Genomic DNA, 257,332 nt, shown 5'->3' on the forward strand with positions numbered 1-257,332 from the left:
TTTACTCTCATATATATTAAAAATTCTTTTAAAATAAATTTTATACGTATATATATATTTTTTGGCCTTTTACCATTTTTTAGCAACACTGAGCGCCGAACCCTATCTCTCCAATTTTCCATAAGTCCAGCAGTGCTGTACCGGCACTGCATCCTTAGGGCCCGGCAGACACCTTTTAATGAGGTTATGTGTGTTTTTTATGGTAATGTTTAGGTAATTTTAATCCTATATTTAGGTTAATTCTCTTTACTGAGATCATAGTTCGCAAGTGGCGCTGTACCTCCCCCCCTTTTTCTCTCTATATATATATATAAGTAAATGAAGTGCCGGCACTCCCTCCTAAACCAGACAGTGCCCAGGTGCCTCCAAACAGGTCTGTGAACCTGATAGACAGTTCAATACGGCAGTGGCACACACGGGACTTGATCACCAGAAATCAAAACTCAGTACACAGCGGTCTCAGGTGAATAATCTACGTTTTGGTAATTTAATACCGTCTTCGGGATTCAATCCTGAAGACGGTATTAAATTACCGAAACATAGATTTCTGCTCGTTGTCAGGGGATACCCGCTACCCAGCCGCTGTTCACGGTTGCCCCCTCTTCAGACTATTGACTGCTATGGGCCCCCATCAGACCCCCTTCCCCCCCCCTCCCCCGCTGCACATTTTACCTATCACCTGCCGCATCAGTGCAGCAGATAATAGTACTCCATATGGAATACTGAGTAAGTACTCATCATAAGCAGCGGGTGGGGGCAAATACGGGCCCATAGCAGGGCAGCGGAATTATCGGCAGGTGGTATGTATGGCCCCGGCTCTCCCCTCATTTTCAGAGTGGCTGGGCCCGGGACAGCTGTACCCACAGCACCTCCTTCATGGTGGCCCTGCCTCCTGCAACCTGCATATTCACATCGCTGCTGGACAGTGTTCAGTGACAGCTGTTTTTCTGAAACCTCCTCTCAAAGGAGGGAAACTGTTTTCCTGGGACCTCCTCTCATAGGAGGGAAGACCACATCTTTTTGTATAAATATAGTACCTCTGCCCGCTCTTTCCCTAATGTGTCTCTTTCCCCTCCATGTGTGCCTCTTATGCCTAGGGCTGGCTGTATCATTAGGCAGCTTTAGGAGGCTGCCTAGGGGCGCCGGCCACTGGAGGGCACTACTGAATTCATCTAGCAAAAAACTGAAGGATGTCTCTGCTAGAGATGAGCGGATTCGGTTTTACTCGGTTCTCAAAACCGAATCTTATTGGCTCACAGATGTCACGTGTTTTGGATAGCCAATAAGATTCGGTTTTGAGAACCGAGTAAAACCGAATCCGCTCATCTCTAGTCTCTGCATGCCGGTCAATAATTAACTTACAGATGTGGCGATGGAACACAATAAGGAGCATACAAATATATGTATGTCTGTGCGTATACACAGACAGATTGCTGGTGTTCAGAATACTGGCGCCGGAATCCCGACACATGTCAGAATGCCGATGCCGGAATCCTGCCAGCCGGCACCCTGAATGTTAGTATGCCAGGGAGGGTTATTGCTAGGCTCGGTGGAGGGAGGGCTAGGGTAAGGTTAATTAATTTCATTCAAAATGTTGGTATTATGGTGGAAGAAGGTTTGCACATTAGAGAGCGCAAGGCTGAAACTTTGCCTAGGGTGTAGAGAGCTCTTGCACTGTCCTTGCTTACCCCCCATGTGTGACAGCGACCCACCTACCCATGTGTGCCTCTAACTCCCCATATGTGACGATGACCTACCTCCCCATGTGTGACTTTGACTCCCCATGTGTGCCTCTAACTCCCATATGTGACAACGACCAACCTCCTTATGTGTGACAATGACCCACCTCCCCATGTGTACCTCTGACTCCCCACGTATGACAATGACTCACCTCCCCTTGTGTGCATCTGACTCCCCATGCATGACAATGACTCACTTCCCCATGTGTGCATCTTGCTCCCCATGTGTGACAATGACCCCCCTCCCAATGAGTGCCTCTGACTTCGGCCACCCTGCATGCCTCTTCATATGTTCCTCTGATTACTCCCTCCCCATGTGCACCCCAGACTTCCTTTGTGTAATATTAAAAGATTTCTACAAATGTCTTATTCCTTTAATATTTTTCATCTATTTTGTAACCTTATTCTTATATTTTTCAAATGCACACCATAGTCTTCCGGATCACGCACGAGACAACCCAATTTTTCTGGTAGTCTCCCGCACCCCGAAAGAGTGGGCACCCCGCCCCCATTCTGCCCACTTCCTAGTGAAGTGGGCAGAATTGCAAGATAACTAAAGTGAAACTGTGGTCCTGGAGGAGGGAGTATGGCCTAATGACACTATTCTATGCCAATCTGTAAGAATTCCCAGAGCACAGAGCTGGATCACTGCAGAAGGTACTGGGGATTGTGAATAAGGGGTACATTACTATGTGGTGTAATGTGAGTAATGGGCACTACTGTATGACATAATTTGAATTGGGGGTACTATTGTGTGGTCACGCCTCTTCCCCATAAGGCCATGCCCCTTTTGGGAGATACTAATAGAAGCATACACTGACTGACTCGGGATAGCAAGCTGGCTAACACCTTGCGATTTGCACTAACTTTACTTGCAATTTTGAATATATAGTCAAAATCACAAGGCAATATCTCACCATGTATACACACCTTAAACCTGCCTGTGCTGGACTCACAGATTTTTATTTGTGTCCTGTATACAAAAATCCACGAGTCCAGGGTGAGATTGGGCCTCGAGGGGGGCGAGTTCGCATCTCTTTGAATTGACTGCTAAGAGCACTAAAATGAAAATAAGGATTATAGTGGAAAACATAGTAAATTTACAACATAAGTGCATTTCTTACCAATAATAAAGCGTGTTATCTATAGGTCCATTACATTTCTTCCTTTGCAAGACATATGGGACAAGGAAGATGTTTTATTGGAGTTCCTAACCTCCTCTCACTGCAGCCTAACCCTCCCTCCCTGCAGCCTAAACCTAACCCTCTCCCCTGCAGCCTAACCCTAACCTCCTCTCACTGCAGCCTAACCCTCCCTCCTTGCAGCCTAAACCTAACCCTCTCCACTGCAGGCTAACCTTACCTTCCTCTCACTGCAGTAGAGAGGGTTAGGTACTACTGGCTGGTACTTTATCACCATGCAGTTTATCACTCTCCTAAATCTGGGCCACAACAGTGTCTTGCTTAAAAAAAAAAAACTGCAGAAACAGGAAGAGAATTAGATAGCACAAAACCACAACCAATCACAACTATGCAATACATCAAATGAGTCAGTAACTTACAGTACCGCAGAACAGGACAGCAAACTTTTAATGTTTGTGATGAAAGATTATACCTGGTGATATGTGTGGGTGGTTGTTTAAAAGAGAACAGTATAAAGAGAATACAATAAATATTTTAAGCCAGGCTTATTACAATCTATTCTGGCAAGACACCAACAACGCAAGACCCCCCCCCCCCCATAAAAATACATATTTGAGAAACCAAAGTGTACACATGATTCATCTCTCTTTGATTCTAGATTGTATAGTGTCCCTGAAGCAGTAAGTAACTAGTAACACACTGCCCCCAGCCAAAGTAATAATAATATAATAAATCCTGTTAATGTGAGTTTCTCTTTCTTGCACAATTTAAGTTATTCTTGTTTTTAAAACTATTTTTAAAACAAACCTTTGATGCTCGGTCTCCGCTGTTTTGTTCATATCTTTCTGTATTTCTGTTTTTTGGCAGATTAATAGTCAGCCGGTTCATATTAATATTAATCTATTTTTATTACAGGTTTGTTTTTAGTGTTTATGATCTGTGTTTTGATTTTCTAGGGATAGCTCCAAAGAAATTGCTTTATTTGTGTGAAGTTTGACTATGGAGGGCAATATAACTAAAAATAAATAGTTTATACTGTGGGACAAGTGACCGTACAGATGTCATAGTGCCCCCATTTTTCCACATGTGTTTTCGCACTTGAACTTGCCATATGGCATAGATAACGTCCCAAAAAACAGAGGGCAGCATTGATCCCAAAATGAGCAGAATAATAATTCTGTGAACACAAAGGTACACATTTCCTAGTGCAATTTCCGGAATGTAGTAAGTATACCGGGAGGGTTAGGGTTAGGCTGCAGGAGTAGGGTTAAGATTAGGCTTCAGGGGGGAGGGTTAAGGTTAGGCTTCAGGGGGGAGGGTTAGGTTTAGGCTGTGGGGAAGGGAGGTTAGGTTTAGGCTGTGGGGAGGGGATGTTAGGGTTAGGCTGCAGGGGTAGGGTTAAGGTTAGGCTGCAGGGGGAAGGGAGGTTAGGTTTAGGCTGTGGGGAGGGGATGTTAGGGTTAGGCTGCAGGGGTAGGGTTAAGGTTAGGCTGCAGGGGGGAGGGAGGTTAGGTTTAGGCTGTGGGGAGGGGATGTTAGGATTAGGCTGCAGGGGTAGGGTTAGGCTGTGGGTAAAGGAAGTTAGGGTTAGGCTGTGAAGAAGGGAGGTTAGGGTTAGGCTGTGGGGAGGGGATGTTAGGATTGGGCTATGGGGAGTGGAAGTTAGGGTTAGACTGTGGGAGGGAGGGATATGGATTAGCATTACCTGCCTCCTGCGTCCCTGTTGGGATTTCAAGCAGTCTGGATGCTGGTGTCGGTGTTCTGACCGCTGGCATCCTGACTGACGGTATCCCATACCCAACCCGATACTAGGGCTAGTACGACTGTGACAGGGGAGTACATAACCAAAGGTCAGAGAGAGGCTGGGGTAGGAGAAACTAGTGTACACTTGCTTACTAATTAGTCAAACAGGCTGCACTAAGTGACAGTCTCTTCCTGCATGTCAGCTTTTCCAGGTTTCTTACTGGTCAGCAGAGGAATGGAGTGAACATAGAACATCTATGTTGTTTAGCACATGGAGAGCTCTACATGGCAGTTTTAGAACAGTTGTCGGGTACAATGTAGCTTTAATGCTTGGATGGCATATCTTGCACCTTCCCCCAATATTTCTATTGGGCCTCCCAATTCTGTGTTCACTCCTGCTGTGAACTATTTAGTATACTGTATATGTGACATTACCATGGCTACAAATATTGTGATGTCCTAATGAATTGTTAAGTGTTGCAATTAAAATTCTGTATTGCAAAAAATGTTCACATCTTATATGTCTCAATGGGATCCGGTCTGAAGATCGACAGTGTCTAGGTCGACAATGTTTAGGTCGACCACTATAGGAAGACAGTCACTAGGTCGACATGGATGGAAGGTCGACAGGGTTTATAGGTCGACATGTGCTAGGTCGACAGGTCTAAAGGTCGACATGAGTTTTTCACATTTTTTTTTTCATACTTAACGATCCACGTGGACTACGATTGGAACGGTAAAGTGTGCCGAGCGAAACGAAGGCACCATGCCCGAAGCATGTTGAGCCACGCGAGGGGACGCGGTGCACTAATTTGGGATCCCAGTCACTTTACGAAGAAAACGAAACAAAAACAAAAAAAATCCTCATGTCGACCTTTAGACCTGTCGACCTAGCACATGTCGACCTAGAAACCCTGTCGACCTTCCATCCATGTCGACCTAGTGACTGTCGACCTATAGTGGTCGACCTAAACATTGTCGACCTATACACTGTCGATAAAACGAACCACACCCGTCTCAATAGCTCCATTTTTAACAGGAATGTTCCAAGTTTCAGACATCCAAAGATTTGCTGGCTATATAGGGGTGGGTATTTTATTTATTCCCACCTTTTGATTTTCAGATATTCATACCGCATTAAAATGTCCCCCATGCTCACTTTCACTACTCTGCAGTTAGTTGCCAGTATGTGAGAGGGTCGTTTCTATAACTGAGCAATCACAGAATGAGTGACAGATTTGTTATCTTGCAAAGATGCACTTTGTGGATTTATTAGATCATACAAGGCCTCAAGAACAATGTTGTCACATAAATTCAAATGACTCAATTTTCAACTTTTTAACCTGTATGACATCACTCTCCTTAAGTTATGTGAAGAGTTTCAGTTGCCTGTAGGCAACTGCAGTAATAATACCTTTACATGTTTTAAACTGAGGTAATACCTTTATATGTTTTAAACTGAGGTAGTACCTTTATATGTTTTAAACAGAAGTGCAATATATTTTACCTCAACAATTCATACCTTTAAAATATTGCTGCTTACTTTAATTGATTGATTGATTGATTGATTGATTGATTTAGCGGTACTTTACTCAAAAGAGAAAGTGTTTACTCATTTTTTATGTTCCACCATGTCTGGAGTACAAGCCATTCTTTTATCTTGAATATGTGACATTATTGGTATAAATTATCTTTAACAGCTAAAAGAATGGAAACATTGTTAAAGAAAATTAGTATGTATGTTGGAAAAATGTGTAAACGCGTGGGTGTAATCTAAACAAATACAGTAGTACACATGTAAAGCTGCAGTACTTCAATCTGCTTGTCTTTTGTTATCCTTTATTATGAACATACTGTGTACTATGACATAATACAAAGAAAAGTCTGGGGAAAATATTTGAGGTTTTTTTTTTTTAACTAACATTGTTCAAAGGTAAAAATCTGCATGGAAGGCCAAACAGAAAATGTCTAAGTTATCAATCACTTTATTTATATATATCTATATACACTGCTCAAAAAAATAAAGGGAACACTAAAATAACACATCCTAGATCTGAATGAATGAAATATTCTTATTAAATACTTTGTTCTTTACATAGTTGAATGTGCTGACAACAAAATCACACAAAAATTATCAATGGAAATCAAATTTATTAACCCATGGAGGTCTGGATTTGGAGTCACACTCAAAATGAAAGAGGAAAAACACACTACAGGCTGATCCAACTTTGATGTAATGTCCTTAAAACAAGTCAAAATGAGGCTCAGTAGTGTGTGTGGCCTCCACGTGCCTGTATATAGTGTATATAGATATATATAAATAAAGTGATTGATAACTTAGACATTTTCTGTTTGGCCTTCTAGGATGTGTTATTTTAGTGTTCCCTTTATTTTTTTGAGCAGTGTATATATTTCCCTTTCCAGAAGCGGCTCATGGGCAATCTGACAAGCTTGGATCAGATGTGTCAGGTAAAGCCCCGCTTGTCTGATGTAACCATGCCAGGCAAGTGAAGAGGGCAGGCAGGGGTGGGAAATGTGGAGGGCATGGTGCCGTGAATCTCATCATCACACAACTTGGGGTTGGGCCCAATTATGCAATTCACCACAAATCAAGTCTTCAGGTCTCAAGACCACCCACTTCAGTGAGAGATTGAGTGGATCCAGGAGGCCGACTAACTCTTTCAGGAGACTGGGGACCTCCCAGAATGTCATGTCTCCCAAGCATTCTAGGACAATAATTAGAGATGAGTGGGTTCGGATTTACTCGGTTCTTTACGCCAGAATTATCGCCATTTCTTATTTTCTGGATTTTTCTTATCGGCTGACCAAAACACGTGACGTCCGATAGCCAATAAGGAGATTCGGGTAAATACAAGTAAATCTGTGTAAAACCGAACCCGCTCATCTCTAACAATAATCAATTATGATTCTATTTTTGAGAAGTGACAAAGCAAGATTTCTATTGTTTGTCTGTTGAATACCAATCTCATCACGTGTTCATGTTTTCTGGGTTTTCTAAGTTTATATTTACTTTGATTATTTCAAGAACAATATTTAAAATGTAAATAATTTCATGCTAATCGTATTCTGTTAACAGGTTCTGATTGTGATAATAGTGCACTACGGTCATCCAAGCCACGTGATAATAGTCTGTGTGACTTGCTTACATTTACCTACTCAGCAGCAAGGTCCTATGAGAAATGATCACATCAGACAGGTGAGAAGCTCAGAGACAAGTGTGCCCGGCTCCATAGTATTGTCAGCTGTGGGAAGGGGAATGTCGAAGAAAAAAAAAAAAGGCTATCCTTTAAAGCCATTAAACATTTCAGTTTGGAATAAAAATAGACAATTGCAATGTGCAAATTCCATTGAATCCCACAATAATGTATACTGTCAGAGACGTTTATGAGTTCCAAAATATGTGGATTCACAGCGCATATCTTTTGGGCCGATAAATCATCCTAACAGCATGATTACAATCTGTTATAGGCCGATGTTGGCCACAAAAATATCTCTTCAAAGACCACTTGCTATTAAACGACCACCCCTATTATTAATTACAGCTGTTCCAATTTTCTCATCAAATACTGCTCACCATATTTATATCTTAAATAAGTCATGAAAGTAAGGGGTCTGGGATCTGTCCTTATTACCTGTATATTGTTATATTTTATGTACATTGGTTCTGCATGTCAATACCATCATTTCCCATATCAAATGCATCTGGATGACATGAAAGGTATCCCATCAAATGGAATGGTCAACACATTGATTTTTACAGATCGAATTGCTTTGCTTGAATAACCAGGAATGTCACTGCTAATAGGCAATGTCTGCCCCTTGGTGTCATTGTGAACATTTCTTCCTGCAGCACAAAATCATTATCATAATCTCATTATCTCTCACCACGTCACCTCAACTTCTGCAACCTTCTTCTCTCTGGCCTTCCCCTCAACCCCTCCTCTCCTCTGCAATCAGGCACTGCGGTGATCATATAAACAAGCATCTATTTTGGCTAGACCACCAGAGGTGTATATCTAAGGTGTATATGTATGTGTATATGACCACATCCCACACTTGACGTCGACAGCACGTGGCCCTTAAAGTACATCATGTGTCGTGTCCTGGGTTGGTGGGTATATAAGGTGTGCGATAAGTCGTCTGCACACATATCACTCATTGCTATCACGGCTAAAAAAAGGGGGATTTATCAGAGTTGCAAAAATGGATAATTATCGGATTTTGGGACAAGGGTGGCAGTATTTCTGAAACAGCGCAGGTTGTGAACTGCTCGCCTGCTGCTGTGGTGAAGGTGTATCGTGACTGGACAAATGGTACCATTGTGAATAACCAACGTGGAAACTGCGGAGCACCATGTGCCATTGATGTGAGAGGTGAAGTCGGCTACCAAGGTGCGTGAGGCAGACCGACTTGCTACAGTGGAGCAGCTCACGTCAACATAAATCTGGGGGCTACCAGACGTGTGTCTAAAATGACAGTTCAGCCCATTTAGCTGCTGTCTCTGCTGCACACGGCAGGTACTCTGGCTATTAGCTGGTGGTCATAACAATGTACAAATGTTATATAAGATTTTTATTAAATAATCTTTACATAAAACACAAAGTGTGAGTGGCCTTTGGTCATCATTCTGGTATGGGAATTAAATTTTAGGATCCTTTGGTAGAGTTAAACATTTCTACAAAACAAAAAACAGCTGGACCAGCAAGTAGGAGTAGGAGACTGGCTGAAGGGTTCTGTTCTAGGCACACTGATAGCCAAAGGCAAGGGCCGTGGAGCAGTGATGGTACTCGGTCACACACCAGTCAGTGTTATTGAGGTATGATAATCCCCCTATAATACAATATTGTGGGGGCAAGGTACAATGAGAAGCTATATGTGAAATCATTGTGGCCACGGTCAGGTCCAAAATTATCCAAAAATTCGACAAAGGGCAATCAACCAGGAAGCAGACTGAAACAATGAGTTGTAATTTTAATATTATCTTTATTTAGAAGACCCCACAAGGTTCCCTTAGCACTGTACAATAGGACGAATAATAAAACAAATAAGTTAACAATTAAACAACAAGTTGTAAAAGTATAAACTGATACAATTTCATAACTTTACACAAATATATAATTATAGTGGTCAATGACCTAAGTATGTTGAGAAGAGTGGGAGACTTAAAGCTAACCGCAAAGGCGTAGCTACCATAGGTCAAGGTGGTGCGGCCACTATGGGGTCCGTCGCCAAGTCACGCCTCCAGACCCGCACCCCCTGCACAAAGCACTAACCTCACACTGTAGAGGTGTCAGAGTGATGGGGACTGCTCTGGAGAGGATAGAAAGCAAGATGCTCCGCCGGGGTGTCCGTGCTGTGTGGCAGTTTCGGGTGGCAGTGGTACCCCAATAGAGATGTTGGCAGCACCAGGTGGCTCTCCAGAGGACTGACTTATTGCATAGGAATAGCTAAATTGTAAGTGTCTGTGGTGCACCCAGGAGAGGAAGGTTGTTGATGCTAAATGTGCCCGGGGGGAGGGGGGGAAGGGTGGGGCAGTGGTGGTTCTAAGTCTGCCTGAAAGGGTGGTGGACATGTGGTAGGTGTGCCCAGCAAGAGGTAGGGAGGTGCTATGTGTGCCCAGTAAGGGAGTGGTGCCCTTCAAAATGTTGTTATGGGGCCCACAAAGTTCTAGCTACACGCCAGTCTAGAAGGTATCTTATATTAAAAAAGTGTTATGGTTTTATATGAGTATATAAGTACATTTTGAGAATATTTTAGACATTTTGATTGTATTTCAGTCTCTAGAGGTTTTTTATGTTTCTTCAAATCTCTCAAATAATATAAGCAGTATAAAAACATGCTACACATACTTGGGTGTGTACAGTGTGTTCTGCTTTAATTAAAATAATTTAGTCTCTGGACATCTTGCCCAAAGTGTGAAGCTAATCTGTGTTTCTGGCAATCAAACATAAATCAATCAATCAATCAATCACTATTTATCTGTAACGTTGAGGGCTCTTTCCACATTACACCTAGGAAATATTTTGTTTGGCATTTTCCCATTTTAATACTAAGTGCACAACTTTAATGTCTCCAGTCCACAATAACAGCTGGATACAACTCTCCCATGGGGGCGAGCTATTATATCTTGGAGAGATATAAAGTACTAATCAATCAGCTTGTAACTGTAATTTTACAGGCTGTGCTAGAAAAAAGACTGATGCTGATTGATTTATAGATATTTTATCTCTCTCCACTTTAAAGGGGGGTACTCACGGAGAGACCCATGCTTAAAATCTAAGCAATCTGACTAAAATCTGATTTTAAGCCCCTTGGTGTTATTGTGAACATTTCTTCCTGCAGCACAAAATCATTATCATAATCTCATTATCTCTCACCACGTCACCTCAACTTCTGCAACCTTCTTCTCTCTGGCCTTCCCCTCAACCCCTCCTCTCCTCTGCAATCAGGCACTGCGGTGATCATATAAACAAGCATCTAGTTTGGCCAGACCACCAAAGGTGTATATCTAAGGTGTATGTGTATGTGTATATGACCACATCCCACACTTGACGTTGACAGCACGTGGCCCTTAAAGTACATCATGTGTCGTGTCCTGGGTTGGTGGGTATATAAGGTGTGCGATAAGTTGTCTGCACACATATCACTCATTGCTATCACGGCTACACATACTTGGGTGTGTACAGTGTGTTCTGCTTTAATTAAAATAATTTAGTCTCTGGACATCTTGCCCAAAGTGTGAAGCTAATCTGTGTTTCTGGCAATCAAACATCAATCAATCAATCACTATTTACTCTGTAACGTTGAGGGCTCTTTCCACATTACACCTGGGAAATATTTTACAGGCTGTGCTAGAAAAAAAGACTGAAGCTGATTGATTTATAGATATTTTATCTCTCTCCACTTTAAAGGGGGGTACTCACGGAGAGACCCATGCTTAAAATCTAAGCAATCTGACTAAAATCTGATTTTAAGCACAGATCACTTGTGTGTACCCCCCTCAGCGATAGCGATGTGTGGCCCCACACATCGCTATTGCCGGTGCTAGATTGGCCTGCATGCAGACTCAATCTAGCACATCGCTCATTTCACCCGCTGCCTCCCCTGATTAAAATAATACAAAGAAGGTACTTATGACACATATTCTGTGTGATAAGTATCACCTTTATTTTAATCTAATCATTATCACTGTGTACATGTGGTGGGGAGGCGCGGCGGAGGTATTAGTGGCAGGCAGGGATCCGAGATCCCTGCCTGCCATTCTGCAGAGTTTTCCATCGGATCGGTACCAGTTTCATAAATGTTGCATCAGCGTAATTTTTGAAATTCAAGATGGCCGCCACGAGCCAATCACGGCTTGCTGTGTCATCGCCCCGCCCCCTCCGGCTGACTTATTTAAGCAGTGAAGAGCTCCTGAAGAAAGAAGACGGAAGATGGAAGTCCTGGATGGGCGGCAGCTATGCAAAAGAGTTTAACAGCCGCCGCCCACCAGGTGAAGACACCAGAAGCCCTGGGAAGGCGGCGGCCATGCAAAAGAGATTGAAGGCTGCCTCCCTGGTGAAGACGCTGGAGGAAGACACCGGAAGCCCCGGGAAGGCGGCGGCCATGCAAAAGAGCTTAAAGGACACCGCCTCCCAGGCCCTGGGAAGGCGGCGGCCATGCAAAAGAGATTAAAGGCTGCCTCCCAGGTGAAGACCCCAGAGGAAGACGCCGGAAGCCCTGGGAAGGTGGCGGACCCCCAGGTGAAGACGCCGGAAGCCCTGGAAAGGCGGCGGACATGCAAAATAGCTTAAAGGCCGCTGCTCCCAGGTGAAGACCTTGACTAATAAAACTTTTTTTTAAAAAGGTGTGGTGTTTTCATATTTTCTTTACAGGTGGATACAGGTGCCAGCGGCCCTTTATGTCCAGGCATGCTGGCACTTGTGGTTCTCCAAGTGCCAGCATGCTGGGGCAGGCTTGCTAAGACCTGTAGGCCACCTGTAAAGAACAATATTGACATACAATGAACCCTGCACCCACCGCCACCAGGGGTGCGGGGCATAGCACTGGGCTATCAGCCCAGTGCTGGTTGTCGCTCGGGAGGGGGCCCCGCTTTCCAAGGAATTCCAGCCCTGGGCTGACTGGCTTGGGGGGTGTTTAATGTTATGGCAGGGGGACCCCACACTGAGTATGTCCCCTGCTATGGCATTATCCCCCCTGGCTGGTTCTGCCTGGTGCTGGTTTTAGTAATGTGTGGGGGACTACACTTTTTTTTCCCTCTATGGGGTGAAGGGGGGGGGATTTAGCTGCTAGTGCCTCCCCAGCCACTGACCTCACCACACGTCACTGCAACACGGGAATAAAGCAGGGTTATTCCCGGGTTATGTCCTGGGTCAGGTGCGGTGTGAACTGGTAACCTGGGTCGATGCGATCCGGGACCCGTTTGCAGTATGGACGAGGCGGCTGGGAGATGATCTCATATCTAAGCACCACCCTCGCACTTCCCCTTGATGATGCTAGCACAGCCTCCGCTCTCACTCCTGATGTCATATTGCCAGGTCGGGTTGCCAGTCTGAAAGGGGTCTCATGGCGGGTCATATCCGGGAAGGACACATGTACAATTCCCATGTGCAATCCGTGATTGTGATGTGAAAGCGGTATATGTGAACTAAGGTGCAAAATTGAGGACAAAGTAGCACAATGGAAGGAAAAGTACACAATCTAGGGTAAAATGGCAAAAGACAGGTCTGAAAAAAGCAACCTGCGCCATGCAATGTTATGCTTTATATGCGACTTTATACTAATTTATTTACAACAAAAAAGTAATCATAAGTACTACTGTAAGTGATATAAAAATAGACAATCCTAGTAGTGTGCACAAGCAGAAAAAAAGCAGGTAGGTGGGTTCAATATTCTACTTAAAGGTATCCTCACACCTTCACCAAATATGTGCCACAAAAGGTTCAATAGAATTTATTCAGCACTACTGCATATGTATGTCGTTCATGAATATACCACTTCGGATACAGCAGATGTCATATCTCACAGTTATCACGAGACTGGTGGAGCTTGAACTCGAAGGGACTTCCAGTGTGCGGGAAGTGATGCTTGCAGGAAGATAAAGAAACTGGGGTTGTTTGATATAAGACCTCCTCATATGAGTAATGCCTCGCGCTGCAGTAACAGAGATCTTGGAACCGGCTCAATAACGTTAGTTATAGTTTAGGAAGATTACAATTAGTGGTTATCGGATTGGATTTAGCGAGACCGGGCTGGTACCAGTTATGTCTGGACCGTGCTGGTTACCATGATTGGACTTAGTGATACCGGGCTGGTACCGGTTATGTCTGGACCGGGCTGGTTACCGGATTAGATTTAGCGAGACCGGGTCGGAACCGGTTATGTCTGGACCAAGCTGGTTACCAGATTGGATTTAGCGAGACTGGGCTGGTACCAGTTAAGTCTGGTCTGGGCTGGTTACCGAATTGGACTTAGCGAGACCGGCTGGTACCGGTTATGTCTGGAACGGGCTGGTTAACGGTTTGGACTTAGCGAGACTGGGCTGGAACTTCTTAGGACACCCTGTGAATGCAGGGGCAACCTGGGATGCAGCTTGAGAGTAATGTTGTGCAGGTACCAAGGCTCTGCCCGGCGTCTACATTTAAACCTCCCGCTCAGCTCCCATTGGCCAAGCAGATCATGTGCACCGAGGAGGATTCCGATTGGCTGCACTCGTCAGCCATGACTCCGGGACAATGGCGGCACCCATATCCGACACTGGTGGGAGACCTTGGTGGACGGACGCCAATCACCTGCAGACCGCCACACCAGAGAGACCCCGGACCTCTCCAGTAGCTCCGGCAGAGCGGTAAGTGTGGTGGCTGCCGCCGGGGTTTCGTGACAGTACCGCCTCCTCGAGGGGTGGTCTCTGGACACCTTCCAGGTTTCCGTGGATGGTTGAAATGGAAACTTTCGGACCAGATGGGGAGCTGAGATATCTGAAGCATTCACCCAAGTTTTTTCTTTGGGACCGTACCCCTTCCAGTCAATTAGGTATTGTAAATTCTTGTGGTAACAGCAGGAGTCCAAAATGTTATCAATCTCAAACTCAACTCCGTCCTCTGTTTAAATTGGAACAGGCTTGGGAAGAAGAGAATGGAAGCTATTTAACACTAATGGGCGCAGGAGAGAAATGTGGAAGGCATTTGGGATCCGGAAATGTGATGGTAGTTTAAACTTATAAGCCACTGGACTTAAAACACAAGATATAAGGTAAGGACCAATGATGAATAACCAGCGCTGGCTGTATGAAAATCAAAAAATTATATATATATATATATATATATATATATATATATATATATATATATATATATATACATACACAGGTTGAGTATCCCTTATCCAAAATGCTTGGGACCAGAGGTATTTTGGATATGGGATATTTCCGTATTTTGGAATAATTGCATACTATAATGAGATATCATGGTGATGGGACCTAAATCTAAGCACAGAATGCATTTATATTTCATATACACCTTATACACACAGCCTGAAGGTACTTTTAGCCAATATTTTTAATAACTTTGTGCATTAAACAAAGTGTGTGTACATTCACACAATTCATTTATGTTCCATATACACCTTATACACACAGCCTGAAGGTCATTTAATACAATATTTTAAATAACTTTGTGTATTAAACAAAGTTTGTGTACATTGAGCCATCAGAAAACAAAGGTTTCACTATCTCACTCTCACTCAAAAAAGTCCGTATTTCGGAATATTTGGATATGGGATACTAACTCAACCTGTATTTTATATATATATATATATATATATATATATCCAGAATTTGCCCCGGCACTCCTCTTAGTAACTGGCTGAGGTGCCCTTCCTTGTGGACATGCTAGTCCACCCACATGCAGTAAGAAGAAACAGGTGGCACTCACAGGCTTGCAAACAATGTTGAACAAACTCCACGCCGTGAAGTGTTTATTGAAAACAACAGGTGACGTTTTGGGGACACATCCCCTTCCTCAGACAACAAAACAGTGCATACACAGTGAATATATAGCATGATAAACCCCACTTACCCCCACAATCATGACTCTCAGCTGCGTGGACCACGGAGTGCCCCGGCGTCTCACATCCCGCACTTCCGGTTTCGGCAACACGGCCCGGCCGGAAGTGACGCAATCAGGTCAGCCGGTTCCTATGGCAACGCGCTGGGAGCCCTGGAATAAACAACAACATACATTAGTGACACAATAAAATCTGCTGAACGGGCACACAAATGAATATAGCGCTCAACTGAGCTAGAGTGCGCCTAATAAACTGATCATGACTCTTGTGCAAAACTACAATACAACATGTAATAGCGTAAAACATTAAAAACAACCTGTGTGTTCTACCACCCTGAAAACAGCCAAATCGTAATAACAATGATATTTAGACCTTCTGATATATCGAAAGATTCTGTTTTATATATACAAATATCATTATCTCTGAAGGCCATTAAATCTGAGAGGCGGATCAACCAGAGGGTAAATGAATGATGAGGGCACCATCCCTTACCTGGTGTGAACCCACAACTGGACCCTAGCCTATAATGTATATCAGGAGTAAGAGAGCAAAATATGCATAATACAAACCATTGCATGTGTGGTTTGTGAACAACTGGCTAATGATAAGGCATTTATGGGCGGTGGTGACAATAGCAGAGACTAATTTATAAAAAGTTAATGAGGCCCAGGGACTCATTTAACCCCCTAGGGGCCAGGAAATCGAGGCGAAAAATCCACTTGGATTCAAGTTGGAGTAACTTTCTCCCTCTATCGCCCCCCCCCCCCCCCCCCCCCCCGTGCAGATGCTGGCACATGGTCGATGGCTCTATATCTCAAACTGGCCAAACTGTGTTTATGTGTGGCAAAGTGTCTTGCCACCGGCTGCTCGCTGGCCCCTGTAATCAGGGCTGCACGAATGGCTGACCTGTGTTGAGTTAACCGTACTTTCAATTGGCATTCAGTTTTGCCTACGTAATAGAGCCCACATGGGCAAACTATCACATAGACTACGAACCGGGATGTGCAGGTTAGTGGCCACCTAATTTTTAGCCGTTGGCCCGTGTGTGGATGAGGGAATGACTCACCTACAATGAAAAAGGAACAAGTAGTGCATCCAAGGCATTTAAAGCACCCATTTTTCTTACTCAAAAAATGCCTGGATGAACTCTTGGCGTCAAAACCTGTAATGTCAGTTTTGACCACCAGGTCTTTCAAATTTCTGCCCCTAGAAAAGCTGGGCATCAATTTGCTATTTTGGAAACACTTCAAGTCAGGATCAGAAGTGAAACCGGAAGTGCGGGATGTGAGACGCCGGGGCACTCCGTGGTCCACGCAGCTGAGAGTCATGATTGTGGGGGTAAGTGGGGTTTATCATGCTATATATTCACTATGTATGCACTGTTTTGTTGTCTGAGGAAGGGGATGTGTCCCCGAAACGTCACCTGTTGTTTCCAATAAACACTTCACGGCGTGGAGTTTGTTCAACATTGTTTGCAAGCCTATGAGTGCCACCTGTTTTTTCTTAATATATATATATATATATATATATATATATATATATATAAACAGCTTGGTATACTAAACACATTTATTAAAAAGAAAATTTAAAATATACAAAATATATATCACATACCGGTAATGTGAATAAATAGATTAAAAGAATATATACCACTCAGGAGCCCCCTGGATTTTGACTTGCTGAGGTTTGTAGATTTTGGTACGTTGCACTCAGTAAGGATAATAATAACCAATTGATGGTACATTCTGTATAAGAGAAAATGGAAACTAACCTCACTTAAAAAGTGTGTTATCATTAGTGATGAGCGGGTTCGGATCCTCGGAATCCGACCCGCCCGAACTTCACCTTTTTTTTTTTTACACGGGTCCGAGCGACTCGGATCCTCCCGCCTTGCTCGGTTAACCCGAGCGCGCCCGAACGTCATCATCCCGCTGTCGGATTCTCGCGAGACTCGGATTCTATATAAGGAGCCACGCGTCGCCGCCATTTTCACACGTGCATTGAGATTGATAGGGAGAGGACGTGGCTGGCGTCCTCTCCGAGTCCGTTGTATTATATTAGAACTTAGTTAGTTATAATTGTGGGGAGGATTGGGGATGGGGAGCAGCTGTTAGGGAGTACAGTGCAGGGTTTTGAGTTTAATCCGTTGTTTCTCTGCCTGAAAAAAAACGCTCCACCGTATCTGTGCTCACTCAGTGTGCTGCACTGCTGCATGATATATCTGTGCTGAGTGCACTGCTCACACTGCCTAATTGTGGGGACTGGGGAGCAGTTATAGCAGGAGTACAGTGCACAGTTTTGCGGACAGTGACCACCAGTCCAGTATACGTTTGTCTGCCTGAAAAACACTGTGGTGTTTTGTTTTTTTCTTTCTTCATGCTAGTTTGTTTAGCAGTCTGCTGACACTGCAGTGTCCACCAGGTCCGTTATACAGTATATTATATATATAATTAAGCACTAAGCAGTAGTATGGTAGGCCACGGCTGTACCTACCTCTGTGTCGACTCGTCACTCGTCGTCCATAAGTATAAGTAATACTATCCATCCATCTACATTGTATACCTGTGGTGTTTTTTTTTTCTTTCTTCATACTAGTTTAGCAGTCTGCTGCTGACACTGTCCACCAGGTCCGTTATACAGTATATTATATTTATATATAAGCACTAAGCAGCAGTACGGTAGGCCACGGCTGTACCTTCCTCTGTGTCGTCAGTGCACTCGTCATCCATAAGTATAAGTAATACTATACTATCCATCCATCTACATTGTATACCTGTGGTGTTTTTTTTTTCCTTTCTTCATACTAGTTTAGCAGTCTGCTGCTGACACTGTCCACCAGGTCCGTTATACAGTATATTATATTTATATATAAGCACTAAGCAGCAGTACGGTAGGCCACGGTTGTACCTACCTCTGTGTCGTCACTCGTCCATAAGTATAAGTAATACTATACTATCCATCCATCTACATTGTATACCTGTGGTGTTTTTTTTTTTCTTCATACTAGTTTAGCAGTCTGCTGACACTGTCCACCAGGTCCGTTATACACACAGTATATTATATTTATATATAAGCACTAAGCAGCAGTACGGTAGGCCACGGCTGTACCTACCTCTGTGTCTTCAGTGCACTCGTCGTCCATAAGTATAAGTAATACTATACTATCCATCCATCTACATTGTATACCTGTGGTGGTTTTTTTTTCTTTCTTCATACTAGTTTAGCAGTCTGCTGCTGACACTGTCCACCAGGTCCATTATACAGTATATTATATTTATATATAAGCACTAAGCAGCAGTACGGTAGGCCACGGCTGTACCTTCCTCTGTGTCGTCAGTGCACTCGTCGTCCATAAGTATAAGTAATACTATACTATCCATCCATCTACATTGTATACCTGTGGTGGTTTTTTTTCCTTTCTTCATACTAGTTTAGCAGTCTGCTGCTGACACTGTCCACCAGGTCCCTTATACAGTATATTATATTTATATATAAGCACTAAGCAGCAGTACGGTAGGCCACGGCTGTACCTACCCTCTGTGTCGTCACTCGTCGTCCATAAGTATAAGTAATACTATACTATCCATCCATCTACATTGTATACCTGTGGTGGCTTTTAGTTGTGCGCAAAATATGGAGAACAAAAATGTGGAGGTTAAAAAAATAGGGAAAGATCAAGATCCACTTCCACCTCGTGCTGAAGCTGCTGCCACTAGTCATGGTCGAGACGATGAAATGCCATCAACGTCGTCTGCCAAGGCCGATGCCCAATGTCATAGTACAGAGCATGTAAAATCCAAAACACAAAAGATCAGTAAAAAAATGACCCAAAAATCAAAATTAAAAGCGTCTAAGGAGAAGCGTAAACTTGCCAATATGCCATTTACGACACGGAGTGGCAAGGAACGGCTGAGGCCCTGGCCTATGTTCATGGCTAGTGGTTCAGCTTCACATGAGGATGGAAGCACTCATCCTCTCGCTAGAAAAAAGAAAAGACTTGCGGCAAAAGCACAGCAAAGAACTGTGCGTTCTTCGAAATCACAAATCCCAAAGGAGAGTCCAATTGTGTCGGTTGCGATGCCTGACCTTCCCAACACTGGACGGGAAGAGCTTGCGCCTTCCACCATTTGCACGCCCCCCGCAAGTGTTGAAAGGAGCACCCGCAGTCCAGTTCCTGATAGTGAAATTGAAGATGTCAGTGTTGAAGTACACCAGGATGAGGATATGGGTGTTGCTGGCGCTGGGGAGGAAATTGACAAGGAGGATTCTGATGGTGAGGTGGTTTGTTTAAGTCAGGCACCCGGGGAGACACCTGTTGTCCGTGGGAGGAATATGGCCATTGACATGCCTGGTGAAAATACCAAAAAAATCAGCTCTTCAGTGTGGAAGTATTTCAACAGAAATGCGGACAACAGGTGTCAAGCCGTGTGTTGCCTTTGTCAAGCTGTAATAAGTAGGGGTAAGGACGTTAACCACCTCGGAACATCCTCCCTTATACGTCACCTGCAGCGCATTCATAATAAGTCAGTGACAAGTTCAAAAATTTTGGGCGACAGCGGAAGCAGTCCACTGACCAGTAAATCCCTTCCTCTTGTAACCAAGCTCGCGCAAACCACACCACCAACTCCCTCAGTGTCAATTTCCTCCTTACCCAGGAAAGCCAATCGTCCTGCAGGCCATGTCACTGGCAAGTCTGACGAGTCCTCTCCTGCCTGGGATTCCTCCGATGCATCCTTGAGTGTAACGCCTACTGCTGCTGGCGCTGCTGTTGTTGCTGCTGGGAGTCGATCGTCATCCCAGAGGGGAAGTCGGAAGACCACTTGTACTACTTCCAGTAAGCAATTGACTGTCCAACAGTCCTTTGCGAGGAAGATGAAATATCACAGCAGTCATCCTGTTGCAAAGCGGATAACTGAGGCCTTGACAACTATGTTGGTGTTAGACGTGCGTCCGGTATCCGCCGTTAGTTCACAGGGAACTAGACAATTTCTTGAGGTAGTGTGCCCCCGTTACCAAATACCATCTAGGTTCCACTTCTCTAGGCAGGCGATACCGAGAATGTACACGGACGTCAGAAAAAGACTCACCAGTGTCCTAAAAAATGCAGTTGTACCCAATGTCCACTTAACCACGGACATGTGGACAAGTGGAGCAGGGCAGACTCAGGACTACATGACTGTGACAGCCCACTGGGTAGATGTATTGCCTCCCGCTGCAAGAACAGCAGCGGCGGCACCAGTAGCAGCATCTCGCAAACGCCAACTCGTTCCTAGGCAGGCTACGCTTTGTATCACCGCTTTCCAGAATAGGCACACAGCTGAAAACCTCTTACGGCAACTGAGGAAGATCATCGCAGAATGGCTTGCCCCAATTGGACTCTCCTGGGGATTTGTGACATAGGACAACGCCAGCAATATTGTGAGTGCATTACATCTGGGCAAATTCCAGCACGTCCCATGTTTTGCACATACCTTGAATTTGGTGGTGCAGAATTATTTAAAAACGACAGGGGCGTGCAAGAGATGCTGTCGGTGGCCAGAAGAATTGCGGGCCACTTTCGGCGTACAGGCACCGCGTACAGAAGACTGGAGCACCACCAAAAACACCTGAACCTGCCCTGCCATCATCTGAAGCAAGAGGTGGTAACGAGGTGGAATTCAACCCTCTATATGCTTCAGAGGATGGAGGAGCAGCAAAAGGCCATTCAAGCCTATACATCTGGCCATGATATAGGCAAAGGAGGTGGAATGCACCTGTCTCAAGCGCAGTGGAGAATGATTTAAACGTTGTGCAAGGTTCTGCAACCTTTTGAACTTGCCACACGTGAAGTCAGTTCAGACACTGCCAGCCTGAGTCAGGTCATTCCCCTCATCAGGCTTTTGCAGAAGAAGCTGGAGGCATTGAAGGAGGAGCTAAAACAGAGCGATTCCGCTAGGCATGTGGGACTTGTGGATGTAGCCCTTCATTCGCTTAACCAGGATTCACGTGTGGTCAATCTGTTGAAATCAGAGCACTACATTTTGGCCACCGTGCTCGATCCTAGATTTAAAACCTACCTTGGATCTCTCTTTACGGCAGACACAAGTCTGCAGAGGTTCAAAGACCTGCTGGTGACAAAATTGTCAAGTCAAGCGGAACGCGACCCGTCAACATCTCCTCCTTCACATTCTCCCGCAACTGGGGGTGCGAGGAAAAGGCTACGAATTCCGAGCCCACCCGCTGGCGGTGATGCAGGGCAGTCTGGAGCGACTGCTGATGCTGACATCTGGTCCGGACTGAAGGACCTGCCAACGATTACTGACAAGTCGTCTACTGTCACTGCATATGATTCTCTCACCATTGAAAGAATGGTGGAGGATTATATGAGTGACCGCATCCAAGTAGGCACGTCAGACAGTCCATACGTATACTGGCAGGAAAAAGAGGCAATTTGGAGGCCCTTGCACAAACTGGCTTTATTCTACCTAAGTTGCCCTCCCTCCAGTGTGTACTCCGAAAGAGTGTTTAGTGCCGCCGCTCACCTTGTCAGCAATCGGCGTACGAGGTTACTTCCAGAAAATGTGGAGAAGATGATGTTCATTAAAATGAATTATAATCAATTCCTCCATGGAGACATTCACCAGCAGCAATTGCCTCCAGAAAGTACACGAGGACCTGAGATGGTGGATTCCAGTGGGGACGAATTAATAATCTGTGAGGAGGGGGATGTACACAGTGAAAGGGGTGATGAATCGGACGATGATGATGAGGTGGACATCTTGCCTCCGTAGAGCCAGTTTGTGCAAGGAGAGATTGATTGCTTCTTTTTTGGTGGGGGCCCAAACCAACCAGTCATTTCAGTCACAGTCGTGTGGCAGACCCTGTCGCTGAAATGATGGGTTCGTTAAAGTGTGCATGTCCTGTTTTTACAACATAAGGGTGGGTGGGAGGGCCCAAGGACAATTCCATCTTGCACCTCTTTTTTCTTTCATTTTTCTTTGCATCATGTGCTGTTTGTGGAGTATTTTTTTGAAGGGCCATCCTGCGTGACACTGCAGTGCCACTCCTAGATGGGCCAGGTGTTTGTGTCGGCCACTAGGGTCGCTTAGCTTAGCCATCCAGCGACCTCGGTGCAAATTTTAGGACTAAAAATAATATTGTGAGGTGTGAGGTGTTCAGAATAGACTGAAAATTAGTGGAAATTATGGTTATTGAGGTTAATAATACTATGGGATCAAAAGGGTGGTCTTCTGTTTGCCGGCGGTCGGGCTCCCGGCGCTCAGTATACCGGCGCCGGGAGCCCGACAGCCGGCATACCGACACTTATTTTCCCTCATGGGGGTCCACGACCCCCATAGAGGGAGAACAAAATAGTGTGGCGCGCGTAGCGCGCCACCGTGCCCGTAGCGTGGCGAGCGCAGCGAGCCCGCAAGGGGCTCATTTGCGCTCGCCAAGCTGTCGGTAAGCCGGCGGTCGGGCTCCAGGCGCCGGGATGCTGGTCGCCGGGAGCCCGACCGCCGGCCAGCCGTAGTGAACCCGATCAAAATGACCCCCAAATTCTATGATTTAAGCTGTTTTTTAGGGTCTTTTGAAAAAAACACCCGAATCCAAAACACACCCGAATCTGACAAAAAAAATTCGGTGAGGTTTTGCCTAAACGCGTCAGAACCCAAAACACGGCCACGGAACCGAACCCAAAACCCGAAAAATTTCAGGTGCACATCACTAGTTATCATGCGCTTAATAAGAGTAGGTTCTCTCAGCAGCTGCAGAAAATTGGATCGTCAATCCAAACAATATATAAACAAAGGAAAAAACAAACAGCGCTAAAAATGGTGTGAGCAGACAGGTGTATATGATAAAATCATGTATAATTTATTGATGCAGTTAATAATACTCAGTATTCCTTAATAGGTTATAAAACAACCGAGACAATAAAAAATGGAGCTACTTAAAAAAAAACAGTCTCTGGTAAGCTTGGACATATATAGACAGTAGCAATGTTATCCAGTGGTAGGTGGACCTGAAAGATGCTTTGCCTTTTGTAGATGGGACTGTATTTTCCACAATAGTTACCACTCGTGAAGATGGATAATTCCCGTAGCGATGGTTCAGATGACACAGGCTCCAGCGCACAAATGAGGGAGTGTAGAAGTGGATATTTAACAAGGATGGCACACCAAAAAGTCCCAGGCTCTATAGATCCACTGTCCAATTTTCTGGATGTTGCAATAAAAGTCCTTTTAGGGTCCAAGGTATAAGTTGTGACGCGTTTCGCTGTCACAAGGGGCAGCTTTGTCAAAGGTAAAGCTCCTTGCTCCATTTGTCCCTTTTTATAGCGATAATAATCACGTCATCACAACACCTGTCTGCAATCATCATAGCTTCACATATATAAAATTCATCAAAACTACATCTTTTTAAACAATATAATTAAGTCAGGCAAAACTATTTGTCCACAGTTCCTTTTTTATAAAAAGAAACATTTAGCTCTAGAAAAGTTTTTAATAATAGGTGGTCATATGACTACTCTCTTGAACACTAGGTGCGAAATGGGAAGAAGAGGTTCAATGGTCTTCCTATATCATTCCTACTCTAGTGTCCAGAATAGGTCCGGTCATGTGACGCATTTGTCATTAGTCACATGACCGGCACTTGTTCCTGCACTTCTTACTACTCTAATATCCGGGATTAATCAGGTCATGTGACACTCTCATCATCAGTCACATGACCGGCATTTCCATCTTCCTACAATGACAGCGTTCGTCTCCAACCACATGATTACAGTAACGTGACGGACTCATCAACAGTCACGTGACCGCCACTTTCATCATCCTACAATGACGGTGTTCATCTCCAATCACGTGGTTGCGGGTCCGCAGCTCACGTGATCAGTATTTAGTCAATCATGTAGTCACAATGGACTTATTTACATAGTTTTACTACAGATCCCATATTTCCTTAAACATGGAATTCCATTGTCATGGCAATCCATACTAAAAAAATTGGTTTAGTTTTTGTTATTCATCACAAATAGACATCTGTATTTCTATTAAGTGGCAAACTAATAAAAAAAGCAAAGACAAATTAAATAAAAATAAATATAAGTGAACACAAAAATAAAACACACTTCATACACATAATTTTCACAGGTTCTGATATATAAAACCATTATCTTAATATTTCCCATTCTCCCCATTAATGTTCAAAATTTCATAGGGTCATAATAATGCATCTCTATCAATAAATAGGGAATAGGAATAACCTCAATTAACATTAAAATAATCCAAAAAGGCATATAGAGAGTATTCCCATCTAGCCAAAAGAAGAAGGGAAAAAAATGTATATATATTCTGTTTCGTGCAATTTAATTCAGTCGCAATACAGTTTTCTTGCACCTATCTCTGATACTGTAAAGACTGTATTATATCTATACATTGGAGATGATATTATAACACAGCATTTAATTCCATCCCCTCATTCAATCCATAGGGATGGAGGGCATTCATTTTAAAGATCCAATATATTTCTTGTCTCTGTAGTCTTTTAAACCTATTTCCTCCTCGCTTAGTTACTGGAATATGTTCCAAACAGATCAATTTTAATGAAGTAGGGTCACTTTGATGATAATCTACATTGTATCTTGAGACACTATGATCTAGTTCTTTTATAAATAATGTTTTGTCTATGTTCTAAAAATCTTAATTTCATTTTTCGTGTAGTCCTTCCTATGTAACAAATTACATGGACATTGTAGTAAATAAATTACCCAACTAGTCTCACAATTCATAAATGACCTTAATGAGTATTCTGTTCCATCAAGCAGACATTTTATATTTTTTGTTTTACTCGAAACATAGCCACAGGTCATACATTTGATCTATTACATTTGTAAAACCCATGTGGTCTCATGGGTAACCATGTTTTTTCCTCTATTCGGCTCCTCTTGTATTTTGTTTCTTAACTGACTTGGTGCTAGTTTATCTTTTATGGTAGTATTTTTCTTAAAAATAATCCGCAGAATTTCTGGAATCAAATCTCTTAAAATATGATCTTGTTTTAATATAGGATAATTCTGTTTAACAATTTTCTTAATTTCAGCAGATTTGTTATTATATTTGGAAATAAATAAGACTTCTTTCAAATCTATGTCTTCACTGTTTTTAACTTTTATTTTGGGTTTTAATAATTCTTCTCTATTTTTTTCTCCACTACTTCTAATGCTCCATCTAAAAATCTTTCGGATAATTACGTAATTCACATGATTCCATCAACTCTGCCGCTTGTTTTATAAAGGTGTTGTGTTCTGAACAGTTCCGCTTCAACCGCTGTAATAGTCCCGTTGGAATATTCTTTTTCCAAGGGGCATAATGAGCACTTGTAAAGTTGAGATAAGCATTGTTTCCTACTTCTTTACTATAATTAGACGTATGTATTTTCCTATCTATAATTTGCAATGTGATATCAAGATAATAATGGATGAGTGAAAAGTGTGAGGGAACTGTAAATTAAAATTATTAGTATTAAGGTGAGGAACAAACTGTGCAGCAGAAACAATCACCATCCCAAATAAAAAAAAAGGTCATCTATGTAACGGCCATAGAGGACCAGATTCACGCCAAATGGTCCCCCCCACACGAGCTGGTCCTCGACCTTACCCATGTAGAGGTTTGAATAACTAGGCGTGAACCTGGTCCCCATGGCCGTCCCCATAGTTTGACAATAAAATGTGTCAGAAAAAAGAAAATAATTGTTTTAAAATAAATGAAATAAAGTATAAATTGTCCGCGTGCCTCAGAGAGATCCCCATCTGCATTAAGTTGATCTTTTATTGCTTGTATACCCAAAATATGGGGGATATTCGAATATAGACTCTGAACGTCTAAAGTTAAAAAGGAATATGACGGTGTCCAAACAACTTGTTGGATTAATTGGAGAAAATGTGATGCATCTCGAATGTGAGATCTCAAATGGAGCACATGGGGTTGTAAAAAACTGTCGACATAAAAGGATAAATTCGATGTAAGAGACTGGGTACCGGCTACGATGGGGCGACCTGGGGGGGGGGGGGGGGGGGGAATTACAGATTTATGTCATTTGGGAAGATAATAGATGGGAGTCACCGGAAATGAGGGAAACAGAAATCCATATTCTTCCTTAGAAATAATACCTGCAGATTCTGCTTCTTTCAATAGACACTGTAATTCTAATTTAAATTCTAAAGTGGGGTCTTTAACTAATTTAGTATAAAAATTTGCACCCTCCAAGATTCTCATAGCTTCTTTAATATAATCACATCTGTCTTGAATGACTAGGCCACCCCCCTTATCGGCCTGCTTGATAACCAGTGTACTGTCCTTTGTTAATTTTAGGAGTGTTCTCCTTTCCCATTTGTTCAAATGTCCTTTTGGTAACAGCCTTTTACTGTCAACCATACATATAGACTGAAAACTATCCAATGTAGTTTTATAAAAACTTTCGATACAACTACTTTTTGAAGAAATGGGAAAGAAGTCCGACTTGAGCTTGAATTTACTTCTATCTACATTAATATCAAATATTTTTTGTGTTTTTTCCTTTTTCCTTCTGTAAATCCATTAATATTTGTAGGAAAGGTTTATCCCCAGAGTCTAAGAGGATAGGCATTGGTTCATCTTCCGCTCTGGTCAGCCTTTTTTTTTTTTTTTTACAACACATCTTTTCCTACATAGGGAGTGTATAAATCTATTTAGTTCAATAAATAGATCGAATAAATTGGGTCCTACTGGGGGTGAAAATTGTAATCCTTTAATAACTAGGTTTCAGTTTTTGATAATGGTTTGGAGGACAGGTTATAAATGAATGACGCTAATTTCTCAATTTTCTGTTTATTCGGCTACTTGTATCTCTCCTTTTTCCCTCCTCTCTTTCCTCTGCACTTATATTCCGACTTCTTTTTGGTGTGTAATGTTGTTTGTCTGTTTTTCTCCCCCAATCTCGTTGTCTGTTTACTCTTTGTTCTAAAAAAGACATCTGTTTGTCTTCCTTTCTAGGGGGAATCTAATTTCAAGTTGGTTTTGGGCCTTGTTCCAGTTACAAGATGTTCATCTTTACCTCTGTTTTTTTCATTATATTCCTTGTTATAGATATTTTCAGAAGTTTCTGAGGTGGCCCGTAAGTGACGATTAAAAGTGACGGAAAATCTTCACCTTTTCACTTTTTTGTTCATATATTGTGGGGATTCCTGATATCTATTTTGTCTTTTAAATCTAGGTTGATTAATGAAGGGTCGATAGTTCGACCGGTGTGTGGCTGTATATTCTCACGATTAGTGTGTTTCCTCCTATGATAGGTGTATATCTCCCCATTCTGATAGTCTTGTAGGTCCCTTCTAAATTTCTTAGATTTAAGATCTGTAATTTCCCTTTCGAATTTCAAAATCCTCTCTGTTACATATTGGTCCCTAGTCTTGAATTCAGCAGTCATACTTAGTGGCTCTATTTTGTTCTTAATATTGTCAATATCCTTCTCTAATTGTTTAACTTTTTTATCCCTAAATTTAATAACTAAATCTATCAAAGACCGTGAACAATCATCAAAGATAGACTCCCATTTATCTTGGTAAACTTTATTATCCCCAAATATAGAGGATTTTGTGATACGTAGTCCCCTAGGGATCATCTTTGTATCTAGATACTTCCACAGATTGACTGCGTCTAACCAATTTTTTGTTTCCATTTTAATTAATTCTTCTAATTTATAAAAATCTTCCTTTAATTCTAGATTTTCACTTCTATTAATATCTGACACATATTTTTCTAATCCTCCCCATTTGGACAAATAGGTTTGCCTCCTAGTGTTTCTTTTACCAAAATTCGAGAAACAACTCACATCAGCTGCGTGGTGATAACTATGTGTGGTAAGAAAAAAGGGAAACTAACCTCATTTAAAGAGTGGTTTACAGCACGCTTAATAAGAGTAGGATCTCTCAGCAGCTGCAGAAAATTGGATCGTCAATCCAAATAATATATAAACAAAGGAAAAAACAAACAGCGCAAAAAATGGTGAGCAGACAGGTGTATATGATAAAATCATGTATAATTTATTTATGCAGTTAATAATACTCAGTATTCCTTAATAGGTTATAAAACAACCGAGACAATAAAAAATGGAGCTATTTAAAAAAAAAAAAAAAAAAAGTCTCTGGTAAGCTTGGACATATATAGACAGTAGCAATGTTATCCAGTGGTAGGTGGACCTGAAAGATGCTTTGCCTTTTGTAGATGGGACTGTATTTTCCACAATAGTTACCACTTTTGAAGATGGATAATTCCCTTAGCGATGGTTCAGATGGCACAGGCTCCAGCGCACAAATGAGGGAGTGTAGAAGTGGATATTTAACAAGGATGGCACACCAAAAAGTCCCAGGCTCTATAGGTCCACTGTCCAATTTTCTGGATGTTGCATTTCGCTGTCACAAGGGGCAGCTTTGTCAAAGGTAAAGCTCCTTGCTCCATTTGTCCCTTTTTATAGGAATAATCACGTCATCACACCTGCCTGAAATATCATAACTTCACATATATAAAATTCATCAAAACTACATCTTTTTAAACAATATAATTAAGTGAGGCAAAACTATTTGTCCACAGTTCCTTTTTTTTTTTTTTTATAAAAAACGAGTGTTAGAAATACTTACATCTAGAAAAGTTTTTAATAATAGGTGGTCATATGACTACTCTCTTGAACACTAGGTGCAAAATGGGAATAAGATGTTCAATGGTCTTCTTGGTCTTCCTATATCATTCCTACTCTAGTGTCCAGAATAGGTCCGGTCATGTGACACATTTGTCATTAGTCACATGACCGGCACTTGTTCCTACACTTCTTACTACTCTAATATCCGGGATTAATCCGGTCATTTGACACTCTCGTCATCAGTCACATGACTGGCATTTCCATCTTCCTACAATGACAGCGTTAGTCTCCGACCACATGATTACGGTCACATGACGAACTCATCATCAGTCACGTGACCAACACTTTCATCATCCTACAATGGCGGCCTTCATCTCCGATCACGTGGTTGCGGGTCCGCAGCTCACGTGATCAGTATTTAGCCAATCATGTAGTCACAATGGACTTATTTACATAATTTTACTACAGATCACATATTTCCTTAAACATAGAATTCCGTTGTTATGGCAACCCATAATAATAAAATTGTTTTTTGTTATTCACGATTAGTGTGTTTCCTCCTATTATAGGTGTATACCTCCCCATTCTGATAATCTCACTTACCAGTCTTTCATGGAGCATATGCTCCTGAAGAAGCTGGGTGCCACCAGCGAAACACGTTGAGATGCTTTTCATACCAACAGGACCCTGGTAATATTTCTGGCAAACTTTGGGAGACATTTCTTTGGACACCACCATCCAGTGTTTCCAACAACACATGGTGTAAGGATTTTCAACTACCCTGTGGAAGATGACTGCTACATGAAAGACCGGCTACCTATCTATGATTGAATCGCCCCTTCTGCATTTAAAGGACTCACAGCTAAATGACCTTTTATGGGAAACTTTCATCCTTAATCAATAGCTTTCCACTTATGGGACTTATACAGAACGTACCATCAATTGGTTATTATCCTTACTGAGTGCAACATACCAAAATCTACAAACCTCAGCCAGTCAAAATCCAGGGGGCTCCTGAGTGGTATATATTCTTTTAATCTATTTATTCACATTACCGGTATGTGCTATATATTTTGTATATTTTTAATTTTCTTTTTAATAAATGTGCTTACTATAACAAGCGGTTTATATACACTGCTCAAAAAAATAAAGGGAACACTTAAACAACACAATGTAACTCCAAGTCAATCACACTTCTGTGAAATCAAACTGTCCACTTAGGAAGCAAAACTGATTGACAATCAATTTCACATGGTGTTGTGCAAATGGAATAGACAACAGGTGGAAATTATAGGCAATTAGCAAGACACCCCCAATAAAGGAGTTGTTCTGCAGGTGGTGACCACAGACCACTTCTCAGCTCCTATGCTTTCTGGCTGATGTTTTGGTCACTTTTGAAAGCTGGCGGTGCTTTCACTCTAGTGGTAGCATGAGACAAAGTCTACAACCCACACAAGTGGCTCAGGTAGTGCAGCTCATCCAGGATGGCACATCAATGTGAGCTGTGACCAGAAGATTTGCTGTGTCGGTCAGGATAGTGTCCAGAGCATGGAGGCGCTACCAGGAGACAGGCCAGTACATCAGGAGACGTGGAGCCGGCCGTAAGAGGGCAACAACCCAGCAGCAGGACCGCTACCTCCGCCTTTGTGCAAGGAGGAACAGGAGGAGCACTGCCAGAGCCCTACAAAATGACCTCCAGCAAGCCACAAATGTGCATGTGTCTACTCAAATGATCAGAAACAGACTCCATGAGGGTGGTATGAGGACCCGACGTCCATAGGTGGGGGTTGTGCTTACAGCCCAACACCATGCAGGATGTTTGGCATTTGCCAGAGAACACCAAGACTGGCAAATTTGCCACTGGCGCCCTGTGCTTTTCACAGATGAAAGCAGGTTCTCACTGAGCACATGTGACAGATGTGACAGAGTCTGGAGATGCCAAGGAGAACGTTCTGCTGCCTGCAACATCCTCCAGCATGACCGGTTTGGCAGTGGGTCAGTAATGGTGTGGGGTGGCATTTCTTTGGGGGGCCGCACAGCCCTCCATGTGCCCTCCAGAGGTAGCCTAACTGTCATTAGGTACCGAGATGAGATCCTCAGACCCCTTGTGAGACCAAATGCTGGTGCAGATGGCCCTGGGTTCCTCCTAATGCAAGACAATGCTAGACCTCATGTGGCTGGAGTGTCTCAGCAGTTCCTGCAAGACAAAGGCATTGATGCTATGGACTGGCCCGCCCGTTCCCCAGACCTGAATCCAATTGAGCACATCTGGGACATCATGTCTCGCTCCATCCACCAATGCCACGTTGCACCACAGACTGTCCAAGAGTTGGCGGATGCTTTAGTCCAGGTCTGGGAGGAGATCCCTCAAGAGACCATCCGCCACCTCATCAGGAGCATGTCCAGGAGGCCACACACTACTCATTTTGGACTTGTTTTAAGGACATTACATCAAAGTTGGATCAGCCTGTAGTGTGTTTTTCCACTTTAATTTTGAGTGTGACTCCAAATCTAGACCTCCATGGGTTAATACATTTGATTTTCATTGATAATTTGTGTGATTTTGTTGTCAGCACATTCAACTATGTAAAGAACAAAGTATTAATAAGAATATTTCATTCATTCAGATCTAGGATGTGTTGTTTAAGTGTTCCCTTTATTTTTTTGAGCAGTGTATGTATAATTGTTTTGATTTTCATACAGCCAGCGCTGGTTATTCATCATTTTGTTTGTTACTATATTTTGGGATATAGACCATCCCTATACCAGCTGTTGCTGACAGCGCACTTGTAATCTCTTTTTTATCTTTGGTTTGATATAAGACCTCCTCATATGAGTAATGCCTCGCTCTGCAGTAACAGAGATCTTGGAACCGGCTCAATAACGTTAGTTATAGTTTAGGAAGATTACTATTAGTGGTACCAGACTGGTTAACGGATATAGTGAGACCAGGCTGGGTACCGGTTATATCTGTACCTGGTTGGTTACCGGTTTTATCTGGACTGGGCTGGTTACCGGATTGGATTTAGCAAGGCCGGGCTGGTACCGGTTATATCTGGACTGGGCTGGTTACCGGATCGGACTTAGCGAGACCAGATTGGACTTAGTGAGACCGGCTGGTACCGGTTAAGGCTGGACTGGCCTGGTTACTGGTTTGGACTTGGCAACACCGGGCTGGAACCGGTTATGTCGGGACCGAGGTGGTTACCGGATTGTACTTAACGAGACCAGGCTAGTACCGGTTATATCTGGACCAGGCTGGTTACCAGATTGGACTTCGCGAGACCAGGCTGGTTACCGGATTGGATTTAGCGAGACCGGGCTGGTATCGGTTATATTAGGAGGGGGCTGGTTACCAGATTGGACTCAGCGACACTGGGCTGGTACCGGTTATGTTTGGACCAGGTTGGTTACCGGATTGGACTTAGTGAGACCAGGCTGGTACCGGTTAAATCTGGACCGGGCTGGTTACCGGACTGGCCTTAGCGAGACTGGGATGGTTACCGGATTGGTTTTAGCGAGACCAGGCTGGTACCGGTTAAGTCTGGACTGGTTACCAGATTGGACTTAGAAAGACCGGGCTGGAACCGGTTATGTCTGGAACGGGCTGGGAACAGCTAACTTCTTAGGACACCCAGTGAATGCAGGGGCAACCTGGGATGCAGCTTGAGGGCGACATTGTGCAGGTGCAGAGGCTCTGACCGGCATTTAAATCTCCTGCTCAGCTGCAATTGGCTAAGCAGATCATATGTACCAAGGAGGATTCCGATTGGCTGCATTCGTCAGCTGAGACTCCAGGACACCGGCGGGAGACCTCGGTGGACGGACGGTTGGGGACTGTGTCAGCAAGTGTATCTGTGACAATGTGTCAGTGTGTTTATGCCACCAAGGGGTGTCTGTGTTACTAAGACGCATCTGTCAGTAAGGTGCGTCTGTGTCAGTAAATGTGTGTGTATGTAAGCATGTCTGTCAATAAGTGTGTGTATCAGTGTATTTGTATCAGTAGGTGGTATCGGTCAGTGTGTTTGTATCAGCAAGGGGTGACTGTGTTAATAAGAGGTGTATTTATAGTTAAGCAGTGTCTGTGAGTAAGGCTTGTCTGTCAGTAAATTGAATCTGTCCGTAAGAAGATTATCTGTCGGCAAATGGTGTCTATGTCCGTAAGCAGTATTTCTGTCAAAGGTGTCAGTAAGTGGTGTGTGCCAGTAAGAGGTGTCTCTGTCAGTCATACCTTTCACACTGCCAGCAATATCCCGGGTTATTTCATGTGAACGTGCAGCCACCCGGAATATTGTACAGTGTGAAAGCACCCAGCTGAAATAACCCGGGTATCGAGCAGGGTTGTACACGAGTTCAACCTGGCTCTTAGTGGCATGTGAATGGGTTTTCCTGGATCAATGCAACCCAGGACCCATTCACAGCATAGGCAGAGTGGGAGCATACAGCCAGAGACAGTGCTGTGCACCGGGCAATGACAGCTGCAGCTGTCGAAAATTGATAGCTGCAGCTGTCGATACAATCAGTACCACTGACCGTTCATACACTGCCTGGCATATTGTCATGCTATCTTGTAGATAGCATTGCAGACGACAGGGGCGCATAGCGTTTACTGGTGAAACTGCTTCATTACATGGGGGAGAACAGGTATTACTGCACATAACGTGCGCTCATACCACTTCACCCATATAATGCCTGGTCATACATCTACCCCAGTTTTCTGAGAAGAATCAGGATACTTTAGCTTTTGATTTGTTTTAATAATGTTCCCTTGAGAAAGCTCGAATCAGTAGTGAAAAACTTCCTAATGTAGAGATCTTACCCCTGAATATCTATACCCATTGATCTTGATGGAATGGGTCTGTAGATTGCACAACTCAGACTACTACAAGTGTTACAGGGGCAGATTTTTATTTTATTTTTTATATTGCCTTCCATGTTTAATCCTAAAAGGGCTGTATAGAGGTAAAACATTTTCACCTTGGACCATTCCTCATGGAATAAATATTTTACCACCTGATGTGCTCCCTTAATAAAAAAAAAACCAGGAATTTAGCAGTGACAGTGGATGCTTTGGTTTCATTTATCCCCCATGGATTTATGTAAATTTATATTTCAACATTATCCAGATTAAATAAGGTGTTCCTTCAATGCACCTAAAGATACACATTGTGAATGGGAACATTTACCTTCTACTTATCAGCAAATAGATCTTCCTTAGTGACAAAAGAATTTACAACCTGGATGAACAAGTCATAACTGTTCTAGAGGATGACTCTTTCCTTAGTCTCAGAACTGCAACTGGTACAAAATACCCCTTCATAATCAGAGACTACTGTGTCGTGCTGCCCTCCTTTTTCCTCTTAAGTGCAATAAAAGTAGTGGCTCCCTCCCTTTCTTGTGCCACTACCAATTCTTGCAGATTGAGTAATCACCTCTCCATCTAGTAAAATACAGCCTCTTTCCTAGTTTGAATGCCTTTGCGTCTAACTCAACAGGTCGCAATATTTCTGCACTGTACCATTCCATTTTGGCCATGACCCATGATAGGGAACACCATGAAGTCACTTAGGAGGCAGATATACCAACCCTAACTAACAATGAGGGATAGTCTACCGTAAGTCCAGGACTGCTAAAGCCTCCATTAGTGTGGCCAATAGGGAAACGTGTTATAAGTTGTACACCAGATAGTACTTTGTGTCATCTAAGCTTCATGCAATCTTTTCTTCAACTTCAAGCTCCTGCTAGAGACAGTGTGGAGAGGTGGGAATATTTTACATCACTTGGTGGTCTTGTCCCCTTATCAGCTCTTTTTGGTAGCAAGTGTGGAACCTGATATCAAGTGTCACAGAGTTGGCTATTGTCCCAAGTGTTGCTCTCTCGAGATGTAAGTAGACATCAAGACAAGCTTATAGTGTAATGCTGCCAAATCTTTAATTGCTAAAAATTGTAAACCTCATGTAACTCTTTCACTAACAGTCCTCCGAGCCAGCATCCATTGTGTGGCCCGTATGGAGGACAACTCTACAAAATGCCACTGTGGCTAACTTTCATAAAGTCTGGGCCCCGTGCCATAGTTTTCAATCTTCACCTCTCCCTGGTCTCTGCTATCCTACCTCTTTTCTTTTTGATATCTTTTCTCTTTCTTTTGCTCTTTCCCCTCAGTTTAGTCATATCACAGTCTCTATTCTCTTTTGTTCTATATATATATTTATTTATTTATTTTCGTTTTCTCTCTCTACATATTCTTATCCCCCTTCCTCATCCTTTTTTGAAGCTAGACAATTACCTGGGTTTCACTTTCTTATATGTCCGCTCTTAATGTCAGTTATGATCTTAGACTCTCCATTGACTTTTCAGTAGTCGGTCAATGTGGTATGGGTTTTCTATTGTATTTGCATCATTGTTTTGGTATTAAGTTTTAATTGCTTGTCTTACTAATAATTTACTGTGAATGTACAGTGTATAATATAATCCTGTATCCCCATTTATGGAAAATAAAATAAAACATTGTTTTCAAAAGTATAAAAGTAGTTAAAACAGAATACATTATTGCCAAGATAATACATCTTCTATAAATCTGGATTATGAAAATAATCCTATCTTGAGCAAAACTTGAATGTCTATTAGCTGTTTGAGGTTGGTCTCAGGTTCTATGTTGCTCCCAGATGCTATTTCATCCATGTGTATGTCCCAGCACTGTGCATTAGGTAGAGGGAAATTTTCAGAGCTGTTCTGAATCCGTTCTAGCCTACATGGTCTAAGTGTAGTGCTTTTTAAATAATACAGGGAGTACACATTCCCAGAACACCACTGAGACCTCAGGATAACTTTTGTTTGATACTTACAACCAGATCTGTTCTAGTCGCTAGACGAAATGATCCTTGGATAGCCATGTCTGTCTTCAGGTTGCAGGATCAGATGCTGCATTCCCAGTACAATAAGAATGCAAGTGCTTGCACTACAACGGCAGCAAAAAAAAAAAAAAAAAAAAAAAACACAGATAGCACCTGACCTACAATAAAAAAAAAAAAACAAAAACCAAAGAGGTACATTATATACCAATTTTGGGTGACAATTATCTACCTGTATCTTAGATGGGAAGCTACCTATTTTAAGGACTGCCATGCAATGTTAAAGGAGATAAATTGACTTTTCATCCTGGACCCTATCACCATGAAGTGTCCCTAAAACCAAGGCAGCAAAGCTATTATCAAGTACTGGGCAAAATTAAAATCATCAGTTACATTTTGAGTCTTTTCTATTAGATTGTATAGACTTAATCCAAAAAATATTGTATATATGTATTTCATAAAAGCTTTTGTACAAGGTAACCAAACACACAAAACTTTGAAAATGGCTCTAATAAATGGTCATGTTCCACCTTACTGGCTAACCTATACAAACACCCTCACAGTACAAATGCACATTACCCGCAGTGGGTACAACTGGCAGCAACAATGACCCAATTAATTGCAATACAAACCATAAATGTGTACGGTCTTTGCACTTTTATTGCACAAAATAAGACATAGGCAAGGCAGGAAATACATGCCACTAGTTTTGGTTTGTTATCTGTAGAACTCCTGAAGCCCTGTACCTAGAGCATTTTGCTAGAGTAGTTTAGAAGCGTATGAAAGATACACTTTTTGCTATATACAGGTGAAACGCTTGCTAATACAATAAAGCCAAACAATTACTCTCTGAGCAGGTAGTGCACGCTTGCTATAACGTGTTAAAACAAGAGCAATAAAATGTACAGATCATTTTAAATAAAATAAAAAATTACAACCTTTCAAGAATACAGTATGGATGGACAATGTAATGAATATTTGCACAAATAAACCTTTGACGAATAAGAATATCAAGACTATCTGGAAGGCACGGTAGCAAAATTATACACTGCCTTATAACGTAATGGTATATCAAACAACATCATGGTGCGCCATGACTTTACTTTCTAGTCATGGGCAAAATAGGAAATACCCAATCATTGCTGAATGATACTGCTTAATAACATCTCGTAGCTCACACTTGTGTATTTACAATTGTTTAAAAACCGGCTTAAAAGGAGGTGGGAGAAGCACATGACGGAATGTTGTAAACAGTCTCTCGAGGTGCTCATCTCGGCAGAAAGTCTCTGTTTTGTGCCACATTTGCAAGTCTTTAAATGGTAGCATCTCATTCTTATTAGGCATACTGTAAATTGTAATCTGCTTGTGTGTCAACTCTGCAGAAATTCCTGGTTAATCCACCTTGACAACACTGTAAATCTTCCTGACAAACCAGTAGCATGCAAAGAATCCAATGGTACCTATAATGTAGAAAAATAATAATAATTAACGGATTAGAAATTATATAACACACAAATTAATTTAGCTACGTCTAAGATCCATACTAACTAATGAACACGGAGCAAATGATAAAAAGGCATGTAACAACAGTCACAAAATGCTTATGTATTCTTGAATTATGCCAGTGAAGGCTTTTGTAACCACTATGCTGAGCCTATTTTGCCACTATTTGGACTGGACACATTTGAACATCAAATAAAGTAATTTTTCATGCAGTACCCACACAAATATACATTATAGAGTTTAAATGTATCTTGAAATTGTAAGTTAGTGAACAAAATGAAAGAGTGCTTGTTTTTTTAATTATTTCCAATGCATTTCTTCCTGCTGCAATGTTCCAGGGAGGAGAAGGAGGGGGACGCACTACTCACACAGGAGCTGCCATGTTTCTGGATGTCCTGCCGCTAGGAGCCAGGGCTCTGTCATGCTGAGTGTGTGTGTAGATCATATATATACACATATGTCAATACAGCATTTCTGCTTATAACCAGCCTCTTGAGTGCCTCATTGTCCACCATTGGAATTGCATACATTTTGAGGATTAAGGCACCGGGGCACGCTGTTGTCTGAAGCTGAGTGCCGGCTGATTTGGCTTTGTATACACATACATACATATATATATATACATACATATATATATACATACATATATATATATATATATATATACATACACATATATATATATATATATATATATATATACACACACACACCTCTAAGCTCATTTACCTTTAACCTGGATCAGCTGCTATTTTGGTGTGTTGGTGACTGTCTCACTTTGAAAGCCAGTAATCTGTTGGCAGGTGAGCTTTAAACCAGGTAAGCACACTTGTGTAGTTGTGTTGGTGACTGTCTTACCTTTTAATAGCCATAAGTGTGGCAGGTAAGCTTTAAACCAGATAAGCACATTTTCCCCTATGAAACAGCAGTTGCCAGGTTTCTTTAAAATCTATGTGAAAGTTTGTGTGATAGAGTAGGACTTGAGGTGAAATGGGGTCCCACGGAGTGGGCCGCAAGCTTACATGCATTGTACAATTCATAAACCAAAACTCCATTGTTTATTCAGATGTATACTAAAGCATTAAAGGTGAATGAAGCTGCTTAGGAGAGGGTAGGGTTTTCTGTATATGTATATTTTAGTTTGGTGGTCACAGCCCACCGCATCCCAACCCCAGGGAATGGCGAATGCAGTGGTTCCTCGTGTTTGTATGTGTGTGTATGTGTATATATATATATATATATATATATATATATATATATATATATATATATATATATATACATATACATACACATACACATACACATACACACACACACACACACACACACACACACACACCATGAGGCTCCAGCAGAAGCCGAAACGGCCGTTGGGAGCCGCAGCTGGGTTGGATATACATCCCCACCCTGGACATGATTTGTGAGAATATACAAGTATGCCTTCTATGTCATATATGCTGATTTGCACAATGATTTGATACTACTTGTCTAAATGTTACTACGCTATAACTGGAGTGCTGGTTTCTCCAACAACATAGCCCCTGCTGGAGCCTCATGGTGTGGTTGTAATCATATCGGATCCATTAATCTGGCAACCTCTGTCGGAATAAGCTTGGTGTTGTACGGTTCACAAGTATTTGATATATATATATACTACACACCTTTATAAATGTACAGCAAAGCATTTCTTTCATTATAATCCTGTTTAGCTATTTTCTCTTAGAACTTATGGTAAAACTAGGTGCTTACAAAACAATAACGTGCTCCTGATACTCTTGTTTACTTTTTTTCTATGTCTAATTATCACCATGGATACCGGGGTATCTGACAAGTGTTTTTGTCAGATGAACTATTAGAAAATGGCCGCCGCTACCTGGAGACCTATGGACATAATCACATCAAAAATGGCCACCATCTTTTGGACTTGACTAAGACTGGCTCCTTCCCCCTGTGAACTGCAGCCACTGACAAGAAATGGATATGAGCACGGAATCGCCGCGGGCGCATGCGCAGTAAGCGCCGGAAGTGGGGCGGAAGTGACGCGCCGAGTCCGCAGCCGCCGGAAGTGTGGCGGAAGTTCCGCCTTTTATCACTCCAGAGCCGTTTTAGTGTTTTTAACCTGTTTTCTAAGTGTGAATCAACTCGTTTTTACTTATACAGGTTGAGTATCCCTTATCCAAAATGCTTGGGACCAGAGGTATTTTGGATATCGGATTTTTCTGTATTTTGGAATAATTGCATACCATAATGAGATATCATGGTGATGGGACCTAAATCTAAGCACAGAATGCATCTATGTTACATATACACCTTATACACACAGCCTGAAGGTCATTTTAGCCAATTTTTTTGGTAACTTTGTGCATTAAACAAAGTGTGTCTACATTCACACAATTCATTTATGTTTCATATACACCTTATACACACAGCCTGAAGATCATTTAATACAATATCTTTAATATCTTGGTGTATTAAACAAAGTTTGTGTACATTGAGCCATCAAAAAAACAAAGTTTTCAGTATCTCACTCTCAGTCAAAAAAGTCCGTATTTCGGAATATTCCGTATTTCGGAATATTTGGATATGGGATACTCAACCTGTATTCAGTCCATAATAACCTGTTAAGCATTGTTTTATATATATGAGCAGCCTTAAAGTATTTAATATGTAATTGCATCACATGACTATATGTGATGTTATAGCCCTCCCACTGATCACTTTGGCTATAAAAGCACATACTGTCTCATTCTGTCCCTACCCCTTGAAGAAGTCTCATCAGACGAAACGCGTTGGGTGACCTGTACCTACCTCATTCTAAGATAAGGAAAAATTCTTTCTTTTTTAGTGCATATATTCATTTAAGTGCTTTTAGCTCAGTTGTGTGTATATATTGTCGTCCCTATTTTTTATGTGTTTCTTTTATGTTCATTTTAATAAACAGCTATTTTTAATATTTTAACTGGCAACTTATCTTATTGACACCCTGGTCGCTATTTATCCCTCATCCCCTCCTTTTTCATATATATATATATATATATATATATATATATATATATATATATATATATATATATATATATATATATATATATATAAAATAAGATTTTACTCACCGGTAAATCTATTTCTCGCAGTCCGTAGTGGATGCTGGGGACTCCGTAAGGACCATGGGGACTAGCGGCTCCGCAGGAGACTGGGCACAACTAAAGAAAGCTTTAGGACTACCTGGTGTGCACTGGCTCCTCCCACTAAGACCCTCCTCCAGACCTCCGTTAGGATACTGTGCCCGGAAGAGCTGACACAATAAGGAAGGATTTTGAATCCCGGGTAAGACTCATACCAGCCACACCAATCACACCGTATAACTCGTGATACTATACCCAGTTAACAGTATGATAACAACTGAGCCTCTCAACAGATGGCTCAACAATAACCCTTTAGTTAGGCAATAACTATATACAAGTATTGCAGACAATCCGCACTTGGGATGGGCGCCCAGCATCCACTACGGACTACGAGAAATAGATTTACCGGTGAGTAAAATCTTATTTTCTCTAACGTCCTAAGTGGATGCTGGGGACTCCGTAAGGACCATGGGGATTATACCAAAGCTCCCAAACGGGCGGGAGAGTGCGGATGACTCTGCAGCACCGAATGAGCAAACTCCAGGTCCTCCTCAGCCATGGTATCAAACTTGTAGACTCTTGCAAGAGTGTTTGAAACCGACCAAGTAACAGCTCGGCAAATTTGTAAAGCCGAGACCCCTCGGGCAGCCGCCCAAGAAGAGCCCACTTTCCTCGTGGAATGGGCTTTCACAGATTTAGGGTGCGGCAGTCCAGCCGCAGAATGTGCAAGTTGAATCGTGCTACAGATCCAGCGAGCAATAGTCTGCTTAGAAGCAGGAGCACCCAGCTTGTTGGGTGCATACAGGATAAATAGCGAGTCAGTTTTCCGGACTCCAGCCGTCCTGGAAACATATACTTTTTAGGGCCCTGACTACGTCCAGAAACTTGGAATCCTCCAAGTCCCAAGTAGCCGCAGGCACCACAATAGGTTGGTACACATGAAAAACTGCTACCACCTTAGGAAGGAATTGGGAACGAGTCCTCAATTCCGCCTTATCCATATAAAATACAGATAAGGGCTTTTGCATGACAAAGCCGCCAATTCTGATACACGCCTGGCCGACGCCAAGGCCCACAGCATGACCACTTTCCACGTGAGGTATTGTAGCTCCACAGATTTAAGTGGCTCAACTCAATGCGACTTCAGGAAATCCAACACTACGTTGAGATCCCACGGTGCCACTAGAGTAGGGGTGGGCAATTATTTCAGCTGGGGGGCCACATAGCACATTCCAGCGAATATTCGAGGTCCGCACACAAAATTTCCCCTCCCTGGGTACAGTTGCCAGCTCCCCCCTCTCCTTGTGCACACACAGGTACTAGGCATCACAAACACACACACAGGTGTAGGTGAGTACAGGGTGTTTACGCAAAGCGTCAGGGGGTGTACACTGTCAAAAACGTCGGGAAGGTAGGGGTACAGGGTGCCATATACACAGAGGTAGGGGGTTCTGGGTATCAAACATGGGAGGGGAGTACAAGGTGTGTAACACACACACACAGGGGTAGGAGGGTACTGGGACACACACCAGGGGTGAGGGGGATAGTGGGCGTCATACACAGAGATATGAGGTACAGTGATTCACACAAGGGGGGGGGGGGGGGTAGGTGGGTACAGGGCTCCCAGGGTGCTCACCTCTCTCTGCACCAATCCACTGAGCTGCAGGGTATGATCTGCGGGCCCCAGATACAGGCCAGGGGGATCCAGGCTGGTCGCTTAACAAGTGTTGCATGCAGCCCATGGAGCCGCGCCACCAGTCATTTCGGGTGTAAGGCCGGAACTGTGACCGGGAGGCCAAGGTCTGCTTCCTCCTCCCTGGAGGAGGGAGGTGCGGGAGATGCTGCCGCTGTTCCTCCATGGTGATGCAGCAGGGAGCAGGAGGTGGAGCTGGCCGAGGAGGTTAGTCAGGGAGCAGGAGACAGCCGGCGTCCAGCTGCCCAGATGATCCGCTGGCCCCACCCGCTGCTGCCCCTGATTTGGCTCCGCCCCCTGCACCGCTCAGCGCCTGACGTCGGAAAGGAAATCCCGGTCAGCAGCCCCTGTGACGTGACCGGGATTTCCTCAGCGGCGCCGCGTCTTGGAGCTGCTGTAGTGCAATGACAAGCGGCTCAGCCAGTCGGGCCGCTTGTCATTGGGCACTGGTGGGCCAGGCAGGATCGGTTCGCGGGCCGCATCCGGCCCGCGGGCCGCATGTTGCCCACCCCTGCACTAGAGGCACAAATGGGGGCTGACTATGCAGCACTCCCTTAACAAAAGTCTGAACTTCAGGCAGTGAAGCCAGTTCTATTTTGGAAGAAAATCGATAGAGCCGAAATCTGGACCTTAATGGAACCCAATTTTAGGCCCATAGTCACCTCTGACTTGTAGGAAGTGCAGAAATCGACCTAGCTGAAATTCCTCCTTTGGGGCCTTACTGGCCTCACAGCACGCAACATATTTCCGCCATATGCGGTGATCATGGTTTGCGTTCACTTCTTTCCTAGCTTTAAATAGCGTAGGGATAACTTCCTCCGGAATGCCCTTTTCCTTCAGGATCCGGCGTTCAACCGCCATGCCGTCAAACGCAGCCGCGGTACGTTTTGGTACAGACTGGCCCCCTGCTGCAGCAGGTCCTGTCTGAGCGGCAGAGGCCATGGGTCCCCTGAGATCATTTCTTGGAGTTCTGGGTACCAAGCTCTTCTTGGCCACCCGGAACAATGAGTATAGTTCTTACTCCTCTCCTTCTTATTATTCTCATTACCCTGGGTATGAGAGGCAGAGAAGGGAACACATACACCGACTGGTACACCCACGGTGTTACCAGAGCGTCCACAGCTATCGCCTGAGGGTCCCTTGACCTGGCGCAATATCTTTGTAGCTTTTTGTTGAGGCGGGACGCCATCCTGTCCACCTGTGGCCTTTCCCAACGGTGTACAATCATTTGGAAGACTTCTGGATGAAGTCCCCACTCTCCCGGGTGGAGATCGTGTCTGCTGAGAAAGTCTGCTTCTCAGTTGTCCACTCCGGGAATGAACACTGCTGACAGTGCTAACACATGATTTTCCGCCCATCGGAGAATCTTTGTGGCTTCTGCCATCGCCATCCTGCTTCTTGTGCCGCCCTGTCGGTTTACATGAGCGACCGCCGTGATGTTGTCTGACTGGATCAGCACCGGCCGGTGTTGAAGCAGGGGTCTAGCCTGACTTAGGGCATTGTAAATGGCCCATAGTTCCAGAACATTTATGTGTAGGGAAGTCTCCTGACTTTTCCATATGCCTTGGAAGTTTCTTCCCTGTGTGACTCGCCCCCAGCCTTGAAGGCTGGCATCCGTGGTCACCAGGACCCAGTCCTGTATGCCGAATCTGCGGCCCCCTAGAAGATGAGCACTCTGCAGTCACCACCACAGCGACACCCTGGCCCTTGGAGACAGGGTTATCCGCCGATGCATCCGAGGATGCGACCCGGACCACTTGTCCAACAGATCCCACTGGAAGATCCTTGCATGGGACCTGGCGAATGGAAATTCTTCGTAAGAAGCTACCATCTTTCCCAAGGCTCGCGAGCATTGATGCACCGACACATGTATTTGTATTAGGAGGTCTCCGTCTAGAGACGCCAACTCCTTGGACTTCTCTTCCGGGAGAAACCCTTTTTATCCTGTTCTGTGTCCAGAACCATACCCAGGAACAGTAGACGCGTCGTAGGAACCAGCTGCGACTTTGGAATATTCAGAATCCAGCCGTGCTGTTGTAGCACTTCCCGAGATAGTGCTATTCCGACGAAACAAGTGCTCCCTGGACCTCACCTTTATAAGGAGATCGTCCAAGTACGGGATAAGTACTTCGGCCATTACCTTGGTAAATACCCTCGGTGCCGGGGACAGACCAACGGCAACGTCTGGAATTGGTAATGACAATCCTGTACCACAATTTGAGGTACACCTGGTGAAGAGGGTAAATAGGGACATGCAGGTAAGCATCCTTGATGTCCAGTGATACCCTGAAATTTTCCAGGCTTGCAATAATCGCCCTGAGCGATTCCATTTTGAACTTGAACCTTCGTATATAAGTGTTCAAGGATTTCAATTTTAGAATGGGTCTCACCGAACCGACTGGTTTCGGTACCACAACATTTTGGAATAGTAACCCCGGCCTTGTTGAAGGAGGGGTACCTTGATTTCACCTGCTGGAAGTACAGCTTGTGAATTGCCGCCAGTACTACCTTTCTCCGAGGGCAGCAGGCAAGGCTGATGTGAGGCAACGGCGAGGGGGAGTCGCCTCGAACTCCAGGCTGTATCCCTGTGATACTACTTGCAGAACCTACGGATCCACCTGTGGGCAAGCCCACTGGTCCCTGCAGTTCCCGAGACACGCCCCCACCGCACCTGTCTACACCTGTGGAGCCCCAGTGTCATGCGGTGGACTCAGAGGAAGCGAGGGAAGATATTTGATCCTGGGAACTGGCTGACTGGTGCAGCTTTTTCCTTCTTCCCTTGTCTCTGTGCAGAAAGGAAGCGCCTTTGACCCGCTTGCTTTTCTGAAGCCGAAAGGACTGTACCTGAAAATACGGTGCTTTCTTAGGCTTTTGTGAGGAAACCGGAGGTAAAAATTTTTCTTCCCAGCTGTTGCTGTGGATACGAGGTCCCAGAGACCATCCCCAAACAATTCCTCACCCTTATAAGGCAGAATCTCCATGTGCCTTTTAAAGGCAGCATCACCTGTCCACTGCCGGGTTTCTAATACCCTCCTGGCAGAATGGACATTGCATTAATTCTGGATGCCAGCCGGCAAATATCCCTCTGTGCATCCTTTATATATAAGACGTCGTCTTAAATATGCTCAATGTTAGCAAAATATTATCCCTGTCTTAGCGTATTAATATTATCTGACAGGGTATCAGACCACGCTGCAGCAGCACTATTTATGCTGAGGCAATTGCAGGTTTCAGTATATAACCTGAGTGTGTAAATACAGACTTCAGGATCGCCTCCTGCTTTTTATCAGCAGGTTCCTTCAAGGTGGCCATATCCTAAGACGGCAGTGCCACCTTTTGACAAACGTGTGAGCGCCTTATCCACCCTAAGGGATATCTCCCAACGTGACCTATCCTCTGGCGGGAAAGGGTACGCCATCAGTATCTTTTTAGAAATTACCAGTTTCTTATCGGGGGAAACCACGCTTCTTTACACACTTCATTCATTCATCTGATGGGGGAACAAAACACTGGCTGCTTTTTCTCCCCAAAAATAAAACCCCTTTTATGTGGTACTTGGGTTCATGTCAGAAAATGCGTAACACATTTTTCATTGCCGAGATCATGTAACGGATGTTCCTAGTGGATTGTGTATATGTCTCAACCTCGTCGACACTGGAGTCAGACTCCGTGTCGACATCTGTGTCTGCCATCTGAGGTAACGGGCGTTTTTTGAGCCCCTGATGGCCTTTGAGACGCCAGGGCAGGCGCGGGCTGAGAAGCCGGCTGTCCCACAGCTGTTACGTCATCCAGCCTTTTATGTAAGGAGTTGACACTGTCGGTTAATACCTTCCACCTATCCATCCACTCTGGTGTCGGCCCCACAGGGGGCGACATCCCATTTATCGGCCTCTGCTCCGCCTCCACGTAACCTTCCTCATCAAACATGTCGACACAGCCGTACCGACACACCGTACACACACAGGGAATGCTCTGACTGAGGACAGGACCCCACAAAGTCCTTTGGGGAGACCGAGAGAGTATGCCAGCACACACCAGAGCGCTATATAATGCAGGGATTAACACTATAACTGAGTGATTTTTCCCCAAATAGCTGCTTGTATACATATATTGCGCCTAAATTTAGTGCCCCCCCCCCTCTCTTTTTAATCCTTTGAGCCTGAAAACTACAGGGGAGAGCCTGGGGAGCTGTCTTCCAGCTGCACTGTGAAGAGAAAATGGCGCCAGTGTGCTGAGGGAGAAGCCCCGCCCCTTTTTCGGCGGACTTTCTCCCGCTTTTTCTGGAATACTGGCAGGGGTAATTTGACATCTATATAGCCTCTAGGACTATATATGATGTAGATTTGACAGCCAAGGTGTCCGGAGTGTGAGGTGTACATGAGGAGCAATGGCGCACAGCTGCAGTGCTGTGCGCTACCTTGGTGAAGACCGAAGTCTTCTGCCGCCGATTTTCCGGACTCTTCATGCTTCTGGCTCTGTAAGGGGGACGGCGGCGCGGCTCCGGGAACGAACACCAAGGTCGGGTCCTGCGGTCGATCCCTCTGGAGCTAATGGTGTCCAGTAGCCTAAGAAGCCCAAACTACCACCTGTTAGGTAGGTTCGCTTCTTCTCCCCTTAGTCCCTCACTGCAGTGAGTCTGTTGCCAGCAGATCTCACTGTAAAATAAAAAAACCTAAATATACTTTCTTTCTAGGAGCTCAGGAGAGCCCCTAGTGTGCATCCAGCTCAGCCGGGCACAAGAATCTAACTGAGGTCTGGAGGAGGGTCTTAGTGGGAGGAGCCAGTGCACACCAGGTAGTCCTAAAGCTTTCTTTAGTTGTGCCCAGTCTCCTGCGGAGCCGCTAGTCCCCATGGTCCTTACGGAGTCCCCAGCATCCACTTAGGACGTTCTATATATATATATATATATATATATATATATATATATATATATATATATATATATATATATATATATATATATATATATATAGAAGAAAGGGAATCAGCGGCACTCAGCAGACTGTTGTAAAGTAAAAAAGTCTTTAATCCGGTCCTACGCCGTTTCGGGGACTGCGCCCCGTCTTCAGGGACAAATGGTACACAAATACATTGCACATAAAACACACTTATATACCCGCCCAAGTAGGTACTCAGTACCGGGATTAGACTCACCTGTCCCGCGCCGCCGCCCGCGCCCCGTCCGTCAGAACGAAAGCACTCGTCTCGGAGCGATGACGTCAGTAGGCTGCGCCGGGCAGGGAGCCAATACTACGAAGTGAGGTCAGCGTTGCTAGGTAACCACTATAATCAAAACAATCCAAGGGTTAGTATCGCACGCTGTGCTCAAAGCATAAAAACACAGAAAGACATAACACTGATCACACTTAACTAAACAAATACATACATACATCAATTAAAAAACACGGTGCTATCAGTTAAACTAAGCAATTCCCGGCATCACAGATAATTCCAAAATCCATATATAGTTAATTAAATAATTTGACATATCATCTATATTAGCATTTCCTGTGGATTATATAATCATGATATGTTAATTTAAAATCTAATTACTACCTGTTGATAGTAATTATGATTTTTGTAAATTGATTTACTGCTGTTAGGGAAATATGCCATTCGATTGGAGTGCTATATCATATCATTATTTATAGGAAACATTGTAGGCCTAATGTTTCGTTTAGCCCCCTCGGTGACAGGGTGCCTAGGACATATATCCACCTACTTTCCCGTTGCATAAGAATTTTGTTACGGTCCCCGCCCCGGTGCGAGAGAGAGACGTGATCAATTATAATCGCTCGCATGCTGGCTATCGTATGCCTCGCCAGCAAACAATGTCGGGCAATGGGCTGTTCACTCGTTCCCTTTTCTAACGCTTGTTTTATGGCACTGCGGTGTAGTGCCATCCTTTCTCGAAACTGTCTCTGTGTCTTGCCTACATAGGCCAGCCCACAGGGACATTTCAGCATGTAAATTACATGCGTTGTGGTGCAAGTGACTCTGTGACAAATCTTATATTGTTTCCCTGTTATGGGATGACTGAATGTTGACCCGGTCATTAGTGTGTTACAAGCCGAGCACCCTAGGCAACGAAAGCAACCCACTTTAGGGCGCAAAAAGTGGGATGATATTTGCTTAGTTAATGGAAATACATCCAATTTAACCACTTTGCCTGAAATGCATTCAAGTGGTACCATCATATTTGAAGGATACCACTACCTTGTTAATTCATCTACAACAAATGGTGCTACCGGCTGATCAATTGACGTTATGTAGTGCAGATGTCACCAGCCTCTACACCTGCATCCCACATGATGCGGGTGTGGAGGCTGTACGGCATCTCATCTCATTACTGACAACCCATTATATACGGGTCCAGCAATAGATGTTTTTTTACAGTTATTAACATTAGTATTGACCCGTAATTACTTTACATTTAATGGGCGAATGTATTTACAATTAGCCGGTTGTGCGATGGGGTCCCCAGTGGCCCCATCGTACGCAAATGCATACATGTATTCTATAGAAATTGTTTTGTTTGGTTCTATTGAACAGTCATCTATGTATTTCTATAAGAGGTACATAGACGATTTACTGATTTTCTGGAGGGGTAGTGCTGAATCTTTATCAGCATTATTAGATAAACACAATGCTACTGATGGGGCTGTTAAACTCACGTACCAGATGTCTGAGACTCAGATTCACTTTCTAGATGTGGCTATCCAGTTAATATCAGGAGAGATACAAACTAATTTATATGTCAAACCTACTGACAGGAATTCGGCATTACATCACGCCAGCTTTCATCCACATTCCACACGTAAGGGTCTGCCATATTCACAAATGCTGAGGGCCAGACGCATTATTTCAGACCCACAGCAATTAGATGAGACATTAGATCAGATGGTGGATAAATTTCAGGCAAGAGGATATCCACGAGAGGAACTTTTGGTCAACAAATTTAAAGTCATGCGACTCACCAGGGAGTCTTTGTTGACTTCTGTAACAGCTCCATTGGCAGACACAGTACACGAGGCCCCTAAGATTCCGTGGGTCAATAGATACACCACAGCCACCACCTCTATAGTCAGTCAGGCCAAGAGATTGTGGCCATTGGTTAACACAGACCAAACATTACCAGCCCTTCACGGTACCAGATTACTTCCTAGTTACACTAAGGGACAAAGCATTTCAGACAAAGTGGTTAAATTGGATGTATTTCCATTAACTAAGCAAATATCATCCCACTTTTTGCGCCCTAAAGTGGGTTGCTTTCGTTGCCTAGGGTGCTCGACTTGTAACACACTAATGACAGGGTCAACATTCAGTCATCCCATAACAGGGAAACAATATAAGATTTGTCACAGAGTCACTTGCACCACAACGCATGTAATTTACATGCTGAAATGTCCCTGTGGGCTGGCCTATGTAGGCAAGACACAGAGACAGTTTCGAGAAAGGATGGCACTACACCGCAGTGCCATAAAACAAGCGTTAGAAAAGGGAACGAGTGAACAGCCCATTGCCCGACATTGTTTGCTGGCGAGGCATACGATAGCCAGCATGCGAGCGATTATAATTGATCACGTCCCTCTCTCGCACCGGGGCGGGGACCGTAACAAAATTCTTATGCAACGGGAAAGTAGGTGGATATATGTCCTAGGCACCCTGTCACCGAGGGGGCTAAACGAAACATTAGGCCTACAATGTTTCCTATAAATAATGATATGATATAGCACTCCAATCGAATGGCATATTTCCCTAACAGCAGTAAATCAATTTACAAAAATCATAATTACTATCAACAGGTAGTAATTAGATTTTAAATTAACATATCATGATAATATAATCCACAGGAAATGCTAATATAGATGATATGTCAAATTATTTAATTAACTATATATGGATTTTGGTATTATCTGTGATGCCGGGAATTGCTTAGTTTAACTGATAGCACCGTGTTTTTTAATTGATGTATGTATGTATTTGTTTAGTTAAGTGTGATCAGTGTTATGTCTTTCTGTGTTTTTATGCTTTGAGCACAGCGTGCGATACTAACCCTTGGATTGTTTTGATTATAGTGGTTACCTAGCAACGCTGACCTCACTTCGTAGGATTGGCTCCCTGCCCGGCGCAGCCTACTGACGTCATCGCTCCGAGACGAGTGCTTTCGTTCTGACGGACGGGGCGCGGGCGGCGGCGCGGGACAGGTGAGTCTAATCCCGGTACTGAGTACCTACTTGGGCGGGTATATAAGTGTGTTTTATGTGCAATGTATTTGTGTACCATTTGTCCCTGAAGACGGGGCGCAGTCCCCGAAACGGCGTAGGACCGGATTAAAGACTTTTTGACTTTACAACAGTCTGCTGAGTGCCGCTGATTCCCTTTCTTCTATATTGGATCTTGCCTTTGATCTACTGAGGGCACCGCAGCAAGTAAATAATACCCTTACCAGAGTGCCGAACCACAACCGCTACATATACATATATATATATATATATATATATATATATACACACATATATATATACATATATACACACACACACACACACACACACACACACTAGGTGATTCATCGCGCCCTACAGGCGCTCTTAACACCGTCGTAAGGAGCCCCCTTAACCCCTGCGGCATGCAATATTTTTATTATATGGAGAATTACATCCAATCATAATTGTGTGAGTGGTTAAATATTGAACGGACAAAGGGCGTGCAATGGTTAAGGGGTCGAAGCCCCTTGCAATGGCGTGAACAGTGCACGCAGAGCCTGATGAATCACCTAGTAGGTGCTTTGGTTGGGGGAGTGGCAGGTGCGGGAAGATGCGGATGGGACCCTGGTGTGCCGTGGGAGGGGCGGTTGTGGTGGTACCGCAGGTGGGGGAGGGGCTGGTGCGGTGGTGCCACAGGTGGGGGAGGGTGCATGGGTTCGACGGGTGGTGGTCCGGACCCACTGAAGGTGGGGCAGGAGCAGTTGCGGTGGTGCGGCGGGAGGGGCGGATGCGGGGTTGCTGCAGGTGGGGGAGGGGGCCCGGAGCTACCGCGGGTGCTGGAGGGGGTGTGTGGGGGTGCCACGGATGGGGCCTGGAGGTACTGCGAGTGGGGAGGGGCGGGTAATGCTTATCCTGCTTCTCCTCCTGTCAGCAGCTAAGCTGCTGTCCTCCCTTTGGCAGTGGCTCTCCCGGAGACTCGCACAGCAGCCAGTCACTATAGTTAGCGCCGGTGTCCCAACGCGCCGCATTACAGGGAAGAAGATGCACTCAATAAACTACAGCTCCCAGCAGCCCTAAGGGCCGGAATGCTTCGGCGCTAAGGGCTGCTGGGAGCTGTAGTTTATTTAGTGTGTCTACTTCCCTGTAATGCGGTGCGTTGGGACACTGGTGCTCATACCTCCCAACTGTCCCGATTTTCGTGGTACAGTCCCGTTTTTTGGGGACTGTCCCGCTCTCCCACCCGCGGGCAGCAGTGTCCCGCGGTGGGGGGGCAGTTGGGAGGCTCTGTCTCTCGCTGCCCTGCTTAGCAGAGCAGCGGTGAATAGATGCTGTGCGCATGCTCACTGACGAAAATGGGGGCGTGGCTCGCGTTCGCGGGTCCTCCGCGAGGTCACGGCCCTTTTCTTAGGCCACGCCCCTTTTCCGGAAGTGCTCGCGACTTCGCCGCACATGTGTCCCTCTTTGTGAGGATGAAAAGTTGGGATGTATGCTGGTGCTAACAATAGAGACTGGCTGGCAGAACTGAGTGACTGGCTGAATCAATGTAAAAGGTGAGAGTGCTGTGCAGTGTCAGTGACACTGCACACAGGTCCGGCGCCAGCCGCTCAGCAAAGGGATGCAGTGCAGGTAGGGGCCAGGAAGGAGAAGCGTTCTCCCTGCTTTGCATCCATGTGCTGAGCTGCTGCTGCTATCCCTGCTGCTGCTGCCGGCTGCTGTCACACATGCAGCGCCGCCGGAAGCACAAAACCTTTTCTACCCCTCGGCGCCGGCAGCACAAAGCCTCCTCTCCCCCTCGGCGCCATCAGCACAAAACCTCCTCTCCCCCCTCCCCTCCCCTGTGTGACATTCAGTGGTCGGGAGGGAGCCAAAGTGGGTGGAGCTAGATGGGAGTAAGGGGTGGAGCTACACGGGACCATGCTGCAGCAGGAAGATGAGCTGCTACAGCTTCGGCCAGCCAGATTTCATTAGATAAGTGTCTGGAAAGAGAGTGTGTGTGTGCATGTACAGTGTTTGTGTCTGTTTGTGTGTGTAATGTATGTACAGTATGTATGTGTGTTTGTATATATATGTGTCTGTTGTGTGTGTTTATGTGTGACTGCTGCATAATGTGTGTAAGCGTCACTGGTACAGGGGGCATTACGTGTGTAAGCAGCACTGCTACAGGGGGCGTTACGTGTGTAAGCGGCACTGGTACAGAGAGCGTTATGTGTGTAAGCGGCACTGGTAGGGGGGGGCATTACGTGTGTAAGCGTTACATGTGTAAGCAGCACTGCTACAGGGGGCGTTACGTGTGTAAGCGGCACTGGTACAGAGGGTGTTATGTGTGTAAGCGGTACTGGCAGAGGGGGCGTTACTTGTGTAAGCGGCACTGGTACAGAGGACATTACGTGTGTAAGCGTCACTGCTACAGGGGGCATTACGTGTGTTAGCGTCACTGCTACAGGGGGTGTTACTTGTGTAAGCGTCAGTGGTACAGGGGGGGAGTGACATCTGTCAGTGTCACTGGTTCAGGCGGCATTACATGTGTAAGCGTCTCTGGTACAGGGGGCATTACATGTGTAAGTGTCTCTACTACAGGGGTCATTATGTGCGCTGTGCGTTTGGTAAAGTATGCGATGGTGCAAATTTATAGTTTGCAGGGGTGCGCCGAACACTCTAGCAACGGCCCTGACTGCACTGCACAGCACTATCACCTTTTACATTGATTCAGCGTCCATACATTACCCTCCGCGATATCACCCTCTCTAACGGCTACATTAACCATCTCAGGGCTTCCAGGCAGGCAGCCCAGGTGCTGTGTTGCGGAGTCAGGGCCTCTGGGAATCTGGGTGCGGCTGTGGTGGGGAGGCACTTCTGTGACATCACACGCAGAGCAGGCTCCGGGGCTCAGAGAGTATGCGGCGCAGGGAGGCCTATGAAAGCCTTCCGCTCCGCCGCTTTCATACACATCTATGCCGGTGGCCGCAGCAGCTTTTGTTCCACCTGCGGCGCGGCTAGGGAGTGGGGATTGTTGATGCCGGAGGGGGCAGGTGGACTGGCAGCAAGACATTGGTGGTCATTCCGAGTTGATCGCTCGCTAGCAGTTTTTAGCAGCTGTCAAACGCTATGCCGCCGCCCACTGGGAGTGTATTTTAGCTTAGCAGAAGTGCGAACGAAGGGATCGGATAGCGGGTACAAAAATATTTTGTGCAGTTTCAGAGTAGCTTCAGACCTACTTGGCGCTTACGATCATTTCAGACCATTCAGTTCCTGATTTGACGTCATAAACACGCCCTGCGTTCGGCCAGCCACGCCTGCGTTTTTTCCGAACACTCCCTGAAAACGGGTAGTTGACATCCAGAAAGGCCCTCTTCCTGTCAATCACTCTGCGGCTGCCTGTGCGACTGCAAAGCATTGCTAGACCATGTGTAAAACTACATTGTTCGTTGTAACAGTACGCCGCACGTGCGCATTGCGCTGCATATGCATGCGCAGAAGTGCCGAGTTTTTGCCTGATCGCTGCACAGCGAACGAATGCAGCTAGCGATCAACTTGGAATGACCCCACAGGGGAAAAAACAATCCTTTTACTGCAGCGTCCTATCTACAGCGCAGAGACTTGCTGCAGATGCAGTGGCATAGAATCCAGCTGCACCTTTTTGGCAGGTACAGTGCCTTTTTTTTATGGTCTGTACTATTTTTTGACTCTCTAAGCTTCCATTGAAAATATGGGAAAAGGCGGCGTGGCCACACCACTGAACCAGTGGCCACGCCCCCTTTTCGAATTTGCCTCAATGTTTATGTATAAAGTGTTGGAGGGTATGGTGCTGCAGATGCAGTGGGCCTATTTTGGGGTGTGGGGCTGGAGCTGCAGCTCAATCAGTCCCATTGTTAATTCTGCTCTGTGAAAACACAGCAGGCAAAGGGCAGAGACTCCCATTATATGTAACCTGTGTGGGAGGGCATTTCTCGCCCAATCAGCTGTGGACTGGGTGTGATAGACCTGCCACTAACCCAATGAGAGCTCCTAGCCACGCCCAGCATTAGAGACCCAGGCACAGAATCACAGGGCTATTATATAGGAGATATATATATATATATATATATATATATATATATATATATATATCAAAAAAAATTAAGGGAACACTGAAATAACACATCCTAGATCTGAATGAATGAAATATTCTTATTAAATACTTTGTTCTTTACATAGTTGGATACAGGGGCGGATTGGGAACAAAAAGCGGCCCTGGAAAAATGTGTACTAGTGGCCCCACATGGGCAGCACCAGAGGTGTAAGGTCTAGCCATGGGCCATGGCAGCAGCACCCTCCCCCCAAGACTACCCAGATAGTGGGCATGTCCAGCATCAAGGGGGAAGTTAAAAAGAAATACAATTAAATATTATGAGCACATTATATGATACACCTTCAGAATTTAGGAAACTATATAATTTTTTAGAAAGATATATTTTCTTGCTTATTACACCAACCGTATCCCAATCACTATTCACTCAATCTTATATGTCAGCCAAGCAGGCAGACAGAGCATACACTAGATCATCTGCAATCACAGGCTAAGTGGCAAAGTCATTTTCATATATGCAAATTATTTTGCATCTTATTCATTATGTCTATAAAAAGGACCACATGTCCTCAAACTAAAACAGGCCCCACAGGTGCGTCAGCCCACCGGGGATCTTCCCTGTAAACCCTATGGCCAATCCGCCTCTGGTTGGATATGCTGACAACAAAATCACACAAAAATTATCAATGGAAATCAAATTTATTTACCCATGGAGGTCTGGATTTTGAATCACATTCAAAATTAAAGTGGAAAAACACACTACAGGCTGATCCAACTTTGATGTAATGTCCTTAAAACAAGTCAAAATGAGGCTCAGTAGTGTGTGTGGCCTCAACGTGCCTGTATGACCTCCCTACAACGCCTGGGCATGCTCCTGATGAGGTGGCGGATGGTCTCCTGAGGAATCTCCTCCCAGACCTGGACTAAAGCATCCGCCAACTCCTGGACAGTCTGTGGTTCAACGTGGCGTTGGTGGATGGGGCGAGACATGATGTCCCAGATGTGCTCAATTGGATTCAGGTCTGGGGAACGGGCGGGCCAGTCCATAGCATCAATGCCTTCATCTTGCAGGAACTGCTGATACACTCCAGCCACATGAGGTCTAGAATGGTCTTGCATTAGGAGGAACCCAGGGCCAACCGCACCAGCATATGGTCTCACAAGGGGTCTGAGGATTTCATCTCGGTATCTAATGGCAGTCAGGCTACCTCTGGCGAGCACATGGGAGGGCTGTGCGGCCCCCCAAAGAAATGCCACCCCTCACCATTACTGACCCACTGCCAAACCGGTCATGCTGGAGGATGTTGCAGGCAGCAGAACGTTCTCCTTGGCGTCTCCAGACTCTGTCACGTCTGTCACATGTGCTCAGTGAGAACTTGCTTTCATCTGTGAAGAGCACAGGGCGCCAGTGGCGAATTTGCCAATCTTGGTGTTCTCTGGCAAATGCCAAACGTCCTGCACGGTGTTCGGCTGTAAGCACAACCCCCACCTGTGGACGTCGGGCCCTCATACCACCCACATGGAGTCTGTTTCTGATCGTTTGAGTAGACACATGCACATTTGTGGCTTGCTGGAGGTCATTTTGCAGGACTCTGGCAGTGCTCCTCCTGTTCCTCTTTGCACAAAGGTGGAGTTAGCGGTCCTGCTGCTGGGTTGTTGCCCTCGTACGGCCTCCTCCACGTCTCCTGATGTACTGGCCTGTCTCCTGGTAGCGCCTCCATGCTCTGGACACTACGCTGACAGACACAGCAAACCTTCTTGCCACAGCTCGCATTGATGTGCCGTCCTGGATGAGCTGCACTACCTGAGCCACTTGTGTGGGTTGTAGACTCCGTCTCATGCTACCACTAGAGTGAAAGCACCGCCAGCTTTCAAAAGTGACCAAAACATCAGTCAGAAAGCATAGGAGCTGAGAAGCGGTCTGTGGTCACCACCTGCAGAACAACTCCTTTATTGGGGGTGTCTTGCTAATTGCCTATAATTTCCACCTGTTGTCTATTCCATTTGCACAACAGCATGTGAAATTGATTGAGATATAGATATAAGAATTTACTTACCGATAATTCTATTTCTCATAGTCCGTAGTGGATGCTGGGACTCCGTAAGGACCATGGGGAATAGCGGCTCCGCAGGAGACTGGGCACAAAAGTAAAAGCTTGAACTAGCTGGTGTGCACTGGCTCCTCCCCCTATGACCCTCCTCCAAGCCTCAGTTAGGATACTGTGCCCGGACGAGCGTACATAATAAGGAAGGATATTGAATCCCGGGTAAGACTCATACCAGCCACACCAATCACACCGTACAACTCGTGATCTGAACCCAGTTAACAGTATGATAAACGAAGGAGCCTCTGAAAAGATGGCTCACAACAATAATAACCCGAATTTTGTAACAATAACTATATACAAGTATTGCAGACCATCCGCACTTGGGATGGGCGCCCAGCATCCACTACGGACTATGAGAAATAGAATTATCGGTAAGTAAATTCTTATTTTCTCTAACGTCCTAAGTGGATGCTGGGACTCCGTAAGGACCATGGGGATTATACCAAAGCTCCCAAACGGGCGGGAGAGTGCGGATGACTCTGCAGCACCGAATGAGAGAACTCCAGGTCCTCCTCAGCCAGGGTATCAAATTTGTAGAATTTAGCAAACGTGTTTGCCCCTGACCAAGTAGCTGCTCGGCAAAGTTGTAAAGCCGAGACCCCTCGGGCAGCCGCCCAAGATGAGCCCACTTTCCGTGTGGAATGGGCTTTTACAGATTTTGGCTGTGGCAGGCCTGCCACAGAATGTGCCAGCTGAATTGTACTACAAATCCAACGAGCAATCGTCTGCTTAGAAGCAGGAGCACCCAGCTTGTTGGGTGCATACAAGATAAACAGCGAGTCAGATTTCCTGACTCCAGCCGTCCTGGAAATATATATTTTCAGGGCCCTGACTACGTCCAGTAACTTGGAGTCCTCCAAGTCCCTAGTAGCCGCAGGCACCACAATAGGCTGGTTCACGTGAAACGCTGAAACCACCTTTGGGAGAAATTGAGGACGAGTCCTCAATTCTGCCCTATCCGTGTGAAAAATCAGGTAAGTGCTTTTATAAGATAAAGCCGCCAATTCTGAGACACGCCTGGCTGAAGCCAGGGCTAACAGCATTACCACCTTCCATGTGAGATATTTTAATTCCACAGTGGTGAGTGGTTCAAACCAATGTGATTTTAGGAACCCCAAAACCACATTGAGATCCCAAGGTGCCACCGGGGGCACAAAAGGAGGCTGTATATGCAGTACCCCTTTGACAAACGTCTGGACTTCAGGCACTGAAGCCAGTTCTTTTTGGAAGAAAATCGACAGGGCCGAAATTTGAACCTTAATGGACCCTAATTTTAGGCCCATAGACAGTCCTGTTTGCAGGAAATGTAGGAAGCGACCCAGTTGAAATTCCTCTGTAGGGGCCTCTTTGGCCTCACACCACGCAACATATTTTCGCCAAATGCGGTGATGTTTTGCGGTTACATCCTTCCTGGCCTTTATCAGGGTAGGGATGACTTCTTCTGGAATGCCTTTTTCCTTCAGGATCCGGCGTTCAACCGCCATGCCGTCAAACGCAGCCGCGGTAAGTCTTGGAACAGACAAGGTCCCTGCTGGAGCAGGTCCTTTCTTAGAGGTAGAGGCCACGGGTCCTCTGTGAGCATCTCTTGAAGTTCCGGGTACCAAGTCCTTCTTGGCCAATCCGGAACCACGAGTATAGTTCTTACTCCTCTCCTTTTTATGATTCTCAGTACTTTTGGTATGAGAGGCAGAGGAGGGAACACATACACTGACTGGTACACCCATGGTGTTACCAGAGCGTCCACCGCTATTGCCTGAGGGTCCAGTTTTTGTTGAGACGGGACGCCATCATGTCCACCTTTGGTTTTTCCCAACGGTTTACCATCTCTTGGAAGACTTCTGGATGAAGTCCCCACTCCCCCGGGTGAAGGTCGTGTCTGCTGAGGAAGTCTGCTTCCCAGTTGTCCACTCCCGATATGAACACTGCTGACAGTGCTATCACATGATTCTCCGCCCAGCGAAGAATCCTTGCAGCTTCTGCCATCGCCCTCCTGCTTCTCGTGCCGCCCTGTCTGTTTACGTGGGCGACTGACGTGATGTTGTCCGATTGGATCAATACCGCCTGACCCTGAAGCAGGGGTTTTGCTTGACTTAGGGCATTGTAAATGGCCCTTAGTTCCAGAATGTTTATATGAAGAGATGTTTCCATGCTTGACCACAAGCCCTGGAAATTTCTTCCCTGTGTGACTGCTCCCCAGCCTCTCAGGCTGGCATCTGTGGTCACCAGGATCCAATCCTGAATGCCAAATCTGCGGCCCTCTAGTAGATGAGCACTCTGCAGCCACCACAGAAGAGACACCCTTGTCCTTGGCGACAGGGTTATCCGCTGATGCATCTGAAGATGCGATCCGGACCATTTGTCCAGAAGATCCCACTGAAACGTTCTTGCATGGAATCTTCCGAATGGAATCGCTTCGTAAGAAGCCACCATTTTTCCCAGGACCCTCGTGCACTGATGCACTGACACCTGGCCTGGTTTTAGGAGATTCCTGACTAGCTCGGATAACTCCCTGGCCTTCTCCTCTGGGAGAAACACCTTTTTCTGGACTGTGTCCAGAATCATTCCTAGGAACAGGAGACGTGTCGTTGGAATCAGCTGCGATTTTGGAATATTTAGAATCCACCCGTGCTGACGTAACACTAACTGAGATAGTGCTACTCCGACTTCTAACTGTTCCATGGACCTTGCCCTTATCAGGAGATCGTCCAAGTAAGGGATAATTAACACGCCTTTTCTTCGAAGAAGAATCATCATTTCGGCCATTACCTTGGTAAAGACCCGAGGTGCCGTGGACAACCCAAACGGCAGCGTCTGAAACTGATAATGACAGTTTTGTACTACAAACCTGAGGTACCCTTGGTGAGAAGGGTAGATTGGGACGTGGAGATGAGCATCTTTGATGTCCAGAGACACCATATAGTCCCCTTCTTCCAGGTTTGCTATCACTGCTCTGAGTGACTCCATCTTGAATTTGAACCTCTTTATGTAAGTGTTCAAGGATTTTAGATTTAAAATTGGTCTCACCGAGCCGTCCGGCTTCGGTACCACAAACAGCGTGGAATAATACCCCTTTCCCTGTTGTAGGAGAGGTACCTTGATTATCACCTGCTGGGAATACAGCTTGTGAATGGCTTCCAAAACTGCCTCCCTGTCGGAGGGAGACTTTGGTAGAGCAGACTTCAGGAACCGGCGAGGGGGAGACGTCTCGAATTCCAGTTTGTACCCCTGTGATACTACCTGCAGAATCCAGGGGTCCACTTGCGAGTGAGCCCACTGCGCGTTGAAATTTTTGAGACGGGCCCCCACCGTGTCCGAGTCCGCATGTAAAGCCCCAGCGTCATGCTGAAGACTTGGCAGAAGCAGAGGAGGGCTTCTGCTCCTGGGAAGAGGCTGCCTGGTGCAGTCTTTTTCCTCTTCCTCTGCCCCGGGGCAGAAATGAGTGGCCTTTTGCCCGCTTGTACTTATGGGAACGAAAGGACTGAGTTTGAAAAGACGGTGTCTTTTTCTGCTGAGAGGTGACCTGGGGCAAAAAGGTGGACTTTCCGGCCGTTGCCGTGGCCACCAGGTCCGAAAGACCGGCCCCAAATAACTCCTCCCCTTTATACGGCAATACTTCCATATGTCGTTTGGAATCCGCATCCCCTGACCACTGTCGCGTCCATAACGCTCTTCTGGCGGAAATGGCCATAGCACTCACTCTTGATGCCAGGGTGCAAATATCCCTCTGTGCATCACGCATATATAGTAATGCATCCTTCAAATGCTCTATAGTTAGTAATATACTGTCCCTATCCAGGGTATCAATATTTTCAGTCAGGGAATCCGACCACGCCACTCCAGCACTGCACATCCAGGCTGAGGCGATTGCTGGTCGCAGTATAACACCAGTATGTGTGTATATACCCTTCAGGATATTTTCCAGCCTTCTATCCGCTGGTTCTTTGAGGGCGGCCGTATCAGGAGACGGTAACGCTACTTGTTTAGATAAACGTGTGAGCGCTTTATCTACTCTAGGGGGTGTTTCCCAACGCGCCCTAACCTCTGGCGGGAAAGGGTATAGTGCCAATAATTTATTAGAAATTAGCACTTTTTTTATCGGGGGAAACCCACGCTTTATCACACACCTCGTTTAATTCATCTGACTCAGGAAAAGCTACTGGTAGTTTTTTCACTCCCCACATAATACCCTTCTTTGTGGTACTTGTAGTGTCAGAAATGTTCAATGCCTCCTTCATTGCCGTGATCATGTAACGTGTGGCCCTACTGGACATTACGTTTGTCTCCTCACCGTCGACACTGGACTCAGTATCCGTGTCTGGGTCTGTGTCGACCCACTGAGGTAACGGGCGTTTTATCGCCCCTGACGGTGTCTGAGACGCCTGGACAGGCTGTCTCATGTCGTCAACAGTTTTTTGTAAAGTGCTGACATTGTCACGTAGTTCTTTAAACACAACCATCCAGTCAGGTGTCGACTCCCTAGGGGGTGACATCACTAACACAGGCAATTGCTCTGCTTCCACATCATTTTCCTCCTCATACATGTCGACACAATCGTACCGACACCCAGCACACACACAGGGAATGCTCTGATAGAGGACAGGATCCCACTAGCCCTTTGGGGAGACAGAGGGAGAGTTTGCCAGCACACACCAGAGCGCTATATATATATATATATATATATATATATATATATATATATATATAGGGATAACCTTATATAAGTGTTACTCCCTTTTATAGCTGCTGTTATAATTTAGCTGCCAATAGTGTCCCCCCTCTCTCGTTTTTACCCTGATTCTGTAGGGACTGCAGGGGAGAGTCAGGGAGCCGTCCTTCCAGCGGAACTGTGAGGGAAAATGGCGCTTGTGTGCTGAGGAGATAGGCTCCGCCCCTTCACGACGGCCTTATCTCCCGCTTTTTTCTGGAAAACTGGCAGGGGTTAAATACATCCATATAGCCCAGGAGCTATATGTGATGTATTTCTTTTGCCATCCTAAGGTATTTCTGATTTTTATTGCGTCTCAGGGCGCTCCCCCCCAGCGCCCTGCACCCTCAGTGACCGGAGTGTGAAGTGTGCTGAGAGCAATGGCGCACAGCTGCAGTGCTGTGCGCTACCTTAGTTGAAGACAGGAACGTCTTCTGCCGCCGATTTTACCGGACCTCTTCGTTCTTCTGGCTCTGTAAGGGGGCCGGCGGCGCGGCTCCGGGACCCATCCAGGCTGAACCTGTGATCGTCCCTCTGGAGCTAATGTCCAGTAGCCTAAGAAACCCAATCCACTCTGCACGCAGGTGAGTTTGTTTCTTCTCCCCTTAGTCCCACGATGCAGTGAGCCTGTTGCCAGCAGGACTCACTGAAAATAAAAAACCTAAAATAAACTTTTACTCTAAGCAGCTCAGGAGAGCCACCTAGCATGCACCCTTCTCGTTCGGGCACAAAAATCTAACTGAGGCTTGGAGGAGGGTCATAGGGGGAGGAGCCAGTGCACACCAGCTAGTTCAAGCTTTTACTTTTGTGCCCAGTCTCCTGCGGAGCCGCTATTCCCCATGGTCCTTACGGAGTCCCAGCATCCACTTAGGACGTTAGAGAAATATATATGATTGACAAACAATTATGTCGGCACTCACACAGTGACGCTGTCCGCCTGATTATTCTTTTCTGCAAGTATTTTCTGGCCGGAATGAGCAAAGGTACGTTTGGAGAAGGAAGGGCACAGAATTTAATGAAAAGAACCTCTGTCCAACTGTTAAGCATGGGGTGGATCTATCATGCTTTGGGGTTGTATTGCAGCCAGTGGCACAGGGAACATTTCACGAGTAGAAGGAAAAATGGATTCAATAAGATTCCAGCAAATTTTGGACGCTAACTTGATGCCATCTGTGAAAAAGCTGAAGTTAAAGAGAGGCTGGCTTCTACAAATGGATAATGATCCTAAACACACCTCAAAATCCAGGGTGGATTACATCAAGAGGCGTAAACTGAAGGTTTTGCCATGGCCTTCACAATCTCCTGACCTCAACATAATTGAAAATCTATGGACAGACCTTAAAAGAGCAGTGCGTCACAGACAGCCCAGGAATCTCAAAGAACTGGAAGACTTTTGTAAGGAAGAATGGGCAAAGATACCTCAAACAAGAATTGAAAGACTCTTGGCTGGCTACAAAAAGCGTTTACAAGCTGTGATACTTGCCAAAGGGGGCAGTACAAGGTATTAACTCTGCAGGGTGCCCAAACTTTTGCAGACGCCATTTTTTGTTTTCTGATCTTTTGAAAGTGTAAATGATGGAAATTGAATCAAACTTTTTTTGACATGTTATAAGAATGTCTGATCTGTAATTTTATGCCTTTTGGAGATTTTTCCATCTTTCCTTGGCTTCTTTTTGCACATTAAAATTAATTTTTGCCTGGGGTGCCCAAACTTTCAAGTGTGTGTGTGTGTGTGTGTGTGTGTGTGTGTGTGTGTGTGTGTGTGTGTGTGTGTGTGTGTATGTATGTATGTATGTATGTATGTATGTATGTATGTATGTATATATATATGTATATGATACACTGTATATCCATAATGGGCAGGCGGTTTTGATGATGCACCATAAACAGTAGTGGCACATGTAAGCTCACCTGTCCCTACACAGCTCTTGGCCAGTCTGGGGGTACAGAACACCAGTAACCACCAGCAGCTGGCCAGAGAGTATGTGCATGGCCCGTGCGGGGTGTCGGAGGGGTGAGCACAGGAACCCGGCCCTCAACAGGCGTTAAGTATATATAAAGCAACTGAGCCTGTTATTTTTTTGCCTCCTCCTCACGCACATCATCTGAAGCCCCAGCACCAATCCCTCCTCATGGTCACCATGCTGCTCCCCTCACTACAGGGTCTCACCACTTCCTGTCAGACTGATTCACCTTCTCACCCTGCCGGTAAGTGGTCACACGTGTCCCCAGTCCCCATGTCTGGGCGTTTCTGCATCAGTTTCCGGTTTACTGCTGCTACTTTTTGCAGAGTCCCGGGATAACAAGTAACCTGGGGTTGCAGTATACTAGTATATGGAAAAGGGTGTGCAGAGTATGCGGTATATGGAGGAGGGAGGTGCCCTTTATATAGAGGGCAGTACATGGAGGGGCATAGGGGTGCAATGTGTATATAGGGGCAGTATATGGTGGAGGGTGCATGGTACATAGGGGGTGTGTGTGCGTCCGTGTTCCGAATGGAGCTCCGTTGGGCGCACTCCAGTGGCAACACAGAGTTGACTATACTGAAAAAAAATCTGCATCTCTCTCCACTGTCCCTATCTGCTCCTACCACTCCACTCTCTCCGCAGTCCCTATCTGCCCAAACCCAACTCTCCAGATCCCAGACCCTACTCCCACTCTCTCCGTATGAAACAAGTGTGAAAAAGTCAGATCAATATTATTAATATTAATAGCAGCAGGTTAGGAGGCTGTAACATCTCTCTGCAGTATCACTTTCACCTGTGACTAATTTAGTCGGCCTCTAGTGGCCATTGGTGCACATAATTGAAATGAGGAGCATGTTAAAAGGTGCCCCCACACGGCACAATATTTTAAACAATGTGGGTGTTTCAGAGCGATAGTAACGACATTGTTTTAAAAGTGCCGTGTGTACACACAATAACAATGGTGATGCGCACACCCATGCGTTGCCTCCTCAGATCTCTTCAAGATGCAGAAAGATCTGAGGAGGTTGTGAACATTGCCATGCTGCCGAATGCAGCTCAAAGATTTTTGTCCCTCTAATAATTTTTGTGGCGCCCATACAAGAGATAGAGAGTCTTGTGTGAGTATATTCAAGCAGACAGCTCAATTTTTGCAAGTCGTGAGAGCGGCTGATAGGGGATGACAAACTGTTTGTAAGGAGTGTGAAAACAATATGAAAGGAATCTACATGGATGATTTAAGTGAAGCCGCTGAACACAAAAAATCGTCTGCTTGGGAACAGTGGATATTCTGGAGAACTGGATACAAAACATTTGGGTACAGTGAACTGCTTGGAATGGGCATTAGATGGAACATTTTTTTGTTATTGTGTTGTCCTATTAGCAGCACTCATTGTGCCATTAACTGTTCTAGACATTAAATTGGTATTAAGCGCACTAATATTTGATCTCATAGGAGAACTATATGGAACACAACAATGGGACACTGCAAACACTGATTTGAACATGTTTTAAAGGTTTTGATACTGATCAGATTCGGTTTGATGTAATAATTGTCTTTATGGAGTATTAATGTAATTTTCTGTAGGAACTGTGATCAACAATTGTTTGAACAACATGGAGTGGTGTGGTGCTTTATACACATCAATCACTTGCTGCAATTTACAGTGTAGCACCTACAGATGTAGCCATGCTCATCTTACTGCGATGCTGCATGGCGTGCCAGGCTGTGACTATTCGCAGCTTGTGATCACTCACTTAATTCCACTTGCTGCAATTTACAGTGTAGCACCTACAAATTATGTTTGAGTCATATTAAACAAAGAATATTAACAGGGAATCCAATTAGCCGCAGCGTTACGTCCTCTGCTAATTACCCGCAAAGGCTGTTTCATGTAGAATGGTTTACACTGTGCCTCGAGATCCAGAGGTGGACTTTTCCTCGCAGCTCCTCAAGTCTGCAATTACACCCTATGGCTTTTTGAAGTGTGGGGAACACCACTGATAACATATTTTGGGGGTCATTCCGAGTTGTTCGCTCGCTAGCTGTGTTTAGCAACCGTGCAAACGCTAAGCCACCGCCCTCTGGGAGTGTATCTTAGCTTAGTAGAAGTGCGAACGAAAGGATCGCAGAACGGCACCAAAATTTTTTAGAGCAGTTTCTGAGTAGCTCCAGACCTACTCCTAGCTTGCGATCACTTCAGACTGTTTAGTTCCTGTTTTGACGTCACAAACACGCCCTGCGTTCGGCCAGCCACGCCCCCGCGTTTCCCCAGGCACGCCTGCGTTTGTATCTGACACGCCTGCGTTTTTACACACTCTCCCCAAAAACGGCCAGTTACCTCCCAGAAACACCCACTTCCTGTCAATCACTCTGCGGCCAGCAGTGCGATTGAAAAGCGTTGTTAGACCTTGTGTGAAACTGCATCGTTTGTTGTGAAAGTACGTTGTGCGTACGCATGCGCAGAAATGCCGCTTTTTAGCCTGATCGCTGCGCTGCGAACGGCAGCTAGCGATCAACTCTGAATGACCCCCCCTTATGCAGAAAAAATGGGTTAGTGCGCATTAACCCAGTGTTTACTACGCTGGGGAAAAGGTTGTGTTATTGAATAGCTGCGGGCGTGAAATATGAAGCTACTTCCCAAGTGGCAAACCCTGCGGCTAATTGGATTCCCCCAAACGTGTCCACGCAAAAAAAGTTCTTTAAAAAGCTCAAATGCTTTTATGCTTCAAAAATGCTGTTTTTTTGTCTTTTGAAGGGGTCTAAATTCCTATCTAAACTGTCGAGAATGCAGTGGAATGTGCCGTCTTGCTTTATGGCAAGTCTTTTATTACAGAAATCCATTAAGGCTCTACTTCTAACCATCAGCCACAAATTCTGCAAGTTAAAAACACAATATTTTCTTGCATATATACTTCTGAAGACAGAATAAACAATTACTCTACTCTCATAGGTGTCAATCACATAGTAATACAATGTATATTGCTAGAGAGAACAATTTTAAAATCACAGTAGTTTCCTTTAAGTGCTTGCAAATGCAGTAAACTAATCGACACACTTCCAGTAATAAAAGGAAATTCTGTAAATGTCTCCAACTCAATTTAAAACATTGGCAGAAAGAGCACTACATTAGAGCAACTTAAGGTTGGATCTGTCTAAACATACATTAGGCAAGTGAAAACACACACTTGCAGACAACTGCCTCGCTGAATTTCACAGCAGATTGGAATTAATTAATTTACATTATTTTCCATGAAATGGGCTTTCCACGACTGCAGAAGACAGCCAGCAATTTTTAAACCGCCTGCTGCAAATACCAAATTGGCTGCGTAGGCAAATATTTACTGTGCTTCTAAATAAGAACCAGTAGTCACAGCAACTAAAGCAGTACAACTACCTTGCTTGCTTATACCCTCCTGTATAAACACTGCAGGTGATGCTTGGTAGGAAAAAAAAAGGGAATCTTCCCTTTTGTTGTCAATGACAGGCCAGTATGAAGGAAAGGCTGTATAACAGACAATGGAATACTAGGCACCAGGGATTCCCCTTTTGAAAAGGTCATCAAGCAAATAAAAAATCAAACCATTAAACATTCATCTTCAACTCTTGTCCTTAATTGTAATTTCATTCATATGCTATACATAGCAGTACCAAGCCTGATCTGTATGCCCATATTGGAAACCCTTCAATAAGCTGCAATATCATCTTTTACCCTGTGCACCACGCACCCAGGGTAGCTCAGTAATACACAGCATCAAACCAGGGCCGCTACATACCAGTAACCATGCAAGTCATCTGTATAGGGGAAGGATGGGGGGGAGCGGCGGTCAGCATGCGATGTCAAGGTTTGCAAATTCTGCAATCAAACCTGAATCAGGCCCATAATCTGCTCTCTTACGGTCTGTGTCTGCTACATGCAAAGCAGAGTGAGATCTAAAATGTAATTTAACCCATAACATGGTGTTCATAATTTTGCCATAATTTTTCGGCTTCTTGAGCCATCTTGGTAGTTTATGAAAGTAGCTACGGTCAGCCCAGTTGACGGAAAAGATCGTGAGATATTTGTGTCATAAGAGAGGCGGAAAATGTTGATGGGCTTGCCAGAATATTCATGTGCAGTTATTTATCTTTCTGAAGCCACAATGATTGTACCAGCTCAGTAAGTAGAGGAGAGACCAAACCTCTAGGGCTGGACACTATGATAAGCATGAACCACATTCTGTTGGGACGAACCCATAATAATTTAGTCTTGGATCCAACTTACATTTAAAGGTTTACCTTGCAATATTTAGCCTGATAACTTAATCTAAAGAATCTGGACTGAAAACATATTAATTGATTAGGTCCAGTTAAGATCAAACATATGTAACCTTGCTTGACCACTTAATACCTTGTTCACACTGCCATGAAAAATCTGGGTTATTGCACGTGAACGCGCAGTAATCCGGGTTTATGTGCAGTGTGAACGGGGGTCCTGACAAATTCCCGGGTTGCCTGACCCGGTATTTCAACCTGGGAATAAAGAAGGGTTATTCCCGGGTGAATACCGGGTCAGGCGCAGTTTGATGGCAGTGTGAACGGGGTTAAGTGGTCCCAGGTCGATGCGATCTGGGACACTTTCACACTAATGGAGCAGGCGGTGCTTGTAGATCATCTGATCTCCAAGCGCCGCCCCCGCATGTGACCCGGTGACGTCATCGACACAGCAATATGCAGTGTCGGGGCCGCCAGTCTGAACGGGGTCTCAAGCAGGTTGCACCTGGGAAGGTCTCGTGCACGAGTCCCGAGTGCAACCCACCAATTGTCAGTGTGAACACGGTATTACTGATGATTTCCCCCCCAAAAAAAGCTCAGAAATTGTCGGGGGGTTTTGAGCGAATTAGGTGAAGAACATGAATTTAACCCTATCCAAAATGATTTTAGTAAAAAAAAAAAAAAAAGAAAAGGATAAATAAAAAAATAGGATTTTGGTACTTACCGGTAAATGCTTTTCTCCTAGTCCATAGAGGATGCTGGGGACTCCAAAAGGACCATGGGGTATAGACGGGATCCGCAGGAGCTTGGGCACACTTAAAAGACTTAATCTGGGTGTGAACTGGCTCCTCCCTCTATACCCCTCCTCCAGACCCCAGTTATAGGAACTGTGCCCAGGAGAGACGGACATTTCGAGGAAAATATTTTTGTTTAAACTAAGGGCTACAAACATATCAGCCCACACCACAAACATACCGTACAACCGGAGTAACTTTAAACCAGATAACAGTATGAATTAACACCAGCAAGAAGCTGAAACAAGAAATACACAACCCGTGTATAAACTAATTTAACCAGCAAGAAAACACTGCAAGTAATAGTCCGCACTGGGACGGGCGCCCAGCATCCTCTACGGACTAGGAGAAAATAAGAATTTACTCACCGGTAATTCTATTTCTCGTAGTCCGTAGTGGATGCTGGGAACTCCGTAAGGACCATGGGGAATAGCGGGCTCCGAAGGAGGCTGGGCACTCTAGAAAGATTTATGACTACCTGGTGTGCACTGGCTCCTCCCACTATGACCCTCCTCCAAGCCTCAGTTAGGACACTGTGCCCGGACGAGCTGACATAATAAGGAAGGATTTAGAATCCCGGGTAAGACTCTTACCAGCCACACCAATCACACCGTACAACTCGTGATACTATATCCAGTTTGACAGTATGAAAACAACTGAGCCTCTCAACAGATGGCTCAACAATAACCCTTTAGTTAACAATAACTATTTACAAGTATTGCAGACAATCCGCACTTGGGATGGGCGCCCAGCATCCACTACGGACTACGAGAAATAGAATTACCGGTGAGTAAATTCTTATTTTCTCTGACGTCCTAGTGGATGCTGGGAACTCCGTAAGGACCATGGGGATTATACCAAAGCTCCCAAACGGGCGGGAGAGTGCGGATGACTCTGCAGCACCGAATGAGAGAACTCCAGGTCCTCCTCAGCCAGGGTATCAAATTTGTAGAATTTTGCAAACGTGTTTGCCCCTGACCAAGTAGCTGCTCGGCAAAGTTGTAAAGCCGAGACCCCTCGGGCAGCCGCCCAAGATGAGCCCACCTTCCTTGTGGAATGGGCATTTACAGATTTTGGCTGTGGCAAGCCTGCCACAGAAAGTGCAAGCTGAATTGTACTACAAATCCAGCGAGCAATAGACTGCTTAGAAGCAGGAGCACCCAGCTTGTTGGGTGCATACAGGATAAACAGCGAGTCAGATTTTCTGACTCCAGCCGTCCTGGAAACATATTTTCAGGGCCCTGACAACGTCTAGCAACTTGGAGTCCTCCAAATCCCTAGTAGCCGCAGGCACCACAATAGGCTGGTTCAGGTGAAACGCTGACACCACCTTAGGGAGAAATTGGGGACGAGTCCTCAATTCTGCCCTATCCATATGGAAAATCAGATAAGAGCTTTTACATGATAAAGCCGCCAATTCTGACACTCGCCTGGCTGAAGCCAAGGCCAATAACATGACCACTTTCCACGTGAGATATTTCAGATCCACGGTTTTTAGTGGCTCAAACCAATGTGATTTTAAGAAACTCAACACCACGTTGAGATCCCAAGGTGCCACAGGAGACACAAACGGGGGCTGAATATGCAGCACTCCTTTCACAAATGTCTGAACTTCAGGTACTGAAGCTAGTTCTTTTTGAAAGAAAATCGACAGAGCCGAGATCTGTACTTTAATGGAGCCTAGTTTTAGGCTCATATTCACTCCTGCTTGCAGGAAATGCAGAAATCGACCTAGTTGAAATTCCTCTGTTGGGGCCTTTTTGGCCTTGCACCATGCAACATATTTCCGCCATATGCGGTGATAATGCTTTGCCGTAACATCTTTCCTGGCCTTAATAAGCGTAGGAATGACTTCTTCCGGAATACCCTTTTCCTTTAGGATCCGGTGTTCAACCGCCATGCCATCAAACGCAGCCGCGGTAAGTCTTGGAACAGATAGGGCCCCTGCTGTAGCAGGTCCTGTCTGAGCGGTAGAGGCCACGGGTCCTCTGAGAGCATCTCTTGAAGTTCCGGGTACCACGCTCGTCTTGGCCAATCCGGAACCACGAGAATTGTGTTTACTCCTCGCTTTCTTATTATTCTCAATACCTTTGGTATGAGAGGCAGAGGAGGGAACACATAAACTGACTGGTACACCCACGGTGTCACTAGAGCGTCCACAGCTACCGCCTGAGGGTCCCTTGACCTGGCGCAATATCTTTTTAACTTTTTGTTGAGGCGGGACGCCATCATGTCCACCTGTGGTTTTTCCCAACGGTTTACCAGCATCTGGAAGACTTCTGGATGAAGTCCCCACTCTCTCCCGGGTGGAGGTCGTGTCTGCTGAGGAAGTCTGCTTCCCAGTTGTCCACTCCCGGAATGAACACTGCTGACAGTGCTTGTACATGATTCTCCGCCCATCGGAGGATTCTTGTGGCTTCTGCCATCGCCATCCTGCTTCTTGTGCCGCCCTGTCGATTTACATGGGCGACTGCCGTGATGTTGTCTGACTGGATCAGCACCGGCTGGTGTAGGAGCAGGGATTTTGCTTGACTTAGGGCATTGTAGATGGCCCTTAGTTCCAGAATATTTATGTGAAGGGAAGTCTCCTGACTCGACCATAGTCCTTGGAAGTTTCTTCCCTGTGTGACTGCCCCCCAGCCTCGAAGGCTGGCATCCGTGGTCACCAGGACCCAGTCCTGTATGCCGAACCTGCGGCCCTCTAGAAGATGGGCACTCTGCAGCCACCACAGTAGAGACACCCTGGTTCTTGGAGACAGGGTTATTAAGAGATGCATCTGAAGATGCGATCCGGACCACTGGTCCAACAGGTCCCACTGAAAGATTCTGGCATGGAACCTGCCGAAGGGAATTGCTTCGTAAGAAGCCACCATCTTTCCCAGGACCCGCGTGCAGCGATGCACTGATACCTGTTTTGGCTTCAGGAGGTCTCTGACTAGAGATGACAACTCCCTGGCTTTCTCCTCCGGGAGAAACACTTTTTTCTGGACTGTATCCAGAATCATACCCAGGAACAGTAGCCGTGTCGTCGGAACCAGCTGTGACTTTGGGATATTCAGAATCCAGCCGTGCTGGTGCAGCACCTCCTGAGATAGTGCTACTCCCACCAACAACTGTTCCTTGGACCTCGCTTTTATTAGGAGATCGTCCAAGTACGGGATAATTAAAACTCCCTTTTTTCGAAGGAGTATCATCATTTCCGCCATAACCTTGGTAAATACCCTCGGTGCCGTGGACAGTCCAAACGGCAGCGTCTGGAATTGGTAATGGCAATCCTGTACCACAAATCTGAGGTACTCCTGGAGAGGATGGTAAATGGGGACATGCAAGTAAGCATCCTTGATGTCCAGGGATACCATGTAATCCCCCTCTTCCAGGCTCGCAATAACCGCCCTGAGCGATTCCATCTTGAACTTGAATTTTTTTATGTATGTGTTCAAGGATTTCAAATTTAAAATGGGTCTCACCGAACCGTCCGGTTTCGGTACCACAAATAGTGTGGAATAGTAACCCCGGCCTTGTTGAAGTAGGGGTACCTTGATTATCACCTGCTGGGAATACAGCTTGTGAATTGCCGCTAGCACCGCCTCCCTGTCTGAGGGAGCAATCGGCAAGGCAGATTTTAGGAACCGGTGGGGTGGAGACGCCTCGAATTCCAGTTTGTACCCCTGAGATACTATTTGAAGGATCCAGGGATCCACCTGTGAGCGAGCCCACTGATCGCTGAAATACTTGAGGCGGCCCCCCACCGTACCAGGCTCCGCCTGTGGAGCCCCACCGTCATGCGGCGGACTTGGCAGAAGAAGCGGGGGAGGACTTTTGCTCCTGGGAACCTGCTGTTTGTTGCAGCCTTTTTCCCCTACCTCTGCCTCTGGATAGAAAAGACCCGCCTTTTCCACGCCTGTTTTTCTGGGTCCGAAAGGACTGAACCTGATAAAACGGCGCCTTCTTAGGCTGTGAGGGGACATGGGGTAAAAATGCTGACTTCCCAGACGTTGCTGTGGAAACTAGGTCCGAGAGACATTCCCCAAATAATTCCTCACCCTTATATGGCAACACTTCCATGTGCCTTTTAGAATCTGCATCTCCTGTCCACTGGCGAGTCCATAAGCCTCTCCTAGCAGAAATGGACAATGCACTAACTTTAGATGCCTGTCGGCAGATTTCCCTCTGTGCATCTCTCATATATAAGACTGAGTCTTTTATATGGTCTATGGTTAACAGGATCGTGTCTCTGTCTAATGTGTCAATATTTTCTGACAGTTTATCTGACCACGCAGCGGCAGCACTGCACATCCAAGCTGACGCAATAGCTGGCCTAAGTATAATGCCTGAGTGTGTATATAACAGACTTCAGGATCGCCTCCTGCTTTCTATCAGCAGGTTCCTTGAGGGCGGCCGTATCCAGAGACGGTAGTGCCACCTTTTTAGACAAACGTGTGAGCGCTTTATCCACCCTAGGTGGTGTTTCCCAACGTGACCTATCCTCTGGCGGGAAAGGGAACGCCATTAGTACCTTCTTAGGAATTACCAATTTTTTATCAGGGAAAGCCCACGCTTCTTCACACACTTCATTTAATTCATCTGATGGGGGAAAAACTACGGGTAGTTTTTTCTCCCCAAACATAATACCCTTTTTAGTGGTACCTGTATTTATATCAGAAATGTGTAACACCTCTTTCATTGCCTCAATCATGCAGTGAATGGCCTTAGTGGGCATCAGGTTAGACTCATCGTCGTCGACACTGGTGTCAGTATCAGTGTCGACATCTGGGTCTGCGGTCTGAGGTAGCGGGCGTTTTAGAGCCCCTGATGACCTGTGCGACGCCTGGACAGGCATGAGCTGAGAAGTCGGCTGTCCCACATTTGGCATGTCGTCAAATTTCTTATGTAAGGAGTCTATACGTGCACTCATTTCTTTCCATAAGCTCAACCACTCAGGTGTCTGCCCCGCAGGGGGTGACATCCCTTCTAAAGGCATCTGCTCCGTCTCCACATCATTATCCTCATCAAACATGTCGACACAGCCGTACCGACACACCGCACACACACAAGGAATGCTCCAACAGAGGACAGGACCCACAAAAGCCCTTTGGGGGGACAGAGTGAGAGTATGCCAGCACACACCAGAGTGCTATATAATGCAGGGACTAACTGAGTTATGTCCCCTATAGCTGCTTTTTCTATATAATTTATACAGCGCCTAAATTTAGTGCCCCCCCTCTCTTTTTTTTTTTACCCTTTTCTGTAGTGTAGACTGCAGGGGAGAGCCAGGGAGCTGCAGGAGATAGCTCCGCCCCTTTTCCGCGGACTATTCTCCCGCTTTTTTCTGGATTCTGGCAGAGGTATTGTGGCATTTTTGCCAGCCAAGGTGTTATAATTGCTTCTCAGGGCGCCCCCCCCCCCAGCGCCCTGCACCCTCAGTGACCGGAGTGTGAAGTGTGTGTGAGGAGCAATGGCGCACAGCTGCAGTGCTGTGCGCTACCTTGGTGAAGACTGATGTCTTCTGCCGCCGATTTTCCGGACCTCTTCTTGCTTCTGGCTCTGTAAGGGGGACGGCGGCGCGGCTCCGGGACCGAACACCAAGGACTGGGCCTGCGGTCGATCCCTCTGGAGCTAATGGTGTCCAGTAGCCTTAGAAGCCCAATCCGGCTGCAAGCAGGCGAGTTCGCTTCTTCTCCCCTTAGTCCCTCGCTGCAGTGAGCCTGTTGCCAGCAGGTCTCACTGAAAATAAAAAACCTAAATCTATACTTTCTTTCTAAGGGCTCAGGAGAGCCCCTAGTGTGCATCCAACCTCGGCCGGGCACAAAATCTAACTGAGGCTTGGAGGAGGGTCATAGTGGGAGGAGCCAGTGCACACCAGGTAGTCATAAATCTTTCTAGAGTGCCCAGCCTCCTTCGGAGCCCGCTATTCCCCATGGTCCTTACGGAGTTCCCAGCATCCACTAGGACGTCAGAGAAAAGGATTTACCGATAAGTACCAAAATCCTATTTTCTCTTATGTCCTAGAGGATGCTGGGGACTCCAAAAGGACCATGGGGATTATACTTAAGCTCCAGAACGGGCAGGAGAGTGCGGACGACTCTGCAGCACCGATTGAGCAAACGCAAGGTCCTCATCGGCCAGGTTATCAAACTTATAGAACTTCGCAAAAGTGTTTCAACCCGACCAAGTAGCTGCTCGGCAAAGCTGTAACGCCGAGACGCCTCGGGCAGCCGCCCAAGATGAGCCCACTTTCCTGGTAGAATGGGCTTTTATTGACTTCGGCACCGGTAGTCCGGCCGAAGAATGAGCCTGCTGAATCGTACTACAAATCCAGCGTGCAATAGTCTGTTTTGAAGCAGGATGACCAATTTTGTTGGAAGCATACAAGACAAACAGCGCCTCTGTTTTCCTAGCAACAGCTGTCCTAGTGACGTAGATCTTCAACGCTCTTACAACATCCAGAGATTTTGGAATCGCCACAGCCTCCGTAGCCACCGGGACCACAATAGGTTGGTTAATGTGAAATGAAGAAACCACCTTTGGCAGAAATTGTTGACTATCCTCAATTCCGCCCTATCCAAATGAAAAATCAAGTACGGGCTCTTGAGATAAGGCCGCCAACTCTGACATCCGCCTGGCAGACGCCAGTGCCAATAGCATAACTACCTTCCAAGTGAGAAATTTCAACTCAACCTTATGCAAAGGTTCAAACCAGGAAGACATGAGAAACCGTAAGACTACATCAAGGTCCCATGGAGCTACAGGGAGGCACAAACGGAGGATTGATATGCATTACTCCTTTCACAAAAGTCTGAACCTCTGGGAGGACAGCTAACTCTTTTTGAAAGAAAATAGACAAAGCCGAAATCTGCACTTTGATGGAACCCAATTTCAGGCCTGCATCTACTCCCGCCTGTAAAAAGTGGAGAAAGCGACCCAAGTGAAAATCTTCCGCAGGAGCCATTTTAGACTCAAACCAGGAAACATACTTTCTCCAAATACGGTGATAATGCTTCGCCGAAACCTCCTTCCTAGCCTTAATGAGAGTTGGAATGACCTCCCTGGGAATACCCTTACGAGCTAAGATCTGGCGCTCAACCTCCATGCCGTCAAACGCAGCCGCGGTAAGTCTGGAAACAAGCATGGACCCTGCAACAACAGGTCCTCTCTTAGAGGAAGAGGCCAAGGATCTTCCACCAGTAATTCCTGAAGATCCGGGTACCAGGCCCTTCTTGGCCAATCTGGAACGACGAGAATCGCCTGAACCCTTGCTCGTCGAATGATCCCCAGTACCTTTGGAAGGAGAGGAAGTGGAGGGAACACATACACCGACTGGAAAACCCACGGAGACACCAGGGCGTCCACTGCACTGGCTTGGGGGTCCCTTTACCTGGAACAATACCTCGGTAGCTTCTTGTTGAGACGAGACGCCATCATGTCGATCAACGGAATTCCCCAACGTTTTGTCACCTCTGCAAATACCTCTTGGTGAAAAGCCCACTCTCCCGGATGGAGATCGTGTCTGCTGAGGAAATCTGCTTCCCAGTTGTACACTCCCGGTAGGAAGACTGCCGACAGGGCGCTCACGTGTTGTTCCGCCCAGCGAAGGATTCTTGTGGCCTCCGCCATTGCCGCTCTGCTCCTTGTTCCGCCTTGACGGTTTATATGCGCCACCGCTGTGATGTTGTCTGACTGTACCAGCACAGGTCGACCCTGAAGAAGGCTTCTTGCTTGCAGCAGGCCGTAGTAAATGGCTATTAACTCGAGAACATTTATGTGGAGACAGGCTTCCTGGAGCGACCATTTCCCCTGGAAGTTTCTTCCTTGGGTGACTGCGCCCCAGCCCCAGAGACTTGCATCTGTTGTTAGAAGCACCCAATCCTGGATACCGAACCGGCGACCCCCTAGGAGGTGATGATCTTGTAGCCACCACAGGAGAGAAATTCTGGCTCTGGGAGATAGACTTATCTTCCAGTGCATGTGCACGTGAGACCCGGACCATTTGCTCAGCAAGTCCCACTGAAACACCCGGGCATGAAACCTGCCAAATGGAATGGCTTCGTAAGCTGCAACCATCTTCCCCAGAACCCGAGTACAGTGATGGATTGACACACTCGTCGGCCTCAGAAGTTCCCTGACCATCGCCTGCAGTTCCAGAGCCTTTTCTTCTGGAAGAAATACTTTCTGTAAATCCGTATCCAGAATCATGCCCAGAATAGGAAGCCGAGTGGTCGGAATCAACTGAGATTTTGGCAAATTGAGTACCCAACCGTGCTGTCGCAGAACCGACAGTGACAAATCTACACTTCTCAGCAACCGTTCCTTGGACCTCGCCTTTATCAGGAGATCGTCCAAGTATGGGATAATTGTAACCCCTTGTTTGCGAAGGAGAACCATCATTTCCGCCATGACTTTGGTGAAAATCCTCGGAGCCGTGGAGAGCCCAAACGGCAACGTCTAAAATTGGTAATGAGAATCCTGTATCGCAAACCTGAGGAAGGCCTGATGCGAAGGATATATCGGGAAATGTAAGTAGGCATCCTTTATGTCGACTGACGCCATAAAATCCCCCCCTTCCAGGCTGGCAATTACCGCTCGAAGGGATTCCTTCTTGAACTTGTAAACTTTAAAGTATGGATTGAGGGATTTTAGATTTAGAATTGGTCTGACCGAACCGTCCGGTTTCGGCACAACAAAGAGGCTCGAGTAGAACCCCTCCCCCCGCTGGGACGAGGGAACGGGAACAATGACCCTCTGTAGACACAATTTTTGAATCGCTGCCAGCACCACCTCCCTGTCCGGAAGAGCTACTGGTAATGCCGAAATGAAGAACCGGTGAGGGGGTATCTCCTGAAACTCCAGTTTGTATCCCTGAGACACAATCTTTAGGACCCAAGGATCTAGGTCTGATTGAATCGAGACCTGACTGAATATTCGTAGACGGCCCCCCACCGGTCCGGACTCCTCCAGGGAAGCCCCAGCGTCATGCGGTGGACTTGGTAGCAGCAGGGGAGGACTTTTGGTCCTGGGTGCTTGAGACTGCAGGAGGTTTCCTTCCCCTTCCTCTACCTTTTGAAGCGAGGAAGGACGAACCTTTTCCACGCCTGCATTTATTGTGACGAAAGGACTGCATTTGCTGATGTGGTGCCTTTTTCTGTTGTGTGGGAACATAAGGAAGAAAAGAGGACTTACCCGCAGTCGCGGTCGAGACCAGGTCAGCCAAGCCGTCCCCAAACAAGACAGTACCTTTGAAGTGTAACGCTTCCATAGCCCTCTTTGAGTCGGCATCAGCGTTCCATTGATGGATCCACAACGCCCTCCTGGCTGATATCGACATGGCATTGGTTCTTGAACCCAAGAGACAGACGTCCCTTGCCGCATCCTTCAGGTAATCTGCAGCATCCTTGATATAACAGAGAGTCAAAAGGACATTATCTTTATCAAGGGTATCCATATCATTAGCTAAATTCTCAGCCCATTTAGCAATAGCACTACTCACCCATACCGACGCCACAGCAGGTCTGAGCAATGCACCCGAATTAGCGAAAATGGACTTCAAAGACGTCTCCAGCTTACGATCCGCCAGATCCTTGAGAGCTGCAGTGTCAGGGGACAGAAGTGCCACTTTCTTAGACAAACGAGATAGAGCTTTGTCAACATTTGGAGACTCCTCCCATTTTTCCCTGTCATCAAAGGGGAAAGGATACGCCATGTAAATTCTCTTGGGAATCTGCCACCTCTTATCCGGCGACTCCCAAGCCTTTTCACAAAGAGTATTAATTTCATGAGAGGGGGGAAACTTCACCTCGGGTTTTTTTCCCTTGAACAAGCAAATCCTTGTTTCCTGTACCTCAGGTTCATCAGAAATGTGTAAAACATCTTTCATAGCCACAATCATGTACTGAATACTCTTAACTAACCGTGGATGTAAAGCAGCCTCAGTGAAATCGACCTCGGAATCAGAGTCCGTGTCGGTATCAGTATCTACCACCTGAGTAAATGGCCGCTTTTGCGACCCGGATGGGGTTTGAACCTGAGACAAAGCCTCTTCCATGGACTTTTTCCACACCTGCGTCTGTGACTCAGACTTATCTAACCTCTTTGATAAAGAAGCAACGTTCGAATTTATCGTACTGAGCAATGCGAGTAAATCAGGTGTCGGCTGCGTCGACAGTCCCAAATCTAGCCCCGCATCCGCTCCCCCAATAACCTCCTCTGGTGAATAACATTCAGCCTCAGACATGCCGACACGTAGTACCGACACACAACAACACACAGAACGTCCCAGCTAGGTGACAGGCCCACAATGAAGCCCAGATAGAGGAGACAGAGGGAGTATGCCAGCTCACACCCCAGCGCCCATATACCCCAAGAAAAGATATATGTACCCAGCGCTGCTTTGTAATGATAATAAGCACCACACTGTGGCCCCCCCCCCCTTCTGAATAGCTCCCCGTTACTTGTCTGAGGAATGTGGAGGTCCCGGCAGAGTCTCCCTTCAGCCGCGTGTTGAAGGAGAAAATGGCGCCTGGGAGCCGCGGGACGAAGCGTTTCGGCCCGCCAAATTTAAAAATGAAAAATGCCGGCGGGGGTTTCTGGAAACGGTGCCGAAGCACCGAAAAGCTCTCTGCCAGCCCCGAAACTCCAGTAACATGCTGCCCAGGGCGCCCCCCCCCCAGCGCCCTGCACCCAGTAAATACCGTTGGTGATGTGTGTGGGAGCATGGAGCACAGCGTTACCGCTGTGCTATACCTTCTGTTACTGAAGTCTTCTGCCGTCCTGAAGTCTTCTGATCTTCTCATACTCACCCGACTTCTTTCTTCTGGCTTCTGTGAGGGGGTGACGGCGCGGCTCCAGGAGCAAGCAGCTAGGCGCACCAAGTGATCGAACCCTCTGGAGCTAATGGTGTCCAGTAGCCGAGAAGCAGAGCCCTTAACTAAGAAGAAGTAGGTCTGCTCCTCTCCCCTCACTCCCACGCTGCAGGGAGCCTGTAGCCAGCAGGTCTCCCTGAAAATAAAAAAACCTAACAAAGTCTTTTCTAGAGAAACTCAGGAGAGCTCCCCTAGTGTGCATCCAGTCACTCCTGGGCACAAAGTCTAACTGGGGTCTGGAGGAGGGGCATAGAGGGAGGAGCCAGTTCACACCCAGATTAAGTCTTTTAAGTGTGCCCAAGCTCCTGCGGATCCCGTCTATACCCCATGGTCCTTTTGGAGTCCCCAGCATCCTCTAGGACGTAAGAGAAAATAAGAATTTACTTACCGATAATTCTATTTCTCGGAGTCCGTAGTGGATGCTGGGGTTCCTGAAAGGACCATGGGGAATAGCGGCTCCGCAGGAGACAGGGCACATAAAGTAAAGCTTTTCCAGATCAGGTGGTGTGCACTGGCTCCTCCAGACTCCAGTTAGGTACTGTGCCCGGACGAGCGTACACAATAAGGGAGGATTTTGAATCCCGGGTAAGACTCATACCAGCCACACCAATCACACCGTACAACTTGTGATCTAAACCCAGTTAACAGTATGATAACAGAAGAGCCTCTGAAAGATGGCTCCCTAAACAATAACCCGAATTAGTTAACAATAACTATGTACAAGTATTGCAGATAATCCGCACTTGGGATGGGCGCCCAGCATCCACTACGGACTCCGAGAAATAGAATTATCGGTAAGTAAATTCTTATTTTCTCTATCGTCCTAGTGGATGCTGGGGTTCCTGAAAGGACCATGGGGATTATACCAAAGCTCCCAAACGGGCGGGAGAGTGCGGATGACTCTGCAGCACCGAATGAGAGAACTCCAGGTCCTCCTTTGCCAGGGTATCAAATTTGTAGAATTTTACAAACGTGTTCTCCCCTGACCACGTAGCTGCTCGGCAGAGTTGTAATGCCGAGACCCCTCGGGCAGCCGCCCAAGATGAGCCCACCTTCCTTGTGGAATGGGCCTTAACAGATTTAGGCTGTGGCAGGCCTGCCACAGAATGTGCAAGTTGAATTGTGTTACAAATCCAACGAGCAATCGACTGCTTAGAAGCAGGCGCACCCAACTTGTTGGGTGCATACAGTATAAACAGCGAGTCAGATTTTCTGACTCCAGCCGTCCTTGAAATGTATATTTTTAAAGCTCTGACAACGTCCAACAACTTGGAGTCCTCCAAGTCGCTTGTAGCCGCAGGCACTACAATAGGCTGGTTCAGGTGAAACGCTGATACCACCTTAGGGAGAAAATGCGGACGCGTCCGCAGCTCTGCCCTATCCGAATGGAAAATTAAATAAGGGCTTTTATAAGATAAAGCCGCCAGTTCAGATACTCTCCTGGCGGACGCCAGGGCCAGTAACATAGTCACTTTCCATGTGAGATATTTCAAATCCACATTTTTTAGTGGTTCAAACCAATGGGATTTGAGGAAATCTAAAACTACATTTAGATCCCACGGTGCCACCGGAGGCACCACAGGAGGCTGTATATGCAGTACTCCTTTGACAAAAGTCTGGACCTCAGGAACTGAGGCCAATTCTTTTTGGAAGAATATTGACAGGGCCGAAATTTGAACCTTAATAGATCCCAATTTGAGACCCATAGACAATCCTGATTGCAGGAAATGTAGGAAACGACCCAGTTGAAATTCCTCCGTCGGAGCACTCCGATCCTCGCACCACGCAACATATTTCCGCCAAATGCAGTGATAATGCTTCGCGGTGACTTCCTTTCTTGCCTTAATCAAGGTAGGAATGACTTCTTCTGGAATGCCTTTTCCTTTTAGGATCTGGCGTTCAACCGCCATGCCGTCAAACGCAGCCGCGGTAAGTCTTGGAATAGACACGGTCCCTGCTGAAGCAGGTCCTGTCTTAGAGGTAGAGGCCACGGATCGTCCGTGACCATCTCTTGAAGTTCCGGGTACCAAGACCTTCTTGGCCAATCCGGAGCCACTAGTATCGTTCTTACTCCGCTTTGCCGTATGATTCTCAATACCTTTGGTATGAGAGGCAGAGGAGGAAACACATACACCGACTGGTACACCCAAGGTGTTACCAGCGCGTCCACAGCTATTGCCTGCGGATCTCTTGACCTGGCGCAATACCTGTCCAGTTTTTAGTTGAGGCGAGACGCCATCATGTCCACCATTGGTCTTTCCCAACGGTTTATTAGCATGTGGAAAACTTCTGGATGAAGTCCCCACTCTCCCGGGTGAAGATCGTGTCTGCTGAGGAAGTCTGCTTCCCAGTTGTCCACTCCCGGGATGAACACTGCTGACAGTGCTATCACGTGATTCTCCGCCCAGCGAAGGATCCTGGCAGCTTCTGCCATTGCACTCCTGCTTCTTGTGCCGCCCTGTCTGTTTACATGGGCGACTGCCGTGATGTTGTCCGACTGGATCAACACCGGTCTTCCTTGAAGCAGAGGTTCCGCCTGGCTTAGAGCATTGTAGATTGCTCTTAGTTCCAGAATGTTTATGTGAAGAGACTTTTCCAGGCTCGACCACACTCCCTGGAAGTTTCTTCCTTGTGTGACTGCTCCCCAGCCTCTCAGGCTGGCGTCCGTGGTCACCAGGATCCAATCCTGTATGCCGAATCTGCGGCCCTCCAATAGATGAGCCCTCTGCATCCACCACAGAAGAGATACCCTTGTCCTTGGAGACAGGGTTATCCGCAGGTGCATCTGAAGATGCGTGCATTGATGTACAGGCACCTTTCCTGGTTTTAGGAGATTCCTGACCAGGTCGGATAACTCCTTGGCTTTTTCCTCGGGAAGAAAAACCTTTTCCTGAACCGTGTCCAGAATCATCCCTAGGAACAGCAGACGAGTTGTCGGCATTAATTTGGATTTTGGAATATTCAGAATCCATCCGTGCTGCTTTAGCACCTCTTGAGATATTGCTAATCCCATCTCTAGCTGTTCTCTGGACCTTGCCCTTATTAGGAGATCGTCCAAGTATGGGATAATTAATACGCCTTTTCTTCGAAGAAGAATCATCATCTCGGCCATTACCTTTGTAAAGACCCGAGGTGCCGTGGACAAACCAAACGGCAGCGTCTGAAACCGATAGTGACAGTTTTGTACAACGAACCTGAGGTACCCCTGGTGTGAGGGGTAAATTGGAACGTGGAGATACGCATCCTTGATGTCCAAGGATACCATAAAGTCCCCTTCTTCCAGGTTCGCTATCACTGCTCTGAGTGACTCCATCTTGAACTTGAACTTCTTTATGTACAGGTTCAAGGACTTCAGATTTAGAATAGGCCTTACCGAGCCATCCGGCTTCGGTACCACAAATAGAGTGGAATAATACCCCTTCCCTTGTTGTAGAAGAGGTACCTTGACTATCACCTGCTGAGAGTACAGCTTGTGAATGGCTTCCAAAACCGTCTCCCTTTCGGAAGGGGACGTTGGTAAAGCAGACTTCAGGAAACGGCGAGGTGGATCTGTCTCTAATTCCAACCTGTACCCCTGAGATATTATCTGCAGGATCCAGGGATCTACCTGCGAGTGAGCCCACTGCGCGCTGTAATTTTTGAGACGACCTCCCACCGTCCCCGAGTCCGCTTGAGAAGCCCCAGCGTCATGCTGAGGCTTTTGTAGAAGCCGGGGAGGGCTTCTGTTCCTGGGAAGGAGCTGCCTGTTGCTGTTTCTTCCCTCGACCTCTGCCTCGTGGCAGATATGAATAGCCCTTTGCTCTCTTATTTTTAAAGGAACGAAAGGGCTGCGGTTGAAAAGTCGGTGCCTTTTTCTGTTGGGGAGTGACTTGAGGTAGAAAGGTGGATTTCCCGGCTGTAGCCGTGGCCACCAAATCTGATAGACCGACTCCAAATAACTCCTCCCCTTTATACGGCAAAACTTCCATATGCCGTTTTGAATCCGCATCGCCTGTCCACTGTCGCGTCCATAAAGCTCTTCTGGCCGAAATGGACATAGCACTTACCCGTGATGCCAGTGTGCAGATATCCCTCTGTGCATCACGCATATAAAGAAATGCATCCTTTATTTGTTCTAACGACAGTAAAATATTGTCCCTGTCCAGGGTATCAATATTTTCAATCAAGGACTCTGACCAAACTACCCCAGCACTGCACATCCAGGCAGTCGCTATAGCTGGTCGTAGTATAACACCTGCATGTGTGTATATACTTTTTTGGATATTTTCCATCCTCCTATCTGATGGATCTTTAAGTGCGGCCGTCTCAGGAGAAGGTAACGCCACTTGTTTTGATAAGCGTGTTAGCGCCTTGTCCACCCTAGGAGGTGTTTCCCAGCGCTCCCTAACCTCTGGCGGGAAAGGGTATAATGCCAATAATTTCTTTGAAATTATCAGCTTTTTATCAGGGGCAACCCACGCTTCATCACACACGTCATTTAATTCTTCTGATTCAGGAAAAACTATAGGTAGTTTTTTCACACCCCACATAATACCCTGTTTAGTGGTACCTGTAGTATCAGCTAAATGTAACGCCTCCTTCATTGCCAAAATCATATAACGTGTGGCCCTACTGGAAAATACGGTTGATTCGTCACCACTGGAATCAGTGCCTGTGTCTGGGTCTGTGTCGACCGACTGAGGCAAAGGGCGTTTTACAGCCCCTGACGGTGTTTGAGGCGCCTGGACAGGCACTAATTGATTGTCCGGCCGCCTCATGTCGTCAAACGACTGCTTTAGCGTGTTGACACTATCCCGTAATTCCATAAATAAAGGCATCCATTCTGGTGTCGACCCCCTAGGAGGTGACATCCCCATATTTGGCAATTGCTCCGCCTCCACACCAATATCGTCCTCATACATGTCGACACACACGTACCGACACACAGCAGACACACAGGGAATGCTCTAAACGAAGACAGGACCCACTAGCCCTTTGGGGAGACAGAGGGAGAGTCTGCCAGCACACACCAAAAAGCGCTATATATGACAGGGATAGCCTTATAATAAGTGCTCCCTTATAGCTGCTTTATATATATCAAGATATTGCCATTAAATTTGCCCCCCCTCTCTGTTTTACCCTGTTTCTGTAGTGCAGTGCAGGGGAGAGACCTGGGAGCCGTCCTGACCAGCGGAGCTGTGAGAGGAAATGGCGCCGTGTGCTGAGGAGATAGGCCCCGCCCCTTTTTCGGCGGGCTCGTCTCCCGCTATTTTGTGAATACAGGCAGGGGTTAAATATCTCCATATAGCCTCTGGGGGCTATATGTGAGGTATTTTTAGCCTTTATATAGGTTTACATTTGCCTCCCAGGGCGCCCCCCCCCAGCGCCCTGCACCCTCAGTGACTGCGTGTGAAGTGTGCTGAGAGGAAAATGGCGCACAGCTGCAGTGCTGTGCGCTACCTTTAGAAGACTGCAGGAGTCTTCAGCCGCCGATTCTGGACCTCTTCTTACTTCAGCATCTGCAAGGGGGCCGGCGGCGCGGCTCCGGTGACCATCCAGGCTGTACCTGTGATCGTCCCTCTGGAGCTGATGTCCAGTAGCCAAGAAGCCAATCCATCCTGCACGCAGGTGAGTTCACTTCTTCTCCCCTCTGTCCCTCGTTGCAGTGATCCTGTTGCCAGCAGGAATCACTGTAAAATAAAAAACCTAAGCTAAACTTTCTCTAAGCAGCTCTTTATGAGAGCCACCTAGAATTGCACCCTTCTCGGCCGGGCACAAAAATCTAACTGGAGTCTGGAGGAGGGTCATAGGGGGAGGAGCCAGTGCACACCACCTGATCTGGAAAAGCTTTACTTTTTGTGCCCTGTCTCCTGCGGAGCCGCTATTCCCCATGGTCCTTTCAGGAACCCCAGCATCCACTAGGACGATAGAGAAATAATAATACATTTTTTAAACATCGATCGGGAACATCGCGGCCATCGGTAACATAGCGACCTTAGGTAACAATCGCAACCTTTAGGTTTTAGAGGCCGGACAGCACCAGGTACACAGGGAGGGGTCTGGGGGTGGCTTGGGGGGTTGTTTTACACTTACCAGCGGCTGCCATTGTCTGCAGCCACCGGGGGTGGGGGATCCTGCTGTGCTGACCGATCAGCAGCACGACAATCAGTAGGGGAGTGTGCAGGGAGGCAGAGGGACCTTCCGGTCCCTTTGACAGCAGCAGCGGAGCAGGGAAGTTTCCCTTCTCTGCCGCTGCTAACACTGTTTATCTGACTGGTCGCATCCCGTGCGACCAGGTCAGATAAAGCACTGCCTGGTGTGGTAGCATCTGATGCAACCATGCCAGGCAAGTGGCTAAGGAAGGATGCCAATAGGAGTTACTAACATTCCCAAGATGCAGAGACAATTCCTTACAGAGATAATTTGAAACTACTACTGGATTTTGACAAGACTTTTTCCTGGAAATACACACCACCTATCCATAACCACCCCAACAACTGTAGCTGTTGAGAAGTTACCAGATAACTTTTCCCTGTATTGATGTTCCATATAAGTTCCTACAGGAATTTCATTGTCTAAATTGTTCTGTGTCTGGCAATATGCAGAGACATTCCTGTGGCAAGATTACAAGAATGTGGGCCTAATTCAGAGATAGACGCAAACATCAGGTTTGTGTACATCTCTTATGTTTGTCGATCCGCGCATGCGCAGGATGTGTACTGCACATGTTCAGATCTGTGTGTGCGGAGAGGTCAGCATGGTTGAAAAATTGCTGCCGCCAGCGTTACACGTTACAGAAAACTGGGACTGGACTGCCCTGTTTTCTGGGCATGCAGAGGCCAGTGGCTGCATCCATCTCTGAATCTGGCCCAGTAGTACAAGCAAAGTCTTCCAATAATTCTTTATTTTCTGAGGTTCTTAGGAATGTGGACACTGTAAATGGGAGAAAATATTGAACCACAATAGGAATATGGAAATGCACATCTTGTAGATGTATTGGAGCATTCTATGGACTGTACGGAGTTCATGTGTAAAGGTCTTGTGGAAATTGACTAAGCCGCCTCAGACTGAGATCTGTTTCTAGGCACCCAGTTTTATTTTTTTTTCACAGGGTATAAAAACCAGTGCCACTCTGCTGCAGCCTAATACTTAACCAGCGATCAATAAGTGTGTCCAACATACGCAACAGAAGTGCAATGCACGTGTGTAACATTAAAACCATTGTGTTCTCTCTGTCCTACCTATATAAATTCATTCCTATATGTATTTAAGGCAATAAGTGCACATCAATCTTCCAATAAGCGTCTGTGTAAATATTGTCAGACACCCTAGCCTACATCAGGGCACGTAAATGCATGCGCTTTGCAATAGATATTTTAGCAGAAACTATTTTCATTTTTCTACACCCAGATCACCTTTTTTTTGCAGGACAAACAAGAGGTCAGTGTTTCTTGTGTGTTCCGGGAAGGGCATTGTAACCTCCATGAGGTCAACTACCCCACGTCTCTAAATAGCAGTCGGGGTGTCCAGGAATTATGTTGGTGTCATCTTAAGTGTGGAAAAGCACTGACAGAAATCCTACATCGATGGCAATGAAATAGTCAAACCACGATCACTACACCTTGAGGGGGAAACATTTGGGTTGTCCTTCGCTGATCAGCTTATTTTTGACCAGGAATAAGATATAACGACACATAAAACAAGAGCAGCAGTTCTGGGAATTGGTTCTATAATTACTACTTACCTGTAAACAGGAAAAAAATTAAAACCATTATCATCGTGTACCCAAAGTACAAAATGGTGCTAGCAGTTCCTGTTATTTGAAGCTTTGAGAAGAAATAATGAACTGCATAGATAAAAAGATAAACCGCAGTGAATCCGCTCGTTAGGAAGGACCTCCACCACCAATGGTAATCCTGCCAGGAAGTGGAAAAATACAGAAATTGAAGAGACCATTATTTAGCAAATTAAATAAAATAGAAATTTATTTTTTATGTAATATGAAAATTATACATAGAAAACATGCACATTATAATTACCAAATATACCAGTGTAGTGAATTTAATATTACAACTAATGATTCAGAAAAGTTTTTATTTATTACACTGGTAACCCATAGTTCCAGTAGGGACTGGTATGTTTTACCGGTAGAGAGTTCCCTAGCGGGATTGCTGTGATCGCCACAGGTTACATTCACACTCTGTTGGTGGCATGGGCCTACCAACCGAGAGAGAATACCCCACGTTTGTCAGGATGCCTATGATTTACTGCAAGTAAACCAAGGGTGAATGAGTTTCCTGCACAGAATCCTACTCTAACAGTGGGGGTAATTCAGACCTGATCACTCGCTAGCAGTTTTTTTGCAGTCCTGTGTTCACATAGTCGCCGCCCACCGGGTAGTGTTTTTTTGCTGTGCAAGTGTGAGATCGCATGTGCAGCCGAGCAGTACAAATAGAATTTGTGCAGTCTCTGAGTAGCCCAGGACTTACTCAGGCGCTGTGATCACTTCAGCCTGTCCAAGACCAAAATTGACGTCAGACACCCGCCCTGCAAACGCTTGGACACGCCTGCGTTTTTCCAACCACTCACAGAAAACGGTCAGTTGACACCCACAAACGCCTTCTTCCTGTCAATCACCTTGCGATCGCCCCTGCGAATGGATTCTTCGAACAAACCCATCTCAGAGGAACGAACCGCTTTGTGCCTGTGCAACGCGCCTGTGCATTGCGGTGCATACGCATGCACAGTTCTAACCGGATCACAGCGCTGCAAAAAACGCTAGCGAGCGATCAGGTCTGAATTACCCCCAGTGTACGGAAGAAGTCCTAAATATACTTCAACCCACAGCTACATACTCCAGATTGGTCACATTGTATAACCCAATTATGCAACTACACGAAACTACACTTGACTATAGTCACAAACCCAGAAACCCAATATTAGAAAAGTGAGATGATACACCCGGAATAATATCCTACCATTTCCGGTAAACTATCACATACAGCAGCCTACTCTTCATCTTGTTTCTTCCCTGCCTGCAGTAGCCATACTTTGTGTCTTTATCAACTACATTTTCAGACTCTCTAAAGGTTATATTATGGTTTCTTGAAGCTTGTAACACATAAATATGAAGTATCTGGATGTAATAGAACACTGACTCCACAGTGGGAAAATAGCTTGTAAGATAAGCATGTATATGACATAATTTTGCTTATCATGGGCAAATTGCATGAGAGCACAAACGCCTATACTCTGATCGGCAGGTAAATAAAGTCACCCTCACAGTACAGGAAGGCATTCCGCGCACTGAATACTAAGCATTATACAAATCATTAGGTAGTTTATTAGCTCCTATTAATTGATAGGCTGTACAGGCAAAAAATAGCTCCCTGCATAGTGTGCAAACAGGCCAGCAATAAGCATATGAGAAAGGCAAATGGTCATGTTATATGTGCATCTAGAAAAAAATACAAAAAAAAAAGAGAGAAACAAAAACACTTTGGAGTCATATTGAAAACATAAGGTGCCCTTTATCCAAAGCCATTGTTCTGCTTGGAGCAGAATTTCCCTCAGACAATGCACCATATAAGATGAGCTAAGTGTATAAGTACCTCTGCACATAGATGGAAGTAACAAAGCAAGATGGTAGCTTCTGAACAAGTTATCAGGAGAATTATGAATACCAGAAACAGGAAACCGAACATATAGTACATTTGATGAGACCTACAAAACAAAATACATGAAGTGAAACACAAAAGAATGTGTAAGGAGCTTATGACTAGGAAAATACTTCAGGGTGTTCATATAGCCGACAGGACATGTAGCAGACAGACATGAACTCTCATAGTACATACTAAGAGCATATTATAAAGGGCAAACTGTCTGATGGCAGAAAATGGTAACTGCAATCAAATCCTGTAATCATCATACCCTTTCTGACAATAGCATACATTCTTACACGCCTTCCAAAGTAAAGTCTAAATTGACTTCTATTGTTTGACAGTGTATCATCCTCTCACACTTGCACAGAATAAGCCATGAAAGGTAAATATCTATATACTGCCACATTACCATTATTGGCTTAATTAAAACTGTTCCAATAGTAAACATGAAAAAAACCCACAGCAAGTAACCATTAGCTTGTTTTTCTAAACTCAGAGAAATATTAGCGTTACCCACTGCAGCAAAACCAATTCTTTGTCTGCACAGCAACCTGCGGAACAGTTATCAGAAGTGCCTATCACACACGGCAATATTGAAGTAGTCGCAAGCTGCCGCCAGCTACTCGTGCTACTCCTAAGTACAACTTACAACAGGCTAATGTCCTCCCATAGGCTGCAAGTAGCAATCCACTCTGGTACATAGCCCACCAATCTGCCAGAAGCCATTCTGGCAGCAGCTTGCAGCTCCTTGAATTTTACCCACCGAATCTTGGGAAGCACTTTACATATTACCACTTAGAATTGTTTTACCCTTATGAAGAGTAAAAGCCTCTCTACATAAGCAATCGAATGGAGCAATTCGGCATTTTGTAGATGACTGCAAATAAATCTGTAATGTACGGGGCTCACAGATCGCAGATTCAAAACAAAAATCGATTGGGATTGTTAAACATGTTGGATTTCACAGATCAATTGGGACTGTAGATTCCTAGTGTATGGCAAAAATCAGCAGATTTGCAGACCGTTTCTACTAAACTGATAAGCCTTACAAGATTGGAGGATCTGTGTTTGCTGAAAATTATCTGCAAATCACTGAAAAGTCTCTGTAAAGTATGGGTGAAGATTGGTGGATTGGGGAATCTTAAAATCTGGGAAAAGATTTCAGAATCAGCCGATTGGTTTTTTTTTGTCATTGCTGATGTGGAATATGGTCGTTAGGTCGACACAACATATGCAGACACTCATTAGGTCGACAAGTCAAAATGTCGACATGAGTTTTTCAATATTTTTTCTTCTTCATTTTTTGGATTTTTTCATACTTAATCCACGTGGACTACGATTGGAACGGTAATCTGTGCCGAGCAAAGCCATGTGAGGGGACACAGTGCACTAATTTGGGTTTCCCGTCACTTTACGGAGAACACGACACTAAAAAGAGTAAAAAAAATCATGTCGACCTTTTGACCTGTCGACCTAGTACATGTCGACCTAAGGGCAATGTCAACCTTCAGTGGTCGACCTAATGAGTGTCGACCCAATGACCCATATCCGCTGATGTATGGGGACCTTTGCACTCTTACAAATACCATTGATATGTAATAGCTAGCCATTTTTGGCTTACTTGAAGCACGGATATAAAAAATTTTTTACAATAAATTAATAATAATTACATATAGAAATAAAGATGTGTCCACATAGATCTATCATCAAATCATGCCAAACAGCCAATTTAGTCATGCCATGCAGCTTTTTCTTAAAATATAGATCTTAAATCTGCGACTTTATACCAATTCCTTTGCAATAAAAAAAATCTAATCTTAAACACGTAGTACACTAGAACTGAAATAAGGCGCAAAATGCAGGGAAAAAGTACATAATCTGGGTAAAAAGGCAGAAGACAGTGGTGAATACAAGTGACTTGCACCACGCAATGTACTGTACCATGCATCATAGTGGTTAACCTTTAGACGAGGATATTTGAATGCCAAAAGAGGACAGAGGGATTGACAATGGTGAACTTGACAGGAAGACAGAAAAAGGTCTTCTCTGGAGATAATGATAAAACAATAATTTTAAGGTTGACGTCCATTGTAACTTTCAGAAGACTTACAAAAAAAAAAAACCCACAACCAAACACTTACCAAATGCTGTTGAGAATGAAAAATAGCTGAATAAAAATGCATCCAAATGGTAGAATCCCACCCATAATGATGCCAGGAAATGGTTTTGTGAAAAATGACTGAGTTGGGATCTGACGAGGAATCTGGTTTGTACGGACTGGATGTTCAATGGCCTGTGACAAGACAAGAATAATATAGTGAGACGTCTCCAACTATAAATAAAAGTTAAAAAAAAAAAAACTATAATTTTGAGTAACAATTAAAGAGGGAAAGGTAAACTTAAGGTTGCGCTACCATCTATTTTCTTCACAACCATAGACCGCCAGGGTGCCCTACACAGCAGTAATCCAGGGTTTCCTCTGGTTCTTTTCATGGCCTCAGCCAAATATCTGGGGTTAGTGGGAAGAGCAATCGCAAGGAACAACAAAGATAACATGGATTGTCCCTGGCACTTTCAATCCACGAATGGACTTTATTTGCAGATACTGCATCATAGAAACAGAAAGACCCAAGGAAAAATAAGAATTTACTCACCGGTAATTCTATTTCTCGTAGTCCGTAGTGGATGCTGGGTACTCCGTAAGGACCATGGGGAATAGACGGGCTCCGCAGGAGACTGGGCACTCTAAAAGAAAGATTAGGTACTATCTGGTGTGCACTGGCTCCTCCCTCTATGCCCCTCCTCCAGACCTCAGTTAGGGAAACTGTGCCCGGAAGAGCTGACACTACAAGGAAAGGATTTGGAATCCAGGGTAAGACTCATACCAGCCACACCAATCACACCGTACAACTTGTGATAACTATACCCAGTTAACAGTATGAACAACAAATGAGCCTCATTAACAGATGGCTCATAACAAAACCCTTTAGTTAAGCAATAACTATATACACGTATTGCAGAGAGTCCGCACTTGGGACGGGCTCCCAGCATCCACTACGGACTACGAGAAATAGAATTACCGGTGAGTAAATTCTTATTTTCTCTGACGTCCTAGTGGATGCTGGGTACTCCGTAAGGACCATGGGGATTATACCAAAGCTCCCAAACGGGCGGGAGAGTGCGGATGACTCTGCAGCACCGCATGAGCAAACTCAAGGTCCTCCTCGGCCAGGGTATCAAACTTGTAGAATTTTGCAAACGTGTTTGACCCCGACCAGGTAGCAGCTCGGCAAAGTTGTAATGCCGAGACCCCTTGGGCAGCCGCCCAAGAAGAGTCCCCTTCCTCGTGGAATGGGCTTTTACTGATTTAGGATGCGGCAGTCCAGCCGCAGAATGTGCAAGTTGAATCGTGCTACAGATCCAGCGAGCAATAGTCTGCTTAGAAGCAGGAGCACCCAGCTTGTTGGGTGCATGCAGGATAACAGCGAGTCAGTATTTCTGACTCTAGCCGTCCCGGAAACATAGATTTTCAGGGCCCGGACTACGTCCAGCAATTTGGAGGCCTCCAAGTCCCGAGTAGCCGCAGGAACCACAATAGGTTGGTTCAAATGAAACGCCGATACCACCTTAGGGAGAAATTGGGGACGAATCCTCAATTCTGCCCTGTCCCTATGGAAGATCAGATAAGGGCTTTCACATGACAAAGCCGCCAATTCTGACACACGCCTAGCCGAAGCCAAGGCCAAATATATATATGACCACTTTCCACGTGAGATACTTCAACTCCACGTTCTGAAGTGGCTCAAAACAATGTGATTTTAGGAAATCCAACACTACGTTGAGATCCCAAGGTGCCACTGGAGGCACAAAAGGGGGCTGAATATGCAGCACTCCCTTAACAATGTCTGAACTTCAGGCAGCGTCTTTCCTAGCCTTTAACAGCGTAGGAATCACTTCATCTGGAACGCCCTTTTCCGTTAGGATCCGGCGTTCAACCGCCAAGCCTTCAAACGCAGCCGCGGTAAGTCTTGGAACAGACAGGGCCCCTGCAGTAACAGGTCCTGTCTGAGAGACAGAGGCCATGGGTCCTCCCAGATCATTTCTTGTAGTTCTGGGTACCAAGTTCTTCTTGGCCAATCCGGAACTACGAGTATAGTTCTTACTCCTCTCTTACTTACTATCCTCAGTACCTTGGGTATGAGAGGAAGAGGAGGGAACACATAAACCGACTGGTACACCCACGGTGTCACTAGTGCGTCCACAGCTATCGCCTGAGGGTCTCTTGACCTGGCGCAATACTTTTTTAGCTTTTTGTTGAGGCGGGACGCCATCATGTCCACCTATGGCCGTTCCCAACGGTTCACAATCTGCGTGAAGACTTCTGGATGAAGTCCCCACTCTCCCGGGTGGAGGTCGTGCCTGCTGAGGAAGTCTGCTTCCTAGTTTTCCACACCCGGAATGAACACTGCTGACAGTGTTAGCACGTGATACTCCGCCCATCGGAGAATCCTTGTGGCTTCTGCCAACGCCATCCTGCTTCTTGTGCCGCCTTGTCGGTTTACATGGGCGACAGCCGTGATGTTGTCTGACTGAATCAGCACCGGCTGGTTTAGAAGCAGGGATTCTGCTTGCCTTAGGGCATTGTAAATGGCCCTTAGGTCCAGAATATTTATGTGTAGGGAAGTCTCCTGACTCGACCATTGTCCTTGGAAATTTCTTCCCTGAGTGACTGCTTACCAACCTCGGAGGCTTGCATCCGTGGTCACCAGAACCCAGTCCTGAATGCCGAATCTGCGGCCCTCGAGAAGATGAGCACTCTGCAGCCACCACAGCAGAGACACCCTGGCCCTCGGGGACAGGGTGATCAGCCGATGCATCTGAAGATGCGATCCTCACTTGTCTAACAGGTCCCACTGAAAGTTCCTTGCATGGAACCTGCCGAAGGGAATTGCTTCGTAAGAAGTTACCATCTTTTCCAGGACTCGCGTGCAATGATGCACCGACACCTGTTTTGGTTTCAGGAGGTCTCTGACCAGAGATGACAACTCCTTGGCCTTCTCCTCCGGGAGAAACACCTTCTTCTGTTCTGTGTCCAGAAACATGCCCAATATCAGCAGACGCGTCGTAGGAACCAGCTGCGACTTTGGGATATTCAGAATCCAGCCGTGCTGTTGTAGCACTTCCTGAGATAGTGCTACTCCGATCAACGACTGCTCCTTGGACCTCGCCTTTATAAGGAGATCGTCCAAGTACGGGATAATTATAACTCCCTTCTTTCGAAGGAGTATCATCATTTTGGCCATTACCTTGGAACACACCCTCGGTGCTGTGGACAGACCAAACGGCAACGTCTGGAATTGGTAATGGCAGTTCTGTACCACAACCTTGAGGTACTCCTGGTGAGGTGGGTAAACGGGGACATGTAGGTAAGCATCCATGATGTCCAGTGATACCATGTAATCCCCCTCTTCCAGGCTTGCAATAACCGCCCTGAGCGATTCCATTTTGAACTTTAACTTCCTTATATAAGTGCTCAAGGATTTCAAATTTAGAATGGGTCTCACCGAACCGTCTGGTTTCGGTACCACAAACATTGTGGAATAGTAACCCCGTCCCTGTTGAAGGAGGGGAACTTTTATTATCACCTGCTGGAGGTACAGCTTGTGAATTGCCGCCAGTACTACCTCCCTGTCCCGGGGAGTAGCTGCAAGGCTGATTTGAGGTAACGGCGAGGGGGAGACGCCTCGAATTCCAGCTTGTATCCCTGAGATACCACTTGTAGAACCCAGAGATCCACCTGTGAGCGAACCCACTGGTCGCTGAAGTTCCGGAGACGCGCCCCCACCGCACCTGGCTCCACCTGTGGAGCCCCAGCGTCATGCGGTGGACTTAGTAGAAGCAGGGGAGGATATTTGTTCCTGGGAACTGGCTGTCTGGTGCAGCTTTTTCCCTCTCCCCCTGCCTCTGGGCAGAAAGGAAGCACCTTTGATCCGCTTGCCTTTCTGAGGCCGAAAGGACTGTACCTGATAGTACGGTGCTTTCTTAGGTTGTGAGGGAGCCGGAGGTAAAAATGTCGATTTCCCAGCTGTTGCTGTGGATACTAGGTCCGAGAGACCATCCCCAAACAATTCCTCACCCTTATAAGGCAAAACCTCCATGTGCCTTTTAGAATCAGCATCACCTGTCCACTGCCAGGTCCATAATACCCTCCTGGCAGAAATGGACATTGCATTAATTCTAGATGCTAGCCGGCAAATATCCCTCTGTGCATCCCTCATATATAAGACGTCGTCTTTAATACGCTCTATGGTTAGCAAAATAGTATCCCTGTCGAGGGTATCAATATTATCTGACAGGGTATCAGACCACGCTGCAGCAGCACTACACATCCATGCTGAAGCAATTGCAGGTCTCAGTATAGTACCCGAGTGTGTATATACAGACTTCAGGATAGCCTCCTGCTTTCTATCAGCAGGCTCCTTCAAGGCGGCTGTATCCTGAGACGGCAGTGCCACCTTTTTTGACAAGCGTGTGAGCGCCTTATCCACCCTAGGAGATATCTCCCAACGTGACCTATCCTCTGGCGGGAAAGGGTACGCCATCAGTAACTTTTTAGAAATTACCAGTTTCTTATCGGGGGCACCCCACGCTTCTTCACACACTTCATTCAACTCATCTGATGGGGGAAAAAACACTGGCTGCTTTTTCTCCCCAAACATAATACCCTTTTTAGTGGTACCTGGGTTAATGTCAGAAATGTGTAACACATTTTTCATTGCCGTAATCATGCAACGGATGGCCCTAGTGGAATGTACATTAGTATCGTCCTCGTCGACACTGGAGTCAGACTCTGTGTCGACATCTGTGTCTGCCATCTGAGGTAGCGGGCGTTTTTGAGCCCCTGATGGCCTTTGAGACGCCTGGGCAGGCACTGGCTGAGAAGCCGGCTGTCCCACAGCTGTTATGTCATCGAACCTTTTATGTAAGGAGTTGACACTGTCGTGTAAAACCTTCCACATATCCATCCACTCTGGTGTCGACCCCGCAGGGGGTGACATCACATTTATCGGCACCTGCTCCGCCTCCACATAAGCCTCATCATCAAACATGTCGACACAGCCGTACCGACACCGCACACACACAGGGAATGCTCTGACTGAGGACAGGACCCCACAAAGTCCTTTGGGGAGACAGAGAGAGAGTATGCCAGCACACACCACAGCGCTATATAAACAGGGATTTACACTATTACAGAAAGTGATTTTCCCTATAGCAGCTATACAATACAGTTTTGCGCCTAAATTTAGTGCCCCCCCTCTCTTTTTTACCCTTTGAGCCTGGAAACTGCAGGGGAGAGCCTGGGGAGCTGTCTTCCAGCGGAGCTGTGAAGAGGAAATGGCGCCAGTGTCCTGAGGGAGATAGCCCCGCCCCCTTCTCGGCGGGCTTATCCCGCTCTTTATATTTATATTATGGCGGGGTATTTTTGCACATATATAGTTTATTAGACTATATTATGTGCTGTTCGCCATGTAAGGTACTCTAATTGCAGCCCAGGGCGCCCCCCCCCGGCGCCCTGTACCCATCAGTGACCGGAGTATGTGGTGTGCATAGGGAGCAATGGCGTACAGCTGCAGTGCTGTGCGCTACCTTAATGAAGACCGGAGTCTTCAGCCGCCGATTTCCAGGACGTTCTTCTTGCTTCTGGCTCTGCAAGGGGGACGGCGGCGCGGCTCCGGGACCGGACGACCGAGGCTGGGCCTGTGTTTGATCCCTCTGGAGCTAATGGTGTCCAGTAGCCCTAGAAGCCCAAGCTAGCTGCAAGCAGGTAGGTTCGCTTCTCTCCCCTAAGTCCCTCGTAGCAGTGAGTCTGTTGCCAGCAGATCTCACTGAAAATAAAAAACCTAATAAATACTTTCTTTACTAGAAGCTCAGGAGAGCCCCTAGTGTGCAACCAGCTCGAGCCGGGCACAGATTCTAACTGAGGTCTGGAGGAGGGGCATAGAGGGAGGAGCCAGTGCACACCAGATAGTACCTAATCTTTCTTTTAGAGTGCCCAGTCTCCTGCGGAGCCCGTCTATTCCCCATGGTCCTTTACGGAGTACCCAGCATCCACTAGGACGTCAGAGAAAATGGTGGTATGGGCTGGCCCCTGGACCCAGGCATGGGTAGGGAGTTCAGTATAACTGATCAAGTTACATTATTGTTGCTTTAAAACCAAAATTTACGGTTTTCATTATAACATTTTCTAAATAGTAGTAGCTGTAATTTATTTACTTTTTGCATGACATTTTATCATTTGCAAAATTTTGGATATATTGCACAAACATCCTTACTAATAATTTGCAGATTGATATAAAAATGTATACAGAGTCGTATGTCTGCTATCAACATAACAGAAATGTTTTATAAATCTGTTAAGGTTAAAAGAATACAAATGAATACACACAGTCAAACAAAAAAACAGTGCCACTTTGTGTTCAAATTTGGTACACAAAACTCATTTACGTAAAAAAAAAAAAGTCTCAAACTATCAAACTAGACCTTATAGGTCACTCTTTAAGGAATAAAAGTAAAACATTTTACAGCATAATCGCTCTTAATTTTGCAATACCAGGGAAACGTCTGAGTTTAACCTAATATTTAATACAAACTATAGGATTAATCTTCAGCGTAGATTTATAAACAGTTTCCCGCCTTTCACACCTTCATATTCTCAATTTCTTTGCTTTTACATGCCTTCTGCAACTTTTACAAAAACTTGTAAACTTGCAACTTTTACCCTGCTTTTTCTTCAGTGATTTTGACTTACACATTTAGATCATTGGCCAGAGTTGACCAGGTTATACAACACAGCTTTGCCTTGGATACCATAGCATATATGCAGTAGCTTAATTGTATTGGAGGTTAACAAGCTAAACACTGCTGCAGGATAAAAATATGTGGCTAAATGCACAGAAATGTAAAGCAATACATTTATAAACAGTGGTAGACGTCAGGGCATGCAAATACCTACAGTATGTTACATTTTCTCCTGCAGTAAAAATGGACAGGTCAAATTAGGAAACTATATTTAGAATTGGTGGCTACATGTGCCAGAGGCTGACGCTAATTTGCCTTCATAGTGATTTGTTGTGCGTATGCTTTATTATCCGACAAATTTGAAAAGAGTCATCTAAGAGGAGACATTATTTTTATAAATATATAAAAGGGACCATACATGGAGCTATCAGGCAATTTGTTTATTGAGAGACCTCCACACAGGACTTGAGGACACCCTCTAAGGTTAGAGGAGAGGAAATTCCATACACAACAAAGGAGGGGGCTGTTCACAGTAAGGGCAGTAAGATTTGGAATTCTTTGCCAGAGAAGTAAGAATGGCAGACTCAGTCAATTTGTTTAGGAATGGGTTCGATACATTTCTAGCTGAAAAACATATCCAAAGATATAGGGGTATATTCAATTGAAGTCGAAAACTGCTGTCTGTCGAAAAGACAGCAGTTTTCGACTTTTTTTTAGGTCGGAAGGGGTTCCAACCTATTTAATATTTTCGACAAGTTGAAAAATTTGACTTGTCAAAAAGCACGTGGAGGTTTTGGCCCCCTTTTCGACCATCTCAGTCCGACATCAAAAGATGTCGGACTGAGATGCGGACCCAGAGGAGGAGAGCCGCAGGGAGACTGCTGCGGGCAGCCAGAGGAGATCAGCGCTATGGCACAGCGCTGCAGCAGGATGACACACACCCGCGCCGCTCACGGCAGCGTCCACCCGGCTCCAGCAAGCTTGCTGGAGCCGGGTGGAGGCTGCCATGAGGTCGGGCAGCTGTGTGACATCCATCTGTAGCGCTGATCTCCTCTGGCTGCCGGCAGCTGTTCCCCGCGGCTCGCCCCCCCTCTCCTCCTCTGCGTCCCTCATCTTAATTCGACTTGAAAAAGTCAAATTAAGGGGAGATTTGAATAGGGGTTGTCAGATCCATTCCGACAAATACATGTCGGAATGGATCCGACTTTAATTGAATATACCCATAGCATCTAAAATGTATGTATTTTAGAAAAAGTATGCATTCTGGTTGGCAACTAGACTAAACACGGTCTTCACTCGAGTCATTATGGGTAAATCTTTGGTTATATAGAGAATAGTATGCTGGGGACTCCGTCAGGACCATGGGGAATAGCGGGCTCCGCAGGAGACAGGGCACATCTAAAAAAGCTTTTAGGTCACATGGTGCGTACTGGCTCCTCCCCCTATGACCCTCCTCCAAGCCTCAGTTAGGTACTGTGCCCGGACGAGCGTACACAATAAGGAAGGATCTTGAATCCCGGGTAAGACTCATACCAGCCACACCAATCACACCGTACAACTTGTGATCTGAACCCAGTTAACAGTATGATAACAAAACGAAGTAGCCTCTGAAAAGATGGCTCGCAACAATAGTAATAACCCGATTTTTGTAACAATAACTATGTACAAGCATTGCAGACAATCCGCACTTGGGATGGGCGCCCAGCATCCACTACGGACTATGAGAAATAGAATTATCGGTAAGTAAATTCTTATTTTCTCTAACGTCCTAGTGGATGCTGGGGACTCCGTCAGGACCATGGGGATTATACCAAAGCTCCCAAACGGGCGGGAGAGTGCGGATGACTCTGCAGCACCGAATGAGAGAACTCCAGGTCCTCCTTAGCCAGAGTATCAAATTTGTAAAATTTTACAAACGTGTTCTCCCCTGACCACGTAGCTGCTCGGCAGAGTTGTAACGCCGAGACCCCTCGGGCAGCCGCCCAAGATGAGCCCACCTTCCTTGTGGAGTGGGCCTTTACAGATTTAGGCTGTGGCACGCCTGCCACAGAATGTGCAAGTTGGATTGTGCTACAGATCCAACGTGCAATCGTCTGTTTAGACGCAGGAGCACCCATCTTGTTGGGTGCATACAATGTAAACAACGAGTCAGATTTTCTGACTCCAGCTGTCCTTGAAATATATATTTTTAATGCTCTGACAACGTCCAGTAACTTGGAGTCCTCCAAGTCGCTAGTAGCCGCAGGCACCACAATAGGCTGGTTCAAGTGAAATGCCGAAACCACCTTAGGGAGAAATTGAGGACGTGTCCTCAATTCTGCCCTGTCCGAATGGAATATCAGATATGGGCTCTTGTATGACAAAGCTGCCAACTCTGAAACTCTCCTGGCTGAAGCCAGGGCCAACAGCATGGTTACCTTCCATGTAAGGTATTTTAAATCTACCGATTTTAAAGGCTCAAACCAATGAGATTTGAGAAAATTTAGAACCACGTTCAAATCCCACGGTGCCACTGGAGGCACTATTGGGGGTTGTATATGTAGTACACCTTTGACAAAAGTTTGTACTTCAGGCACTGACGCCAATTCCTTCTGGAAGAAAATTGATAAGGCCGAAATTTGAACTTTAATGGACCCCAATTTGAGGCCCATAGACAATCCTGCTTGCAGGAAATGTAAGAATCGACCCAATTGAAATTCTTCCGTTGGAGCCTTCTTGGCCTCACACCACGCAACATATTTTCTCCAAATGCGGTGATAATGTTGTGCGGTCACTTCTTTCCTGGCTTTAATTAAAGTAGGAATAACTTCCTCAGGAATGCCCTTCTCTTTTAGAATCCGGCGTTCAACCGCCATGCCGTCAAACGCAGTCGCGGTAAGTCTTGGAACATACAAGGTCCCTGCTGAAGCAGATCCCTTCTTAGAGGTAGAGGCCACGGATCCTCCGTGAGCATCTCTTGAAGTTCCGGATACCAAGTTCTTCTTGGCCAGTCCGGAGCTACCAGTATTGTTCTTACTCCTCTTTTCCGTATAATTCTCAGTACCTTTGGTATGAGAGGCAGAGGAGGAAACACATACACTGACTGGTACACCCACGGTGTTACCAGAGCGTCCACAGCTATTGCCTGAGGGTCTCTTGACCTGGCGCAATACCTGTCCAATTTTTTGTTGAGGCGAGACGCCATCATGTCCACCTTTGGTTTTTCCCAACGGTTCACAATCATGTGGAAAACTTCTGGATGAAGTCCCCACTCTCCCGGGTGAAGGTCGTGTCTGCTGAGGAAATCTGCTTCCCAGTTGTCCACTCCCGGGATGAACACTGCTGACAGTGCTACGACATGATTCTCCGCCCAGCGCAGAATCCTTGCAGCTTCTGCCATTGCACTCCTGCTTCTCGTGCCGCCTTGTCGGTTTACGTGGGCGACTGCCGTGATGTTGTCGGACTGGATCAACACCGGCTGACCCTGAAGCAGCGGTTTTGCCAGACTTAGAGCATTGTAGATCGCTCTTAGCTCCAGTATATTTATGTGAAGAGACGTCTCCAGGTTTGACCACACGCCCTGGAAGTTTCTTCCCTTTGTGACTGCTCCCCAACCTCGTAGGCTGGCATCCGTAGTCACCAGGACCCAGTCCTGTATGCCGAATCTGCGGCCCACTAACAGATGGGCAGTCTGCAACCACCACAGGAGAGACAACCTTGTTCTCGGTGACAGTGTTATCCGCTGATGCATGTGAAGATGCGATCCGGACCATTTGTCCAGCAGATCCCACTGAAATGTCCGTGCATGGAATCTGCCGAATGGAATCGCTTCGTACGAAGCCACCATCTTTTCCAGGACTCTTGTGCATTGATGTACTGACACAGTTCCTGGTTTTAGGAGGTTCCTGACAAGTTCGGATAACTCCCTTGCTTTCTCTTCCGGGAGAAATACCTTTTTCTGAACCGTGTCCAGAATCATGCCCAGGAACAGCAGATGTGTTGTCGGGGTCAATTGAGATTTTGGAAGATTTAGAATCCACCCGTGTTGCTGAAGCACTACTTGTGTTAGCGCCACACCGACTTCCAGCTGTTCTCTGGACTTTGCCCTTATCAGGAGATCGTCCAAGTAAGGGATAATTAATACGCCTTTTCTTCGTAGAAGAACCATCATTTCGGTCATTACCTTGGTAAAGACCCGAGGGGCCGTGGACAAACCAAACGGCAGCGTTTGAAACTGATAATGACAGTCTTGTATCACGAACCTGAGATACCCTTGGTGTGAGGGGTAAATCGGGACATGTAGATAAGCATCTTTTATGTCCAAGGACACCATGAAGTCTCCTTCTTCCAGATTCGCTATCACTGCCCTGAGTGACTCCATCTTGAACTTGAATTTCTGTATGTACAGGTTCAAGGATTTCAGATTTAGAATAGGCCTTACCGAACCGTCCGGTTTCGGTACCACAAATAGTGTGGAATAATACCCCTTTCCCTGTTGTAGGAGGGGTACCTTGACTATCACCTGCTGAGAATACAGCTTGTGAATGGCTTCCAAAACCGACGTCCTTTCTGAGGGAGACGTTGGTAAAGCAGACTTTAGGAACCGGCGAGGGGGAGACCTTTCGAACTCCAGCATGTAACCCTGAGATATTATCTGCAGGACCCACGGGTCCACTTGTGAGTGAGCCCATTGATTGCTGAAAATCTTGAGTCGACCCCCCACCGTTCCTGAGTCCGCTTGTAAAGCCCCAGCGTCATGCTGATGGCTTTGTAGAAGCCGGGGCGGGCTTCTGTTCCTGGGCAGGGGCTGCTTGCTGCCCTTTCTTACCCTTTCCTCTGCCTCGCGGCAGATAAGACTGTCCTTTTGGTCGCTTTTTATAGGAGCGAAAGGACTGCGGCTGAAAAGACGGTGTCTTTTTCTGTTGGGAAGGGGTCTGAGGTAAAAAGGTGGATTTGCCGGCAGTTGCCGTGGCCACCAGGTCCGAAAGACCGACCCCAAACAATTCCTCTCCTTTATATGGCAATACTACCATATGCCTCTTGGAATCCGCATCACCTGACCACTGTCGCGTCCATAAACTTCTTCTGGCAGATATGGACATCGCGCTTACTCTTGATGCTAGAGTACAAACATCCCTCTGAGCATCTCGCATATAAAGAAAAGCATCCTTTAATTGCTCTAGAGTCAATAAAATACTGTCCCTATCCAGGGTATCAATATTTTCAGTCAGAGAATCCAACCACACTACCCCAGCACTGCACATCCAGGCTGAGGCTATTGCCGGTCGCAGTATAACACCAGTATGTGTGTATATACTCTTCAGTGTAGTTTCCAGCCTCCTATCTGCTGGATCCTTGAGGGCGGCCGTATCAGGAGACGGCAACGCCACTTGCTTTGATAAACGTGTGAGCGCCTTATCCACCCTAGGGGGTGTTTCCCAGCGCGCCCTAACCTCTGGTGGGAAAGGGTATAATGCCAATAACTTCTTTGAAATTAGCAATTTTCTATCGGGGGTAACCCACGCTTCATCACACACATCATTCAATTCCTCTGATTCTGGGAAAAATACAGGTAGTTTTTTCACCCCCCACATAATACCCCTTTTTGAGGTACCAGCAGTATCAGAGATCTGCAAAGCCTCCTTCATTGCCGTGATCATATAACGTGTGGCCCTATTGGAAAATACGTTTGTTTCTTCACCGTCGACACTAGATTCATCTGTGTCGGTACCCGTGTCGACTGACTGAGGTAAAGGACGTTTTACAGCCCCTGACGGTGTCTGAGACGCCTGAACCGGTACTAACTGGTTTGCCGGGCGTCTTATTTCGTCAACTGACTTTTGTAATGTGCTGACATTATCACGTAATTCCATAACTAAAGCCATCCATTCCGGTGTCGACTCCCTAGGGGGTGACATTACCATCATCGGCAATTGCTCTGCCTCCACACCAACATCGTCCTCATACATGTCGACACACACGTACCGACACACAGTAGCCACACAGGGAATGCTCTAATCGAAGACAGGACCCCCTAGCCCTTTGGGGAGACAGAGGGAGAGTTTGCCAGCACACACCAAAAGCGCTATAAATGTATATAAACAACCCTAGAAGGTGTTGTTTACTATATATGCGCTCTTAATATATAAATATCGCCAATTTATGCCCCCCTTCTCTTTGTTACCCTGTTTCTGTAGTGCAGTGCAGGGGAGAGTCCTGGGAGCCTTCCTCACCAGCGGAGCTGAGCAGGAAAATGGCGCTGAGTGCTGAGGAGAATAAGCTCCGCCCCTTTTTCGGCGGGCTTTTTCTCCCGGTTTTTAAGAAACTGGCCTGGGTTAAAATACATACATATAGCTTTAATGGCTATATGTGATGTATTTATTTTGCCACTAAAGGTAATTATATTGCTGCCCAGGGCGCCCCCAGCAGCGCCCTGCACCCTCCGTGACTGAGTCAGTGAGCCGTGTGACAACAATGGCGCACAGCTGCAGTGCTGTGCGCTACCTTCATGAAGACTGTGGAGTCTTCTGCCGCCTGTTTTCCGGACCTCCGTTCTGCCGTCTCTTCAGCGTCTGTAAGGGGGATCGGCGGCGCGGCTCCGGGACGAACCCCAGGCTGACCTGTGTTCCGACTCCCTCTGGAGCTAAGTGTCCAGTAGCCTAAGACTCCAATCCATCCTGCACGCAGGTGAGTTGGAAATCTCTCCCCTAAGTCCCTCGATGCAGTGATCCTGTTGCCAGCAGGAATCACTGAAATTGAAACCTAAAAAAAAACTTTTCTAAACAGCTCTTTAGGAGAGCCACCTAGATTGCACCCTCTCGGACGGGCACAAAAACCTAACTGAGGCTTGGAGGAGGGTCATAGGGGGAGGAGCCAGTACGCACCATGTGACCTAAAAGCTTTTTTAGATGTGCCCTGTCTCCTGCGGAGCCCGCTATTCCCCATGGTCCTGACGGAGTCCCCAGCATCCACTAGGACGTTAGAGAAATAAAGGTTGAACTCGATGGACAACTTGTCTTTTTTCAACCTCATTAACTATCTTACAATTCTTACAACGCAATCATTGGTAACCACTTATAATTAAATGAAAAACTTACTCTCTCTTTAAATCCAAAGTATGCTCCGAGAAAGGTTAATGGGACAGAAATGCCAAACCACATTGCTAGGACAGCCACCAGTGTACCAAAGGGAATTGCAGCTGAAGAACCTTTTGCCCACAAGATGACATTCATGATGAAGAAATCAGTAAAAATAATCCTAAAAACAGAGAATTGAAATTAGCATTTCTGTAATTGTTATTGGGTAAGCATTTTTCCTTTACAAAAGTTATAGGACTTGTACCAAAGACACAAATGTGAAATATTTTCAGACAATATGACCTCTAGTGGTTGCTTAACAAACTGCAACAGCATCAAAACAACATGCACAAAATAACACCTTTTATTCATTTGTTTGCGCTAAATGGCAAATTATTTGTATTATTCAATCTAGGGGGACAATTAAATTTTTACTGGTTGCCACTAGATAGCGCCCAAGCAATTCAATTGTGGCTCTGTTTGCTCGCAAATAGCCGTACTGCGGTCAGTATTAAAATCAGGTGCTTTTGGACATGTCAGAAATAATGAATGCCCGATTGGAACAACAACTGAACTGCTCAGATAGGTGCCCATTACTTTGGGTGGCCCTCTCCAAAAAATTTAATCACCTTCCCTAGGTATCTTTTCATCTTTCCACAGATGATGTTAGAACAGCAATAAATAAAACAGTGCTTTTTATACTATATTTAAATCAGCTGTTACAAGGTTCCCAGCACAGCAACTGTCAGGATAAACAGGGTCATACATTTGGTAACTGTCTGTTCCAACTTAAACTATAAAATGCTTTAGGACATGCACATAACTTACCCGGGGCACAGAAGTGCTGTCAGTAACACATTGGATTTCCATCTCTCTCCACCAAACGCTGAGGAAAATAATGAAGTTGTATAGTAATTAAACGTGTTACTTTAAAGTGTGCTTTCACTTAAATGCATGTTAGGAACATGTTTCTATTTTCTAAATACTGCAGATATAAACAGTCTACAGACCCTTATTGTAATTGCAAGTTTTGTGATTCAAAGCTGGAAATCAGGATAAATCATGTCAGATGCTCATCTATCTTTAATATGACTTGCAACCAAGAAATGGGACATACAAAGAAGCAATTTTAGGAAAAAGCGGAAATCCCCTCCCCCAGCAAACATGTGCACACCCCCTACTTTATGGAGGCAGCTCATGTTTTTATTATAGCAGCAAGACTTTCGGAATAATTCTCTATCAACTTTGCACAGTTGGACTCTGCAATTCTATCCCAATCTTCCCTGCAAAAAAATCTCAAGGCCCATCAAATTGGAGATACCAGTGCACAGCCCTGCTTCAGTCAGTCCACTGGTTTTCCATGGGATTGAGGTCCAGGATCTGACTTGGTTATTTTCAGACTTTGGCCTTCATTTATGAAGCCATTCCTTGGGTGACTTGGATGGGTGCATTGTTTTCTGGAAGATTACGGTAATTTCCTTTTCTGCAGCTTCCTTACGGAGAACAGCAGGCTTTGTGCCAAAATCTCCTGATAGTTGTAGCCATCTATTAGAATATGTAACCCAGTGGGGGGAAAAAAGGAACCCCATGCTGCCCGCACCACGTGTCACATAATATATGCATTTTTTGTCAAAATTAAAAAAGGCTTGGATGATTGTTTGTTTTTTGGAAGAAATGACTTCCTTATTGCCCACTATATCTCAGACACGTGCAGAGTACAGGAGACTTCTCATGTGCAGTGAGTGATCAGATCCTGACAGTAATTACTGCCTCTCCAATAATGTTCTATTCGGCTTCTTGGTAGCTTCCACGATGAGTTCTGTAATTATCAATGCTGGAGGGACGTTCTGATCTTCGCATAGTGTTGTAACACATTTTGTCCACTTACTGATTATGGCCTTCACAGTAATCCATGGTACAGGTTATGGCTTTGAAATCTTGTAGACCCCTCTCCTGATTGTAGTAATGAGATCCTGCCATTTTCAAAAGCTATTTGCAAGCCATAGCTATAGGATCCAAGGAAGAAAGCTGCAAAGAAACCCTACAGGAACAGCGGATCTTTATTTAGGGTTAAAGTTAAATTACAAGCACTTTCATTGCTGGGGGCTTTATAATTATTATCTTTAAAACATGACTTTTAATAATATTGGATACTTCAGAACACATTACAGCCCAACTAACAAAGGGTGTGCACAATCATGCAACTATTGTAGTTTTTTTTTTAATGAATTCACTTACTTTTCCTAAAAAATGTCTGTATGTCACTTGTATTTCATTATTTGCAAGGTCATATTAAAGCAGGAGTTTTCCAAACTCTGCTATTATAGTCCAGGTTCAGGTGACTTCATTAGAATCTCAGTCAATTTGGTTTAACCATCTGGACTGAAGCATGGATAGAATTAAAACCTGAACTGTAATGGTGGAGTTTGGGAAACTGTATTAAAGTAAGAAATATGTCTGACATTATTTATTTGGATTTGAGGCTTTACATCACAAAACCTGTATTAATAAGGGTGTTTAGACGCCACTGTAGATAATACAGAGTCACTGAGTTTTTAAAGCAGACCGTTTACCATTAATCAAACTGTACTTGGTGGTATAATGTGGCATTTGCAGCAGGAAAATTATATTACGTATTTATAGGTCCCTAGTAATACCATGCTCTGAGTACTATATGCAGTGTGGGAAGCCCCACCTCCAAAATGGGTGCTGCGGAACCCTTGTGGCGCCATATAAATAAAGGATAATAATAATAAAATGAAGGGACAGAGGTGACCTAATCGAAACAATCAATATATAAAAAAAAAAATTGTAATAGAGTTCCAGGCAGGAGGACAAAAGTAATAAGGAAAAACATTTTAAACAGGAAGGGTGACTGATCCCAAGAATTGTTGGGTACACACACCGTAAAGAAGAAAGAAAAAACACAAGGCTTGGGTCAAACATGTTTATAATGTTAAAAGTTTGACAGAAGAAAACAAAAACCACAAGACACACAATAATAGCAGACTAGATGGTTATTTTATTCCAGCAAAAGATATGCTTCTAAATATGTTTCTATGGTAACTTACTCTTATACATCCGAGCAGACACATAACCAGCAGGGGTTCCCAGGAGGACCCACAACACAACGGCACAGGTCATCAATGCTCCCCTGTTGGCAGGGGACAGAAACCCAAGACAAGCCAGGACTAAAAATTTAAATGAAATACATTAAAATTATGTCCTACTTTAAAAAAATATTTAAATAAAGTCAGAAATAATAGATAACCTGCTTCATAGAAGTGAACAGTGTATGGCTATTACAAGTTAACCACATTACATTTCTTGCACCTATGCTCCGGAAACAGCGCTCATATCTGATGTATGAGAGATGAGAACAGAGGAAGAGTGCAATATAAAACACATGCTTGTACCACTTTCCCAGCCTGGAACTGCCATGTGCTTGGGTTCAGCAGCGGGATATAGTTGGGATCCCAGTGTTCGTTATCCCGGCAGTCAGAATGCCAACGCCAGGATACCCACAGCCGAAATCTGGAACGTAAGTATACCGGTAAGTATACCGGGAGCGTTAGGTTTAGGCAGGAGGGAGGGTTCTGATTAGTGTTACCTGCCTCCTGCGCCCCTTTCGGGATGTCAAACAGTGGGGATGCCGGTGTCCGTATTCTGACTGCCGGTATCCCGTAGAATTCAGCGATATGATTATTCTGGGGGTAACTGGAACAATGAGTTACTCAAGGTACTCACTATATCAAAGATTCAGAATTTATAGTGGACTGGCACAAGTGGAATTAGAGGATGCTCAATTACGAATGGAAAAGAAACACACCTAGAAATACTTACATAATGTAATGAACGTCATAATGAAAATTTGTGTTCCTTGCCCCAGAAAAACAGACAGCAACATCCCTTTCTTAGGTGGCCTGAATATATCACCATGTACTAACTTCCAGCCAAACTCCTCCTGAGCATCTTCCTGTAACAACCAAAGAATACAGCATAATATGTGAATAACTGCTGGCATAAAAGGATTTTCCCCTTTGTAGCAACACCCCAAACAGCTAACGCCTATCAGCAACATTTGACAGATGATGACAAGCTGCCTGTGCTGGAACTTTTTATCTGGTGGGCCTGGTATAAGCAATGGACATAAATTGACAGAAGTAGAGGACGCCTATTTTGGGACATCATTTATTCCATACCTCACATCTCATAGCAAACAATCCCTAAAAACAGGTATTTAAGACCTACCGGTAATTCCTTTTCTCATAGTCTGCAGTGGATACTGGGATGACATTAGTACCATGGGGTATAGATCGGGTCCATTGGAGTCTGGCACTTTAAGAAATCATTGTGTGCTGGCTCCTCCCCTCTATGCCCCTCCACCAGACTCAGTCTAGGAAAACTGTGCCCGAGGAGATGGACATACCATGAGAGAAGGAACTACTTACTACTAAAGTGGTGAGGTAACGAACCAACACACACAACAGTAATAAAGGATAGCAGCGCTAACCAGAACAGAGGACAGCAACACTAACAATAACAAAGGATAGCAACGCAAACCAAACATGAAACAGGGACAGCAACAGCAGACCCAAGCAAAAACACTTACAACCAGGTAAGCAGGAACACAAAGCACTAAGGCGGGCGCCCAGTATCCACTACGGACTATGAGAAAAGGAATTACCGGTAGGTATTAAATTCCTATTTTCTCTAACGTCCTAGTGGATACTGGGATGACATTAGTACCATGGGGAAGTCCCAAAGCTCTCAGAACGGGTGGGAGAGTGCAGAGACCCCTGCAAAACCGCCTGACTAAACTAAAGGTGATCTCTGGCCAATGTGTCGAACCTATAGAACTTTACAAACGTGTTCGAACCAGACCAAGTAGCTGCATGGCACAACTAAGGCCAAGCCGCCCAGGAAGAACACACAGACCTTGTGGAGTGGGCCTGGATTGAACTCGGCAGTGGCAACGCTGACGAAGAAAAGGCTTGTTGAATGGTCAATCTGAGTCAACGAGCAATGGACTGCTTAGAAGCAGGACATCCAATTTTGGTAGAGTCATAAAGGACAAACAGCGAGTCAGACTTCAGTGACGAGCTGTACTCGACGTAAAGCCACAAAGCCCTCACGACGTCCAAGGATGTTGGAGCAACCGACGTATCTAACAGTATCGGAACCACTTAATCGGTTGATTAATGTGAAAAGCCAAAACCACTTTCGGCAAAAACTGCGGGCGACTCCTGGTTTCCGCCTTATCCTCGTGAAATATCAAATATAAGCTCTGACAGGATATGGTCCCCAATTCTGACACAAGTCTAGCAGAGGCTAAAGCCAGCAACATGACAATCTTCCAAGTAAGATATTTCAAGTCCACCCTGTGCAAGAGTTCAAACCAGTCCGACTGGAGATAGGTCAACACCACATTGAGATCTCCAGTTGTTTCTGGAAGATGGAGAGAGCCGAAATCTGAACTTTGACGGAGCCTAATCTTAGGCCCATATCCATGCCTGCTTGGAGGAAGAGTAGAAAACCGCCAAGTTGAAACTCCGCATGAGAATATTTCTTCCAAATACGGTGGTAATGTTTTGACGTGACCACCTTATGGGCCTGGACCATAGTGGAAATAACCTTGGCTGGGAGACCTTTTCTGGCTAGAATCTCCCTCTCAACGTCCAAGCAGTCAAACGTAGCCACAGTAAGTCTGGATAGACGAAAGGTCCTTGTTGAAGAAGGTGGTCCTTGAGAAGCGGCAGAGGCCAAGGTTCCTCCAGAGACATGGTCAGGAGGTCTGCATACCAGGCCCGCCGAGGCTAATCCGGGGCAATTAGAATTGCCTAAACGCTTTCCCTTTTGAGTCTTTTTAGAACTCTGGGAATGAGAGGGATTGGAGGAAACCGGTATACGAACTGGTAAGACCACAGCGCCATCAGAGCGTCCACTGCTGCAGCCTGGGGATACCTTGTTCTGGAATAGTAATGGCGAAGCTTCTTGTTCTTGTTGAGACGAGAAGCCATCAGGTCTATCTGCGGACAGCCCCACCGGTGAACCAGTTGTTGAAACACCTGAGGGTGAAGGCCCCATTCCCCCTGATGGAGGTCGTGTCTGCTGAGGAAGTCTGCTTCCCAACTGTCCACACCTGGAATTAATATGGCTGAGATGGCCCTTGCGTTGGCTTCCACCCAGAGGAGTATCCGTTGACACCTCTCGCATTGCGGCCCTGCTGTTTGTTCCTCCCTGTCAGTTTATTTACGCCACCGACATGGCGTTGTCCGACTGCACCTGGATAGCTTGATTTCGGAGAAGAGAGGAGGCTTGCAGAAGAGCATTGTAAATTGCCCTGAGTTCCAGAACATTTATCGGAAGTGCAGATTCCTGACTCAACCACTTCCCCTGGAACTGAGCCCCCTGGGTCACAGCCCCCCAACCTCGGAGGCTGGCATCCGTTGTCAGTAGAATCCAGGATTGGGTACTTAAACTCCAAACCTCCACAAGGTCAGAGACTTGTAGCCACCATAACAGGGAGATCCGTGCTTTTGGCAACAGAATTATATACTGGTGCAGGTGCGACCCTGACCACTTGTCCAGCAGATCCAGCTGGGACAGACGGGCATGAAATCTGCCATACTGGATTGCCTTGTAGGAAGCTACCATCTTGCCCAGTAGGAGATGCAAAGATGAAACGAGATCTTGCGAGGCCTGAGCACCGAGCGGACCATAGCCTGGATAGTCAGGGCCTTGTCCATTGAAAGTAATACCTTCAGAAAAACAGTGTCCAGTATCAATCCCAGGAACTGAATTCTCTGACGGTTCCAGGTGAGATTTTTGGAAATACAGGATCCACCCATGTTCTGTAAAAAGGCGAGTAGCCAAGTCGATGCTGTGTAGCAGACGCTCCCTGAACACCGCCTTTATCAGGAGATCGTCCAAGTAGGGGACTATGTGGACTCCCATCCTGGGCAATTGCAGTATCATCTCTACCATGACCTTTGTGAACACCCTTGGAGCTGTGGAGAGACCAAAGGGCAAGGCCTGAAACTGGAAATGGTGGTCCAGTATAGCAAACCGGAGGTAAGCCTGATGAGGAGGCCATATTGGGATGTGCAGATAAGCATCCTTGATATCCAGGGATACTAGGAACTCACCCTCCTCCTGGCCGCAGACCACCGCACTCAGGGACTCCATCATGAACACATGTAGATACGGGTTCAGAGATTTTAGGTTCAAGATGGGCCGTGCCGAACCGTCCGGTTTCAGTACAACAAATAGACTGGAGCTAAAAACCCCTGTTGTGTAACGGAGGAGGCACTGGTACCACAACCCCCGTTTGTAGCAGTTTTTTAATGGCGTCTTGCAAGGTAACCCTTGCTACGGGTGAACCTGGCGGTCTCGGCTCGCAGGGGGCTCTATGGCTACAAAAATGGTCAGCAGATGCCGATTCCAAGAAAGGTGTTGAGAATCTTCCTTTTACAGGGGATGCCTTGTTTGGGGAAGAACTGATCAAGTGGATTTCTCAGGAGACGGCAGATAAGTCTACCTATCTACCGTCTGCTGCGCCTCCTGCTAGACGTCCCTACCCTGGGCCCTCTCTGCAGTCCTTTTATGTGGCCAGATTCAGAGGAAAAGCCAGAGGTGCCTCAAATGCTGCTAGAGGAAATCGCGGTAAGTCCCGCTGGACCAGGCCTCTGGATCCTCATCCACTAATCCCTCAGCGTGACAGTTGGCCCCAGAAGCAGGGCGACTTTTAGGTAGGTGCTCACCTTCACCACTTCGCCTATGTGTGGGCACAGTCCTACCGGGATCCTTGGATGAGGGACCTCATATCCCAAGGATACGGATTGTAATTTCAAGCACTACCTCCTCTCAGATTCTTCAAGTCAAGCTTACCATAGCTGTAGTACGGCCATTGATGAGACATAATTCTTTAATGGCCTCACTCATAAAATTTGCTGCATCCTGGATACGATGCAGTAGCATCATGATCTCATCCTGAGGCAGGGAGTCAAACCACATTATAATATTCTCAGACCATTTTACCATGGTCCTAGAAATCCAGCCGCAAGCTATAGTAGGCCTTTGAGCTACGCCCACCGCAGTATAAATTGATTTGAGTGTTGTCTCAATTTTGCGGTCAGCGAGTCTTGAGAAAGATAGCCCCAGGTACAGGCAGTACAATTTTACGTGACAGCCTGGACACTGAAGTATCCACGGACAGGGGATTTTCCGATACTTTCTTATCCTCAGGAGGGAAAGGAAAGGAATTTAGTAACCGTTTAGGAGTTTGGAATTTCTTGTCAGGATTGACCCACACCTCTTTAGAAAGGGAGTTTAATTCCTTTGATATAGGAAAGATGGCAGAGGATTTTGGTTTCACATTAAAAAACAATTCCTCTTCTGACTGTCTCCTTGTTGAGGACTTCTCTAATCAGGGCCTCCACACCCGGAGACCGAGAATAGTCATCTTCCACGTCTACCTCTCCCTCATCCAGCTCTGGTAATTCAGAATCAGACTGGAGCACCCATGGGAGCGTGCATTTATAAGAGACCAACAGAAGGGGCTGAGGAGCCTGTCTGTGGTCAGCAGCCTTAAGCAAAAAAACATCTACAGATTGTTTAAGGGTCTGCCTTTCCTGTCTGGCTGTAGCTAACTCTGTATTATTAGTGATCATGCCCACTCAGATTCCTGCATACTACTACCTTGTGAAGGCAGAGAACACTGTACATAGAAGCCCCTGGAGAAGGTGTAAAATTAGTGTTACATGAGGTACACAGTCTTTTTCCCCAGACATTCTTATTGCAGAAAAACAGAGAATTAGCTGAATAAACACAGTGCAGTTACAACACAGAGTGAAACAGCACAGCAACCCCAGACAGTCCGTACAGAGTGAAAAAGTCCCTTATCGGCCGGCACTCAGACGGTATAGTACAACAGGCCCCGATGCCATAGTCCACACAAACAGAGATCCAAAGGGGAACAATGAAAGGCACTCGAGAGGACAAAATACTCAGACAAATACGAGGTCCTGTGGCGTAAGCTCCGAAACGTTGACACAGGACCTCGTATTTGTCTGAGTATTTTGTCCTCTCGAGTGCCTTTCATTGTTCCCCTTTGGATCTCTATGTTTGTGTGGACTATGGCACCGGGGCCTGTTGTACTATACCGTCTGAGTGCCGGCCGATAAGGGACTTTATCTATTGGATCTCTTGCATATATTGTGCTGGGATCTGAGTGGCATGGCACCCCTAGGATCATTACTTTTATGTATTTGAATTGACATCCATTTTTTAGCACTATATGTTGTTCACTTTGTGCACTGGTGTTTTCAGCAACGCCGTTTTGCTGCACTAACAGCATAGAAACAATCACGGTGTGCGTGGTCTATACACTGTGTCTCACTGCCTTTTAACGGTATTGGCATGGAGTCGGCAGGCTCCCTTGGCTCACAGGAGATGACGGGGTGTCAGAACCTTAATATACCCCAAAATGAGACTTTTGGCTTTACCTGTGAACAAGTTGATGAGATCTTGTTTAATGAGAAAGTTCCTAGCCATGATTCTAAGGATACCATTGAGGACATTTACTTTCAATTACTTAAGTTAAAACGCCGTGAGATAGACTACATGCTGCACGCCTCCTCACTATCAGACTATTACAGAGAAAGGAAAGTACCACGCGGTTTCCGATGCAAGAACACGCCTACGATTGGACGAAATAATCCTGATTTTGTTAGAAAGTGGGTCGGTATCCTAAACCGATGCGCATTGGATCTAATGGTCCTTGTCATCGACGAGTCACGACGCGAATTAGAAAGTGCTCGTACGAAGATTAAAACACTGGAGAAAGAGTCTAAAAAACTGCTCAATGATCCGGTAAACCTGAGTTGGATCACCAAATTACAGCATAATTGTGATCAATACCGTAAAGAACTGGTCAAATTTAAAAGGAACAAGAAATCCACAGTCGATAATGACTATGAGCAAAATACCGTGTACCGGTGGTTATCTGGAGGTAATAAGAATGAATGGCGTGGAATTTCACGTAACCAGAACCGGAGACCATGGAACAGGAATCGCCATAATCCTGGCACTCCTGTGAGCAACAGCGATAGTGAATTCTTCGTATCTGACTCCGATGATCCCAGCACCAGCACAAGTGTCCCTTTAGGACAGGCCGCAGCAAGGGCATCGCCTCAGGACGACCTGCCACCAGCAGGGGTAGCCAAAACAAAAGGGGCAAGAAATCTAGACAAAAGGAAGATACGTTGATCTTTAATTTATCCGACCGGGTGCTTACGGATGCTGAAATAAGTGTATTACAAAAGGGCTTGTCTTTTGTGCCAACAAATCTACATGATGATTTCGGGTGGAAGCAAGACCAGCACAAATTGGCACGTAAAACTACGCCTTAAAGAATACTATCAGCATAAAACGAGCGCTCTGGTCACTTCTGGCCTAGATGGCTTTATACAATCTTGTTCTAGATCCTCGTTTGATCCAGTATCTGTTAACCCCTCGATTAAAACCTTTAATAGGTTATTGGATGAATCAGTATCTAAGTTTGTAGCAGCACCAGCTAAGATACAATTCAATCTGTCCAAGGATGAGTCTGCTGCACTTAAGGATTTGACAAAATATGAGGATATTACGATAAGGCCCGCCGACAAAGGTGGAGCCATAGTTGTCCAAAATCTAGACGACTATAAGAAAGAAATTGAGCGTCAGCTGGCTGATACGAATGTGTATGTGCAACTTCCTTATGATCCTACCAAGGACTATCAACATGAGCTGAGTGGTATTCTGGACTCTGCACTGCAGGATGGCCCGATTACATCAGCTTTACATAAGATTCTCATCAAGAAATTTTCCCGGACTCCGGTGTTGTATACGTTGCCCAAGTTGCACAAGGACAGTGTCAATCCCCCTGGGAGGCCGATTATATCTGCTCGAGACTCTCTTTTCCAAAATATTGCGAAATTGTTGGACTTCATCTTACAGCCTTTACTACCCCTTAAGAAAGCCTTTCTCAAGGACACTACTAGCTTTATAAATCTATTACTGGAACTCCAGTCTGTACCGGATGGCACGATCATGTGCGTTCTGGATGTTTGTAGCCTTTACACCTCCATAAAACATGTGGATGGTGTGGAGGCTATGCGTTTATTTCTTGTTGATTTTCTTGATCCGGAAATGTTTAATCATGATTTGTTTTTGCAGTTACTTAAATTAACTTTGTTTAGAAATAATTTTTTGTTTGACAGTAAGTTTTTTTTGCAACAGCGTGGATGTGCGATGGGGTCTCCTGTGGCACCTTCATACGCGAATATATTTATGTTTAACCTTGAAGAACAGATGTTCCTTAATCGTACTGATGTGAGTCGGAACATTCTGCTTTACTCCCGGTACATAGATGATATTTTCATTCTGTGGACCGGGGGTTTGGCAGAATTTGAGAATCTAATGCTGGAAGTCAATGGCATGGACTCATCTATCAAATTTACATATGCTTGCAGTTCTGAGGTTATGCATTTTCTGGATGTAGAGGTTAGAATCAATAGTATAATTGGCACTGACATCTACTTTAAGGATGTTGAGCGGAACACCTTCCTGAAGGCAGATAGTCACCACCCGGTGGCTTTGAAACAGGGTTTGCCTCTCTCCCAAATGATGCGCATTGCGAGAGTAGTAAGTGATCCAATGGTGATCTCTTCCAGGTTAGATGACCTTATTGTTAAGTTTATTGCACGAGGGTATGACTCTAAACTATTGCGCATGCAGAAGGATAAGGTATTGAGCATGCCCCGATCTCAGCAATTACAACCCACGATGCGACAGAGAGAGAACACTATCCCCTGGGTCAGTACCTGTACAGTAGCAAGTCCTATTATTAAACGGGCTACACAAGCTCTTTGGCCTATTATTAAGACAGATAGGGATCTTGCATGTTTTAGTAACATTAGACCTATGGCTGCTTTCAAACGAGGTCGGAGCCTCAAGGATAGGCTTGTTAAATCTGACATTTCGGGTATGGGTAAAACTATTGGACCCAATATTTATGTTAAACCCCCTGGGTGTTACAGTTGCAGTAATTGCACTACGTGCAAATACATGATCCCCTGTAAGAGATTTCGACATCCCCACATAGACAAATTCTATGACATTCGTCATGTTTTGACATGTAGATCTAATTTTGTGGTTTATGTGATTTGTTGCCCTTGTGGCCTATATTATGTTGGTCAGACAACTAGGCCTTTTAGAGACAGGATGGCGTTACATCGCTCTGCCATCCATTTGTCCGGAAAAAATCTGGATCAACCTGTGGCACGCCATTTTAAGGAAAAGGGACATTCATTATCCTCATTGCGACATTTCATGATCGATCATGTTCCATTGTCCCTGAGGGGGGGTGACCGTCAGAAGTTGCTATTATTGGCGGAGTCTAGATGGATCTTCCGGCTCAAGACTATGGCCCCCGATGGTCTTAATGATAAGATCAACTGGAATAGTTTGATGTGAGTTAAATCTGTCTTAGTATTACTGTCAGGATGTTCTCCTTTTTCCCTTAAATTAAGCGCTACTAATAGACCTCCTGCTCTGGGTTCCTTAAAGTAATGCAGTGATGTATTCTAATAATGTACGTTCTGTTTCTATTATAACACGCTGTTTTATCTATTTTCAGCGTTGCTTTACGTATACATATGTATTTATCTGTATATGTTTTTAACATGGTATTTAGGTTATGTTTTACTGTATTCCAGATCTCCTGTTCCGCCTGCACAGCACCAGGGATGACGCTTTCAGCTTGCGCCTTCTCTGTGGAACGCAAGCCACTTGGTTGCGGTGACGACCGTGGTCAGCAGTGAGCAGGAAGTGCGTCTCACAGGGTGACTTCCGGCTGGGCGGCTCGCGGCGGGACGGTGAGACCGGGATCCTCTGCTATTTATGGTGGGTGAGTTTTCTGTCTTATTGTATGTCTTGATAAAGGGGCGTAAGCTCCGAAACGTAGACACAGGACCTCGTATTTGTCTGAGTATTTTGTCCTCTCGAGTGCCTTTCATTGTTCCTATATACATTATATATATATATATATATATATATATATATATATATATATATATATATATATATATATATATATATATATATATATAATAAGAATTTACTCACCGGTAATTCTATTTCTCGTAGTCCGTAGTGGATGCTGGGAACTCCGTAAGGACCATGGGGAATAGCGGGCTCCGAAGGAGGCTGGGCACTCTAGAAAGATCTTAGACTACCTGGTGTGCACTGGCTCCTCCCACTATGACCCTCCTCCAAGCCTCAGTTAGGATACTGTGCCCGGACGAGCGTACACAATAAGGAAGGATTTTGAATCCCGGGTAAGACTCATACCAGCCACGCCAATCACACCGTACAACTCGTGATATGAAACCCAGTTAACAGTATGAAACAACAGAGCCTCTCAACAGATGGCTCAACAATAACCCGATTTAGTTAACAGTAACTATGTACAAGTATTGCAGATAAACCGCACTTGGGATGGGCGCCCAGCATCCACTACGGACTACGAGAAATAGAATTACCGGTGAGTAAATTCTTATTTTCTCTGATGTCCTAGTGGATGCTGGGAACTCCGTAAGGACCATGGGGATTATACCAAAGCTCCCAAACGGGCGGGAGAGTGCGGATGACTCTGCAACACCGAATGAGAGAACTCCAGGTCCTCCTCAGCCAGGGTATCAAATTTATAGAATTTTGCAAATGTGTTTGCCCCTGACCAAGTAGCAGCTCGGCAAAGTTGTAAAGCCGAGACCCCTCGGGCAGCCGCCCAAGATGAGCCCACCTTCCTTGTGGAATGGGCATTGACAGATTTTGGCTGTGGCAGGCCTGCCACAGAATGTGCAAGCTGAATTGTATTACAAATCCAACGAGCAATAGTCTGCTTAGAAGCAGGAGCACCCAGCTTGTTGAGTGCATATAGGATAAACAGCGAGTCAGATTTTCTGACTCTAGCCGTTCTGGAAACATATATTTTCAGTGCCCTGACAACGTCTAGCAACTTGGAGTCCTCCAAGTCCCTAGTAGCCGCAGGCACCACAATAGGCTGGTTCAGGTGAAACGCTGACACCACCTTTGGGAGAAACTGGGGACGAGTCCTCAATTCTGCCCTATCCATATGGAAAATCAGATAAGGGCTTTTACAGGACAAAGCCACCAATTCTGATACTCGCCTGGCAGAAGCCAAGGCCAATAACATAACCACCTTCCACGTGAGATATTTCAGATCCACGGTTTTTAGTGGTTCAAACCAATGTGATTTTAAGAAACTCAACACCACGTTGAGATCCCAAGGTGCCACAGGGGGCACAAACGGGGGCTGAATATGCAGCACTCCTTTAACAAATGTCTGAACTTCAGGTACTGAAGCTAGTTCTTTTTGAAAGAAAATCGACAGAGCCGAGATCTGTACCTTAATGGAGCCCAGTTTTAGGCCCATATTTACTCCTGCTTGCAGGAAATGCAGAAATCGACCTAGTTGAAATTCCTCCGTTGGGGCCTTTTCGGCCTCACACCATGCAACATACTTCCGCCATATGCGGTGATAATGAGTTGCTGTGACCTCTTTCTTGGCTTTAATAAGCGTAGGAATGACTTCCTCCGGAATGCCCTTTTCCTTCAGGATCCGGCGTTCAACCGCCATGCCGTCAAACGCAGCCGCGGTAAGTCTTGGAACAGACAGGGCCCCTGCTGTAGCAGGTCTTGTCTGAGCGGCAGAGACCACGGGTCCTCTGAGATCATCTCTTGAAGTTCCGGGTACCACGCTCTTCTTGGCCAATCCGGAACCACGAGAATTGTGTTTACTCCTCGCTTTCTTATTATTCTCAATACCTTTGGTATGAGAGGTAGAGGAGGGAACACATAAACTGACCGGTACACCCACGGTGTCACTAGAGCGTCCACAGCTATCGCCTGAGGGTCTCTTGACCTGGCGCAATACCTCTCTAGTTTTTTGTTTAGGCGGGACGCCATCATGTCCACCTGTGGACGACCCCATTGATTTACAATCATTTGGAAGACTTCTGGATGAAGTCCCCACTCTCCCAGGTGGAGGTCGTGCCTGCTGAGAAAGTCTGCTTCCCAGTTGTCCACTCCCGGGATGAACACTGCTGACAGTGCTAGTACATGATTCTCCGCCCATCGGAGAATTCTTGTGGCTTCTGCCATTGCCATCCTGCTTCTTGTGCCGCCCTGTCGATTCACATGGGCGACTGCCGTGATGTTGTCTGACTGGATCAGCACCGGCTGGTGTAGGAGCAGGGATTTTGCTTGACTTAAGGCATTGTAAATGGCCCTTAGTTCCAGAATATTTATGTGAAGGGCAGTCTCCTGACTTGACCATAGTCCTTGGAAGTTTCTTCCCTTTGTGACTGCCCCCCAGCCTCGTAGGCTGGCATCCGTGGTCACCAGGACCCAGTCCTGTATGCCGAATCTGCGGCCCTCCAGAAGATGAGCACTCTGCAGCCACCACAGAAGAGACACCCTGGTTCTTGGGGACAGGGTTATCAAGCGATGCATCTGAAGATGCGATCCGGACCACTTGTCCAACAGGTCCCACTGAAAAATTCTGGCATGGAACCTGCCGAATGGAATTGCTTCGTAAGAAGCTACCATCTTTCCCAGGACCCGCGTGCAGTGATGCACCGATACCTGTTTTGGTTTTAGGAGGTCTCTGACTAGAGAAGACAACTCCCTGGCTTTCTCCTCCGGGAGAAACACTTTTTTCTGGACTGTGTCCAGAATCATTCCCAGGAACATTAGACGTGTTGTGGGGACCAGCTGTGACTTTGGGATATTCAGAATCCAGCCGTGCTGGCGCAGCACTTCCTGAGATAGTGCTACTCCCACTAACAACTGTTCCTTGGATCGTGCCTTTATTAGGAGATCGTCCAAGTATGGGATAATTAAAACTCCCTTTTTTCGAAGGGGTATCATCATTTCCGCCATAACCTTGGTAAATACCCTCGGTGCCGTGGAGAGTCCAAACGGCAGCGTCTGGAATTGGTAATGGCAATCCTGTACCACAAATCTGAGGTACTCCTGGTGAGGATGGTAAATGGGGACATGCAGGTAAGCATCCTTGATGTCCAGGGATACCATGTAATCCCCCTCGTCCAGGCTTGCAATAACCGCCCTGAGCGATTCCATCTTGAACTTGAATTTTTTTATGTATGTGAATCGCTGCTAGCACCGCCTCCCTGTCTGAGGGAGCAATCGGCAAGGCAGATTTTAGGAACCGGTGGGGTGGAGCCGCCTCGAATTCCAGCTTGTATCCCTGAGATACTATTTGAAGGATCCAGGGATCCACCTGTGAGCGAGCCCACTGATCGCTGAAATTCATGAGGCGGGCCCCCACCGTACCTGGCTCCGCCTGTGGAGCCCCAACGTCATGCGGCGGACTTGGAAGAGGAAGCGGGGGAGGACTTTTGTTCCTGGGAACCTGCTGTTTGCTGCAGCCTTTTTCCCCTACCTCTGCCTCTAGACAGAAAAGACCCTCCTTTTCCCCGCTTGTTTTTCTGGGTCCGAAAGGACTGAACCTGATAAAATGGCGCCTTCTTAGGCTGTGAGGGGACATGGGGTAAAAATGCTGACTTCCCAGACGTTGCTGTGGAAACTAGGTCGGAGAGACCATCCCCAAATAATTCCTCCCCTTTATAAGGCAAAACTTCCATGTGCCTTTTGGAATCTGCATCTCCAGTCCACTGGCGAGTCCATAAGCATCTCCTAGCAGAGATGGATAATGCACTTACTTTAGATGCCAGCCGGCAGATTTCCCTCTGTGCATCTCTCATGTATAAGACTGAGTCTTTGATATGGTCAATTGTTAGCAGAATCGTGTCTCTGTCTAATGTGTCAATATTTTCTGACAGTTTATCTGACCACGCAGCGGCAGCACTGCACATCCATGCTGATGCAATAGCTGGTCTAAGTATAATGCCTGAGTGTGTATATACAGACTTCAGGATCGCCTCCTGCTTTCTATCAGCAGGTTCCTTAAGGGCGGCCGTATCCTGGGACGGTAGTGCCACCTTTTTAGACAAACGTGTGAGCGCTTTATCCACCCTAGGGGGTGTTTCCCAACGTAACCTATCCTCTGGCGGGAAAGGGAACGCCATTAGTATCTTCTTAGGAATTACCAATTTCTTATCAGGGGAAGCCCACGCTTCTTCACACACTTCATTTAATTCATCTGACGGGGGAAAAACTACAGGTAGTTTTTTCTCCCCAAACATAATACCCTTTTTTGTGGTACCTGGATGTAAATCAGAAATATTTAACACCTCTTTCATTGCCTCAATCATGCAGTGAATGGCCTTAACGGGCATTAAATTTGACTCATCGTCGTCGACACTGGTGTCAGTATCCGTGTCGACATCTACTTGTGCCATCTGAGATAGCGGGCGTTTCAGAGCCCCTGATGACTTTTGAGACACCTGGACAGGCACGAGCTGAAGACTCGGCTGTCCCACAGTCGGCATGTCGTCAAATTTTTTATGTAAGGAGTCTATACGTGCACTCATTTCCTGCCATAAACTCATCCACTCAGGTGTCTGCCCCCCAGGGGGTGACATCCCTGCTAAAGGCATCTGCTCCCCCTCCACATCATTATCCTCCTCAAACATGTCGACACAGCCGTACCGACACACTCCACACACACAGGGAATGCTCAAACAGAGGACAGGACCCACAAAAAGCCCTTTGGGGGGACAGAGTAAGAGTATGCCAGCACACACCAGAGCGCTATATATATATATATATATATACAGGGACTAACTGAGTTATGTCCCTAATAGCTGCTTTTCAATAAAATATATATATACTGCCAAATTTAATGCCCCCCCTCTCTTTTCCCTCTTACTGGTACTGTAGATTGCAGGGAAGAGCCAGGGAGCTTCCTTCCAGCGAAGCTGTGAGGGAAAAATGGCGCCAGTGTGCTGAGGAGATAGGCTCCGCCCCTTTTTCGCGGCCTATTCTCCCGCTTTTTATGGAATTCTGGCAGGGGTATTTACCTCATATATAGCCCCTGGGGCTATATATTGAGGTATTTTAGCCAGCCAAGGTGTTTTTATTGCTGCCTCAGGGCGCCCCCCCCAGCGCCCTGCACCCTCAGTGACCGGAGTGTGAAGTGTGTGAGAGGAGCAATGGCGCACAGCTGCAGTGCTGTGCGCTACCTTGGTGAAGACAGAGTCTTCATGCCGCCGATTTTCCGGACCATCTTCTTGCTTCTGGCTCTGTAAGGGGGACGGCGGCGCGGCTCCGGGACCGAACATCAAGGCTGGGCCTGCGGTCGATCCCTCTGGAGCTAATGGTGTCCAGTAGCCTAAGAAGCCCAATCCGGCTGCAAGCAGGCCAGTTCGCTTCTTCTCCCCTTAGTCCCTCGCTGCAGTGAGCCTGTTGCCAGCAGGTCTCACTGAAAATAAAAAAATCTAAGACTATTACTTTCTAAGAGCTCAGGAGAGCCCCTAGTGTGCATCCAACCTCGGCCGGGCACGAAATCTAACTGAGGCTTGGAGGAGGGTCATAGTGGGAGGAGCCAGTGCACACCAGGTAGTCTAAGATCTTTCTAGAGTGCCCAGCCTCCTTCGGAGCCCGCTATTCCCCATGGTCCTTACGGAGTTCCCAGCATCCACTAGGACGTCAGAGAAATAAGATTTTAAACCTACCGGTAAATCTTTTTCTCCTAGTCCGTAGAGGATGCTGGGGACTCCGTAAGGACCATGGGGTATAGACGGGCTCCGCAGGAGACATGGGCACTATAAAGAACTTTTAGTATGGGTGTGCACTGGCTCCTCCCTCTATGCCCCTCCTCCAGACCTCAGTTAGAGAACTGTGCCCAGAGGAGATGGACAATTCGAGGAAAGGATTTCGTTATTCTAAGGGCAAGATTCATACCAGCCCACACCAAGCATTACATATAACCTGGAAACATGCAACCAGTTAACAGTATGAACAAAAAATAGCATCAGTCAAAGACCGATTCCCACTGTAACATAACCCTTATGTAAGCAACAACTATATACAAGTCTTGCAGAGTGAGTCCGCACTGGGACGGGCGCCCAGCATCCTCTATGGACCAGGAGAAAAAGATTTACCGGTAGGTTTAAAATCTTATTTTCGCTTACGTCCTAGAGGATGCTGGGGACTCCGTAAGGACCATGGGGTTTATACCAAAGCTCCAAACCGGGCGGGAGAGTGCGGACGACTCTGTAGCACCGACTGAGCAAATGCAAGGTCCTCATCAGCCAGGGTATCAAACTTGTAGAATTTCGCAAAAGTGTTTGAACCCGACCAAGTAGCTGCTCGGCATAACTACAAAGCCGAGACGCCTCGGGAAGCCGCCCAAGAAGATCCCACCTTCCTAGTGGAATGGGCCTTTACCGAATTTGGTAACGGTAATCCAGCTGTAGAATAAGCCTGCTGAATTGTGGTACAGATCCAGCGAGCAATAGTCTGCTTCGATGCAGGCGCGCCAATCTTGTTGGCTGCATACAGGACAAACAGAGTCTCTGTTTTCCTAACCCTAGCCGTCCTGGCTACATAAATCTTTAAAGCCCTGACTGCATCCTGGGACTTGGAGTCCCCCAAGTCACTCGTAGCTACAGGCACCATGATAGGTTGGTTCATATGAAATGAAGACACCACCTTAAGAAAAAATTGAGGACGAGTCCTCAATTCTGCTCTATCCACATGAAAAATCAAGTAGGGGCTCTTGTGAGACAAGGCCGCCAATTCTGACACCCGCATTGCCGAAGCCAAGGCTAATAACATGACCACCTTCCAGGTGAGAAACTTCAATTCAACCGTTTGAAGGGGTTCAAACCAGTGTGATTTAAGGAACTGTAACACCACGTTCAGGTCCCATGGTGCCACTGGGGGCACAAAAGGAGGTTGGATGTGCAGCACTCCCTTCACAAAAGTTTGGACTTCTGGGAGAGAAGCCAATTCCTTCTGAAAGAATATAGATAGGCTCCATTAAGGTACAGATTTCGGCCCTAACTTCAGGCCCATATCCACTCCTGTCTGCAGGAAGTGGAGAAAACGGCCCAGATAGAAATCTTCCGTTGAAGCATTCTTGGTTTCACACCAAGAGACATACTTCCTCCAGATACGGTGATAATGTTTCGCCGTCACCTCTTTCCTAGCCTTTATTAGAGTAGGTATGACCTCCTCCGGAATACCCTTCCCAGCTAGGATCCGGCGTTCAACAGTCATGCCGTCAAACGTAACCGTGGTAAGTCTTGGAACACGCAGGGCCCCTGCTGCAACAGGTCCTCCCTGAGAGGAAGAGGCCAAGGATCTTCTGTGAGCATTTCCTGAAGATCTGAGTACCAGGCCCTTTGAGGCCAATCTGGAACAATGAGTATTGTCTGTACTCTTTTTCGTCTTATGATCCTCAAAATTTTTGCGAAGAGAGGAAGAGGAGGAAACACATAGACCGACTGAAACACCCATGGTGTTACCAGGGCGTCTACTGCTATTGCCTGAGGGTCCCGGGACCTGGCACAATACCTCCGAAGCTTCTTGTTGAGGCGTGACACCATCATGTCTATTTGAGGAATTCCCCAGAGACCCGCTATCTCTGCAAAGACTTCTTGATGAAGTCCCCACTCTCCTGGATGGAGATCGTGCCTGCTGAGGAAGTCCGCTTCCCAATTGTCCACTCCCGGACAGCTGACAGAGCGCATACGTGATTTTCCGCCCACCGAAGAATCCTGGTGGCTTCCGCCATCGCGACTCTGCTCCTTGTCCCACCCTGGCGGTTCACATGAGCCACGGCTGTGACATTGTCTGATTGAATCAGAACCGGTAGGTTGCGAAGAAGACTCTCCGCTTGTCGAAGGCCATTGTATATGGCCCTTAATTTCAGCACGTTGATGTGCAGACAAGACTCCTGGCTTGACCATAGTCCCTGAAAATTTCTTCCTTGGGTGACTGCTCCCCATCCTCGGAGGCTCGCGTCCGTGGTTACCAGAACCCAGTCCTGAATACCGAACCTGCGACCCTCTAGAAGGTGAGCACTTTGCAGCCACCATAGGAGAGACACCCTGGCCCTGGGGGACAGTGTAATTTTCTGATGTATTTGTAGATTTGACCCGGACCACTTGTCCAGAAGGTCCCACTGAAACGTCCTCGCATGAAACCTGCCGAAAGGAATGGCCTCGTAGGAGGCCACCATTTTTCCCAGAACTCGAGTGCATTGATGAACTGACACTCTTTTTGGCTTTAGCAGGTCTCTGACCATGTTCTGGAGGTCCTGGGCTTTTTCCAACGGGAGAAAAACCTTCTTTCGTTCCGTGTCCAGTATCATGCCTAGGAACGATAGTCGAGTTGTTAGAACCAATTGCGACTTTGGCAGATTGAGAATCCAACCGTGCTTTTGGAGCACACTCAGGGAGAGCAACACGTTCTTCAACAATTGATCTCGCCTTTATCAGGAGATCGTCCAAGTATGGGATAATTGTGACTCCCTGCCTGTGCAGGATCACCATCATTTCCGTCATTACCTTGGTGAAAATCCTCGGGGCCGTGGAAAGCCCAAACGGCAACGTCTGAAACTGGTAATGACAAACCTGTACAGCGAATCTCAGGTACTCGTGATGAGAGGGATAAATGGGGACATGAAGGTATGCATCATTTATGTCTAGCGACACCATAAAATCTCCCTCTTCCAGGCTAGATATTACAGTTCGGAGCGATTCCATCTTGAATTTGAATCTTTTCAAGTACTGGTTTAGGGATTTTAGATTTAAAATGGGTCTGACCAAACCATCCGGCTTCGGGACCACAAACAGGGTTGAATAATATCCTTTTCCCTGTTGGACCAGGGGAACCCTGACAATCACTTGCTGTTGACACAGCGTTTGAATTGCAGTTAATACTACTTCCCTCTCTGGGGAAGAAGCTGGTAAGGCCGACTTGAAAAACTGGCGTGGGGGCACCTCCTCGAATTCCAGCTTGTAGCCCTGGGAAACAATATCCATCGCCCAAGGATCCACGTCTGACCGAACCCAGACGTGGCTGAAGAGTCGGAGGCGTGCCCCCACCGGTGCGGACTCTCGTAGGGGAGCTCCAGCGTCATGCGGTGGACTTAGTAGAAGCCGGGGAGGACTTCTGCTCCTGGGAACCAGCCGAAGCAGGTGTTCTTTTTCCTCTACCAAGGAAGGAGGAGCCCCGACCTCTTCTGGACTTTTGCGACCAAAAGGACTGCATCTGATACTGTGGAGTTTTCTTTGCTGTTGGGGATCAAAAGGTAAAAAGGTAGATTTACCCGCTGTAGCTGTGGAAACCAGGTCCGCGAGACCGTCCCCAAAACACATCACCCTTGTAAGGTAAAACCTCCATATGCTTTTTTGAGTCCGCATCACCCGTCCATTGGCGGGTCCATAAGGATCGCCTCGCAGAAATAGCCATGGCATTGGCCCTGGAACCCAGCAATCCAATGTCTCTTTGAGCGTCTCTCATATATATAAGACTGCGTCCTTAATATGGGCTTAAGTTAACAAAATGGTATCCCTATCTAGGGTATCAAGGTCAGCGGACAGGGTCTGTCCAAGCTGCAACTGCGCTACATACCCATGCCGACGCAATTGCCGGTCTGAGCAAAGTACAAGTATGTGTATAAATAGACTTTAACATAGTCTCCTGCCTGCGGTCCGCAGGATCCTTGAGGGCCGCAGTGTCAGGAGACGGCAGCGCCACCTTCTTGGACAGGCGTGTTAAAGCATTGTCCACGCTGGGAGAGGATTCCCAATGTACCCTGTCCTGCGTAGGGAAAGGGTATGCCATAAGAACCCTCTTGGGAATCTGCAGTTTCTTATCTGGAGTTTCCCAAGCTTTTTCAAATAACTCGTTAAGTTCATGAGATGGGGGAAAGGTGACTACTTGCTTCTTTCCCTTAAACATGTGTACCCTCGTGTCGGGAACAGAGGGTTCATCAGTGATATGCAAAACATCCTTTATTGCAATAATCATACACTGAGTACTTTTTGTCACCCTAGGGTGCAATCTTGCTTCATCATAGTCGACACTGGAGTGAGAGTCCGTGTCGGTATCCGTGTCTACTATTTGTGACAAGGGACGTTTCTGAGACCCTGAAGGGCCCTGTGAGTCGGTCCAATCCGTGGATTGACTCCCTGTTGTCTCCCTGGACTCTGCTTTGTCCAGTCTCTTATGTAAGGATGCTACACTTGCATTTAACATATGCCACATATCCATCCATTCCTGAGTCGGCACCACCGACGGAGACTCACCACTCATCTGCTCCACCTCCTCCTTGGACGAGCCTTCCGCTTCAAACATGCCGACACGCACGTACCGACACCCCACACACACCGGGATATAACTATAAAGGGACAAATCCCCAACCAGGCCCTTTGGAGAGACAGAGATAGATATGCCAGCACACACCCAGCACCAAACTAATACTGGAATAAACCCAGATAGCGCTTTTATGTTATAATAATGATCTCCCCACTCACTGCGCCAATAATTGTGCCCCCCTCCTCTTTTTCAGGCCTCTAATTCGTGTTCAGCAGGGGAGAGTCCGGGGAGCCAGCGTTTCTGCAGCTTCTGTGGAGAAAATGGCGCTGGTTAGTGCTGAGGGATCAAGCTCCGCCCCCTCCAGCGGCGGGCTTCAGTCCCGCTCTGATTTACAAAAAATGGCGGGGGTTACCCATTTACTGCCTCCGCAGCCTAATATTCTCTAATATGCCAGCCTTGAGGTTTATTGCTGCCCAGGGCGCCCCCCCTGCGCCCTGCACTTATCTGTGCCTGCTCTGTGTGTTGTGTGGGAGCAATGGCGCGCAGCGTTACCGCTGCGCACTTACCTCAGTGAAGATCTGAAGTATTCTGCTGCCTTGAAGTCTTCTTTTCTTCTAGTACTCACCAGGCTTCTATCTTCCGGCTCTGCGAGGAGGACGGCTGCGCGGCTCCGGGACGAACTGCAGGGTGAGACCTGCGTTCCGACTCCCTCTGGAGCTAATGGTGTCCAGTAGCCTAAGAAGCAGAGCCTATCATTTAAGTAGGTCTGCTTCTCTCTCCTCAGTCCCACGATGCAGGGAGCCTGTTGCCAGCAGTGCTCCCTGAAAATAAAAAACCTAACAAAATTCTTTAAACAGAGAAACTCAGGAGAGCTCCTCTGTAATGCACCCCATCTCCTCTGGGCACAAAATCTGAGGTCTGGAGGAGGGGCATAGAGGAAGGAGCCAGTGCACACCCATACTAAAAGTTCTTTGTAGTGCCCATGTCTCCTGCGGAGCCCGTCTATACTCCATGGTCCTTACGGAGTCCCCAGCATCCTCTCGGACGTGAGAGAAATATGTATGTATATATATATATATATATATATATATATATATATATACACACATATATACATATATATATTAAGGCTGGGCAAGTTAACGCGATAATATCGCGTTAACGCATTAACTAATTAACGGGCGACAATTATTTTAACGCTGCGCACCGGCAGCTGCCTTGGAAGGATAGAGGCTAAGCCGCGGCGCTATTCTAACTACAATGCCGTCCGTGAGCCAATCGGAGGTCACGGACCGGCAGCCAATCAGGAGCTGCCATTTGGCAGCTCCTGATTGGCTGCCAGACCGTGACCTCCGATTGGCTCACGGACGGCATTGTAGTTAGAATAGCGTTGCAGCTCTGTTCCTCCATGCCGTGGCTGCCTGGCAGTTCGCAAACAGCTGGTCCTGTCCCGATCTTTGCTGCTGCCTCCCGGGTCCCCTCAAAATGTAAGTTTTGTAGAATGCAGGGGGGAGGAATGGGCAGCAGTGCAAGTACGCGGGAACTTAGATATCTGGCACTGGGGGGGGGGGGGGGATGTATACCTGGCACTGGGAGCATATCTGGCACTGGGGGGACTTGTGTACCTGGCACTGGGGGGATATCTGGCACTGGGGGGATATCTGGCACTGGGGGGATATCTGGCACTGGGGGGCATGTATACCTGGCACTGGGGTATATCTGGCACTGGGGGCATATCTGGCCCTGGGGGGATATCTGGCACTGGGGGGATATCTGGCACTGGGGGGATATCTGGCACTGGGGGGATATCTGGCACTGGGGGGATATCTGGCCCTGGGGGGATATCTGGCCCTGGGGGGATATCTGGCCCTGGGGGAATATCTGGCCCTGGGGGAATATCTGGCCCTGGGGGATATCTGGCCCTGGGGGATATCTGGCCCTGGGGGGACTTGTCTACCTGGCACTGGGGGATATCTGGCACTGGGGGCATATCTGGCACTGGGAGGACATGTGTACCTGGCACTGGGGGCATATCTGGCACTGGGGGGACATGTGTATCTGGCACTGGGGGCATATCTGGCCCTAGGGGGATATCTGGCACCGGGGGACGTGTATACCTGGCACTGGGGGATATCTGGCACTGGGGGATATCTGGCACTGGGGGATATCTGGCACTGGGGGGACATGTGTGGTGCATACAGTAGTTAGCTGCAGGCAGCCATGGAGACCGTGACAGCGCCGGTGACATTTCAAGTGTATTGCTGGCCACCAGCGAGCCAATCGGAACTCGAGTACTGGCAGCCAACCAGGAGCGCAATACACTACTTTTGAATTCATTATTGAATCTTGCGCATAACAATGCGATAATCGCGATTAATCTGAGAAAATCATGCGATTAATCGCGATTAGAAATTTTAATCGTTGCCCACCACTAATATATATATATATATATATATATATATATATATATATATATATATATATATATATATATATATATATATATATATATATAACCAAAAAGTCCAACAATGTGGAGGTGCACTCATCAGGTTCAATCAGTCAACGGTTTTGATTTGTTCACGACAACTTTATTGCAGTATATATTCAGCTCAATTGGTCGACGTTTCGATCCTCATTCGCGGATCTTTCTCAAGACAAGCTTCGATTTTTATACAATTTTTGAAAGCATCTTAAATTGATTACTACAAAAAACAAAAGACAATAGATAGAGTAACTCTCTTATAGGAACAAACACAAAACATTTGTATATAGACTGCCACACTCCAACAATATTAGGATACAAGGGTCTCTCTGACACCCAATGTGATTCAAATGTAATATCACACCTATGTTTATATTAGCCAAGCGTGCTCACCAGTCCCACGTCCAGAAAAATCAACACCAGTGTGTACTAAGGTATTTCTCTTAACCGTATACTGGCTGTGGTAACAAGACAATATCCACTTACTCAGAGAATCAATGTCTCATGTTCAGACAAAAAATGTGCTGTATGATTTGGTCAGACTTAATGCTAACAGGTTTCTGTAGGGGTAAATAAGGCAAAAGGATATATACATATAAATATGCATACATATGTGGATGCATATATACACCCACATAATTACACAACAGCATGTGCATAGCCACATACTCAATTGACTTCAATAAATCCCTCATTCCAATTACCACCAGTGAGACAATTTAAACTGCAATACTTACTCATGTGCTTACTTAGCCACACAACCTCAAGGCAACTCTGACAACCTAGGAGATCACTGCAAGAACAATACACTCAGTTCTTCCTCCAATAGTCTAAAAGATAAAGATCTACCACCTACTCATGCTAATGTAATAGCAGTACTCACCCACACTACAGGAAATGCTGACACGCTCTACAGCCACAACTTTGACTGGCAAAATGACCAGACCTTTATACCCCTTACCCCGGAAGTGCCGGGACGGCCTCAGATATGTCCCCCTCCTCTATTATCTCACCTTTATATGTTCACCCCATACTTGCTTATTACCGTATGGCTGAATAAACTGATGAGTTTGCAGTCAGAACCATCCGCGCTGCTGGAATCAGCTCGGTATAGTTAATTACTTCACAGCGCCGCTGGTGGAACGCATATGCGTTCCACAGCTCGATTGCCGGAAGTGCCTAGTTCATGCGAATGAATTGATAACGGTGGCCGTAATGGGCCAAAACAAGAACTCGTTTTCCTTCTACACACTCTACGAACGTGAGGCTTTGTATTGCCAAGGAAACATACAAGCTAATTCATTCTTCTGGCTCACCTTATAGGGCTCAAAGTGGGAGGGACAATTCAATGTCCATAGAGCATCAGGGAAAAACTAATTTAATACATCATAATGTGCACACTCATGCAATATTGAAGTTGGGGCAATAGTGTTTGTATATATCGGTCCACTGGTCAGTTTATAACGGTGCTATCACAATTGGCTAAAAAATTCCATGATATCCATATAGGCCGGCTCTATATGTAGAGTGTGGCAGTCGAGATTAAACAGACTTAGTTAGACTAAACACTTATTAAAAATATACATACGTATATAAAAAACATAGAAAATACATATATTTACAGAGGTTATGGCGATACAAGGCGAAATACCCAAGCTTCCATATCTCAATAGAAGAAACTACTAAAATATTGAACTCAAGCTACATATACTTGAATAACTAAATGGACCTTATCAGGGTATCTCATATGTTCTACAATTATTAATGTCGGCTTAGGTAAATCAATAATGTGTCGCCAATATCCTCCTAAATGGTATATCCGGTTTGCTAAATCACAGGACACTGTGTTCTGCCTGATATGGAAATTGTTAAATAGATAGCCTTTAAATGAAGGTTCATAAAAAGACATTCATAGCAGAGTGCTCATTAAGGCCTTTGGGTGAGACAGTATTTAGATGTGAAATCCAAAAACTTTCTCTTTTACGTAAAACCAAAGTACGGTCACCCCCATTGGGTAAGGGCGGAACCCAATCAATTAATCTGCATTTTAGATTAGCTACCTGGTGACCTCTTTGTAGGTAATGTCTGGCTACCGGCTTATCTGTGGTGCCTGTTTGTATTGCTGTTCTAATTGACAGCCGATGATTTGCCATCCTTTCCCGAAAGCATCGAGTTGTGAGCCCTACATAACATAGTCCACAGGGACAAGTAAGTATATAGACCACAAAGTCTAGTCTACAATGTAGGTGGTACCTTATCTTAATCTTCTTCCCTGAATGTGGGTGGGGAAAGGTGGCCCCCGTCAGTAGAGATCTACAGGTAGTGCACTTCCCACAGGAGAAGCAACCAGGTTTACTGCTCATAATCTGCAGGAAGTTGCGTTTGATTTCAGGTTCCATAGTAGGCCTCATGAGCATTTGTTTGAGGTTGGGCCCTCTCTTGTATGCCATCATGGGTGGATCCATGTGTGTAAAGGGTAACTTTTGGTCAGTTTTTAATATTGGCCAATGCTTGCGCAATGTCTTACGTGTAAAATGTGCATAATTGTCGAACTTAGTGGTAAAGACCATTCTATTCTCATTGCTGGCTGCCTTTGGCTTAGTCCTACTGTATATTTTTCTGGCTTTACGGAGACTATTACTGATCACTTTAGTTGAATACCCTCTCTGGCTGAATCGCTGTTTCATCTCTACCAGCTGTTCCTCCCTTATATTTCCATCATTGTTAATGCGCATCACTCGTAAGAACTGCGAGATAGGCAAATTGGATTTTAACGATGGGGGGTGAAAACTGCTGGTCAACAATGTAGTGTTTCTATCGGTAGGTTTCCTATAGACTGATGTTACAAATGCTTGATCTACAATGGATACCTGAACATCCAAAAAATGTATTGAGTCATAGGAACTTTCATGGGTGAATTTTACAGGACTCTGAAGTATGTTAATATCGTTCACCATCTCGACAAAAGATTCCTGTGTGTCCTCCCATATGAGGAAGACATCATCAATGAATCTTTTGTAAAAGGATATTTTAGATCCGTATACCGGTAAGATGTATGTCTCCTCAAATTTAGCCATATACAGGTTTGCATATGCAGGCGCCAGGTTAGAGCCCATGGCCGTACCTGATACCTGGAGGAAGTATGAATCCTTATACCTGAAATGGTTCTGACTCAGTACAAGATTGGTGAGTTCCAATACATATTCGGTAGGTACTTCTCCTTCTCGTTTTCCTCTGAGCATCTCTCTAATGGCTTCTAATCCATCGCTATGTGGTATGATGGTGTACAGCGACTGTACATCCATGGTGGCCAGAAGACACTTGTCTCTGGGGACACCATGTAGTCCAAGTTGATTAAGAAAATCACTCGTATCCCGTATATAACTACGGCATTCACATACATATGGCTGAAGTATATAGTCAACCCACTTAGCTATGGGCTGTAACAGTGAACCCTCAGCCGCTATTATAGGTCGCCCAGGGGGTTTAGTCATTGTTTTATGGATTTTAGGAGTAGTATAGATGATGGGGCATTTGGGTTCTTCTACACTTAAAAATTCAAAAAGATCCTGATCAATCCAATTACTCTCGATGCCTACCTTCAGGCTCAGGTCAATGGTCTTTTTAATCATGGGGATAGGATTCTTGTTAACCCTTTGGTACACATTGGTGTCTGCCAGCTGGCGACATATCTCTTGGTCATACTCTGCCCAGTCCTGTACCACCACGGCTCCTCCCTTATCCGCTGGTCTTATTACAATTGAGGTATCATCTCTCAGATTTTTAAGTGCTGTTCTCTCACCAGGGGTCAGATTGTCATAGAGACGCGTTGGCTTAAAATGTTGTACATCGTTTTCAACCAGTCTGAGGAAAGTCTTCATGCTAGGGTTGTGGGATATAGGATCAAATTTAGAACTTTTTTAAAAAAGTTTCCTATCAACCACTTTAGGTTGACCAGAGAAATGTTCCTTCAGTCTGAGATTTCTCCCAAACCTATATTGGTCAATGGTTCCTTGAAATACTTGATGTGAGAAGGTAGGAACAAACGACAATCCTCTGGCAAGAAGACTGACCTCAGACTGATTGAGGCCTCTATTGGATAAATTGAATACCAGATCTAAGTTTGTTTCCTGCGGCCCCTTCTTTTTACAACCGCCTCTCCGTGTGACTGATCTGTGTTTCGTGAGTTCCCTTGGGCTGGTGGAAGGCCTTTGGGTCCAGTATTTTTGTCTAAAAAATTAGAATTATTACCCCGTTGTACATCAGATAAATCGGTGTCTGAGGTTGATATAGAGGAAACAATATCACGGGAAAATGGGGCTTGCCGACGTTTCCTGAAAAAACGTCCTGATCGATCACCCTGTTGCGTATTACTATTTCCTAACAACCACCTATATACCATGTGATTTTGGTAATCTGCTGTAACTGTAGCTAATTTTTTTCTTTTGAAAGAGGTGAGTTCCTTCTTGTAGGTATCGACTTGTGTCTGCAGTCTGTCTACCCAATTATTGGTCTTGTCTTCACGTAATGTGGATAAAGAGAGAGTCTCAAATTGCTCAATCTCTATTTTGACCTTTTTAAGTTCGGTTCCCACCTCTTCTATCACTAATATTAAAAGATCAAGAGAACATTTATTTAGGATGGAACACCACCTGCTGCAGAATACTGGGTTGTTCCTACCAATGGTAGGTACATTATTAACCCTGAAGCCACGTGGTAGTAATTTGCGCCTGTGATATTCAGACAAAAACTGCAGATACAGCAGATTACCAAAATCACATGGTATATAGGTGGTTGTTAGGAAATAGTAATACGCAACAGGGTGATCGATCAGGACGTTTTTTCAGGAAACGTCGGCAAGCCCCATTTTCCCGTGATATTGTTTCCTCTATATCAACCTCAGACACCGATTTATCTGATGTACAACGGGGTAATAATTCTAATTTTTTAGACAAAAATACTGGACCCAAAGGCCTTCCACCAGCCCAAGGGAACTCACGAAACACAGATCAGTCACACGGAGAGGCGGTTGTAAAAAGAAGGGGCCGCAGGAAACAAACTTAGATCTGGTATTCAATTTATCCAATAGAGGCCTCAATCAGTCTGAGGTCAGTCTTCTTGCCAGAGGATTGTCGTTTGTTCCTACCTTCTCACATCAAGTATTTCAAGGAACCATTGACCAATATAGGTTTGGGAGAAATCTCAGACTGAAGGAACATTTCTCTGGTCAACCTAAAGTGGTTGATAGGAAACTTTTTAAAAAAAGTTCTAAATTTGATCCTATATCCCACAACCCTAGCATGAAGACTTTCCTCAGACTGGTTGAAAACGATGTACAACATTTTAAGCCAACGCGTCTCTATGACAATCTGACCCCTGGTGAGAGAACAGCACTTAAAAATCTGAGAGATGATACCTCAATTGTAATAAGACCAGCGGATAAGGGAGGAGCCGTGGTGGTACAGGACTGGGCAGAGTATGACCAAGAGATATGTCGCCAGCTGGCAGACACCAATGTGTACCAAAGGGTTAACAAGAATCCTATCCCCATGATTAAAAAGACCATTGACCTGAGCCTGAAGGTAGGCATCGAGAGTAATTGGATTGATCAGGATCTTTTTGAATTTTTAAGTGTAGAAGAACCCAAATGCCCCATCATCTATACTACTCCTAAAATCCATAAAACAATGACTAAACCCCCTGGGCGACCTATAATAGCGGCTGAGGGTTCACTGTTACAGCCCATAGCTAAGTGGGTTGACTATATACTTCAGCCATATGTATGTGAATGCCGTAGTTATATACGGGATACGAGTGATTTTCTTAATCAACTTGGACTACATGGTGTCCCCAGAGACAAGTGTCTTCTGGCCACCATGGATGTACAGTCGCTGTACACCATCATACCACATAGCGATGGATTAGAAGCCATTAGAGAGACGCTCAGAGGAAAACGAGAAGGAGAAGTACCTACCGAATATGTATTGGAACTCACCAATCTTGTACTGAGTCAGAACCATTTCAGGTATAAGGATTCATACTTCCTCCAGGTATCAGGTACGGCCATGGGCTCTAACCTGGCGCCTGCATATGCAAACCTGTATATGGCTAAATTTGAGGAGACATACATCTTACCGGTATACGGATCTAAAATATCCTTTTACAAAAGATTCATTGATGATGTCTTCCTCATATGGGAGGACACACAGGAATCTTTTGTCGAGATGGTGAACGATATTAACATACTTCAGAGTCCTGTAAAATTCACCCATGAAAGTTCCTATGACTCAATACATTTTTTGGATGTTCAGGTATCCATTGTAGATCAAGCATTTGTAACATCAGTCTATAGGAAACCTACCGATAGAAACACTACATTGTTGACCAGCAGTTTTCACCCCCCATCGTTAAAATCCAATTTGCCTATCTCGCAGTTCTTACGAGTGATGCGCATTAACAATGATGGAAATATAAGGGAGGAACAGCTGGTAGAGATGAAACAGCGATTCAGCCAGAGAGGGTATTCAACTAAAGTGATCAGTAATAGTCTCCGTAAAGCCAGAAAAATATACAGTAGGACTAAGCCAAAGGCAGCCAGCAATGAGAATAGAATGGTCTTTACCACTAAGTTCGACAATTATGCACATTTTACACGTAAGACATTGCGCAAGCATTGGCCAATATTAAAAACTGACCAAAAGTTACCCTTTACACACATGGATCCACCCATGATGGCATACAAGAGAGGGCCCAACCTCAAACAAATGCTCATGAGGCCTACTATGGAACCTGAAATCAAACGCAACTTCCTGCAGATTATGAGCAGTAAACCTGGTTGCTTCTCCTGTGGGAAGTGCACTACCTGTAGATCTCTACTGACGGGGGCCACCTTTCCCCACCCACATTCAGGGAAGAAGATTAAGATAAGGTACCACCTACATTGTAGACTAGACTTTGTGGTCTATATACTTACTTGTCCCTGTGGACTATGTTATGTAGGGCTCACAACTCGATGCTTTCGGGAAAGGATGGCAAATCATCGGCTGTCAATTAGAACAGCAATACAAACAGGCACCACAGATAAGCCGGTAGCCAGACATTACCTACAAAGAGGTCACCAGGTAGCTAATCTAAAATGCAGATTAATTGATTGGGTTCCGCCCTTACCCAATGGGGGTGACCGTACTTTGGTTTTACGTAAAAGAGAAAGTTTTTGGATTTCACATCTAAATACTGTCTCACCCAAAGGCCTTAATGAGCACTCTGCTATGAATGTCTTTTTATGAACCTTCATTTAAAGGCTATCTATTTAACAATTTCCATATCAGGCAGAACACAGTGTCCTGTGATTTAGCAAACCGGATATACCATTTAGGAGGATATTGGCGACACATTATTGATTTACCTAAGCCGACATTAATAATTGTAGAACATATGAGATACCCTGATAAGGTCCATTTAGTTATTCAAGTATATGTAGCTTGAGTTCAATATTTTAGTAGTTTCTTCTATTGAGATATGGAAGCTTGGGTATTTCGCCTTGTATCGCCATAACCTCTGTAAATATATGTATTTTCTATGTTTTTTATATACGTATGTATATTTTTAATAAGTGTTTAGTCTAACTAAGTCTGTTTAATCTCGACTGCCACACTCTACATATAGAGCCGGCCTATATGGATATCATGGAATTTTTTAGCCAATTGTGATAGCACCGTTATAAACTGACCAGTGGACCGATATATACAAACACTATTGCCCCAACTTCAATATTGCATGAGTGTGCACATTATGATGTATTAAATTAGTTTTTCCCTGATGCTCTATGGACATTGAATTGTCCCTCCCACTTTGAGCCCTATAAGGTGAGCCAGAAGAATGAATTAGCTTGTATGTTTCCTTGGCAATACAAAGCCTCACGTTCGTAGAGTGTGTAGAAGGAAAACGAGTTCTTGTTTTGGCCCATTACGGCCACCGTTATCAATTCATTCGCATGAACTAGGCACTTCCGGCAATCGAGCTGTGGAACGCATATGCGTTCCACCAGCGGCGCTGTGAAGTAATTAACTATACCGAGCTGATTCCAGCAGCGCGGATGGTTCTGACTGCAAACTCATCAGTTTATTCAGCCATACGGTAATAAGCAAGTATGGGGTGAACATATAAAGGTGAGATAATAGAGGAGGGGGACATATCTGAGGCCGTCCCGGCACTTCCGGGGTAAGGGGTATAAAGGTCTGGTCATTTTGCCAGTCAAAGTTGTGGCTGTAGAGCGTGTCAGCATTTCCTGTAGTGTGGGTGAGTACTGCTATTACATTAGCATGAGTAGGTGGTAGATCTTTATCTTTTAGACTATTGGAGGAAGAACTGAGTGTATTGTTCTTGCAGTGATCTCCTAGGTTGTCAGAGTTGCCTTGAGGTTGTGTGGCTAAGTAAGCACATGAGTAAGTATTGCAGTTTAAATTGTCTCACTGGTGGTAATTGGAATGAGGGATTTATTGAAGTCAATTGAGTATGTGGCTATGCACATGCTGTTGTGTAATTATGTGGGTGTATATATGCATCCACATATGTATGCATATTTATATGTATATATCCTTTTGCCTTATTTACCCCTACAGAAACCTGTTAGCATTAAGTCTGACCAAATCATACAGCACATTTTTTGTCTGAACATGAGACATTGATTCTCTGAGTAAGTGGATATTGTCTTGTTACCACAGCCAGTATACGGTTAAGAGAAATACCTTAGTACACACTGGTGTTGATTTTTCTGGACGTGGGACTGGTGAGCACGCTTGGCTAATATAAACATAGGTGTGATATTACATTTGAATCACATTGGGTGTCAGAGAGACCCTTGTATCCTAATATTGTTGGAGTGTGGCAGTCTATATACAAATGTTTTGTGTTTGTTCCTATAAGAGAGTTACTCTATCTATTGTCTTTTGTTTTTTGTAGTAATCAATTTAAGATGCTTTCAAAAATTGTATAAAAATCGAAGCTTGTCTTGAGAAAGATCCGCGAATGAGGATCGAAACGTCGACCAATTGAGCTGAATATATACTGCAATAAAGTTGTCGTGAACAAATCAAAACCGTTGACTGATTGAACCTGATGAGTGCACCTCCACATTGTTGGACTTTTTGGTTAAATATTGTGGATCCACCCTATTTGGGGAGATTTCCACTAGGGAGCACCCTACTGTTGTGAAAAGTACTGATGTGAGTGCAGGAATACACATGTTATATATATATATATATATATATATATAGTAAATACAGTATAGAAGGCACTCAGAGACTGTTCAAATAGTCAAGGATTTTTCATTGTATTGGAAAAATACAAACGTTTTCGAGGCCGAAGCCCCGTCCTCAGGCCAATACACACATCTACAGAGAGAGAGAGGGCAAGGAGCAAGGCAGCAGTGTCACCACCGCTTATATGCTCCCCCCTCTCTATAAAACCCCCTGGTACCAGTACAATTGGTAATTCGGCGGGGTATGTGGAGGAGCAGCCTCAGCATGCAGCCTGGCAGTCTGGCAGTCAGCAGCAGCAGGAAATGGCACCTTTCAGCCTCTGGTCCCACTCTCCGGGAAGCCCTGCCCCCTCAATGGCGCATGGTCCCTCACAGTTTATACTGGCTGTAAACATGGTGTGGTTTATTTGTAAAAAAGGAGTTTCAAAACCCCTTTTACATCAGCGCCAGTCTAGGGTCTGCACCGTGCACCGCAGGGCGCAGCCAGGTGTCCGCCGCACCTTAATGCATCCACTTGTCACCGGGGACGCGCTAACCGGGACCCCGGTGTCATCACTCACTGCACGCGTCTACTTCAGCATCTGTTAGGGGTGTCGCCGTGTGTGCACACCCTGGGGGTATGTGAAACAGTGCCTCAGGAGCTTAGTGTCCTGTCAGCAGGGATACAAACCATTAACCCTATAGAAGGTTGGTTGGTTGGTTGGTTGGTTCCCCTCCCCCCCCTCCCCCCAAGTCCCAGTGCTGCCTGAAAATTACAAACTAAATAAAAGTTTGAAGAAAACACTCTGGAGCTCCAGAAGAATGCACCCTGGGCACATTTTTTCTAAACAGGGTCTGGTGGAGAAGCATAAAGGGGAGGAGCCAGCACACACTAATGATTTCTTAAAGGGGCCAGGCTCCAATGGACCTGATCTATAGCCCGTGGTACTAATGTTATCCCAGTATCCACAAGACGTTAGAGGCATTAGCTTAGACTATGATCTCCTACCAACCAGAACTTTCATCCCTTTATGATTCCACAACCTAAACAAAAAAATAATGCAGAAAGGATAACTCAGTACATCTGCTAACATTTGAATTTATGTACAATAAAACGGAAAAATAAAACTAACCTTTAGAAAGTTATGTTACTGTATTTTAACCAAACGGTTTTATAGATAAGAGTCCCTCTACTCAGAATGCAGTATCCACATACCCCTCAAGAGCCAAATCTCCTTTTTGCACCACACATAAATAGTGGGCAAATACAACTGTCATAGTAAAGAAACAGTAAATACATTCCAAAATAGACAAACTCAGCATACAAAGCCAAAGTAACTTCCAGCGCAGTGTAACAAAATCCATTATAGCAGGTGCAGAAATGGTGGTCCATGCACCCTCCAGTTTTGTGGCCTTTTACTCCTCTGAAATGTTTTATGGTCCCACATTTATAAACCAAACATGCAGCCTTTCATAGACAGGGAATACTTACAGAAGAATCTATCTGGTTGTATCTGGCGATATCCTTGTGAAGGGTCCGTAACATAATCATAGCCACCATGCCAGAGAGGAAGAGGACAATTACAAGAGAGTTCATTATACTGAAAATAAATGACAAAATGTCCATAAACAACTGGCTGACAGAAAGAGAACGTAACTGGGTGTGGATTAAAGGATAGACAGTACACAGACAGTCAACACCAGGTGACTACAGGCAATAGGTCAACAGGGTCAGAAGGTATACTGTTAAATGAATGACATGGACTTAGCACGACAAGAGCAAAATGTCCACATGCATATAGTTGTCACATTGATCCCATAACCCCCCCGCCTAGTGTGTTAGAGTGTGTGAGTATGTGAGTATGTGAGTATGTGAGTATGTGAGTATGTGAGTATGTGAGTATGTGAGTATGTGAGTATGTGAGTATGTGAGTATGTGAGTATGTGAGTATGTATGTATGTATGTATGTATGTACGTACGTACATATATATATATATATATATATATATATACACATATACATACACACATATATTATACATATACACACACATATACACAGCTCAAAAAAATAATGGGAACACTAAAATAACACATCCTAGATCTGAATGAATGAAATATTCTTATTAAATACTTTGTTCTTTACATAGTTGAATGTGCTGACAAAATCACACAAAAATTATCAATGGAAATCAAATTTATTAACCCATGGAGGTCTGAATTTGGAGTCACCCTCAAAATTAAAGTGGAAAAACACACTACAGGCTGATCCAACTTTGATGTAATGTCCTTAAAACAAGTCAAAATGAGGCTCAGTAGTGTGTGTGGCCTCCACATGCCTGTATGACCTCCCTACAACGCCTGGGCATGCTTCTGATGAGGTGGCGGATGGTCTCCTGAGGAATCTCCTCCCAGACCTGGACTAAAGCATCCGCCAACTCCTGGACAGTTGGTGGATGGAGCGAAACATGATGTCCCAGATGTGCTCAATTGGATTCAGGTCTGGGGAACGGGCGGGCCAGTCCATATCATCAATGCCTTCGTCTTGCAGAACTGCTGATACACTCCAGCCACATGAGGTCTAGCATTGTCTTGCATTAGGAGGAACCCAGGGCCAGCCGCACCAGCATATGGTCTCACAAGTGGTCTAAGGATCTCATCTCAGTACCTAATGGCAGTCAGGCTACCTCTGGCGAGCACATGGAGGGCTGTGCGGCCCCCCAAAGAAATGCCACCCCACACCATTACTGACCCACTGCCAAACCGGTCATGCTGGAGGATGTGGCAGGCAGCAGAACGTTCTCCTTGGCATCTCCAGACTCTGTCACATGTGCTCAGTGAGAACCTGCTTTCATCTGTGAAGAGCACAGGGCGCCAGTGGCGAATTTGCCAATCTTGGTGTTCTCTGGCAAATGCCAAACGTCCTGCACGGTGTTGGGCTGTAAGCACAACCCCCACCTGTGGACGTCGGGCCCTCATACCACCCTCATGGAGTCCGTTTCTGATCGTTTGAGTAGACACATGCACATTTGTGGCTTGCTGGAGGTCATTTTGCAGGGCTCTGGCAGTGCTCCTCCTGTTCCTCCTTGCACAAAGGCGGAGGTAGCGGTCCTGCTGCTGGGTTGTTGCCCTCCTACGGCCTCCTCCACGTCTCCTAATGTACTGGCCTGTCTCCTGGTAGCGCCTCCATGCTCTGGACACTACGCTGACAGACACAGCAAACCTTCTTGCCACAGCTCGCATTGATGTGCCATCCTGGATGAGCTGCACTACCTGAGCCACTTGTGTGGGTTGTAGACTCCGTCTCATGCTACCACTAGAGTGAAAGCACCGCCAGCTTTCAAAAGTGACCAAAACATCAGCCAGAAAGCATAGGAGCTGAGAAGTGGTCTGTGGTCACCACCTGCAGAACAACTCCTTTATAGGGGGTGTCTTGCTAATTGCCTATAATTTCCACCTGTTATCTATTCCATTTGCACAACAGCATGTGGACAGTTTGATTTCACAGAAGTGTGATTGACTTGGAGTTACACTGTGTTGTTTAAGTGTTCCCTTTATTTTTTTGAGCAGTGTATATATCACATAATGAAGATGCTGAAAGTAAAAAACTGGTAATCCATGCATGTTTTGCCCACTGGCTTACCTGAACCACTGAATATTTGTATGCGGCATGGATTCCAAAATATAATCCCAGCGAGATGCCCACGTAATGGTATTATTTTCCTAAAATAAATGATAAATGGCGTTTATTATTAACTTTATAGGCAAAATAACTCTGCAACTGACCAACATTCTTATCAGCACTATGCATTTATGAAGAACAACAATGTTACTGTATGGGGAGGACTTCTCACTATCCGATGTGGAAGACCAGCCACTCATGGACTAACCGGCTATTTGACCTCTTTGTGCCGGTTCAACTCATGGGATAAAGTTGGGACAACGGCCACAATAATAAGAGATGACGTTTTATAAAACACTGCACAATCTGAAGGCCCTGCAAGGAACCAGTAAACTCCATCTAGGGCCATGAAAAACAGCATGCTGTTCATCATTTGCAAATATACAATCAGGAGTATATGAAGAATTTAAGTCATGTGAAAAATTAACAAATAATAATATTCACCTTGTACTTCATAAAGCTAAAGCCATTTTTTACTACTCTGCTCTTATCCCTCTTCTTCTGAACCCTTGTAAGAGAGACTACTGTATATTCTCATAATGCATGAACACTATGGGGCAGATGTATTAACCTGGAGAAGGCATAAGGAAGTGATAAACCAGTGATATGTGCAAGGTGACAAAGGTACCAGCCAATCAGATCCTAACTATTAATTTACATATTGGAGCTGATTGGCAGGTGTATTTATCACCTTGCACATATCACTGGTTTATCACTTCCTTATGCCTTTTGCAGGTTAATACATCTGCCCCTATATACCTTAAAGAACAGGTGTAGATCTGTACACAGAGCAAGCCACTTCAGATCAACAAAGTACAGGCCTGTAAAGCTGGTCACCCGGCTCTCTAGTATGCCTCACTTGCAAAATAGGAAAAACGATCCCCCCCCTTATTTTTCTGGAATAGGGCACTTCTTTACAGAGTGCTATGCATTCTCAGAGCATTCCTACAACCCACACAGCAGGAGAACATGTAGAGGAAGCTGGTTATGGAGCGAGTGAAGTTCTAGTTGGCACTGTGTAACTCTACAGATAATAGCTGCACTACTGTGTGGCTGGTGGAAGCTGGCCTGCGGAAAGAATAGAGAACTGATAAATGCTTGCTCCTTGGTGCACCCTCTTTTGTGCCAATTCTCCCCTCGCCCTTTTACTACATGAAGCACAAAGCAACATGTGGTGAAACACAAAAAATAGCATTAAAGGACCTCATGGCAGGTCCAATTTAGTCTACAGCTGGCCACAGAAAGATATATTAGTAAGTGCTCTTTGGCATTATGGAAAAGGTCTAGATCACTGGTCTTCCTGCTGAAATCCTCCATGCTGTCAGGAAACACAGCTGCATGTATAAGAACATGAGGAACCTTATCTGAATTATCCGAACAGCTTACCTGAAATGTCACAGAGTATGTGTAGATGACATCCAATTTGCTATTTAAATCTTTGGGTATTTCCATTGGGCTGCCTTCACATTTTAAGGACTTTTCATCTGTGTGTTTATAACTATAGGGAAATAAAGACATTATTTGCAAGATACTGTCCCATCCATTTAAAGAAAAGAAAAAAAAACACGATTTCAACTGGGAAAATTATTTGCAAATGACTAACATTTCTGTCGCCTTGAAATCCAGCTGTTCTATATACTGCTTAATGCAACAGAACAAGGTGTATTCTACTGTACCAATGGAGTCGGCTCTCTCCCTGAATTTAACTGGTTACAAACCTGGGTTTGGCCAACCCACGACATTTCTAACAATTTGCAGCTGCATACACCCGATGTGTTGTGCCTGATGTTACAACTGGGCGGTCATTTAAATGTGCCCACCCAGTTGACATGTCAATTACCAGTGGTCCATACAGCAAGTGCTGCCCGCCCATACACACAGCCAGATGCGCTGAAATATCATACATTGGCTGGACCGACGCAATATGTCTGTGAACGATGAAGTTCACAGACATATCAGGGATACACACCTGCCAACAGGCTCACAATATATTGGTCATTTACTAAAATGTGTTCAAAGATTTAGAAGTGTGTGAGTGGACAACTGGTCTTTCAATATCAAATAAGCAGGATTGGAACGTACCAGGTCACTATCCTTGCGGCAGTTATGTTGAAACAAAGGTTTAAAAAGTGCAATATAAAAAAATACAAAAAACAACAAAATGGTTTGTTTATGCCCTGGTGAACTGTCTTCTTGTTCTGCACTACTTTACCAAAACGTAATTTATTTATTTCCATTTATTTATATAGCGCACAAATATTCTGCAGCGCTTTACAGAGAATATTTGGCCATTCACATCAGTACCTGCCCCAGTGGAGCTTACAATCTATATTCCCTATCACAATGTAAAAGATTTTGATGCGCAACACTGTCATTCGTTAATGTCTGCAGTTACTCCCCTTTGTGCCCTCATATTGTGTATATATCACCCTGTATTTCAGGGCCTTTAGCAGCTGTCACATAAATAAATAGGATTGTTATTTCCTTACGCTACATTGCCCCTTTCCTATTGGACCTAAAACGTATTACTTTGATTATGGTAATTAGCAACTAACATCATCATTCGTTTTGATACTCATTTTGCTTTTTTTTTTTTAATCTCTTTTGCCTTGTCTTCGTTCTAAACTATCGTACATATTTGGATCATTGGACTACACAACTCAAGAATGGGCGGGAGAGTGCGGATGACTCTGCAGCACCGATTGACCAAACAAGAGGTCCTCCTTAGCCAGGGTATCAAACTTGTAAAACTTTGCAAAAGTGTTTAAACCCGACCAAGTAGTTGCTCGGCAAAGCTGTAATGCAGAGACCCCCCTGGCAGCCGCCCAGGATGAGCCCACCTTTCTGGTAGAATGGGCCTTCACCGATTTCGGTAACTGCAATCCAGCCGTAGAATGAGCTTGCTGAATCATATTACAGATCCAGCGTGCAATAGTCTGCTTGGAAGCAGGAGCCCCAATCTTGTTGGGATCATACAGGACAAACAGAGCCTCCGTTTTCCTAATCTGAGCCATTCTGGCTACATACATTTTCAAAGCTCTGACCACATCTAGAGACTTCGATTCCGCTAAGGCGTCAGTAGCCACTGGCACCACAATAGGTTGGTTCATGTGAAACGATGACACCACTTTCGGCAGAAATTGCTGACGAGTTCTCAACTCTGCTCTATCTTCATGGAAGATCAAAATAAGATTTTACTCACCGGTAAATCTATTTCTCGTAGTCCGTAGTGGATGCTGGGAACTCCGTAAGGACCATGCTGGGAACTCCGTAAGGACCATGGGGAATAGCGGGCTCCGAAGGAGGCTGGGCACTCTAGAAAGATTTATGACTACCTGGTGTGCACTGGCTCCTCCCACTATGACCCTCCTCCAAGCCTCAGTTAGGACACTGTGCCCGGACGAGCTGACATAATAAGGAAGGATTTTGAATCCCGGGTAAGACTCATACCAGCCACACCAATCACACCGTATAACTCGTGATACTATACCCAGTTAACAGTATGAATATAACTGAGCCTCTCAACAGATGGCTCAACAATAACCCTTTAGTTAGGCAATAACTATATACAAGTATTGCAGACAATCCGCACTTGGGATGGGCGCCCAGCATCCACTACGGACTACGAGAAATAGATTTACCGGTGAGTAAAATCTTATTTTCTCTGACGTCCTAGTGGATGCTGGGAACTCCGTAAGGACCATGGGGATTATACCAAAGCTCCCAAACGGGCGGGAGAGTGCGGGTGACTCTGCAGCACCGAATGAGAGAACTCCAGGTCCTCCTCAGCCAGGGTATCAATTTTGTAGAATTTTGCAAACGTGTTTGCCCCTGACCAAGTAACAGCTCGGCAAAGTTGTAAAGCCGAGACCCCTCGGGCAGCCGCCCAAGATGAGCCCACCTTCCCTGTGGAATGGGCTTTTACTGATTTAAGATGCGGCAGTCCAGCCGCAGAATGCGCCTGCTGAATCGTGTCACAGATCCAGCGAGCGATAGTCTGCTTAGAAGCAGGAGCACCCAGCCTGTTGGGTGCATACAGGATAAATAGCGAGTCGATTTTTCTGACTCTAGCCGTCCTGGAAACATAATTTTTCAAGGCCCTGACTACGTCCAGTAACTTGGAATCCTCCAAGTCCCTAGTAGCCGCAGGCACCACAATAGGTTGGTTCAAGTGAAAAACTGATACCACCCTAGGGAGAAACTGGGGACGAGTCCTCAATTCTGCCCTATCCATATGGAAAATCAGATAAGGACTTTTATATGACAAAGCCGCCAATTCTGATACACGCCTGGCCGAAACCAAGGCCAATAACATGACCACTTTCAACGTGAGATATTTTAGATCCACGGTTTTTAGTGGTTCAAACCAATGTGATTTTAAGAAACTCAACACCACGTTGAGATCCCAAGGTGCCACTGGAGGCACAACCGGGGGCTGAATATGCAGCACTCCTTTTACAATGTCTGAACTTCAGGTACTGAAGCTAATGCTTTCTGGAAGAAAATCGACAGAGCCGAGATCTGTATCTTAATGGAGCCTAATTTTAGGCCCATAGACACTCCTGCTTGTAGGAAATGCAGAAATCGACCTAGTTGAAATTCCTCTGTTGGGGCCTTTTTTGGCCTCACACCAAGCAACATATTTCCGCCATATGCGGTGATAATGTTTTGCAGTTACATCTTTCCTGGCTTGAATCAGCGTAGGAATGACTTCCTCCGGAATGCCCTTTTCCTTTAGGATCCGGCGTTCAACCGCCATGCCATCAAAACGTAGCCGCGGTAAGTCTTGGAACAGACAGGGCCCCTGCTGCAGCAGGTCCTGTCTGAGCGGCAGAGGCCATGGGTCCTCTGATACATTTTCTTGAAGTTCTGGGTACCAGGCTCTTCTTGGCCAATCCGGAACCACGAGTATTGTTCTTACTCCTCGCCTTCTTATTATTCTCAGTACCTTTGGTATGAGAGGCAGAGGGGGGAACACATAAAACGACTGGTACACCCACGGTGTTACCAGAGCGTCCACAGCTATCGCCTGAAGGTCCCTTGACCTGGCGCAATATCTTTTATAGCTTTTTGTTGAGGCGGGACGCCATCATGTCCACCTGTGGCCTTTCCCAATGGTGTACAATTCTTTGGAAGACTTCTGGATGAAGTCCCCACACTCTCGGGTGGAAGTCGTGTCTGCTGAGAAGATCTGCTTCCGAGTTGTCCACTCCGGGAATGAACACTGCTGACAGTGCTAACACATGATTTTCCGCCCATCGGAGAATCCTTGTGGCTTCTGCCATCGCCATCCTGCTTCCTGTGCCGCCCTGTTGGTTTACATGGGCGACTGCCGTGATGTTGCCTGATTGGATCAGGACCGGCTGGTTTTGAAGCAGAGGCCTTGCCTGACTCAGGGCATTGTAAATGGCCCTCTGTTCCAGAATATTTATGTAGGAAAGTCACCTGACTTGACCAAAGTCCCTGGAAGTTTCTTCCCTGTGTGACTGCCCCCCAGCCTCAAAGGCTGGCATCCATGGTCACTAGGACCTAGTCCTGTATGTCGAACCTGCGGCCCTCTTGAAGATGGGCACTCTGCAGCCACTACAGTAGAGATACCCTGGTCCTTGGAGACAGGGTTATCAGCCTAATGCATCTGAAGATGCGACCCGGACCACTTGTCCAACAGGTCCCCCTGAAAAGTTCTTGCATGGAACCTGCCGAATGGGATTGCTTCGTAGGAAGCTAACGTTTTTCCCAGGACTCGCGTGCAATGATGCAATAAGTTTTGGCTTCAGGAGGTCTCTGACTAGAGATGACAGCTCCTTGGCTTTCTCCACCGGGAGAAACACTTATTTCTGGTCTGTGTCCAGAACCATCCCCAGGAACAGTAGACGTGTCGTAGGAACCAGCTGTGACTCTGGACGGTTTAGAATCCAACCGTGCTGTTGTAGCACTTTCCAAAATAGTGCTACCCCGACTAGCAACTGCTCCTTGGACCTCGCCCTTATAAGGAGATTGTCCAAGTACGGGATAATTAAAACTCCACCTTTTTAGAAGGAGTATCATCATTCCGGCCATTACCTTGGTAACACCCTCGGTGCCATGTACAGTCCAAACGGCAGAGTCTGGACTTGGTAATGGTAATCCTGTACCACAAATCTGAGGTACTCCTGACGAGGATAGTAAATAGGGACATGCAGGTAAGCATCCTTGATGTCCCGGGATACCATGTAATCCCCCTCGTCCAGGCTTGCAATAACCGCCCTGAGCGATTCCATCTTGAACTTGAATTTTTTATGCATGTGTTCAAGGATTTTAAATGTAAAGAAGGGTCACACCGAACCATGCGGTTTGGGTACCCCAACCGTGTGGAATAGTAACCCCGTCCTTGTTGAAGTAGGGGCACCTTAAGTATTACAGCTTATTAATTGCCTCTAGCACAGCCTCCCTGCCTGAGGGAGTTGTCGGCAAGGCATATTTGAGGAAACGGCGGGGGGGAAGACATCTCGAATTCCAGCTTGTACCCCTGAAATACTACTTGAATGAAACAGGGATCCCCCTGTGAGCGAGCCCACTGATCGCTGAAACTTTTGAGACGGCCCCCCACTGTACCTGGCTACACCTGTGGAGCCCCCGCGTCATGCTGTGGATTCAGAGGAAGCGAGAGAAGAATTATGATTCTGGGAACAGGCTGACTGGTGCAGCTTTTTCCCTCTTCCCTTGTCTTTGTACAGAAAGGAAGCGCCTTTGACCCGCTTGCTTTTCTGAAGCCGAAAGGACTGTACCTGATAATACAGTGCTTTCTTAGTCTGTGAGGAAAACTGAGGTAAAAATATTTCTTCCCAGCTGTTGCTGCGGATACGAGGTCCCAGAGACCATCCCCAAATAATTCCTCACCCTTATAAGGCAGAATCTCTATGCGCCTTTTAAGGTCAGCATCACCTGTCCAGTGACAGGTCTCTAATACCCTCCTGACAGAATGGACATTACATTCATTTTGGATGCCAGCCGGCAAAATATCCCTCTGTGCATCCCTCATATATAAGACGACGTCTTTAATATGTTCTCATGTTAGCAAACTAGTATGTTTGACAGGGTCACCGACCACGCTGCAGCAGCACGCTCTGCAGGTTTCAGTCTAGTACCTGAGTGTGTAAATACAGACTTCAGGATAGCCTCCTGCTTTTTATCAACAGGTACCTTCAAAGTGGCCGTTCCTAAAACGGCAGTGCCACCTATTTGGACAACCGTGTGAGCGCCTTATCCACCCTAGGGGATATCTCCCAGCGTAACTTATCCTCTGGCGGGAAAAGGTACGCCATCAGTAACTTTTTAGAAATTACCAGTTTCTTATTAGGGGGAACCCACGCTTTTCACACACTTCATTCATTCATCTGATGGGGGAACAAAACACTGCCTGCTTTTTCTCCCCAAACATAAAAACCCCATTTTTAGAGGTTAATGTCAGAAATGTGTAACACATTTTTATTGCCGGGATCAAGTCACGGACGTTCCTAGTGGATTGTGTATATGTCTCAACCTTGTCGACACTGGAGTCAGACTCTGTGTCGACATCTGTGTCTGCCATCTGAATAAGCGGGCGTTTTTGAGCCCCTGATGGCCTTTGAGACGCCTGGGCAGGCACGGGCTGAGAAGCCGGCTGTCCCACAGCTGTTACGTCATCCACCCTTTTATGTAAGGAGTTGACACTGTCGGTTAATACCTTTTACCTAACCATCCACTCTGGTGTCGGCCCCACAGGGGGCGACATCACATTTATCGGCATCTGCTCCGTCACTATATAAGCCTCCTCCTCAAACATGTCGACACAGCTGTACCGACACACCGCACACACACAGGGAATGCTCTGACTGAGGACAGGACCCACAAAGCCCTTTGGGGAGACAGAGAGAGAGTATGCCAGCACACACCAGAGCGCTATATAATGAGGGGATTAACACTATAACTGAGTGAATTTTCCCCCATAGCTGCTTGTATATACAATATTGCGCCTAAATTTAGTGCCCCCCCCTCTCTTTTTTACCCTTTGAGCCTGAAAACTACAGGGGAGAGCCTGGGGAGCTTTCTTCCAGTTGCACTGTGAAGAGAAAATGGCGCCAGTGTGTCTGAGGGAGATAGCTCCGCCCCTTTTCCGCTGCCTATTCTCCCGCTTTTTTCTGGATTCTGGCAGGGGTATTTACCACATATATAGCCTCTGGGGCTATATATTGTGGTATTTTTGCCAGCCAAGGTGTTTTTATTGCTGCTCAGGGCGCCCCCCCAAGCGCCCTGCACCCTCAGTGACCGGAGTGTGAAGTGTGTATGAGGAGCAATGGCGCACAGCTGCAGTGCTGTCCGCTACCTTGGTGAAGACTGATGTCTTCTGCCGCCGTTTTTCCGGACCTCTTCTTGCTTCTGGCTCTGTAAGGGGGACGGCGGCGCGGCTCCGGGACCGAACACCAAGGACTGGGCATGCGGTCGATCCCTCTGGAGCTAATGGTGTCCAGTAGCCTAAGAAGCCCAATCCGGCTGCAAGCAGGCGAGTTCGCTTCTTCTCCCCTTAGTCCCTCGCTGCAGTGAGCCTGTTGCCAGCAGGTCTCACTGAAAATAAAAAACCTAAATCTATACTTTCTTTCTAAGGGCTCAGGAGAGCCCCTAGTGTGCATCCAACCTCGGCCGGGCACAAGATCTAACTGAGGCTTGGAGGAGGGTCATAGTGGGAGGAGCCAGTGCACACCAGGTAGTCATAAATCTTTCTAGAGTGCCCAGCCTCCTTCGGAGCCCGCTATTCCCCATGGTCCTTACGGAGTTCCCAGCATGGTCCTTACGGAGTTCCCAGCATCCACTAGGACGTCAGAGAAATAGGGGCTCTTGTGAGACAAAGCCGCTAATTCAGACACCCGCCTTGCAGAGGCCAAAGCCAACAGCATAATCACTTTCCAAGAGACAAATTTAAACTCTACCTTACTTAAAGGTTCAAACCAATGAGACTGCAGGAACTACAACACCACGTTAAGATCCCATGGTGCCACTGGGGGCACAAAGGGAGGTTGGATGTGCAGCACGCCTTTCACAAAAGTCTGAACTTCCGGAAGGGAGGCCAATTCTTTTTGAAAGAAAATTGACAAGGACGCAATTTGTACTTTAATTGAGCCTAATTTTAAGCCCGCATCCACACCTGCTTGCAGAAAATGGAGATAACGGCCCAGCTGAAATTCATCTGTAGGAGCTTTCTTGGATTCACACCTAGAAACATATTTTCTCCAAATACTGTGATAATGTTTTGCCGTTACTTCTTTTTTAGCCTGAAGAAGTGTGGGAATGACTTCACTGGGAATACCCTTTCGGGCTAGGATCCGGCGTTCAACCTCCAAACCGTCAAACGAAGCTGCAGTAAGTCTTGGTACACGCACGGCCCCTGCTGTAACAGATCCTCTCGTAGAGGCCAAGGATCTCCTACGAGCAATTCCTGATGATCTGGATACCAGGCCCTCCTTGGCCAGTCTGGAACAATGAGGATTGCATGAACCCTTGTTCTACTTATGATCTTTATCACTTTTGGAATAAGTGGAATTGGAGGGAACACATATACCGACTGAAACACCCACGGTGTCACTAGGGCGTCCACCGCTATTGCTTGAGGGTCCCTCGACTTGGAATAATATCTCGGAAGTTTCTTGTTGAGGCGAGACGCCATCATGTCTATTTGAGGAATTCCCCAACTACTTGTCACTTCTGCAAAGACCTCTTGATGAAGACCCCACTCTCATTGATGGAGATCGTGTCTGCTGAGGAAGTCTGCTTCCCAGTTGTCCACACCTGGAATGAAGACCGCTGACAGAGCGCTTACATATCTTTCCGCCAAGTGGAAAACTTTTGTGGCCTCTGCCATTGCCGCTCTGCTATTCGTTCCACCCTGGCGGTTTATGTACGCCACTGCTGTTATGTTGTCCGACTGAGTCAGGACGGGCAGATCGCGAAGAAGACGTTCCGCTTGTAGAAGGCCGTTATAAATGGCCCTTAATTCCAGAATGTTTATGTGTAGACAAGCTTCCTGGCTTGACCATTTTCCCTGGAAGTTTTCCCCTCGTGTGACTGCACCCCAGCCTCGGAGACTCGCATCTGTGGTCACAAGGATCAAGTCCTGGATCCCAAACATGCGTCCCTTTAGGAGGTGAGAGCTGTGCAGTCCCCCACAGGAGTGAGATTCTGGTCTTGGAAGACAGGATTATCTGTCCAACAGGTCCCACTGAAACACTCTGGCATGGAATCTGCCAAACTGAATGGCCTCGTAGGCCGCCACCATCTTCCCCAGCAACCGTATGCATTGATGCATTGAAACTCTTGCTGGTTTCAGAATCTGTTTGACTAGGTAATGAATTTCTAGAGCCTTTTCCACTGGAAGAAAAACTCTCTGCAATTCCGTGTCCAGAATCATTCCCAAGAACGACAGACGTTTCGTCGGAACCAACGGTGATTTTGGCAAGTTTAGGAGCCAACCTTGTTGTTGCAGAATTGTCAGGGAGAGCGTAATGTTCTGCAGTAATTGTTCCTTGGACCTCGCTTTTATCAGGAGATCGTCCAAGTACGGGATAATTTTGACTCCTTGCTTGCGCAAGAGAATCATCATTTCCACCATTCCTTTGGTGAAAATTCTCGGAGCCGTGGACAGACCAAACGGCAACGTCAAACTGATAATGGCAATCCTGCACTGCAAACCTCAGGTCTCAGGTAAGCCTGATGTGGAGGAAAAATGGGAACATGCAAATAGGCATCCTTTATGTCTACCGACACCATAAAATCCCCCTCCTCCAGACTGGATATCACTGCCCGGAGGGATGCCATCTTGAATTTGAATTTCCGTAGGTAGAAATTGAGGGATTTGAGGTTCAGGATCGGTCTGACTGAGCCGTCTGGCTTCGGGACCACGAACAGGCTCGAATAGAAGCCTTCTCTCTGTTGTGACAAAGGAACCCAGACAATGACTTGATTTTGACACAATTTCCGTATTGCTTCGCATACCACCTCCCTGTCTGGAGGAGAAGCTGGTAAGGCAGATTTGAAAAGTCGGTGAGGGGGAACGTCTTGAAACTCTAGCTTGTACCCCTGGGACACTATTTCCAAAACCCATGGGTCTAGGGCCGAATGAGCCCAGAACTGACTGAAGAGTTTGAGATGTGTCCCCACCGGTGCGGACCCCCGCAGAGAAGCCCCAGTGTCATGCGGTGGATTTGGCAAAAGATGGAGAGGACTTCTGCTCTTGGGAACTTGCCACAGCTGGTGACCTCTTTCCCTTTTCTCTTCCTCTAGAAGCAAGGAAGGAAGACCCTCGCCCTTTTTTGAATTTATTGTGCCGAAAGGACTGCATCTGATAGTGGTGCGGTTTCTTTTGTTGTGTAGGAACATAAAAGGTAAAAGGGATGACTTACCCGCGGTAGCCGTAGATACCAGGTCAGCGAGGCCGTCACCAAACAAGACACCACCTTTATACGGCAGAGACTCCATCGCCTTCTTAGAGTCAGCATCAGCATTCCATTGATGAACGCACAACGGGGGTCATTCCGAGTTGTTCGCTCGTTGCCGATTTTCGCAACGGAGCGATTAAGACAAAAATGAGCATGGTGCGCAGTGCGCATGCGGTTAGTATTTTAGCTCAAAACTTAGTAGATTTACTCACGTCCGAACGAAGATTTTTCATCGTTGAAGTGATCGGAGTGTGATTGACAGGAAGTGGGTGTTTCTGGGCGGAAACTGGCCGTTTTCTGGGAGTGTGCGGAAAAACGCAGGCGTGACAGGGAAAAACGCGGGAGTGTCTGGCCGAACGCAGGGCGTGTTTGTGACGTCAAACCAGGAACGAAACGGCCTGAGCTGATCGCAATCTGTGAGTAGTTCTGGAGCTACTCAGAAACTGCTAAGAAATTTCTATTCGCAATTCTGCTAATCTTCCGTTCGCAATTCTGCTAAACTAAGATACACTCCCAGAGGGCGGCGGCCTAGCGTGTGCAAGGCTGCTAAAATCTGCTAGCGAGTGAACTCGGAATGACCCCCAATGCTCTCCTAGCTGAGACTGCCATGGCATTGGCCCTTGATCCCAAAAGGCCAATATTCCTCGCAGCTTCCTTTAGGTAGGCTGCAGTGTCCCTGATATAACCCAGCGTCAAAAGAATGCTATCCCTATCCAGGGTATCTATCTCAGATGACAAATTATCTGCCCATTTTTCAATAGCGCTACTCACCCACGCCGATGCAACGGCAGGTCTGAGCAGCGTACCCGTAGTGACATAAATGGATTTCAATGTATTTTCCTGCTTACGATCCGCAGGTTCCTTTAGGTCTGCCGTGTCAGGGGACGGAAGCGCTACCTTTTTGGACAGTCGTGATAGGGCTTTGTCCACAGTGGGGGGTGACTCCCACTTTTCCCTATCCCCAGAGGGGAACGGATATGCCACCGGAATTCTCTTGGGAATCTGAAACTTCTTGTCAGGATTTTCCCAAAACTTTTCAAAAAGAGCATTCAGTTCATGAGAGGGAGGAAACGTTACCTCAGGTTTCTTTCCTTTAGACATACAGACCCTTGTATCAGGAACAGCAGGTTCCTCCGTGATATGTTAACACGTCTGTTATCGTCACAATTATGTACTGAATGCTTTTAGCCAGTTTTGGATTTAATCTGGCATCACTATAGTCGACACTGGAGTCAGAGTCCGTGTCGGTATCTGTATCTGCTAACTGGGTAAATGAACGCTTTTGTGACCCCGAGGGGGTCTGAACTTGTGACAACACATCCTCCACGGATATTTTCCATGCCTGGCTCTGAGACTCAGATTTATCTAATCTCTTATTTAACAAAGCCACATTCGCATTCAAAGCACTCAAAACATTTACCCAATCAGGAGTCGGCGGTGCAGACAGAATCACTCCCACAGCCATTTCTTTCCCTAATCCAGTCTCCTCCTGGGAAGAGCACTCAGCCTCAGACATGCCGACACACATGTACCGACACCCAAACACACTGGGCATATAGGGGACAGACCCACAGTAAAGCCTGTCGGAGAAACGCAGAGGGAGTTTGCCAGCTCACAACACAGCGCTTATCCTGGTTCTGAAATCCCTTATATAAAGCCTCAGATCCGTTAGCGCTTTTATAATTACATATACAGCACCAAAATAACTGGCGCTGATGAGAGCTGTGAGGGCTAAGTCCCGCCCTCTTAATGAAGCGCTTCAACCCTGCTATTTAAAAAAAATATTTATCCTGGCGGGGGTTCGGATTTAGTGCCTAGGCACTTAAAAACCACATTGCCAGTCCATATTGAGGATTATTATGCTGCCCAGGGCACCCCCCACCGTGCCCTGCAACCTGTAGTGCCGTCTGTGTGAGGGAGCATGGTGCGCAGCGCGGCCGCTGTGCGGTACCTCAAAGCAGTCACTGAAGTCTTCAGATCTTCTTCTACTCACCTGTCTTCTGACTTCTGGCTCTGTAAAGGGGGTGACGGCAGGCTCTGGGAATGAGCATCTAAGCGTACCTAGCGTTCAGACCCTCAGGAGATAATGGTGTCCTGTAGCCAAATAAGCAAAGCCTTGAAACTACCAGAAGTAGGTCTGCTTCTCTCCCCTAAGTCCCACGAAGCAGGGAGACTGTTGCCAGCAGTTCTCCCTGAAAATAATAAACCCTAACAAAAGTCTTTCAGAGAAACTCAGGAGAGCTCCTCAGAGTGCATCCAGTCTCACTGGGCACAGAATCTACCTGGAGTCTGGAGGAGGGGCATAGGGGGAGGAGCCAGTTCACACCCCTTTTAAAGTCTTAAAGTGCCCATGTCTCCTGCGGATCCTGTCTATACGCCATGGTTCTTGAAGTGTCCCCAGCATCCTCTTGGACGTAGGAGAAAACTATTTTCTATTTTCTTGCAGACTGTGGGTCTGCTTCAGTTAGGAGAATATAATTATGCCAAACAGAATATTTAGAATCCAGCTATGTCAGTTCTCTGCTGTGCACTTTAAACCTTCAGGATACTGTATCATCCACAAAGGTGCAGTGTTCTATTTTTTTCCTTTAACCTCCGGTATTAATCTTGAATTAAAATGTACTCTTAAATCAAACCACTACGGTTCAGGGTGAATTAAATGCCAGCTGTTGCCGGAAGCTCGCGCTGTATGCGTAATAGTAAACACAGTAGCATTTCTGCTCTCACCTGCAAAAGCTTAAAGCGAAAGCACTGAAAACTGTTCTGGCAGCAACAACATGTTTTGGATGGGTGGTCTTCAGTATACCGGCTGTCGGGATCCCGGCGCACAGTATACCGGCGCCGGCATACTGACACTTATTCTTCCTCGTGGGGGTCCACGACCCCCCTGGAGGGAGAATAAAATAGCGTGTGTAGCGTGCCACCGTGCCCGCAGCGCGGCGAGCCCGCAAGGGGCTCATTTGCGCTCGCCACACTGTCGGTATGCCTGCAGTCGGGCTCCCGGCGCCGGTATTCTGGTCGCTGGGAGCCCGACTGCCGGCATACCATACTACACCCGTTTTGGATACCACTAGCTGGAAAGAGATCCATAGCTTGACCTTGCAGCTTGGAAGGTTTTTAATACTGAACCCCTTAAAAAAATATATTTATTTATTTTATTCCCCAAATACTTTACTTACAGTGGCGTAGCAAATCAGAGAAAACAAAAAAGGAAGATTACCTTTTTGGCTCAAGTCTTGCAGTAACCAGTCGTGCACCATCCCAATTTTCTTCTTTACCACTGTGATAGGTGATTGTTATATCAACATGGTTGAAGAGGTAAAATGTATCTTTCTTGTTAAATTCAGACTGAAATGATAGACATTGTCTTATGATCACAGGGCAAAAGAAAACCACTGAAGATTCTTACAATGCTAATAAAGTATCAACACAAGTAAACACTGAACAATGTATTTTTGAGCACGGACTTACATCTTCTATTCTGAGGTGTGTTACTTAAATTTGGATAGTTCGGTTTAACAGAACAAAAACCAGCAGCGCTCACAAATGACATCTTAACTTACTTAGCCATATCTCCCCATGCAGCTCAGCAAGTTATTGGCACTACTGTATGAATCCCCTGTGACACGGATGACGCTAACGCTAATAAGAAGAGTTCATCTAACCAATGGTTCATTTTACACATCTAAAAAGGACCTTTTGGATCCAGACAGGAATACAGCATTGATAAATACTCCTGCTTGTTTGCATACAACACTACCCAACACAAAACAGTACGTGAGACTAGGCTATTTTTTCTTATTTTACAATGAAACAAATTAAGTAACATGATCCCTATTAAAGGGGAACACTTATAAACGAGAACATGTCATTAGTAGTACAGGTTGAGTCTCCCATATCCAAAATATGAGGGTGGTTCAATAAGCAAGGTAACAAGACCTCTCACGTGGGTAATGTTCTCTATTCATTCTAACAAACATAACCACTTTTTCAGGTGCTCGAGGGTCGGATTCGGTGGCGGCAGCAGGTTCTATTCCCACTATATGGGTGGGAATAGTTCCTGCTAGTCTGCATGTCGACTGTCTGGATTCTCAGGGGATGGGATGTAGGGGGAGGTGTTGTGACCGGTGGTCACATAACTACATCCCCTCAAAGAGGTCTTAATGGGTTGTCCTGTATGGCTTACAATAATAGCTTTACTACAATTAAGTGAGGGCAAATGCATTTCTATATGCAGCAACACCTAGGTAACAACACAAATATTCAATGCACAAAAGTAATGCATGTAATAAGCAGCAAACAAGAAAAATAATAGGGAGAACAAAACAAGGTTGCAGCAGACTTCATTAGTTAGTGGGAAGGACTATACGCTGTCACCAAGTACATTTACAGCCAGACCAGCAACTACACAAAGGAAAGCAGACTGAATTTACAGCATGCATGAAGTTGATACATAAGCACAATGACAAGGTAGAAAGGTATTGCAGGTTATATTTTTGCACTTTCACTATTTTCAGCATCTTTATTTTGTTATGAGTTAACTTACATTGATGACGCATGCATCTTTCACTCTTCCGTCTGAGGTGACAGCACACCCTATCGGGAATCCTGGACTGCAGTATTTCTGACCTTCTTCTACTTCATAGCACCAGGTCACTGGCATATTATCAATGATCCTGTAAAAAGCACAAATATCCGATAGTAAGTGGAGGGGGAAGGAATGTAAAAATCCCAATAGTTACGTTTAAATTGATAATGCGTCTATTACACTATTACCATACAACCAATGGCTCCTATAATGATACTTTATTATTTTGTTTTAATGTGCAAGAAGAACTTTATTTTTCCCATCAAGAAGAACAACAATTGAAGAAAGTCCCCACAACATAACAAATGATACAGAATGAAGCAAATGATCAGTAGATCATGCTGAGTAAAACATCTTTCCCAGAGATTACTGACCAACCTGGCACCTCATTGGGGACATACACTCAGTGTAACACAAATTAACCAATCAGCGAGTGGCAATACATGGGGGTAATGTCAAAGGATCTGCATACCTCTTATGCACCAACTAATGTCCATGTTCATGAGTCCTCCATAAGGCAGAGGGGTGTGGTCTGGAAGGTAGATAGTAACTAGGTCGACCACTATTGGTCGACAGTAACTAGGTCGACAGGCCAAAAGGTTGACAGGCCAAAAGGTCGACGTGAGTTTTTAATGGGGGTTTTTTTGTGTCGTTCTCTTCGTAGTGTGACCGGGAATCTCAATTAGTGCATCGTGTCCACTCGCCATGCTTCAGGCAAGGTGCCTCGCTTGGCACAGGTTACCATTCCAATCATAGTCCACGTGGATCGTTAAGTATGAAAAGGTTAAAAAAAAATAAGAATTTACTCACCGGTAATTCTATTTCTCGTAATCCGTAGTGGATGCTGGGGACTCCGTAAGGACCATGGGGAATAGACGGGCTCCGCAGGAGACTGGGCACACTATAAGAAAGATTTGGTACTACCTGGTGTGCACTGGCTCCTCCCACTATGCCCCTCCTCCAGACCTCAGTTAGGATACTGTGCCCGGAAAAGCTGACACAATAAGGAAGGATTTTGAATCCCGGGTAAGACTCATACCAGCCACACCGTATAACTCGTGATATTAAACCCAGTTAACAGTATGAAATATAACTGAGCCTCTCAACAGATGGCTCAACAATAACCCTTTAGTTAGGCAATAACTATATACAAGTATTGCAGACAATCCGCACTTGGGATGGGCGCCCAGCATCCACTACGGACTACGAGAAATAGAATTACCGGTGAGTAAATTCTTATTTTCTCTGACGTCCTAGTGGATGCTGGGAACTCCGTAAGGACCATGGGGATTATACCAAAGCTCCCAAACGGGCGGGAGAGTGCGGATGACTCTGCAGCACCGAATGAGAGAACTCCAGGTCCTCCTCAGCCAGGGTATCAAATTTGTAGAATTTAGCAAACGTGTTTGCCCCTGACCAAGTTGCAGCTCGGCAAAGTTGTAAAGCCGAGACCCCTCGGGCAGCCGCCCAAGATGAGCCCACCTTCCTCGTGGAATGGGCTTTCACTGATTTAGGATGCGGCAATCCAGCCGCAGAATGCGCCAGCTGAATTGTGCTACAAATCCAGCGAGCAATAGTCTGCTTAGAAGCAGGAGCACCTATTTTGTTGGGTGCATACAGGATAAAAAGCGAGTCAGTTTTCCTGACTCCAGCCGTCCTGGAAACATAAATTTTCAAGGCCCTGACTACGTCCAGTAACTTGGAATCCTCCAAGTCCCTAGTAGCCGCAGGCACCACAATAGGTTGGTTCAAGTGAAAAGCTGATACGACCTTAGGGAGAAACTGGGGACGAGTCCTCAATTCTGCCCTATCCATATGGAAAATCAGATAAGGGCTTTTACATGACAAAGCCGCCAATTCTGACACACGCCTGGCCGAAGCCAAGGCCAATAACATGACCACTTTCCACGTGAGATATTTCAGATCCACGGTTTTAAGTGGTTCAAACCAATGTGATTTTAGGAAACAACACCACATTGAGATCCCAAGGTGCCACAGGAGGCACAAAAGGGGGCTGAATATGAAGCACTCCCTTTACAAAAGTCTGAACTTCAGGCAGTGAAGCCAGTTCTTTCTGGAAGAAAAATCGACAGAGCCGAAATCTGGACCTTAATGGAACCCAATTTTAGGCCCATAGTCACTCCTGACTGTAGGAAGTGCAGAAAACGACCCAGCTGAAATTCCTCTGTAGGGGCCTTCCTGGCCTCACACCACGCAACATATTTTCGCCAAATACGGTGATAATGGTTTGCGGTTACTTCTTTCCTGGCTTTTATCAGCGTAGGAATGACTTCCACCGGAATGCCCTTTTCCTTTAGGATCCGGAATTCAACCGCCATGCCGTCAAACGCAGCCGCGGTAAGTCTTGGAACAGACAGGGCCCCTGCTGTAGCAGATCCTGTCTGAGCGGTAGAGGCCATGGGTCCTCTGATAACATTTCTTGAAGTTCCGGGTACCAAGCTCTTCTTGGCCAATCCGGAACCACGAGTATCGTTCTTACTCCTCGCCTTCTTATTATTCTCAGTACCTTTGGTATGAGAGGCAGAGGAGGGAACACATAAACCGACTGGTACACCCACGGTGTCACTAGAGCGTCCACAGCTATCGCCTGAGGGTCCCATGACCTGGCGCAATATCTCTTTAGCTTTTTGTTGAGGCGGGACGCCATCATGTCCACCTGTGGCCTTTCCCAACGGTTTACCAACAGTAGGAAGACTTCTGGATGAAGTCCCCACTCTCCCGGGTGTAGGTCGTGTCTGCTGAGGAAGTCTGCTTCCCAGTTGTCCACTCCCGGAATGAACACTGCTGACAGTGCTAGTACGTGATTTTCCGCCCATCGGAGAATCCTTGTGGCTTCTGCCATCGCCACCCTGCTTCTTGTGCCGCCCTGTCGGTTTACATGGGCGACTGCCGTGATGTTGTCTGATTGGATCAGAACCGGCTGGTTTTGAAGCAGGGGCCTTGCCTGACTTAGGGCATTGTAAATGGCCCTCAGTTCCAGAATGTTTATGTGTAGGGACGACTCCTGACTTGACCAAAGTCCCTGGAAATTTCTTCCCTGTGTGACTGCGCCCCAGCCCCGAAGGCTGGCATCCGTGGTCACCAGGACCCAGTCCTGTATGCCGAATATGCGGCCCTCTAGAAGATGAGCACTATGCAGCCACCACAGTAGAGAAACCCTGGTCCTTGGAGACAGGGTTATCAGTTGATGCATCTGAAGATGCGATCCTGACCACTTGTCCAAGAGGTCCCACTGGAAGGTCCTTGCATGGAACCTGCCGAATGGAATTGCTTCGTATGAAGCCACCATTTTTCCCAGGACTCGTGTGCAGTGATGCACCGATACCCGTTTTGGTTTTAGGAGGTCTCTGACTAGAGATGACAGCTCCTTGGCTTTCTCCTGCGGGAGAAACACTTTTTTCTGTTCTGTGTCCAGAATCATCCCCAGGAACAGTAAGCGTGTGGAAGGAACCAGTTGTGACTTCGGAATGTTTAGAATCCAGCCATGCTGTTGTAGCACTTCCCGAGATAGTGCTACTCCGACCAGTAACTGCTCCCTGGACCTCGCCTTTATTAGGAGATCGTCCAAGTACGGGATAATTAAAACTCCCTTTTTTCGAAGGAGTATCATCATTTCTGCCATTACCTTGGTAAACACCCTTGGTGCCGTGGACAGTCCAAACGGTAGTGTCTGGAATTGGTAATGGCAATCCTGTACCACAAATCTGAGGTACTCCTGGTGAGGAAGGTAAATGGGGACATGCAGGTAAGCATCCTTGCTGTCCAGGGATACCATGTAATCCCCCTCGTCCAGGCTTGCAATAACCGCCCTGAGCGATTCCATCTTGAACTTGAATCTTTTTATGTATGTGTTCAAGGATTTCAAATTTAAAATGGGTCTCACCGAACCGTCCGGTTTCGGTACCACAAACAGTGTGGAATAGTAACCCCGTCCTTGTTGAAGTAGGGGTACTTTGACTATCACCTGCTGGGAATACAGCTTGTGAATTGCCTCTAGTACAGCCTCCCTGCCCGAGGGAGTTGTCGGTAAGGCCGATTTGAGGAAACGGCGGGGGGGAGGCGCCTCGAATTCCAGCTTGTACCCCTGAGATACTACTTGAAGGATCCAGGGATCCACCCGTTAGCGAACCCACTGATCGCTGAAATTTTTGAGGCGGCCCCCCACCGTACCTGGCTCCGCCTGTGGAGCCCCACCGTCATGCGGCGGATTTGGAAGAAGCGGGGGAGGACTTTTGTTCCTGGGAACCTGCTGCGTGGTGCAGCTTTTTTCCCCTTCCTCTGCCTCTAGACAGAAAAGGACCCGCCTGTTTTTCTGGGTTCGAAAGGACTGTACCTGATAATACGGCGCTTTCTTAGGCTGTGAGGGGACATGTGGCAAAAATGCTGACTTCCCAGCTGTTGCTGTGGAAACAAGGTCTGAGAGACCATCCCCGAATAACTCCTCACCCTTATAAGGCAAAACTTCCATGTGCCTTTTAGAATCTGCATCACCTGTCCACTGCCGAGTCCATAAGCCTCTCCTAGCAGAAATGGACAATGCACTTATTCTAGATGCCAGCCGGCAGATCTCCCTCTGTGCATCTCTCATGTACAAGACTGAGTCTTTTATATGCTCTACTGTTAGCAAAAAGTGTCCCTGTCCAGGGTGTCAATATTTTCTGACAGGGAATCTGACCAAGCAGCAGCAGCACTGCACATCCACGCTGAAGCAATAGCTGGTCTCAGTATAACACCAGTGTGTGTATATATAGACTTTAGGATAGCCTCCTGCTTTCTATCAGCAGGTTCCTTTAGGGCGGCCGTATCCGGAGACGGTAGTGCCACCTTTTTAGACAAACGTGTGAGCGCTTTATCCACCCTAGGGGGAGTTTCACAACGTGACCTATCCTCTGGCGAGAAAGGGAACGCCATTAGTAATTTTTTTGAAATCACCAATTTTTTATCAGGGAAAGCCCACGCTTCTTCACACACACTTCATTTAATTCTTCAGATGGGGGAAAAACTATTGGTAGCTTTTTCTCCCCAAACATAATACCCTTTTTTGAGGTACCTGGGTTTATATCAGAAATGTGTAAAACCTCTTTCATTGCCTCAATCATGCAACGAATGGCCCTAGTGGACATTAAATTTGACTCATCGTCGTCGACACTGGTATCAGTATCCGTGTCGACATCTGTGTCTGCCATCTGAGGTAGTGGGCGTTTTAGAGCCCCTGATGGCCTTTGAATTGCCTGGGCAGGCACGAGCTGAGAAGCCGGCTGTCCCGCATTTGGCATGTCGTCAAATTTTTTATGTAAGGAGTCGACACTTGCACGTAATTCCTTCCATAAGTCCATCCACTCAGGTGTCTGCCCCGCAGGGGGTGACATCACATTTATAGGCATCTGCTCCGCCTCCACATAAGTCTCCTCATCAAACATGTCGACACAGCCGTACCGACACACCGCACACACACACAGGGAATGCTCTTAAAGGAGACAGGACCCCACAAAAGCCCTTTGGGGGAGACAGAGAGAGAGTATGCCAGCACACACCAGAGCGCTATATAATGCAGGGACTAACTGAATTATGTCCCCTATAGCTGCTATAATATTTACTGCGCCTCAAATTTGTGCCCCCCCTCTCTTTTTTACCCTTTTCTGTAGTGTAGACTGCAGGGGAGAGTCAGGGAGCTTCCTTCCAGCGGAACTGTGAGGGAGAAATGGCGCCAGTGTGCTGAGGGAGATGGCTCCGCCCCTTTTTCGGCTGACTTTTCTCCCGCTTTTTTCTGTATTCTGGCAGGGGTAATTACCACATATATAGCCTCTGGGGCTATATATTGTGGTTATTTTGCCAGCCAAGGTGATTTTATTGCTGCTCAGGGCGCCCCCCCCCCAGCGCCCTGCACCCTCAGTGACCGGAGTGTGAAGTGTGTATGAGGAGCAATGGCGCACAGCTGCAGTGCTGTGCGCTACCTTGGTGAAGACTGAAGTCTTCTGCCGCCGATTTTCCGGACCATCTTCTTGCTTCTGGCTCTGTAAGGGGGACGGCGGCGCGGCTCCGGGAACGAACACCAAGGACGGGTCCTGCGGTCGATCCCTCTGGAGCTAATGGTGTCCAGTAGCCTAAGAAGCCCAAGCTAACTGCAAGCAGGTAGGTTCGCTTCTTCTCCCCTTAGTCCCTCGTTGCAGTGAGCCTGTTGCCAGCAGGTCTCACTGTAAAATAAAAAACCTAACATGTACTTTCTTTCTAGGAGCTCAGGAGAGCCCCTAGTGTGCATCCAGCTCGGCCGGGCACAGAAATCTAACTGAGGTCTGGAGGAGGGGCATAGAGGGAGGAGCCAGTGCACACCAGGTAGTACCAAATCTTTCTTATAGTGTGCCCAGTCTCCTGCGGAGCCCGTCTATTCCCCATGGTCCTTACGGAGTCCCCAGCATCCACTAGGACGTCAGAGAAATAAAAAAATAAAAAAAAAAAATCGGGAAAAGCTCATGTCGACTTTTTGACCCGTCGACCTAGAACATGTCGACCTAGAGACCCTGTTGACCTGGAAACCCTGTCGACCTAATTACCATCGACGAATAGTGGTCGACCTAGATAGTGTTGACCTAGAGACCGGATCCCAAGGCAGGGAGCCAACCAGAGAAAGACCCAGCAGGGGAACATCAATGTCCCCAGAGCAACTCATTTTAATGGCTCACTAACAGCAAATCACACAATATCTGCCATATCTAAAATGAAACCGCTGCTTTCACCATGTTGGTTTTCCTGACTCTAACAACACTCTGTTGGCTAATGAGAAAGCCAGCTCTAGTCCAAGCACTTTATGCAGCCACGGCCTTGAAAGGTCAGGTGCGAGTCTAGATTGAGGAGGGAGAGCAGTTCTAAAAAGGAACTTCCTCTCGTCTCTGCCCTTCACACGGTGACCTGCTTATTCATCAGGAGACTTCCTAGCTGTAAGATCACTTATGTACATGTCTAAGCGACCTGGCATTAGTGCTTCCAATGCAGCTTGTGACTGGGTACAGCTGGATTACATACTACATAAAAGGTTCTCTCACCCCAACAGCACCTGATTATAGTGCTGCACAGAGGGATATCAATTGAGCCGCCCTGCAGCTAAGAAGGAACCCTGTATGTGACTGGACAAGGGGGGGGGGGGGGGGGGGGGGGGGGGAGAGAAAGGTAGCTATGGCTTATGTTATTCAAACATTTACACCTTCAAGTGCAGAAATCGATTGCATTAGTCAACCACTCGAATAGATCACTTGTATATCTTTTTTTTTCCTACTAGGAAATTGATCCTACAACTGTTCTAACGTACATGATACCACACTAATTACATGGAGGCGAGACTTATTGACTTTCTAAATAACCATGCCGTTGGCTGGCGCGAAAACTTGCTCAAAGTAAGGAAATCCTAAACTACACAAATATCTGAAGATAATCTTCATTAGTCATTCACAGACACAGGAGAAATGACATTGCCTGTAGTTATTTCTACAGATACCTTCATAAAGCGTCACAATCTGGAAGACCACTGCAGCAAAGAGTTTTTTGAATATCCAATTTTCTAATCACTGGAATATTATTTAAGACACGAAGATCTTGAGTAGTAGTAGTACACTGACTATGCACAAGGCTGCCGTCTACTAGCAGGGGAATGCCCTGTACCCATCACAGAGAACATATAGCTCTATGGCAGCAAACAAGGCAATGCAAGTGCTTGTAGTCCAAAACACCTGCAGCGCTGGCTTACCTCACTCCACTGATATTACGGTATCCGGTTTCTAGGTCGACAAGACTTCGGTCAACAGTAAGTCAACATGGTTTCTAGACAGGGACTCTAGGTCGACATGAGTTTGTCAAAAAAAAAATTGTTTTGTTTTTTTACTTTTTCATACTTTACGATCCACCTGGACTACAATTGGGAAGGGTAACCTTGCCCGAAGCATGGCTAGCGAAGCGGTGCACTAATTGGGGTTCCCAGTCACTTTACGAAGAAAATGACACCAAAAAAGAAGTAAAAAACGCATGTTGACATTATGTCATGTCGACCTAGAGTCCCTGTCGACCTAGAACCCATGTCGACCAATAGTGGTCGACAGACTGTTTTGACCGAACTCTTGTCGACCCTCCATACCACACCCGTTATTACAGTCTCACTTCTACACTATACCAACTGCCCATAGTATCATTAGACTGGTGCAACCAGGAAAAATCTAAAGGATACACTCCCTTATCAAAATGTTCAACCAAAACTAAAGCTGGGTATACACTACGCAATATTTTAAACAATATCGCTCATTATCACCCTGATGAGCGATATCATTTGTAATATCGCCCAGTGTGTACGCACAATCTCATTAACGATGCGCATTCCCGCGAGTCATTAACAAGGTACTCTGTATATGCAGGTCAATTCTGACCATGTCGTTAATGATGTATGTACAGCACGGAGGTACTATGATATCACTGAACGATATTGTTAGCGATATCGTTCAGTGTGTACGCCCTACCTCGTTCAGCCTGGAGTTCAAGGGGAAACACTAAAGATACTGCTCATGAAGCCTATCATCTAGTGTGTACCCAGCTTTAAAGTACACTGACAAGTTTTATACAGTTTGGGGTAGTGAGGCACTTTTAATCCAACAGGTCACAGACCAGACAACTAGTAACTGCTCTGATATCAGACGGAGCTGGTTATAGGTGAGTGACCTAGGTTTGTAGACAAGGTGATGCAAATTGGTTTGTACGTTTATTCTGTCATTTTTACAACAAAACATACTTTGCTATTAACAAGAAAAACCATACGTAGGCAAAGAACGTCTCATCTATAGGAGCATGGAGCCATAGAAATATAATAATAGGACTGTGAAAGGAGTACACTTTAGGTACAATTCCCCTTTCAGTCATCTTCAAGGAGTAGTCCCACTCTGAAACTGCTAATCCTTGCTTATCACGCAATACAGTAGTAAATCCCCCTGATGTGGTGTCAACAGATGCAGAACCCTTTTCTCAGAGTCCCTTCTATGTCGCACATTTGATGGAAGCTCGTGCATAGGAACCTATTCAGCATGGGTCGCTACAGAGATATGATGGCATCTCGCAGAATGTGTGCTAAGTGCGCATGCACGGGGCCCACACTGCATGTGCAAGGGAGATGCTATCGCATATCACTAATACGAACGCCTCTGCCCGATTGACAGGCAGTGGCGTGATTGACAGGCAGTTGCCGTAATGCGGCGTTGCGGGAGGCACCATTTTCAAGGTGGCTGCTGCGATGGAAAACATTGCCGCCCTGCGTCTGCCTTCGCAGGCAAGGGGCACCCCTAATTCAGCGATTCGATTGTGCATCGCTGCCGGGCATTTGCATGCTGGGTGGCCCCCAGCATGCGATCGCAAGCAACTACAGTTTTACTAGATTAACAAAACTGCAACTGATGCTGAATAAAGGTCCATAGTACAGCATGTGGTACATGGTACAGCATATGGCTCAAGAATTCCTTTGTCGGTGTTAATTACTCAGTAGTATACTCTTCAAACAGAGTACTTGGGAGAGATTTACTAAAACTAGATTTTCATCTATTTAAAAAGCAATGGAAAAAAAGTAAATAAAATTAAGAAAAATATCAATGAAAATGTATGTAGTATTTCCAGGGCCAAAACACAAATTAATATTTAAAAAAATGAATATAAAAAATAAAATAAAAAATAAAATAAAAAATCACCTGTTAGCAAATGTGTTTCAGCTACTGAAACAAACATCGACTGGGATCGATTTTAAATTGATCAAAATCGACAATTCGTAAAATTCCCTGCTGCTGTGTGTGAGCTCTCAAGCACAAGAAGACAAAAAACTTTTTTATTTTTTTTTTATATTTCTACTCACCAGTGATGCTGATAATTGAGTTGTATTCCTTTTTTAATGAAATCAAGAGGTTTGGTATCCGATGCTGGGTCATAAGTCTTTTTGCACACTGCTTGACAGGTAAGATTCTCATTAAATTTAAACTGCAAATAAAAAAAAATATAAAAAAAAACACATTACAATTGGGAAATGTGAAATCTGACCTGTAATGCTTCACAGCACAGTCAAGGACATATCTTTGCACATTATAAGAAAATAAGAAGTCAAGCATTTGAAAGTCTTACTTGTTTCCTTTTAATAAAAAAAAAAAAAAAAAAAAGGGTTAAAGCAAAAAATATTCTGAGACAATGAAAGACTTTTTTCAAAACATATTTTGCGTAGGGTCTGACTGATATTAGGAGCAGCAGAAAATAGGATTTTAATAACCTACTGGTAAATCCTTTTCTCATAGTCCATAGAGGATACTGGGAATCCAATTAGTACCATGGGGTATAGACGGGTTCACTTGGAGCCATGGGCACTATAGAAATTGATTACATGTGCTGGCTACTCCCTCTATGCCCCTCCTACCAGACTCAGTCTAGGAAACTGTGCCCGAGGAGAGACAGACATACTTTGAGAGAAGGATATAGAAAAAGAAAAGTGGTGAGAATACGAACCAGCACAACCAGAACAAGATGAAAGCCATGCTAACCAACCTTGCAAACCGGGACAGCAACAGCTGAACCAAACTACCCTACTTAAAGTAACAGAGGTGGAAGAACGAAGCACTGGGCAGATGGCCAGTATCCCCCCTACGGACTACGAGAAAAGGATTTACCGGTAGGTAATTAAAATCCTATTTTCTCTTACGTCTTAGGGGATACTGGGAATCCAATTAATACCATGGGGAAGTACCAAAACTCCCAAACTGGGTGGGAGAGTGCTAAGGTTCCTGCAGAACTGATTGACCAAACTGGAGGTCCTCAGAGGCCAAAGTATCGAACTTGTAAAACTTAGCAAACGAGCTCGACCCCGATCAAGTAGCTGCTCAGCAGAGCTGTAAAGCCGAAACACCCGGGGCAGCTGCCCAAGAGGAACCCATTTACCTAGTAGAGTGGGCCTGTACAGATTTAGGAATCTGCAAGCCTGCCGTGGAATAAGCATGCTGGATAGTGAGCCTGATCCAGCGAGCAATTGACTGCTTTGAAGCAGGACACCCAATCTTGTTGGTATCATATAAAACGAACAGCGAGTCCGATTTCCTGTGACGAGCTGTTCTCTTTACATAGACCTTCAAAGCCATCACAACATCCAAAGACTTAGAAGTAGCAGAGGCATCCGTAACAACCGGAACCACAATAGGTTGGCTGATGTGAAACGTGAACACCACCTTAGGAAGAAATTGCTGACAAGTCCTGAGTTCAGCTCTGTCCTCATGGAAAATCAAATAGGGACTCTTGTAAGACAAAGCCCCCAGCTCCGACACACATCTTGCTGAAGCCAAGGCCAATAGTGTGAATGTCTTCCACGTAAGGTACTTTATGTCTACCTCCTGTAATGGTTCAAACCAATCCGATTGAAAAAACTGCAGAACAGAATTGAGATCCCAAGGTGCCGTAGGAGGCACAAAGGGAGGTTGCAAGTGCAGAACACCTTTCAAGAACGTCTGGACCTCAGGGAGAGAAGCCAATTGTTTCTGAAAGAAAATAGAGAAGGCCAAACTCTGAACTTTAATTGAGCCTAGGCCCACCGTCACTCCTGACTGCAGAAAAAGCAGGAAACGTCCCAGATGAAATTCCACCGCAGAATATGGTCTGCTCTTACACCAAGAGACATATTTCTTCCAGATACGATGGTAATGTTTAGACGTTACCCCATTTCTGGCTTGGATCAGAATCGGGATGACATTGTCAGGAATCCCTCTCCTGGCTAGAATCAGCCGTTCAACTTCGTAGCCATGGTAAGTCTTGATAGACGAATGGGCCCTGTTGCAGAAGATCCTCTCGAAGAGGCAGAGGCCACGGATCTTCGATCAGCATCTCGAGAAGATCCGCATACCAGGCCCTTCATGGCCAGTCCGGAGCAATGAGGATTGCTTGAACCTTTTCCCTTTTTATTTTTTTCTTAGAATTCTTGGGATCAGAGGAATGGGAGGACTCAAGTACACCAGCTGGTAGACCCACGGAGTTGTCAGGGCGTTTACCGCTACTGCCTGTGGGTCCCTCAACCTGGAACAATACCGCTTGTGCTTCTTGTTGAGTTGAGAGGCCATCATGTCAATTTGTGGATACCCACACAGACGTGTTAACCACCAGAACACCTCCGGGTCGAGGCCCCATTCCCCCGGGTGCAGGTTGTGTAAGTCTGCTTCCCAGTTGTCTACTCCGGAATGAAAATCGCCAACAACGCCACTGCGTGCCTTTCCGCCCAGAGAAGAATTCTTGACACCTCTGACATTGCAGCTCTGCTTTACATTCCGCCCTGTCGGTATATGTACATTACCGCCGTCACATTGTCCGACTGGACCTGAATGGCCTGATCCTGAAGAAGAGATGAGGTCTGCAGAAGGGCGTTGTAGATAGCCCTGAGTTCCAGTATGATTATCGGAAGAACGACTTCCTGACTTGACCATCTTCCCTGAGACTGTACCCCCCGGGTGACTGCGCCTCAACCTCTTAGGCTTGCGTCTGTGGTTAGCAGAATCCAATTCCGAATCCCGAACCTCCGACCCTCGACTAGGTGAGAAGTTTGCAGCCACCACAGGAGGGAGATCCTGGCTTTTGGTGACAGACGAATCCTCTGGTGCATGTGAAGATGCGATCTGGACCATTTGACCAACAGATCCAGCTGGAAGGGCCTCCCATGAAACCTTCCGTACTGAATTGCTTTGTAAGAAGCCACCATTTTCCCAAGAAGGCGTATGCAGAGATGTACTGAGATCTGGGTTGGCATTAAGACGGCCCGAACCATCAACTGGATTACCATTGCCTTTTCCAAGGGAAGGAACACCTTATGAGACTCTGAGTCCAATATCATTCCCAGGAAATGAAGTCTCTGTGTTTGTTCTAGGTGAGATTTTGGTAGGTTCAGAATCCACCAATGATCCAGGAGTAGTTTGGTTGAGAAAACAATATTCTCCAACAACTGCTCCCTGGACGGTGCCTTTATCAGAACATCATCCAGGTACGGAATTATGTTCGCTCCTTGTTTGCGGAGTAGTATCATCATCTCTCATCACTTTGGTGAACAACCTCGGTGCTGTAGAGAGACCAAATGGCAGGGTCTGGAACTGGTAGTGACAGTCCTGTAGTGCGAACCGTAGATAAGCCTGATGAGGCGTCCAGATCAGAATATGAAGGTACGCATCCTTGATATCCAGACACTAGGAATTCCCCCTCTTCCAGACCCGAGATCACCGCTCTCAGAGACTCCATCTTGAATTTGAACACGTGTAAGTACGGGTTCAATGACTTGAAGTTCAGAATCGGTCTTACCGAACCATCCGGTTTCGGTACTACAAACCAGCTGGAATAGTAACCCTTGTTGTGTAGTTAAGGTGGAACTGGAACAATGACCTGGGTCTGTACCAGTTTTTGAATTAATTCTTGTAAGGTAATCCTTGCTTCCTGTGAAACTAGTAAGCCTGATTTGAAGAATCTGTGAGGTGGGAGCTCCTGGAACTCCAGTCTGTAGCCCTGGGCTATAAGGTCTATGACCCAGGGATCCTGGCACGATCTTGTCCAGATGTGACTGAAGAATTTTAGCCAGGCTCCCACCTACCTGTCTTCCAGGCATCGCGGTCCACCGTCATGCGGAAGGTTTTGAGAATGCAGAGCCCGAGTTCTGTTCCTGTGAACCAGCAGTCGGTTTGCGTGGTTTACCTCTAGCGGCGGTAGAAGAACCGCTGGCCTTGCCAATAAACTTGGCAGTCCGAAAGGACTGTAAATTGGGTCCTGAGTAGGCCTTCCTAGCTGGCGGAGCTGCAGAAGATAGGTATGTGGCCTTACCTGCAGTAGCCCGGACGATCCATTTGTCGAGTTCATCTCCAAATAAAGCCTCACCTCTGAAAGGCAGGCCTTCCAGGCCTTTCATGGAGTCAGCATCAGCAGTCCACTGACGTAGCCACAATCCCCTGCGTGCCGACACTTCCATAGCTATAGTGCGTGCATTAAGCAAATCTCTCTCTTTTATGGCTTCCACCATAAATTTCGCATAGTCCTGTATATGTTGCAGGAGTAAAACAATTTTCTCTTGAGGTAAGGTGTCTAACCCCTCAATTAAATTACCCGACCATTTAGCAATGGCTTGTGAAATCCACCCTATAGTGGATCTCTGGGCCACCCCAGCAGCTGTATACAAAGATTTAAGTGTAGTCTCAATCTTGCGATCAGCAGCGTCTTTTAGGGAGGCTGCAACAGGGACAGGTAATACAATTTTACGTGAGAGCCTGTAGACTGACGCATCCACTATCAGTGGATTTTCCCATTTTTCCCTATCCTCAGGAGGAAGAGGAAAAGATAACAATCGCCTAGAAATTTGAAATTTCTTATCTGGATTAACCCCCGTTCTTCAAACAGGGTATTTAGTTCCTTGGACACTGGAAAAGTAGCGGAGGATTTTTTCTTTATATTACAGTAAGATTCCTCGCTCTCCAATGTTACCTTATCGGGGATACTTAGTACTTCTCTGATAGCATCTATCAGAGCCTCTACACTCTGCGACAGAGTACCATCCCCTACCTCTATGTCCACCTCACCTTTCTCCATTTCTGATACTTCATTATCAGAGTTAGAATGCAGGACATGGGCCAAAGTACATTTTTGCAGACAAATGGTAGAGGACTGAGACGCTGGTCTGGGTACTGAGCCTTTTTTCATAAACTCAGCCATAGACTGTCTTAAGTATTGAGTCTCCTTCTCATTACAAGATAATTTAGTAGAAATAGTGGAAATCATTCCTCTAATGGAGTCCAGCCATGCTGGTTCTGCCCCACTAGCCTGGGAAGGGATACTACACTGAGTACACACTAGTGAACCCCCTGGAGAAGAGTAACACTGTGCCTTACACGAAATACACTTTGCCTGACATACTGCAGTAGTGACAGCACACACACAGGGAAAGGTTAACAGCACAATTCCCTCCCGAGAGACACAGAGAGAGTATGGAATCAGCACACGGTGCCCTTATCACAAATGCCAAGCTTAGCCGGGTCGCAGTACTTAGATTAGGGACTTAATACACTAGTAAAATCGCTCCCCCCTGCAATGACCCCCTGGTACCGCTGAGGTAAACTGGGGGCTCTCCGGAGGAGCTGCGCGTCACTGTCAGTCAGCGTCTGTGTCAGCTGCAGTAGGGAAAATGGCGCATGTCAGCTGCTGGATCCACTCATAGTGAAGACCTGCCCCTTCAATGGCGCGCGGTCTTCCCGCTCTTCTTTATATTGGCATAGTGTCTAAGTGCATAAAATGGAGACATTCCCCTTTTATGGCTGTATTGCCAGTCTGGGTACTGTATATACTACACTGTACTTTGTCAGCAAATTAATTCCGCCCCACATAGAAGCCGTGCGTCTCCGTACCCTCATGCAGCCATAAAGGCCGGCGACCAGCTAACCGGGACACCGGCTTAGTACTCAGCACTCTTCATTCTTCTGGCTCTGTTAGGGGTAGCGGTGTGCTGTGGGAATGTACGCTCGCCGTGGTGGGGCTTGCAAATAATTCCCTCAGGAGCTAGCATCCTGTCAGCGGGGAACAGGACCATTAACCCCTAGAGGTCTAGGTTGAGTGAGGAAATGAACGTAAAAGGGAGTCAGTGCTCATAAAGGGACGGGAGATCTGTGATGTGATGGTAATGGCAGTAGGTTAAGAGAAATCGTGTCTAAAATTACGGGTGACCAGCAGTCGGGAATCTCATCCACCAGAATACCGACAGGGGGGGAAGCGAGCGCAACGAAGCCCCTTGCAGACTTGCTGCACTCACCACAGGTTCGGTTGCCACTCTATGGGTGTCGTGGACACCCACAAGTGGGAAAAGTCCTGGGCCCCCCGCCGGCATTTTGGCGGCCGGAATCCCGGTGTCTGTGTGCCGACCGCCAGGATCCTGACTGCCGGGATCATAACTACAACCCAATCAAAACCTGTACCAGCCCCATGCTAGGTGCAGATTTTCCAGCAGACTTTGGTCTCCAACGTCAATGATTATGTGCCTGAGTACACAATCACTGTGACAAGCCTGCAGCACTCCCATAACATGCCCATAAGAGGGACCACAGTCAATGCCCAATACATTCAAGACATTTCTGAGACTGCGCTTCTCATATGCAACTATTGCGCGCAGACTCTGAATGCTTGTGTAGTAGACTAAAAGCCCAAAAACAAACCACTGCATGCAATTCAGAATCGCTGTATGTTATATTATTATTGATATTAAGAAATGCACGTTGTATTTTCAAGTTGCAATATGATACTATCTCTGTGTGATGATACATGAAAATTCAGACCCAAGTCTAAGTACAGAATTCATTTATGTTTCATATCCACCTTATGCGCATAGCCTGAAGGTCATTTAATACAATATTTTTAATAACTGTGTATTAAACAATGTTTGTGTACATTGAGCCATCAGAAAAATGTTTCACTATCTCACTCTCACTCAAAAAATTCCGTATTTCGGAATATTTGGATATAGGATACTCAACCTGTATTTCATCACTAGGCTGGTCACCAACATCTATATGTTACATTACATAACAGCCGACTTTAATAATCTCAGTCTGGATTACGTGCCCTAAACTCGCGGTGGTGACCTAGGGGAAGGCTAGAATATAATGAGGAGGTGTGATAGTGTAACCATGTTTCTTTCAGTTATATAAGAGGAAGAGGTCATGGAAGCGTGCATTGTACAAATAAAGGGTCTTGAAAAAAGTGTGTATATAGCATTTCTTATGTAATTTCCTTTTAACACCTTGCACTACTTTCTGCGAGCTTGTGTATAGAATACTAGGAGGCCTACCCGTGGGTGGTCTTCAGTTTGCCAGCTGTCGGGGTCTCGGCGCACAGTATACCGGCGCCGGAATCCCGACAGCCAGCATACAGACACCGTTTCTCCCTCTTGGGGGGTCCACGACCCCTCTGGAGAATAGATAGCGTGGCGAGCGTAGCGCGCCACAGTGCCCGCAGCGTGGCGAGCGCGAGCCCGCAATGGGCTCATTTGCACTCGCCATGCTGTCGGTATGCCGGCGCCGATATGCTGTGTGCCGGGAACCCGACAGCCAGCATACCATACTACACCCCCTACCAGTCGTTGCAGAGTGATTATTAATTTTCAATGTTGCTGAGTAATTATTATTTTTTTAAATCAGTGATACATTTTCTTTACCATTTTTTTTAGTTCACTCATCTGTCATAATATCTTCTGCAGTTTTAATATATTTTTATTTTCTTATTGTTTACCAATTCCTTCATTCTGCAAATTACCTAGTTGTAAACCACATTACATGTCTTATTACCGTCATCACTTATGAGGCTGTAAAGATCACATGGACACGCTCAACACATAAGGAGCCTGGCTTGCACAGTGCCAGTCAGACAGCAGCTATATTGCAGCTTCTGGCTGACTGCTCATGTTCCTGACAGGAGGCGGAGCCTGTCAGGACCCCGAGCAGCCAATCAGAAACCGATGGCCACCGCTTGCCCGAGTCAGCGGCACTTCGTTAGGAAGAAGCAGGAAATGGCCAAACAATATTAGTTCCCTCAGCACACTGCACCCCAAGACACTGTCTGGCACCCCCTTGCTCCCCCCTTCCTGGCACGCTCCTTTGCACACTGGGTTGTTGCACTTGAATAAAATGAAGTTTCCTAAATGACTGGGGGTGCCCCATTATTATGAATACCTTTGACCATGTGCGCCTCTGCACACCCCTTCCCCCCATTACCCATGTGTAGCAATGACCCACCGCTATGTGGCATGACAACATAAACGATTCGATGCGTGGATGATTGTGTTAGCAAGAGGATTCATAGCCTATGTTACTCGGAGGATCTAAAGAAACATTTTAGTGAAAAGCCAATCAAAATCTGTTCAGTAGTTTGAGTTTATCGCGAACATACATACAAAGATTATTTTATGAAAATTATAGATACATATACACACACTTAGTACTTCAATTGGAAGCTAATAGCCGTACGGCCGCAGTTTTCATTTCAAATATATTAAAAGAAAAATGGTAGGCATACAATTTTAAAGACAACTGGGTTAATAAGTTAACAGTATAAACCTTGTATGGCGATGATGCAATTCTTTCCCCAAACAGGACTTGTCCAAGATTTTCAGAAGGATGCTTTTCATTTAAATCCAAGCAGAAGTCAAAGCTACAGTAGAGAGAATTAATTAGTATTTACATTTTATTTGTAAACTCTAAACATTGATGCACTTGTCAGAACTCCAATCTGGCCAATAAGACATAGTGCTACATTTACTATGCACCCCTTTTCAAAGTTGTTATGTAATCAGTGGTTAAGGCCGCTGTATTTAAAGGTTCAATTGTATTTAATACAAAATCAAGCACGGTTTGCATTGAATATAGCTGCCCCTTTAAATCCAGAAGCCAAAACTGCAGAAGATGCGGTGACTGTATAGCAAATTTAACAGACTTCATTAAAATATTTATATAAAATAAACATTGGCACTACTACATGAAGACAAATTGACAAAAAAAAAAAACCCGGAAAAAGAAACAAAAACAGCAGCTTCTGATGAAAACTCGGGGAAAGAGGAGGGGGGGGGTGTAGGAAAGGATCTAATGCAGACACGTCCAACTACGGCCTACTGGCCAAATGTGGCCCACAACCTGCAGCGATCCGGCCCCCTGACCGGACCTCTGTTCGGGCATCAAAGTGGTCAGTACAGCATGCTGCACAGAGAGAAATGTGCTAAGGTTAACAGGTGATGGTTGCCATGTCAACAAGCACACCAGCTAGTGACGGGCATATCATGATTCAACTGAGAACAAGGCTGTGACATGGGAGGCACCTGGCAGCCATATCTCCAGCACATGGAGGAATGAAAGGAAAGGAATCCTCAGCAGTAGATTAAGAGCTAGACCAGTGGTAGCCAACCCTGGTCCTCGAGAGCTACCAACAGTTCACATTTTCCAGCTCACCTGGCAGGTGCTCATGTTCAGTTATTACTAACTGTCACATTTTAACACTTAACTCGTGATTCTGTGAGGAGACCTGGAAAACGTGCACTGTTGGTAGCTCTCGAGGACCAGGGTTGGGTACCCCTGAGCAAGTATGTCACCATCCAGGTGCTGTAGGTGGGCTGTGCATGCCATACATAATTACATTAGTCCCCACACATACTATATTCCTAATCATAAAGCCTGCTCAGCGATGTTATTACATCTACAGATGGGACATGTACTGTAGATGCAAAGAAGAAATGCTAAGTCAGGGGAAGTAAATGCTTGAAGATCATTCATTCATTTATTCACCAAACTAAAAAATACACCAAGACTGTGCTTCCATAAAAAGGAGATTTATGGTAGACTTACCATGGTTAAATTTCTTACTGCGAGGTTAGCTGGGTTCCACAGGGAATACATTGGGGTGTAGAGATAGATCTTGATCCAGAGGCACCAACAGGCTAATGCTTTAGACTGTCCCAGAATGCATGAAAGAATTCCTAATGAAGATTCCACTCTCCAGCATGCAAGTCCTGAAGACTGAAGGTAATCACCTAACCAGTTGAGGACTCCCGGAATGAACACTGCCGATATTGCCGGCAGAAGGCATTCCACCCAATGAAGGATTGTTGACACTTCCATCATTGCCATGCGGCTTCGAGTGTTGCCCTGATGGTTTATGTACGCCACCGTGATGGCGTGGTCTGACCGTACTTGAACAGGCCTGTTCTGTATCAGAGGCAGGGCGAGAGACAAAGTATTTAACACTGCCCGCAATTCCAGAATGTTTATTGGAAGGAGTGATTCCTCCATGGTCCACCGACACTGGAAAGAGTGTTGCTCCAACATCGCGCCCCCAACCCTTCAGACTGGTGTTCGAAGTCCGTAGGACCCAGTTGGGAGTCCGGAAGGGATGGCCCCTGCTCAATGAGGCAGGCTGTCCCACTTGGAAAGGATTAACCTCTGTAGAGGGCGGGAATGGAATTGAGCGTACTCTACCATGTCGAAAGCCGACACCATGAGGCCCAGTGCTTGCATCACCGAGTGTACAGACACTCTTGGGCGAAAAAGGAAGTATCTAATCCTGTCCTGAAGTTTCAGGATCTTCCCTGGAGGCAGATACAGCCGTTGACTGTGTAAGTCCGGTAGTGGCCCTAGGTGCACCAAGCTCCGAGCAGGAACCAGCGAGGACTTCTTCCAGTTGATGAGCCACCCGTGGGCTTGTAGGAAGTCTACAGTCAGTTGTAGATGACTGAGGAGGACATCGTGGGAGTTGGCCAGAATCAGCAAATCGTCCAGATACGGCAGGAACCTGACTCCCTGGCGACGAAGATGAGTCTTCATCACGGCCATAACCTTGGTGAAGCGATATGGCAATAGGCATATGCAGGTAAGCATCTTGTATAACCAGGGATACCATACAGTCTCCGGGTCCATGGCCAGTACAATTGAGCGCAGTGTTTCCATACGAAACTTGGACACTCTCACAAACTTGTCCAGTGATTTGAGGTTGGGAATAAGCCAGAAAGACTCATCAAGTTTCTGGACTAGAAACAGGGTCGAGTAGTATCCTCTGCCTCTCTGGGACAGAGGTACCGGCACTACCACTACTGTATCCAGGAGGGAACGCACAATCAGTAGAGCTTGCGGCTTTAACAGATCCGAAGGGATAACCGATGTACAGAACTGGTGAGGGGGAAGTCTCTGGGAAGAGACTGCTTACCCATGAGAAACAACTTCTCGCACCCATGCGTCTGAAGTGGTCATTAACCAGACCTGGATGAATCGTAGAAGTCTGTCCCCCCACCCTGGGATCCCCCAGGGGGAGGCCTGCCCCATCATGCAGCAGGCTTGTCATGAGAAGCAGGCTGACGAGCTGCCCAGGAACGTTAGACCTTGGGCTTAGTGGTTGTTGGGAGCACGAGACAACCTCGGGTATGCCTGACCTTCACTAAAAGTGGTACCTTTTGACTTCTGTGCAGAAGGAGTAGCATTTGGGAGAAAAGCAGTCATAGTAGCCGCTGATTCAGACCCCATTTTTAATTAGGTCTACCCCAAATAAGATGTCCCCAGTAAAAAGGGAAAACCTCCAAGGACTTTTGGCGTCCAGGTCCACCATCCACGACCTCAATCAGAGAATACCGCGAGCCAGGACAGACATATTCAATGCCTTGGTAGCCAACACACCCGCCTCAGGGGACACCTCCTGGTGAAGAAAAAGGTGGCGGTGGTATTGCGAGACAAGGAATGTCTGGCATTGTCAGATATATCCTCTGGCAGCTCATCCTCTAATGCCTGATCCAGTCATTAATCTATTTTGCAGCCCCAAGAGGACACAATCGTGGTGTATGTACAACACCCATAAGGGAGTAATAGACTTCAGGCATCCCTCCATACGTTTACCTGTCGGTTCCTACAGTGAGGGGGACAGTGGTGAGAGGCAGAGTGGACGACACCCAATGGGTGACACATGAGTTCACTAGCAGTGAATCACCTACTTGTTATATAACTCTGCAAGGGGAGGATATTGAGCTAATGCCCACTGTAGACCGGGGGAATGTCTTCCCTGGATTAGACCAGCAGGCTTGTCTGATTGTACACCTAATGGTCAGATTGTGGTAACAGAGTTTTGTTTTGTTTTTTTATAATACTTTATTGGACATCTGCATAATACATACATCATAACATGTAACAACGGATCACAATGACACAGAGGCCACATAGCAGCCCAAACATTCAACATGGCATAGAATGAAATAAACTGGAAATAAATGGTTCCGATTTAGGCATGGACTATAAACATCTCTCAACAATTTTTTATTTTCTAAAAAGGAGGTCGACCCAGGGTAAGTACTTCAAGAGTATACCACGTGGTGTGAGATATAGCTTGTCTAAGAGGGGCCTTAATGGCGTTGTCTAGCATCTGTATATAAGGGAGCCAAATTCCAAAGAACTTTTCTATTTTACTTTCTTTGTCAATTAGCATTTCCAGCCATTCCATATGAAATAAGTGTGATAGTCTTGGTAGTAATAAAGCCAAAGACAAAGAATCAGTAGCTATCCATTGTGACAGGATAGTTTTTTTTACCAGCCGCCGCTATTTTAGTTAGCAGCATGCGCTGGCCAAGTGACAGCTTGGGGGTATGAGATGTGCAATTTATGTCCCAGATAGCCCACTCTGGGGAGACCACCATGGTAATACGTAGTTTTTCCTTAATAAAGGTTTGTATTAGGCCCCAGAATTTACGGACTTCTGGACAGCTCCATAAGCAGTGGTAAATATCTGCATCAGGTATGCTGCACTTGAAGCATTTGGAATCAGAAGCTGTACCCATTTGGAATCGTAATTTCGGTGTAATGTAGGAGCAGTGTAGGATTTGATAGTTCATCTCTGCGTATGACGCTGATATGAGGGTTTTATTGATTCTATTAAATGCAGTAAGCATGGCAGAGGAAGTGATATTCGGGAAATCTGGCAACCATTTAGTCAATCCTGACTGGGTGGTCTCCCAATCAATGGTTTTTTTGAGAAATGCGTAAAGGAATGCTGTGGAGTGGTGTATTCTAGGCGTTGATTGTAGAATGGTATCAATACTATTGGACCTATCTTTCGCAGTCATTGTGGTCAGAGATTTGTTGAGGCAACTACGGATTTGAAAATATACAAATAGTGGAATTGTAATTTGTGGAAATCTCTCACAAAGACTTGCATACGTGTGTATCTGGTAAGCGTCTCGACATAGTAACTGATATGACAATCTGATTCCCTGGACTGATAGGGCTGCCAACGTGTTTTGCACAGAGATCCCTCATAAATCTGGGTTATGGCCTAGGGGGAGGAAAGTAGTGTTGTAGCTAGAAATACCCATCCTAGAACGTGCCTGTCTCCATGCCGTGCAGGTATAAGTTAGCAAGATGTTGTTTTTAATCTGGGGAGAAAAAGAAGACAGACGTGTATGTAGTAAGCTAGCAAGTGAAGTCTCGGGACAGAAAGCCTTCTCTAAGCCGATATTAGCGAAGGTCTCCGTCTCATGTAGCCAATCAACAGCGTAACGATAATTTGCTGCTAGCATGTAACTTCTAAGGCAAGGTAAATTGACACCTCCTAATGTTTGCGATTGGCACAACTTAAATAATAAGATTCTGGGTTTTTTGTGTGCCCAAATGAATTCACTAAAGGCCCTATTTAGAATTTTCAAGTCAATGTCAGATAGTAGTAAAGGTAACATTTGAATAGGGTATAATAGTCTCGGGAAGGTGATCATTTTGATCAGTTGGCATCTGCCCAGGTAGGAGAGGGGTAGATGTTTCCATGCCTGGAAGTCAGCTAGGGTACGTGTGATGACTCGCGAGAATTTACATTTATATAAATCGGCTGGGTCAATGGGTATTTGGAGTCCTAGATATGCGATTGTCTGGTTTGCCCAACGAAAGGGGAATGGACTATTCCAATCGTGAGTCGCACGAGGGTGCAGGGCCAAAGCCTCAGTTTTCGATTTGTTGACTTTGAACCCAGAGATTGACTCAAAGATTGTCAGTAGGGACAGTAAGCTGGGAAACGCAGTTTGAGGGTTTGAGAAATATAGTAATAAATCGTCGGCATAGGCCGTGACTTTAAGGTCATGATTACAGACTTTAATCCCACACCAGGTGGAATTTAAGTGACAATGTCTGATGAGCGGGACTAAAGCAAGGTCAAAAAGGAGTGGGGAGAGTGGGCATCCCTGTCTCGTGCCTTTGTGTAGCGTGAAAGTGTTGGTGTTCATTCCACTCACCGTGAGGAATGCAGCCGGGGAAGTATATATGGTGCGGAAGAACCTGACAAAACCAGCTCCAAATCTCTGCCAGTGAAGCACTCTCAGCAGATGAGACCATGACACTCGGTCGAATGCTTTATCAGCATCACAGCTCACCAGCAAAGATGACCCTCTCGGTGACTGGGCCGATACGGTCAGTGCATCTATCAATTGTCTAATGTTATGTACTGATGTTCTCCCCTTTACGAAACCAGTTTGGGATGGATGTAATATCGTGGGCAGCACTACCTGTAACCTGTTTGCCATAAGAGCAGTCAGGATTTTAAAATCCTGATTTAAAAGTGAGATCGGGCGATACGATTGGACTAGGGTGGGGTCTTTTCCAGGTTTCGGCAGTACTATTACACGGGCCTGATTAAAGATTGGAGGGGCAGCATTCCCAGATAAAATAGAGTTAAATAGGGTCAGGAGGTGGGGCGTGACATGGAGCAGCAACAATTTATAGTACTCTGCACTTAATCCATCCGGGCCTGGGGATTTACCATTAGCTAACTGCTTTATCACCGTCGATTGTTCTAGTTCAGTGACTGGTTCCATAAGGGAATCCCGGTCCTCCTCTGTCAGTGTAGGGGACCAGGACGAGCGAAGGAAGGCCATACCTCCAACGGGGTCATCTGGTGGGGCTGTGTACAACTCTTTGTAATAAGTTAGGAGGGAATCAGCAATAACCGTCGGGTCCGAGGATAAGTGAGGGCCGGTAAGAAGGGACAAAATGTGCGGGATAGGACGTTGGCTGCGAACCACATTTGCTAGGAGTTTTCCCGCTTTATTACCCCATTTAAAATATCTGTGTTTTTGAAAGTCCAAGGCATATTGGGCCCTTTCTGTGCAAAGAGTGTCATAGAGGTGTTTCGCGTCTGTGTAGATTCTGCGGTTATCGTCGGTCGGAGAGGACAGCAATTTCGCATATGAGTTAGTAAGTGCTAGGCCCAGATCACGAAACCGTTTATTGAGGTTTTTACGCTTATTCGCAACATATGCAATGATGTAACCCCGCACCACCGGCTTAGAAGCAGACCAGAAAAGATTTATATCATCCACATGTTGAGTATTGTCATTAACATAGTGTATGAAGTTGGTCTCTAAGTAGGTCTTAAACCCAGGGGATGTGTACAGGTAGGAAGGAAACTTCCAGTTAAAGGAGGTTGTTTTAGGAGAGCTTAACTCAAGGGTGAACCACGTAGGGGCGTGATCGGAGATGGCTATATTTTCTACCTTGGAGTCGCTCACCCGAGAGAGCAGCGCAACAGGGAGCAACCAATAATCTATCCTAGTGGATGTGGCGTGTGGATGTGAATAGAATGTATATTCGCGACCGACAGGGTGCTGGTGTCGCCAGGGGTACACCAAATTCAGTGAGGATGATAGAAACTGCAATGATGATAGTACGGAATAGTTCCGTCCACTAGATACATACGATCGGTTCAGGGTTGGATGAAGTGTGGAATTAAAATCACCCCCTATTATCAATCTACCCTCCGCCCATTCCTGAAGTCTGACGTAAACATCCGAAAAAAAAGCATTGTGTTCCGAATTTGGTGCATAGGGGGTCACTAAAGTGTAGAGCTCCCCTTCTAGTTGCAGTTTTATGAACAAGAACCGACCCTCATCATCAGCATGAGTATCCAATATGGAATATCTGAGAGACTTATGAAATATAATAACTACACCCCGTTTCTTAGAGGTAAATGAGGCAGACTAGTAATCGCGAAACCAACTGTCCCGCAGGACATTAGGGTCTCCCGATTTCCAGTGAGTCTCCTGTAAAATCGCTATATCTGGCCGTAGGAGTTTGAGATGTTGCAATATCTTTCTACGTTTATTCGGAGCATTCAAGCCTTCTACGTTCCAAGTGAGTAACTTTAAGCTTGTCTTAATCTCTGAAGAAGTAGCCATGTTAAACTGAAATCAACCAATTCCCGTCCTATCAGACACGTGAAACAGTAAGGAGATAATCTGTGTTGTTCTCCATATCCCAGCGAGTAGGGACACCCAGCTATCGATAAAAACAGTAAACCTATACCATGTGATCAACAATAGATGTTGTCGTAAACAATTTGTTGCAGATTGTCCCTTATCAAAAAAAAAATTTCGAACCCAAAACAGTGGTCTAGGTGACACACTGTAAACTAGTAACGTAACTCCAGCTAGACTGAGGAAGAGGGGGAAAAAGGGGGAGAGAGGAATAAGACGGGTAGAAAAGGGGAAAAAAAAGAAGGGTTGAAAGACCCAATAACAGCCAATGTCAAAAATATGCAGTGCAGTGACAATCATGGCATTAAAGTAACTTGCTATCAACCATACATTACCAAACATGGTATCAATGAGGAGGATGATATATATGCTGAGTTCATAAAAAGTCTCAATGTTAGTCCCTGTCTCTGGAGGCAGGTGAGGACGGACACTGCAGCGATTCTGCGAAAAAGTCTTAGCCGCTGAAGACGTGTCGAACAGGTACGTTTTCCCGTTATGTTGAGCGCGGAGCTTCGCTGGATAGAGCAGGGCAAAACGAATTCATTCCTCAAACAAGATCTTGCAGGCTGGGGAGAATTCCCTTCTCCTCATGGCCACATTGTACGAAAAGTCTTGGAACAGAAGTAGAAGTAGTTTATCGCCGTGATAGGCGAGGCCCTGCGCTTTGCGGTATGCCTCCATCACCTTTACTTTATCCGTATAATTAAGGAATTTAAATATGACTGGTCTGGGCCTGCGGCGATCTGCTTGAAAGTCAGGACCAATACAATGCGCTCTTTCAATCATTATGGATTCGCCATCCACTATACAGCCCAGCTCAGTCGGTAACCAAGTGGAGACCAGGGACAGCAACTCCCTGGGTTTGACAGACTCCGGTAAGCCAATCATACGGAGATTATTTCGACGATTACGATTTTCTAAGTCCTCAAGCTTCTCCTGCATCGCAGAAATGGCGGACGCTTGAGAGTCGACGACGGAGCGGGCAGCAGTTAGATCGTCTTCCAGGTTCGAGACCCGTTGTTCAGCCTCATCTAGCCGTGAGCCATGTTCCTTTAGCTGTGTCATCGTGGAGTCAATGGCATCCTTTAGTCCAGCAAGTTTCTTGTCTAACAGCGGTGAAAGTATATCAGAGATTACCTGCGCTCTGGCCACTGCGTCCATAGTGTATCTAGAAGGATCCGACACACCGTCCAAGACATCAGCGTTAGGCGAGGAGGGTGGAGAGCTAGCATAAGCTGAGGCCGAAGCCCTGGTATCTTTGGTTTTGCTGGTGCGGAGCCGCGACCGCCCCTTTGGGGCTTCGCCACATATTTATCCATGATAATGAAAAAGAAATGGTACATCACAGTAAGGAAGTAGGTGATAACAGGTATCCTGCCCTGAAGGGAGAAGTTGTTCAGTTGATTTATGAGTACGTAGCCACGGTAGATGGTACAGGGAATCGTCACAAAGTGCTCTCCGATAGTGCCAGCTCTCAGCCAAGCCTGTAAGACACGTGGGGATCCGCGGCCTCTTGTGTTAAAATCAGAGTAACGGACCAAGGGGTATAATTTACAAAGATTCGTGTTTTTGCAGTTTTGAAGGGTGTTTGAACTCGAATGGTATCGGGTGCATTTTACTGCAACTTTTTGAATCCTGATATGATCATTCACTAAGCTGCCGACTTTTCCCAATTCGTATTTTCCGATGTCGATGTGATTCGTAATGTTAGGCAGTGTTTTACGGGAGTGATGAGTAAAACACTGCCTGACAAAACACAAGTAATCCCGGCCGGATCTGTGAGATCCGTGCAGGGCTTCATTGTGTACCTTAAAAAGGTGTTTAAAGTCGTTAAAAATCAGAAAAAAATTGCGTGGGGTCCCCCCTCCTAAGCACAACCAGCCTCGGGCTCTTTGAGCCGGTCCTAGTAGACAAAATATGGGGGGGGGGGAAAGACAGGGGTTCCCCCATATTTCATCAACCAGCACCGGGCTCTGCGCCTGGTCCTGGTTCCAAAAATACGGGGGACAAAAAGCGTAGGGGTCCCCCGTATTTTTGAAACCAGCAACGGGCTCCACTAGCCAGGTACATAATGCCACAGCCGGGGGGACACTTTTATACTGGTCCCTGCGGCCCAGGCATTACATACCCAACTAGTCACCCCTGGCCAGGGTACCCTGGAGGAGTGGGAACCCCTTAAATCAAGGGGTCCCCCCCCTCCCGCCACCCAAGGGCCAGGGGTGAAGCCCGAGGCTGTCCCCCCCCATCCAAGGGCGGCGGATGGGGGGCTGATAGCCATGTGTAGAAAATGTGAATATTGTTTTTTTTGTCCTTTTTTGGGGGGATATTTTTTTAGTAGTAGTATTACAGGTACCAGCGGGACAGGTTTTCAACCGCATGCTGGTACTTGTGGTTCTCCAAGTACCAGCTTGCAGGGGAGGCTTGCTGGGACTTGTAGTACTACTACTAAAAACAATAGTCACATTTTTTACACATGGCTATCAGCCCCTCATCCGCCGCCCTTGGATGGGGGGAGGACCCCTTGATTTAAGGGGTTCCAGCTCCTCCAGGGTACCCCGGCCAGGGGTGACTAGTTGGGTATGTAATGCCAGGGCCGCAGGGACCAGTATAAAAGTGTCCCCCGGCTGTGGCATTATGTACCTGGCTAGTGGAGCCTGGTGCTGGTTTCAAAAATACGGGGTACCCCTACGCTTTTTGTCCCCCGTATTTTTGGAACCAGGACCAGGCGCAGAGCCCGGTGCTGGTTGATGAAATATGGAGGAACCCCGGTCATTTTTTTCTCCATATTTTGTCAACCAGGACCGGCTCAAAGAGCCCGAGGCTGGTTATGCTTAGGAGGGGGGACCCCACGCAATTTTTTTTTACTGTTTTTACACTAAACAGACCCTTTCCCATTGATAACCATGCACAGATCTCACTGATCCGTGCATAGTTATCCAAACTCGACTGGAAAAAGCAGGTCTATTTTTTTGCTGCTTTTTTTAACGAATCAAAAAAAAAAACAGACCCGCACTTGAGCACTCAGAGACTAACACCCAAATACGAATGAATAGTGAATGCCCGTATTGTATGAAATAACAGCCGCGTTTGACCGATGGTCTATTCATTCGTATTTCTGAACTTTGCCAATCAAACCATTACAAATAGACCAGACACTGCAGAATTTTCTGCTTAGTGAATTCCCGGATTGGGACTTAGAAAAAAAAATAAGAATTTACTCACCGGTAATTCTATTTCTCGTAGTCCGTAGTGGATGCTGGGAACTCCGTAAGGACCATGGGGAATAGACGGGCTCCGCAGGAGACTGGGCACTCTAAAGAAAAGATTAGGTACTATCTGGTGTGCACTGGCTCCTCCCTCTATGCCCCTCCTCCAGACCTCAGTTAGGGAAACTGTGCCCGGAAGAGCTGACATTACAAGGAAAGGATTTTTGGAATCCAGGGTAAGACTCATACCAGCCACACCAATTACACCGTACAACTTGTGATAACCTTACCCAGTTAACAGTATGTACAACAACTGAGCCTCACTCAACGGATGGCTCATAACAATAACCCTTATTTAAGCAATAACTATATACACGTATTGCAGAAAGTCCGCACTTGGGACGGGCGCCCAGCATCCACTACGGACTACGAGAAATAGAATTACCGGTGAGTAAATTCTTATTTTCTCTGACGTCCGAGTGGATGCTGGGAACTCCGTAAGGACCATGGGAATTATACCAAAGCTCCCAAACGGGCGGGAGAGTGCGGATGACTCTGCAGCACCGAATGAGCAAACACAAGGTCCTCCTCAGCCAGGGTATCAAACTTGTATAACTTTGCAAAGGTGTTTGAACCCGACCAAGCAGCCGCTCGGCAAAGCTGTAAAGCCGAGACCCCTCGGGCAGCCGCCCAAGAAGAGCCCACCTTCCTTGTGGAATGGGCTTTTACGGATTTTGGATGCGGCAATCCAGCCGCAGAATGAGCCAGCTGAATCGTGCTAGAGATCCAGCGAGAAATAGTTTGCTTTGTAGCAGGAGCACCCAGCTTGTTGGGTGCATGAGGGATAAACAGCGAGTCAGTCTTCCTGACTCCAGCCGTTCTGGAAACATATTTTCAAAGCCCTGACTACGTCCAGCAACTTGGAGTCCTCCAAGTCCCGAGTAGACGCAGGCACCACAATAGGTTGGTTCAAATGAAACGATGATACCACCTTTGGGAGAAATTGTGGACGAGTCCTTAATTCTGCCCTGTCCATATGGAAGATCAGATATGGGCTTTTACATGACAAAGCCGCCAATTCCGACACACGCCTAGCCGATGCTAAGGCCAACAGCATGACCACTTTCCACGTGAGATACTTTAGTTCCACGGTCTTAAGTGGCTCAAACCAGTGAAATTTCAGGAAATCCAACACAACGTTAAGATCCCAGGGTGCCACTGGTGGCACAAAAGGGGGCTGAATATGCAGCACTCCCTTAACAAACTTCTGAACCTCAGGCAGTGAAGCCAGTTCTTTTTGAAAGAAAATGGATAGGGCCGAAATCTGGTTCTTTATGGACCCCAATTTTAGGCCCATAGTCACCCCTGACTGTAGGAAGTGCAGGAATCGACACAGCTGGAATTCCTCTGTAGGGGCCGTCCTGGCCTCACATCAAGCAACATATTTTCGCCATATACGGTGATAATGCTTTGCTGTCACGTCCTTCCTAGCCTTTATCAGCGTAGGAATAACTTCATCCGGAATGCCTTTTTCCGCTAGGATCCGGCGTTCAACCGCTATGCCGTCAAACGCAGCCGCGGTAAGTCTTGGAACAGACAGGGCCCTTGTTGCAGCAGGTCCTGTCTGAGAGGCAGATGCCATGGGTCCTCGGTGCGCATTTCTTGCAGTTCCGGGTACCAAGTCCTTCTTGGCCAATCCGGAACAATGAGTATTGTTCTTATTCCTCTCTTTCTTACTATTCTCAGTACCTTGGGTATGAGAGGAAGAGGAGGAAACACCTATACCGACTGGTACACCCACGGTGTCACTAGGGCGTCCACAGCTATCGCCTGAGGGTCCCGTGACCTGGCGCAGTATCTTTTTAGCTTTTTGTTGAGGCGGGACGCCATCATGTCCACCTGTGGCAGTTCCCATCGCTTTGCAATCTGTGTGAAGACTTCTTGATGAAGTCCCCACTCTCCCGGGTGGAGGTCGTGTCTGCTGAGGAAGTCTGCTTCCCAGTTGTCCACTCCCGGAATGAACACTGCTGACAGTGCTTGCACGTGATTCTCCGCCCACCGAAGAATCTTTGTGGCTTCCGCCATTGCCATCCTGCTTCTTGTGCCGCCCTGGCGGTTTACATGGGCGACCGCCGTGATGTTGTCTGAATGAATCAGCACTGGCCGGTTTCGAAGCAGGGTCTCTGCTTGACTCAGGACTTTGTAAATGGCCCTTAGTTCCAATTTATTTATGTGTAGAGAAGTCTCCAGACTTGACCACAGCCCTTGGAAGTTTCTTCCCTGAGTGACTGCCCCCCATCCTCGGAGGCTTGCATCCGTGGTCACCAGGACCCAGTCCTGTATGCCAAACCTGCGGCCCTCGAGAAGGTGAGCACTCTGCAGCCACCACAAAAGAGACACCCTGGCCCTTGGGGACAGGGTGATCAGCCGATGCATCTGGAGATGCGATCCGGACCACTTGTCCAACAGATCCCACTGAAAGATCCTTGCATGGAACCTGCCGAAGGGAATGGCTTCGTATGAAGCCACCATCTTTCCCAGGACTCGCGTGCAGTGATGCACCGATACCGGTTTTGGTTTCAGGAGGTGCTAATTCCTGGGCCTTCTCCACCGGGAGAAACACATTCTTCTGTTCTGTGTCCAGAATAATGCCCAGGAAAAGCAGACGCGTCGTAGGAATCAGCTGCGACTTTGGAACATTCAGAATCCAGCCGTGCTGTTGCAACACTTCCTACGCTGATCAACAACTGCTCTCTGGACCTCGCCTTTATGAGGAGATCGTCCAAGTACGGGATAACTATAACTCCCTTCTTCCGAAGGAGTATCATCATTTCGGCCATTACCTTGGTAAATATCCTCGGTGCCGTGGACAGGCCAAACGGCAACGTCTGGAACTGGTAATGACAGTCCTGTACCACAAACCTGAGGTACTCCTGGTGAAGTGGGTAAATGGGGACATGCAAGTAAGCATCCTTGATGTCCAGCGACATCATAAAATACCCCTCTTCCAGGCTTGCAATAACCGCTCTGAGCGATTCCATTTTGAACTTGAATTTCTTTATATGTGTTCAAGGATTTTAAATTCAGAATGGGTCTCACCGAACCGTCCGGTTTCGGTACCACAAACATTGTGGAATAGTAACCCCTTCCCTGTTGAAGGAGGGGGACCCTGATAATCACTTGCTGGAGGTACAGCTTGTGAATTGCCGCCAGTACTACCTCCCTTTCCATGGGGGAAGCTGGCAAGGCTGATTTGAGGTAACGGCGGGGGGGAGTCGCTTCGAATTCCAGCTTGTATCCCTGAGATACAATTTGTACAGCCCAGAGATCCACCTGTGAGCGAACCCACTGGTTGCTGAAGTTTCGGAGACGCGCCCCCACCGCACCTGGCTCCGCCTGTGGAGCCCCAACGTCATGCGCTGGACTTAGTGGAAGCAGGGGAGGACTTTTGTTCCTGGGAACTGGCTGCATGGTGCAGCTTCTTACCTCTACCCCTGGCTCTGGCAAGAAAGGCAAGAGGGTCAGGGGCGCATCCTTTCTAAGAACGAAAGGACTGCATTTGATAATACGGTGCTTTCTTAGGCTGTGAGGAAACCTGAGGCAAGAAAGTCGACTTTCCAGCTGTCACTGTTTCCTCACCCTTATAAGGCAAAACCTCCATGTGTTTTTTAGACTCAGCATCTCCTGTCAATTGCCGAGTCCATAAGACCCTCCTGGCAGAAATGGACATAGCATTAATTCTAGAGCCCAGCAGGCAAATGTCCCTCTGAGCATCCCGCATATATAAGACAACGTCTTTTATATGGCCCAGGGTTAGCAAAACAGTATCTCTGTCGAGGGAATCTATGTCGTCTGACAGAGTATCTGTCCATGCTGCTACAGCACTACACATCCAGGCTGAAGCAATAGCAGGTCTCAGTAGAGTACCAGAGTGTATATACACTGACTTCAGGATAGCTTCCTGCTTTCTATCCGCAGGCTCCTTTAGGGCGGCCGTATCCTGAGACGGCAGGGCCACCTTTTTAGATAAGCGTGTCAGCGCCTTGTCCACTCTAGGGGATGTTTCCCAGCGTAACCTGTCCGTTGGCGGGAAAGGATACGCCATCAGTAACCTCTTAGAAATCACTAGTTTCTTATCAGGGGAACTCCACGCTTCTTCACATAATTCATTTAATTCATCAGATGGGGGAAAAAAGTCACTGGCTGCTTTTTCTCCCAAAACATATAAACCCTCTTGGTATTAACAGGGTTAATCTCAGAAATGTGTAATACATCTTTCATTGCAATAATCATGTATCGGATGGCCTTGGTCATTTTAGACTGTAAATGTGCCTCATCATCGTCGACACGAGTCGGACTCCGTGTCGACATCTGTGTCAACCATCTGAGATAGAGGGCGTTTATGAGCCCCTGACGGTTTCTGAGTCGCCTGGGCAGGCGCGGGCTGAGACCCCGGCTGTCCCAAGGCTGCAGCGTCATCAAACCTTTTATGTAAGGAGCTTACATTGTCATTTAAGACCTTCCACATATCCATCCAATCAGGTGTCGGCCCCGACGGGGGCGACACCACACTTATCTGTCCTTGCTCCGCCTCCACGTAACCCTCCTCATCAAACATGTCGACACAGCCGTACCGACACACACACAGGGAATGCTCAGACTGAGGACAGGACCCCACAAAGTCCTTTGGGGAGACAGAGAGAGAGTATTCCAGCACACACCACAGCGATATATAACACAGGGATTTTCACTTATAATAAGTGATTACCCAATAGCTGCCTTATATGTTTTATTTGCGCCTAAATTTATGTGCCCCCCCTCTCTTTTTTACCCTTCTTGTACCTGGATACTGCAGGGGAGAGCCTGGGGAGCTGCTTCCAGCGGAGCTGTGAAGAGAAAATGGCGCTGGTGTGCTGAGGAAGAAGGCCCCGCCCCCTCAGTGGCGGGCTTCTGTCCCGCTTTCTGTGTAAAAAAATGGCGGGGTTTTTTACATATATACAGTGCCAGACTGTATATATGTATTTTTATTGCCAAAAGGTACTTCAATTTCTGCCCAGGGCGCCCCCCCCCCCCCCCCCCCAGCGCCCTGCACCCTACAGTGACCGGAGTGTGTAAGTGTGCTGGGAGCAATGGCGCACAGCTGCGGTGCTGTGCGCTACCTTAAATGAAGACAGGAGTCTTCTGCCGCCGATTTCGTCGTCTTCCAGCTTCTGTTCTTCTGGCTCTGCGAGGGGGACGGCGGCGCGGCTCCGGGAACGGACGATCGAGGACAGGTGCCTGTGTTCGAACCCTCTGGAGCTAATGGTGTCCAGTAGCCTAAGAAGCACAAGCTACCTGCAAGCAGGTAGGTTTGCTTCTCTCCCCTTAGTCCCACGTAGCAGTGAGTCTGTTGCCAGCAGAAGCTCACTGAAAATAAAAAACCTAATAAATACTTTCTTTACTAGTAAGCTCAGGAGAGCCCACTAGGAGCACCCAGCTCTGGCCGGGCACAGATTCTAACTGAGGTCTGGAGGAGGGGCATAGAGGGAGGAGCCAGTGCACACCAGATAGTACCTAATCTTTTCTTTAGAGTGCCCAGTCTCCTGCGGAGCCCGTCTATTCCCCATGGTCCTTACGGAGTTCCCAGCATCCACTAGGACGTCAGAGAAAACACAAATCGGCAAAACTCGGACTTTTAGTAAATACTGGCCCAAGTTGGTAAATTGAGGAGAGTGTCAGAATGGGTCGGCAGCATCTGCTCTGTTCCCCCTTGTCGGCAATGTGCTGCTACAGTGTAAAGGTATCCTGCCTCCCCTCCTGTCATCCAGGCGATCAATATTGGCCTCTACCCGACACAGGGGGTTAATTTGGGAAAGCCACAGCGCTTATAGAATGGTCTGTGACCTGATGGCAGTATTAGGGCAGACTTCAGGGATCAGGATAGCGAGGGACTTGCAGTCGTGGGGCCAGCGGTGTATTGCGCCAGGTCTCTTGCGGCCTCAGTCAGCGGGAGCCCAGGTAGGGGCAGAGATTCAGGTAGAGACAGCAGATGCAGCGAGGGGGGGGGGGCCTCCACGGCACACTCGCCTGTCCCTTAGCAGCTTCTCCTCCGCAGGCTGGTTTCCGGTCCGTCTCCTGGCAACGCGCCGTCACCGCGGTCCGAGGTACGGTGAAGCAGGGAGCCGCGTATAGTCTCCGGCGCCGTCCGTCCCAGGCAACGAGCAAGGCGGGGGAGGAAGAGAGCAGGGTGCCCGGCCACTTCCAATATGGCGGCCGCGGGCAGCAGACGCCACAACTGGCGCTCGAGTTCTGTGGAAGGAGGCGGTGGGGAGCCGGGGAGATGGTCTCCTCTTTCCCACCTCTATCTCCACTGGGCCCCGGTGCACTTTGAGGGTCCAGGGCGCAGTGTACACCCCACTAAACTGCTTAGGAATAGCAGGGGGACGGAGAGCTCTAGTTAAAACGCGGCCTTCCCTAGGTCCGCCAACCGGAAGATCTGGTAACAGAGTTTTAATTACCCTCTGACGTGTGAGCATATCAGTTTGCTTAACCACATTAGGGGAATCCTCTTATCAGTGATTTGTAGGATTTGTTACCCAGTATCCACAAGGGCAGTGGCATCATTTAGCAATGGAAAATCCTTGTCAGGAACACCCAATATAGGGACTGACAGGACAGCATGATCCCCCTCTCTTCAGATAAAATATCAGAGAGATTATTGGATAGGGAGGAAGAAGCAGCCCGCTCAGATGACCCAGAGACACGAGAGTGACCTGGAATAGGGTTTTGCCTGAGGAGGGAATGAGTCATGCGCTACAATCAGTGAGGCAAAATTTTCCCGCCCAAAGCGGAGTAACCATAGGGACATCAGAGACTGTAATGTTACAGGTGGTCCCATAGGGGGCATAAAGCGTTCAACTAGAGAACCCAGTAGGTTTGAGAACACAGCTCAGGTTGGCTCCTGACTGATTACAGGAGCTGCGGACTGACTGGGAGATGTACGAGACATAGCACACACAACATCATACAAAACTTCCCCTCAGGTAAATCCATTGCGCATGCTCTGCAGGATGCAGGAGCGTCCCCAGATTTACTGCCCTACATGTTAAACATTATATACAAATGCAACAGAGTGGTTTAGCACGATGAAGCCAGACAGAGTACAATACCTGCGAATAAATCCGTTAGCATGTGACGGAGTACCCAGTACACAACACCAGCGAATAAATCCGGTATTATGTGACTGAGTACACAGTAGAATACACGTAATAAGTAAATACTGTAACACACTATATATGGACCCAGACGCACCTAGTTCCCAGGGTACAGTATACAGTGATAGATATATCTGGAATACACCGCAGTGAAATCACATAGCAGATACAGGCACACACAGTCACGTTTGCAATGCAGATAATTATTTTCAAGACAATAAAATTGCATTGGATTATTATATTAACACACATATATATATATATATATATATATTAAAATAAACAAAAACCAATTGCGCTTAGTATATAGCCTTAAAACATGCTTGGATTCAATTTCTCATTTCCATATATGTTCCAAGAGAATTTTCTCCACGGTGTGGGTTTTTTTTACCATATGGCGTTACCTGTAAGTATACCCTCACACCAAAGATTACCCAAGAGAAAAGGCCAATGGCCTAATTAAATATGATACCAAAAAGCTTTTTATTAAAATAATGCATATACAATTAAAATTACATCAAGATACAGCCCAGGAAATCTGTCAGTTTTAACAGTTGGAACAATCACCTCCACTGTTGCAGGTGTGAGCTCAAAAAGGTGTAGTGGTGAACTGAACAGAAGACCATAACTGATTTGACCCAACGCGTTTCGTCAAGATGACTTCCTCCCTTAGTAGCAGCCACGCGATCCAGGAGAGCGTCTGCGGTGGTGTGCCTAGGAACCGGAGCCGCTCCACCGCAAGTACCCGGAAAAAGAGCCAGCAGGAGTATGCGACGCTGCTGGGGAGGTGATGGAGCCGCAGCACAGTATGTCACACTGACATATGAAGTGCTGCAGCCCTTGAAGTCTTCTAAAAAGCTTTTTCAGAGCTGCCTAGTGCAGCCCCCCTGTTAAGTGACCTGCTTCATGCAGTCACCAACTCTAAAACTGAGCTCACAGTGCCTGGAGGCGGGGTTATAGACGAGGCCCCGCAATGCATTCTGGGACAGTCTAAAGCTTTAGCCTGTTGGTGCCTCTGGATCAAGATCCATCTTCTACACCCAGATGTACTTCCTGTGGAACACAGTGTACCCCACTGCAGAAAGCCAACTGCTTCACAGCTTTATTATATTTCTCTTCAATCTGGATGGAACCAGTGCAAGTAGCTTAAACCATATTATGGTAACATAACAAGGGGACAAACCAACACACACAAGTCTGGTGCATGAGGTCTTCCTGCAGGGACTGCAAGGTGCTGGGTGAAACAGTTTAATGAGAACAGTATCAAAAGCAGTAAGGTGAAGGCATTTTCAGATGCAATCTGATATGTTTTAAGCATGATATACCAAATTATAGCTTAAGCCCTCATTTGTGAAAAATAGGATTTTAATAACCTACCGGTATGTCCTTTTCTCGTACTCCGTAGAGGATGCTGGAGTCCATATTAGTACCATGGGGTATAGACAGGTCCACCAGGAGCCATGGGCACGTTAAGACTTTGATAGTGTGGGCTGGCTCCTCCCTCTATGCCCCTCCTACCAGACTAGAGAGAAGGATTTTACACCGATAGTGGCGAGATTCACACCAGCTCAAACATACAAGGCAAACCAAGCTTACCAGCTCGAAAACTCAGCAACGGCTGAATATTGCTTAACCAAGTAACCAAAACAGTACTTAACCAAGTAAACACTGCAGGATCACAAAGTGCTGGGTGGGTGCCCAGCATCCTCTACGGACTACGAGAAAAGGATTTACCGGTAGGTAATTAAAATCCTATTTTCTCTTACGTCCTAGAGCAGGCCTGGCCAACCTGTGGCTCTCCAGCTGTTGTAAAACTACAAGTCCCATCATGCCTTGCCACAGTTTTGCTATTAGGAAATGCTTAAACTTTGGCAGGGCATGCTGGGATGTGTAGTTTCACAACATCTGGAGAGCCACAGGTTGGCCAGGCCTGTCCTAGAGGATGCTGGGGTCCATATTAGTACCATGGGGATGTACCAAAGCTCCCAGAACGGGAAGGAGAGCGCGGAGGCTCCTGCAGAACTGATTGGCCTCTGAGGACCTAAAGTTTGGTCAAAGTATCGAACTTGAAGAACTTAGCAAACGTGTTCGACCCAGACCAAGTAGCTGCATAGCAAAGTTGTAAAGCGGAGACACCTCGGGCAGCCGCCCAGAAAGAACCCACCTTACGAGTAGTGTGGGCCTTAACAGATGTAGGACACAGCAAACCAGCCGTAGAATATGCATGCTGGATAGTGACCCTGATCCAGCGAGAGATCGTCTGCTTAGACGCAGGACAACCAATACAGAACAAACAGAGTCCGATTTTCTATGACAAGCCGTCCTCTTCACATAGATTTTCAGAGCCCTTACAACATCCAAGGACTTTGATGGAATTGAGGAGTCAGTAGCCACTGGCACCACAATAGGTTGGTTGATATGAAATGCCGACACAACCTTCGGAAGGAACTGCTGACGTGTTCTGAGCTCAGCTCCATCTTCATGGAAGATCAAGTAGGGGCTTTTATAAGACAAAGCCCCCAACTAAGACACACGCCTAGCAGAAGCTAAGGCCAACAAAGTGAGAAACTTGAGCTCATCCTCCAATAGAGGCTCGAACCAACATGATTGGAGGAACTGTAACACCACGTTAGGATCCCAGAGCGCCGTAGGCGGCACAAAGGGAGGCTGGATGTGCAGAACCTCTTTCAAGAAAGTCTGAATCTCAGGAAGGGAAGCCAATGGTTTCTGGAAGAAATTGGATAAGACCGAAATCTGGACCTTTACGGAACCCAAACTCAGGCCCATATCCACACCTGCTTACAGGTAGAGGAGAAAACGTTCCAGTTAAAACTCCACCGTAGGAAACTTCTTGGATTCACACCAAGACACGTACTTTTTCCAAATGCGATGGTAATGTTTGGACGTTACTCCTTTCCAAGCCTGTATCAGGGTAGGAATAACCTTGTTCGGAATGCCCTTCCGAGCTAAAATCTGGCGTTCAACCTCCATGCCGTCAAACGGAGCCGTGGCAAGTCTTGATAAGCGAACGGCCCCTGTTGCAGAAGGTCCTCCCGAAGAGGAAGAGGCCTCGGATCTTCCAGCAGTAGATCCAGAAGATCTGCGTACCAAGCACTTCTTGGCCAGTCCGGAGCAATGAGGATTGCCTGAACTCTTGTTCTCTATGAGTTTTAGAATCGTGGAATGAGTGGAAGAGGAGGAAACGCGTACACTGACGGGAACACCCACGGAGTCACCAGGCCGTCAACCGCCACTGCTTGTGGATCTTGTGACCTGGAACAGTACCTCCGTAGCTTCTTGTTGAGACAGGAGGCCATCATGTCTATTTGAGGTACACCCCACAGACTTGTCACCTCCGTGAACGCCTCCGGATGGAGGCCCCACTTCCTGGATGGAGATCGTGTCTACTGAGGAAGTCCACTTACCAGTTGTCCACTCCCGGAATGAAGATTGCTGACAGCGCCAACACGTGCCTTTCTGCACAGAGGAGGATTCTTGTTACCTCTGACACTGCAGCTCTGCTCTTCGTTCCGCCCTGTCGGTTTATGTAGGCCACCGTCGCTACATTGTCCGACTGCACCTGAATGGCTTGATCTTGTAGAAGGCCGTTGTACACGGCTCTTACCTCCAGAATGTTTATTGGAAGAATGGATTCCAGACTTGACCACCTTCCTTGGAAGGTTTCCCCTTGGATGACTGCGCCCCAACCTCGGAGACTTGCATCTGTGGTTAGAAGGATCCAGTTCTGAATCCCGAACCTGCATCCCTCGAGAAGGTGAGGCAGCTGTAGCCATCACAGGAGTGAAATCCTGGCTTTCGCCGACAGACGTATCGTGGCGCATGGCAGGTGAGATCCCGACCACTTGTCCAGAAGATCCAGTTGGAAGGACCGTGCATGAAATCTTCCGTACTGTAGAGCCTCGTAGGAGGCAACCATCTTCTTCAGAAGGCGAATGCACTGATGAACCGATACCCGGGCAGGTCTCAAGAAATACCGGACCTTCGTTTGTATCACCAACACTTTTTCCACCGGAAGAAATACCCTCTGCACCTCCGTGTCGAGGATCATCCCTAGGAAAGACAATCTCCTTGTCAGCTCCAAATGTGACTTTGGAAGATTCAGGATCCATCCGTGTTCCCTGAGCAGTCGAGTCGTGAGAACAATGGACTGCAATAACCTCTCCCTGGAAGATGCCTTTATCAGCAGATCGTCCAGATTTGGGGGTATATTTACAAAGATTCGTGTTTTTGCCGTTTCGAGTTGTTTGAACTCGAATGGTATCGGGTGCATTTTACTGCAACTTTTTGAATCCTGATACGATCATTCACTAAGCTGCCGACTTTTCCCAATTCGTACTTTCCGATGTCGATGTGATTCGTAATGTTAGGCAGTGTTTTACGGGAGTGATGAGTAAAACACTGCCTGACAAAACACAAGGAATCCCGGCCGGATCTGTGAGATCCGTGCAGGGCTTCATTGTGTACCTTAAAAAGGTGTTTTAAGTAGTAAAAAATCTGAAAAAAATTGCATGGGGTCCCCCCTCCTAAGCACAACCAGCCTCGGGCTCTTTGAGCCGGTCCTGGTTGACAAAATATGGAGAAAAAAAATGACAGGGGTTCCCCCATATTTCATCAACCAGCACCGGGCTCTGCGCCTGGTCCTGGTTCCAAAAATACGGGGGACAAAAAGCGTAGGGGTCCCCCGTATTTTTGAAGCCAGCACCGGGCTCCACTAGCCAGGTACATAATGCCACAGCCGGGGGACACTTTTATACTGGTCCCTGCAGCCCTGGCATTACATACCCAACTAGTCACCCCTGGCCGGGGTACCCTGGAGGAGTGGGAACCCCTTAAATCAAGGGCTCCCCCCCCCTCCAGCCACCCAAGGGCCAGGGGTGAAGCCCGAGGCTGTCCCCCCCCCATCCAAGGGTGGCGGATGGGGTGCTGATAGCCATGTGTAAAAAATGTGAATATTGTTTTTAGTAGCAGTACTACAAGTCCCAGCAAACCTCCCCCGCAAGCTGGTACTTGGAGAACCACAAGTACCAGCATGCGGGGGGGGGGGCGCTGGTACCTGTAGCACTACTACTAAAAAAATACCCCCAAAAAAACAGGACACACACACCGTGAAAGTATAAGTTTATTACATACATGCACACCTCCATACATACATACTTACCTATGTTCCCACGAGGCTCGGTCCTCTTCTCCATGTAGAATCTAGAGATGAGCGGGTTCGGTTTCTCTGAATCCGAACCCGCACGAACTTCATGTTTTTTTTCACGGGTCCGAGCGACTCGGATCTTCCCGCCTTGCTCGGTTAACCCGAGCGCGCCCGAACGTCATCATGACGCTGTCGGATTCTCGCGAGACTCGGATTCTATATAAGGAGCCGCGCGTCGCCGCCATTTTCACACGTGCATTGAGATTGATAGGGAGAGGACGTGGCTAGCGTCCTCTCCATTTAGATTAGGAGAGAGAGAGAGAGAGATTGACCTGAGGCTGATACTGTAGAAGAGAGTGCAGAGTTTAGTGACTGACCACAGTGACCACCAGCAGTGCAGTTGTTTTATTTAATATATCCGTTCTCTGCCTGAAAAAAACGGTACACACAGTGACTCAGTCACATACCATATCTGTGTGCACTGCTCAGCCCAGTGTGCTGCATGCCTGCATCATCTATGTATATATTATATATCTGACTGTGCTCAGCTCACACAGCTTATAATTGTGGGGGAGACTGGGGAGCACTGCAGTGCCAGTTATAGGTTATAGCAGGAGCCAGGAGTACATATTATATTAAAATTAAACAGTGCACACTTTTGCTGCAGGAGTGCCACTGCCAGTGTGACTGACCAGTGACCTGACCACACTGACCACCAGTATAGTTAGTAGTATACTATATTGTGATTGCCTGAAAAAGTTAAACACTCGTCGTGTGACTTCACTTGTGTGGTGTTTTTTTTTTTATTCTATAAAAAACTCATTCTGCTGACAGACAGTGTCCAGCAGGTCCGTCATTATATAATATATATACCTGTCCGGCTGCAGTAGTGATATATATATATTTTTTATATCATTATTTATCATCCAGTCGCAGCAGACACAGTACGGTAGTTCACGGCTGTAGCTACCTCTGTGTCGGCACTCGGCAGTCCATCCATAATTGTATACCACCTACCCGTGGTTTTTTTTTCTTTCTTCTTTATACATACATACATACTACTACATCTCTTTATCAACCAGTCTATATTAGCAGCAGACACAGTACAGTACGGTAGTTCACGGCTGTGGCTACCTCTGTGTCGGCACTCGGCAGTCCGTCCATAATTGTATACCACCTAACCGTGGTTTTTTTTTCTTTCTTCTTTATACATACATACTACGACATCTCTTTATCAACCAGTCTATATTAGCAGCAGACACAGTACAGTACGGTAGTTCACGGCTGTGGCTACCTCTGTGTCGGCACTCGGCAGTCCGTCCATAATTGTATACCACCTAACCGTGGTTTTTTTTTCTTTCTTCTTCATACATACATACTACGACATCTCTTTATCAACCAGTCTATATTAGCAGCAGACACAGTACAGTACGGTAGTTCACGGCTGTGGCTACCTCTGTGTCGGCACTCGGCAGTCCGTCCATAATTGTATACCACCTACCCGTGGTTTTTTTTTCTTTCTTCTTTATACATACATACTACTACATCTCTTTATCAACCAGTCTATATTAGCAGCAGACACAGTACAGTACGGTAGTTCACGGCTGTGGCTACCTCTGTGTCGGCACTCGGCAGTCCGTCCATAATTGTATACCACCTAACCGTGGTTTTTTTTTCTTTCTTCTTCATACATACTACGACATCTCTTTATCAACCAGTCTATATTAGCAGCAGACACAGTACAGTACGGTAGTTCACGGCTGTGGCTACCTCTGTGTCGGCACTCGGCAGTCCGTCCATAATTGTATACCACCTAACCGTGGTTTTTTTTTCTTTCTTCTTCATACATACATACATACATACTACGACATCTCTTTATCAACCAGTCTATATTAGCAGCAGACACAGTACGGTAGTTCACGGCTGTAGCTACCTCTGTGTCGGCACTCGGCAGTCCGTCCATAATTGTATACTAGTATCCATCCATCTCCATTGTTTACCTGAGGTGCCTTTTAGTTGTGCCTATTAAAATATGGAGAACAAAAATGTTGAGGTTCCAAAATTAGGGAAAGATCAAGATCCACTTCCGCCTCGTGCTGAAGCTGCTGCCACTAGTCATGGCCGAGACGATGAAATGCCAGCAACGTCGTCTGCCAAGGCCGATGCCCAATGTCATAGTACAGAGCATGTCAAATCCAAAACACCAAATATCAGTAAAAAAAGGACTCCAAAACCTAAAATAAAATTGTCGGAGTAGAAGCGTAAACTTGCCAATATGCCATTTACCACACGGAGTGGCAAAGAACGGCTGAGGCCCTGGCCTATGTTCATGGCTAGTGGTTCAGCTTCACATGAGGATGGAGGCACTCAGCCTCTCGCTAGAAAAATGAAAAGACTCAAGCTGGCAAAAGCAGTAGCACCGCAAAGAACTGTGCGTTCTTCGAAATCCCAAATCCACAAGGAGAGTCCAATTGTGTCGGTTGCGATGCCTGACCTTCCCAACACTGGACGTGAAGAGCATGCGCCTTCCACCATTTGCACGCCCCCTGCAAGTGCTGGAAGGAGCACCCGCAGTCCAGTTCCTGATAGTCAGATTGAAGATGTCAGTGTTGAAGTACACCAGGATGAGGAGGATATGGGTGTTGCTGGCGCTGGGGAGGAAATTGACCAGGAGGATTCTGATGGTGAGGTGGTTTGTTTAAGTCAGGCACCCGGGGAGACACCTGTTGTCCGTGGGAGGAATATGGCCGTTGACATGCCTGGTGAAAATACCAAAAAAATCAGCTCTTCGGTGTGGAACTATTTCAACAGAAATGCGGACAACAGGTGTCAAGCCGTGTGTTCCCTTTGTCAAGCTGTAATAAGTAGGGGTAAGGACGTTAACCACCTCGGAACATCCTCCCTTATACGTCACCTGCAGCGCATTCATAATAAGTCAGTGACAAGTTCAAAAACTTTGGGTGACAGCGGAAGCAGTCCACTGACCAGTAAATCCCTTCCTCTTGTAACCAAGCTCACGCAAACCACCCCACCAATTCCCTCAGTGTCAATTTCCTCCTTCCCCAGGAATGCCAATAGTCCTGCAGGCAATGTCACTGGCAATTCTGACGAGTCCTCTCCTGCCTGGGATTCCTCCGATGCATCCTTGCGTGTAACGCCTACTGCTGCTGGCGCTGCTGTTGTTGCTGCTGGGAGTCGATGGTCATCCCAGAGGGGAAGTCGTAAGCCCACTTGTACTACTTCCAGTAAGCAATTGACTGTTCAACAGTCCTTTGCGAGGAAGATGAAATATCACAGCAGTCATCCTGCTGCAAAGCGGATAACTGAGGCCTTGACAACTATGTTGGTGTTAGACGTGCGTCCGGTATCCGCCGTTAGTTCACAGGGAACTAGACAATTTATTGAGGCAGTGTGCCCCCGTTACCAAATACCATCTAGGTTCCACTTCTCTAGGCAGGCGATACCGAGAATGTACACGGACGTCAGAAAAAGACTCACCAGTGTCCTAAAAAATGCAGTTGTACCCAATGTCCACTTAACCACGGACATGTGGACAAGTGGAGCAGGGCAGGGTCAGGACTATATGACTGTGACAGCCCACTGGGTAGATGTATGGACTCCCGCCGCAAGAACAGCAGCGGCGGCACCAGTAGCAGCATCTCGCAAACGCCAACTCTTTCCTAGGCAGGCTACGCTTTGTATCACCGGTTTCCAGAATACGCACACAGCTGAAAACCTCTTACGGCAACTGAGGAAGATCATCGCGGAATGGCTTACCCCAATTGGACTCTCCTGTGGATTTGTGGCATCGGACAACGCCAGCAATATTGTGTGTGCATTAAATATGGGCAAATTCCAGCACGTCCCATGTTTTGCACATACCTTGAATTTGGTGGTGCAGAATTATTTAAAAAACGACAGGGGCGTGCAAGAGATGCTGTCGGTGGCCAGAAAAATTGCGGGACACTTTCGGCGTACAGGCACCACGTACAGAAGACTGGAGCACCACCAAAAACTACTGAACCTGCCCTGCCATCATCTGAAGCAAGAAGTGGTAACGAGGTGGAATTCAACCCTCTATATGCTTCAGAGGTTGGAGGAGCAGCAAAAGGCCATTCAAGCCTATACAATTGAGCACGATATAGGAGGTGGAATGCACCTGTCTCAAGCGCAGTGGAGAATGATTTCAACGTTGTGCAAGGTTCTGATGCCCTTTGAACTTGCCACACGTGAAGTCAGTTCAGACACTGCCAGCCTGAGTCAGGTCATTCCCCTCATCAGGCTTTTGCAGAAGAAGCTGGAGACATTGAAGGAGGAGCTAACACGGAGCGATTCCGCTAGGCATGTGGGACTTGTGGATGGAGCCCTTAATTCGCTTAACAAGGATTCACGGGTGGTCAATCTGTTGAAATCAGAGCACTACATTTTGGCCACCGTGCTCGATCCTAGATTTAAAGCCTACCTTGGATCTCTCTTTCCGGCAGACACAAGTCTGCTGGGGTTGAAAGACCTGCTGGTGAGAAAATTGTCAAGTCAAGCGGAACGCGACCTGTCAACATCTCCTCCTTCACATTCTCCCGCAACTGGGGGTGCGAGGAAAAGGCTCAGAATTCCGAGCCCACCCGCTGGCGGTGATGCAGGGCAGTCTGGAGCGACTGCTGATGCTGACATCTGGTCCGGACTGAAGGACCTGACAACGATTACGGACATGTCGTCTACTGTCACTGCATATGATTCTCTCACCATTGAAAGAATGGTGGAGGATTATATGAGTGACCGCATCCAAGTAGGCACGTCACACAGTCCATACTTATACTGGCAGGAAAAAGAGGCAATTTGGAGGCCATTGCACAAACTGGCTTTATTCTACCTAAGTTGCCCTCCCACAAGTGTGTACTCCGAAAGAGTGTTTAGTGCCGCCGCTCACCTTGTCAGCAATCGGCGTACGAGGTTACATCCAGAAAATGTGGAGAAGATGATGTTCATTAAAATGAATTATAATCAATTCCTCCGCGGAGACATTGACCAGCAGCAATTGCCTCCACAAAGTACACAGGGAGCTGAGATGGTGGATTCCAGTGGGGACGAATTGATAATCTGTGAGGAGGGGGATGTACACGGTGATATATCGGAGGGTGATGATGAGGTGGACATCTTGCCTCTGTAGAGCCAGTTTGTGCAAGGAGAGATTAATTGCTTCTTTTTTGGGGGGGGTCCAAACCAACCCGTCATATCAGTCACAGTCGTGTGGCAGACCCTGTCACTGAAATGATAGGTTGGTTAAAGTGTGCATGTCCTGTTTTGTTTATACAACATAAGGGTGGGTGGGAGGGCCCAAGGACAATTCCATCTTGCACCTCTTTTTTCTTTTCTTTTTCTTTGCGTCATGTGCTGTTTGGGGAGGGTTTTTTGGAAGGGACATCCTGCGTGACACTGCAGTGCCACTCCTAAATGGGCCCGGTGTTTGTGTCGGCCACTAGGGTCGCTAATCTTACTCACACAGTCAGCTACCTCATTGCGCCTCTTTTTTTCTTTGCGTCATGTGCTGATTGGGGAGGGTTTTTTGGAAGGGACATCCTGCGTGACACTGCAGTGCCACTCCTAGATGGGCCAGGTGTTTGTGTCGGCCACTAGTGTCGCTTAGCTTAGTCATCCAGCGACCTTGGTGCAAATTTTAGGACTAAAAATAATATTGTGAGGTGTGAGGTATTCAGAATAGACTGAAAATGAGTGGAAATTATGGTTTTTGAGGTTAATAATAATATGGGATCAAAATGACCCCCAAATTCTATGATTTAAGCTGTTTTTTAGTGTTTTTTTAAAAAAACACCCGAATCCAAAACACACCCGAATCCGACAAAAAAAATTCGGTGAGGTTTTGCCAAAACGCGGTCGAACCCAAAACACGGCCGCGGAACCGAACCCAAAACCAAAACACAAAACCCGAAAAATTTCAGGCGCTCATCTCTAGTAGAATCCTTGGGGGACCTGTGAAAAAAATTATACTCACATAATCCAGTGTAGATTGTGTCCAAAGTATAATCCACGTACTTGGCAAAACAAAAAAACAGAAACCCGAACACGCACTGAAAGGGGTCCCATGTTTACACATGGGACCCCTTTCCCCGACTGCCAGGACCCCCCCTGACTCCTGTCAAAGAGGGCTCCTTCAGCCAATCAGGGAGCGCCACGTCGTGGCACTCTCCTGATTGGCTGTGTGCTCCTGTAGTGTCTGTGAGGCAGCACACGGCACAGATACAATGTAGCGCCTATGCGCTCCATTGTAGCCAATGGTGGCAACTTTGCGGTCAGCGGTTGACCGAAAGTAACCTCACCGCTGACCGCAAAGTTGCCACCATTGGCTACAATGGAGCGCATAGGCGCTACATTGTATCTGTGCCGTGTGCTGCCTCACAGACACTACAGGAGCACACAGCCAATCAGGAGAGTGCCACGACGTGGTGCTCCCTGATTGGCTGACAGGAGTCAGGGGGGGCCCTGGCAGTCGGAGAAAGGGGTCCCATGTGTAAACATGGGACCCCTTTCAGTGCGTGGTCGGGTTTCCATTTTTTTGTTTTGCCAAGAAGAGGACCGAGCCTCGTGGGAACATAGGTAAGTATGCATGTATGGAGGTGTGCATGTATGTAATAAACTTATACTTTCACGGTGTGTGTGTCCTGTTTTTTGGGGGGTATTTTTTTTAGTAGTAGTACTACAGGTACCAGCGGGCCAGGTTTTCAACCGCATGCTGGTACTTGTGGTTCTCCAAGTACCAGCTTGCGGGGGGAGGCTTGCTGGGACTTGTAGTACTGCTACTAATAACAATATTCACATTTTTTACACATGGCTATCAGCCCCCCATCCGCCGCCCTTGGATGGGGGGGACGGGACAGCCTCGGCTTCACCCCTGGCCCTTGGGTGGCTGGAGGGGGGGGACCCCTTGATTTAAGGGGTTCCCACTCCTCCAGGGTACCCCGGCCAGGGGTGACTAGTTGGTATGTAATGCCAGGGCCGCAGGGACCAGTATAGAAGTGTCCCCCGGCTGTGGCATTCTGTACCTGGCTAGTGGAGCCCGGTGCTGGTTTCAAAAATACGGGGGACCCCTACGCTTTTTGTCCCCCGTATTTTTGGAACCAGGACCAGGCGCAGAGCCCGGTGCTGGTTGATGAAATATGGGGGAACCCCTGTCATTTTTTACCCCATATTTTGACAACCAGGACCGGCTCAAAGAGCCTGAGGCTGGTTATGCTTAGGAGGGGGGACCCCACGCAATTTTTTTTTTATGTTTTAACACTAAACAGACCCTTTCCCATAGATAACCATGCACAGATCTCACTGATCAGTGCATGGTTATCCAAACTCGACTGGAAAAAGCAGGTCTATTTTTTTGCTGCTTTTTTTAACGAATCAAAAAAAAACAGACCCGCACTTGAGCACTCAGAGACTAACACCCAAATACGAATGAATAGTGAATGCCCGTATTGTATGAAATAACAGCCGCGTTTGACCGATGGTCTATTCATTCGTATTTCTGAACTTTGATAATCAAACCATTACGAATAGTCCAAACACTGCCGAGATTGGTGCTTAGTGAATTCCCGGATTGGGACTTAGAAAAAAAAAAAAAAAAAAAAAAACACAAAAATCGGACAAACTCGGATTTTTAGTAAATACTGGCCATGGAATTATATTCACTCCCTGTTTGCGGAGGAGAATCATCATCTCTGCCATTACCTTGGTGAACACCCTCGGTGCTGTCGAGAGGCCGAATGGCAGTGCCTGGAACTGATAGTGACAATCCAACAGTGCAAATCTGAGATAAGCCTGGTGTGGCGGCCAAATCGGAATGTGGAGGTACGCATCCTTGATGTCTAGAGATACCAGGAAATCTCCCTCCTCTAGCCCTGAGATCACCACTCTCAGAGACTCTATTTTGAACTTGAATTCCCTCAGATAAGGGTTTAGCGACTTCAGGTTCAAAATTGTCCTGACCAAACCATCCGGTTTCGGTACCACGAAAAGGTTTGAATAGTAACCCTGGTGTACTAGATGAGGTGGAACTGGAACAATAACAGCAAACCTTTCCAATTTGTGAATGGCTTCCTGAAGGATAGCCCTTTCCGTCAGCAAAGCTGGCAGGTCTGATTTGAAAAACTTGTGGGGTGGGAGCTCTTGAAAGTGTAGATTGTACCCCTGAGACACAAAATCCAGTACCCAGGGATCCAGACTGGACAACACCCAGACGTGACTGAAACGTCTGAGCCTCGCTCCCACCTGCCCGCTCTCCAGGTAGGGAGGTCCACAGTCATGCTGAGGATTTTGAGGACACAGAGGCAGGCCTCTGTTCTTGGAAACCAGCAGGTGCCGGTTTTTTGGATTTTGCGCGCCCACCTCTGAAGAAAGTGGTAGGAGCCTTGGACTTTTTTGCTTTTGCAAACCGAAAGGACTGCACAGAGGACGTAGATAAATGTTTCTTCGTTGTCGGAGAGGCTGAGTGAAGAAAGGTTGACTTACCAGCGGTTGCCGTGGAGACCCACGCATCCAATGCTTCCCCAAATATAGCCCCGACCTGTGAAGGGTAGGTTCTCCACACTTCTCCTGGATTCCACATCTGCACACCATTGGCGTAGCCAGAATCCCCTGCATGCTAAAACAGCCATGGACGATGTCCTTGCAGTCAGAGTACCCAGGTCCTTCATGGCCACCACCATGAAACCTGCAGAATCCTGTATGTTACGTAAAAACAATTCAATGTCACTTCTATCCATAGAATCTAATGCCTCTAGTAACGTGCCTGACCACTTTAGAAATCCATGCACAGGCAATAATGGGCCTTAATGTCACTCCTGAAGCAGTGTATATGGATTTGAGTGTAGTTTCAATCTTGCGGTCTGACGGTTCTTTCAAAGCGGTAGACCATGGGACAGATAAAACCACCTTCTTAGACAGTCTAGATACAGAAGCGTCTACTATAGGCAGGTTTTCCCACTTTTTCCTATCATCCTCAGGGAAAGGAAAAGCTACAAGAGCCCTCTTTGGGATCTGGAATTTTTGCCTCTGGATTTTCCCAGGATTTTTCAAATAATGCGTTTAATTCCTGAGACGCAGGGAAGGTCAGGGAGACTTTCTTATTGTCTGTAAAGTAAGCCTCCTCTACCTGTTCAGGTGGTTTGTCAGTAAGGTGTAACACATCCCTAATAGCCTCAATCATGAATTGCACCCCCCTTGCCAGGAAAGCCTCCCCCCCCCCTCCCGCATAGCCGCATCACCCTCTGCCATGTCAGCGTCTGTGTCCGTGTCGACCTGCATAATTTGAGCAAGCGCACGTTTTTTGGATACACCGGGGGATTTTGAGGTATTGGGAACAGAACCAGACAAAACCTCCACAGATTGTTTTAAAATCTGTGATTCAGTCTCATAATGTGTAATCCTAGTAGAAATCTGGGATATCATTCCCTTAATAGAAGCCATCCACTGGGGCTCAGATTCAGAGGGCTGAGACAAAATATTACATTCCCGAGTACATGGAATGGATTCCTCTGGAGAAGATACATATTCTGCCGCACAAGCCACAGAGTCCCTGGACATGGTTATGTGGGAATTTGCATACACATACACACACACACACACACACACACACACACACACACACAGGAAAATGTCAGACACGGTTTCCCCCCCAAAGTACCTTCAGAGAAACACAGAGCTTGGAGCCAGCACACACAGCGCCCGGCGCTGACTATGTACCCTTAATAGAAATACACAGTAAAATACAGCTTCCCCCCACCCCCCCTTCTACCACCCCCTGGTACCGCACAGGATAACTGGAGTCGTGGAGGATCAGCGCTTCCCGTCAGCGTCTCAGCAGTGGATCTGCAGGGAGAAAATGGAGCTGGATTCCGCTCTGAGAAGCTCCGCCCCCTTAACATGGCGCATCTTCCCGCACAATTGAAATCTTTATACTGGCCTGAGGAAGTGGCGTTAGCAGCGCAACCGAAGTCCCTGCTAGCTGAGTGACCAGTGATTAGGGTATCATCGCTGGCCCTGGGTGCCCCACATAGCGCCGCATCTTTACCGCTGAGCCTTCCGGAGCACAGTGTTAGTACTGCGCTCCACACCCTGATGCTGCCATTTATACAGGCTCCCTGCTTTTCGGGTCACCGGTGTTACACTCACCACCACGATCTTCTGGCTCGGTTAGGGGGTGGTGGCAAGCTGCGGGAGTGAGCAGTCACCTCGGGGGCTAACGATCATCACCCTCAAGAGCTCAGTGTCCTGTTAGTGGAGATAGTGGCCATTAACCTCAGTGGGTTGGACACTACTCCCCCCCCCCTAAGTCCCACGAAGCAGGGAGGCTGTTGCCAGCAGCCTCCCTGTGCCTAACCAGTCTTAATAAAAAAATAAAACCAAAGAAGCTCTAGGAGCTCCCCTATCTGTGACTGGCTCCTCCGGGCACATTTTCTAAACTGAGTCTGGTAGGAGGGGCATAGAGGGAGGAGCCAGCCCACACTATCAAAGTCTTAAAGTGCCCATGGCTCCTGGTTGACCCGTCTATACCCCATGGTACTAATATGGACCCCAGCATCCTCTAGGACGTAAGAGAAAAAAGGTTCTAAAGCTGGACTCTAATAAACAGAAATATAATCTTAAAAGAACATGGATACTATAATCTTAAAAAAACATGGATACAGTACATCCAAAAAAATTCTAGATACTTACGCGTCATACTCATACGGAAGAACCGACTCTACAGAATCCAGTCTGTTTACAAAGAGTTCAACCACTGACTGAAAGAAAAAAAATTAAAGAATGATTATAGTTAACAGTACAGTAAAAAAAAATATCAGGCTTTTACAATGCACTTGCTCTTCCAAAAAAAAGTGTAGACTCTATGGGGGCGATTCAACTTGTTTTTTTCGTGAGGCAGTCCGAGCAATACAATTCAATTATTGCCTCAACTGAGCATCTATTACTGCTGACGTGCGGCAGTACGCTGTTCAATTATTGTCACAATCAGCAGTCTATCAATTGAGTGAACAACAACAACAACAACAATATGGTAATTGGTGAGCGCTTCATCTGTATGTGCACAATCTCTGCTTCTATGCAATTGAGTGAACAGCCTATGCCCAGAATGTCTTATATCAACTTTTCTCATTGGTTTCTAGCTTTCTTTTATATAGGTTTGTGCTCATATGCCTCTAGCTGGGACTTTAGGTGGCTTTAGCCGATTTGTGCGGCTAAAGCCACCTAAAGTCCTGGCCGGGCTGTAAAAAGTACCGTTTGGATGACCAAACTGGACAATTGGTTCATTTCTCAGTAGGCTGCAAATAAAAATGTTGACACCCAAACAACTGAATTGTCCCCATCTTATAGGCCCTACACACTGGCCGATTTTTAGAAAGATATGAACGATCTCGTTCATAAATGAACGAGAACTCGTTCATATCTTTCAGTGTGGAGACTCCAGCGATGAACGATGCGCGGCCCCATGCAGGCCAATATGGACGATCTCGTCCATATTTGCCTGCACTTCAATGCAGCCGCGTGACGGGGGGAGTGAAGAAACTTCACTCCCCCCGTCACTGCCCCCCCGCCGCCGTATCCGCCGTCGGGCAGCTCGGCGGCGGGTCGGCCAGTGAGTAGGGCCCCTTACTGTTTGTAGAGCTCCAGAAGCGAGACATATGAGCACAAACATATAAAAGAAAGCTAGAAACCAATGAGAAAAGTTGATGGAAGAAATGCTGGGCAGAGAATGTTCACTCAATTCATAAACTGCTGATTGTGACAATAATTTAACAATTCATAAACTGCTGATTGTGACGTTAATTACTGCCGCAACTGAGCAGTAATTAACGCTCTATTGGACATGTAAAATCATCCAGCATGCCCGAAAGAACCAATACGGTGTTCCGAATTCAACTATCCGACATGCTAGCCCTGTAATACACAAACCAGAAACATTAAGGCCACCCACTAGTGATGGGCAAAACTAAAATCTTATTTACCACTATGCCCTGGAAAAACATTGTGTGGAATACTAAACCATCAAGGATCAAAATGGAAATCGTAACCAGCCACATGAACGTCGGGAGTCTGGGTATTCCCATATTTTCTAAATATCACCCACATTACCATTTAATACGCTTTAGGAGTGGAAACTAACCCACTTATACCGACAGTTTCTAAGATAATATTACTAAATTATTAGCACTCTAAATCTAGAGGCTAAATTGCCATGATTGCAATGGTGCTTGCAACTCGCAGGATGTTAAACAGTGCATCAGGAAAGAATTCACAGCGCTTCACTTTTTCCACATTTTGTTATGTTACAGCCTTATTCCAAAATGGAATAAATTATTTTTTTCCCTCCAAATTCTACACACAATACCCCATAATGACAATGTGAAAAAGTTTGAGATTTTTGCTAATTTATTCAAAATAAGAAACTAAGAAATCACATGTACATAAGTATTCACAGCCTTTGCCACAAAGGCTCACAATTGAGTTCAGGTGCATCCTGCTTCCACTGATCATCCTTGAGATGTCCCTACAGCTTAAATTGGAGTCCACCTGTGGTAAAAATAAGAATTTACTCACCGGTAATTCTATTTCTCGTAGTCCGTAGTGGATGCTGGGACTCCGTAAGGACCATGGGGAATAGCGGCTCCGCAAGAGACTGGGCACAACTAAAAGAAAGCTTTAGACTAACTGGTGTGCACTGGCTCCTCCCACTATGACCCTCCTCCAGACTTCAGTTAGGATACTGTGCCCGGAAGAGCTGACACAATAAGGAAGGATTTTGAATCCCAGGTAAGACTCATACCAGCCACACCGTATAACTCGTGAAACAATACCCAGTTAACAGTATGATAACAACTGAGCCTCTCAACAGATGGCTCAACAATAACCCTTTAGTTAAACAATAACTATATACAAGTATTGCAGACAATCCGCACTTGGGATGGGCGCCCAGCATCCACTACGGACTACGAGAAATAGATTTACCGGTGAGTAAATTCTTATTTTCTCTGACGTCCTAAGTGGCTGCTGGGACTCCGTAAGGACCATGGGGATTATACCAAAGCTCCCAAACGGGCCGGAGAGTGCGGATGACTCTGCAGCACCGAATGGGCAAACTCTAGGTCCTCCTCAGCCAGGGTGTCAAACTTGTAGAATTTAGCAAATGTGTTTGACCCCGACCAAGTAGCTGCTCGGCAAAGTTGTAAAGCCGAGACCCCTCGGGCAGCCGCCCAAGAAGAGCCCACCTTCCTCGTGGAATGGGCTTTCACTGATTTAGGATGCGACAGTCCAGCCGCAGAATGTGCAAGCTGAATCGTACTACAGATCCAGCGAGCAATAGTCTGCTTTGAAGCAGGTGCACCCAACTTGTTGGGCGCATGCAGGATAAATAGCGAGTCAGTCTTTCTGACGCCAGCTGTCCTGGAAACATAAATTTTCAGGGCCCTGACTACGTCCAACAACTTGGAAGCCTCCAAGTCTTTAGTAGCCGCAGGCACCACAATAGGTTGGTTCAAATGAAAAGCGGATACCACCTTAGGGAGAAACTGGGGACGAGTCCTCAATTCTGCCCTATCCATATGAAAAATCAGATAAGGGCTTTTACATGACAAAGCCGCCAATTCTGATACACGCCTGGCCGAAGCCAAGGCCAACAACATGACCACTTTCCACGTGAGATATTTCAATTCCACGGTTTTAAGTGGCTCAAACCAATGAGACTTTAGGAAATCCAACACCACGTTGAGATCCCAAGGTGCCACTGGAGGCACAAAAGGGGGCTGAATATGCAGCACTCCCTTAACAAAAGTCTGAACTTCAGGCAGTGAAGCCAGTTCTCTTTGAAAGAAAAATCGACAGAGCCGAAATCTGGACTTTAATGGAACCCAATTTTAGGCCCATAGTCACCCCTGACTGTAGGAAGTGCAGGAAACTGCCAAGCTGAAATTCTTCCGTTGGGGCCTTCCTGGCCTCACACCACGCAACATATTTTCGCCAAATGCGGTGATAATGGCTCGCGGTCACTTCTTTCCTAGCTTTAATCAGCGTAGGAATGACTTCCTCCGGAATGCCCTTTTCCTTCAGGATCCGGCGTTCAACCGCCATGCCGTCAAACGCAGCCACGGTAAGTCTTGGAACAGACAGGGCCCCTGCTGCAGCAGGTCCTGTCTGAGCGGCAGAGGCCATGGGTCCTCTGAGATCATTTCTTGAAGTTCCGGGTACCAAGCTCTTCTTGGCCAATCCGGAACAATGAGTATTGTTCTTACTCCTCTTCTTATTATCCTCAGTACCTTTGGTATGAGAGGAAGAGGAGGGAACACATAAACCGACTGGTACACCCACGGTGTCACTAGAGCGTCCACAGCTATCGCCTGAGGGTCTCTTGACCTGGCGCAATATCTTTCTAGCTTTTTGTTTAGGCGGGACGCCATCATGTCCACCTGTGGCCTTTCCCAGCGGTTTACAATCAAGATTTCCGGATGAAGTCCCCACTCTCCCGGGTGGAGGTCGTGCCTGCTGAGGAAGTCTGCTTCCCAGTTGTCCACTCCCGGAATGAACACTGCTGACAGTGCTAACACGTGATTTTCCGCCCATCGGAGAATCCTTGTGGCTTCTGCCATCGCCGTCCTGCTTCTTGTGCCGCCCTGTCGGTTTACATGGGCGACTGCCGTGATGTTGTCTGACTGGATCAGTACCGGCTGGTTTTGAAGCAGGGGTTTTGCCTGACTGAGGGCATTGAAAATGGCCCTCAGTTCCAGAATATTTATGTGTAGGGACGACTCCTGACTTGACCAAAGTCCCTGGAAATTTCTTCCCTGTGTGACTGCCCCCCAGCCTCGAAGGCTGGCATCCGTGGTCACCAGGACCCAGTCTTGTATGCCAAATCTGCGGCCCTCTAGAAGATGAGCACTCTGCAGCCACCACAGTAGAGACACCCTGGTCCTTGGAGACAGGGTTATCAGTCGATGCATCTGAAAATGCGATTCCGACCACTTGTCTAAGAGGTCCCACTGGAAGGTCCTTGCATGGAACCTGCCAAATGGAATTGCTTCGTATGAAGCCACCATTTTTCCCAGGACTCGTGTGCAATGATGCACCGATACCCGTTTTGGTTTCAGGAGGTCTCTGACTAGAGATGACAGCTCCTTGGCTTTCTCCTGCGGGAGAAACACTTTTTTCTGTTCTGTGTCCAGAACCATCCCCAGGAACAGTAGGCGTGTGAAAGGAACCAGCTGTGACTTCGGAATGTTTAGAATCCAGCCATGCTGTTGTAGCACTTCCCGAGATAGTGCTACTCCGACCAGCAACTGCTCCTTGGACCTCGCCTTTATTAGGAGATCGTCCAAGTACGGGATAATTAAAACTCCCTTTTTTCGAAGGAGTATCATCATTTCTGCCATTACCTTGGTAAACACCCTCGGTGCCGTGGACAGTCCAAACGGCAGTGTTTGGAATTGGTAATGGCAATCCTGTACCACAAATCTGAGGTACTCCTGGTGAGGATGGTAAATGGGGACATGTAGGTAAGCATCCTTTGTAATCCCCCTCCTCCAGGCTTGCAATAACCGCCCTGAGCGATTCCATCTTGAACTTGAATTTTTTTATGTATATGTTCAAGGACTTCAAATTTAAAATGGGTCTCACCGAACCGTCCGGTTTCGGTACCACAAACAGTGTGGAATAGTAACCCCGTCCTTGTTGAAGTAGGGGCACCTTTACTATCACCTGCTGGGAATACAGCTTGTGAATTGCCTCTATCACTGCCTCCCTGCCTGAGGGAGTTGTCGGCAAGGCAGATTTGAGGAAACGGCAGGGGAGGGGGGACGTCTCGAATTCTTTGGCTGTGAGGGAACATGGGGTAAAAATGCAGACTTCCCAGCAGTTGCTGTGGAAACTAGGTCCGAGAGACCATCCCCGAACAACTCCTCACCTTTATAAGGCAAAACTTCCATGTGCCTTTTTGAGTCTGCATCACCTGTCCACTGCCGAGTCCATAACCCTCTCCTGGCAGAAATGGACATTGCACTTATTTTAGATGCCAGCCGGCAAATATCCCTCTGTGCATCTCTCATGTATAAGACTGCGTCTTTAATATGCTCTACGGTTAGCAATATAGTGTCCCTGTCTAGGGTATCAGTATTTTCCGACAGGGAATCTGACCACGCAGCTGCAGCACTGCACATCCATGCTGAAGCAATAGCTGGTCTCAGTATAACACCAGTGTGTGTATATATAGACTTGAGGATAGCCTCCTGCTTTCTATCAGCAGGTTCCTTTAGGGCGGCCGTATCCGGAGACGGTAGTGCCACCTTTTTTGACAAACGTGTGAGCGCTTTATCCACCCTAGGGGGAGTTTCCCAACGTGACCTATCCTCTGGCGAGAAAGGGAACGCCATTAGTAATTTTTTTGAAATTACCAATTTTTTTATCGGGAAAAGCCCAACGCTTCTTCACACACTTCATTTAATTCTTCAGATGGGGGAAAAAACTATTGGTAGTTTTTTCTCCCCAAACATAATACCCTTTTTTGATGTACCTGGGTTTATATCAGAAATGTGTAATACCTCTTTCATTGCCTCAATCATGCAACGAATGGCCTTAGTGGACATTAAATTTGACTCATCGTCGTCGACACTGGTATCAATATCCGTGTCGACATCTGTGTCTGCCATCTGAGGTAGTGGGCGCTTTAGAGCCCCTGATGGCCTTTGAGTCGTCTGGGCAGGCACGAGCTGAGAAGCCGGCTGTCCCGCATTTGGCATGTCGTCAAATTTTTTATGTAAGGAGTCGACACTTGCACGTAATTCCTTCCATAAGTCCATCCACTCAGGTGTCTGCCCCGCAGGGGGTGACATCACATTTATAGGCATCTGCTCTGCTTCCACATAAGCCTCCTCATCAAACATGTCGACACAGCCGTACCGACACACCGCACACACACAGGGAATGCTCTTAAAGGAGACAGGACCCCACAAAAGCCCTTTTGGGAGACAGAGAGAGAGTATGCCAGCACACACCAGAGCGCTATATAATGCAGGGACTAACTGAATTATGTCCCCTTATAGCTGCTATAAGTTACCGGTATACTGCGCCTAAATTTAGTGCCCCCCCTCTCTTTTTTTACCCTTTCTGTAGTGTAGACTGCAGGGGAGAGGCAGGGAGCTTCCTTCCAGCGGAACTGTGAGGGAGAAATGGCGCCAGTGTGCTGAGGGAGATGGCTCCGCCCCTTTTTCGGCGGACTTTTCTCCCGCTTTTTTATGGATTCTGGCAGGGGTAATTACCACATATATAGCCTCTGGGGCTATATATTGTGGTTATTTTGCCAGCCAAGGTGTTTTTATTGCTGCTCAGGGCGCCCCCCCCCCAGCGCCCTGCACCCTCAGTGACCGGAGTGTGAAGTGTGTATGAGGAGCAATGGCGCACAGCTGCAGTGCTGTGCGCTACCTTGGTGAAGACTGAAGTCTTCTGCCGCCGATTTGCCGGACCATCTTCATGCTTCTGGCTCTGTAAGGGGGACGGCGGCGCGGCTCCGGGAACGAACACCAAGGACGGGTTCTGCGGTCGATCCCTCTGGAGCTAATGGTGTCCAGTAGCCAAAGAAGCCCAAGCTAGCTGCAAGCAGGTAGGTTCGCTTCTTCTCCCCTTAGTCCCTCGTTGCAGTGAGCCTGTTGCCAGCAGGTCTCACTGTAAAATAAAAAACCTAACATATACTTTCTTTCTATGGGCTCAGGAGAGCCCCTAGTGTGCATCCAGCTCGGCCGGGCACAGAAATCTAACTGGAGGTCTGGAGGAGGGGTATAGAGGGAGGAGCCAGTGCACACCAGATAGTACCAAATCTTTCTTTTAGAGTGCCCAGTCTCCTGCGGAGCCCGTCTATTCCCCATGGTCCTTACGGAGTTCCCAGCATCCACTAGGACGTCAGAGAAACTGAGATACTCCTGGTGAGGATGGTTAATGGGGACATGCAGGTAAGCATCCTTGATGCCCAGAGATACCATGTAATCTCCCTCGTCCAGGCTTGCAATAACCGCCCTGAGCGATTTCATTTTTAACTTGAACCTTCGTGTATAAGTGTTCAAGGATTTCAATGTTAGAATGGGTTATACCGAACCGTCTGGTTTCGGTACCACAACATTGTGGAATAGTAACCCCGGCCTTGTTGAAGGAGGGGTACTTGCTGATTTGAGCTAACGGCGAGAGGGAGTGACCTCGAACTCCAGCTTGTATCCCTGTGATACTACATGCAGAACCCAGGGATCCACCTGTGAGCGAGCCCACTGGACGCTGAAGTTCTCGAGACGCGCCCCCACCGCACCTGGCTACACCTGTGGAGCCCCCGCGTCATGCGGTGGACTCAGAGGAAGCGGGGGAAAAATTTTGATCCTGGGAACTGGCTGACTGGTGCAGCTTTTTCCCTCTTCCCTTGTCTCTGTGCAGAAAGGAAGCGCCTTTGACCCGCTTGCTTTTCTGAAGCCGAAAGGACTGTACCTGATAATACAGTGCTTTCTTAGGCTGTGAGGAAACCTGAGGTAAAAAAATTTCTTCCCAGCTGTTGCTGTGGATACGAGGTCCCAGAGACCATCCCCAAACAATTCCTCACCCTTATAAGGCAGAATCTCCATGTGCCTTTTAAAGTCAGCATCACCTGTCCAGTGCCGGGTCTCTAATACCCTCCTGGCAGAATGGACATTGCATTAATTCTGGATGCCAGCCGGCAAAATATCCCTCTGTGCATCCCTCATATATAAGACAACGTCTTTAATATGCTCTTATGTTAGCAAAATAGTATCCCTGTCTGACAGGGTCACAGACCACGCTGCAGCAGCACTATCCATGCTGAAGCAATTGCAGGTCTCAGTCTAGTACCTGAGTGTGTAAATACAGACTTCAGGATAGCCTCCTGCTTTTTATCAACAGGTACCTTCAAAGTGGCCGTATCCTAAGACGGCAGTGCCACCTTTTTTGACAAACGTGTGAGCGCCTTATCCACCCTAGGGGATATCTCCCAGCGTAACCTATCCTCTGGCGGGAAAGGGTACGCCATCCGTAACTTTTTAGAAATTACCAGTTTCTTATCGGTGGAACCCACGCTTTTTCACACACTTCATTCACTCATCTGATGGGGGAACAAAACACTGCCTGCTTTTTCTCCCCAAACATAAAACCCTTTTTCAGTGGTACTTGGGTTAATGTCAGAAATGTGTAACACATTTTTTATTGCCGGGATCATGCAACGGATGTTCCTAGTGGATTGTGTATGTCTCAACCTCGTCGACACTGGAGTCAGACTCCGTGTCGACATCTGTGTCTGCCATCTGAGGGAGCGGGCGTATTTGAGCCCCTGATGGCCTTTGAGACGCCTGGGCAGGCGCGGGCTGAGAAGCCGGCTGTCCCACAGCTGTTACGTCATCCAGGCTTTTATGTAAGGAGTTGACACTGTCGGTTAATACCTTCCACCTATCCATCCACTCTGGTGTCGGCCCCACAGGGGGCGACATCACATTTATCGGCATCTGCTCCGCCTCCACATAAGCCTCATCAAACATGTCGACACAGCCGTACCGACACACCGCACACACACAGGGAATGCTCTGACTGAGGACAGGACCCCACAAAGCCCTTTGGGGAGACCAGGAGATAGAGAGTATGCCAGCAAACACCAGAGCGCTATATAATGTAGGGATTAACACTATAACTGAGTGAATTTTCCCCAATAGCTGCTTGTATAAACAATATTGCGCCTAAATTTAGTGCCCCCCCTCTCTTTTTAACCCTTTGAGCCTGAAAACTACAGGGGAGAGCCTGGGGAGCTGTCTTCCAGCTGCACTGTGAAGAGAAAATGGCGCCAGTGTGCTGAGGGAGATAGCTCCGCCCCTTTTTCGCTGACTTTTCTCCCGCTTTTTTATGGATTCTGGCAGGGGTATTTATCACATATATAGCCTCTGGGGCTATATATTGTGATGATTTTGCCAGGCAAGGTGTTTATATTGTTGCTCAGGGCACCCCCCCCCAGCGCCCTGCACCCATCAGTGACCGGAGTGTGAGGTGTGCATGAGGAGCAATGGCGCACAGCTGCAGTGCTGTGCGCTACCTTGGTGAAGACTGAAGTCTTCTGCCGCCGATTTTCCGGACCACTTCTTGCTTCTGGCTCTGTAAGGGGGACGGCGGCGCGGCTCCGGGACCGAACGATCGAGGTCGGGTCCTGTGTTTGATCCCTCTGGAGCTAATGGTGTCCAGTAGCCTAAGAAGCCCAAACTATCTCCAGTCAGGTAGGTTCGCTTCTTCTCCCCTTAGTCCCTCGCTGCAGTGAGTCTGTTGCCAGCAGATCTCACTGTAAAATAAAAAACCTAAAATATACTTTCTTTCTAGGAGCTCAGGAGAGCCCCTAGTGTGCATCCAGCTCAGCCGGGCACAAGATTCTAACTGAAGTCCGGAGGAAGGTCATAGTGGGAGGAGCCAGTGCACACCAGTTAGTCTAAAGCTTTCTTTTAGTTGTGCCCAGTCTCCTGCGGAGCCGCTATTCCCCATGGTCCTTACGGAGTCCCAGCATCCACTTAGGACATCAGAGAAAGGAGATTTATGGTAAGAACTTACCTTTGTTAAATCTCTTTCTGCAAGGTACACTGGGTTCCACAGGGATAACATTGGGGTATCGAGTTGGATCTTGATCTGAGGCACCAACAGGCTAAAAGCTTTGACTGTTCCCAACATGCACAGCGCCGCCTCCTCTATAACCCCGCCTCTGTGCACATGAGCTCAGTTTTGTTAACCACTCCAATGCAGTAGCAGGTAAGAGAGACGACAACCGTTAGTAACCACATACACCACATTCTCACGACAGGAGAAGGGCGTCAGCGGCTAATGCCACACAAACCCAAAAAAGCTAAGTGCGTCAGCGTGGGCGCCCTGTGGAACCCAGTGTACCTCGCAGAAAGATTTAACAAAGGTAAGTTCTTACCATAAATCTCCTTTTCTGGAGCGGGGTACACTGGGGTTCCACAGGGATAACATTGAGGATGTCCTAAAGCAGTTCCTCATGGGAGGGGACGCCACTGTAGCGGGCACAAGAACCCGGCGTCCAAAGGAGGCATCATGGGACGCGGAAGTATCGAAGGCATAGAACCTTATGAACGTGTTAACTGAGGACCACGTAGCCGCCTTGCACAATTGTTCAAGGGTCGCACCACGGCGGGCCGCCCAAGAAGGTCCAACAGACCGAGTAGAATGGGCTTTGATGGTAGCAGGAGCTGGAAGGCCAGCCTGTACCATAAGCATGTGCAATCACCGTTCTAATCCATCTGGCCAAGGTCTGCTCGTTAGCAGGCAAGCCACATTTGTGAAAACCAAAAAGAACAAAGAGAATCAGATCTCCGAAGAGAAGCTGTCCTCTTCACATAAATACGGAGAGCCCGTACCACATCCAAAGACCGCTCTTTGGAGGATAAACCAGGAGAGGAAAAAGCCGGAACCACAATCTCTTGGTTAAGGTGGAAAGATGACACCACCTTAGGGAGATAACTAGGGCGAATTCTAAGAACCGCACGGTCACAGTGAAAAATCAGAAAGGGTGACCGACAGGACAAGGCACCCAAGTCTGAAACCCGTCTAGCAGAGGCAATAGCCAGCACAAACAAAACCTTAAGAGTAAGCCATTTACAGTCTAAAGACTCAAGAGGCTCAAACGGAGACTCTTGAAAGGCATCCAGAACAACCGACAAATCCCAAGGAGCCACAGGTGGGACATAGGGAGGTTGAATCCGTAAAACACCCTGAGTGAATGTATGAATATCAGGCAGAGACGCAATTGTTCTCTGAAACCATATCGACAAGGCAGAAATATGAGCCTTGAGGAAGGCCAGACGAAGGCCTAAGTCCAGGCCCTGTTGCAGAAAAGCCAAGAGTTTGGCAGTACTGAACTTGTATGCATCATAATTGTTAGTTGCACACCAAGCAAAATACGAATTCCAGACCCTACGATATATCCGAGCAGAAGCCAGTTTACGGGCCTTCAACATAGTTTGAATGACCGCCTCAGAAAAACCTTTGGCCCTTAATACGGAAGCTTCAAGAGCCACGCCGTCAAAGCCAGACGGGCCAAATCCTGGTAGACACAAGAGCCCTGAACGAGGTGGTCTGGGCGCTGTGGAAGCAGAAGAGGACGCTCTATCGATAGACTCTGCAGATCAAAGAACCAATGCCGTCTGGGCCACGCTGGAGCGATCAGACGTAGTATTCCTCCTTCTAGCTTGAACTTTCTTATCACCCTGGGCAGAAGTGACACCAGAGGGAACACCGACGGCAGCCGAAAGTTCCATGGAATTGCCAGTGCGTCCACGAACGCTGCTTGAGGATCCCTTGTCCTTGCTCCGAAGATCTTGCAATTGTGTCGAGATGCCATCAGGTCTACATCTGGTAGACCCCACTGTTCCACAAGGAGTTGAAAGACCTGCGGATCAAGGCTCCACTCTCCGGCGTGTACGTCCTGACGTCTGAGGAAGTCCGCGTCCCAGTTTAGGACTCCCGGAATGAACACTGCCGATATGGCTGGCAGATGGCGTTCCGCCCAAAGCAGAATCTTTGACACTTCCGTCAGCGCTTTGCAGCTTCGGGTGCCGCCTTGATGATTTACGTACGCCACCGTGGTGGTGTTCTCTGACTGTACCTGAACTGGCCTGTTCTGTACCAGAGGCAGGGCTAGTGTCAACGCATTGAACACTCCCTGGTCCACCGACACTGAAGAGGGTGTTGCTCCAACACCGCGCCTCAACCCCGCATACTGGCATCCATCGTCAGAAGGACCCAGTTGGAGATCCAGAATGGACGACACCTGCTCAGTTGATGGTCCTGCAGCCACCAAGTTAGTGACAGACGGATCTCCGGCGTCAAGGATATCATGTGAGACCTGATCCAGTGAGGCAGGCCGTCCCACTCGGTGAGAATTAACCTCTGCAGAGGGCGGGAATGAAATTGAGCGTTCTCCACCATGTCGAAAGCCGACACCATGAGGCCTAGTACTTGCATCGCCGAGTGAATTGACACACGTGGGCGAGAGAGGAAGCATCTTATCGTGTCCTGAAGCTTCAAGACCTTCTCCGGAGATAAAAACAACCGCTGGTTGTGGGTGTCCAATAGTCCTCCCAGGTGCACTATGCTCTGAGCAGGAACCAGGGAAGACTTCTGCCAGTTGATGAGCCACCCGTGGGCTTGTAGGAATTGGATCGTCAGTTCCAGTTGACGAAGGAGAACCTCTGGGGAGTTCGCCAGGATCAACAAGTCATTGAGATACGGCATCCTGATACCCTGACGGCTGAGTAGGGCCGTCGTGACCGCCATGACCTTGGTGAAGATTCTCGTAGCCGAGGTCAGACCAAAAGGCAAGGCCTGGAATTGAAAATGTAGGTTGCCAATACCAAACCGCAGGTATTGCTGATGCGACACTGCAATAGGTATCTGCAGGTAAGCATCCTGTATATCCAGGGATACCATGCAGTCCTTGGGCTCCAGGGACATAACAATAGAGCGAAGAGTTTCCATACGGAATTTGGAAACTTTCACAAATTTGTTCAGAGACTTGAAGTTGAGAATGGGCCGAGAAGATCCATTCGGTTTCGGGACTAGGAACAGCGTTGAATAGTACCCCCTGCCTCGCACCGGCACTACCACTCCCGTATCCAGGAGGGATCGTACCACTAGATTGAGAGTTTTTGCTTTTGCTGGATCCGAAGGGATGTTTGTTGAGCAAAACTGGCGAGGGGGATGTTTCTTGAAAGAGATGGCATATCCATGAGTGACGACTTCCATTACCCAGGCGTCCAAAGTGGTCTTTAACCATACCTGAGCAAACCGTAGAAGTCGACCTCCCACCCCCCTGGGATCCCCGCCCCGTCATGTAGCAGGCTTGTCTGTTTTGGAGGCAAGGGGGGAACCTGGATTGCACATCCTATTACTAAAGATATCAAGAAGTGCTATCATGCTGAGGCTTCTAATACTATGCTGGGGGAAGAGAGATGCAGATGCACACTCTTAGCACTAAGAACACTGATAATAAAATTAATTTAAATAAACCCTCACAATTAACATGGAGTATAATTGAAGTTCTTAGCACGCATTTGCGCAAATATGCGGGCCCATGTACCGCGGCCAGGTGACTTCATCACATGGGTCCCTGACATCCCTAATATTATCACGTTCTATAAATTTATACAGGACTTACCTCTAAATAGGGCCTTATCTTGTTTTGGAAGCAGGCTGACGGGCAGCCCAGGCACGTTTAGGTTTGGGCTTAGTGGATTTGGAAGTGCGAGCCTGTTTTGGGTACACCTGGCCCTTTGCTTTACCTGGAGGTCGAAAGGAACGAAAGGAAGTACTCTTAGCCTTCGGGGCTGAAGGAGCAGTACTAGGCAGACATGCAGTCTTAGCAGACGCAAAGTCAGCGACAACCTTGTTGAGATCTTCCCCAAAAAGAATGTTTCCCTTAAAATAAGAATTTACTCACCGGTAATTCTATTTCTCGTAGTCCGTAGTAGATGCTGGGTACTCCGTAAGGACCATGGGGAATAGAGGGGCTCCGCAGGAGACTGGGCACTCTAAAAGAAAGATTAAGTACTATCTGGTGTGCACTGGCTCCTCCCTCTATGCCCCTCCTCCAGACCTCAGTTAGGGAAACTGTGCACGGAAGAGCTGACACTACAAGGAAAGGATTTGGAATCCAGGGTAAGACTCATACCAGCCACACCAATCACACCATACAACTCGTGATAACTATACCCAGTTAACAGTATGAACAACTGAGCCTCACTGAACCGATGGCTCATAACAATAACCCTTTAGTTAAGCAATAACTATATAAAAGTATTGCAGAAAATCCGCACTTGGGACGGGCTCCCAGCATCCACTACGGACTACGAGAAATAGAATTACCGGTGAGTAAATTCTTATTTTCTCTGACGTCCTAGTGGATGCTGGGTACTCCGTAAGGACCATGGGGATTATACCAAAGCTCCCAAACGGGCGGGAGAGTGCGGATGACTCTGCAGCACCGCATGAGTAAACTCAAGGTCCTCCTCAGCAAGGGTATCAAACTTGTAGAATTTTGCAAACGTGTTTGACCCCGACCAGGTAGCAGCTCGGCAAAGTTGTAATGCCGAGACCCCTTGGGCAGCCGCCCTAGAAGAGCCCCCTTCCTCGTGGAATGGGCTTTTACTGATTTAGGATGCGGCAGTCCAGCCGCAGAATGTGCAAGTTGAATCGTGCTACAGATCCAGCGAGCAATAGTCTGCTTAGAAGCAGAAGCACCCAGCTTGTTGGGTGCATGCAGGATAAACAGCGAGTCAGTATTTCTGACTCTAGCCGTCCTGGAAACATAGATTTTCAGGGCCCGGACTACATCCAGCAACTTGGAGGCCTCCAAGTCCCGAGTAGCCGCAGGCACCACAATAGGTTGGTTCAAATGAAACGCTGATACCACCTTAGGGAGAAATTGAGGACGAATCCTCAATTCTGCCCTGTCCCTATGGAAGATCAGATAAGGGCTTTCACACGACAAAGCCGCCAATTCTGACACACGCCTAGCCGAAGCCAAGGCCAAATATATATGACCACTTTCCACGTGAGATACTTCAACTCCACGTTCTGAAGTGGCTCAAAACAATGTGATTTTAGGAAATCCAACACTACGTTGAGATCCCAAGGTGCCACTGGAGGCACAAAAGGGGGCTGAATATGCAGCACTTTCTTAACAACGTCTGAACTTCAGGCAGCGTCTTTCCTAGCCTTTAACAGCGTAGGAATCACTTCATCTGGAACGCCCTTTTCCGTTAGGATCTGGCGTTCAACCGCCAAGCCTTCAAACGCAGCCGCGGTAAGTCTTGGAACAGACAGGGCCCCTGCAGTAACAGGTCCTGTCTGAGAGACAGAGGCCATGGGTCCTCAGAGATCATTTCTTGTAGTTCTGGGTACCAAGTTCTTCTTGGCCAATCCGGAACTACGAGTATAGTTCTTACTCCTCTCTTACTTACTATCCTCAGTACCTTGGGTATGAGAGGAAGAGGAGGGAACACATAAACAGACTGGTACACCCACGGTGTCACTAGTGCGTCCACAGCTATCGCCTGAGGGTCTCTTGACCTGGCGCAATACTTTTTTAGCTTTTTGTTGAGGCGGGACGCCATCATGTCCACCTGTGGCCGTTCCCAACGGTTCACAATCTGCATGAAGACTTCTGGATGAAGTCCCCACTCTCCCGGGTGGAGGTCGTGCCTGCTGAGGAAGTCTGCTTCCTAGTTTTCCACACCCGGAATGAACACTGCTGATAGTGTTAGCACGTGATACTCCGCCCATCGGAGAATCCTTGTGGCTTCTGCCAACGCCATCCTGCTGCTTGTGCCGCCTTGTCGGTTTACATGGGCGACAGCCGTGATGTTGTCTGACTGAATCAGCACCGGCTGGTTTTGAAGCAGGGGTTCTGCTTGCCTTAAGGCATTGTAAATGGCCCTTAGGTCCAGAATATTTATGTGTAGGGAAGTCTCCTGACTCGACCATTGTCCTTGGAAGTTTCTTCCCTGAGTGACTGCTCCCCAACCTCGGAGGCTTGCATCCGTGGTCACCAGGACCCAGTCCTGAATGCCGAATCTGCGGCCCTCGAGAAGATGAGCACTCTGCAGCCACCACAGCAGAGACACCCTGGCCCTCGGGGACAGGGTGATCAGCCGATGCATCTGAAGATGCGATCCTCACTTGTCTAACAGGTCCCACTGAAAGTTCCTTGCATGGAACCTGCCGAAGGGAATTGCTTCGTAAGAAGCTACCATCTTTTCCAGGACTCGCGTGCAATGATGCACCGACACCTGTTTTGGTTTCAGGAGGTCTCTGACCAGAGATGACAACTCCTTGGCCTTCTCCTCCGGGAGAAACACCTTCTTCTGTTCTGTGTCCAGAAACATGCCCAATATCAGCAGACGCGTCGTAGGAACCAGCTGCGACTTTGGGATATTCAGAATCCAGCCGTGCTGTTGTAGCACTTCCTGAGATAGTGCTACTCCGATCAACGACTGCTCCTTGGACCTCGCCTTTATAAGGAGATCGTCCAAGTACGGGATAATTATAACTCCCTTCTTTCGAAGGAGTATCATCATTTTGGCCATTACCTTGGCACACACCCTCGGTGCCGTGGACAGACCAAACGGCAACGTCTGGAATTGGTAATGGCAGTTCTGTACCACAACCTTGAGGTACTCCTGGTGAGGTGGGTAAATGGGGACATGTAGGTAAGCATCCATGATGTCCAGTGACACCATAATATCCCCCTCTTCCAGGCTTGCAATAACCGCCCTGAGCGATTCTATTTTGAACTTGTACTTCCTTATAGAAGTGCTCAAGGATTTCAAATTTAGAATGGGTCTCACCGAACCGTCTGGTTTCGGTATCACAAACATTGTGGAATAGTAACCTCGTCCCTGTTGAAGGAGAGGAACTTTGATTATCACCTGCTGGAGGTACAGCTTGTGAATTGCCGCCAGTACTACCTCCCTTTCCTTGGGAGTAGCAGGCAAGGCTGATTTGAGGTAACGGCGAGGGGGAGACGTCTCGAACTCCAGCTTGTATCCCTGAGATACCTGTAGAACCCAGAGATCCACCTGTGAGCAAACCCACTGGTCGCTGAAGTTCCGGAGACGGGCCCCCACCGCACCTGGCTCCACCTGTGGAGCCCCAGCGTCATGCGGTGGACTTAGTGGAAGCAGGGGAGGATGTTTGTTCCTGGGAACTGGCTGTCTGGTGCAGCTTTTTTCCTCTACCCCTGCCTCTGGGCAGAAAGGACGCGCCTCTGACACGCTTGCCTTTCTGAGGCCGAAAGGACTCTACTTGATAATACGGTGCTTTCTTAGGCTGTGAGGGGACCTGAGGTAAAAAAGTCGACTTCCCAGCTGTTGCTGTGGACACGAGGTCCGAGAGACCGTCCCCAAACAATTCCTCACCCTTATAAGGCAAAACTTCCATGTGCCTTTTAGAATCAGCATCACCTGTCCACTGCCGAGTCCATAATACTCTCCTGGCAGAAATGGACATTGCATTAATTCTAGATGCCAACCGGCAAATGTCCCTCTGTGCATCTCTCATATATAAGACTACGTCTTTAATATGCTCTATAGTTAGCAAAATAGTATCCCTGTCAAGGGAATCAATATTATCTGACAGGGAATCAGACCATGCTGCTGCAGCACTACACATCCATGCTGAAGCAATAGCAGGTCTCAGTATAGTACCTGAGTGTGTATACACAGACTTCAGGATAGCCTCCTGCTTTCTATCTGCAGGCTCCTTTAAGGCGGCCGTATCCTGAGACGGCAGTGCCACCTTTTTTGATAAGCGTGTGAGCGCCTTGTCCACCCTAGGGGATGTCTCCCAGCGTAACCTATCCGTTGGCGGGAAAGGGTACGCCATTAGTAACCGTTTAGAAATCACTAGTTTCTTATCTGGGGAACACCACGCTTCTTCACAAAATTCATTTAACTCATCAGATGGGGGAAAAGTCACTGGCTGCTTTTTCTCCCCAAACATAATACCCTTTTTTGTGGTAACCGGGTTAATGTCAGAAATGTGCAACACATTTTTCATTGCCGTAATCATACATCGGATGGCCCTTGTGGATTGTACATCTTTCTCATCCTCGTCGACACTGGAGTCAGACTCCGTGTCGACATCTGTGTCTGCCATCTGAGGTAGCGGGCGTTTTTGAGCCCCTGATGGCCTCCGAGATGCCTGGGCAGGCGCGGGCTGAGATGCCGGCTGTCCCAAAGCTGCGTCATCGAACCTTTTATGCAAGGAGTTGACACTGTCGGTTAATACCTTCCACATATCCATCCACTCTGGTGTCGGCCCCGCAGGGGGCGACATCACACTTATCGGCACCTGCTCCGCCTCCACGTAAGTGTCCTCATCAAACATGTCGACACAGCCGTACCGACACACCGCACACACACAGGGAATGCTCTGACTGAGGACAGGACCCCACAAAATCCTTCGGGGAGACAGAGAGAGAGAGAGTATGCCAGCACACACCACAGCGCTATATAATCAGGGATTTACACTAACAAAAGCGTTTTTCCCTATAGCTGCTTTTATATATAGTTTGCGCCTAAATTTAGTGCCCCCCCTCTCTTTTTTACCCTTGATGCCTGGAAACTGCAGGGGAGAGCCTGGGGAGCTGTCTTCCAGCGGAGCTGTGAAGAGAAAATGGCGCCGGTGTGCTGAGGAAGATAGCCCCGCCCCCTTCTCGGCAGACTTCTCCCGCTTTTTTATCTGTATAATGGCGGGGGATTATGCACATATACAGCTTAAAAGCTGTATTATGTGTCAATTGGCCATGTAAGGTACTCTAATTGCTGCCCAGGGCGCCCCCCCAGCGCCCTGCACCCATCAGTGACCGGAGTGTGTGGTGTGCATAGGGAGCAATGGCGCACAGCTGCAGTGCTGTGCGCTACCTTAATGAAGACCGAAGTCTTCAGCCGCCGATTTTCAGGATTCTCTTCTGTCTTCTGGCTCTGCAAGGGGGACGGCGGCGCGGCTCCGGGTCCGGACGATCGAGGTCGGGCCCTGTGTTCGATCCCTCTGGAGCTAATGGTGTCCAGTAGCCTTAGAAGCCCAAGCTAGCTGCAAGCAGGTAGGTTCGCTTCTCTCCCCTCAGTCCCTCGTAGCAGTGAGTCTGTTGCCAGCAGATCTCACTGAAAATAAAAAACCTAACAAATACTTTCTTTTCTAGAAGCTCAGGAGAGCCCCTAGTGTGCAACCAGCAGGGGCTGGGCACAGATTCTAACTGAGGTCTGGAGGAGGGGCATAGAGGGAGGAGCCAGTGCACACCAGATAGTACCTAATCTTTCTTTTAGAGTGCCCAGTCTCCTGCAGAGCCAGTCTATTCCCCATGGTCCTTACGGAGTACCCAGCATCCACTAGGACGTCAGAGAAAAAGTATTACCTCCAAGGTCTTTTTCCGAGTCCAGATCTACCGACCAGGACCACAACCAGAGAATCCGGCGAGCCAGAATAGACGTGGTAGACGCCTGGGCCGCTAGGATACCTGCATCCGATGCCGCCTCTTCAATATAATGAGGCTGTGACAATGTACGGAAGAACACTGTTTTGCATTGTAAGGTAAATTTAACGGTAGCTCCGCTTCAACTTCCTGAACCCAGGCCTCTATAGCTTTAGCAGCCCAAGAGGCCGCAATAGTACGCCTATGCACAGCTCCAGCAAGAGTGTAAATGGACTTCAAGCAACCCTCGACACGCTTATCCGTCGGTTCCTTCAGAGAGGTGACGGTAGTGACAGGCAGAGCAGATGATACCACCAGAAGTGCGACCTGTGAGTCCACTGGTGGCGGCGTTTCCCAATTTTTGCTTAACTCTGCAGCAAAGGGATAGCGAGCTAGCATTTTCTTAGACAGAGAGAATTTCTTTCCTGGATATTCCCAGGATACCTGACGTATGTGGAATGTGGTAAAACTAACTTAGTAACCTTCTGACGCTTGAACTTATCTGGTTTCTTAGAGGGAGTTCTTCGGCTTCATCAATTTGAAGAATCAGCATTATAGCCTCTAAGAGGTCAGGAACATCCACTTGGGTCAGGTATTCCCCATCAGAAACATCTGCATCAGTGTCTGAGGGATTAATATATGCGCCATCTTCATCAGAAGAAGTGTATCTAACATGTGTGGATTATGAGGACGTAATGGCCGCTTAGATGACCCCTTGGTCTTAGGCGGACAAGGGTTAGGATTTTGCTTGGCCAAAGACTGATTTCATTGCTGTAACTGAGAGGACAGAGTATCTGCCCATGGTGAATTAACAGCAGGGACAATATGTGGCTGTAATGGCACAGGAGGTCCCATGGGGGGCACAAGTCTAGTTACCAGCGTAGTAAGTAAATTAGAAAAACGTAGCCCACGGCGGGTCAGCAGTTGCCCCCGTTGCAGGAAACTGACTAGGGGGTACAAAGCCCCCAGCACCTGAACCCTCAGCTGCAATATTTTCCTCAGAGACATCCGGGACATGAGCACTGCCAGACGCAGGGTATGCCACCGAACTCTCACCCTGATGAGCAGACATTATATAAAAGCGTTACCCTAGGGTGGAATAGTACAATAAAGCAGACAGAATACCTAACAAAACTCCCCCCGGTTAGTGTGACTACAGGCAGAGCACACACGGAGGATTTAAGAGGTAAATGGTGACTGTAAAACACAGAGAAAATACCAACAAAAGTATATCCTGTGAAAACCCTGACACACATAGCCACCTTCAGGGTACAAAATATACGGATAGCAGTAGATGTGAGATACACGGAATGGAAATCACACAGCAGCTATTGGCACACACACAATCACATGTACAACGCAGAAATTATCTCAAATAACAATAATAATGCACTGGACTAGCAATACTGTAGTAACTGTACTACACAAGTAAAGCTAATTAGGTCTATAGATATAGCAATGCACAGTAAAGACTGGATTATATCACAGGGTGTTTGTACTAAATAACCCTGACAAAGTGCATTTGTTCTTAACTAACACTGTCTAAAGACATGTAGAATACTTAAGTGTCCTTTAAATGCACAGCGCTGATGATGCAGGCGGCTTTACAGAAGAGGCATTGCCCAGCAGTCCCAGATCAGCGCAGCTGTGTGTGTAATGGCGCCCAAACGCTGAGAGAGACAGCGCGAAGCAGCTCCAGGGCAGGAACATTAGCAGTAAATGGCACCCTGGGGCTGGTGGAGGGGCTACAGGTCAGAGCCAGATCCCCTTGCTGGACTTCACCACCAGTACTGCGGGCCTTAAAGAAACGAATTACTGTACAAATCCGACCTGTGCCCTTTCCCTGGTGGTCTAGTGGGGTCCCTGCCCGGCCACATTGTCCACGCCAGCGCGTGCGGACTGCCTCCCAAAGACCGCGGTTTGCAGCAGGTCCCGCCTGGGGGACCCTGTTACCTGCTCCTTTCAGCGGCCACGCGATTCCGGAGAGCAGCGGTGATGTTTGTGTGCCCTGATGAAAGAACCGGATCCTCCGCTGTAGTTACCCAGAAACCAGGGCCCGGGAGTGTACAGCGCCGCTGGGAGGTGAGGGAGCCGCAGCATGATGTGTCAGAATGACACATAGGACTTTTAAGTGCCTATGCTGCGGCTCTGAAGTCTTCTTCCTTCATTTGAAAGCTCTTTTCAGGGCTGCTCAGCACAGCCCTACCTGTTGTCAGCCTGCACTGAAGGCACCAACTTACAAACTGAGCTCCTGTGCACGGAGGCGGGGTTATAGAGGAGGCAGCGCTGAGCATCTTGGGAACAGTCAAAGCTTTTGGCCTGTTGGTGCCTCGGATCAAGATCCAACTCTACACCCCAATGCTATTCCCTGTGGAATACAATGTACCCCGGTGCAGAAATTCAGGAAGCAGTACACTTGTTCTTAACTAACACTGTCTAAAATGACATGTAGAATTCTTAAGTACCTGTAAATGCACAGCGCTGATCAGACAGGCGGCTTTACAGAGGAGACAGTGCCCTGCATTCCCGGAGATCAGCCCAGCTACTTGTGTAAAGATGGCGCCAAAATCTCTGTCGGGGAGTGAGGGAGATTGAAATGCAGCTCCAGGGCAGGAGCACCAGCAGTAGATGGCGCCCGGAGCTAGGGGAGGGGCTACAGGTCATCGCCTTATCCGCTATGCTGGTCCTCACTACCGGGTACTGTGGAGCCTACGTAAAATGGATTTTAGTAAATCTGACCTGTGCTCCCTGCCCTGGTGGATATAGTGGGGTCTCTGTGCAGTACAGTGTCCACGCCAGCGATACGGTCCTTCTCCTGGGACCGCAATTTACCAGCGGGTCCCACCTGGGGGACCCACTTACCTCCTCTCTGATGAGCGGCCATGCGATCCAGGAGAGTGTCAGTGGTGGTGTGCCTGAAGACCGGTGCGCCTCCACTGCAAGTACCCGGGAACCCGGCCGCGGGAGTATGCAGCGCTGCTGGGAAAGAGATGGAGCCACAACACAGAATGTCAGAATGACAAACAGTGCTGCGGCCCTTGAAGTCTTCTTAAAAAGCTCTTTTCAGGGCTGCCTAGCGCAGCCCCACCTCTTAGTGACCTGCTCTGCAGGCACCAACTAACAAACTGAGCTCCAGTGCCCGTAGGCGGGGTTATAGAGGAGGCGGTGCAGTGCATCCTGGGAACAGTCAAAGCTTTAGGGGTATATTCAATTGAAGTCGGATCCATTCTGACATTCATTTGTCGGAATGGATCCAACCTGGGTTATTCAATGCAATCTCAATTAGACTTTAAAAAAAGTTGAATTGAGAATCGGGAGCTGAGACAGGGGAGAGCCGCGGCCAGACGGGGAGAGAAGCGCTACAGCTGCGGCTATAGCAGCGTAGCCGGAGGATGTGTCACAGATGCCAATCATGGCAGTGTCCACCCGGCTCCAGCAAGCGAGGTCTCGCTTGCTGGAGCCGGGTGGACGCTGCTGTGAGCAGCTGCTGTGACACATCCTCCGGCTACGCTGCCCGCTGCTTGCCCGAGGCTCTCCCCAGTCTCTGCTCCCGCATCACAGCCGACGCTCATGGCAGCGTCCACCCGGCTCCAGCAAGCGAGGTCTCGCTTGCTGGAGCCGGATGGACGCTGCTGTGAGTAGTGGCTGTGACACATCCTCCGGCGCTGCTCTCCCCCATCTCTGCTCCCGCATTTCACTTCGACTTTTTTTAAAGTCGAATTGAGATTGTCGAAAAGGGGGCCAAAACCCTGTTTTTCGACACAAGCACGTGGATCGGCAGCTATTCCGCCGATCCACGTGCTTTTCGACAAGTCGAATGCCTCGACTTGTCGAATAATTTGGGGTTAGATTGAATAGGTCGGACCCCTTCCGACCTAAAAAAAGTCAAAAACTGTCGTCTTTTCGACAGACGGCAGCTTTAGACTTCAATTGAACATACCCCTTAGCCTGTTGGTGCCTCGGATCAAGATCCAACTCTACACCCCAATGTATTCCCTGTGGAATCCCAGTGTACCCCAATGCAAAAATTGTATTTTTCAATGCACATTTTTGTTTTTGCATGGCAGCCACAGTTATAACAACACCATGACAAAAGGTAGCTCTGAGAACAGATATAGGAAGTAAACTGTCCTTTTTTTCCCAAAACCTTCACAAGCACAGTATAATATAACAACAAATATAGCCTTCAAGTTATTCACAATCCTACATACAGCGCCAGCATATTTAATTGTGTTGTAATTGGGATTGTTCAGCTGGCCCAATACAATTAGTTTCACTTATCAGCAAATTCCGATCATCAAACTTGGTCAATCACATTCCTGAATACTACTTTGGGTCAAACTGTTTTGATTGTTTGTGCACCACACAATGGGGCAGATGTATTAAGCCTGGAGAAGTGATAAAGCAGTGATAAACGGAATGTGATAACCTGCCAGCTAGCCCCTGTCAATTTACATATTGGAGCAGACTGGCTGGTACGTTATCGCCTTGCACTTATCACTGCTTTAACACTTCTCAAGGCTTAGTACATCTGCCCCAATATAACGGCCAGATTGTATCAACAATAATTTAAGTTTAAAACATTAGCTTGTTGTTTATAGGTATATAAAAAAAGATATTATGCTAGATAGCAAATGGGTTTTCTGAAAGCACATTACAAGATAAAGTATCAGCTACATTTCCTGCGAAACCAGGCGGTTGGCGAAGTTTCTGCAAACTATGGAACAGTGGTTGCACATAACGAGTGACTGTGACGGGAGTATCCACACTACAGTGACAAACTTACATTAAAGCATATTTCCTCATTACTAAGCTTGGTGTATGACCCACACATCCATAAATTCATTCAAAGGATTAGTCACAGTCCAAAGTTCAACACTCATTTCCGTAATAAGCTCAGATAAAATGATCTACATCTAGAAATGATATACTCCAATCTTCCTCATTCCCCCCTGACCCCTCCACAGGTGGGCTCCTCACACTGGCTTGACCCAACAGATGGGCTCCTCACTCCCCCCGAACCCAGCAAAGGTGAGCGCCCAACTCAACCCCCACCCCCAGCACAGTTGAGCGCCTCACTCTCCCCCGACCCCAGCACAGGTCAGCGCCTCTCCCACTCCCCACCCTGACCCCAGCACAGGTCAGCGCCTCTCCCACTCCCCACCCTGACCCCAGCACAGGTGAGCGCCTCTTCCCCCCCCATCGTGACCCCAGCACAGGTGAGCGCTTCTTTCCCCCCCCCATCGTGACCCCAGCACAGGTGAGCGCTTCTTCCCCCCACCCATCCTGACCCCAGCACAGGTGAGCACCTTTCCCCCCCCCATCCTGACCCCAGCACAGGTGAGCGCCTCTTCTCTCCCCCCGCCCCATCCTGACCCCAGCACAGGTGTGCGCCTCTTCTCCCCCCCCCATCCTGATCCCAGCACAGGTGAGTGCCTCTCCCCCCCCCTCCATCCTGACCCCAGCACAGGTGAGTGCCTCTTCCCCCCCCGCCATCCATCCTGACCCCAGCACAGGTGAGTGCCTCTCCCCCCCCATCCTGACCCCAGCACAGGCGAGTGCCTCTCCCCCCCCCCCCATCCTGACCCCAGCACAGGTGAGCGCCTCTCCCCCCCCACCCCATCCTGACCAGCACAGGTGAGCGCCTCTCCCCCGCCCCCCCCCCCCTGACCCCAGCACAGTTGAGCGCCTCACTCTCACCACCCCCAACCCCAGCACAGGTGAGCGCCTCTCTCCCCCCCTGACCCCAGCACAGGTGAGCGCCTCACTTCCCCCCTGACCCCAGCACAGGTGAGCACCTCACTACCGCCCTGACCCCAGCACAGGTGAGCGCCTCATTTCCCCCTGACCCCAGCACAGGTGAGCGCCTCACTACCGCCCTGACCCCAGCACAGGTGAGCGCCTCACTACCGCCCTGACCCCAGCACAGGTGAGCGCCTCACTACCGCCCTGACCCCAGCACAGGTGAGCGCCTCATTTCCCCCTGACCCCAGCACAGGTGAGCGCCTCACACTGCCCTGACCCAGCAACAGATGGGCTCCTCACTCCCCTCCTCCACCACACCGGCACAAGTGAGCTCCCCACTCCTCGTGACCCCAGCAACAGATAGGCTCCTCATTCCCCCATCACCACCGAATCCGCCACAGGTGAGCTCCCCACTCCCCCTGACCCCGGCACCGGGGGGCTTCTCACCTTGCAGTTATCCTTCGTCTCCTTGGATATTCTTTCCTCACAAAAGCTCACTGGAGCCAGACCCGGAAGGTAGAAGGCTGCGCACCAGCCCGAGCACAGCAGCAGCAGAACAGCCGTAAGATACTTATTGCTCCCCGGTGACACCACCATCCTGACGCCTAGTACACACACGGACAGTCAGATGATGATGGCAGTTTCCCTGTATACGTGAAGGGTTACGTCACCACGCGGCGTGCGCGCCCCCAACACCACAATGTTACCAAGGAGAGGCGGGGACGCGTAGGGCTGCTGCTGCAGTGTTGCTACTGGAGCAATACCCTTGGGAGGTGCTCAGTGTACTTTAAAGTACTGTATGATAATAGCTGGAGACACGGTCAGAGAAGCGTAAATTATCTGCGCAGCTCCGGAAATATAATGAGCTAAATGCTGATATTGTGGTCTATTCATGAAGCAGTGAAAAATGTGGAGAAGTGAGCCAGTGGAGAAATAGCCCATGGCAACCAATCAGCATTGAAGTAACTTAAAAAAAAAAAAAAACTTTCACACAGCCAATGCCAGATCCCACCCGAGAATTGGAAATGGGTCCTTCCCGCGTGGGATTCAGCATTGGACCCTAACAGGCGGCTTCCCGACCCGGCAATTTGACAGGACGGGAGCCGGCAGCGGGGTAGGTAAGACTGGAGATAAGCTCATCTCTGCGCCGCCTCTCCCTATGTAGTGAACGGGTACTGGGTCGCATCGACCCGGAAACCCGTACACGCTGCCACTGACTTCAACATGGGAATAACAGGATTTTAATACCTACCGGTAAATCCTTTTCTCCTAGTCCGTAGAGGATGCTGGGGTCCATTTCATGACCATGGGGTATAGACGGTTTCCGCAGGAGCCATGGGCACTTTAAGACTTTTCAAAGTTGTGAACTGGCTCCTCCCTCTATGCCCCTCCTCCAGACCTCAGTTATAGGAACTGTGCCCAGGGAGACGGACATTTCAAGGAAAGGTTTTACTTTTATACTAATGGTGAGATTCATACCAGCTCACACCTCAACCATGCCGCACAACATGGCATTCAACATGACACACGCCAACAGTCATGAACAATTTACAGCAACATGCTGAAAACAAATGAAACACAACTTGTGTAACTATAAAGAACAAACTGCAGGTAAAGTACGCACTGGGTCGGGTGCCCAGCATCCTCTACGGACTAGGAGAAAAGGATTTACCGGTAGGTATTAAAATCCTGTTTTCTCATACGCCCTAGAGCAGGCATGTCCAAACTACGGCCCTCCAGCTGTTGTGAAACTACATATCCCAGCATGCCCTGACACAGTTTTGCTGTCAGAGAATGCTAAAGCTGTGTCAGGGCATGCTGGAATGTGTAGTTTCTCAACAGCTGGAGGGCCGCAGTTTGGACATGCCTGTCCTAGAGGATGCTGGGGTCCATTTCATGGCCATAGGGTTTATACCAAAGCTCCAGTACGGGCGGGAGAGTGCGGATGACCCTGCAGCACCGATTGACCAAACTTGAGGTCCTCATTGGCCAAAGTGTCAAACTTATAAAATTTAGCAAAAGTGTTTGACCCTGACCAAGTAGCTGCTCGGCAAAGTTGTAAAGCCGAGACGCCCCGGGCAGCCGCCAGGATGAGCCCACTTTCCTAGTAGAATGGGCCTTCACAAACTTCGGTACCGGCAAGCCTGCCGTAGAATGAGCCTGCTGAATTATCCCTCTGATCCAGCGTGCAATAGTCTGCTTAGAAGCAGGACACCCAATCTTGTTGGGAGAATAAAGGACAAACAGAGCCTCTGTTTTCCGTAACCGAGCTGTTCTTGCGACATAAATCTTCAAAGCTCTAACCACATCTAGAGACTGTGAAAGTGTCAGTAGCTACTGGCACCACAAGAGGTTGGTTTATGTGGAAGGACGAAACCACCTTTGGAAGAAATTGTTGACGAGTTCTCAACTCTGCCCTATCTTCATGGAAGATCAGGTAAGGGCTCTTGTGAGACAAGGCCCCCAACTCATACACCCGCCTTGCGGATGCCAAGGCCAAAAGTATCAGCACTTTCTCTAACGTCCTAGTGGATGCTGGGGACTCCGTAAGGACCATGGGGAATAGACGGGCTCCGCAGGAGACATGGGCACTTTAAGAAATAATTTAGATTCTGGTGTGCTCTGGCTCCTCCCTCTATGTCCCTCCTCCAGACCTCAGTTTGAGACTGTGCCCGGACGAGCTGGGTGCTGTTCAGTGAGCTTTTCTGAGCTTGCTGTGAGAAAGTATTTTGTTAGGTTTTTTATTTTCAGGGAGCTCTGCTGGCAACAGACTCCCTGCATCGCGGGACAGAGGGGAGAGAAGCAGCCCTACTCTCTGAAGCTAGGTCCTGCTTCTTAGGCTACTGGACACCATTAGCTCCAGAGGGATCGTACACAGGATCTCACCCTCGTCGTCCGATCCCAGAGCCGCGCCGCCGTCCCCCTCGCAGAGCCGGAAGACAGAAGCCGGGTGAGTATGAGAAGCAAGAAGACTTCGAAAACGGCGGCAGAAGACTCCGTTCTTCACTGAGGTAACGCACAGCACTGCAGCTGTGCGCCATTGCTCCCACACACCTCACATACTCCGGTCACTGTAAGGGTGCAGGGCGCAGGGGGGGGGGGGGCGCCCTGGGCAGCATATGGACCTCTTTTGGCAAAAGTACACATATATACAGTTGGGCACTGTATATATGTATGAGCCCCCGCCAAGAAAATGTATATTTAAGCGGGACAGAAGCCCGCCGTCGAGGGGGCGGGGCTTCTTCCTCAGCACTCACCTGCGCCATTTTTTCTCCACAGCTCCGCTGAGAAGAAGCTCCCCAGGCTCTACCCTGCAGATATACGGTAGAAGAGGGTAAAAAGAGAGGGGGGGGGGCACATAATTAGGCACAAAAATCAATATAAACAGCAGCTACTGGGTTAACATTAAGTTACTGTGTTATTCCTGGGTTTATAGCGCTGGGGTGTGTGCTGGCATACTCTCTCTCTGTCTCTCCAAAGGGCCTTGTGGGGGAATTGTCTTCAGATGAGCATTCCCTAAGTGTGTGGTGTGTCGGTATGTGTGTGTCGACATGTCTGAGGTAAAAGGCTCCCCTAAGGAGGAGATGGAGCAGATGTGTGTGTGAGTGGTGTCTCCGTCGACAACGCCGACACCTGTTTGGATATGTGAAAGTAAGTGCTAAGGTAAATTTATTGCACAAAAGATTAGAGAACAGACATGGAATCTACCCATGTCTGTCCCTATGTCGCAGAGACCTTCAGAGTCTCTCAATGATCACTATCCAAAATAATAGACACTGATATCGACACGGAGTCTGACTCCAGTGTCGACTACGATAATGCAAAGTTACAGCCAAAATGGCAGGAAAGTATTCAATATATGATTATTGTAATAAAAAATGTTTTGCATATCACTGATGACTCATCTGTCCCTGACACAAGGGTTCACATGTTTAAGGGGAAGAAAGCTGAGGTAAATTTCCCTCCTCTCATGAAGAAAAAGAGCAGGAATCTCCAGACAAGAGACTGCAGTTTTCCACAAAGAATTCTCAGGGAGTATCCTTTCCCTACTAGGGCCAGGATACGATGGGAATCTTCCCCTAGGGTGTCACGTTTGCCCAAAAGGTAGCGCTGACATAACAGCTATCCTCAGGGATCCTGCAGATAGCATGCAGTAAAAGTACTTTGAAATCCATTTACACACATTCTGGTACACTACTCAGACCGGTGATTGTGTCGGCATGGGTTTATAGCGCTGTAGCAGCGTGGACAGATACATTATCAGCAGAAATTGAGACCCTAGTATGTATATATATATGTATATATATAGATATATATATAAAAGATGCTGTCTTAGATATATATATAAAACATGCCCAAAGAGACATTAGTCTACTGGGTTCTAGAGTCAACGCTATGTCGATTTCTGCTTGACGTGTCCTGTGGAACATGCAATGGACAGGTGATGCCGACTTAAGAGGCATATGGAAGGTTTACCTTACAAGGCTGAGGATTATGTGGAGAAGGGATCTCGGACCTGGTCTCCACAGCTATGGCTGGTAATTCTGATCTTTTGCCTTATATTCCCGCACAGCCTTGGAAAGCACGACATTATCAAATGCAGTCCTTTCGATCACAAAGAAATAAGAAAGTCCGAGGTGCGTCCTTTCTTGCCAGAGGCAGGGGCAGAGGAAAGAAGCTGCACAACACAGCTAGTTCCCAGGAACAGAAATCCTCCCCGGCCTCTACAAAATCCACTGCATGTCGCTGGGGCTCCACAGGCGTAGCTAGGCCCGGTGGGGGCACGCCTTCGAAATTTCAGCCACAAGTGGGTTCACTCCCTGGTGGATCCCTGGGCAATAGATATTGTGTCTCAGGGATACAAGCTGGACTTCGAGGAGATGCCCCCTCACCGACGGCCCTGCCGGCTTCCCCCCACGAGAGGGAAATAGTGTTAACTGCAATTCACAAATTGTATCTTCAACAGGTGGTGGTCAAGGTTCCCCTCCTTCAACAAGGAGGGGGTTATTATTCGACCATGTTGTAGTCCCGAAACCGGACGGTTCGGTCAGACCCATATTGAATTTAAAATCCCTGAACATGTACCTGAAAAGGTTCAAGTTCAAGATGGAATCGCTGAGAGCGGTCGTCACAAGCCTGGAAGGTGGGGATTTTATGGTGTCTCTGGACATAAAGGATGCATAACTTCATGTCCCCATTTATCCACCTCATCAGGCATACCTCAGATTTGTGGTACAGGATTGTCATTACCAATTTCAGACGTTGTCGTTTGGTCTCTCCATGGCACCGAGAATATTTACCAAGGTAATGGCGGAAATGATGGTACTCCTGCGGAAGCAAGGGGTCGCAATTATCCCATACTTGGACGATCTCCTCATAAAAGCGGGATCAAGAGAGCAGTTGCTGATCAGCGTAGCACTTTCTCTGGAAGTGTAACAGCAACACGGCTGGATTCTAAATATTCCAGAGTCGCAGTTGGTTCCTACGGCTCGTCTGCCTTTCCTAGGCATGATTCTAGACACAGACCAGAAAAAGGTTTATCTCCCGATAGAGAGAGCTCAGGAGCTTATGACACTGGTCAGGAACCTATTAAAGACAGCAAAGTTTGGGTGGTGGCAAGCTGCGCTCAGCTCTTTCTAGGTATTGGATACAAAGTAGCTGCTATTGGAAATATAGTGTTGTCAGGGGTACTCCCAGTGGCGTAACTAGAAATTTTCCTCCCCCAAGCCAAAAAATCCTTCGGTGCCCCCCCCCCCCCCCCCATACCCCCCATAATTGGCATTATCAAAGGAACAAATATGTGCGCGCCGTAGGCGCGCGTCGCCGAAAAGGGTGTGTGACTTCGTTAAAATGGGCGTGGCTTCGTGTAAAGGGGCGTGGCATTGCAGGAAAAGACTACCTTATACCCCAGTTTTGCAACCTGCACGCCCAGACGTTAGCCACCACAGGAAAGAAAAATAATCCTGATTCATGCCCCTTACATTATTTGTCATTTTTCCTCCTTATAGTAATGCCCAGTATACATTATTCCACATACTGCAATGGCCCTTAGCCATTATGCCACACACAACAATGCACATGACACAATATGCACACACTGTAATGTCCCCGACACATTATGCCACACACCGTAATGCCTGTGACACATTATGACAGGAATCGCAATGCCCGTTATACATTATGCTACACACTGCAATGCCCCTGATACATTATAGCACATACAATGTCTGTGACACAGTATGACACACACCACAATGATCCTGAGACATTATACCACATACCACAATGCTCATGATATAGTATACAACACACCGTAATGCCCGACACATTATGACACACACCGCAATGTCCGTGATACATTATGCCACACACCGTAATGCCCATTACACATTAAGTTCTACAGTAAGGCTTCTAATTACTTTTAAATTACCTGCTCGTTGCCAGGGGTTTCATGCTCTTGGTTCCATGCATGGTGCCAGGGGTTTTCATGCTCAGGGTGTCATGCTCGTTGCCAGGGGTTTCATGCACTGGGTGTCATGCTCGTTGCCAGGGGTTTCATGCACTGGGTGTCATGCTCGTTGCTAGTGGGTAGTGCTTGTTGCTAGTGCCGTGCTCCCAGTGCCACATATGCCCCCAGTGCCAGATATTCCCCCACAGTGCCAGGTATATGCCCCCAGTGCCAGGTGCATGCCCCCAGTGCCAAATACACCCCTCCCCCAGTGCCACATATGCCCCCTCAGTGCCTGCTACCCCCAGTGCCAAATATTCCTCCACAGTGCCACATATGCCCCCTCAGTGCCTGCTCCCCCACAGTGCCAGGTATATGCCCCCTGTGCCAGATATTCCCCCACAGTGCCAGGTATATGCCCCCAGTGCCAGATCTTCCCCCACAGTGCCAGGTATATGCCCCCAGTGCCAGATCTTCCCCCACAGTGCTAGGTATATGCCCCCAGTGCCAGGTATATGCCCCCAGTGCCAGATCTTCCCCCACAGTGCCACATATGCCCCCTCAGTGCCTGCTCCCCCCCAGTGCCAAATATTCCCCCACAGTGCCAGGTATATGCCCCCAGTGCCAGATATTCCCCCACAGTGCCAAGTATATGCCCCCAGTGCCAGATATTCCCCCACAGTGCCAGGTATATGCCCCCAGTGCCAGATCTTCCCCCACAGTGCCAGGTATATGCCCCCAGTGCCAGGTATATGCCCCCAGTGCCAGATCTTCCCCCACAGTGCCAGGTATATGCCCCCAGTGCCAGGTATATGCCCACAGTGCCAGGTATATGCCCCCAGTGCCAGGTATATGCCCCCAGTGCCAGGTATATGCCCCCAGTGCCAGATCTACCCCCACAGTGCCAGGTATATGCCCCCAGTGCCAGATCTTCCCCCACAGTGCCAGGTATATGCCCCCAGTGCCAGATCTTCCCCCACAGTGCCAGGTATATGCCCCCAGTGCCAGATCTTCCCCCACAGTGCCACATATGCCCCCTCAGTGCCTGCTCCCCCCCAGTGCCAAATATTCCCCCACAGTGCCAGGTATATGCCCCCAGTGCCAGATATTCCCCCACAGTGCCAAGTATATGCCCCCAGTGCCAGATCTTCCCCCACAGTGCCAGGTATATGCCCCCAGTGCCAGATCTTCCCCCACAGTGCCAGGTATATGCCCCCAGTGCCAGGTATATGCCCCCAGTGCCAGATCTTCCCCCACAGTGCCAGGTATATGCCCCCAGTGCCAGGTATATGCCCCCAGTGCCAGATCTTCCCCCACAGTGCCACATATGCCCCCTCAGTGCCTGCTCCCCCCCAGTGCCAAATATTCCCCCACAGTGCCAGGTATATGCCCCCAGTGCCAGATATTCCCCCACAGTGCCAAGTATATGCCCCCAGTGCCAGATCTTCCCCCACAGTGCCAGGTATATGCCCCCAGTGCCAGATCTTCCCCCACAGTGCCAGGTATATGCCCCCAGTGCCAGATCTTCCCCCACAGTGCCAGGTATATGCCCCCAGTGCCAGGTATATGCCCACAGTGCCAGGTATATGCCCCCAGTGCCAGGTATATGCCCCCAGTGCCAGGTATATGCCCCCAGTGCCAGATCTTCCCCCACAGTGCCAGGTATATGCCCCCAGTGCCAGGTATATGCGCCCAGTGCCTGCTCCCCCCCCCCCACCTCCCCACCTTTGTGTTGGAGGGACACGGAGCGCATAGCGCGTCTCTCCTGTGTCCCTCCTGGCTCTTTCCCGGCTGGTCTAATACAAGAAGTGCCGGTTCGTGAGCCAATCAGAGCTCACGAACGGCACTTCCTTAATTAGACCGGCCGGGGGAGAGCCAGGAGGGACACAGGAGAGACGCACTATGCGCTCCGTGTCCCTCCAAGTCCTTACAGCAGGGAGTGAGACCGCAGATTGACATGCGGACGCTCGTCCGCATGTCAATCTGTGCAAAGTCAGTGGCGCCCCCGCAGCCCCTCGCCCCCAAGCCACCGCGAGGACTGCGGGGGCAGTAGTTACGCCACTGGGTACTCCTTCCCCTAAACGGTTTGTGCACTATAAAAAGAAGAAAATTTCCAGCGCTTTTCTTTGTATGAACCCAATAAACTTTTTGTTATAAGCAGATTTATAAATATATTTCTCTATCGTCCTAGTGGATGCTGGGGTTCCTGAAAGGACCATGGGGAATAGCGGCTCCGCAGGAGACAGGGCACAAAAGTAAAGCTTTCCGATCAGGTGGTGTGCACTGGCTCCTCCCCCTATGACCCTCCTCCAAGCCAGTTAGATTTTTGTGCCCGGCCGAGAAGGGTGCAATCTAGGTGGCTCTCCTAAAGAGCTGCTTAGAAAAGTTTAGCTTAGGTTTTTTATTTTACAGTGAGTCCTGCTGGCAACAGGATCACTGCAACGAGGGACTTAGGGGAGAAGAAGTGAACTCACCTGCGTGCAGGATGGATTGGCTTCTTGGCTACTGGACATCAGCTCCAGAGGGACGATCACAGGTTCAGCCTGGATGGTCACCGGAGCCTTGCCGCCGGCCCCCTTGCAGATGCTGAAGTAAGAAGAGGTCCAGAATCGGCGGCAGAAGACTCCTCAGTCTTCTAAAGGTAGCGCACAGCACTGCAGCTGTGCGCCATTTTCCTCTCAGCACACTTCACACGGCAGTCACTGAGGGTGCAGGGCGCTGGGAGGGGGGCGCCCTGGGAGGCAAATGAATACCTATTTTGGCTAAAAATACCTCACATATAGCCTCCGGAGGCTATATGGAGATATTTAACCCCTGCCAGAATCCGTTAAGAGCGGGAGACGAGGCCGCCGAAAAAGGGGCGGGGCCTATCTCCTCAGCACACAGCGCCATTTTCCCTCACAGAAAGGCTGGAGGGAAGGCTCCCAGGCTCTCCCCTGCACTGCACTACAGAAACAGGGTTAAAACAGAGAGGGGGGGCACTAAATTGGCGTTAGAAATATATAAAAAAGATGCTATAAGGGAAAACACTTATATAAGGTTGTCCCTATATAATTATAGCGTTTTTGGTGTGTGCTGGTAAACTCTCCCTCTGTCTCTCCAAAGGGCTAGTGGGTCCTGTCCTCTATCAGAGCATTCCCTGTGTGTGTGCTGTGTGTCGGTACGTGTGTGTCGACATGTATGAGGACGATGTTGGTGAGGAGGCGGAGCAATTGCCTGTAATGGTGATGTCACTCTCTAGGGAGTCGACACCGGAATGGATGGCTTATTTAGGGAATTACGTGATAATGTCAACACGCTGCAAGGTCGGTTGACGACATGAGACGGCCGATAAACAATTAGTACCGGTCCAGACGTCTCAGAAACACCGTCAGGGGTTTTTAAAACGCCCGTTTACTTTAGTCGGTCGACACAGACACAGACACGGACACTGAATCCAGTGTCGACGGTGAATAAACAAACGTATTCCTTATTAGGGCCACACGTTAAAGGCAATGAAGGAGGTGTTACATATTTCTGATACTACAAGTACCACAAAAGAGGGTATTATGTGGGATGTGAAAAAACTACCGTAGTTTTTCCTGAATCAGATAAATTAAATAAAGTGTGTGATGATGCGTGGGTTCCCCCCGATAGAAAATTATGGGCGGTATACCCTTTCCCGCCAGAAGTTAGGGCGCGTTGGGAAACACCCCTTAGGGTGGATAAGGCGCTCACACGCTTATCAAAACAAGTGGCGGTACCGGCTATAGATAGGGCCGTCCTCAAGGACCAGCTGACAGGAGGCTGGAAAATATTATAAAAAGTATATACACACATACTGGTGTTATACTGCGACCAGCGATCGCCTCAGCCTGGATGTGCAGAGCTGGGGTGGCTTGGTCGGATTCCCTGACTAAAAATATTGATACCCTTGACAGGGACAGTATTTTATTGACTATAGAGCATTTAAAGGATGCATTTCTATATATGCGAGATGCACAGAGGGATATTTGCACTCTGGCATCAAGAGTAAATGCGATGTCCATATCTGCCAGAAGATGTTATGGACACGACAGTGGTCAGGTGATGCAGATTCCAAACGGCACAAAGGTGTATTGCCGTATAAAGGAAGAGGAGTTATTTGGGGTCGGTTCATCGGACCTGGTGGCCACGGCAACTGCTGGAAAATCCGCCGTTTTTACCCTAAGTCACATCTCTGCAGAAAAAGACACCGTCTTTTCAGCCTCAGTCCTTTCGTCCCTATAAGATCATATCTGCCCAGGGATAGAGGAAAGGGAAGAAGACTGCAGCAGGCAGCCCATTCCCAGGAACAGAAGCGTTCCACCGCTTCTGACAAGTTCTCAACATGGCGCTGAGACCGTACAGGACCCCTGGATCCTACAAGTAGTATCCCAGGGGTACAGATTGGAATGTCGAGACGTTTCCCTTTCGCAGGCTCCTGAAGTCTGCTTTACCAAGGTCTCCCTCCGACAAGGAGGTAGTATGGGAAAAAATTCACAAGCTGTATTCCCAGCAGGTGATAATTAAATTACCCCTCCTACTACAAGAAAAGGGGTATTATTCCACACTATATTGTGGTACTGAAGCCAGAAGGCTAGGTGAGACTTATTCTAAAAAATTTTTTGAACACTTACAAAGGTTCAAATCAAGATGGAGTCACTCAGAGCAGTGATAACGAACCAGGAAGAAGGGGACTATATAGTGTCCCGGGACATCAGGGATGCTTACCTCTATGTCCCAAATTTGCCCTTCTCACTAAGGGTACTTCAGGTTCGTGGTGCAGAACTGTCACTATCAGTTTCAGACGCTGCCGTTTGGATTGTCCACGGCACCCCGGGTCTTTACCAAGGTAATGGCCGAAATGATGATTCTTCTTCGAAGAAAAGGCGTCTTAATTATCCCTTACTTGGACGATCCCCTGATAAGGGCATAGTCCAGGGAACAGTTGGAGGTCGGAGTAGCACTATCTCGGATACTGCTACAACAGCACGGGTGGATTCTAAATATTCCAAAATCGCAGCTGATCCCGACGACACGTCTGCTGTGCCTAGGGATGATTCTGGACACAGTCCAGAAAAAGGTGTTTCTCCCGGAAGAGAAAGCCAGGGAGTTATCCGAGCTAGTCAGGAACCTCCTAAAAACAGTGCATCATTGCACAAGGGTCCTGGTAAAAATGGTGGCTTCCTACGAAGCAATTCCATTCGGCAGATTTCACGCAAGAACTTTTCAGTGGGATCTGCTGGACAAATGGTCCGGATCGCATCTTCAGATGCATCAGCGGATAACCCTATATCCAAGGACAAGGGTGTCTCTCCTGTGGTGGTTATAGAGTGCTCATCTTCTAGAGGGCCGCAGATTCGGCATTCAGGATTGGATGCTGGTGACCACGGAGCCCAGCCCGAGAGGCTGGGGAGCAGTCACACAAGGAAAAAATTTCCAGGGAGTGTGATCAAGTCTGGAGACTTTTCTCCACATAAATATACTGGAGCTAAGGGTAAACTTATAATGCTCTAAGCTTAGCAAGACCTCTGCTTCAAGGTCAGCCGGTATTGATCCAGTGGGAAAAACATCACGGCAGTCGCCCACGTAAACAGACAGGGCGACACAAGAAGCAGGAGGGCAATGGCAAACACTGCAAAGACTTTTCGCTGGGCGGAAAATCATGTGATAGCACTGTCAGCAGTGTTTCATCCCGGGAATGGAAACTGGGAAGCAGACTTCCTCAGCAGGCACGACCTCCACCCGGGAGAGTGGAAACTTCATCGGGAAGTTTTTTTTCCACATGATTGTAAACCGTTGGGAAATACCAAAGGTGGACATGATGGCGTCCCGTCTGAACAAAAAACGGGACAGGTATTGCGCCAGGTCAAGAGACCCTCAGGCAATAGCTGTGGACGTTCTGGTAACACCGTGGGTGTACCAGTCGGTGTATGTGTTCCCTCCTCTGCTTCTCATACCTAAGGTGCTGAGAATTATAAGACGTAGAGGAGTAAGAACTATACTCATGGCTCCGGATTGGCCAAGAAGGACTTGGTACCCGGAACTTCAAGAGATGCTTACAGAGGTCTTATGGCCTCTGCCGCTAAGAAGGGACTTGCTTCAGCAAGTACCATGTCTGTTCCAAGACTTACCACAGCTGCGTTTGTCGGCATGGCGGTGGAAAGCCGGATCCTAAGGGAAAAAGGCATTCCGGAAGAGGTCATTCCTACCCTGGTCAAAGCCAGAAAGGAGGTGACCGCACAACATTATCACCACATGTGGCGAAAATATGTTGCGTGGTGTGAGGCCAGGAAGGCCCCACAAAGAAATTTCAACTCGGTCGTTTCCTGCATTTCCTGCAAACAGGAGTGTCTATGGGCCTCAAATTGGGGTCCATTAAGGTTCAAATTTCGGCCCTGTCGATTTTTCTTCCAGAAGAATTGGCTTCAGTTCCTGAAGTCCAGAAGTTTGTCAAGGGAGTATTGCATATACAACCCCCTTTTGTGCCTCCAGTGGCACTGTGGGATCTCAACGTAGTTCTGGGATTCCTCAAATCACATTGGTTTAAAACCAGTCAAATCTGTGGATTTGAAGCATCTCACATGAAAAGTGACCATGCTCTTGGCCCTGGCCTGGACCAGGCGAGTGTCAAATTGGTGGTTTTTTCTCAAAAAAGCCCATATCTGTTGTCCATTCGGACAGGGCAGAGCTGCGGACTCGTCCCCAGTTCTCTCCCTAAGGTGGTGTCAGTGTTTCACCTGAACCAGCTTATTGTGGTGCCTTGCACCTACTAGGGACTTGGAGGACTCCAAGTTGCTAGATGTTGTCAGGGCCCTGAAAATATGTTCCAGGACGGCTGGAGTCAGGAAAACTGACTTGCTGTTATCCTGTATGCACCCAATAAACTGGGTGCTCTTGCTTCTAAGCAGACTATTGCTAGTTGGATGTGTAATACAATTCAGCTTGCACATTCTGTGGCAGGCCTGCCACAGCCAAAATATGTAAATGCCCATTCCACAAGGAAGGTGGGCTCATCTTGGGCGGCTGCCCGAGGGGTCTCGGCTTTACAACTTTGCCGAGCAGCTACTTGGTCAGGGGCAAACACGTTTGCTAAATTCTACAAATTTGATACCCTGGCTAAGGAGGACCTGGAGTTCTCTCATTCGGTGCTGCAGAGTCATCCGCACTCTCCCGCCCGTTTGGGAGCTTTGGTATAATCCCCATGGTCCTTTCAGGAACCCCAGCATCCACTAGGACGATAGAGAAAATAAGAATTTACTTACCGATAATTCTATTTCTCGGAGTCCGTAGTGGATGCTGGGCGCCCATCCCAAGTGCGGATTATCTGCAATACTTGTACATAGTTACAAAAATCGGGTTATTATTGTTGTGAGCCATCTTTTCAGAGGCTCCGCTGTTATCATACTGTTAACTGGGTTTAGATCACAAGTTGTACGGTGTGATTGGTGTGGCTGGTATGAGTCTTACCCGGGATTCAAAATTCCTCCCTTATTGTGTACGCTCGTCCGGGCACAGTACCTAACTGGCTTGGAGGAGGGTCATAGGGGGAGGAGCCAGTGCACACCACCTGATCGGAAAGCTTTACTTTTGTGCCCTGTCTCCTGCGGAGCCGCTATTCCCCATGGTCCTTTCAGGAACCCCAGCATCCACTACGGACTCCGAGAAATAGAATTATCGGTAAGTAAATTCTTATTTTCTTTTATTGTTGTCACAAATTATAAACACTAACAAATAAAAATAGTTTTAAAATTGTGCTTGTGATCACAAGAAAGTATTTGTTTAAATATTTTGTAAAATACTCTATAAAATACTTTGTAAAAATATCAGTACGTCTATTTAACCCACAAACACAATACATATACACATACAAACATTTAGACACATGTATCTATTACTGGTAACTGTTTCTGATTCAGAGGGAGTTGACACACCTTGTAGCGGTTTACTCTACTCCCCTGTATTATTAAGGATGTTTCCAGCTTCCAATTGTCAGTTGTTTGGGACCATTGTTGCTGGTTTATTTGGTGTTGATATCCTAATTAACGGTCTATTTATAGGCAGGTTCGGGAAAAGCGTCCCGTGATAGTTAACGTATCAGTTCAAAGTCTCATTTGCTGTTCCGCAATGCAATTAGTTTTAGTCTGCCGGCAGACTTTTACTTTCGCTTACCGCGTCGTCCTCCTCCTTGGTCCTGGGCTCCCCGTTTTTGGTGTCCGGCATCAGGCGAGGATTTGCGGGCTCTGCGGTGGTCCGTGCTCTCTACGATCTACGCGTTTCGCCTTACAGGCTTCGTCAGGATGGTCGAGATGGTCGATTGCATTGCAGAGCTGCTTTTTATCTCTGATGTGATCCGTCCTTGATTGACACTGCTGTCTTAGATAATTGATTCATTGTTCTCCACAGTGTGTACTTATTATCCGTTGGCTAGTTAGTTCTTTGTTAAATTGGTTTAATGTTGCATAAGCTCCGTGCTTAGTCCCCATCAGTGTCTTTGATGTTTAAATATTCGGAAAAGTATCCCGTAGGTGTTCCGGGAATGGTTAATTAGTTGATTTATTCTATAAATTAGATTAATTTAGTGTGGAAGATTCGATAGAAATGCAATTGTGATAGAAATGTATTAATACAGTTACCATATTAAAATTACCATATTAAAAGTTACCTTAATAAAAGTTATTGTAGTAAAAATTATTATAAAGAAATGAATTGACAACACATAGACGCACATATAACATAGATACACATTTGACATAGGTCAGGTTTTGTTCGTTATTCATTCGTATATGATTTGGTATAAAAATACAGTGGGATAATTTGAGTGTTGTAAAAAAAATTATTATAGTAGTATCTCAATCACAAATAATAAAAAATAATAAATAATAAATAATAAAAAATAATAAATAAATAAAATATTAAAAAATAATAAATAATACTTAATAATAGATTATACAGTAGTTTTTTTTTATTATTTTTTTATTATTAATCTTTTAAGGAATAAATTCTAATAGACCGTTAATTAGGATATCAACACCAAATAAACCAGCAACAATGGTCCCAAACAACTGACAATTGGAAGCTGGAAACATCCTTAATAATACAGGGGAGTAGAGTAAACCGCTACAAAGTGTGTCAACTCCCTCTGAATTAGAACAGTTACCAGTAATAGATACATGTGTCTAAATGTTTGTATGTGTATATGTATTGTGTATGTGAGTTAAATAGACGTACTAATATTTTTACAAAGTATTTTATAGAGTATTTTACAAAATATTTAAACAAATACTTTCTTGTGATCACAAGCACAATTTTAAAACTATTTTTATTTGTTAAAGTGTTTATAATTTGTGACAACAATAAAAGAAATATATTTATAAATCTGCTTACAACAAAAAGTTTATTGGGTTCATACAAAGAAAAGCGCTGGAAATTTTCTTATTTTTACAGGAACCTATTAATACCAAAACAGGTGTCAGTGCATCACTGCACTCGAGTCCTGGGAAGGATGGTGGCATCATACGAGGCCATTCCCTTTGGCAGGTTCCATGCGAGGACCTTTCAATGGGACTTACTGGACAAGTGGTCCGGATCACATCTTCAGATGCATCGGTTAATCACCCTATCCCCCAGGGCCAGGGTATCACTCCTGTGGTGGCTGCAGAGCGCTCACCTTCTCGAGGGCCGCAGATTCGGCATTCAGGACTGGGTCCTGGTGACCACGGATGCAAGCCTCCGAGGGTGGGGAGCAGTCACACAGGGAAGAAATTTCCAAGGTCTGTGGTCAAGTCAGGAGACTTGCCTTCACATCAACATCCTGGAACTAAGGGCCGTATACAATGCCCTACGTCAAGCGGAGACCCTGCTTCGCGACCAACCGGTTCTGATTCAGTCAGACACCATCACCGCAGTGGCTCATGTAAACCGACAACGCTGCACAAGGAGTAGGGAAGCGATGGCGGAAGCCGCCAGAATTCTTTGCTGGGCGGAAAATCACGTAAGCGCACTGTCAGCAGTGTTCATCCCGGGACACGACCTCCACCCGGGAGAGTGGGGACTTCATCAGGAAGTCTTCGCACAGGCTGCATGTTGGTGGGAACTGCCACAGGTGGACATGATGGCATCCCGCCTCAACAAAAAACTACAGAGGTATTGCGCCAGGTCAAGAGACCCTCAGGCGATAGCTGTAGACACCCTGGTGACACCGTGGGTGTTCCAGTTGGTCTATGTATATCCTCCTCTTCCTCTCATACCCAAGGTGCTGAGAATAATAAGAAACAGAGGAGTGAGAACGATACTCATTGTTCCAGATTGGCCACGAAGGACTTGGTATCCAGATCTGCAAGAAATGCTCACAGAGGAACCGTGGCCTCTTCCTCTAAGACAGGACTGGTTGCAACAGGGGCCCTGTCTGTTCCAAGACTTACCGCGGCTGCGTTTGACGGCATGGCGGTTGAACGCCGGATCCTAGCGGAGAAAGGCATTCCGGAGGAGGTCATTCCTACGCTGATAAAGGCTAGGAAGGACGTGACAGCTCAACATTATCACTGTATATGGCGAAAATATGTTGCTTGGTGTGAGGCCAGGAATGCCCCTATGGAGGAATTCCAGCTGGGCCGTTTCCTTCACTTCCTACAGTCAGGAGTGAATTTGGGCCTAAGATTGAGTTCCATTAAGGTCCAGATTTCGGCCCTATCCATTTTCTTTCAAAAGGAGTTGACTTCTCTACCTGACGTTCAAACGTTTGTAAAGGGAGTGCTGCATATTCAGCCCCCTTTTGTACCTCCAGTGGCACCTTGGGATCTTAACGTGGTGTTGAGTTTCCTGAAATCCCACTGGTTTGAACCACTCAAAACGATGGAGTTGAAATATCTCACGTGGAAGGTGGTCATGCTATTAGCCTTGGCTTCGGCTAGGCGTGTGTCAGAGTTGGCGGCTTTGTCACATAAAAGCCCCTATCTGGTTTTCCATGCGGATAGAGCAGAATTGAGGACCCGTCCACAATTTCTGCCGATAGTGGTTTCATCCTTTCATATAACCCAACCTATTGTGGTGCCTGTGGCTACTACGGACTTGGAGGATTTCGAGTTGCTTGATGTGGTCAGGGCTTTGAAGGTTTATGTAGCCAGAACGGCTAGGGTCAGGAAAACAGAGTCTTTGTTTATCCTGTATGCTTCCAACAAGCTTGGTGCTCCTGCTTCAAAGCAAACTATTGCTCGCTGGATCTGTAACAGGATTCAGCTGGCTCATTCTGCGGCTGGATTGCCGCTGCCAAAATCAGTTAAGGCCCATTCCACTAGGAAGGTGGGCTCTTCTTGGGCGGCTGCCCGAGGGGTCTCGGCATTACAGCTTTGCCGAGCGGCTACTTGGTCAGGTTCAAACACTTTTGCAAAGTTCTACAAGTTTGATACCCTGGCTGAGGAGGACCTTGTGTTTGCTCAATCGGTGCTGCAGAGTCATCTGCACTCTCCCGCCCGTTTGGGAGCTTTGGTATAATCCCCATGGTCCTTACGGAGTCCCCAGCATCCACTAGGACGTTAGAGAAAATAAGATTTTACTTACCGGTAAATCTATTTCTCGTAGTCCGTAGTGGATGCTGGGCGCCCGTCCCAAGGGGGTAATTCCAAGTTGATCGCAGCAGGAAATTTTTTAGCAGTTGGGCAAAACCATGTGCACTGCAGGGGGGGCAGATATAACATTTGCAGAGAGAGTTAGATTTGGGTGTGGTGAGTTCATTCAGCAATCTAAATTGCAGTGTAAAAATAAAGCAACCAGTATTTACCCTGCACAGAAACAAAATAACCCACCCAAACCTAACTCTCTCTGCAAATGTTATATCTGCCTCCCCTGCTCTGCACATGGTTTTGCCCAACTGCTAAAAAATTTCCTGCTGCGATCAACTTGGAATTACCCCCCAAGTGCGGACTTCTTCTGCAATGCTTGTATATAGTTATTGCTTCAATAAGGGTTATGTTATGGTTGCATCAGGGTTGGACCTGTTGCTCTGTTGTTGTTCATACTGTTGACTGGGTATGTTTATCTCAAGTTATACGGTGTGATTGGTGTGGTTGGTATGAATCTTGCCCTGGATTACCAAAATCCTTTCCTTGTACTGTCAGCTCTTCCGGGCACAGTTTCTCTAACTGAGGTCTGGAGGAGGGACATAGAGGGAGGAGCCAGAGCACACCAGAATCTAAATTCTTTCTTAAAGTGCTCATGTCTCCTGCGGAGCCTGTCTATTCCTCATGGTCTTTACGGAGTCCCCAGCATCCACTACGGACTACGAGAAATAGATTTACCGGTAAGTAAAATCTTATTTTCCAAGTGAGAAACTTCAATTCTATCTCCAGCAAAGGTTCAAACCAATCTGATTGAAGGAACTGCAACACCACATTAAGGTCCCATGGTGCCACTGGAGGCACAAATGGAGGCTGGATGTGCAGAACCCCTTTCACGAACGTCTGAACTTCTGGAAAGGAAGCCAATTGTTTTTGAAAGAAAACTGGTGTGGCCGAAATCTGGACCTTGATTGACCCCAATCTAAGGCCCGCAACCACACCAGCCTGCAGAAAATGGAGAAAACGTCCCAACTCAAACTCTTCCGTAGGAGCCTTCTTGGATTCACACCAAGACACATATTTTCTCCAAATACGGTGGTAATGTTTAGACGTTACTCCTTTCCTGGCCTGAATAAGAGTGGGGATGACTTCCTTGGGAATACCCTTTCGGGCTAGGATCCGACGCTCAACAGCCATGCAGTCAAACGTAGCCGCGGTAAGTCTTGATACACACACGGCCCCTGCTGTAGTAGGTCCTCTCGAGGTGGAAGAGGCCGAGGATCTTCTATGAACAACTCCTGAAGTTCTGGATACCAAGCCCTCCTTGGCCAGTCTGGGGCAATGAAGATTGCTTGAACTCTTGTTCCTATTATTATTTTGAGAACTTTTGGAATCAGTGGAAGTGGAGGGAAAATATATACCGAACAAAACACCCACTGGGTCACCAGTGCATCCACTGCTATTGCTTGAGGGTCTCTCAACCTGGAACAATATCTCTGAAGCTTCTTGTCTAGACGAGATGCCATCACGTCTACTCGAGGAACTCCCCAGAGACTTGTCACCTCTGCGAAGACTTCTTGGTGGAGGCCTCACTCTCCTGGATGGAGATCGTGTCTGCTGAGGAAGTCTGCTTCCCAGTTGTCCACTCCCGGAAATGAAAATTGCTGACAGAGCTCTAACATGTCTTTCTGTCCAGGGGAGAATCCTTGTCACCTCTGCCATTGCCGCTCTGCTTTTCGTTCCGCCTTGCCTGTTCATGTACGCGACAGCCGTTACATTGTCTGATGTACCGCTTGTAGAAGGCTGTTGTAAATGGCTCTCAATTCCAGAACGTTTATGTGAAGGCAGGCTTCCTGGCTTGACCATTTTCCTTGGAAGCTTTCCCCCTGTGTGACAGCTCCCCAGCCTCGGAGACTTGCATCCGTGGTTATTAGAACCCAGTCGTGAATCCCAAACCTGCGTCCCTCTAGTAGGTGAGAACTGTGTAGCCCACAGGAGCGAAATCCTGGCCTTGGGGGACAGGATTATTTTCCAGTGCATGTGTAGGTGGGATCCGGACCACTTGTCCAACAGGTCCCACTGGAATACTCTGGCATGAAATCGGCCAAACTGTATGGCCTCGTAGGCCGCTACCATTTTCCCCAACAACCGAATGCATTGATGGACAGGGAGAGTGCGATGTTCTGCACCAACTGTTCCCTGGATCTCGCTTTTATCAGGAGATCGTCCAGATAAGGAATTATACTGACTCCTTTTTAACGAAGGAGGACCATCATCTTCGCCATCACCTTGGTGAATACCCTCGGTGCCGTGGAGAGTCCGAATGGCAACGTATGGAACTGGTAATGGCAATCCTGTACTGCGAATCTCAGATAAGCTTGGTGAGGAGGATAA

General features: G+C 46.8%; 1 protein-coding gene across 1 annotated transcript; it reads right to left on the minus strand.

Annotated features, from left to right (window-relative positions):
* Positions 1–36,855: 36,855 nt before the first annotated feature.
* LOC134949074 (transmembrane 9 superfamily member 2-like) lies at positions 36,856–237,693 on the minus strand. Its single transcript, XM_063937428.1, has 17 exons — positions 237,383–237,693; positions 211,861–211,928; positions 177,879–177,972; positions 169,643–169,764; positions 159,709–159,838; positions 158,383–158,510; positions 145,102–145,213; positions 143,677–143,756; positions 141,525–141,633; positions 108,834–108,966; positions 108,062–108,181; positions 105,819–105,876; positions 105,012–105,171; positions 91,278–91,429; positions 89,086–89,197; positions 87,219–87,390; positions 36,856–37,673 (listed from the first exon to the last, which is right to left on the minus strand). The coding sequence occupies exons 1-17, from the start codon at positions 237,530–237,532 to the stop codon at positions 37,606–37,608; spliced, it is 1,968 nt and encodes a 655-aa protein (XP_063793498.1). The 5' UTR covers positions 237,533–237,693; the 3' UTR covers positions 36,856–37,605.
* Between the last annotated feature and the right edge of the window lie 19,639 nt (positions 237,694–257,332).

Source organism: Pseudophryne corroboree, chromosome 8, assembly GCF_028390025.1.
Source record: "Pseudophryne corroboree isolate aPseCor3 chromosome 8, aPseCor3.hap2, whole genome shotgun sequence".
NCBI lineage: Eukaryota > Metazoa > Chordata > Amphibia > Anura > Myobatrachidae > Pseudophryne > Pseudophryne corroboree.

What these genes read in the sequence shown, in the direction of transcription:
- LOC134949074 (XM_063937428.1), bottom strand. Translation starts at nt 237,532, where the DNA reads ATGGTGGTGTCACCGGGGAGCAATAAGTATCTTACGGCTGTTCTGCTG. An exon ending in AGACGAAGGATAACTGCAAG is followed by an intron (nt 211,929 to 237,382) that starts GTGAGAAGCCCC and finishes TTTTTCTTTCAG; the next exon opens with TCAGTGGTTGAACTCTTTGT. An exon ending in CATACTCTGTGACATTTCAG is followed by an intron (nt 143,757 to 145,101) that starts GTAAGCTGTTCG and finishes CATTTATTTTAG; the next exon opens with GAAAATAATACCATTACGTG.